Source organism: Ixodes scapularis, unplaced genomic scaffold (assembly GCF_016920785.2).
Source record: "Ixodes scapularis isolate PalLabHiFi unplaced genomic scaffold, ASM1692078v2 PGA_scaffold0__279_contigs__length_252992795, whole genome shotgun sequence".
Classification (NCBI taxonomy): domain Eukaryota; kingdom Metazoa; phylum Arthropoda; class Arachnida; order Ixodida; family Ixodidae; genus Ixodes; species Ixodes scapularis.
The window spans coordinates 83,705,907-83,994,264 of record NW_024609835.1 but is presented as its reverse complement, the minus strand read 5'-3'; the positions used below and the strand labels follow the sequence as shown (position 1 = coordinate 83,994,264).

General features: G+C 47.1%; 6 protein-coding genes across 8 annotated transcripts; 3 read left to right on the top strand and 3 right to left on the bottom strand.

The window, feature by feature from the left end:
* Nucleotides 1-20,992: 20,992 nt before the first annotated feature.
* LOC120846402 lies at nt 20,993-27,167 on the bottom strand. Its single transcript, XM_040218138.1, has 2 exons — nt 26,080-27,167; nt 20,993-23,413 (listed from the first exon to the last, which is right to left on the bottom strand). The coding sequence occupies exon 2, from the start codon at nt 23,411-23,413 to the stop codon at nt 20,993-20,995; it is 2,421 nt and encodes an 806-aa protein (XP_040074072.1). The 5' UTR covers nt 26,080-27,167.
* Nucleotides 27,168-28,706: 1,539 nt separating this feature from the next.
* LOC115323601 lies at nt 28,707-37,198 on the top strand. The gene is made up of 3 exons (XM_040218160.2): nt 28,707-29,211; nt 31,297-31,425; nt 36,711-37,198. Exons 1-3 carry the CDS (start codon nt 29,059-29,061, stop codon nt 36,843-36,845), a joined length of 417 nt encoding a protein of 138 aa, XP_040074094.1. The 5' UTR covers nt 28,707-29,058; the 3' UTR covers nt 36,846-37,198.
* A 495-nt stretch (nt 37,199-37,693) lies between these two features.
* LOC115315966 lies at nt 37,694-45,945 on the top strand. Of its 2 annotated transcripts, none has more exons than XM_040218158.1 (4): nt 37,694-38,264; nt 41,749-41,920; nt 42,954-43,039; nt 44,683-45,945. In XM_040218158.1, the coding sequence occupies exons 1-4, from the start codon at nt 37,953-37,955 to the stop codon at nt 44,971-44,973; spliced, it is 861 nt and encodes a 286-aa protein (XP_040074092.1). In that variant the 5' UTR covers nt 37,694-37,952; the 3' UTR covers nt 44,974-45,945. The 2 variants fall into 2 exon arrangements, with proteins under 2 accessions (XP_040074092.1, XP_042144832.1); XM_042288898.1 differs by lacking the exon at nt 37,694-38,264 and adding an exon at nt 40,472-40,632.
* On the bottom strand, nt 45,217-45,892 carry LOC115331461. The gene is made up of 2 exons (XM_040218159.2): nt 45,775-45,892; nt 45,217-45,500 (listed from the first exon to the last, which is right to left on the bottom strand). Exons 1-2 carry the CDS (start codon nt 45,890-45,892, stop codon nt 45,298-45,300), a joined length of 321 nt encoding a protein of 106 aa, XP_040074093.1. The 3' UTR covers nt 45,217-45,297.
* A 73,405-nt stretch (nt 45,946-119,350) lies between the features above and the next one.
* LOC115322726 (glyoxylate/hydroxypyruvate reductase A-like) lies at nt 119,351-253,560 on the bottom strand. Its single transcript, XM_042292331.1, has 13 exons — nt 253,455-253,560; nt 253,252-253,375; nt 241,479-241,684; nt 241,253-241,399; nt 224,794-224,831; nt 224,565-224,695; nt 222,085-222,167; nt 214,649-214,742; nt 163,499-163,616; nt 158,270-158,337; nt 143,894-143,978; nt 127,791-127,835; nt 119,351-119,865 (listed from the first exon to the last, which is right to left on the bottom strand). The coding sequence occupies exons 1-13, from the start codon at nt 253,558-253,560 to the stop codon at nt 119,779-119,781; spliced, it is 1,332 nt and encodes a 443-aa protein (XP_042148265.1). The 3' UTR covers nt 119,351-119,778.
* Nucleotides 179,612-195,778, top strand: LOC115331080. Of its 2 annotated transcripts, none has more exons than XM_042288889.1 (7): nt 179,612-180,787; nt 183,664-183,743; nt 184,073-184,430; nt 187,371-187,529; nt 189,674-189,750; nt 192,414-192,636; nt 194,847-195,778. In XM_042288889.1, exons 2-7 carry the CDS (start codon nt 183,690-183,692, stop codon nt 195,107-195,109), a joined length of 1,134 nt encoding a protein of 377 aa, XP_042144823.1. In that variant the 5' UTR covers nt 179,612-180,787; nt 183,664-183,689; the 3' UTR covers nt 195,110-195,778. The 2 variants fall into 2 exon arrangements, with proteins under 2 accessions (XP_042144823.1, XP_040074089.1); XM_040218155.1 differs by lacking the exon at nt 179,612-180,787 and adding an exon at nt 180,972-181,123.
* Nucleotides 253,561-288,358: the final 34,798 nt, after the last annotated feature.

Sequence of the window (288,358 nt, the reverse complement as noted above, 5' to 3'; positions counted from 1 at the left end):
GGAGTTTTAGGGAACGGCCTTTGCACATCCGATACGGTACGAGCTGCGCATGCGCCACCACAGAAGACTCGCATATCCGCTGTTCGCACCAGAGGGCCCTTCGTACCCTCGCTGAACACGCCGGTGCCCTCGTCGAACATGCCGAAAAACTAGGTCACCCTATTGGAAAAACGTACAAGAAACAAACCTGCTGCTTGTACAGTCCTGGTATGACACCACCATAATTTATTGTTATTATACATGCAGCTAGTTTGGTTTTGCGTTCTCCACAACTGGAGATACCGGCACCGCTATGGCTCCGGGTCTGTCTATACTGGCAGCCGGTTTGCTCGCCGATATGACTCGGTATGGCTGGTATGATTTTGCGTCCGATGACGTAGGCGACCGCCATCTTTCCAACGAAACGCCTATACCACAAGACCACCGGTATAACTAAACCATACATGCAGAAAGACGACCGCCATCTTCCAACAAAAACGTCCATCGTTTACCACCGGTATCGTTACATACATCATACATGTCGAAAAATAACATAAGCCGCGTTTACATGAATGCGACTTAGTCGCATTGAATCCAGTTGCCGCATTCAATATGCGGTCATGTAAACGGCATAATGCGCAAAGCGCATCGCATTAAAGTCGCTAGATAGAGGTGGATCGAGATGGCGAGTGCGCATTCATTCAGCCCATGTAAACGAAGATCGCATCGCATTTTGGAACGGGGAGGATTATCGGAAGGCGCTCGCTGCGGGAGCGAGTGAACAGCTGAGAACATGGTGGCGGCCAACCTCGTCGGCGGCGCGGAGAGCGGTCCCGCAATTTTTTTCCCGAGAACAAACGCAAGCTTTTATTGCGATCATAAGTAAGCGGAATTTAGCGGAGCTGCTCGGTGACGGCGGCCCCGTCCAAACCTTTGCGAAGTACGACTTGCGCGTCCGAAGGGGTCACAACGGCTTCGGTGCAAGCACGCATGACACCGAGAGCTCCGATCACTGTAGAGCACTGCATGGTTGCGCAGAACGAGCAGCTCCTACCTCGCTGCCGTTCCTGGCTGCGCAAGAGCCTCTCGGACTCGGGGTCTGGTCGCGATCGGCGAGGTCTGGCGCGGCGAAACGTGGAGGCTTCCTCAAAGCGTGCACACACACGTCGCCTCTCGTTCAGAGTGGACCGGCGGCCCGGACTGGAGTCCTAAACGCCTTGGTTTTGATGCTTCTTCCGTCTCCCAACTTCTTCCACAGCACCGAAGACAGCGGGCGCGATCTTTACGTTCACTGAATGCGTCGAAAGGCCTCCACGTGCGATGCACCGGAAAACGTGGTGCGGCTGGTGCCGGAACGGAACTGACGGAACTGCATAACTTCGAGCTTTGAGTCAACGTGCACGGCAACAAACCGATCGTGACACTAAGCCGCGGATACCGCATCGCCGGTCGACAGGGGCAAATGGCCCGTTGCTCGTATCGTGGGCCGTGACTCGTACTCGGCCAACTCGGCGACTTTTCGTGGCCCCTCGCGTCGTCGCAACCAGCCGCAAACATACCAGCCCGCGACCGTGGCCGATGTCGGAGGAAAGCGAAACCGAAACGTAAAGCTTCCGCCCAGTGGCTTCCGCTGCCGCGCCTTTTCTAACTTCCCGGCCAGTCCCGGTTTACACACTTCCGGTCGTCGCGGAGATGGCGACGCAGCCAGACGTAGCGGTTTTGGCGCTGGCTCCTTCTGCGTTTTACGGGACAGATGTTTTACGGTCCGTTTCTACTGCGTCTCTGGCTCTCAACTCGACGACGCCTCTCATGGTTCAACCAGGCGTGGTCAGCCGGGGTCAGCACAGCGCGGCCGGCTCAACTCGTCCGATCGCCGGACCGCAGGCGACTTCTGATTTCGGCCGTTAGGCCTAGGATCCGAAGGACTCTGTTTCCGTGAAGCGGTAAGCGAATCTCGTCCCGTTTTCGTTCTACTTTTAAATTACGTTAGGTGCGCTACAGTGTAAGCATGCGTGCCAAGTGTTCGTGACAATTTTGAACTAGAATAATTGTGCTTCATTGCGGTTTGGCATTTACGAAAAAGTAAATCGAGCAATGAACGAGGAGCCATGCTTGAAAACGATGTATGTACGATGTTAACTTCTACCTGGGCGGCTTAAAAAAAAGTCAAGACTGGTTACGGTTGGATGCGAGGCTGGTCCCAATGCAATGGTAACCACTTAGAGCACCTTTCTGAACAGCATGTAAGCAATATAGCGATCAACGAGACGAGCGACGACGAGAAGCTACGAGTGCCGGCGCCGAGCGACGAAGATTTCTCACTCTCGCTGCTTGCGCCGCTCGGTTCCTGGGCTTCTAGAAAACGTCGCTCATCACCTTGATCGCTCGCACCAATCGCTTTCATAATGTGTGTCTCGTCGCGCAGCTGACTACCGTGTTTATTCAAATATATGTCGACCTTTTTTTTTCTTTTCTTTTATTTATTTTTTTTTTTTTTCGGAAATCGTGACTAAAGAATTTGGACCTACATTCGCGACGAAATTTTGCGACCGTACCGGAGGCATGAAGCTATCGAGTCACCGAGCCGGCGTTGCCGTAGAGCTGCGCCGCTTCTTGTTTCCAAAGGCTTTTGTTAAACAACCGAAAACAACAGCGATGGCCGATGCCGCTATCGCGCGCACCTCTTGGGGCATTGGATTTCGCCATCGCACCTCTAGCGTTCCCCTTGCTGGGCAATGGGGAAGGAGAGGAACGCGATGCGCCATGCACTTTGTCCTCCATCCTCGCAAACGCGCACAAAAAAAAAAAAAAAAAAAAAAAAAAAAAAAAAAGATGTTACTTTTGTTAGTTGCTTGAGGCGGCTCGGCTCGCGTGTTGCTCATGGCGACACGGCGGCTTTTTTTGCGTCTTTGTAGTTTGTCTTTCGTTGCTTCGCACCTTCTTTCGTTTCTTGTCGTCATTTTACAACGGTGTCAGTGAAGTATTGTGGCGGATTTGCGAGGATGTCTACCAAGCTGTGAAGTGATGTAAATAAAGGTTTCTTTCTTTTGCCCAAAATTTCCCCTGTTCTTAAAAATAAAAAAAAAGTCGACCTATATTTGATTTTTTTTTTTTTTTATTCTCGGTGGGTCCAACAAATAGAGTTCGACCTATTTTCGAGTAAATACGGTAACTTTAATTTTTATTTTGGGTTACGTCGGACGTAACTCGAATGCTTGACAGTTACGTTGGGCGTAACTTTAATTTTTATTTCGGGTTCCGTCGGACGTAACGTTAGACACTGCGTTACACTTAAGAAAAATAGGGGCTGATGGTTCATCATATAAACCAACCATTTGTGTTTAATTAAAGCGAATCACTGGCCTAAAAAAAATACTGCTGTCCTATAGGAATGTAGTGCTTCAGATAAATTTGTTAATTTTTGCTTTTAGTCTCTGCCCCACCAGATACAACATCTGGCCTAAAGCAGTGTTCCGGATCTCCTTCCAAGACCTCAGGCGGGTCGTCATTCAATCCAGGAGGCGGCGGCGTCTCATGGGCGTGTTGCTGGTGCTTCTTACTGGATGGTGCTACCGAGGGAAAAGTGGTCGTGCTTGGGAAAGGCAAGTATGGCCGCCGTAAGTATAGATATTGTTTTTACCTTTGCTCGAACCCACCTTTAAGAAATGCACAGTTCGCATGTGTGCATCTCTCAATGCTTCTACAGTCGGCTGTTAATATTTGGAGTGCTCCAACTCTGTCAGTGCTAGTTTCTCTAGATTATGCAAATGGGATGCAACACTAAACCACATATGCTCTCGCAACAAACAGTGCTCTGCTGAAGCACGCACTGTGGAATCTACTCTGGCTTTATAATGCAGCACAAAATAGTTGACGCCAAATATAGCTACTTTTGTGACTCCGTTTTACCAAAAGCTCTGCCGAAATAAACTTGCCACCTTATAGGTAGTGCAAAAGAACCTCGCGTGCCTAACCTGGAGAAGGGCATTTTTTTCATAGGTCAATTTTTTCTTAAACCAATACCTTCAGCCTCCTTGAAATGTTAACATCATGTGACACTCAGAAGAACAGTAAACCCCTTAATGTTGGCAAACCTTTAATTTTCGCGGCCTTTAATTTTGCGGAATTCAGTGACTGCGATTATGTCCTCTGTGACCGATTCGAGAAGAAATAGGGGCCACCAAGATAAGGGGGTTTTACTGTCCATCGGAGGAGAGAGGAAGTCACCTTTGTTTGTATGCAAGAGTAAAACCAACAACAACAATCATGGTGCCGACACTTTGTGAGCCTATCTGTGTCTATTGAATGATATCAATTTTGTTTTTGTTCGTTAAAAATTGTTGCCTGTCCACTGTGGGATGTCGTCTTCAACACGAGCAGTGGTTTTCCTCTGAAGCAGGCAGCATGGACGCATGCCGCAGCACAACATAGTTTATTTGCAGGTGGTACCGCAGTTTGAAGGATGGTTCGCACAATATGGGGGAATCGCAATTCAATGTTCTACCTCGGGCGTAGACAAGATTTGCTCATTCTAAATCATTTTGTCTACAAATCGGGAACTTGCAACGAATGTACCCGCATGGTTGGAAGGGCCAGGCAAGCCTTGCGAGCGCTTCGTTTTCTAGCCTCTCAGTCCTGAACCTACTCACGCACCACATGTGTAGATGTTCCGGTACGTGGGAGCACTTATTTGGAAAATGGTGAATGGCAACTGTTGTTATCTTTAAGGTGGACTGCATATTTGCAGTACTTTTCCTCACTTAAAAATATGTCTTACTAAAAATATGTAGTATAGCCGATGACAAAAAGAGAATGGCTGGGCGTCCTCCAGCACATGCTTGTGCTTTTCACCCCGCTTTAGACAGATGTGCTCGCTCCAGGCTCATCAGGCGCTGAAACGTCATCGAAGGTAGCAGACGGGCTGGAGGTCGAACAACGGAGACTTCTCCCTGCCTTTCAGATGGTGTCAGTGAGCATGTACTTCTATACTCTAACTTAGCTTAACCTGCACAGAGCTGAGTAGAATAGGCTTGGCAAGTGCCCTTATTGCATATGCATTTGTACAGCTGAGGCACTTTCTAAATCAAGAACATTGTGTACCTTACCTTCAAAAACACATCATTTTGGGGGTGCGAAAGGAATTCTAAGGCATATTTTTGTTTGTATTGTCCTATTACGCATCGACTCCTTCAACTTAATGCGGAGTCGACCCAGCCTCTTGAAAAATTTAATGCTTGCCAGGTAATTGTTTTGCATTTAGTTGATATATCAGTATTCAGTTAGGTATCCCAAGTCATTAGTCGTTGAGGTGGAGTCTCTCTGTAAGTCAGTCATGTTTAACAGTCATAGAAATGCTTGTCAAATAATGGCACTGTCGAGGACATGTATTCAGCTCGAACAATCGCTGGGCACAAGCTGGTCGTGTGGTTACAGGCAGCAAACATCCCGGTTGGAATGTCCTATTTCGCAATGTAGCTGCAGACTAAATGAGGGCCCCACTCATAAACGTCTATACTTTTAGTCTCTTTAAGCTGGACCACTTTTGAAACTACAAGCCTTTGCAGCAAAAACAGCATGACGCATGATTATAAGCTCGACGTACCATGGCGTCCAACTAGAAGGTCACATGGCTTGCTTTGTGCACTGAATTTGCAAGGATGGCTTGAAGCTTCTGTCGTGGTTAACTTTAAGCTGAGATAGTTTAAAATAATGCTCTCAGTTTTTAGTGTTGCCCGGCATGGTTAACAAGTTCGTGATATAGCGCTGCATTGAAAAGTCTGTGCATTCATGACTGTATCACCTTATGAATGCAAGCTACCTATTAAACTCTTCGTTTTTCAGAGAAATGAAATGCACTTTGCTTCCAATTGCACCCGCTTCTGTAACTTCATGGTATGAAGCACCTTATGGCTGCAAGCTCTGACCGATCTTGTTCTGTGGTCTGCGCAGGCCCATATGAGGGAGTCACTCCGAGAGCCTCACCAGAGTTTCCTGCCCGTGGTCGTTCTAAATGTTTTTGTTGTAGGTATGCATCCTTTCTGTCTTTCCCTTAATTGTACTCAAACGTCTTCTTTTCATTGTAGCCGATTTGCCTCAAAATTGGTTAAGCACACAAATGCACGCTGTACAACTGTATTGTACATATTTTTTCCAAGGTAACTTTTCTTTGCCAAAGTTTGATTTTTTTTATGAAGGTTAGTCTTTTTTGTTTTTATTTTCAAATTTATGTGAGTTTCCATGGGCAACACTAAAACGTTATGCCAGAAGCAAGGACAAGTTCACTGCTCTAATTTGTTCTCAACTGATTGCAAGAAATTTCGTTAATGTTGGAAACCTCCTTCCAGCGCTTGCTTTGCAACATAAAAAAAAAATTATACATAGGACATCTCTGTTTCTTAAACTGCTTGCTCATTCTGCAGGTCTGCCTGCCATAGATGTCGTGCTACTGGAGAGCAGGCGAATTCGATTGCTGGTTTTGCCATTGCGTTTTTTTAGACGTTGTCTTAGTAGTTCTTGTAAATTTTGAGATTTTCCTAAAAAGCAAGCCGGGAAGAATATTTAGTTTAGTTAGGAAGCTGGAAATAATGATTTAGTACCCCTTTGTCACTAAAATAGATACTGTGTGCCGCTGTTAGTGTCAAGCCGAGATCCACGCTTTTTTGGCATTTTGATCAGAGTGGTACCCATTCTTATTCGTTAGCCTCTTGGTGTGCCAACTAAACTCTTTGTATACAGACACCTGCCCTCTGCTGGTACACTCTACCCTCATGTTCAGCGAGTGTATGAACCGGAGTTGTATCCACAGTCGACACTCGCTGAGCACGAGGGTAGGAAAATCTTTCCATTGCAGCAGAGCCATATATGGGGAGAGTCTGGCAGTCTATGATTTCGCTGCCGTAACGTCTCCCTTCCGAGTGAGCTGATCAGCCCGCGGCACAGAGCAAGAGGCGTGAGCGGATGCGCGTGAACTCTAGGCTGCTCCCAGCTGAGCGGGGAGGGCCGCCATTTTCATTCATTCGCCCGGCATGGGATCGATATTCAAATTTCGGTTCTTTCCTTTTATTTGGCAGGCTCTGGCAATAAAATGATATACCTAGTGTTATTCCTCGGTGGCTTAAAAACCCAAAGAAAGAAGTTCCTCCATGTTTGAACGCACTTTTATTTAGGCAAAAAAAATAAATAAGCCCGTAGCAGACGACACGTAGCCTCAACAGTGCTCCGTGCAGACAGCTTTGCGTCAAAATGGTGGTCGTCTCCTCTTTGTTTCCCTGCTGCCTTCTCTCTCCCTCCTTCGGCGTTCTCCTCCCTTTCCTCCTCTCCGGCGCCTTCGTTGCCACACCCGCTGGCTAAATTCTCCCACTATACGGCTTTGCATTGCAGTAGTAGTTTTATTTGTAGTCTTTACAGTTGAATGTGAATATTTGACAGAAGTCTCAGGTTGGGGCGAAAGGGGGTTAAATGAATGCATTTGATCATTCACCTAAATTCGGTACCCATCATTTTAACGCCTACGTAGCTTTGTCCTGGGGGGTGACTATGACTAAAATAAGAGGATCTATGTGCTGATCACGAAAGAATATGCTAGCCATTCTAATGTAGCTCTGCCAAGTACTTGATTGTGATTTGTTTTTATTTTCAGCTACTTGGGTGCCTCAAGATCTGGAGATCCTAGTGGCCACAAGCTTGGACTCAATCTTTTTCTGTGGTCTGGGCAGGACCATGGGGGAGGTAATCCAAGCAACAAGTGCATCGCAGTATCTCCCTGGCTGTGACTTTCGGTCTGCGTCACGACAGGGGAGTCCTCGTGCCACCAGGTGTTAGGTATGCCACTTGAAATAAGCATTTGTCTTACCTATTAATAGAACATAAAAAGCACTACTAAGCCTAAAATGAAAAAAAAACATATTCAAATCTTGGGTTGGATGAAATTCCAATTACAAAAAGGAGTCTGCAGACATGATTAACATGTGAACTTAAAGCCCGCGGATGTAGGTTCGACGGTGTCACAGAAATAACTTCCCGCAGATCGCCTTGCTCGTGCTATACCCAAACAAATTCTTAAAATAATCATTGTGTTTCGTTGGTGTCATCAATCTTATGTCCCTACCACACTCACCAGTCGGGACATGTGAAATATAAGAAAACAGGAACTTGCACATTGTCAGCTCTGCAAAGATTTATATAGTAAACAGAGCATAGCACGTTCAGCTTAAGAAAAAAATTCAGTGCAGGCCTATGTTCATGGTTCACATATGTGTAATTGCTCTTTATAATGAAGTGAAAACTGCTTAAGTTGTGGCCCACTACAGGCTTTCTATTAGTGTTAAAAAGTGCGGTAGAAAATATGATTGCGCTTGGAAGACGGGGACATAGGAAGGACAGACACAACAGAGCGCTAACTTTCAACTGATTTAATTCAAGAACCTCAGCGTAGAAACGGACTGTGTCACCGCACCACATCTCAACCAATCCGTGGCCCTGCCACGGACCGCAAGTACGCCAAATCCTTATCCGCCAAGTCAATTGACGCCACACTGACACAACTTGTGCCGGAACTATTTATAGTGTCAGCCTCCATAATCTCGCTAACAGTCATATCTTTGTGCCTCTCAAGAACAATAGACGAAACAATGGTTTGCACCCGCAGTCATGACAGTGACACGACAGATCATGACTGCGAGTGCAAACCATTATTTGCTCAGTCTACTGTTCTTGCTAGGCACAAAGATATGACTGTTAGAGAGATTATGGAGGCTGATGCTATAAATAGTTCCGGCACGTGTTGTGTCAGTGTGGCGTTAATTGACTTGGCGGATAAGGAGTTGGCGTACTTGCGGTCCGTGGCAGGGCCACGGATTGGTTGAGATGTGGTGCGGTGACGCAGTGTGTTTCTACGCCGAGGTTCTTGAATTAAATCAGTTGAAAGTTAGCACTCTGTGGTGTCTGTCCTTCCTATGTCCCCGTCTTCAAAGCACAGTCATGTTTTCTAACGTACCGTACCAACTTGCCCAACAATCAGCACTTGCTAAAAAGTGCTATTGTGTTTTAAGCAGCTCGCACCAAATATTTTCTTGAAATACATAGGTTCATGGAAATTATTATGTAGATGTTGGCAGACAGTCATGGTGAGGCCAATCTTTAATGCCAAGTGGTCCACTTATTCAGAGTTAATTGAGTTTGTAAATATTGTAGGTCGCAAATTAAATTTTTATGGTACGCAATGGGCAAAATCATCCGTAATGACTAGCTCTACCTAGGGGAACTTCATACGTTTACTACGGCAAGATGGTTTCGAAAAACAAAGTATTTAGTTTATTCAACTCCTGCACTAACCTTGTCTTTAGAAACTTTTTATATTCTTTGCGATGCTGAGATAAGATTCTGGAAATAGTTTTTCTAGAACTACTCTAGATATTTCCAGTTCATCATTTTTCTCGCAAAGCATTCGAGAGAGCCAAACCCTGTAATGTACGGAGGGAACTCACAGAATGATGCGACTGACAGTTTGGAACATTCGGCACTGTAACAGTAATAATGACATGTCACTTATGTAATGTTCATTATCGCAGATCAAACTGCTTTTTCCGTCTACACTCATTTTCAGTAGACTCATTCAGCGAACTCCCACCTGAGACTGCAGCGCTGGGTTCTGCAAAGTAATTTGAATGAATATAGATGCAACAGGTTTCTTTGAGCGTGCGTCTAACACATATTCTTCATATTGAATCTGCTAACTGTATTCATGTCCATGTCCATAATTCCACATTCCAGCTTATTTTTATTTTGACATCTGAGTTTTCTTCAGTACTTTTCTCAACATCTGTGCTTGCTGAGCCGTACTCAAGTGCATACATCTTGTCTTTCGCTATTACATTAATATATAAAACTGTTGATGCCGAGTGAGAATTCAAGGTACCGAATCTGTCGTGCGAGCTAAATAAGAACCAATAAAAAGCTCTACAAAGGAAATTTTGTTAAAGGATGCTGTATGGGAATTAGAATAGCACATGCCATGCTAAAAAAAAAATACAAATTCTTGTTAGGTATGCGAGGATGACAGTGCTGTGCTGTTTCTGATGTGTCACAAAAAAAAAAAAAATCAGTGCCATACAGTGTTCCTTATGGAAGTACAAACTGTTGAATTCGAAGCCCAGAAGTTTTATTCAAGAATGTTCCTCAATACAAATGTATTTAGAGATCTGAGCCACTGACTCATACATGACTATGTGGCAAACATTAATTTTCATGTGGATTATAGTTTACAAGGTCTAGTCTGCATTGATTTATTGCATTCATGCTGAAACTGGGAGGGGTTCTCTGGGTATGAATAAAGAGATAAATATTTCTTGAAATCAAAACATTTGAGAACGGACAAAAGGAAGGATCTGAGAACGGTATCTTAGATTCTCTTCTTTTTCTTACAGTATCTCTAATGTTCACTTTATTTCACCTGATGCATTTAGTTTTTAGCGCAGCTCTTAGCACCCGTTTCCGCGTTTCGCGGCGTCGCTGTCGGCGTAACCACCCTGCTAAACTTGGCAGGAAATTGAATTAATGTTGTGGTCATGTGACGTTAATATTTCCGCTAAGTCTAGCTGAGAAACTGAATTTTTTTTATGGCTGACGTGACACGGTCATGCGACGTCATTTTCCCTGCTACTTTTAGCGGAAAAACTGCATTTGTGTTGAGGTCATGTGACATCAATTTCTGCGCTAAATTTAGTGGGAAACTTAACCAGCTAAATTTAGTGGGGAAATTTTCCCGCTAAATTCAGGGAAGTTTCCTGCTAAATGGGAGGGAGCAGAAGAGGAGGAGGGGAGGGGGAGGAGGGGCATACCTTCCCATCCTCCTCTTCAAGATCTGTGCTCTAATTTCACGTTACAGAGAATTGTAAACGTCTCATATTTCATCTCATGTTTATTCAACTTTTATATTGCAGGTGCGCTCGCAGCACAAATCTGGGTTGTGCTGATCCTCTACGCACAAGTTAGGAACTCCTGAGTGGCAAGAGTGGGAGTTTGGTCTGACAGCTCAAGGGACACCATTGTTCAGTATTGAATTTTTAATAATCTTCTTTTAAGCAAAGTTAAGCTTTGCTGCATGCAGTTCTTGTAAAAATAAATACCTGCAACCAAATTTACCAGGTCACGACATTTCGCCTCTGCTCTTAGTGGTCCTGGTGAGCCTCGGATAAGAGCTTACTGGTGTGCAAACACCATGCTTGTTTGAAACCACTCACTGATGTAGAGACTCGCTGACATCCAGCATTCCAATGAAACGCTGGATGTCCACAAGTCTTTCTTGAACAATGCAAGCGGGGAAGGAACCATACAATCGTATTGTATTGGGGGACATTCTACAGAGTTTTTTTTCCTATGTTTTACAGATTTTTTTTTAAAAAGCCGTAAAAGCTACATTTACGCGGTCTGTGCACATGAGTTATATGGCCAGGGCGGCATAGTATAAAAGGCTAATTTGTAATGATCCGTCGGCTTATTACAGAGATGTGCCAGACTTCTTTCAGAAAACTAGATGGAGGTTCATTCTAGCGTAGTTTTATCCCGCGAATCTGAATATCCCGTTCGTTTTCCTCAAAGATATAACTAAACGTGAGAAAACACAAAAAACATCCCACCAACAGTGACATCGTAAGAAGACCTTTCGGCCGCCAAGCGTGTGTCGCTTAAGGGCCGCGCGTCCAATCGCAAGTTTTCTAGGTATATTCTCCGGCACTGGCACCAGTCGTGACACATTTTTCTGCCCTTTTAAAAAATAGCATGTGCGTGCATAGCTTTGATAGGCGCTGAAGATGCGTGAACAAAGATTTTGAAAGCTGCTGTTGTGACATCGCTCTCTAGGGAGGTGCTTTCACAGCGCTTTAAAAATGACTATGCAGCCTTGATTAATTAAATTAGCAAATAATTTTGATATTTGAGATTCTGGAGGTCGAATGAAGAAGATTTAAAAGTGTTTTCTCAAATACAAAACTGCTTCAGCCTCTCTCTAAGTATAGTATGTTCGTGAAATTTTTGATCAGTGAAAATAGACCCATGGTTCCAATTAGAAACCTGCTAAGCATCATCAAAACACACTAAATCAATTTTCTTTGTAAAGATATAAGACGAGTAGCATTTTATGGCGTTATAAAAAAATGGTCAATTTGGACGCATTTCCAGACTTCGGTTTCTTACCAGAGCGCATCTTTGCACCTGCGGTCCAGCTGCCCGGTGACCGCAGTGCGAAGCCGCCCCCTCGCCTCCCTCGTAGGATGAAGGGAAGCAAGTCGCATGTGTGTTGCGTGTCTATGCCCCTGGGGAACAGGACCGTGGGCGCAGAGATGAGCTCTGATAAGAAACTGAAACCTAGAAACTCGTCCAAATAAAGCTTTTTACAGAATGCATAAAACGCTACCCCTGAATTATATCCTTCTAAAAAAAACTTGATTTTGTGGTTTTCAATGACTCAGCAAGTTTCTAATTGAAACCATATTTTCATTTTCACTAATTAAAAAGTTGATTAACAAATTGTATTTAATTATCTGACTGATCGTTACGACTAGGTCCCTATACTACGTACGCCTGGCCGTATAACTCGCCTGCACAAACCGCATTAATATAGCTTTCACGACCTTTCTAAACATATATGTAAAGCTTAAAACTAAATCGCCCTGTACAACAGTGAAAAGGCGAAACCAACACGCTGGAGCCATATGGCTCCACCATGCTGGTATCGCCTTTTTGCTGGTATAGGATGTCCCATATTACGTTATGCATGTATGGTTCCGTCCGCCTACATGGTTCCGCCTATATCCACTACGCTGGTATAGGATGTCCCATAATACGACACGCTTGTATGGTTCCGCCCACCTGTATCGTTCCGCCTTATTCCACTATACTGGAGCCGCCTTTTCCGCTTGTATAGGATGTCCCATATTACGGTTACGCTTGTATGAACCTTTTCCGTCATCTTTCCATCATCGAGATTTTCCAACAGGGCAGAGCATTTCGACAAAAGCGAGAATCTGGCCACGGAAAAACACTGGCGTAGACGCCTGCACCTGGAATCCTGGTATATCCAAACGACAAAAGAAAACTTCAAAAGATCATCGGGCACTCTCTCAAGCATATACGGTTAGGGCTTCGTCGCCTTACGGAAAAACACGGGCGCAGTCTTTCGAACCGGGTTCCAGCGCTGGATATTCTTGATGAAGGTGAAGATTATTAAAATGATAAAGTTGAAGACGACAAAAAAAAATTCTCCCAACCCACAGTCACCCGTGACCAAGGGACCGAGCTGGTCCCGAAACGGAGGGTATCTTGTTTTTATTCAAACTTAGTTAGAGTTTGGATTTTTTCAGTCAGGTACTTGAGATTAAAATGTTTTAGTATTTTTTCGACCCGCATACGAGATACGGAACCCACGTGACTGAGAACGCCAGAAAACATAACACGTCTATAAAATAAAGTTTAGCATAACCGTCTCACGCGCGCGCGTGACACCGCCATAAATGTATAGTCATAGGAGGCAGGTATGAGCCAGGAGCCAGTTCAGGAGACAACTCGTGCCGCCTCGCGCAGTGCTCGCGCAGACCTTTAGTGTTGTTGTCGCGCTTGCAGAAAGACTACACTTTCCACTCTGCCTGACAGCAGAGGGGGTGCAAGGCGACGTGATCGATTGAAGTCGTCGCTGTGATCGGCCTTCCACGATTGGCCAAATGCTGACTATGACGTCAGCAAAGAACTTCTCCTCGACAGAAATAAGAGCAATATAAGAAATTCAATTTTGACGGTGTTGGCAGTGTTGGTTTCAGAGCGCAATAATTTCAAGCTTAAACCATGCTCATTACAAACACCAACAAACTTGTTCTCAAGGTAATGACGTCACGAGAGGGAACCGTAGGAGGGCGCCACCAAAACATCTCGCTACCAATGGACGATTGCAAGCTTAGCGTCCCGATGGTATGCTGCCTGGAGCGCGTCTTCGACTGGTGTGTTTAGCGTCCTGTGCTGCCCATAGATCAGATTTGGTCCCGAAGTGGCAGCAAATGCCGTCTAGGAAGCCGAAGTGTCATGCTGTTGCATGTCGCGATCCTGGCGGTTGGTCGCAGAAATGCTAACGAGAGAGCTGAGAGTAGCATGAGCGAACGTGAGTGTCGCTCTCGTCCAGACGTCTCAACTTCTGGCTGCCGAAGCTTCTGTAAGCTGATGCTCTGAAGAGCGACCTGAAGCAGAACACGCATCTGCAACGCACACCACAGCTGTTGGAACACCACCAGGATTGCGACTGGCGGCAGCATAACAATTTTATGACGTCATCCGGCGGAAATCGAGGGACCACTTTTCTGGAAAGCGATAAACGCACTAATCAGAGACGCGTTCCAGGCACCATACTACGGTGAACTAGAATACAGGAATAGTGGAAAAGCGTCGGCGGTGCCCCATCGGCCGCGTGAGTGCCAAAAGTGTAGACCACCGCGAGCGGCGCTGTTGTCAAAATCCGGAGGACATAGCTACAGTAACATGGCATATGGCGTCGCGTACGTTCTAGGATGGTTTCTGTGGTGCATATGGTCGACATTGCTACTCACTGTATATAAGCATTGTAGCCAGTGCAATACGACTGCTAGCCTGGGGTCTTTAGCGTGCTCCACGCAGTAGTCCCCAATACACGACCGCACGCCGGTACAATGCTCATCCAGATGCGAACGGGCAGGGGTTGGGATGTGATTATTCATAAGTTTGAGGCTTTTCGCCTATGGATGAAAACGAAGGGAAAGAAGACGGATGCACACCGCTACGCTCCAGGATGCAAGACTGGGTACCCCGCTTTTCACTACATTGCCCAAGTAAGCTTTAAATATTAATTCATAGACGTTGCAACACACATAAAGCATATATAGGTCACACTAATAAACCGCCAAGGTCAAAAACGGCCACGCTTGGCGCGAACTTCGCTGGCACAGGTGCTCATGAATCGAGCACAAGCGCTACCTGGTAGGTTTATAGACGAAGCGCATCAGCAGGAGGCCGCAGTTTTCCCCTACTCTTAAGGCTGGTTCAGACAATTGCGTTTGAGTGCGTTTGATTGCGTTGCGTCGAGAACCGAAAGCGAGTTACCGGCACATCTGTGCTTCGCACGAAGCGTGGAATTCAATTCAAGAAATCATCTTGGCACGCGATATAAGCAGCAGGGATGTTCTGGTTTCTCGCAGCCGCAACGCAGTCAAACGCAGCTGTCTGAACCAGGCTTTATTCTAGTTCACCGTAACCATACCGATGGTGTTCCCTCGGCAACAACACGCGAAGCGTGAACGTGAGTGTCGCCTTGACAGGCTGCCCGCACGTGGCGACGAACAGATACTCTGTTTGCAGTCGTCTATTGGGGAGAAGATCGAAAAGTCACGCGTCTAGTTGTACGCTTCAGCTGTGGGGACAACAAACCGAATTTTCTTTTATATTTTTGATTAGAGATATCCTAGATGACGATTCGAAAGCTGCTCCTCGTACGACGAAAGCATTGGTCAGAGCGAAGCGCTCGTGCCCAGACTGTGCTAAGCGGGCTTCAATTTCATTGTTATGCTGCTGGGACATGCATGTCTTACATGTATGTATGTATGTACAGCGGCGTAGACTTTCCATTTTCCCCGGGGGGAGGGGGGGGTGCTTTGCCGCGCAATTTTTTTACACCGGAAATTATCAGTAGTTTATTTCATGGGGTACATTTTACAGCCTATGTATATCGCCACGTGTCCGTCGCTGTGTGCGTTATTTTGTTTACATGCCACTACTAGAAGCTCGTTACATGGCACGTAAACAACGTCTCGGTAAGGATCTTGGCCCGGGAGGGTGGGGGGGCGGGGGGCACGAGCCCTGATGCCCCCCGTAGTTCGGAAATTAAAAACAGCGCGGAAAGACGAGGACCAGACAAAGAAGTGACACGGACGTAGCGCTGACTTACAACTGAGTTTATTGAACGCAAACTCGCAATATTTATTTGCGGTGTCACGAACAAAAGAACATACAAAATTCAGCCCATGTGATGTGTCACCAATAAAAATAAAACAATGATAAAAACATTGAGAAAAAATTGAAAAAATAATAATGAAAAGCGCCATGACACAGCCGTAGAGAGTATGTGCTAAAAATCTTGCAAGTCACGGAACCAGAAAATTCATCTCTTTGCCTGATAGGGCCACAGAAGGACTGCTTACACATGCTGCACCCAACCTCGCTATCTCAACAGCCTCTAGAATTTCCCGAGTAAGCTGGTCCCCATGACGCTTAACAACCTCACACCGTTGGAAGTCGGGAAGGCAACCACAGTCGCGGCAATGAATGCCCAGGTGACCAGACACGGTTGTGGAGACACTGTAAGCGTGCTCTCTCAACCTGTCGTTGAGACAGCGGCCCGTCTGGCCAACGTAGCGCCTGCCACACGTCAGAGGGAGAGAATAAACAACCCCCTCCGAACACGGGACGAAGCGATCTCGATGCCTCGTACTGCAAGCCGTGGCCGCCCTCGAAGAAGGGTTAACCGCTCTGCACAACCTGGACAGCTTGTCCGGGGCAGAGAATAAAACGTCGACGTCACACCTGCCAGCAATGCGTTTTAGGTTGTGGGACAGGCCGTGTACGTAGGGAATAACCACAAACTTTCTTTTTTCCCTCCCCTTTCTGTCTTCTTTGTCTGGTCCTCGTCTTTCCGCGCTGTTTTTAATTTCCGAAGTATGTACCAACTCGCCCAAGCCTCAACTTTAGCACCCCCCGTAGTCTATGTATGTATGTATGTATGTATGTATGTATGTATGTATGTATGTATGTATGTATGTATGTATGTATGTATGCATGTATGTATGTATGTATGTATGTATGTATGTATGTATGTATGTATGTATGTATGTATGTATGTATGTATGTATGTATGTATGTGTGTGTGTGTCTGTGTGTGTGTGTGTGTGTGTGTGTGTGTGTGTGTGTATGCATGCATGCATGTATGTATGTATGTATGTATGTATGTATGTATGTATGCATGCATCCATGCATGCATGCATGTATGTATGTATGTATGTATGCATGTATGTGTAGGAGCTGGATTGAGAGCAACCAGTACAGACAGCGGTAGGATTCGAACTGCTTTTTATGTGCCCGCGACGCGCGAGCCCTGCCTCTTCTTCATTTTCTTTTGTAGACCGCCTTGTGCTGACCGTGAGGGTCGCTATAGGGCTCCCCCCTGTAGAGCGATAGGTGCCGGAGGAGCCCAAGTGACGCGCTGGGGTCTAGGTGCAGACGCCGAAGGTGGCGATGGGGTGGTGATGGCAGAGGCGGGCGTAGGCAGGGCAGTGTCCAGGTAGGCCGGTTTGACGCGGTCTGTAGCCACAACGTCATGATGACCGTTGATGTCGAGAGTGTAGGTCTTGACCTGGCGATCGAGCACTCTGAAAGGTCCATCGTAAGCTTGTGTAAGAGGTCGACGAGTACGATCGCGCCGTAAGAAGACGTGGGTGCACGACTCAAGGTCTTGGCTTATGAAAATGTGTTAAGTACTCCTCTGAGCGGGAAGAACTGGTCGCAGCTCACGCATGGTTTGTCGAAGGTCTGCGACATAGCTGCTTGGTTCGTGCTGAGAGTCGGGAGAGGTTGGAGAGAAAAAGTCTCCAGGGAGGCGCAACGGGGAACCATATACAAGCTCAGCTGTCGTACAGCCGAGGTCGGCCTTGAGCGCCGAGCGAAGGCCCAGGAGGACGAGGGGGAGATGGTCGGCCCAACGTTCGCGCGGCTCGTAGGTGGCGAGGGCTGCCTTCAACTGCCTGTGGAGTCGTTCCACCATGCCATTAGCTAATGAATGGTAGGCGCTCTGTACATACACACATACATACATACATACATACATACATACATACATACATACATACATACATACATACATGCATGTATAGCGACCCTCACGGTCAGCACAAGCCGGTCTACAAAAGAAAATGAAGAAGAGGCGGGGCTCGCGCGTCGCGGGCACATAAAAAGCAGTTCGAATCCTACCGCTGTCTGTACTGGTTGCTCTCAATCCAGCACCTACAGATTTGGTGACCCGGTATCGGACTCACGCCTTCCACCCTGCTGCTGTTTCCATGGCTCACGCCGGCCCATCAAACGTTCCTCACAGCGACGCCCTCCTCACGGCAACGATCCAGAACATTCGGCTTCCGCCTTTTTGGTCCAAAAATCCCCGAGTATGGCTCATGCAAGTAGAGGCACAGTTCCGTCTCCGGCACATCACCAGCCAAGAGACGAGATACCTTCACACCGTCTCCTCCTTGCCAGCCGAAGTAGCCGAGGAACTGGCCGACATTCTCTCCGCACCGGATCCGGTCAACCCCTTCGATCATTTGAATGCAGCCATCCTTGACCGGAAGTCCGAATCGGAGCGCAGCAGGCTGCAACAACTTCTCACCACAGAGGAACTTGGTGACAGACGCCCATCGCAACTCTTCCACCGAATGCGCCAGTTGCTGGGAGACCAAAACCGGGACCCCAACAACCATCTCCTGCGTGAGTTGTTTCTCCAACGTCTTCCGCAGAACATGGTTCTGGTGCTAGCGGCCGCGGAAGATATATCACTAGACAAGCTTGCCGAGCTTGCTGACCGAGTCGCAGACTATTCGAGGTCCCCTAGCATCAGCACCGTTACTCCTCTGTCACCAACAACAACGGAAGACTCAAGATTTTCTCGTATCGAAGACCGCATTGATGCTCTAAGCCGTCAACTTGCTACCCTTGCACCTTTGACGCGGCATCGCCAACCACGGTTCCGCTCCCGTCGACGCTCGGGCTCTCGCTCCCGTTCCCTGGAGCGCACCTCCTCCAACACAGGTAAGGACGGCACTACATCGGGTGTGTGCTGGTACCATCGTACCTTCGGAAACGCTGCCCGCAACTGCACCCCACCTTGCTCTAGGGCGGGAAACTAGATGACGGGGCACTGGCGGCGGCAAGCGGCACCGGTCAACAGGAAAGCCGCCTCTTTTACGTCGTAGACAGGGTAGCTGGCCATCGCTTCCTTATCGACACTGGAGCCGAGGTCAGCGTACTACCGGTTTCTTCTTTGGACCGACAACGCAAGCAAAAGACCTCCCCGCTCCAGGCGATCAACAACTCACCTATTGCCACCTACGGTCAGCGGTCCGTCACACTCAACATCGGATTGCGCCGCACATTTCGGTGGCTATTCATTGTCGCCGATATCAAGCAAGCTATCCTGGGCGCTGACTTTCTCAGCTTTTACAACCTTGCCGTAGACATTCATTCACGGCGCATCGTTGACTTGACCACACACCTCTCTGTGAATGGCGTGCTCTCAACCACCACGACGACAGCCATTCGCGCGTTTTCGCCGTCGTCCGACTACGAGAAAATTCTTGCGAATTTCCCAAACATCACGAGACCGCACACAAGCGAGTCGCCGGTGAAACACACCATCACTCACCACATCGCTACCTCTGGCCCTCCCGTTTTTGCTCGTCCTCGCCGACTGTCTGGAGAACGCCTGGCCATCGCTCGTCGCGAGTTCGAGCACATGCTCGAACTTGGAATCGTTCGTCCATCGTCGAGTAACTGGGCATCACCTCTTCACATGGTCGCCAAGAAAGATGCAGGTGACTGGAGACCATGTGGTGATTATCGCGCCTTGAACGCCAATACTCAACCTGACAGATACCCACTGCCTCACATACAAGACTTCACCGGAAATCTAGCTGGATGCCAGATCTTCTCCAAGATCGACTTGGTGAAGGCATACCACCAGATTCCGGTGGAGCCTACTGACATCCCAAAGACCGCCATCGTTACACCTTTTGGCCTCTTTGAATATGTGAGAATGCCATTTGGCTTGCGGAATGCCGCCCAGACTTTTCAACGCACCATCAACGAGGTGACGCGCGGCCTAGATTTCGTATTCACTTACCTACACACTAAAAGTTTTTACACCTTTAAGGGTGTAAAAGGGGTGTTTTGGCAATTTACACCCTTGACTACACCCCTTTAGCACCCTTAAATCAGCTACTGCACCCACATTATTGTACCGAGAGGGGTGTTGTTTCGTGTTACACCCTCCATTTAGTGGAGGGTGTGAGAAGGGTGTAGAAGAGGGTGCTAAATAATAATATGAAAGGATTTCTGAAACCTTATATGTGGACCTCCCCATAAATGTATAGGTTAAATTTATGCTTAAAAACATCGGTTGTTAGCAGTCGTTTTTTATAATGTTAGTTGTAATTCATGCAAATAGTTGATAATAAAGTGCCTCTCCTGCGTGCAATTTTTTGTGTTCACAAAATTTTATACGAGTTCATATTCAATTTTCTTAAAAATTACTCCATCCACAAAAAATTGGAAACCAGGGAGAAATTCTGAATGCTATCATTTTTTACAAATATTTATTGATCGAAGTGTAGCAGTAAGAAAATCAGTCTCCAGTTTACTTCTGACAACACAACATGAAATCAAAATATAATATGTTTGACAAATATTCATGACATGCTGCCAGAACCTGTCACATTACCATGTCAACCTATGAAAAATATTGATTTGAAAATATGACGACATGCACAAGAACTCACACACATAAAGAAGCAGAACCCATAAAAAACCAGTCCGAGACATAAGACTTCCTAAAATATGGGCTAATGCAGTATCCTGGTGTAGATCACACAAAATCTGGAGAACCAGGAGAAAAAAGGAGACATTTGACTTTACTGTCGACAGTGACATCATTCTATTTTTACATTTATCAAAAGAAAAAAACCAAGAAAAATAAGCTGTCTTGTCCAACCATTTTAAACAATCAAAAAGCTAATTCTACTCAGTGTGTGTTGTCCAACCAGTTATCGCAGCAAGAGTCAACTGAGAAAAGGTGACAGTTGTTTTCACTGCCTGTTTTTCGACTGTCTCTCATCGTTGTTTAGCTAGTTTCTGCAGAGAGCACCAGAACTGAGTGGGCTACCATTCAATGATCCATGAAATCTCATAGCAATGAGTGACGTGCGCTTATAACAGTCTGTCCTTTGTGCTCCCGCATGTATAATGGTTCTGTTGTACAGTCTGTAAGTGATGTTACAACTTTGAATTCTTGCGTCGCACGGACAACATAGACGTGAAAGTGCTCGTCGAACCGGACTGTCTCAAGCACATTCCCCAAAGATAAAAGCACTTTGTTAACATAAAAAATTTGACATATATGCAGAAATTCGGGCAGAGCATCGTCAGGAACACTTTGGACAAGAACACATCCTGTTTTGTAGACCCTGCCTTCTATGCTCACAGAGTTCGCTACGAATGAATCAACAGTTTCAAGATCATGCTGAGAGATAAACTCCTTGACGCATTCAGGAAGATGTTCACAAAGTATGGGGCGACAACCTGTTGTGATGGGAACGCTCTTCTCACCAACAGCTGCAAAAGAGAAACACTGCAAAAACTGATGCCTCACTGCTAGACTGTGCGAAAGACTCTTAAAGTTGCGGATTTTACGAGCCATGTCTTTGAAATATTGGTGCTTTCCCTCGAAGCGCATCGCCCAAAGTTCAACTAATGGTCCAAACCTTTCCATACACGACGGATAGTGAATAAGGTAGTGCATTTTGCAAGGAACTTTAACAGATGGGAACAATGTCTTGAAGTCGAGACAAAAAAAATGAATCTTCCTTTGCAGGTAGCCAATGTGCGAGACTGGGATTTTCCGGCTCATGATGATATCCATGATTTCGCGAAAAAGCAAGTAAAGTTGCCATACTTCGTGTTCTGTTGGAACACATTCGCCAACGAAAAAGGTTAGATGACGAAATAGGCAAAAGACCTGCGTGGCTGATCCTTTCATGGTTGCCTTTCCTTTAAGAAATTCACTAGAAATAGGCTCTGGCTTATTTCGCGCATCACAAGGGTCATAATTCCACTCACTAATTTCCTTGTTTAACTGTGCAAGAGTAAAAAGTCCTTGTGATATTAAGGAAGAAATGATGTGTCTTAGTGCAAATGGTATAACACCCTCGTGCAAGTCGTGCATAACGTCAGGCGGAAAATGCTGTGTGGCATTGAACCCCTGGCATGTAAGAGCACAAGCTGCAGTGACCCCATACAATGATGCAGTTGGCAGTCCAGCCTTCAACATGTTCATATGATGCTCGTGACCTTCCGGTGTGCGCAGCACGAAATCGGTCTCCAGGTGCTTGTAGTTGATTTCACAGTGCACGGCCATGCAGAACCTGCAAATCCTACCTTTGTTGAAACTACGTTTAAAGCCTCCCATTCTATGGCTCGACAGATTATCCCCAGTCAAAACAAAGACTGACCCTCTCATCACTTTTCCGTTTGCAACTATGCCTTCAGTTTCTAATCTGCTCACATCCTCAAGCAAAGGTGCAAGAATCTTAGGCAGACCATAGGAGTCCACATGGTGGTCATTCACTAAAAGTGCCAGGTGCATTCCTGATAGCGCAGAGCGGAACCTTGCAGGAAAATTCAGCACTGAGAAATACACGGCGGTCATCTTATGCTTTCCTCTTTTGCTGCCCAAAGGGTTGCACACCTCAAATTCATCAGTATATAACTGCAGGCAGATTTTGTGATGGTCACCTTCAAAGTAGGCATGGTCGCGAAATGCACTGCCATCAAACACAGAACACATATGGTTGTCAACCTTTGTGTAAGCATTAAAGTCACCCGATAAGGTTGGATGTTCAAGGATACACGTGAGGAGATCACAGATCGGCACATACTCCATGGTGTCGTCTTTTCCATTGCTGTTGGTTCCTAGCACTACTGTACGGGGCTCAACAAGTGGAAGATGTGTCCTCCAGAACGCGTTCCGGCCAGCTGTCGTCAGTAGCCGGTCCAGTTCGTCAACACAGAATAGCTCCCTCACGTTAACGGCCACCTCGTTGTTGAGCTGGAGTTGTTTATGTTCCAAAATGGATTTTACGAAAGAAATCACATCATTTGTGATTTCATCTAAGGTTGATTCTGGAAGTCGCCTTCCCTCTTTCCACTTGAGAAGAAGGAGAGCCAGCTGCTTTACACAGCCGCTTGGACCCTGGGTGGATTCACACACTTGTGAAGTCTCTGTACGCAGCTCCTCTTGCCTTTCTTCTGCGTCCGGATTACTCTGTACACCAACGTCATCACTTTGAAAGGCATCCCCAACACTCGGTGCTGCATCCACCAGTTCATTCGCTCCCACGGCTCTTTCTCTTTCGACTGATCCAGGGTGATTTCTGTACACATGTTTTTTATAGGAAGCGAAGAGTTTAAATGTCCGCATGCAGCCACTTAGGCCGCACACCCAGTTGCTTTCGTACCCATGAACTGAGTGAAAGTGCCTGAATAGTGCCCTCAACGAAAAAATGTGGGACGCACACCTTGGGCACCGGAAGTATCGGACACCTGGCATCTGAAAAGAAAGAAGCCCTCTTTTCATTGATATGACCTTCGTTACGTAAGTTTGATGCTCACACTACACGCAATCAACAAGAGGCAAAGTGCAATGTAACGTTTCTAAACCCGAGAAACACCGAAAAAGGAGATGCACACACAAACGAAAAAAAAAAAAAAAATACACGCAGTCTCTAACACAGCTGTGAACTCTTCGAGACGGTGGGTGTGTGGTCCTTTTCCGTGTCTCATTTCTGTCCTCTTGTGTTTAAAGTTTACCAACGTTTTAAATTTACCTTCTTGCCTGTGCCTTTACTCTTCCTTCAGTTGCACTGACATGCAGGTATCGAAGAAATAAAAATCGAGAAGAGACAGAAAGGACAAAGTCGTGCCTTGTCCATCCTTTTCCTTTGTGTCTTTTCTGTCCATGTTTTCATTTCAAAGGACTGAGGAAACATAAAGAGCACAATCTCTTCCGACATTAAACATTACAATGTGGCGTGAAGTATGTAATTGCAATAAATTAATTTCTGCGTCAAGATAAACTAAGTTGGAAGTAAGTTTAGAGAAGATAAATTATATCATATGCCATTAGTCAGTATCATATATAAAGTTACTCGCTTCTTTTTGCCGTACTGAGTCATCGCTTGCGAACATGACTCTAAACGACAAAGCATAACTTTTATTTGGAAATATTTGTAAAACATAGAGCACGGCCACTAAACACGATGACAGGGTACAAGAAAACACATATTTTCAACTTTCAACACACAAAGTATTGTCGAGTTAGAGCAGGGGTAACCTCGCTTTACTGCAGTGATGTGATTGGCCTAAGCCGTTTTGGAGCACCCTCTGGAGCAGCCAAAACAGAGTTGTGGAACAGCAAATCTGGCTTTTGGAGCAGATATCCGTAGAGAAAAATATATATTCATTTCAAGTAGTGGACAAACGAAGGACACATTGCTCGCCGCAATCAACCAATTATTGTTAACATAGACCACCTGGGAGTCTTTCAACATGTAACTGAAATGCCAATGACATGACACATTTTGTAATGCTTCAGTTTGTGGCGATAGCCATTGAAAAAAGAAGATCGCGTGGAATAAAAGTGCCACATCAGCTCGATTTTGGAATTTGTCAGACGTAGCCGCTTTTCGTCTGTCTTTTTCTACATTTGGTGACCCGGACGTGATACAAATATATCGGACCACATGTTTAAATTTATTTGAAAATGACCAGCTTAGTAGTAGATATCACATTATTAGGTTTATTAGTAATACAATAAATGGAAGCAATCTCCGACTGATGAAGCACGTAACTACTGCCTTGTAATGCAAAATTGTCGCGCGAGCGGAGATGGCTATTCGATCGAAACCATGCCACTCCGCTCCGCCTCAACTAATTCCCAAAATTGTATGCAAAATGTAACTGTCCAACATACGAGAAAAAAAAAAAAAAAGTCCAGCGGCACGTTCTTGCCAAGGCGGCAAACGAGGTACAAGCTAAACACAGAAAGAAAGAAAGAAAAAAAAAAAAAGAAAGAGGAAAAAAAAAAAAAAAAAAAAAAACCTTAGCGCATCGATGCAAGACATCGCGAGCCAGGATCAAAAAGTTCTTGGATCGGTTTGTGCAACGACTGAACTCGAGACAAATAAGCACGCTGTGCGGGTTCAGCATGCGGACATTGCGTTCTTTGCTTTAGCTCACTTCTCTTCACCAACTTCCTTTCGCGGCTCATTTTTCACGTACCCGGGTACGTCTCGAAAGAAAGCCTACCGAGATTAACCTAGGTAATCAATACTTCGACACTGCAGTCTTTGAGCTTAAGGTATGTTTGTAGTAGCGCATTAAACAAGAACAGGATTGTCCTTACGTTTCAGTTCAGAAAGTGCCATTACTGCAGTGACGTGGGGACGGCAACACCCGATGTCGTGCGACCACAGTGACTGGAAGGCAGGAACCAAATATGGTTGGCCACGGCCGTTGCTTTTAGGAGCGAGTGCTTCAGCCCATAAAATCGCTCCCGCCGCGCAAAAACATGGTTTCGTTTCACAGCATGACGGCATGGCTGGTAACCAGCACGCTAGCGTCGTAGCGTCCGCACATGCCCATGTCTATGATTACATTTTTTTTAAAAGACGCGAGACTAGAGACGGCAGGAAAAACCATGCAAGACCAGATGAACGATTGATGCAGGGTACTGTGTCGGACGGCTGCTTGAACCACCTAGCTCATGTGTGCTCAATTACGGTACCCGGTTTAGTTTCGGTTTTCAAAGGCGACCAATATTCGTCCTTTGGCGCAGGCTACCGTAGCAGGACGTAGCGGGGTTAGCCCCTTGGCGCAGTTTGGGGCAGCAATCACATCAGTGCTATAGAGAGTGGCTCCAGAGAAAGCCGCGTGAAGGGAACGGTGCGAAAACGAAACTTGCCGAAATAGCGGGAAAGAACGGAAGGAAAGGCGGCATCCCGATTTCTTTCCCACCAGCATGTTCATTCGCCCGCTCCGCCAAGGCTGCCAATTTTCGGTGGCTCTGCTCTGAGGAAAAAGCTGACTTTCTCTCTCCCCGGCGCTTCTTCCACGGCGAGATTTTGTGGCGGGTGGAAGATAACGCGGAACGCAGCGTGCGTCAAATTGACAGGAGCAGGCAGAGACCGAAATCAACGCGTCCTGGGTCATATATACCTTTGGATGCGTACGACGTCGCTCGGATGTGATGCTCTGCAGTGGCTGTTTCGTTAGTCAGGACGGGAAACCGAAGCAAGTGTCCACACGGCCACACCACGTGAGTGGGGACAACGTGGTCAGGACGGGGAACCGAAGCAGGTGCCCACGCGGCCACTCCACATGAGCGCAGCCAACGTAAAGTGAAGCCGTGACAGCCCTCCACGCGCTGCGAGCAGTGCCAGCAAATGCTGGACCAGCGTTACCAGATGGAAAAAAAAATCGAAGTCAGTAGATGGGCCCCATACATATCAGTAGATCACCAAACAACCAGTAGATACTAAAAAGAAAGTAAAAAAAAGACCTTTGTGTATTTCTCATTGGTCTTAATACATAACATAACATCATAAATAATATACTAAGAAACACACGTAGAAATTAGTTGCGTTTTTTGCTTGCAGCATTTTTTTTTTAATTCCAATTTCCAGCGGCCAGGTGTAAAACACATTTTTTTCCAGAAAGCAAAATGATTACCCTTAGTACTTTCCAACGATGTAGGTACATTCCCATGCTGTATTCAACGAGCTTGTATATACTTTTTTTCTTTTTGGAGGGGGCCGGAGGTGTAAAATGGCCGCTATCTGAAGAGTTGCCGCTTCTCATAGTACGTGGACGACACTGATCTCTATGACAATTGTGGACGAAACCAAGCAAAGCCAAAGACGTATCCGTTCCGAAAGTACGCGCGTACGCGCCTGCGTTGGCCATTGAGATCAGTGGCGTTGGCTGCATACGGCTTTGGGTAGATGAATCGAAGGATACGTAGATGCATATGTATAGTTTCGTTCCTAATAATTTCACATGCGTTTGATGGCTAACATGAGAACAGCCCTTCAAAATTGTGCATTGCTGTGCCCTTGAAATGTTTTTTCATTCTGTTGAAAAGAGGTCTCCGACACTCCACTCAACTTTGGCGGGGTGGCGGAGAGCAATATAGAGATCAATGGCGGAGTGTGGCAAAGCCGGCAAAGCAGCTCGACCATGAGCTCGGCGCTCTATGCGGTGCAAGGTGCCGCCATTACTTTCTGGACGTTGCCTGTTTACGCCGTTTACGTATCCTCAAATTTGAGAGCTGTCGAGTAGTAAACTTGTTAGTGAGCGCGTTGGTAATGATATAGGTTTCAGAAAGAGTTATATACGTAAAGACAGGGGACGGGACAACATATCTTTCAACTTTCGACAAACAAATGATTTATTGCCGGACGCTTCTCCTTCGGAGCTCCACTACAGGAGAGGGAAAGTTAAAAGGAGGGAGAAGGGAAAGAGGGGGCAAGACAAGGCCCCGGGAGGAAACTGCGGGAAAGTAAAGCGCAGAGACAGCGGGAAGGAGAGGAAGGAAGGAGGCATCCCAATTTCCCTCTCAGGAGCAGGGACCACTCGCCCGGCCCGTCAAGGACGTCAACTCCGGTCTAAGGAATGTCACCTCCCTCGACAGCCCGCTGTGTTCGCCCCCGCAACGGTCTCCCTGTGTTCTTACACCTCCCCTCATCGCCCTCCCCTCTTTCCCCATCGCCTCCCCAAGTCGAGCTCTGAGCGGCTAGCCGCCCCAGTAAATCTGTAGCTGCAAGTCGAAAGCTGTGTCGTCTGTTTCGTCCTCTTGTGTGTTTCTTTCGTTTTAAGTCAATGGAAATGTTCTTCGGCGCCTCTTTTATGGCGTACGCCTCCACGATCTCGCGCCCGTAGCGGTTCTTGATGGCCCCCAAAACACGCGCGGACGGGAACTCGGGGGCACATGGAGCGCAAACCTTGAGGTGATGGACCATGGGGTGTTGGGAGCAGGGGCGGATTTAGAGGGGGGGTCCGGATGTCCTGACCCCCCTCTTGAATTCTGCATGTGTAAAATTTAGGGCGTGAAACGAGGGAGAGGGGGGGGGGGTCCTAAACATGTGGTGCGCTGACCAACACCTGACCCCCCCCTCAGGAAATTCCTGCATCCGCCCCTGGTTGGGAGTCCTCGTCGTTTTTTCTTTCTATTTCTCTCCTATGTTCGCGCAGGTGGCAGTTGAGGCCGCGCCAAGAGGCACGCGGCCCCTTTCGTTCCCTGCGCGGTCGGACGGGTGTATTCCGTGCCCTTCTCGTGCGGGGCAGAGTACATCGTACAGACGGGCCGCTGCCTCAACGACCGCCTGCGCGAACATGAGAGAGAAATAGAAAAAAACGAGGGGGACTCCCAACACCCCATGGTCCATCACCTCAAGGTTTGCGCTCCATGTGCCCCCGAGTTCCCGTCCGCGCGTGTTCTGGGGGCCAACAAGAACCGCTACGGGCGCGAGATCGTGGAGGCGTACCCCATAAAAGAGGCGCCGAAGAACATTTCCTCGGCCTCGCTGTCGCTGTCGGAGAGAGAGGTGACATTCCTTAGACCGGAGTTGCCGTCCTTGGCGGGCCGGGCGAGTGGTCCCTACTCCTGAGAGGGAAATCGGGATGCCTCCTTCCTCCCCCTCCTTCCCGCTGTCTCTGCGCTTTACTTTCCCCGAGTTTTCTCCCGGGGCCTTGTCTTGTCCGCCCCCTTCCCCTTCCCCCTCCTTTTAACTTTCCCTCTCCTGTAGTGGAACTCCGAAGGAGAAGCGTCCGGCAATAAATCATTTGTTTGTTGAAAATTGAAAGATGGTGTTCTCCCGTCCCCTGTCTTTACGAATAGTAAAGTGTTTTTGTTTAAATTCTTAGTTTTGGCGCGGTTTGTTCCTCAAGTATTTTCCGGAATATATTGTGTGCTTAAGCTACACTAGGTGGCGCAAGCTGCCACATATACACCATTAACCATCGGTTCAGCCATCTATCCACCCACAGCCTTCACCCACTTATCGTTCCTTTGTTCTGTTTGGCGCGTTACTTGCGGTGGTGACGAATGACGGTTGGCGAGTTTACCGAGTTGACGAGCCAAACGAATGTCAGTATTTTCGCGCCTAGCTGCTCGCGTGGCTTTAGCAGCGTTCGACAATGCCGCCCGTGCGGTGTCTGGTCACCGTGCCTCACCTAAAGGCTGCCAGGTCTTTCAAGCTCGAGGATGGATCGGTAAACTCTTTGAAACATGCGGTGGCTACGTGCCCCGTTCTTGGGAACTCCATCAAACTGTCTTCTGTCAGGTTTCAGGCAAGTGCCTCGTTTCTGTTGACATTTTCCCCGTGCTCGAACTGTAGCAGGTCACAGTAAGCTAAGTAAACGAAGGATAGAGAAGACACCGAACTGCGAAGCTGTGAACTACCTAATCCGGAAAAAAATATCGAAGTGATAAGATTTTAACCGCCTAAACCACCGTCATCTTCGAATCTATCTTGGAAAGGGTACATGTTATATGAGGAAATGACGTTTTAGCGCGAAGAGTAAAGTATAGACCGCATGAAAGCGATTTGGCGAGTGACGAGGCAAGCGTCGGTGAACCCGCTTCGCTGTCGCTCGGTCACTCGCGCGACGAGGCAATCCGCATGAAAGCAACGGGAGCAAGCGACATTGTAATCCAAAAGGAAGTGTCTAGAGTTCCGTCCAGGCGGAACGATGGTCGCCACTAAAGTAACGTCCAAGTTGGGTCTCGTATAAAGGAAATGTTGAAGGCTAGTTTCTGAAGGAGTAAAGCTATACGCACTCCGGAGTGCGCTTCGGACGGAAATGGCTACACGCACTCTGCGGAGAGCTCATGCCGCTCGGGTCACCCTTTTCGAATGGCACGTGTATCGCTGGGGAGCCCGCCTGCGTTCCCCCCGCTTCGCGGCGACAGTGTGAGGCTGCTAATTACAAAACGTAACCAGTACACGCCGCTTCGCGGCGTCCAGCCGGCAACCCAAGCCCCGCTGTCCCCGATCGCATCAGGAAAGGGAGTCCCGTACCATTTAGTTTTGCGAAGTTTCGTCGGCAACGAATCTTTTAGTGTTCACCGGCAAAAAAAAAAAAAAAAAAAAAAAAAGTAAATATTGCCAAATGCTTCGACAAAACAAAATGTTTGAGAAAACGAAACAAAAAGAAAGTGGGACCACCGCGGATCGAACCCACGTCCACTAGCGTACGAAGCTGACACCTTAACCACTATGCTATGCTATGCCACCGCTTAAAAGAATGAGTTGTTGTGACTATTCCTTTTATATGAGACTAGCGGAGTGCGTATAGCCATTTCCGTTTGAAGTGCACTCCGGAGTCCGTAGGCTTTATCCTTTCTGAAGTGGTGGTGTAGTGTAGTGGAAAGGTGTCTGCCTTACACGCAGCGGGCCCGGGTTCGAACCGCAGTGTGGGTTTACTTCTTTTTTTTTCTTCTCGATTTTTTTTTTGTCGGTATTTACATTTCTCTTTTACAATTATCTCTGAAAGACATGAAGGCATGTTGTCGACGAAACTTCGCTGAACTAAATGGCCGGAGGTGCAATAGGGCATAGCGGGTTTGGGTTGCTGGCTGGGCGGCGTGTACGGAGGGCTAAGTGGGTTAATAGGGAGTTTTCATAGACCGTTTTCGCCGTCCCGCAATGCCCTACGCAGCTTGCTATGATGTCGGAACTCTACAGTCAAGGGCATGGGCGCACAGGCGCAGTAGCGGCTTCTTCGTTGCAGAGGGCTTAGCGGTGAACGAAACATGGTCTACGAAAACTCCCTCTTAGTTTTGTAATTAGCAGCCGCATACTGTCGCCGCGAAGCGGCGTGAATGCAGGGGAGGGGGGGGGGGGGGGGTGTTAACGAGCCCCCCAATGATACACGCGCCGTCGGAAAAGGGTGACCCAAATGGCACGAGCTCTAGCTCCGCGTTCCAGACGGAACTCTAGTAGCAGCTATCGTTTCGTCTGGAACGCTAGCCACACCGTACGTCCAAATCGCCGCCTTCCCTAGGTTCACAGGGGCGAGAGAGGAGGGTGGGGGAGAAGGTTAGGCATATCCATTTCAGTGCTCTGTCTGGACGTAACGCTAGCCACAGCGTTGGACGTAACGCTAGACACCTCTTTTTTTTTTACTTTTTTTTTGTAGGGCATTTGACAATATTTACAGTAAGCTCTCCACGTCGTGCGTATGGCCATTTCCGGTCAACGTGCACGAGCTCGTGCCTATAGCCTTTACTCTTCATTGAATAGGACTGATTTGAGCCAGCACATATGAGAACTGAAAAGAAGCTAAGTGCCTCTGGAGCTGATTTACTAGCTATATAAAAATATTTTTGGGTTAGATATATGTGAAGCTAGTCCATGCGCATACATTTTACAGATGCTGGATTTGGTATTTGAAGAATACACTGACCTTGCTGCGGACGACGAAATACATGACATGGCTAAAATCACTCTCCTGCCCATTGTAACTGTCCCAGAGGGTGGGCCAGGCTCATCTTCCACTCAGGTATTTGGTTTTGCAACAAGTTCAAGGTATATCAAGCATTAATGAAAAAAAAAAAGAAACGGTTTATTACTAGGAATATAATCACAACTGTGATAGGCTGTGTCTATACGAGCGTTTTTTTAATTTTTTATTCTTTAAAAATTTTTTAATGGTGATAGCTATGTTAATGCCGCCTTCACTGTATGTTTGTGGAGCTTGGTGCCTGATTATGATTGGTAGAAAAGCGTCCTGTCACTTCTGTACGTCCGTCACTATCCAGCAAGTGTGACGCCGGCGCCTCCAGCAGACACGCTGTCTGTCGAGATAGTGGCGAAGGGCATGAAACACGGGCGTCACTTTTTTTTTTTGCATCATAATCAGGTGCACCTTTCAGCGTGTGGTTTTGAGTTAACCCTTTAGACGCCGAGGACGAGTCTGACTCGTCCACGGAGTTCGTCCCGCAAATGCCAAGGATGAGTGTGGCTCATCCGCTCGTTTCAGCCCGTGTCTGTAGTGCCAGCGACGAGGCACGCTCGTCCAGTCTATTTTTGTGTTGAGAATAGTTCTCCCGCTAGCCAGCAGGAGAAAAAGCGAACCAGAATTTCGCTAATTTTTGCATCATTTTGAGAATTTATCATGCTCCTCCGGCAACATGGGTTTTTAAAAATGGCGTCTCTTTCGAGTGGTGACATGCATCGCTCGTCTAGTCGGAAGCGCGTTTCTTTAGTTGATGATGAGTTTTCTACAGGGTGAAACAAGGAGACGGCACGCTCTTTAAATCGACCGGAAAATTCGGTTTCTTAACCTATCGCGCTACGGCTTTGTGCAGCGTTGCCCACAGATGGTGCATTTTTTTTGTAAAATTTGCAAAGAGCGAACTTACCCGAGGAAAAAGTAAAGAAAGAAAAAGGCTTAGCTCCTATGGAAACACAGCGAAGCCACCGGTCTTCAAACAACACGGCGCCGGTTAGCACGGGACACAAGAGGTGGCGCAAGCGGTCGCGACGCCAACTGCCTCCAACGAACGAGCAGACGACGCCGAGACTCGAGAGCCGGCGTATTTAGCAGACAAGGAACTGCAGTTCTTCGTTGTTACTGCGCCTGTTTTTTGTTTCTGCGACTGTCGCCGCCTGCGGAACGCGCGTCGCTTTTGAGTCGAAAAGATTGTCTGCTAATGACGCTGGCTCTCGACGCCGTATGCTCGTTCGTTGACGGCGTTCGTTGCGCCATCTCTTGTGTCCCGTGCTAACCGGCGCCGTGTTGTTTGAAGACCGGTGGCTTCGCTGCGTTTCCATAGGAGCTAAGCCTTTTTCTTTCTTTACTTTTTCCTCAGGTAAGTTCGCTCTTTGCAAATTTTACAAAAAAAATGCACCATCTGTGGGCAACGTTGCACAAAGTCGTAGCGCGATAGGTTAAGAAACCGAATTTTCCGGTCGATTTAAAGAGCCTGCCGTCTCCTTGTTTCACCCTGTTGTTTGGATGATGATGACTTTGCGCTAGACGATAGTGACGGAAGCGGGGAGTCCGCGGAAGAGTTTGAAAGCTCAAGTGACTCGGACCTTAGCGGCGATGAGGTCCATGCTTCGGCGCGAGACTGGAAAAGTGTGGACACGACAAATCCTCCATGAGCCCCTCCCCGCTTTCCCTTTATTGCCACGCCGGGCGTCACGACACCCGTCGACACGTCGCTCGTCGAACACGACACCCTCAATGCTGTTGGGTACTTGTAACTCTTGCTAAGCCAGACGTAATGACTCTGGTCGTCAATGAGGCAAAGAGGTACCTATGCCGATCAACACTTGGCGACCGCGCTGATCTCAAGGGGATCCCAAATGAAGGCGTGGTAACCGGTGACGGAAGCAGAAATGAGTCTTCTTCACCCTGCTGCTTCTACAGGAAATAGTAGACAAGCCAGTTGTCGAGTGGTATTGGTCAAAGCGCACAGTGATTGAAATCCTAGTGTTTGGGGAGGTGATGAGTAAGAGCAGATTTATTTTGCTCACGAAGTTTTTCCACTTTGCGAATAATGGAGATGATGCTGGTAAAGTGGGGCAAGCTCGTCAAAAACTTCTCAAGATCTGGCCGGTGTTGTTGCTCATGAAGGACCGCTTCAAAGCAAGCGGTCTCGGTTCCCATTTTTAATTTTTTTGCCTCACATGGCCTAAGATTGGATCAATTTTGGTTTTCAGTTGTTAAGCTTTTATACCCATGTCTTACATGCTTGAAATAAGGAAGAATTCTTCTATCAAAGTGTGCTATAAAAAAAATTTGAATTTTGGGTACATTTTTTCGAAAACTGGCTGGCGCTTAAAGGGTTAAGCAAAAAAAGGAAAAATTAACAGATGAATATCTCAAAGCCTGTTGCTTTTTCGGGAACCGTGTCAATTGGGTTGGCTTTTATTAATGGCCACCTTTAAAACTACAATAGACCCTTTCCGGAATTCAGTCTGGCCACTTTGATCACTATCATCATCATCTGAAAACGCCATATGTGCTACACTAATGGCGGACTTCTGTTTACTGATGAAGGAAGTTGAAGATGCTCCTGAGCATCTTCATCTTCAGACCCTCAGGGCTAGGGTGACCAGACGTCCCGTTTTGGCCGGGACAGTCCCGTTTTTCAGGTCCATTTCTGCCGTCCCGTCTTTTTATCCCAATATAGAATCATGTCCCGTTTTCGCAGAAGTACATAGTTTCAAAATTGGCACCAAGCGAGTAGAAGCAAACTGCAACTATGCCTATTCGTTGCAAGTATATTTTACAAAACTAACCGTAGGTACTTTACAATATTTACCCAGAGAGTAAAATTTAGGACTGTTCTTGCCCACAAACACTTTTTCTTTCGCGAGGACGGTAGAAATATTTTTTTTTTAGTTACTGGATATAGCACGGATGTAGAATCATGTAGGAATAGCACGCATGTAGAATTTAATTACATTTTTTCTCAAACTTTAGTACCCCCCCCCCCCCCCCCCCCCCCCCCTTTTACCGCTGGGATGTCCCGTTTTCTACCTTGAGGAATATGGTCACCCTACTCAGGGCCTGAGGACATTGCAGAGGGGAGTGTGTTACAAGGAGACATCAAAAGCAAACAAACAACAATCAAAAGCAAACAAACGACAATCTTAAGAATGAAAAAAATACATAATAATGAAATGCTAAAAGTTAACACTGTTAAGGCATCGTTTAGAAGCGATGGAATCGGATATGGATGCCACAGATGCTGGAAGGTGATTCCATAAGACCGTCGTCTGAGGTATAAATAAATTATAAAAAGTTGTAGTGTTACATTGAGGAATGCCCATCTGTGGATGGTCAAGAAATTATGATATGTAAAGAGGTGTCAGTAACTTGTCACATAGCAGAGGATTATAGTAATAAATTTTGTGGAACAGACACACTGTTAAGATTTCCACGTAATGCAAGGTTAGGTAGGTTCAAACTTATTTTCATTGATGTTACACTGGCAGTGCAGTGATAATTAGCAAGGATGAAACAAACAGATCTGTTCTGAATTGCTTCAAAAGCCAATATCAACACGTTAATGCCAGGGTTCCCAATTCAAGAGGCATATTCCAGCTTAGAGCGCACGAGCGTTTTGTAAAGAAGCACCTTGAGAGATAAGGGAACTGATGAGAAGTTCAGTGTGATTGTTCGCCTGCACTCAAGCACGTAGACCAAAGTATAGGGTGGTCCAAGTCACCAGGATCGATATAAAATGGATCATAGAAATCGACACCTGCACGTAGCAATCTAGACTTTTTGTCAGAGGTGTATTTCACATGTCGCTTTCCTTTTGTAAAATTAGAAAGCGTAGCTCTCTTTCTGTAAAAAATAAGGCCAAGAAACTTGCCAGGGTCTACGGCGGACAGTGACGCAGACGACAGGAGTCTAGTAGCAAGGTGTGTTTGGCGTTCGTATAGATTGATGGGCTACCTCCTTACTGCGACGGCTTGCGACCAAGGTTTTATAAAATGAAGATAATCTTTTTCAAATGTACCTTCGGTTAAAAAATAAATGCGGGCAATAAAAGCAGAACTTAAAGTAAAAAAAAATGTGTCTGCATAACGACAGCGCTTTTGCTGCCAACGTGTCGTCTGCTAGCTTTAGCTGGTCGGCTGCACCGTCGGACGCTGCTCCCGATGCCATCTATGAATACGATCGCCAAACACGCCCTGCTACTGGGCTTGGTCGTCTGGGTCGTTGCCTGCCGTTAACCCTGGCAATTTTCTTGGTCCTATTTTTTGTAATTTTACAAAAAAAAATTGACCCGTGAAATAGATCTTTGACGAAAGGTTTAGATTGCTACGTGCAGGCGCCTGTTTTTATGGTCCATTTTAGATCGATCCTGGTGACTTGGACCACCCTATATATAGAGTATTGTATCGGGCACATAGGGTTTTGTCGAGGGGGGGGGACCGCCCATGTCAAAATGGCATAGATGGGGGAGGGGGAGCGGGCAGGGAGAGGAGGTCCCAGCAAAACTGAGGATTTGGGGCTATGTGCTCGTATTGTATATGCAAGTACAGTTGCTGGTGGTGTGAGCTGGAATATGCAAGCGGTGACCGGGCTGCGCAGACCACATAGCCGCAGCAAGTGACTGGCCACAGCCTGGTCGTCACTCATGCTTTCCTGCTTATATCGCTTGCTAATGTATGTATCGAGGTCCTCGTTAGATAAACTTTGTTTCGTGTTAGTACTGGATACCAGAGCAGTTTGAGTGTTGCATTAGAAGGAGGGGGCCAGTCAGGGCCATGTCTTTTTCAAAGTGATATGGCTTGCATGCTCTACTGGACGGTGTTGCACTGTACTCCGCATATTATTCTTAGCATTGAACAGCATCTCTGTTTGACACTATGTGAAATTGCATGCTGTGCATGTTTGCATCTACCGAAGAGCTTAAGCTTCAAATTCGGGCTCAGATTATGAGCCACGAACCAAGAATACGGTGCCGAATTTCTGTATTATTGAAGACGAGCGTATTGGTGAAGGTTCATATCCACACACGAAAGGATAAGAAACGGAAGGTGGACAGGGCCGAAATAGGACCTCTGGAAAGATATCTTGGTTTGTTCTTGTCCACTGCGTTTTTTATTCTTTCATGTGTGCATATGAAAATTTTGTACATTACGATTTATACTGAATTCCTGAAACGGCGAGCATCTAGCGGCATTTATTAGTAATAAATACACCAAACCTTACTTATAGCATGTAAAGTACAAACCGTTATATCATTAAAACAGCCTGCTGGGGTCCTTAACACAAATCCAGTAACTTTACACTGCAGGGATTTCCTTTCGTTTTAGGAGGAGGCTTCATTGGAGACGGTGCGCACTGAAAACTGTGAAACCGCCCAAAGAGAGAGCTTGCCAGATGAAACTTCTCCAGATGACTCCTCTCCAGATGTACCATTGGTAGGCATCGAGCCCTTTGAGCTGTAAGTGTGTTTTAATGGTTGCGACTATAGAGGCTATGTTGTGATACAAGGCAGCCTCGAAATGCTTCTATTCCGCTGTCACTATAGAACGGCGGACAAAGTGGCATCAATGGAAACGCTCATACCAGCTGCACTAGCGTCTCACCGGGTGCCTACCGTACATGTGCGCTTTGCTTAGGGTGGTGACATCTAGCCATTTTGGTTCGCGTCTTTTTATTTATTGTTTGCTTGGATCACATGTCGGCTAGTAGCTTTACCTGCGCGGTGCCGTTTTGTTTCATCTACTTCTTTGACGCATCTCACGTACATGGACCATTGTGTTCTGCTGCGTTCCCTGGGCAATGGAGGAACCAGGCACGTATCCATCCTGCCATGCAACATTGCATGCGTTGCACGCTCGGAACAGTTGGCTGCGAAGCTGAGTGACATGGTTTCAGTCGAACAGGCGTTGTCTCTGCTTGCGCGACGAAACATGTGCAATCGCAAGTATGCTGAATTTTCTCTCGCGTAAAACATCAACCAAGGCACCTGCAATTTTTTTGCTTAAAACCTGGCATGCTCGAAACCAATAAAATAGTGGCCAGTGTTTTTTTAATTGCTTGGCGACATTTATGGTATTTTACACTTGTGGGATGTCTCAGTTGTGAAAATGAAGTAGCGAGTTCCATTATGACACAATAATCATGGCAAATATCTGAAGCCGGAACTAAATGGCCCGCTAGTACCCGGAATTCATTTCTTGGCATCTCCTCACCAGGGGCCGCCCCGATTCGGAAAAAAGCTTATTGCAAAATGGCGGAAGGTTCATTTCTTCCCACGACCCCGGCTTGGCTTGGTCACCTGGAGATGGAGGTCGTTCCTTCCCATGATCGTCTAGCTGTTTATCGCTCAAAGTGGCGCATAAAAAAATTTGAACGTTCCCACCTCGTGATACAAAGTTGGGGGTGCATTTATTGAGCAAGGTGCAAGGAAATATGTTATATATTTTTATCTGGACTGTTTCCTTTTTTATATTGTGTGTTTTCTACTGTTTGTGCTCCCGTAGGGTAATGCCTTGGGCAATGTTAGGTCAAATGATTGAATTCAATTTTACCTTATCAGAAATTTTGGCATGCTAAGAGCATCAAGCACTAAAAAGGTAGTCAGTTGTTGTCCTTCTGTTAATGAATATTCATGTCTAAATCGCGCCCTTTCGATCATGCCTCTCAAGAACATCACTGCTTCGGCTTTGGCTGGAGAGGACGAAGCCAGCCTGATCGCCCATGAGGAATGGCTTATACGAGAAGGACGAAAGGCAGCTCCTGATGAAAAAGGAATCCATGAAAGGATGACTCTCACTGCGAGGAAGAGGCTCTCTGACATGGCACAAATGGGCATTGATGCTGTTAGGACAAGGTACCCATACCTGATGGACTCTCAGCGAGTGAGTCATTGCTGCTACTCTTCCGCTTTATTGAATACGAAGGTGTTGTTGACTTTTTTTTTGTACTCTTGTTTGAATACAGAAACTCTTATTGAAGGGACACTGACAGGGTGTTTATGCTCGCCGATGTTTTTAGTTGTACATGGCTTATGAGAACCCAACTGCCCAGAACAGAATTTGAGGCTCAAAATTCAGTTTCTTTCCGCCCGAGGACCGCCACGAGAACTGGCCGGTTCGAGTTGCGCTCTCTCTCTTTGTGATCACGGGCTGTTTTCTAAGGTTTAGACACAACCACCAAATTTAATCAAAGTCGTGGGTCATTGAAGGCACACAGTCAATATTAAAAAAAGCAAAAAGATGAAACCCTTTTTTTGTGACTTCTAAAAAGCTGTTAATAAGATTATTGAGGAAAAAAAAAGTTGCACAGAGAACCGGACGCATTCTGTGCATTTCCTCGTTCAATAGCCCTTTTGCGAAATCCCCCAAGCGCCCTGGCCCGCGCGCGAGGAATTGTGGGAGAGACTGTCCCTGGCCTGGCCACTCTGCCTTGAGATCGCATTGCCTCGTCGCTCGTCTCCTCATAATCTTGTTTTTTGATTTCATTACCTATTTTTATATGTTCAAGTGTATATTTATTGGTTCTAAGTGTTTCTATTTTCTTCTGTGCGCAGTATTTTTTGCATATATATAGTTTTTGTCTTTATTATGCCTTTTTCGACGGGAGTGCTGACGAACAACAGGCCGCTTCGCGTGTCGTTCTCCGGGTGAGTGTTATCGTTGCTACTGGTTCCTGTCGTGCTGTTAGCTGTTCATTTTGGTTCACTTGACCCGCGTGCAGTCGTGAGGAGCCGTTTATGAACACCCACGCAGATGTCATAGGGGTAGGCAGACTCTAAATCAAGAATTGCGACGCGAGAGCAGAGTGCGCTGTGATTTAGCCGCCCGCGCCTGCTCCGTTGACTCGCAGTGCAGCGTATGCCTTCGGGTGCCGCTTGCTTGACCAAGATACAGCAAGCTGCTTTGTCGCTGCGAACCATTTGTCCGAATGTTTGCAAAGCTGAGGCATATGCAACGCTGTGGCGTTTGACAACTGCGCGCTGCGGTGCGATCCCTTTGCAAATGCCGACGGCTCAATGTCGCAACTTGAATGTGCCTATGGCATGCCTTCATAATCTTTCTTTTAAGCGGTTGTCATTTGCCAACGCCCTTTTTCAAGTGCAGAGATAAGTTGCCGCGAATCATTTGTCCGAATGCCTGCAAAGCCGTAGCACCGTTTGTCATATCCAACGCTGCGGTGCCTGACAAACTGCGCTCAGCGGCGCGAGCCCTTCGCAAGCGCCGGGCGGCCCAACATCGCGGCTTGTGTGCGCTTATAGTATGCCTTCTTAAACTACTTGCTAAGCGGTTGTCAGTTAAAAGCACCCCTTTTCAAGTGCAGAGGTGTGCTGCCTCCCAGGCAGTCATCTTGAAACTCGTAGTTCCTTCGATAATTTTATTTCTCTAGTCAAGATGTCAGCTCAAGGTATTTTATTTCTTTAGGTCACCTTCAGCAGTAACATGCCCTCATAGTACAGTTTGCTGTGTGCCAGGCTGTACAAACAGTACTGCCGGCGGACGGCATGTTTCCTGGCACTGCTTCCCAAAAGACAGCGTCCTGCGAAGCGTTTGGGTGAAGACAACTGCGTGCAGTTGTGAGGCGCTGCAAAGTTGGACATGCCGAACAGTGTTACGGTTTCGCAGGCATTCAGACAAATGATTCGTGACAGCAAAGCGGCGGGCTGTATCTTACTCAAGTAAGCGGTATTGAAGGCACATGCTACAGTGCCAGTCAACTAAGCGACGCGAGAGCCGAGTGCGATTGAGCCACCTGCACTCGCTTTGTTGACTCGCACCGCACTCGGCTCTCGCGTCGTGATTGTTGATTCAGAGCTCTGCCTACCCCTATGACATGGGTGCGGGTGTTCATAAACGGCTCCTCTCGACTACACCTGGGTCAAATGAACCAAAAATGAACAGCTAACAGCACGATAGGAATCAGTAGCAATGGTAGTACTCACCCGCGGAACGACACGCGAAGCGGCGTGTGCAGAAGAGAATAGAAACATTTATAAGCAATAAAAAATACAGTGGTACAGATAAAAATAGGTAATGGAAATGAAAAACCGGATTAAGAGGAGACAGGCGACAAGGCAATGCGATTTCAAGGCAGAGCAGCCAAGCGAGGGAGCCTGTTGAGTGTTAGCAACATCCTAGCTAATGCAGCGACCAACGACTTAGTTGGAAGCTATGGTTCACAGGCCAGGTTTGGAGATCCTATCAACTCTATGCCATACTGCATGAAAAGGACTCGAGGGTCCGAAAGAAAAGAGTAAGAGATTGCATGTGAAGAAGAAGGTTTGATATTTCATCAGCGTGATGTCTGTAGTACCAATTATTTCTCTGCACTCTTGCAAGACTTGCTTGGCAAGTCAATAGACATATTAAGAACTTCAGAAGCAAAGGGAAGTTAAAAAAAATAATGTTACTAAAAAAAGAAACTTGCGTATTGTGTGTTCGTATGTTTGTTCCTAAAGCCCTTCCCACACCTTCAAGTTGTGGTAAATGGGGGATTCGGCCAACTCGCTGAAAGCCGACTCATCGACAGTCAATTCGTAGTATAGGCCAATTTGTTGTAGGACAATTCATCAAAAGGCAACTTGTCGAAAGGCAACCTGGGACTGTCATTTAACCCATTCGAGGCCGATTCCTCGAATGGGTTAAATGACGGTCCCAGGTAAAAGTTCATGGTTCCTTGTTATCTTTTGATCTAAATTTTTATTTGTGTTTGGACTAGGGACAGCGGTCTTTTTAGGTTTTAGGACAGTACCTTGAGACAAGTTTAGAAATGTAAATTTCGGGATTGTCCTTTTGCTAGTTTTCTTTATTACTTTTTGTAATGAGCCGCTGCGGACTGTTGCCGCGAAGCAGCGTGGACGGGTAGGCCAAGCAAACTCACACGTGCCACAGTGATGCACACGCGACGTAGTAACTGTCCCCCACTGCACCGTGAAAGTGGAGAAAGCTGCAAGTTGTTATCTTCGACAACAAAGAGCGCACTGGATGTTTATTACGATACGGCGATATTACGCATTACTATAGGGCAGGATTTGCTTTAACATTTCAGGACAAAATTATATATTATGGCTTTGAAACAGCGGCGACCAGTTGGCGTCTTCGACTAATTTTTCTTCGACGATTTGCCTTATGACGATTCGGCCTATTCGACACTGTGGGCTGCTGACGAGTTTACCGTCGATGAGTTGGCTTTCGGTGAGTTGGCCTAGACTCGGTAAATGGTAGTGCCAGTAAAATCTGAATTTAGGCGTTGTTTCTTGTTTCCCTTATTTAAATTAATGAACAAGTGCCAATTTCTTTGTAAATTTTATTAAAGAAATGCCGTGGCATATTTCCTGAACTTTCAATTTTTATATTTTCTTTTGTGAAGTTCGCTAAAGATTTCGAGAGGCTCACGAAGATGAACCTGGCCGACAAAGTCGCAAAAGGGATTGACAAGATCGTTCTGTTGGCCACAAAGAAGGCGATCGACTGCCAGGAGCATGTCCTACTTACACTGCAAGCAGCACCGCACATGGATCTGGGGAGGCTCAGGACACGGCGTGAGTACAGTAAGAAAACCGCTGCGCAAGGGAGGCTTTTCGACCAAGCGATAAAATACCACCATTCAATGCATGCATGGGAAAAGATAGTAAAAAAACAAACAAAACACTTTCAGTCTTTCTCTTTTGTTGAGGAAGGAAGACTAGCGGAGCTGCACTATGGTGGGAATGAAGTAATGGCCGATCGCTAGTCGGCAAGCCAGAGTGGAAAGGTTGCGGCCATCTATGATGGTTGCTGCCGTCTCCTATATATGGCGGTAGCTGTCCAGAGTTCTGTGTCATCGGGTTATTTGAGGACTGACACGACCCTGGGGAAACTAGCCGCTAACAGCTCCACTGTAAAAAAAATAACCGAGTTTATGTGTGCAACCACGTTGGCGCATTGCTCGGCTGAGAAGTAAGCGAAACTATAGCTTTCAAAATGCGGCCTTTAGGGTGGGCTGCTTTGTGCTGGCCTCCCCTGTATTGAAAGATGGAACGTGACTGGCACTCTCGCTATCAGCGCGCTCGGAAACAATAGTGCTACGTGCTGCAATTTTGCCGCTCTGGTCGTTGGTCGCTCGTGCTAATCTTTTTCTGCTGCAGCTGTACATGCGCAGCGCCTTGGCAGAGGAGAACCCTCTGCCAAGGTGCAGGCAGCGTGGTGGAGGGCCGTAGAGGACAGACATTTGGGCTGCACACCAGTGTATGGGGAATAACTTTGGGAGTTTGTATCATACTCCCAAGGTTATTTCCCCGTGGTGATTTGAATTGTTTCATACCATTTGGTGACATGTCCAATGGCTTATCTATAATATTATGTTGCACCCATTTAGGTCGTTCTGGTGTGTTGCCTTCTTTTCTTTTAGTGGGGACAGGCTTGGCCAAGTGAACATCTTAGTATTTGTCTGAAGTTCCCTCATTGTCACTGATCCTACTGGAAGATAAGCAGAACAATGCATACATTTTTTTTCTGAAACCGTCCAGGACACGTGCAACGAAGAGTACAAAAATGTATTTGATATCTTGCACAAATGTTGTTGGTGTTTTTCAGACATCCTGACTGTTGCAACTCTGCGCATTTTGGCACTGAACGTCAAGGAGTCAACATCACTGCCCCTAATGTTCGTGCAAGAAGATGTAAGTTATTTCACTATATTTTTGCGAAAGTTGATGCTAGCAAGAACAAAGTTCCAGCCTACCTTCAATGTAGCAGGGTTAAATAAATGCTAACTAAAGAGGTTTTTTTGTTGTTTTTTGTGGGTAGAGTGTTCGTTTTTTTTTTGTTTTCACGGTATGTTTTTTCATAGTGCCCGCAGGGGCTAGAATTGGAGCCTTCTGAATACATATTAGTGACCATGTTGATGTCAAAGGAAACAAACATGTGAAATGCACATGAATACAAGTCCTGAAAAACCAATGAAGGCTGGAAGGCGGCAGGCATGCTGATCTTTCTAGGGTTTTCAATACAGAGACAGTGTAGCGTGTTAACTGGCTTCCAACAGTTCAATAGCAGCTTGTTCACCTGGCCCCTTTTGTTAATGGGGTGTCCCAAACATTAGGCCCACCAGGCCCCAAATACTTCTGTAACGCTCAAGAGATAATGGCCACCTAAATTACAGAGATATAAAGTAAAAATTTGAGGCGAACCAAGTTTCGGGTACAATGGCTGAAACGCCAAAAACCTAATAGTCTGGCTTCCAAAACACAGCCATGCTCAACGTGCCTCATGCTGGATTTTCACTGCTCCGGTTGGTGTTCGGACGGGAGAGATATGGCCAGCGACTGCACATAAAATGTAAATGTAGCTCGTGAAAATTAATTTATACAACTACATACGAGACATTGTTATGTTTGCTGTTTTCTGGAACCTTCATCTTTGGGTTTTTTTAGTGTAGAGGAGGAAGCAAAAAAATTAACATTGGCCAACGAACAAATAATAGCATGTACCGTTATGGTCAGTCGGTAGCCCTGTACGGTTCATAAATGCGGGGTGGCGAGGTAAGCAGGGTGCGTCCGTGGCAGACATAGATTGTAGCACCTGAGCTGCCTGCCTTCTGTCGGTGTTTGCCCCCTTTTTTCTCCTTGAAACTTGTCTGCCCTTGGCTATGTTCGCTGATACCGATAAGAACCCATTATTGCACCCAATGAGCGCTGACGACCGATGACACTGCCTGACAAAGCGCGTCTGCGCAAACATCCCTGCTTTTTGTCTTCTCTTCCTTCTGCACGTATTGTTTCTCATCTGTGCATTTGTTGGTGTCCTCTTATCCAAACAATAACCTCAAATGTACACAGGAAGGCTGCTGTCCGCATAAAGAAACCAGGCCACTGTAAAAGTGAGATGTGATAGCAAAGCAAAAAATCACTCTCATGGTGAAAACGAACCAGTGATGCGTCAGATTTTTGGCGTGACTTTTATTTTTTTTATCTCCAGACCTGTACTCATTTCCAACAATAAATAAGTCTAGCAGCGTATCATAATGCATCGGAAAAGTATCTCACTATTGAAATGCAAATAGGTTTCACAAATGCATCTTCATACTGAAATAGAGATACTAAAATATATCTCTAAGCTTATATCGCAATATTTTCATGTCGTGATGTTTCCCCAATTGTAATTTCCTCATTCATTTTACATTGTTGCAGATGCCGGTTACTTATTTAAACATAAGCAATGCTCATGGCCTGAACTGGAGTGAATAATAGCAGTTGACAAGAGCAAACATGTTTTGGCCTTCTACATTAAAATATGTTGTGCCTTTTCCTTTTACCTAACGCAGGATGAAAACATCCCACCGACACCGTGTGTCCTGTACAGCGGGCAAGACTTAGAGGATGCAGACTTCTTTCACCTGGTTGTTGATCGTGAGAGGTTGTTCTCCGTTCCAAATGCCGAGGAGGGGCTGTGTATGTTGTTGGCAGCCTATTGGTTGTTCAGTATACAATATGAACGGAAGGCCTTCAACATGCTCGTCACTCTGGAGAGGCTTTTTCTCGGCATGAGCCACACAACTCCAAGGGCAGTGGTAATTAAATTTTTAAACAAAGTTTGCAGGCACGTGCATGGTTGAAGCAATGATTTGTGCTTCAACCACACGCGCATTAACTGCTTCGTTACGGTTCAGTTTGAGCTTTTTCTTTTTTTTTTTTTTTTTTACGGTGTTAGTTTGCAGGCTCTGTAAAAATGGATGTCCACCCACGGGACAGTGGGGCTTTACAGTTCAAGTAAGGAAAATGAACACATATTTTATTCAACATTTTATAAGTTAATTTTTACAAAATAGGTTTTGGGAAGAATAGCAAAACTGGAGTGATACCGGCAGAGAAATGAGGCTCATTTATTGGTACGAAAATCAAAGAAGCAGTGCCAGTCAGTTTCAGTGCAGAGGTAGATTTCACAGGACGTGCAATGGTGCTGAGTTTTCTTTGAGGAGCCAGGGTTCCTGCACTGTGTAGCATTCTTGACGTCTTCTTTCTTTGGCACGTGAAGTGCCTGCGCCGTCTGGACTGGCGAGTTCGGCAGTGGCTTGACTCTCTTGCGCGGAACCTGTGGCACCGCACAAACTTTCTAAAATGGCATCAGCCTGACTTGTTAGTCCTGAAAATCGAGCACAATCAATCAAACCAATTGTTTTCACTTCGCGAGTGTTTCAGATTGGTGCGAGCAAAACATGATCATCGCGAAATTCGTGTCATAAGTTTTGGGTCCCAGCGTCCACCCACGTAGACAGTTTGACAAGGGACTACTATAACCCTTGCTAATACTGTTGAAAATATTAAGCATTAGTGACCATCTGTGAACTTTCAAGAACTCTAGAAATATAAATTAACACAGCCTCCGTTTGTGTAAATCACATAAACTGATTACATACCTTGGCGTCGCCCGTAGAACATGCGAGTGCTGCAGGTCGCCATTTTTAACAGCAAGCAACAAGTTTTCAGTGCTGTTTGCTCAACACTCCTCCAGATGGCAGCACAGACTACGTCCATGACGGTGGACAGGCGTCCTTTTCTGTGTGCAACGAAGTTTTTTTTTTTTTTTTCTTCTTCTTACAATTCAAAACCCAATGTTTACACTGGTGGACGCAGGGTCTCAGGAGGTTATACAGGGTGTTTCACGAAAGGTGGACAAATTCAATATTGCAAAAACTGCTCGAAGGCTTGTGTCGTTTTGGCCCTGGGCTCGAGGCCTATTTAGGAAAACTTTTGAAGTCCGAGATAATTAGATTGTTAATTATTTTTGAGTAACTGACTTTTTAGTATTGTGTTTTAGGTTATGGTTTCAATTAGAAAATTGCTCAGCATCATTGAAAAACACTAGATCAACATATTACACAACAATAGAAGGCACGTGCAGCATCTTACGACTTTCTGAAAAACCTCACAAATGGGATAGGTTTTTAAGTTTCGGTTTGCTATTGGAGCGCATCTCGACCTCGACGGCACCATGCCCCGTGGAGAAATGGTGCAACCAGCCTCTGCTGCGTTGCGCAAGGACATCGCAGCAGAGGTTGCTTGCGCCATTTCTCCATGGGGCGCGGTGCAATCGGGGCCGAGATGTGCTCCAATTGCAAAACGAAACTTAAAAACCCGTCGAATTTGTACTGTTTTTCAGAAAGCCGTAAAATGCTGTGCACGCCTTCTGTTGTTGTGCAATATGTTGATCTAGTGTTTTTCAATGATGCTGAGCAATTTTCTAATTAAAACCATAACCTAAAACACAATATTAAAAAGTTAGTTACTCAAAAATAATTAACAATCTAATTATCCCGGACTTTAATCATTTTCCTAACTAGGCTCCTCGTCCAGGACCAGAATGACACAAGCCTTTTTTTTGTTGCGACCCATAGTTTTCGCAATATCGAATTTGTCCACTTTTCGTGAAACACCCTCTATGTGGATATTGCACTTTTCGCGACAGTATTATCAGGTTAATTTTTATTTTGCTTACAGAACAAATGATAGAATGTTTTATGGAGGCATGTTTTCTTTTTCTGTCTTTAAATGTATAACTTATGCCGACCTCCTGTAGGTGAGGTATAATTTATCTGTACGGGGGTTCCTCATTCCTAGTCACTTTCCAAAACTTTATAATTTTCTTTGTACTTGAGATTTCTGTGATATTTTTCATTACATGTTGGCAGATAGCATTGTTTATGTCAAGGAATGGCATACATTGTATTTTTTTTTTCGTTTGTCTTTTAGGGCACAATAAATGTTCAATTTTACACATTCTAATTGATGTCATAATGAGCTTCACTTACTGAAATACTGCTGTGGTTCAGTCAAGGGCTAGACCGCCATGCTTCCAATTAGTAAATAGATATGCTTAAGGAGATGAGTGAAGCGTGTTTCCTGCAATCCTCTGAGACAAAACTTGGCACTTGATCTCCAAACAGGAAAGCTCCACATGCTTCATTTGTAAAAGCCCATTATGTTTATAACTATGGTTTAGCCGTGCAGTACGATGCTTGGGGCCACTGCTTGCTCACTTGAAGTTCGAGAAAGGGCGGCACCGGAAGCACTACCAGTTGCCCTCAGGCTTATGATGTGGCTTGCAAGTAGCTCTTTTGTATTACTTCATGAAGTGAGTTGCGTTCAATGTGACTCGTTCTTTCTTTATCATGTGCCTTGTATGTGATTTGGCAATACCCCCCCAGGTGAAAAAAAGTAAATGTGTTTAGTAAACATGATAAGCTGAGAATCATGATAAGAATATCCAATACTTTATATGATTTTCGTACAATTTAGAATTTCTGGTATGTGTATTGGACACATGCCTATAAAATTTTTACTAGGGCCTATGCTTCATTTCAGCTTTCGTCCGAGTGCGGCAGACGCTACCGGCCAATCCAGCATCGGCAGAGTGTCATGTGAGCTTGAACTCCACATAACCAAAACGTTGCATGATACTCTCCCGGCACTGGATTGGCTGGGGTGGCCCAGCATCCACTGGGCCACCCCAGGGGGCGCCCATTTTACGGCAAGCACCCTCTACCAGGGGTGTTTGGCAAGCACCCATTATAAAGGGTGTTTGCCTGAACACCCTAAGGGTGTTAGCCCTGGGACAAACTGGTGTACACCCTTAAGGGTGTAAAAACTTTTAGTGTGTAGACGATCTTTTGGTCACCAGCGCATCAAAGACAGAACATGAGGAACATCTGAGCGCCCTTTTCACCCGGCTTGACGACTACGGTTTGGTCATCAACCCCAACAAATGTCTTTTCGGCGTAGCCAACATCGAATTCCTGGGCCACCTCGTCACCCCACAAGGCATCAAGCCTTTAGAAACCAAAGTCACCGCCATTCGTGACTTTCCTCAACCAACATCTTTAAAAAAGTTGCGTGAATTCTTGGGCCTAGTAAACTTCCATCGTCGGTTCCTGCCAAAGTGTGCTGAGTTACTAAAACTTCTAACTGACCTGCTCGCCACCAAAAAGGAAGCCTCGGCGTCTCTGAATTGGAGCGAAAGTGCAGCGTCTGCCTTTTCGTTAGCGAAACAGGCACTTGTTGACGCCGCAATGCTCACCCATCCTGCCGCAGACGCGCCACTCCGACTCCTCATAGACGCATCAAGCGTAGCTGTCGGCGCGGTTCTTCAACAGAACGTTTCTGGATGGCAGCCACTCGGATTTTTTTCACACAAACTCAAAGACGCTGAACAGAGGTATAGTACCTTTGCACGGGAACTTCTAGCAGTGTATCTATCCATCAAACACTTTCGCCACTTCATCGAGTGCCGGGACTTTTACGTTCTGACCGATCATAAGCCCCTGACATTTGTGTTCCATCGAAACCACACCGACTACACCGCGCGTGAGATCCGGCACCTCTGCTTTATCTCAGAGTTTACCGTCGATCTCCGACATGTCAGCGGCCAGGAAAACACTGCTGCTGACGCACTCTCTCGCGTAGCAAACATTACTTCAGTTCAACATCCAGTGGATTTCGAAGAGCTAGCAGCCGCTCAAGACGAGGACCCCGAGCTATAACGCCTTCGTGACTCTTCTGCATCTCTCAAGTTCGCTGACATTCCACTACCTCTCTCTCCAACAACCGTCACTTGCGAGACGTCAACCGGCGTTTCACGCCCGTTTGTACCACCAACGTTTCGTCGGACTCTGTTCGACCAACTTGCACAACAAAAGCCACCCGGGAATCCGTGCTTCACAAAAATTGATCACGTCCGGGTCACCAAATCTGTAGGAGCTGGATTGAGAGCAACCAGTACAGACAGCGGTAGGATTCAAACTGCTTTTTATGTGCCCGCGACGCGCGAGCCCCGCCTCTTCTTCATTTTCTTTTGTAGACCGCCTTGTGCTGACCGTGAGGGTCGCCATACATGCATGTATGTATGTATGTATGTATGTATGTATGTGTGTATGTACAGAGCGCGACACTGTTAGCGCGAACAAGCGATCGCCGGTTTTTCCAGTTTTTCTCTTCGAAACCAAGGAATGTCATCCAAGTTTTTATTGCTACGGAAAGAGCTCATTGAGTTCTATAATGTAAGCGATAAAATTTCGTGCTCGCTAATACTATTTAGAAGTAAAATGTGAAAATGCGCCGATGTGTTCGCGCTAACAGTGTCGCGATGTGTATGTATCTATGTATGTATATATGCATGTATGTATGTATGTATGCATGCATGCGATTCCCTTTGAATCGGGCGTCTACTAATAGACACCCCCCCAAAAAAAGCCAGAAAGCAGAGTGTATACACTCGTTGATCAACAACAAGCTCGATATAACGTCACTTTAATTCGATCTCCTGACCAATATACCCTTTGCTAAACCACCTAATCGAGCATCAAGGAGCATGCTCCGAGTAAAATCAGTGAATGTTCCCAGAGTACCGAAACCACGACCGGCTTTATTAGGAGCGACCAGCTCACTCCGCGTTTCCCCATGGGAACGCGCGGGCCAAGAAGTATCACGTGAACGTTTTGGAGGGACCGAGTGTTCCGCTAGGCGCCGCCCTAGCTCAACACCAAAAGCGCGGCAGCTGCTATGGATGACAATGGGAGCATGTGGAAATAACGTTGGTTTCAGATGACTTTTGTCGCATTTAATAGGCAGGCGCTAATGCTAGTACATAGTGTGTATAGAATAGTTTAAAATGAGTCACTATATAATAGTTTTCTGGAGCAGAATAGTTAGTATTGTGAGCTAAGCGTCAGTATAGGGTATGCGAGTGTACAGGATGGTGCATCCAGTCCGCCTGCTGGAGCCCACTCCCGTGATCAAAATTTAAAAAAAAAAAAAAAAATCGAGTTAGTTGTTCCGCAGGTGGGCCATGACGCTCTTGGTGAATGTTCGAAGTGAGACATTGTCGATTGGTGATGAACTGGTGACTGGCGTTTGTGTGAGTGTGTGTGTGTGTGGGGGGGGGGGGAGGGACATTCTAAGTTGCATTACACGGGTTGCGAAAGAGTTCTAGTGACAAGCGTACGGGCTAAAAGGGGCCACATTACACCAGTGCGAAAACGCCGCAGGGAGAAGGCAAAAGAAAGCGAGGAGTCCGGTAGCAGCAAAGTGGCTAGGAGCCGCGCGGTCGGTACTTGACGTCGATCTTGAAGAGAGTCCCTGCCGACTGAACGGAGGAGGTGCAGTGCTCGATATGTTCGGGCACCTCATAATAAGGTAGGAAGTGCGACGTTGCACCGACTCGAGGGAGGCAACAAGTTGCCTGGTTCCCGAATCCCATACCGAGCAGCAAAACTCCAGGATGGGCAACACCAGTGCTGTGAATAGCAATCTGGGCACATCGGGACTGGCTCTTCCTGTGGACCGAAAGACGAAGCAAAGGAATCACCTTCTTTGGACTCGACGTTTTGGGCATAGCGACGGAAAACGAAATGCTTTCGATGATGATACCTAAGCTAGGAGGTGGATATGAGCTGTTCTTGGGGCCTCCACTCGATTCAGGAAAGGTGTTGGAGGGGTTGACGGTTGGCGCGAGGCAGTGATGCGCATAGTAGCGCATTTGGTTTAAGTTTAGGGGAAGTTTGTTATTTTTTGACCAGAGAAGAATATGATCTAGACCAGCTTTACCGAACGTACAATCGCTATAACGATGAGAAAAGTCCTTAAAATACAGCCGACCATTCTGAAAACGTCGTCGGTCGTGGAGCGGACACACAGAAACACACGCGAAAGCGTCTGCTAGTGCCAGAAAACGTGGTAGCGGCTCAGCGAACTAGAGAAAGTACTAAATAATCGAAAGCAAATGCGGCGTGCTCGCGCTGCATCGTGTCACCCGGTCGCCCCTAATAAAGCTGGTCGTGACCGAAACTCCCAAGCTTCGTTTCAGAACAGAGTCGCGGCATAGCAGTCGCGATCCCCAATATGGCACTACCTGTGCGGTCGAAGCGAAGCGCGTACAGTGTAGCGTTCGTTCTCGTGTGAGCTCTTCAGTCCACATTCGTGGCCTTTGGCGACACCTAGTTTGTTTTTATTAAAGTTCATTCCTTCGTTCCGAGCGGAGCGTTGCGTGATTTGATCCTCGCTGTTTCGTCTCCCTCTCTCGTTTCGAAACACATCGAAGCTCAGCGTTAAGCTTAGTGTCTGAGGCGTAGAGTTTGAAACGCAGTATTAGTGCAACCGAGCGAGCAAACGAGCCGGCAAACTTCTTTACCGAACCAGACTAGCGGCTACTCGATATATATATATATATACGGGCCGGCTTGCTAGAGCAGCGTCTCAGCTGAAACTGGGTGAAAGGAAGTAGTGCAAAAGCTGGGGCGCGAGAACGTCTTGAGACGCGGTTTGAGTCCGGCTGAGCTCGTGCGCTCGCTTCGACAGTGCTTTCTTTCACCCAGTCTCAGATGAGACGCTGTTCTAGCAAGCGCAAGCTAGCGTTGGTTCCCGCACATGATACGTATGAGATTTCCGGAACCGATTTCTTGCGTGGTGCACACATTGTTCGTTAGTAGAACGCGTCCTTAATTTCGAAAGATTGTTTCAACAATTATTACAATCATTTCTATATTTATTTTGGGCGGAAGAAAATTTGTAAAGGTAGAATATTTTTTTAGAAACCTTAACCCTATGTACCCTCTTTTCGTGTATGTTACAATCTACAGAGTCCGATTGAGAAAGGTAAACCCAGATTTTTAGCCCTTATAAATAAACTACGCTTCGCAGAAAGCTAAAAATTCGCTAGAATGTGACGGAAGCCATTTAAATCAAAATGAGAAAGATTTAGAGCATGAACATACGTGAATCAGAAGTTAAAAGAAAACGAGAACTGATTTCCACAAAGTACGAACAAACGACGATCCCCCGGAGAAAAGTGCAACAATCGCGTCTGCTTTGCGAGGCATCGCATAGATGGCGCTATCCCTCCGTCTGTATCAGAGCCACTGGGTTTTGGCGCCCAAATGAAATTGTTCTTCAATACTTTCTTGTTTTCCCTAAAGATTGCTTTCTATTTCAACGAAAACAAAGAAAGTAATATTTACGCTGTGATACTTGGCTGCATTTGCTCAGATATAACATTTCAAAAAATAATTATTCTAGCAGACGTCGTCTGCTTTACTTGCAGTTCGGAAACCCTGACACTGGCCCTCCGGGTGAACATTTTTATTTTCCGTCTTGTTTCGCTGGACTTTCGTGCCTTATGAGGCAATTAACTCAAAAGCTATGTACGGGTGCTGCGGTACTCAGAGGACAAAAGCTTCAAGTAGGTTCGTGTATAGCCTAACTGAAGATTGAAGTAACGAGCAAGGGGCAAAACAACACAACAAAAAGAACATGGCCACCCTACTGTAACCGTCACACTATGCTTCCTGTAACTGCCCCTTTCATGTCTTTGTTTGCTCAAGTAGACGAATAAATTCCATTCGACAATCATAACAAATCACGTTGTGGACCGGTTGAGTACGTGCTCCGCCCCATGTGACATTTCCCCTTCTCAACAGTCGGCGGAATCAGCGAAGAAGAGCACCCGTGAAAAAGAGGCTAAGCGGACGTCAAGAATCCTCGCCAAAACCACGATGGGAGCACCGGTACCGACGGCACTCAACGGTAAGCTCGACAGTTTTGATGAATCAGCGGATGATTGGACCTCCTACATCGGACGGACAGGTGAGTACTTTGTGCTAAATTGGTCTTCCGGATGAAAAGAAAGTCTCAGCCATCATAACTAACAAGCATGGAAGCCAAAACCTACTCAATACTGAGGAAACTAACGACGTCGGGCAAACCGTTTGAGAAAACTTATGAAGTGATCAAGGAGCACCTGAACGACTACTTCTCGCCTGCTCCTCTTGCAATGTCGGAGCGTCATCAGTTCTAGAAGAAAATGCAGAAGGAGGGAGAAACTCCCAATGAGTATATATGGCTGAACTCCGACGTCTATCTTAACAGTGCAACTTTGGAACCTTCCTGGATTAAGCCTTACAAGACAATTTCGTGTGCGGTCTTCGCTGCGTCCAGATTCAACAACGTTCACTAACGACGGAGAAGCTCACCTTGAAACACACACTGGACGTGGCTGTTGCTCACGAGCTCGCGGCCAAGGACATCGCGGAGTTCAAAAACAGGGAGGAACCTTGCACGGCTACAGTGGCACACGCGTACAAAGAAAAGCGAAATTGCTTCAGATGCAATAGGAAAGGCCACGTTCCAGCGAAGTGCAGATTTTTGGAAGCTGTTTGCCACAAATACAACAAAGTGGGTTACATCAGTCCAGCATGCAAGAACAAGGCAAGCGACCCCACCAAGGCTTCGTGCGGGCCAAGGCCGGCTTCAAAGAAAGCAAGTCGACGGCCTTCAAAATGCCGTTATCACATCGTACAAGGCGAAGAAGAAGCGGAGTTGAAATTGTTGGCACACGTTGACGGTGGGAACAGAAGTAACCCTTTCTGGCTGAAACCAGAAAATGAAGGGCAATCTTGGAAATGGCTCCAGGTACTCGCTCCTGCCAAAGGCTCTCTACAAGAAACATCACTCGCACATGCCATTGCTGGGAACGCCAGTGAGTTCCAAGACACTAACCAGCGAAACCTTCAGCCCAGAAGGCGTGGCTACAGCCAAGGTAAAATTTGGGAAGTTTACTGGCCAGCAGCTGTATGTGGTGGACACAGCTGGGCCCATTTGCTCGAAGCGCCAACCGCGGCTAAAGTTAGCCGCAGTTTCTAGGAGAGGGATTTTGAAATCACGTGACTGGCTCAGTAGGGGTGCGAGGAAACATGGCGGTGCCCCAATGAGTGAGCGCCGCTCGCTTTGGAACTATTATGTCGTTGTAGCTGCAATATCAGGGGCGTTAGTCAGCAATGAGTGGCGCAGGAGGCTTTCGCGTTGCCTTACCTCACTTAAATCGCAAAGCATCAGCAGTGACCTCGCCGCATTCTTCAGATAATCTTTCCATTCTGGCCATTCCTAAGCCTAAATGAACGCGATAATTGTCGGCATGGCAACGTCTTTAGAAAGTGGATTGCCTTGACTCAATCGGCCAGGTATTGATAGAACACAAAAGCCTCGTTGAACTTTCCTTCCAAGTTCGAAAGAGGACGACGAAGTTCGAACCTAGAAACGACAAAGAAGAAGTGAGCAGTGAAAGGCGGGCGGTACACCGGCAAGGGCATGGTTGGCCAGCATGTAAGAACTGTATATAACACTATCATAAATTTAAAAAAAAACCTATATTTCGGCTTCAGTGAAAATAGACCTATTAGCAAACTACCCAAGCATCGAGGGGAACGCTGGAAGTGTAATTCTACGGTCCGCGCGCCCTGGCCTTCCTGTTATAAAACATTCGAAGTAAATAATCATAATAAGGCTTAGTCGGACGCGCGTGCAAGAGAAAATTTGTTTTAGACTTTTTTGCTTTAGAACAATTACTAGTGCAGACGCCAGCACGTGCCACGCATGTAACTACAGTCGTAGCATGCACCTCGGTGCTTGGGAAATTTAGAAAAAAGTTCGATTGGAACGCTGTCTGGTTTTGTGGGCTATCAATATCCGGCCGATTGAGTCTTTCTTTATTTTTTTATTAAAATTATGTCTATTTACAAAACTTTAATATGGTCCCAATGGTTGCCACACACTTATCATGTCAGTGAGCACTGTTTGACAGGCGAGGACTGCGATTCACACACAAATTCAAAATATATCTGGCTCAATCATTTCTCTGTAGCGTCACATGCACCCCAGCCACTCGCGCAGTGGCCCGGGAATCTTTATTTACCGCTGAGCCTTGCAAATACGCTCCAAATAGTGACTAACATTCAAGCCCTTGTTGCTCCGTCGCCTCAGGAAGGCTGCTCACGGACAGAAAGCCGACGCAGAAGTGTTGCCATGCGGGCTTGGATCCCTCTCAGACCTCCAAGTGATCCGTCCTCGAACGCCACAGCGCATATAGACCGAGGAGTGCCAGCAGCTCCCATGCTCTACTCTGCGCACTGTCGCCGAAAAGCAGAAACTTCGCGCTCTTCCACTCTACGTAAGGATCTATCTGCAGCACTGCTCGAAGTTCTGCCCAAAACAGCTCCGCATTCGCACAGTACAAAAAAACATATTGAAGTGTTTCGGGCAACGGACACAACGCACAGTTGTTGATCACGGTTCAAAGAAACTTTTTTTAACCAGGCGCGTCTTGACCGACAGCACTTCGAAATGGAAGCGTAAAAAAAAATTCTTGACTGCCGTCCTGACAGGGTATCTATGTAAGCGACAAAATACATCCGATTTATCCGCACTTCCCGGAAAGCTGCGCTAGAGTAGGGGCGGTATGAGCAAATCAACTGTGTCCCAGCAAAGTTATTTCTTTTTAACTTTCTGCCGGTACTCGTCGGAAAAGCGGACTCGGAAAAATTCCGTCGCCGCTGCTATTTCCTGGTAGAACTTCAGAACACGTGCCCGGAAGTCCCCAGTGTCTCCCTCGAGCCACTGCCCAAAACAGCTTCCCCTCAGCTCTTTAAACGCAGAAAGCCTTGGTCGCGCAAAAAAAAGAAACACTGTACTTAAGTTTAAGTTCTACGTTTACAAGACCCAAGCCTACTTTCTTCTGGCTTACACATAGGTCGTCGCGCCTCATACGTTCAAAACACGAGTCCCACATAAACGTTGCGAAAAATCGATGAACCTTCGCCACGTCACTTTGGGAGCACGGCACCCCTTGTGCCGCGTACCAAACGGTCGGAGAAAAAACAGAGCTGCAAATAAATGCGTGATTGAACAAAGAGAGTTCCCTGGCATACCAGTCAAGCACCTTGCTTCTGAGGCGATTAATGTCCAAGCAACCGCATCGGCCGATTGAGTCAAGGCAATCCACTTTCCAAAGACGTTGCCACGCCGACAATTATCGCGTTTATTTAGACTTAGGAATGGCCAGAATCGAAAGACTATCTAAAAAAATGGGGCGGGGTCACTACCCATGCTTTGCGATTTAAGTGAGGTAAAACAAAGCGAAAGCCTTCTGCACCATTCATTGCTGACTAACGCGCCCGATATACAACGACACATCAATTCCAAAGCGAGCGGCGCTCACTCACCGGGGCACCGCCATGTTTCCCCGCATCCCTACCGAGCCCAGTGACGTTATTTCAAAATCCTTCTCCTAGGTACTGCGGCTAACTTTAGCCGCGGTTAGCGCTTCGAGCAAACGAGCCCCGGACCCCCACTCTTCGGGAGAGAATGGATAAACTATTTCAGCCTTCTTGAGCTCTGTGATGTGCTGAAGGTGGAAAACCGACCTGGACTAAAGAGGCTGGAGCAGCAGAAAAAGACACTTGCAGAGTTCAAGGACATCTTGATGAGAGCATGGCGAAGCACGAAGACTTCAAACTGAAGCTGCACTTGAAGAGCGATGCTCACTCTAAGTTCAGTCGCCCTCGTCGTGTCCCATATGCCTTGAAGGAAAAAGTGACCACTGAGCTAGACCGCCTGGAGTTCGTAGGCATCTTGACAAAGGTCAACCGCAGTGATTGGGCTACGCCCATTGTGGCAGTAGTAAAGCTGTGGAACTGTCCGCATTCGAGGCGACTTCAAAAGCACGATCTATCCCCACCTTGCAGCAGACCAGCATCCACTACCTCGCATTGAAGACATCTTCGCAAGGTTGTCCGGTGGAAAAATATTTTCCAAGATTGCTTTCCGACAAGCCTACCTCCAGATGGAAGTGGAAGAGGAGTCGAAGCCACTCCTAACCATCAACACTGAGAAAGGACTGTACCAATACAACAGGATGATTTGTATAATATCACCTGCTACAGCTATCTGGAAGCGAATGATTGACCAGATCCTCCAAGGAGTTCCAGTGTGTCATGCGACACAGGATGACATCTTGGTCACTGACAGAGTCGGAGGAATCGCACCTGCAAAAACTCACTATGGTGCTGAGGCGACTACACAAGTAAGGACTTAATGCCAACTTGCAGAAGTGCTACTTTTTCCAGGACTGTGACTTACTTCACGGAACGAGTTTGCATAAGACTCCGGTCAAAATCGGGGCTGTAGTGGAAGCTCCAACGCCCAAGTCCACAGCCGAACTGAAGTTCTTCCTCGGACTTACCAACTACTGTGGAAAGTTCATTCCCGACTGCGCTAACCTCCTATGACCACAACATGTGCTCCTAAAAACGTCGTTCATTTGGAAGTGGACTAAGGAGTGTGAGCTGGCATTTATTCAAGCCAAGAAAATCATAGCAGCAGACAACGTACTTCTCTACGATGACCTTAGCTTCTAGGTGCGTCTTGCCTGTGACGCAGGACCGCATGGACTGGAAGCTGTTCTCTCACATGGGATGCCGGATGGAAGCGAAAGACCCATCGCATTTGCTTCACGTACACTGAAGCGACCGGAGAATAACTATTTGCCAATAGATAAAAAGACTCTAGCTATGGTCTGGGGAATCAAGAAGTTCCATGCATACCTCTACGGAAGGCACTTAAAGCTGATCACGCATTATCAACCACTAACAGAGATCCATAGCCCAAGCAACAGCATACCCGCAATGCAGGCGGCGTGTATCCGGAGATACGCAGTGTTTCTGGCTGAGTTAGACTACGAGCTCGAATACCGAATGTCTCAAATCAATGCCAATACAGACTCCAGGTCACGTCTTCTCCTACCTGATGCGCCAGAGGACAAGCCGGACGAAGCAGAACTCGTCCACATGACTCAAGTGTAAACCTTTCCTGTGACTGCACAACAAATGAGACAAGCGAGTCAACGCGACCGCATCCTGTCAAGGGTGCATTTCCAAGTCCTGAACTGCTGAAACACCTGTGATCAAGATGATCAAATCCTGCCCTTCTGCCGACGAAAGCACGAGCTCTCTGTACATCAGGGAATAACCACACTCTTAGAAAAAAGGGTATGGATAGTCCTCCCTTAGGGGAGGAACGGTCCTGTAACCTATGTTCCTTTAGAAAGGGAGAAACGTTCGTCCCTAAAGCAGTGGTGCAAAGTTCCTCCGTCGCTTGCATCTCAATATGGCGGCCCCGAATCGAGCAAATCGAGCCCAATAAGGCTTGACGAGGACGCTACCTCTCTTGTACGGGACGAGAGGTGCAGCAAATAAAAGCGTAACACTAGCTTTCCGCGAACTGTGTTTATTTCCGAAGTCAGATTCCCCCCACAGGTACAGAAACTTGCTTCTCAAAAGCAGTTACTGGGTCTTCTCGTCGACAGCACTGCGATGTTAAACGGAGGCAACCGATACCCAGTTACTTCGCGCACTTTCCGTCTTACCTTTGGTGTTCCTCAAGTCACAATTCCTTCGTCAACCGCGCATCACGGAGAAGGGAAAACTGAATCCGCGAAACAAAAAGCTGCTCTCGAACGAACCAAGTCGAAGCCGCTGTTTATCGCGTAGAGTGAAAGAAGGTTAAATCGCTAGCCGCCAGATGGTGGGGTCAAGCAGAGTAATGGTGGCATGGTGGCGAACGAAGCGGTCCAAGGAGATCTTAGATGGTCATCGTTTGAAGCCAGAGAAGCAGCTAGCAAGATCGGCTACGACGGGCGTCTGCGACTCATGGACCGAGGACGGTGGGCCAAACGACTATTTGTGTGCATACACTTGACAGGGATACAGACAAAGTGGAGAAAGCGACTGTACCAGCTGGAAAAGAAATATGGCTTCTTTACTGTGCCCGTGGCTGCCACTACAGAGCAAAAGTGGGAACTGGAAATGCGGAAGAGAGTGTGCGAGGAAGAGGCTGTGCAGTGGTCGGAGGCGGCCCGCTCAAAGTCAACCCTGCAAGTGTACAACCGCTGGAAAAATGAAATATCGACAGAGACAACCCATTATGATAATAGCCTGGGCAGCCGCCTGCTTTTTGAAGCACGTGCGGGAGGGCTAAGAACGCTAGTGTACAGGCAGCGTTTTGACCAAGAGGTACAATCAACATCATGCCGGGCATGTGGCGAAACCGAGGAAACTATCAAGCATATTGTGCTCTCCTGCCCAAGTCTCGTACCAAGACACTCGGTAGATTGGGGCCAGGCGCCAGACAACGGGCTGCATCTAGACGAGGCACAATTACACGAACAATTTCTGGCAGAAGCCCTCGGCTTCCGAGTTGGGGACACAGGCAAGGGTGCTGTGTGCTGGCCCAGTGCGGACTTAAATCGCGCTGCAGTGGCACTGCAGCCCAGCTGGAAGTGCAGCGACGGAGTCGAGAGGACCAAAAGGAGGCTCGAGGACTGGTGGCGAAGAATGCAACAGTAGTGCAATTTTTTTTCTTAAAAGTAAACATTAGACAGAAGTCTGTCTGGTTGGGGAAACGATTATTAAAATACGACGACCAACCAATCCCTAAATCAGGGGCCCAACGTTTCGAAGCCGGTTCGGCTTCTTCTTCAGGGGCGACTATGGAGGAAAGGAGCCGCAATCTTCTTTTTCCTCTATGACGGAGGCGAATGTGCATGATCCCATCTTCTTCCTCTTTGATCGTTTCTTGAAGATAACTGGTGGAGTCCGTTCACATACACAGATGGAAGTGCGCCAAGAGACCTATTAATGTTTGTTGGCGTGGTCTGAATGTGCCAAGATTCAAGGAAGAGCCTTCGGCGAGGATTAGTTTCAATGTCCAGGATACGTGTGTTTAGAAAGTCAATGCGGTGGTCATTTTTTTCACAGTGTTCAGCAACCGCGCTGCGCTCTTGATCGAAGTTGCGCACATCAGCCTTGTGTTGACGAATCCGTTCATGATAGTTCTTTGTTTCCCCGATGTACGAGGACGGGCACTCCGCGCAGGGAATCTCGTACACCACACCTTGCGCTTTCTCTTTAGGGGGCCGATCTTTTGGTCATGGCATAAAGCGTCCAAGGGTTGAAATTGGCTTGTGGGCCATCTGAATGCCCTCCTTTGCTAGCAACCGTGCAAGCACTTCACTTGTTCCCTTGATGTATGGGACGCCGATGCGCGTGGTTGGCCGGCGTTTCGTATCAACCTGCGACTGGCGGTGTTGTCGGCTTCGGTTTTGACGACGGGCAATACGGTGTATGAAGCTGCCCGTATATCCGTTCTTCTTGAGGTCGCAAATGATGGTTTCATCTTATTTTCGTCGGTCAGAATCAGTTGAGCAAAGGTTCTTTGCCCTTGATAGGAGTGTGTTCACCACCGATACTTTATGGCTCGTTAGGTGGTTGGAGTCAAATTGTAAGTACCTTCCGGTGTGCGTTGGTTTGCGGTAAACTGAGAACTGGAGATGGTCTTTCTGCCTTTGTACAAGCACATCGAGAAACGGTAAGGTGTTGTTTTTTTTTTTCCGTTCCACGGTGAATTGGATGTTAGGCTCGATCGAATTGAGGTGTGTCAAAAAGTTGTCTACTTGAAACTTCTTCATGACGCAGAAGCAGTCGTCCACATATCTTAGAAACACCTTGGGGCTTTCAGCAAAGGACTGGAGAGCCTTTTGTTCTGTGGCTTCCATGCACAGGTTTGCCGTGGCGACGGAGATGGAGGCCCCCATTGCGGTTCCACTGGTCTGCTTAAAGTACTCTCCTTTGAAGCTGAAATAAGTGTTACTCAGGCAGAATTCAAGGAGGCGGCAAAGTTCGTCCACGTTGAGCTTGGTCCTGTTGCTCAAATCGCTGTCTTTCTCCAGGGTGTTTCTGGCAGTCATGACTGCTGAGGAGACCTGAACGCTTGTGAACAGGGATATCACGTCAAAAGATACCAGAATCTCCTCGGCGCTTAGCTTTAAATGCGAAATCTGCTCCACTAAGTCGCTGGCATTGCGCACATATGTCGGGGTTTTCCCAACGAGAGGAGAGATAGTGTGATGAAGGTAGTTTGACAATGCTCTGAGTGGAGCGGTGGTGAAGTCAACGATGGGTCGGAGGGGGACGTCAGGTTTGTGTATTTTTGGAAGTCCGTAGAAACCGGGGGTAAAGCCATTCCGGCAAAGAAGGCGCAGGTGGAGGCTCCTGGAATCTGGGTGACCTTTAAAAATATCCGCAAGAATCTTGTTCAACTTCGTCTGGACTTGTGATCTTGGGCCTCTCTTGAGTTTTTCATACGTAGAGCAGTCAAGGAGATCGCGGACCTTATGCTCGTAGGCATCCCGGTCTAGGACGACTGTTGAGTTGCCCTTATCCGCTGGCCGGATCACAATGTTTTTGTCCTCTCGAAGCTTCCGAAGAGCTTGCACCTCTTCTGTTGATAAAGTGTGTCGGTGATGTTGTGGAAGTTTTGATAGCACACCAACTACTTTTTGTCGGACTCTTTCGCGAGCGTTTGAATCCAGCTGCGCGATGCCGTCTTCTATTATGGCAACCATTTTTGGTAAAGATGGCTTCGTCGTTGTCATGTTATAACCGTGACCCTTTGCTAATACTGCAGCCTCACAAGGAGAAAGTAGTCTTGAAGAAAGGTTTGTGACAAACCCGTCGATGTTGTACGTTGCCTTGTTTTTCTCCGTCAGTCTCGAAATTTTTTTACGCTGGGCTGTTCGCTGTTTTGCTGCAGCGGTGGCAGCGACACTTGTGGCGAACGACTCTAAAGCTGGAAACACGTCGGGAATTTGATGTTCCAGCTTCCGACGAGTAAAAAACAGGTCCAGCTCTTTCTTCTTTATAGTTGAGTTGCACTCGTGTATTCGACCTTTAACTAACCTGTGCTCCGTCTGGTCGATAATCTTGTGTCCCTCTGGTGTATGGACGATGCGTTTGAGCTGAAGACTGCGGGGAACCACGTGTGAATCTCGGCAGTTTCATGTAAAGTCAAGATGGGTCTTAAACGTCGAGATGTTGCGAGCGATGTGCACATACCATTTTGCCAGCTGTGTAGTCTCCTCTCCGTAGTCTAGACGTAAAGACTTAAAAGTAAACCTTAGACAGAAGTCTGTCTGGTTGGGGAAATGATTATTAAAATACGACGACCAACCAATCCCTAAATCAGGGGCCCAACGTTTCGAAGCCGGTTCGGCTTCTTCTTCAGGGGCGACTATGGAGGAAAGAAGCCGCAATCTTCTTTTTCCTCTATGACGGAGGCGAATGTGCATGATCCCATCTTCTTCCTCTTTGATCGTTTTTTGAAGACAACTGGTGGAGTCCGTTCACATACACAAATGGAAGTGCGCCAAGAGACCTATTAATGTTTGTTGGCGTGGTCTGAATGTGCCAAGATTCAAGGAAGAGCCTCCGGCTAGGATTAGTTTCAATGTCCAGGATACGTGTGTTTAGAAAGTCAATGCGGTGGTCATTTTTTTTTACACAGTGTTCAGCAACCGCGCTGCGCTCTTGATCGACGTTGCGCACATCAGCTTACTGATTACCAGCTGAACGTTAGGAAAGCGACGAAGAGAGAGAGAAAGAAACACACTGCTGGACTATCAACCCTTTTTTATATACACTTCCTTTTCCTCTACCCAATCCTTAAAAGGGTAGCTTCTTCTTCTTTCAAAGCTTATACTTAAACTTCCTTTTTCTTCTCACGGACCGTGGTGTTCTCCACCTCTTCGACTTTCCCCATCCCAAAAGGGTAGCTTCTACTACTTCATTCGGAGCTTAGACAGAAACTTCCTTTTTTTCTCTCACGATCCGTGGAGTTTTTGTCTTCTTCGACTTTCGGATCTTGAAAAATGTCTTTCTTTTTGTCTTTTATATTTCCGGTGGTGTCACCCTCGTTTTTTCTCGGTCGGATCTTGGAGTCACAGGGTCCCAACTTGGTTCATCCGAGGTGCCGCTCTCTTCAGATACATTTTTCTTTGGGCATGAGCGCAATGGAGGCAACACTGACGCATTCTTTCTCCCCCTCCTCAATGGCCAACGCCTCAAGGAGCTCCCTTCCAAGCTGCTTTCGGTGCTTTGCTAAAACGGTGACGTTTGTGAAATCAGGAGCACATTTGCAGGCCCGACAATGTGCCGAGAGGTGGCCCGCCGACGTTAGTGCGGTCACAGAGGCTGCATGTTCCCTGGTGCGGTCGTTGATGCACCTCCCCGTCTGTCCTATGTAGCTGTTGCCACAGGACATAGGGATCTTGTAAACCACTCCTTTTTCGCATGGGGCGTAGGGTGTTCGATGCGCAGTGCTGCAGGTCGTCGTCCCGTTCTGGGCGGTTTTCCGGTTCACCCTACGGCACATGGCGTAGGCCTTGTTGGGGGCGGAGCACACAACGTGGACGCCTTGTCGGCCGGCGATCTTTTTTAATCGATGAGTAATGCCGTGAACATACGGGACCACTGCGAAAGGCGTTGGGGGCTTCTTTTGAGTTGTTTGATTCTTCTCAGGATTTTGACGTACTTGCCTACAAAGCTTTTCACATACCGGTACGAGGAGGGTACTCGAGTACCCAGAATCCTGGAGACGACCCAGCTGTCCTTGAAAGCTGCGCCCCACCTTATGAGGGCAGGACTTCTGTAGCGCCGAGGCTAAAGCTCTGGTGGCCAACCCCCGTTTTACGTTTTTGGAATGTTCCGAGGTACACGGAAGGAACCCCTTACATGAACGGGGTTCATAACTCCAGCACACGTGGGAAGGTTGAAACTCCAATGAGAGGTCTAAAAACCGTATGGAATTGTTGACGGGAAGTTCATGGGTAAAAGCCAATCCGTGGCAGCTATGTTCGAAGCTGCGCATGACCACGTCTAAGCACCCATTACTCTCCTCATCTGCATCAGAGTTGCTTAGTATGAGGAAGTCGTCAACATACCGAAAGATGGCCTCGATGCGTTGATCCTTTAACTGGTGTTGAATGTTCCTCCCGCACGCTGCTAGGAATAAATCGCTCAAGTAGGGGGCCACTCGAGACCCGATGCACACACCGCTTCTTTGTAAAAATAGCTGATCCTGGTGTGACACCACCGTTGCAGAAAGATATGCCGCCAGGAGCTCCAAGAAGCTGTCAAGGTTCATCCCTGTTGAATTTTGAAACCCTTGAAGACCCTGCTCCTCTATGGTTTCTCGGAGGACCTTGAGGAGAGCCGCATGGGGAATGGAATAGTAGAGGTCTTGGATGTCCAAGGAAAAACCTGATACAATATCAGAACCCTTCTCCTGAAGAAGGCGAATCACTGCCTCGGAGTTTGGTATCCGGAAAGGATCCTTTACTTCAACTTGTGATAGGTTTTTCGCCAACCAAAGTGAAACTTGCCCTTGCCAGGTGTGTTGCTCTGAGACAATGGCACGAAAAGGGACCCCTTCTTTATGTGTCTTTGCCGAGAAGAACACACTTAGGTCCCCTCGTTGGGCTCCTCTGATTTTTGTCACTAGCCCAAGGCTCTGTTCTTTTTCGAGTATCTTGAGTATGGCTCGTTTTGCTGGTTTGACTTGAACTTGAATCACTTGTTTGAAGTTCTTGGCTAAAGTTTTTGTTGCTCTGTCTCCATACGACCCAGAGTCCAGAACTACAAACCCTCCCTCCTTGTCCGAGAGACACAATCGAAGGTCCTTGCGACGCAATTCCTCCACCGTTGAGGCAAAACTCATCCGTGGAGGTCTCAAGCTCTTTATGCCTGCCAAGCACTCAAGACCCTCGTTGATGATTTGTGAGGTTGCTTCCTGAGGCGCCTTAGATGCGATTTCTCGTACCATTAGGACCTTATCGATATCACTTAGCCTTGGTGGAAGGGCGAACTTCGGACCCTGCTCAAGCACCCTCCGGGCTGATGCTGAAAGGGACACATCTCCGATGATCTGGAGTGGCGTGCCTTTGGGTTCTGTTCTAACCCTTCGCGCGAGATGGTGTTTCCAAATTGGGAGAAAATAAATCTTCCACAGGTGCTCTGTGGAGGACCTTGCTACGTTCATGTGGAATGAAAAGGCGTTATAACTGAGGCACTTGGCCCTCAGAAAATCAGTCAGAATTCGATTCCATTCCCCATTCGGCTCTCCTCAAGGTCCTCCGAGAAACCATAGAGGAGCAGGGTCTTCAAGGGTTTCAAAATTCAACAGGGATGAACCTTGACAGCTTCTTGGAGCTCCTGACGGCATATCTTTCTGCAACGGTGGTGTCACACCAGGATCAGCTATTTTTACAAAGAAGCGGTGTGTGCATCGGGTCTCGAGTGGCCCCCTACTTGAGCGATTTATTCCTAGCAACGTGCGGGAGGAACATTCAACACCAGTTAAAGGATCAACGCATCGAGGCCATCTTTCGGTATGTTGACGACTTCCTCATACTAAGCAACTCTGATGCAGATGAGGAGAGTAACGGGTGCTTAGACGTGGTCATGCGCAGCTTCGAACATAGCTGCCACGGATTGGCTTTTACCCATGAACTTCCCGTCAACAATTCCATACGGTTTTTAGACCTCTCATTGGAGTTTCAACCTTCCCACGTGTGCTGGAGTTATGAACCCCGTTCATGTAAGGGGTTCCTTCCGTGTACCTCGGAATATTCCAAAAACGTAAAGCGGGGGTTGGCCACCAGAGCTTTAGCCTCGGCGCTACAGAAGTCCTGCCCTCACAAGGTGGGCGCAGCTTTCAAGGACAGCTGGGTCGTCTCCAGGATTCTGGGTACTCGAGTACCCTCCTCGTACCGGTATGTGAAAAGCTTTGTAGGCAAGTACGTCAAAATCCTGAGAAGAATCAAACAACTCAAAAGAAGCCCCCAACACCTTTCGCAGTGGTCCCGTATGTTCACGAGAAGAAAAAGGAAGTTTAAGTATAAGCTTTGAAAGAAGAAGAAGAAGCTACCCTTTTAAGGATTGAGTTGAGGAAAAGGAAGTGTATATAAAAAAGGGTTGATAGTCCAGCAGTGTGTTTCTTTCTCTCTCTCTTCGTCGCTTTCCTAACATTCAGCTGGTAATCAGTAAGCATGGATAACCAACCGGCTCAGCTACAGGCCATCACTACGCACATCAGCCTTGTGTTGACGAATCCGTTCATGATAGTTCTTTGTTTCCCCGATGTACGAGGACGGGCACTCCGCGCAGGGAATCTCGTACACCACACCTTGCGCTTTCTCTTTAGGGGGCCGATCTTTTGGTCGTGGCATCAAGGGCAAAGAACCTTCGCTCAACTGATTCTGACCGACGAAAAGAAGAAGAAACCATCATTTGCGACCTCAAGAAGAACGGATATACGGGCAGCTTCATACACCGCATTGCCCGTCGGCCGACAACACCGCCAGTCGCAGGTTGAAACGAAACGCCGGCCAACCACGCGCATCAGCGTCCCATACATCAAGGGAACAAGTGAAGCGCTGGCAAGCGTGCTAGCAAAGGAGGGCATTCAGATGGCCCACAAGCCAATTTCAACCCTTGGACGCTTTATGCCACGACCAAAAGATCGGCCCCCTAAAGAGAAAGCGCAAGGTGTGGTGTACGAGATTCCCTGCGCGGAGTGCCCGTCCTCGTACATAAGGGAAACAAAGAACTATCATGAACGGATTCGTCAACTCAAGGCTGATGTGCGCAACTTCGATCAAGAGCGCAGCGCGGTTGCTGAACACTGTGAAAAAAATGACCACCGCATTGACTTTCTAAACACACGTATCTTGGACATTGAAACTAATCCTCGCCGGAGGCTCTTCCTTGAATCTTGGCACATTCAGACCACGCCAACAAACATTAATAGGTCTCTTGGCGCACTTCCATCTGTGTATGTGAACGGACTCCACCAGTTGTCTTCAAAAAACGATAAAAGAGGAAGAAGATGGGATCATGCACATTCGCCTCCGTCATAGAGGAAAAAGAAGATTGCGGCTCCTTTCCTCCATAGTCGCCCCTGAAAAAGAAGCCGAACCGGCTTCGAAACGTTGGGCCCCTGATTTAGGGATTGGTTGGTCGTCGTATTTTAATATTTTTTTTTCTCTCCGTTTTTATTCGGCTAGGTCTGATTTCTATTCAAACCGCCCGCTTCAAAGCGAACAGCCATAAAATCATCATCATCATCATCATCATTGCAAGTAGCTAGGCTAAGTGACGCTAGATACAGCCAAATTCATGTTCTACAAAAAATAATTTGATTTCCTCAGGCTACTATTAGCGATGTGCGCGGCCAAAAGCGTCGCTGTGGTCAGCTTTCCACGATTGGCCAAACCATGGGTATATGAGCACTGTCAGACTGTCAACTTTGATGGTGGTAGTTTCGGATTGCGACGGCTCCAAGCTTCCACTGTGCTTTCTAAACACACCATCGAACTCGTCGTCGCACCTGGTGGTAAGTAGCCAGAATTACAACTGGTGACGTCACGGCGAGGCAAATCCCAATCGTGACGTCACGGAGGGAAACCATAAGAGGGCGCCACCGAAACATCTCGGCGCTAATAGACCAGTGTCCGGAAGTGCTCTTTTTAGCCTCGACCGCAAGGAGCGAAAGCGAACAATAATCTCGAACCCAGACGCTCGCGGGGAGGGGGAGCTGCGTCGGCCTGGCGCCGCCGCTTCCCGTTGAGGGCTTCTTCGCTGGTGTGCCGACTGCCGTTTCGCCGGCATCGGTCCTGTTTACCGCGGTATGTGAGTATAGTGCCCGAGAGAGAGAGAGAAGTGTTGAAAGGAAAGGAAGCCTGGAACTTATAGTGCCCGCAATGTGGGAGCCATGTGTCCATACGCCACTTTGCCGCTGTTGGTTTCCATCTAGCCAAGCCAGAAAACATCTCGCGACGAGTTGACCGCGCCGCGAGTGACGAAGAAGAAGCAAACATGGCGACGGTTTGTGCGATTGCTTTAATGGCTGCGGTGTTGAGTGTCTTCAACGTCCTCGTGAGAAAATTCCCCTGCCCTTCGAAGCTATTGCAAGCACCACGAGTGGCACGAAAGATGTGGAATCATCGTTTCAACTACAAATAAGCAGGCCTTCACGAGCAACAACGATGCCGAGCAGGCGCTCGGCACAGTTGTGTCGTCAGATGTTCTACAACGCCGAAGTATTTTCATTTATCATTTGGAATGGCTTCAAGAGTGGGAAACTAATCTATTTCGCGGATTGTTAACGTCGAGGCGAGTGCCCTTCGTTGCAGTGCCGTTGTCGCGCAAAGTGCAGAGAAAACCGGGTGGCGATGGCGGCGGTGCTCTTTGATCGCTTTGATCTTGCGCCGTCGGGTTCATGGAGTCCGGAGTAAACGGGCGTACGTGCGTCTGCTGGATCGGTGTTTTGGACTGCCTCAAAACTCTTTCTCACGCGCATTTTCCTTGTGAAGCTTAGTAGCTCATTACACCTCGTCGTCGACTGCGCACATTTGACTACGACGCACGAGCCTGCGTGATGTGAATTTCACTGCCTAAGACCTTTGGTGTGCTGTAACGAGAGCTAATAAAATATCACCGCGAACTTCTGAACAAACGAGCCGAAGTTTTGTTTGTTATCATAACTGATCGCCTGTCACAATATTAATCAGTAGCGTTCCTAGACTCCGCCCCCACAGGCACCCTGCTTCGTTGCCCGATAGTGTCTCCTGGTACCTCGTAGAATTCCAGCTCCCACTTCAAGTAAGTACCATCCTTTAGAACTGGCAATTAATAGTTTCCTACCCAGACGCTCGCAGCGTGTGTGTGTATGTGTGGGGGGGGGGGGGGGGGCGACGCGTGCTAACATACTCGGAGCCCTCGTTTACGCCGCTTCGCGGCGGCAGATAAGGCAAAAGAAAACTAACCCGAGCTGTCTAGGTAACCAGACCCATTCGATAGTCATTCGATGAAACATCGTGGTCTCGTTTTCATTCGCTAAAACGGCGTTCGATCAAGTGAACGCCTCCCACGTATTTCGGCTCGGCAGAGCCGCGCAGCCGCAGAAAGGCGAGGAGATCGCGAAAATCGGTCTCAAACGTGCCACGAATGTAATGTCGTATACAAGAAGCCAACAATCAAGCATTTGAGAGCGGTATCGAAATATTTGCTACGCAATGAACCCAGACTGAAACGCGGATGTCAAGGATCAGCAGACACCGAGAACATTTAAGACAAGAAAGGTTTTCTCTTGTTTTTTGATCGAGATGGATTCTCGAATGTTCACGACATCTTATCTGTTGAAGAACGGGCCGCGGAGGCTTCTGGTGAAGACATCTTTCATGATGTGCCGGTGCATTCGGACAGCCTGCCGCCTCCAGCTCCCCAAAGGTCCAAGGTTCCCCAATTTGTGGCAGGAGAATTTCAGACTACTCTCAAGAAAAATGGCGTGCGACACACGATGAGTGCACCTTACCATCCTGCGACAAATGGACTTGCAGAAAGATCTGTGCAATCTCTCGAGCACGGCATGAAGGGGAAAGGCTCAACGAACAAAAAGCTGTCAAACACCCTGTTGGCATATCGCACCACACCACATTGTACAACTGTTAAGGCACCTGCCAAACTGTTTTTCGGTCGTGAACTGCGAGCTCGACTGACACTTCTGTGACCAGATCTGAACTGAAGACAAAACAATATCCTGTTCAGAACAGATGACTGCGCTCATTTTCGGAAAAGGCTCCGCATCAGAGCGAGATTACCGCAGCCAGAGCAAGTAGGTGCCTAGAACAGTTGTGAGGAGAACCGGCTCTCTTCCATACCAAGTAAAACTCAGAGAAGCCACTTGGGATCGTTACATTTAACAGCTACGTAGTGGCCACTCCATCCACCAAAGCCAACCAGAGCCGGAGGACGAAAAAGATGCTTGCCCAAGCCCAAGTGTGCACGCGACAGATTACACACCAGAGATGACGCATCTGCAAACTACAAAACAAGTACCAGCGGTAGGCCATGGCAGTAGCGCAGTAAGGCAGAAACATCAAGAAAATACGTCAAATGCTAGTCGTCCCCAACGACTGCGACGCCCTTCGCGCAGACTGGACCTTTAAATTTGTTGGGGAGGAATTGTAGCGTTTAGCGTAACTGAAGTTAAAGCAGCAACCATGGGCAACAACCGTCACACCATGCTTTCTGTAACTGTTCTCTTCGTGCATTTATTTGTCCAAGTAGACGAATGAATTCCAGTTAACAAGCATTACAGTTCGCCGTCAATACTGGCGCGAACACAGTTGCATGCCTCCGTCGAAGAGAATCATCCAGAAATGGGTCCAGCGTTTCGGGATCTGGGCAGCAACGCCAACAAGAAGCACGCCTTCACCAGCACGCCGGAAAAATAGCATTTCTTCTACGGGATCCTAAGAGCGTTCGAAGCGGAACCGCATCTATCGACAAAAAGAGCGGCACATTTGTTTTACGTCTCCGACCGTACTGTGAGTCGGATCCTTCACCGGAACAACACGCGAGCCTACAAGGTGCACGTTCTGCACGAGCGGCGGCTGGACTTCTGCCGCGAAGAGATTATGTGGATCGGGTCCAACTCTTCTAATTTGGAGTTTATTTTCTTCACAGACGAGGCAGTGTTTCACCCTGACGGAGGGTCAACTCAAAGAACTGCCGTCCCTGGAGCAGTAGCAACCCATACTGGACACCCGAGAAGTTCTCTTTTAACGCGGCAGGTTCCTGTAGCCAGATCGGCGGCGTTTCGGGGAGGCGGTGGCCACCTCCCCGAAGCGCCGGACCCACTTCCAGATGGTTCTGTTCGACAGTGGCCTGCAACGATGCTCTCGTCGGTATCGACTACGAACCTTCGTAAAGCTTTTGTCCTCTGACTATCGCAGCACGACATTCGTGGGTTGCTTTTGAGTTAGTTCCCTCATGAGGCACGAAAGCCCATCAAAACACGGCGGAAGGTAAAAGCGATCACCGGGATGGCCGTCTCCCAGGTTTCCGAAGAGCAATCAAAGCGGACGACGTCTGCCAAAATAATATTTTTTAAGAAATCTTATATCTCAGCAAATGCAGCCAAGTACCACAGTGTACTTTTTTTTGTGGAAATAAAAAAAAAACAGCCTGTAAGTAAAACAGAAGAAAGTATTGAACAACGACTCCGTTATATCACCAAAACCAAAACCAGTAGCTCTGACACTGAAGGAGTGGTGGCACCATCTATCCGATGCGACGGAAAACAGACGCGGTTGCTCCACCTTTCTCCAGGGTCGACGTCTGCTCGTAGAGATAATTCCTTGTCTTCTTTTAACTTTTGATCCACTTAAGTGCTAAAAAAAAAAATCGGGTTGCGTGTATGTTCATACAGCCTAGAACTTGGTCTGCCTCAACGGCCTACGAGTCTCCCAGCTGTAGATGAGAAATTTAGCCAGTGCAGTACAAGCGTTAGCCTGGGGTCTTTAACGTGTACCACGCAGTAGTGATACACGACCGCACGCCGGTACGATGCTGATCCAGATCGAAACGGGCAGGGGTGGGGACTGAACCCAAGATACCTGGGTTCTGCAGCGCGACCTTTCGCTCCACGTGCTCCGAGCTGGTCTGGTGTGCGCTAGCCCACTCGGCCACCAATCCCCCCCCCCCCCTCCCTTAAGTGCTCACAACCTTTCTCATTCTGGCTTAAATGTCTTGCGTCACATTCTGGCGAACTTTGAGCTTTCTGCGAAGCGTAATTCATTTGCGGGCTAAAAGGCCGGGTTTACTTTTCTCGATCGGACGCTCTTCATTTAGGGCTATCATTGTTGAAAATCAAGGTTTAACCGATCCTTCCTAGCGCGCGGGCATGGGAGCGGGAGGGGGAAAAAGAGGAAATTGAAGTAAATCGTTCACCAGAGCTGGGTCGTCCTGTTCCTTTCCCCTACGAGCGCCCTCAAGGCGCAACATTTTGGTGCCGAAACCCGGGAGTTGAACAAAGTTGGACGCCGCATTGGTGAATATGGATCGACTAAAGAAGAAACGAGCGGTTCGACGCAGCCGGAACACCAAGCTCGTAAATGAGATACGAGCTGCGCTAGAGTCGGACCCTATGGACTCCAAGAGACTTGAAAGTTTGCGTGACAGACTGCTTGCTAGCAACGAAGAGCTTCGGAAGGTCAATGAGGAGATAGAGCCCCCCATCGACGACAACGACTTGGAGGAGGACTACAACACCGAGGCTGACTTCGAGGACGAGGTCGCAAGGATTATCAGTGAGGTTCGAGCCCAGACGACACCGCAACAGCCACGCTCCGGAGACGACAAAGGCAGCAGCTCCTACTTGACTGGAATCAAGCTCCCGAAGCTACAACTGCTGCAGTTCCAAGGTGAGCTTACAGAATGGCAACCATTTTGGGAGCAATTCGACGTCGCGGTACACCGCAACACAAGTCTTTCTGAGCCGGAGAAGTTCCAGTACTTGCGCTCACTTCTCGTTGGACCAGCAGCCAGCATGATTTCTGGACTACAAGCCACTGCAGCATGTTACCAAGATGCGGTAGATATGCTGACTGAGCGGTTCGGTGATGAACAACGAATCGAACGCGAATATCTGGGAAGACTGCGTAGGCTACCAGCTGTAAAGTCTGAGCGTGACGTACAGGGACTACGGAACGTCTGCGATCACGTGCAAACAAACATCCGTGGCTTGCGTTCTCTGGGTATTTCGAGTGATACATACGCAACTATGCTGGTTGATATACTTCTGAACAGCTTGCCATCACACATCGTAGTGGAGTACTACCGCATCAAGAGCTATATGCCACAACTGGCTCCTCTTACTCTCCCCGAACAGACTGCAGCCACTTCCAGTAGTGCGACGCGTTGTGAGACTATGGTTGATACATCGAGGAATACGGGAGAAGAGCTGGCTAAGCTGCTACAATTTCTACGGGTGGAAATCGAGAGCCGCGAGCGATCCTCACGTGACGAGCGTCCATCGGCGAATCTTTCACCATGGGCTTCCAGACCTCGACAGGCTATCTCGATTCCTTCAACAATGGTGCTGCAAAACTCAAATCATCTAGAAGACGCTTGTTTCTTCTGTGGAAAAGAGGATCATGCTGCCAGCACATGTTCTTCCGGGAGCTCCTTAGATGAGAAGAAAAGGCGCCTTGCACAGGACAGCCGATGTTTCCGATGCACGAAAAGAGGCCATCGCTCTAAGGATTGTCGCACCAAGGCTCGATGTACCACGTGCAGCGGGAGACATGTCGTCTCTATGTGCAACCCAGAGTGGCGGTCAAACTCACCTCATCGGGGAGCTACAGCCAAGAGCGGAGAGGCCACCGACGTCTTAACGGCAGGTTCCACATCTTCACCTGGCGGCAACGGCGTTCTCCTGCAGACTTTCAGGGGCTGGATTGTGACTGACAAGAAACCTGCATACATCCGCGGCATCGTAGATGGTGGAAGCCAGAAAACATTCATACGAGAAGATGTGGCCACAAAGTTTCAACTGGACACTATAGGGCACCTCGACTTGAAATTTAACACTTTCGCAAGCACAGAAACAAACATTCCCAGCCAACACTTAAAGGTCGTGCGTCTCCATCTGCGAAGCCAGTACGCTACGGCGAGCCATATATTGGAGGCCGTGGTTGTCCCGTTCATATGTAAGGAGCTTGCAGAAACACCGGCCGACCACTCGTTCATACGAACCATCTCAGGCGAGCTCGCGGACGAGTTGATGTTCCTCTCAGTGAAATCAGAAGCTGGTATAAGCCTTTTGATAGGGGCTGACCAGATGTGGCGACTTCTCACGGGAGAGATCCAACGTGCTGAAATTGCCACCGAGCTGGTGGCCATTTCAACTGTGCTAGGATGGACCTTCCAAGGGCCGACCAGCGCAGCGCAGGTGCTATCATGTTCTATGAATGCGGTTGTGTGTGCTCTCAGCGTTAGGGCTAGTCCCGAAGATGATTCCATCGCTTTGCAAAAGTTTTGGGAATTAGACAGCCTTGGCATCGTGGACGAGCCAACGACGACAATGCAGGACCATAAAAACGTAATCGAACACTTCAACGAAAACATCACGATGAAAGGAGGGCGCTATCAAGTCGCTCTCCCCTGGAAGGACACCTCACAAGTCCTGGAAAACAACTATGATGTGGCCCACAAAAGACTACACAGCCTGATCAGACGACTGAAGCGGGATGGCACCGTTACAGAGTACGACGAGGCAATTAGACGCTATATGGTGGATGGGCATGCAGAAAGAGTCGAAGAGGACAGCCAGAACAGTGGACCCGTCTACTACATGCCTCATCGAGCAGTGGTTCGAGCGGACTCAGCGACAACGAAGCTTCGAGTCGTCTTCGACGCCTCAGCTCACGGACCAAACACTAGATCCTTGAACGACCACCTTGAGACGGGCCCGAAAATGAACACGGAACTCCTGCCAGTGCTGCTCCGGTTCCGAATGCAAAAAGTGGCGGTCACTGCCGACATACAGAAGTCCTTCCTGCAGATAGCCATCGCAAACGCAGACAGGGATGCCCTTCGCTTCCTGTGGTTTTCCAGCGCACCTCGACCGCACGAGCCACTGCCTGTCATAGAGGAATGGCGAATGACAAGAGTACCCTTTGGGACTACTGTGAGCCCATTTCTACTTGCAGCGACCCTACGCCATCACCTGGAATCTGCGAGAGACCAGAGGAAACCCATCGCACATACTCTACTTCGCTCGTTCTACGTTGATGACATGCTGACAGGAGCGGCAAGCGCGGAAGAAGCCGCGAATCTCGCAAGCGGTGCGAAAAAGCTCCTCCAAGAGGCTGGAATGGAGCTTCGCAAATGGAGCACAAATTGTCCTTACCTCCAGCAAACCTTTGATCAGCAAGAAGGCGGTAATGAGAGAGCGTGCAAAGACACGCCTATTCACTCACACGCAATAACTAAGGTTCTAGGTCTGGTCTGGGACAGAACGGCTGATTCTTTTACTTTCTCAGGTGTGCACTTGCTGAGTATACTCAACTCTAACCGAAATACAAAGCGCTCCGTGCTGCAAGCTTCTGCTCGAATTTTCGATCCTCTTGGATTCCTTGCCCCCTAAGTCATCCGGGTGAAGATGCTGTTCCAGCGAATGTGGCAGCGAGGAGTAGGATGGGACGATGAGCTGCCAGATGACCTACGTGAAGAATGGACGGCGTGGTCCACCGAATTGAGAGATCTAGGGTTAGTCACAACACCGAGATGCCTCCTGCGAATGGATGGAAAACTGAATTCTTTGCAACTACATATATTCACCGACGCCAGTCTTAGCGCATACGGGGCCTGTGCATACTTGCGCGTCGTGAACAGCACAGGAGATGTTATCGTGACTTTAATTATCGCGAAAGCCAGAGTTGCTCCTCTCAAGACGCTGTCCCTGCCGCGTCTCGAATTGATGGGAGCACTATTGGGAGCTCGACTTGATGTATTCTTGCGAACAAACGTATTTCACACTGGCATCGAAGTATGGCACTGGACGGACTCCATGATAACGCTGGGTTGGATCAGGGGATCTTCGACAGATTGGAAACCATTCGTATGCAACCGGGTAACGGAAATCCAAGCCAAGAGTGATCCCTCCAGCTGGCACCACTGTCCTGGTAGCATGAATCCAGCTGACTTGATGACTAGAGGAAAGACCGTGAGGCAGCTCAGTGTTCACGATGAATGGTGGTTCGGACCAGATTGGCTTAGGCGTGACCTGGAAGACTGGCCTCCTGCGGCGTCTCCAGCCAATGGTCTGCCAAGCGATATCGAAGCGGAAAGACGACATAAAGTGAATGTCTTGCTCAACGATGCAAGTGTGCCTAACCCGCTTCTGACTTTGGAGAACTTTGGAAGCTACACGAGGATGCTGCGGGTCACGGCTTGGGTCCTTCGCTTCGTCCAAAATTGTCGACTACCGACAGAGTCAACGGAGCTCTCATTGTCGGCAGCGGAAATTCGAGGCGCAGAGCACTTGTGAATCAAACATGCTCAGCATGAATGCTTTGATGCTGAGATTCGTGCCCTCTCCCGAAGTGAAGAAATCTCGGCGAGATCAAAGATGAAGGATCTACAACCTTTCATTGACGAGACTGGCGTTATGCGGATCCGGGGTCGATTACAGCACGCCTTACTTCCAGAGGGTGCTAGGCATCTCATTATTCTACCGAGAGATCATCACCTGAGTAAGCTAGTAGCCGCCTCAGCCCATCAGCGCACCTTGCATGGAGGCGTTCAGGCGACGATGACGGAGTTACGTGAGAGGTTTTGGCTGCTCAGCGCCCAGAGAACGGTAAAGGCGGTGATCAGCCAGTGTCGAGTATGCCGACGCTTTTCTGCACAGCCAGCCAGTGCACCAGTCGCACCGCTACCGCGGGACAGAGTCCACGAGGGTCACCCATTCCAAGTCGTAGGAGTCGATTTTGCGGGACCTTTGTTCGTCAAGACCGACGGTGACAACGTAAAGGCGTACATTGCCCTTTTCACTTGCGCAACCACTCGAGCTGTACACCTAGAGCTCGTCTCTTCCGTAGCCACGACTCCCTGGCTTCTGGCCCTTCGACGCTTTGTGGCTCGTAGAGGAATACCGAGCACGATTTACAGTGATAATGCTCTTACGTTCAAAAGGGCTGCGAAAGACTTGAGGGCTGTGTGGGAAATGATGCGCAACCCAGTGTTGCAGGATTACTGCAGCTCTCAGCGAATCACGTGGAAGTTCATCGTGGAGAGAGCGGCATGGTGGGGCGGTTGGTGGGAACGACTGGTGCGTTCGGTAAAGGTCTGCCTCCGAAAGGTTCTTGGACGGCAGAGCCTATCGTTCGAGGAGCTGACGACTATCTTGGTTGACGTTGAGGCTACCGTAAACTCGCGGCCCTTGACATACCTCCACGCAGATCCTGGCGAGCCGGGAGCCTTGACGCCCGCACATTTGCTCATCGGGAGAAGACTGACCACGCTACCCGAGGTGGAACCGCCCCAGGCTTCATCTAAGGAAACCCTTTCCCACCGCTGGAAATATCGGCAGCGCCTCATGGACCAATTCTGGAAACGTTGGAAGCAAGAATATCTCCAAGAGCTTCGCTCAGCACATCTCGCCCGACCCGCTGACAGCTGTACACCGAAAGTTGGGGACGTAGTTTTGCTGCACGATGACAACACCCCACGTCACCTGTGGAGAACCGTCCGCGTCATCGAGGTCTTTCACGGTAGAGACGGCCACGTGCGATCCTGCGCGATCAGGTTACCCTCGGGTACATGCACACGAAGGCTCGTGCAGCTGCTCTATCCATTGGAGACCTGGTGATCAAATGAGCGGCTTGCTCATTTGGGGGGGAGTGTGTTGAAAATCAAGGTTTAACCGATCCTTCCTAGCGCGCGGGCATGGGAGCGGGAGGGGGAAAAAGAGGAAGTTGAAGTAAATCGTTCACCAGAGCTGGGTCGTCCTGTTCCTTTCCCCTACGAGCGCCCTCAAGGCGCAACAATCATTAAGTGATTTTTTTATTAATTATTACTGAATAGAACGACATGGATAAAAAATGGTTAAACGATACGCTAAGACTAAGTGCTCTACGGTCGGTTGCAAACATTCAAAACCTTCAAGCGCTTCACATAAATTACGCGGCACCAAAAATGTCTGTTAAAAGATCTAAAATCAAAAAGACTTCAAACTGTCAGCAAACTTATATGCTCTCAGCGCCAATTTTTTTCAAACAAATGCGCAACACGCTGGTGACTCGAGTTTCCCCTTTTAATCCCAGTCAATATTATCGTGGCACGTAAATTTAAAGATGCGTATTGACGTTGATCGAATACTTTGCTGGTGACTACATAAGTCATTTGAGGAGCACTGTCCAAGCACCACCCTCTCGCGTACTTTTTGTTTTATTTTTACGCATACCGTTCTGACATTGTGCTTTTCTTACGCGCTGTTTTGACGCGTGACATTTTAGCATTGCTGTAATGTCATGTGCTCTTCTGCCACGTACGATGTCCAGTCATCAAGATGGCAACTTTCTGGTAGACTTCTGCGCCCAAAGACAATGCTAAATATTGTTCACGAAAATATTCTTGTTCTTTTTAATCATTGATTCGTGTTTCGCTTTTTCCTTTCTTCCGCGTTTGCAACATCGTGCAGGTATAGGGCTGAGAAACTTGTCTAACATTGTAATCTCGATTTTTGCTTCGCCGGAGCATACGCCTGCCGTCTTGAGCGGTTTGTCCAAAGAAGAGGAAATTTGCAGGAAAAAGCATTTGTGTATAAAATTAATTTAAATAAACAAACAACAAACTGAGCTTGAAAAAAAACAAAAGCACTCCAGAATGGGCGGTGGATTATATAGTTGCCCTCTACTCAGGCACATTCATCTGCTCGTGAAAAATGTTTTCAGGAATCACAAGTGACGAGATTTCGTCACCTCTGATTTATACTCTGTTTTGTTGTTGTTTTTACTAAGTTTCATTGCAGTTAACGGTATAGACCTTCGCAAAAATCGCCTTCTGCGCGCTGCCATCTTTGTCTGCTGGGCTGTGGAACGCCTTCTCATCATGCGCAGTTGCTGTGCCGTGCGGAATATCGGACGCTGCGCATACGCCCACAGCTCACTGACTCAGCACTTTTCGCCAGGGTGATAAGGCATGCAAACGTCCACATCCTCCGAACGAGCCAATCCAACAGTGCCAAAAAGTGCATCGTCACGGCTCTCGTCGCCGTTTTGCGTTTCCTATCATCGGCTAAACCAGTCACCCAAAGGGAAAATGAGCTGGATCACGGCGCGTTAACGGAGTATATTCTCTTCTTCTTCTTTATTAAATGGAGGGTTTTGTGGAGATGTTGGCACTGTCTATTCAGTGCCGGCTACTCCACTACGGTTGATTGGTCTTGGTAATATATACACTTGAGAGCCACTTAGGATGTATAGTTCAAGTTAAAAATACCCTGAAAGCTGTGTACTCATATATACATACGGATGGGCATATAAACCACACTCACGCGCACAGAAGTAACGATGCTACACCGTATGGTACGTAGTTGCGCACCCCAGGCAACGTTCCGAGTTAGTACGTACAAGTCATGTCGCTCTCGACGATAAAGTCGCGCACAGCATTTAACGCCTTTCTTTGAAGGGCCGGACTGGGCCATGGTCCAAGCACTCTCGAGAGAGTAAACGGTCGATTGTCCATGAAGCGTAATCGCTGTTCAAGTCGCTTGCGTTGTCTTGAAAATCGGACACAATGAATAATCAGATGTTCGACATCTTCTTCTGCTTGTCCACAGGGACATTCAGGGGATGACGCTCGTGATATTTTGTGCAAGAATTTTTTCGTGAAGGCAACATTTAGACGAAGTCTATGAAGCAATGTGTCCAGATGCCGTGGTAAAATGGTGTCTGCTGGAAAATTCAGGTGAGGATCAATGGAGAAGAGAAGAGAGTTCTTTGAGTGCTCATCAAACCAGGAATCTTTACATAAGTTTTCACTGGACTTGCGGAGTAGAGACCTCAGGTCAGTTCGTGATATCGGGATCAGTTGGGCTTCTGCGCAGTCATGTCCCAGGGCGGCGAGTCTGTCGGCTTCCACGTTGCCAGGTACGCCACTGTGTCCGGGCACCCACTGTAATTTTATGTCATGTCCGGCTCTTTTAAGCAACGATGTTTCCTGTAAAATTCTGTAAACGAACTTTGCATTTATACTTCGTGTGTTTACGTTTCGTAGGGATTCTAGAGCTGCTTTCGAATCTGTACAAATGACCCATCTTCTTGTTTCGTAGGTTTCTTTTATAAAATAAAGAGCTGACAAGATGCCATGAAGTTCTGAAGACGTGGAGGAGGTTTGGTGGGAGAGACGATTGCACACTTTTACATTTAAATCTGGAATCGTAAAACCAGAGGCAGAGCCCGTCTTTGTGGTTGATCCATCTGTGTAAATCAAGCTAGAATTCCGAAATGACGAGAGGTGGGATAACGTCAGTTGTGCAGCTACGACACCGGACACAGCCGATTTTTTTTCAATGTTTGGTATGTTGGTTTGAATGTGAGGAACTGTAATGGTCCAAGGTGCACAGCTGTTTTCATATTTCCAGTATTCAAACGGTGGGCATATGGCTTCGCATAGTGCTAAGGACCTATGTAAACGCGCTCCATATCTTTCTTGAACGAGGTTCGCAAGTGGGTGGTGGCAATGCTGTGAAGTGATACGTAGAAGGTGCCTGCATGTCTCTTGGTTCCGGAGAACTGAAATAGGTAATTCTCTAGCTTCAGCTATGACAAGGACGCCGGATGTAACGCGGGGGACACCTAAGCACACTCTTAGGCTACGTGCCAACAAGTAGTGTAGTCGGTTGTCCAGAGTCTTCGAAAGCCCATGAAGGATTGGAAGTGAGTAAGTGATTGCTTGACGCACGAGCGCGCTGTGCAATTGGAGCATTGCCGATGTTGAAGCTCCCCACTTCGTGCCTGCTATGCAGCGCAGGGCATGAATAACTCTATTAATTCTGGTCTCTAGCGAATTTACATGTTTCGTCCATGTGAGTGATTGGTCAAGTGTTATTCCTAGAAATCGATGTTCACGAACCATTTCAAGGTTTCGACCATGCGAAACAAGTTTAAATTCTTCTATACGTTTCCGCGTAAACGGCAGAACGACAGATTTTTCTACCGATAAATACATTCCGCGTTCTTTTAGAAACTTTTCAATGATATCTAGGCCGTTCTGCAACTGTGCTTGAAGTATTTGTATAGAAGAGCTCGAAGCCCAAATACAGATGTCATCCGCGTATATGGAAAAGTTGAGACACGATGGCAGCAATTTGGAGAGCTGGGACATGACGGCATTAAATAATGTCGGACTTAAGACACTGCCTTGTGGGACTCCATGAGGCATGTCATGCTCTTTTCTTTTTCCATCTAATGTAAGGACAAAGATTTTCCTATTTTTTAGAAAGTTAGCGATCCACCGAATCATTCTACCCCTTACCCCAAGATTCAGCAGTCCTTCAAGCACATGAATGTGACTTACTGTGTCAAATGCACGGCGGATATCTAAGAATATGGCGATGGTGACGTTTCCCAGAGTTTTTTTTATGTTGCACAGAAGTCACTAGGTCTATGACACTGTCCATGGTACAGCGGTGGCGTCGGAATCCGGTCATTTGGTATGGAAGAACGTCGTTGACCCCAAGCCATCATTGAAGTCTTTCGTTCACAAGCTTTTCCATCAGCTTGCCTATACAACTGGTGAGGCTGACTGGACGAAAAGACTCCACGGACAACGGTGATTTTCCTGGCTTCAATATCGGAACAACTTGTGCGATCTTCCAGCATTCAGGAAGAATTTCGTCTTCCCAAATGCAATTGAAGAATTGCAACAATACGTCCGTTGCTGTTGGTCCAAGATTAGCGAGCGCTCCATACGTTACACCATCTGGACCAGGGGCGGTGCGTTTTCTTGTTGTCCGAAGTGCGGTTTTCATTTCTCCCATGGTATACATGCTGTCCAGTTGTACATTAGCTTCTGAGCTGTGCCTTTTGAAACTGGTTTCAGCATAAGTGCAAGATAATTTGTGCTCAGAGCTGTTGGCCGCTTCTCCTGGTTTTGAGAGCAATTTACAAAACTCGTCGGCCACGGTCATTTCAAGTACACCGCGTGCAACAGCCAAAGCGCGAAATGGTGTTTTCTGGATAACAGGGAGCTGCAGGCTGCGTAGAATTATCCATACTTTGGGTATCGGAGTGAATGGAGTCAATGTTCCGCACATTCCTCGCCAGTTTTTTGTAGCCAGTTTTTGTAATTCTCTGCGCATAAGTCCGTGGATGCGTTGGGCTTCCTTATAAAACTCAAGACTTCCAGTTCTTCTATATCGACGTTCTGACCTGCGGCGTATGGCCCGCAGCCGTTCATATTCTCCGTTTATACATGTGTGACCTTGCGGAACGGGAAGTTTTCGGGTCACTCTTTTGAGGTTGCTGCTGACGCATTCTGCGAAGTTGTCAATTGTTGCCACTTGATTAATATTTGCCGTGTTGAAATGGCGAAACGCCTTCCAGTTTGTGTATGATATTAGTCGACGATTTTTGGAGCGCAAAAGGTTGGGGTGATGCACGAGAATCGGTAGGTGATCACTTCCCCTAGTTTCAGTATCCGTTCTCCAGGTTATGCCGGGCGCAAATTCACGTGAGCACATAGTCAAGTCCAGGCAACTCGAATAATCGTGACCTCTCAGGAATGTTGGTGAACCGTCGTTAAGTAGGGTAATATCGAATTTGTCCATAATGTTTTCAATCGAACGCCCTCTCGCATCCGTGCGATCTCTTCCCCATATTGTGTTGTGGGCGTTAAAGTCACCACATACAATATAGGGCTCACTTAGGGTTTTTAAAACAGAAGAAAACGATACACTGGCACCAGGTTCGATGTAAACGCTTGACAAGCACACACTCACAAGTCCGAATAGAACTTTGCAAGTAACATACTCCGGTGCGTCGCAGTCGTCAGATGAGGCCACTAGAGATGAGGGCAGGTCCTTGCTTACACAGAGCATGGCTCGGCTAAGTCCATTTAAACGCTGTGATTTCTATGTTACATAATTTGAAAGACGAAAATCATCATTTACTCTGGCCTCTGAGAGAGCCAAGATAGGAAATTGGTATTGGGCAATGAAATGACGGAAGTCACCGCTTTTTGAGCGTAATCCGTTTGCATTCCATTGAAATATGGCAGTTGTTTCATTTGACTTATTCATAAGGTTGAGTTTGGAATCCCCGTGATGCAAGGGTAATCAGAGGTTCCATCGTTAGGAGAGTTTGTACCTCTTGTACATTTCGGATGTCCGGAAATGATCGTAAGATTGCTTTTAACGCAGCGAATACAAGTGGAGAAATGATCTTCTCCAAGCTGTCATTTTCTGATTGTATGTTCCTCGTAGTCGTACCACCGTCGTTTCTGCTCGCACGTTTTCTCCGAGGTGCAGGTATAGGTGAAGTGACAGTCTGCTTTGGTCGAGTTTCCTGTGCGTCCGGAGCTTGGGTTTTTTGACGCACTTGACTTTTCAGTGGGTTGCTTGTCAAAACTGTAGAGTACGTTCCCTTCGCCCCTTGTATGTGGGGAAAGTGCAATGGGTCTTGAAGACTTGGAACTGGAGTTGTGCGAATCATCTTTGGATTGGGCGGAGGCGATCGTCTCTTTTGTGGTCTTCCTTCTTGCAGTTCCTGTTTCCTCGACAGAGACGCAGTTTTCTTACTTGGGCATCCTCCGTACGACGCTGCATGGGGTCCAGCGCAATTCGCACAGAGAGGAGATTGTTTTAAATCGCATTCTTTATGATGATGCGATCCCGCGCAAACTTTACACCGCTGCGGTCCCCGGCAGTACTTGGCAATGTGACCATGTTTCTGACAGCGGAAGCACTGCACAGCTGCTCCAAAGTACTCTTGGACTGGATGGCTTGTGAAACCTAACATTACCCGGGTTGGTAGTCGCTTGTCTGGTCGGAAGTGAAGTATCACGCTGTCGTGATATATTGTGTCTGTGCTATCATCGTCTTCACGCCGGTAGTAGGACGCCTGGCGTCGGAGTGAGAGCACCCCGAAGACCTTCAAGAACTCTAAGAGTTCTTCTTCTGTATATTCCAGAGGAACTCCCGTGATTTTTCCGATATTCCTGGAGTAGGACTTGGGGACTGTGGCTGTGCATGTAACACCAACCAGAGTGGTTATGGCCAGGAGTGTGTTGGCTGACGCAAGTGATGCCACATTGACCGCCAGGCTCCCGTCCTTGGTCAAGCGATGCGCGATCAGTTTCTCTTGTGACACTGCGAGGATTTCTGAAGCAATTGCGTTTGGATTTACCCTCCAGAACGATGATCCAGGGTTTGTTGGTTTGATCAGGATTGGAATCCCTGAGGGGCGATCTTTTTTATAAGAAACGAAGGTGAATGGAGTGCCTCCTTCTTCGATGTTCTCCATCCCGCTTATCGAGTAGTTCGAGGTTGTGTCCTCGTAATGGTCCTCCGTACCTGTACGTGGTCTTTTTGCTGCATGATCAGCGATTGGATGTGCGTCTTGCATACAGCCGATGGGTCCAGTGTCTCTCAGTTGCTCACTTTGGTCGGCCGTTAGGCCTCCTGAAGTGCCAGGGCTTGAGGAATTCATTCTTGGTATTCTCGGGCGGGAGATCGCCCGTCGGCGCCTGGAAACGCTGCTCCCTTGCTCAGACTTTTTTTTTTTTTTTTTAATATTTGGTAAATGAAAAGGTATGAATATTATGAAATAATTAGAGAAAAATCGAAATATAAGCAGGAGCCAAAGGAAGAGTGGACTTGCCTGCCAACTTCGTCGTCGTCTCCCGAGTATAAATATAAAGGCGGGTGACTGCTTTGTTTATAGATACTAGAAATACAAAGTAGAACAAAGTGGAAGAAAAGGAGTATATTCTCAAATTACTCATTTTCTTCCACTTTGTTCTACTTTGTATTTCTAGTATCTATAAACAAAGCAGTCATCCGCCTTTATATTTATGTTGAACCGACAATATTTAATGAAAAATTATAGCTTCTATTGTAATTGCACAACTTGCTATTTTTTTTTTTTTTTCAGAAATGCCGCGTGGTGTTTATGGCCGCCGCTCGCGGCTGCAGATTGGGAAATACTTCATTTTTTTCCTCGCGATTACGCGGTGGAATCGCAACATTAAAAGAAAGGAAATGTGTTTTCTGTCCTTTGTGACAAGACAAACGATGTCAAAAGCACAATGTACAAATTATTTCAACGTTAGAATCATTGCACTGCTGCTTTAGGCGACGACCTTGTTTGGTTTGCTATTTCAATGTCTGTTTCTTCCGCCCCTGTATATTATAGTGCCTAAGTTTTCGTTGTTTCAGTCTTCCGATCTTTTTTCTTTTTCAGTGCTTATTGTCAATAATGTTTTCTATACAGTATCTGTCCATTATCAGCTTGAAATTTGATACGAACTGATTAGTCGACGATATTAAACCTATTTTTGTAAGCGATGTTCCCCCTAACTAGCACTACCTCCGGGAGGGGCCCACCCCCTGGGGCATATAATAAATTCCAAAATCAGATCAAAGAGTATCAGTGACATGCATGCAGGAGGGATAGCATCCGTTACATGATGTTGTGTGTGTAGGTGTGTGTGTGTGCGCTTTATTTTACGAACACCTTTAAAGGAATACCGTACTTTCACTACATGATTATTGGGCGTTGCGATCAGTTAAAAAAGAAACCACGCGTTCCACTTAAATGACAGTGGCTTGTTTTGGTGCGAGAACAGTTCCGCGCACCGAAAGGAGGCCACCCGCCAACGCAGCAATAGGCGCAGGAACGCCAGTGTAATCATCTTCCAGGCCGCCTGCCGCTTCGTAACGTCTTTACGAAATCAAGTATAAAACGCGCATCCGGACAAAGCAGAGGCAAACAAATAACGAAATGCTGATTTTTTTTTCATCTTTTACGTCAGACCACGCAGAAGAGTGAACCAGTACAGATCCCAGACGCCGTTGCCGTGCGACCGTGTCGTCATGGAAATATCGCATCAAGGGGAAGTCCTGTGACGTCACTCCCCTCAACTTCTGCCGGCGGATAACCGTTGTTTTGAATCTTATTTTAACAAATTTCGTTCCTTGCAAAAAAAAAAAATCTATTTTGTGATTTTGCTGGGCGTGTTAATCCCCACTGACTATCTTAGGGAAAAACCTGTAAAGCGAATTCCGGAACCCGGACCACCTGATCGGGTTATGATTTAGACCAGGTGTCTCCGAAGCCCGGCCCGCGGGCTGGACCCGGCCCATGGAAGTCTTCCGACCTGCCCGCGGCTGGCCGCAGTCTTTCCAATGAAACCTGGCCCGTGGCCCGCTTCCAGCAGACCCTCTGCTATCGGCGCAAAGAGTACGCGTAAAAAAACTGCACAGCGACGCACTTCAAATGGACACGAGAATATACCAGAAATAATTAGAGAAACTGCATCATAACGCGGGTCCTCTCGCCATATTTTTTATTAAACACTGTCATCACCTGCCCCTATTCTTAGTCACCTTCTTCATCCCTGTATAACTATATTAAAAAAAATTGCGTTCTCATGTATGTACATTATGTCCTCTGTAACAACTATTCCATGTTGTCAGCCTTAGTTTGATCATTTTTAATGTGTCAAATTTCCCATACGCTTTGATTTAGCCCTGGTGAGTTTTCTTGGCTACAATTGTAGTGTAATGTTATAATTAGCAAAATATTACTTTTAAAACGGAAGTATATATATTCATTCACTTTGGGCCTTTTTAACTTTTACTCTAACATTAATTTTTAGGTTTAAATGCTTACCTAGATTTCTTTATTTATATTTCTTTTTCTTTTGTTAATTCGTTTTTTTTTTTTATTTCGAGAGTGCGACAAATACCTAATCCTGCCATTTAGCCAAAAAGTTTAGAAACCCCTGATTTAGACTAAAGGTCAAGTGTACTGAAGAAGTGTAACTAACAGTAACATGTCACGGGGGCACTTGGTGTGAACACATAACATTCAAATAGGTAAGGCTCCCACCAAAGTGCAACTTTTTTAAAGTCACGCAAATCAGATTCATTTGATTAAATCACATTATTTTCATTCAAGCCACGTAATTATAAACTAGTGCGTCTTAATCTCTAGATGTATCTACCGGGTGAAACAAGGAGACGGTAGGCTCTTTAAATCGACCGGAAAATTCGGTTTCTTAACCTATCGCGCTACAACTTTGTGCAGCGTTGCCCACACATGGTGCATTTTTTTCGTAAAATTTGCAAAGAGCGGACTTACCTGAGGAAAAAGTAAAGAAAGAAAAAGGCTTAGCTCCTATGGAAACGCAGCGACGCCACCGGTCTGCAATCAACACGGCGCCGTTTTGCACGGTAGACAAGAGATGGCGCAAGCGGTCGCGACGCCAACTGCCGCCAACGAACAAGCAGACGACGCCGAGAGCCGGCGTAATTAGCAGACAAGAAACTGCAGTTCCTTGCTGTTACCGCGCCTGTCTTTTTTGTTTCTGCGACTGTCGCCGCCTGCGGAACGCGCGCCGCTTTTGAGCCGAAAAGATCGTTTGCTAAAGAGCCTTTGAGGAATACCTCGGCCGGCTCTCGGCGCCCGTATGCTCGTTCGTTGGCGGCGTTCATTGCGCCATCTCTTGTCTACCGTGCAAAACGGCGCCGTGTTGATTGCAGACCGGTGGCGTCGCTGCGTTTCCATAAGAGCTAAGCCTTTTTCTTTCTTTACTTTTTCCTCAGGTAAGTTCGCTCTTCGGAAATTTTACAAAAAAAATGCACCATCTGTGGGCAACGCTGCGCAAAGTCGTAGCGCGATAGGTTCAGAAACCGAATTTTTCGGTCGATTTAAAAAGCCTACCGTCTCCTTGTTTCACCCGGTAGATTGGTCAATCCGTCCGGTCACTGAAAATAATGCGGAAGAATTACTGTACATTTAAAGTATATTTTAATTAACCAGTTTTTATATAGTTAGTCCCTCCAAGAGAAAAAAAAAAACAGCGTGATTTACTTAGTAAAAAATATATTTAATTGATTTTTCTTCAACCTGCTCCCTACATACAAAACGATAACGATGCCATCTTCTGGGTCGGCTCGCGAACAGCTGTTCGCGAGCAGAAGCAGATGGCATCATTATCGGCGAAAGAAGCACACAAGGTCGCTCAATAGGACTTTTACCGCTGCTTATTGTGCATTTTAAACGTTCAATGAGCAGGTGCCAGTGTACACACTACCCGGAGGAAACTCCGGTCAATATTTTAAAATTTGGGACTATCGACTTTTTTTTTTCTCAGTTAGTGTCCCTGAATCACAAGGTAAATTTTTCCCTTGATATTGTGTAGTTTTGTAAATATTATGGCTCGAAGTTCGGCTTCGGACGTCGGCAAAAGCGAAACTCTCTGTTCAAAAGGAATGGCAACACTGATCTTCATTTGTACGGCGACGACGACGTCACGTTGGTGCTGTGGTACGCTGTACGACATACAGTTCACCTAACCACGCTATCAATTTCAAGAAGGAAGGTCAGCTGTTTGTCTTCTAAACCAGAGGTCTCCAAACGTTTCGGTGAAGGGGCCGGATTCGGACCTATGGCAGTCCCGAGGGTCGGAAAATGTTTTAGAAAATACCAAATTAGAAAATACAAAATAAACAAGTTTAAATAAGCATTTATATATAACAATTGAAACTAGCGCATAATTGAAAAAGAAATGCATACGTTTTACCTTTAAACGTCATACTATGTTGCTAATTATGACATTACAAAATTATTGTAACTCGGACAACTCACCAGGCACAAATAAAAGCGCGTCGGAACTAAAGCATACTCACACAGGGCAGAAGACTAAAGCCGGTGTCCGCACTGCTTATATATTATACAAAAAGACAGTCTGAAAACAGATTTGAATGCAAGTCACCGCATGATCATTTCTTCGAATGCCTCATGGCAACGACTTCAAGGAGAAACTTGGCACGCGGTGTTCGAACCACAGATATCGCGGTGAATGATGTTTGCAGACTGGCTTTTGTATGATGTATACGCCGTGCGAACCCGGCTTTATGAGAATGGTAGTTGATCCTGGGTTTAATCCCCCACCCCTGCCCGTTTCGATCTGTATGGACATCGTACGGCGTGCGGTCGTGCATCACTACTGCGTCATGCACGTTAAAGACCCCAGGCTAGTAGTTTTATTGAACTTGCTAAATTTCTCATCTACAGCTGGGAGAGAAGTCGCCGGTAGAGGCAGACTATCTTCGAGCTGTACGAACATACCCACGCCCCATCTTTTTTTTTTTTTTTGGCAAGAGTTATAGCACAGGACACTAAGCCCATTATTCCCGAGAGCACTAAGAAATTGTATCAGTTACACAGACATGAGGAAGAGAACTATGAATAGTAACTCTGGAAATCACAATGTACAATACTATGCCAAGAGATCGCGCGTTTTGATGCTGCTTTCTCTCGTTGTTTTTGATATCGTCGCTGGTGCTTTTAGTGCGCAGCACGGTGCCAATTTGTGTTTTTCCACGCGCGTTTATTTCTGCGTTTGTAGCAGCGGACCGCGGGCCGGACATCATGGAAAGACCGCGTCCATCCGCGGGCCGGCTGGAACGCCTCTGCAGGCTGCATCTGGCCCACGCGCCGGGGTTTGGAGACGTTGTTTTAGATATTTGCGGCGTACATATATAGCGTATACATGCAGGAAAGACCAGTGAGTATTCATACAGCTAGCAACTATTACAAGCGAATTCCGCGCGCTGCGTACTTGAAGAAAAGAGCGAGTTCGGTTCTGGCCACTGGCTGCCGGCGCAAGACATGCAGCGTCACTGCATCGCCACTGTATAGCATTAATCGAGGGGAGGAGCTCGCTATGGCCGCTTCTGTTTTCCTCAGTATAAAGACGCTTCATTTTTAAAAAAGTAGCCCAAGATGCGTCGATGCACAAAGCACTTGCAACGTGCAGCCCTTGGGAAGATCACGGCGGAACAGAGCAGCACTGAGCAAGATTTCAGACGCCATGTTCTTCCCAGAAGCGGCGCGCAGAACATGTCTCGAGCATTTGCGCAGCAATGAACGGCGTCACTTTTCTCATGATAAAGGGGCTTTACTTCAGTATGGGTGCAGATGCTATCCACGCGGTTATGTTTCAATATTGCACGCGCTTGTGCCGACAGAGGAAGTTGAAGTATCCTCACTCTGCGTTGTAAAAACATTCCACCAGGCGGGGATACCAAAACTTGTCGCCCCGCATGTACGATTGAGCGGCGTAAAGGCTAGGTCGCACAGCCCCGTTTCCTTATGTTACGGACACTTACGTCTGCTTACGTCGAGAGTAACCGGGTCGTCCGTGCTTCGCATGAAGCGCGATGGCCAGGTAAAGGACTAGCTTTGCTCGCAACATTCGAAGAAAATGAAATCAAACGCCTGTGTGTGAAAGGGGGATCGAATTTTACACGCCTTACTGTTGTTTGAACGTAGGTGCTTTCGGACTTGTGTACTACGTAAAAGATTTTGCCCCGCTGTGGTGTAAACGCCTACAACCTACGGCGGACGCTCTTGCGTATCGGGTGCTGTATTTGTCCTCTCAAGAGACACTACACTCTTACAAAAAAGGGTTTATGTAGTCCTCCTTAAAGGGAGGAACGCCCTTGTAACCTAGGTTCCTTCAGAAAGGGAGAAGCTTTCGTCCCTGAAAGCAAGGAAGCAAAGTTCCTCCGTCGTCTGCATCTCATTATGGGGGCCCCGAATCGAGCAAATCGTGCTCAATAATGCTTAATGAGGACGCTACGTCTATTGTATATGGGGCGAGAGAAGCAGAAATATAACAGTAACACGAGCTTTCCGTGACCTGCAAATTATTTTCGAAGCCTGCTTCCCCCGCAGGTAAAGAAACTTGCGTTTCGAAAGCAGTCGATCAGTCTTCTCGTCGTCAGCATCACGATGTTAAACGGAGACAACCGATACCAAGGTATTTCGCACACTTTACGTCTTACGTTTGCTATTCTTCGAGCCACCATTCCTTCGTCAGCATAGCACATTGCGAAACCAAAAACCTCTCTCAAAAAAGCAAATTCGAAGAAGCCTGCTTCACTCATTGTAGCACGGTATAGAGTTATTACAATAAACGCTAGCGGCTCAGCTAACGCTAGTGTCTACAGGACTTCCGGTTCCAAATTGAAGCAGACACCCTGCAGTCTACATTTCCAGCCTCCCTGTGTATTCCTATGGAAAAACGCGCGTGAATTTTGTCTCTTCGCCGGAAAATAGCATGAATAACTTTTTTCATTTCGGTTGTACCGGATAGTATGTACCTTTATTGGTATTGTGAAAATGTAATTGCCTTAGTTGCAGCATTTTTCTTTACCACTGAACGATGTTAAACTTCGCACTATTTCAGGCCCAAACCCCTGTTTCAAGGAATGTATGTGAGAACGAGCAACGATTCTAAGCAAACTAACGATCGAAAGGAATGTAGAGTGTATTCAAGGTTTGCTAGCATTTCGGTGGTGCTTATATATTGCTAATATGCTCGTCCTGTCATTGGATGAAAATGACCTCGTCGTGCATCTTTACGATCGGTTAAAGAAACATTCGAACGCAAAAAAAATAAAGGACGTGAGCTACGAAAGGTGTGTGTTCTTATTATTTCCCATGTCGGGCAGTTTTTATCGGGCACCTCTTCTCTGGATCCCCCTATTTGCACAGATTTGGAGCGTGCGGGCGATGATTTGAACCCAGAACAAGCATCTTCACACATATTCATGAGCAGAAAGAATAAATCACTACTTATTTATTGCAAATCTGAGTATATTACGTGGCTTTCAATTTATTTTGATCATCGGCGTGCACAAGGAGTTACTTATCCAGTGTTACTGCGTAGTTCTTGCCGTGTCTCTTGGTTTTCCACATGTCCTTCGCTCGCTTGGCACGTATATCCCCCATGCTGGAAAGCGCCGACGCCGCGTTCGCGCTAACAGTGTCCGACAGTGCACTTAGATACACGTACGAAGCGGTTTTAACACCGTTTTTCATGCCACGAATTTCAAATAAAAAAGTTGTAACTGACCAATTATTTCGTCTGCATGACTGAGAAATGTTCCAATGTGCCTAGTACGTACAAATTATTCGTAATATTTGCTCTTATAATCGAGCGCAGAGAGAAAATACACTCGCTTTTTCCCATAGAAATGCATTACCGGAAGTCAATTTCAGACTGCTTTCTGTCTGCTTCAAAATGCAACAGCACACTAGCGCCATTTGAGCCTCTAGCGTTTATTGTAATAAAGGTCTGTTCACACGATGCATCTTTTAGGCGCACAACGGTTTCGCGACACTCAAGTTTCGCGAAATGTGCTCGTTCACACGCACCGCTTCACGTGCAACAACGATGACGTTTAGACTCGCGAAAATAGTTTGGGTGTTGACCATAAAGTGGCGCTTCAGTTGAAAACCAACATCATCATCATCACCATTAGCCATCCAGCGTCGTGTTCTCCATCTCCTGCCACCTTCTAAGAGTCAAAACGCAGGCGAGCTGGTGAACAATCATAATTAAGAAATAAAACCTTAAGACAAGGAAACAAAAAGGGACATACACACCACCGTCTTAAAACCAGCACAGCATACAGCTGTCATTTACTTCCATTTACTTAATTTACTCTTAAATTGTCATTTACTAGTTGTTGAATTCTCATTTACTGCCATTTACTTTATTTACTGTTGAATATGTATAATTTGGATGGAGGTTGACAAAGAAGAAGACTGTTGTGGAAGTAAATGAGAGCTGTACGCTGTGCTGGCTTTGAGACGGTACAGTGTACGTCCCTTTTTGTTTCCTTGTCTCAAGGTTTTATTTCTTAATTATGACTAAAAATAGACGCGAATTATAATCATAACCAATTACGTCTTCGTCCATCGCTGGATTTTTTTCCGATATGCTACTCACTTTCCTTCGGTGGTGCTTGACGTGCTTGCGGAAGCGCCGGCAGTATCCATCGTTCGTGGTTTCGGTTTTTTTTCGGATTTGGCTCGGCTACAACACCGGCAGTGAAGTGGTCTTCTCAAACAGCTCGCTCCCCCCTCAAAGGCCACGTGAGAGCGTTTCTGAGCGGCCATTGGCGGCGCCTAGAGCCACTAAATGAGCTGCGCTTAGAGTATCGGCACTCCGTTCCCCGACATTGTTGTGGGCGCCGCCATTTTGGGGCTTGTGCAGAACAGACGCAACTGCCGTCATGGTTCAAAAGTGCGACCTCCTCAGCATTAGATTCAGTGTTAGGTAGCTCATGTAATATTGCTTTGCTCTATCGCGAACTGTTTAAACATTTGTGGAGGACGGAAAAGCGTTTCTTGTGATTTCAGATAAAGCTTCAGATAACTGGCAGCCATGATCTTAAGCCACAATATGGCCAAGTGTCGTTACTCTGAAGCGTGGCTTATTTAGTGGCACTAGCGGCGCCCTCAGAGGGATTGACAGGACTCGGCAAAGTTTCTGCAAAAGCTCGCTCCAGAAGCGAGGTGTGCGCGCAACTTTTTTTAGATGCGCGCGTCCTTTTCGGACTCGTTCAGACGGCGCAACCATTTCGCGAAACTACGTTTCGCGACACTAGATGCACGAGAAAAATGCATCGTGTGAACGGGCCTTTACTCTATTTTGCCCGGTACCGCGAAGCGTGAAAGAAGGTTAAATCGCTCTCCACGAGATGGCAGAATCAAGCAGAGTAGTTGCAAGTAGCTATAGATTAGGTGGCTCTAGATACCACCCAAATCTGCTGCTACAAAAATATTTTACTATTGTGCTTCGGACACCTTTATTGACTTCCGGTTATCCCACATCTAGATACATTACGCGTACCAGAAACATCAGCTGAACATATACAAGCAGCGCACACACATACACCTCACACACAAACATCACTACAACGGCACGCTAACCCGATTGCTTTTTCTTTCTTTATTGCTATATTTTGAAAGTGAACGAAGAACGACAATGCACGATATATTTCACTTGAGCATGTTAAATATAATATTTAGCAAAGACGACGTTAGTGAAGATAGCGGGGAAACGCCGCCTTCAAGGTTTTGAGAGGTGGTGAGAATTCACTTTAGAGCTCTGCGCTTTCACCTTTTATACTCGCTGTTTTGAAGATACGGGTTTTCTCGGTGTGCATCTAAGCAAAAAATAATCCCAGCATGCTATCTTTTTTTTTCAGTACTGTCATACCTCTGAAACTATTTTGAACTGATCAGGAGATGAATATCTTAGTAAAAAGTATACGCTCGTGTCGTAATTATTTGAGAAGCCAATAAAACAACCCGCTTTGCGGTTCCAGGTCATATGCTTGCTTCCCCGCACAGCATGTCGTGACCAGCGTTTCTATCGTAGTATTTGCTTTTTATGTGTGATGTGCTCGTGCGGCTGCAATTGTCGTCTTCAATTAATCTCTGGAGAGGGGGTGTCCACTCAGCTGGAAACGATGCTTCACCGGTCGGAGAAATCGCTTTTCAATAAACATGAATGCAGTCAATGCTGCGATTTGCGGGAGGGGTTAAGTGTACGGAACAACGCCGTGGTGAGCTCGAAAACTTCCAGCGCTGATCCCAGCGCGCCCCTTGGAGGGCAGTTTCTTCGGGAACCGCAGTATATTTAAACATTAAAATAAAGGATAATTTTCTATGATTTTTCCGTCCTCCTCTAGTGTGCTTTAGTGCTAAAATTCCAAACTGTAAATATACGCACTCTCCGAGATACTTCAAGACTGCTCACTCGTTCCCCCAGAGCGCAATCGCTCTCGGGGAGGGGACAACAGGATACAGCAGACGAAAGTCACACTGCAGTCACTGTACGATAGGAGCTAGTTCAGACCAACGTTCCAACATTACTATCCGCAGGTCGATCGATTGCATCGTAATCGCTCAAGCTGTCTGTAACTCTTTAACGTAAAGCAGAATGTCAACCTGCAACACCCCGCCATCTCCGATCACTGCACGACCAGCGGCATCGATGCCCGACAGTTTAGGTTATCTCATCTTGCTGTTAGATTACTGATACGCGAACACACTTTCATATCGGCGACAATTCCAGTCTTTGTTCACAACGCACAATACTGTCATCACCATGTTGCTGCTGTGTTGCTGACACGCAAAAGTACAAAAACCACGTTGATTGCCAGTTAGCACTCGGCACGAAAAAACAGAACCGAACTTAGCACAGAAGTCACGGAGGCACACGAAAGCAAAACCTGCGTGTCTTGGCCGCAGTTTCCGCAGTTTCCATAACATCGTCAACGTCTATACGTCCTTTCGCAATCCTAAGGCGGCCATCTTAGCCCAGTGTATGCGGAGGGCAAGTTCGTCTGCTTCTCGCGCAGGGGGTAGCGGTGACGTCAGAACGCCGAGCCCTGATTGGCTAATCGCGACCCCCTATCTGAGCGTCGTCTGCTGCTTTGCAACGTCGTCTGCTCGCAACGTCGTCTGCGTCTGTCTTACCTTTCCTGCGACTTTCGGAAGCGCAGAGGCCAGACTCACGAAACGACCTTACGCCAAAAATGTGCTTAAGACAAAACTTAAGAACAAATTCGTATTCACGAAACAAAATTTTCGTAAGTTTTGCGCAGGTTACGACGAAATCCTACGACAGCTCCGAAGCTGTTTTACGCACTTCTTACGATCAAATCAGCATGGCCGACAGCGTCGCGGTCGCGACGACCGACGGACGTTTATTTTTCTACGTGCGCTTCTCACGCGTCCCGATTTCAAGCAGCAAGAAAAAAGTAAAAAGTACTTGAAACAGACCGCGACGAACAAGAACGCTGGATCCACAAACACCCGGGAAAAGCTCCAACGGCCACGATTCCACCGAACGCGACCAAGCGAGCTTTGCAGTTAGGCCTAGCAGGCACTCCGCGACTCGGCGACCGTCTGCCCATGACCGGCTGGCGTGCTGAATGGAATATGCCCGCGGCGCGACCCTTGTGAACCCTTCCCGTATTATACTTTGATCGCTCACCTCAATCTTAAATTAAGAGGTCAATTTCTTCCTCTTGTTATCTCCTTGTTTCCCGAGGCAACGGTGACTCTCGCCGGTGAAAAAGCGGTGAATCTTCGACAGACGCAGGAAAGGTAAAGCAGCCATCGCTTTGACTAGCAGACGTAAAGCAGACGACGTTAACTGCGCCAACCCGCCGACGCCGGTAAAGAATGAGGGGTCTCGCCGCACACGAAAGGAGGGAAAAAGTATTTGGGAGGGAACTTGCGGACACTAACACGCTCACTCTCGGTTCTTAGCAAACAAACCTCGGCGCCTCGGGACACCTCGCCAGTGAGTTCTTTGACTTCCCTCCTTGATGCGCGTCTGCTAGCTGTTAGACAAAAACAACGTACTGCCCTCTCTGAAAGGCCAAGTCGAGCTCGCTCGTAAAGACCTGCACTTCCGAAAGTCGCAGGAAAGGTGAGACAGACGCAGACGACGTTGCGAGCAGACGACGTTGCAAAGGAGCAGACGACGCTCAGATAGGGGGTCGCGATCAGCCAATCAGGGCTCGGCGTTCTGACGTCACCGCTACTTCCTTTCTCATGCGCAGAAGACGAAAATGAGCCCACTTGCGAGGCGTATACGTAGCGCTGCTGGCACTGCTCCGGAACTTCGCTGTTTCTAGCGGCTTCGTTTGCTAGTTTGACAAAATTAGTGAGAAAAACGTCAATGCAACCGAGAGGTTCTGCACGTTTGGACTGGGAGGCAAACTTTCAGGTGGCCTTCGATGCCACTGAAGCTCAATCAACTCAATACCGTTTATTAAACAAAGCGCGCGACGTGTTTGAAAAACGAAACCGAAAGATGAGGTTGGAGGGAGGGCTTCCTTACCGAGCACGCCTGCTCGAGCAGAGCAAGCGTGCGTGGCAATATGCTCGTAGTTCTATACTTCGTTTCAGCTTACGTACAGACGCAGCCGATGCTACAAACGCGAGCTCCGAGCTTTCAGCGTCAATGCCAAGCATGTGCGCTCGTGCAGCGCGAGCACTGCTCAGCGCCACATGCTCGCGCTCGCAGCATCGGCTGCCTCTGGACTCAAAAACCCCTGAAAAGAAAACAACTGTTTTTTTTTTTTTAACAGTCTGGTTGGGATATCTGCGGCAAAAATTAAGTTAACGCGAAAAAAAAAATAGAGCAATATTGAAGGCGCGAGACGCGATTTAGTCGGTACAAATACTTTACTAGGGTGAATGCATTCCACTCTGCTCATTTGCGTTCACTGTTTGCGTTAGACAGAACGCCTACAGCGCCGAATCCAGCCTTTACGGAGGGGAGGTCCGCGTCAGTCCACGTGCAAGTGCACGTGGATGTTCGCAGCGGTGTCGTCTCCGATTCGACCTAAAGGTGCTTCGATGCACGAGGCACGTGCAACGTGCAACCCTTGGGAAGATCATGGCGGCACAGCGCAGCAAAGTATTTGACGCACCACTGAGCTAGATTTTAGACGCCATGTTATTCTTAGAAGTGGCGCGCGGCACCTGTCTCAAGCATTTCCACAACAATGAATTTGGTATGTAGAACAACCATCGTCAATATCATCATTTACCGCCCGATAGCCAAAACCTCCCTGAAGATACATGGCTCTCGCCAAGCCTAGAAAACCTGTCCGCGCCGAGGCTATTGCATTTGAGAGGAGTGGAATGTATTCCCCCTGGTAAACTATTTGGTCGGTAGTCACCTCCTTTCCACTTGTTTTCTCTCTCGGCATTTTGGCCGCGTGGAGGAGACGCAAAGCCACCTAGAGCGGAGTAGGGTGCCTACATGTTTCTGCCGCTCCGCTGTTTAGGGTGGCGACAACGTTTGTGATACCTGTTGCCGACAAACCAGTGTTGCCTACCTCGTTACCATGGCAGCCTCCGCTGTTTCGTCGACCATTTTGTCACACTCGCCAGTCGTGCGCTCGCGCTGCTCCGCTAATCCTCGTTAGGGCTAGGGAGCGCCCACCGCTCTCGTTCCAACGGCGAGGTTTCGGCGTGTGATGCCGGTCTGTTGCGTTCCATTTTGTCGAGGGGACTCACGTTTCGATAAACGCAACGCATACTTCCTGCTTGCAACTTCAAAGTATGAAACACCCGAATAAAGAGAGCAACAGCCACGACGACCGCCATCCCGCTGTGCCTCCGACTCGTCCGACTCACTGTGGTCCGACTCTTATGAACGGAAACGGAAGTGGCCTCACAGTGTTGCCGGTGTGTCAAAACTACGAAAACTCAACGTTCTGTACGTTTAGCCAAATAAGAAGTGGGTCAAAATGGCGGTGGGAGAGGATCTGGGAAAGGGTAACAAGAAGTTGGCGCCACCCTAAAGCGCAGCGGAAACATGTAGGCACCCTAGAGCGGAGGGCCGGGGGTCTCCGCGCGTGATGTCACGCTAGTCGGTCTAGGCTAGGCGAAGCCGAAGCGCGTCGCAGAGCAACGCTCAAGGGTAGCAATTACTCACGTTTTTCGGCACAAACGCGTGTTTATTGACTCGCGCGTTAGATATCTCGGACAAAACGGTAGTCACTGTGCATTCTTGGATATCCACATCATGTTTTGTTAACGTGGCCAGTTTTCGTTTTTTATTCGATTTGTTGTTTATTTCTATAACATTTTCGTTGAGTTTGCGCCAAAAGATTTTTAGTAGAATGTTTCTAGAGCAGCCCAAGATATGCTTCAGCACGACCTCACTCGTGTGTCCTTGTTCACACACATCGAAGTCGGAGCAATATTTGTCGACCAGCAAGTCCAGTGTGAGGTCCTTGACCAGCTGGCGTTGGTCCATCGTTAAGAAGCCCACCCGCATCGACATTTCTTCCACAACAACGTAATTGTGAGCGACGGCATTGACTGAAGTCATTGCTGGTTACAGAAGGACTCCTTTGTCAATGTCTATGATTAGATGGCAGTACTAATGGCCCGTGGCAGCTGCGATCGTGCGGTCTGTTTTCAGGGCATTTTTGGAGTTCTGGCACTTTAGTTACTTCACCGTCGCGTACACCGCATATCCGGCCACATAGGCTAGAACGGGGACGGTGTATTTTATTTTGAAAGGGAATCTTCTATTACTATGTTGTAACTAGGGCGCGGCGCGTCTTGTTCTTTTTGCATTTCCTCTCATATATCATCTCTGTTCCAGAAGCTTTGCTAATCGGTGCAAGTGTGTTTTGCAGCCGCAGCTTATTTTCCCCTTCATAAAGTTGTAGTATTGACACATGGTATTAGGAACCTGGTAGCCACTGGTACCTTCCGAAGCGGTCCTCTTAACAGTCCGTCTGAAATTTTTCCAAGATGACGTAGGACAAATTGAGCTCTTCGAACCAGTACCTGCATATTTCGATAAGCGCGTAAGTTGTCTGATGTACTGCGGTATGAGTTTTGTCGGTCAATTTGCAGTTGTTTCCATTTCTCTACCATTCATTCAACCAGTCTAAAATGTTGTAGAGAAAATCCACCTTCTCGCCCTCTGTAGCTGGGCGCACAGGTTCTTGGAACCGATTTTTCAGCCTGCTTCCTTTGCCGGGTTACTTGACATTCACGATTTTCCACCACGTTACTATTATCTCAAAGAAAGTGTCGGTCTCCTTGAAAAACTTCAGGTTGCGTTTTTCTCGAATGGCATGAACGGCACTGAGAAGAGAGCTGTCAAATATCTGGAGAGCAAGTTTCACGATCTCCTTCTCAATGCTCGGCGGGAAAATGCTTTCGTCGACACTTTGTATATATAGCGCAGCAGTTGGTCGCATTCCAAGTCGTAGGCGGCTTTGATCGGTTTGAACGACGCACACAGCATGACCCGCTGGCCTTCCGTGTCACCCTGAAGCTCGGGGAACCAGTAGCATTGGTCGTCTTGCATCAGCCAGTTATTGCGTATGCACTTGATTATGTGTAGAGTGTCGACCACAGAAAACAGCGGCCTATATGGATCAGACGAATGTGGGAGTAAAACGCGTTTGAACGACATGTTTTTGTACCAGGCGTGTCGTTTGGCTGTCCATCGAGTTCTTAAAGAGAGCCATAGCCATTCAATTAACTACATTGTTATCCGTTACAACGCATATCACCAGCTAGCCAATTTTCTCGAGCCCGCAAATCACGTCTCTAAGCAACTTGTGCAGAAACTCTGCGTTGGCTCCGTGCACGGGTACGATGTGAGCGACATCCTTAAATTGGCACTTGATGCTTTGCACCATAAACACGAACGCACTATTCGCTGCTTTTGTGAAATTAAGTGCGACACCCACAATGTTGCCTTCTTTATAATCGAAAAAAAGTTTGATGTGAAGTCCACCATCAAGATCACATAACGTTGGTCATCGCTCAAATCAGAGATCTTCTTTGCCATGTAGCTGGGACACGAACTTTGCTGCTCTTGTTGAGGGTTTCATTCCAAACGTGAAGCATATCGATCGGATGGTCTTGGAGTGTAGCAGAACAACGCTTCCACAGCCACAAATTTACTGGTATGCATAAGGCGATATTCTGTAAAGAATGCTTGCAACAACCATAAAATCCAATGTTTAACACCTTCACTGTTTCATGGAAGAAAACAGTTTCAGTTGCTCGGCGAGCAGTTGGATGACAGCTGCTTGATCTTCACTTTGCGTTACGGCCAGCTTATCAAGCAGAAAACGAATAGTGCACAGATATCGTTGTGCGAGCTTTCAGAGCTTGAGTCGAGATCGTTGTCACAATTTTTGAGATTTTTGTGGAGTTCTACAACTCCCCTTTTGCTGTTTGCGATGCTTGGTATGAGCAAGTTGGAACCTAACCTTGTAACCTGAGTCTTCGCGAAATTTAGAGTTACTGTAAGGTCAGGCTTCACGACGATCGAGTATTTTATCCAAGGGGCTTAGCTCTCAACAATGTCACACCAAAGTAAGGTGTCCATTGTCCTTAATAGCACGCCAGAATGCCGATTTCACGTTTTTCAAGTGGTCGGACAAATCTTTTATGCTCAGCATTCGGTCCACTTCTTCCTGAATGCAAAATGAAACGATAAACTGCAAGCGCTCTTTCTATTGCAGAAGCCTCTTGACGCAATTGCTGGCTGTCCGGTCTTCTCTTCTCGTCTGGTGTTTTAATAAATAATCTGAACAGCCAGGGAACTTTGATGGAACTGCGCCTGGACGAAGGCACACCCTAGACAGCGGCGCAGCCACCCTCCTCCCGGTACCTTCGTCGATGTGTGACACCTCCTAAAGGAAGTCGACGGAGGAGGAGTGACGCTGGCACAGCTATAAAAAATATATACCCTTCGCATAAATAATAGCGACTTACCATTAAACGCTACACGTCGCCCTTACCGCCTATTCCCACAAACCTTGTATTGCTATCCCGTCCAATTGGCGCTATGCCTCTACGAATGCGAGATAAACAATTGAAAGCGGGAATCTTTCACCTTCGTTTTCTGGGAAAGGATGAGGGTTTCACGGGGGATGGCGTTTATCCAGGCATTTCGCAGCGCTTCATCTTTAGGAATGCCGAACGCGCGCACTTTGGGCCCCGCTTTGTAATTAACGTTACACCACACACTTAAAATTTTTACACCCTTATTCGTGTAAATGGCTCGTCCTCTGGCTAACGCCTTTATTCGTGTAAGGGTGTTAGCCGCCGGAGGTGGTGAAAATCGTGTTAACTGCTAACACCCTAAAAACAATATGGCGGCCAGTATGCGACAGGCGATACGAGCCTGGCGAGCCGTACGCGGCTTCTCGCCGGAGCAAGAGCATACGGCTCGCACGCTCGTTTGGTGTAATCTGTAGGCGCAAAAAACTTTCCAAACATCTCTATGTCCAAGCGCCAACACCGCAAATAATACGAGTAAGGCCGAAACCGCTGGAGACTGAACAGCCGAGACTGTCGCCGAAGTCTCGCTCGGTCTGCTCAATGCCGGTCGCATTTTCATCGCATCAGAAGCGCTTATAAAGAAGGGATAGCTTTACAAAACACTGACAGGCTGGCTTTATTGAACAAAACGCCCACTTGCCGTGGACAAGTTGACAACGAATCGCTCCGACACCCTCTGTCGACAGCGGCTAGGAGGTATCGCACTCGCGCTCCGTGTGGCTCTCGATTAACTATTGTCTGTGCTCACCTCTGTTACGTGCGTTATCCACTCATGAACGTTTGTGCGTGAACAGCGGCATTCAGCACCTAGAACACGCGCTGGGGAAGCCGCCTAACCTCCTTTTGTTGCAATCAGGCAGCATAACACGGCGACACAGCTGCCAGCGGAACCGAACAACTCGGAGCGATCAACACGACGGATGGACTAATGGCATCCAGCCCTCTAATAGTTATAGATGACCAACCGCCACACTTTTCAAATTGGGCGGCGACAACCCCCATCTAGCGACGAAAACAAAAAGTGATAAACATTTGAAAAAAGAAAGCAGCAGTTTTTTTGCTGCCCACCGCGCGGTTACATTCACTCACGACATCGGCATACACACAACACTGTACGTACACACGCGCATACAAGCACTGATCAATTGCACAACACACAACAAATAGTATATACAACCTACTTATACGACCCGACAACTGCCCCCAGCGGTATATATGGCCTCCTATTTCGCGCATCGGTTAGCCCAGTGACCACGCCAGTCTTAATCAAGATATGAAAAGATTACGCCAATTTTATTTTTCAATAATATTTTTTCTGCATTTGTCTTAGGTAGGTACACATATCCCTTAATAACTTCTTACAGCATAATGTATTATAATAATACGCGCCTAACTTCTAGTAACTCAACGTGAGTGACGAGAAAAAAAAAATCGTGTGAATTGTCTGGCAACCGCACTCGCGGCGTGGTTGCTATGGCGACGCTGTCGGTACGCGCGCCGGCAGCCGTCCAGCTGGTTCGGCCGTTCGGCTGGTTCGGTTACGGCCGAGTGCGCGAGTCCACGGTGAACGCCACGAACGCAATCGAGAAAACAAAGCGTCGACTACTGAAGCTGTACGTAATCGAGTTTCCGCCCGTTCGCTGCCGAATTCTTCGTAGTCTTCTTCCGCCCGTTCGAAAGGGAACAGCCTACCAGTACGATTACCGCCGTGGCTTCAGTGGCTTCATCTTCGGAGGGAACTGTCAACTGAATTAGTTCCAAAACGCGGGTGCATCAGGCAGCGCAACGTGGCGCGGTCCACGCACAAAGTCGGTAAGTAAACAAAACACTCAATGCCGTTCCATTCTTTTTTTTTTTTTTATTTACGGGGGCGCGCGGTGTTTTTGGGTGGCTCAAGGTATGGGAAAGCAACCGGAAAAATCGGCGCCTGATCGACCATAGGGTGAAAATTTCAAGGCGTATCGTATGCAAACGACAGCGTTTGCCAGCGGAAGACTCGGTCGTCCGTGGCGAACGCATTTTTAGTATTTTTAAGGATGTTCTAGCTGCAAAAGAAAGGAGCGCCTTAAAAATTCACAAGGTAAAATACACTGCTGAGGAAACGACGCCCCTTTGCGTGCAGGCGCCGATTTTTCCGGCAGAGTTTAGCGCGCTGTGAAATGCAGTGTGCATTTTGGGAGAGTTTTGGCATAATATAATGTTGCTCATTGGAAATAAAAAAAAGAAATGCTGGCATCATATGTTTACACACTCTTAGCCATTTTTGGAATCTTAAGTACCCTTTTTGTGGCAGGTATTGGACGCCAGCACATTTTACGTAGGAATGAAGAGTGGAATCCGGCCAATTCCCTTCCACATTAACATCAAATGAGTGCTGTGAAAGCAAAGAAGAAAGTGAGGGTGAAACAGTTCCTGCAGTAGTAAGTGCCAGAAACAAGAAAAGTGCCCCGAAGTGGAAAATATACTCCCTTGAAAAGGATCCAAAAGAAATATAGGTTATCAGGTATACCGCCGAGCGTCACAGACCTGGACACTCCATTTCAGTTTTTTAAATGCCCATGCCCTGATGAGCTGTTTACAGCGATATTTGAGGGGACCATCCTGTATTGAACTCAATTCCACCATGAACACCATTTTCGGGTTCTGGTCACACCTCCACGCAGGATGTCCTGCTTCAGATCAAGGAGGATATCCTTGACAGAATCTCCTGTACGACAACGCGGGCGGTCCTGGCCCTGGATATAAAGGGCGCCTTTGACAACGTCAGTCACACGCTGGTGTTCGAGAACTTGGCCTCAACTGGGTGCGGGCCCCGGATGTATGATTATGTGCGGGACTTCCTGAGCAACTGGATGGCCACCATCGGAATCGAGTCCATCCGCACAAGCACCATCCCGATACCGAGCAAGGGCAACCGGCAAGGCTCGGTCCTGTCACCCACCTTGTTACCTGGCGATGTGCAAGCCGCCTCCTCTACTGGAAGGGATTCCCCGGATGAAGCATACACTCTATGCCACTCTATGTGGACGACCTGACGATTTGGGCTACGTCGGGATCGGACAGCGGGAGGCAAGACTTCCTCGAAGAAGTCATTGAGACGGTGCAGAACTACCTCGAGGCCGGCAACCTCCAGCGCGCCCCCGATAAGTCTCAGCTGTTGCTCCTCCGCGCGGGCAAGCCAATTCCCGAAGAAGAAGGCGGCGGACATCCGCCTCACGTTAAAGGATGGTACCCCCGTGCCGGTGGTGAAGCGGGTTCGGATACTGGGGCCTTCACCTCCAGCGGGACGGCGGAGCCAAGTACACGGTCGACCGACTCGTCAAGACAACCACGCAAGTCATGCGCATGGTGAGAAAGATAACGAGTCACAGACACGGGCTCTAGGAGTCGGACCTGATCCGGCTGACCCAACCACTCGTCGTGAGCCACATCGCCTGCGCAAATCCGTATCTCAACCTGACCTGCTGTCGAGAGGTAAGGGCAAGATGGACGTGATTATTCGCAAGGGGTACTAGCTGGCACTGGGGGAGCCGCCGTACGCGTCGAACGCCAAGCTCCGGCTGCTAAGTGTAAACAACACCTTCCAGGAACTCATCAACATGCACCTAGCCAGTCAGTGGGAGCACCTGGCCCTCACACTGAGTGGGCGGCATGCCCCGAGCTCGCTCGGCATCCCCATCCCCGCATCGCAATGCGAGGCTATCCAGCTGCTGCTGGCCCTTTGGGACAAGATCCAGGTGGCACCAATCCCGTGAAAGCTGAACCCATCTTTGCATCCAGGTCGCTGGATGGCTCCCGGTCCCTTGATTCCGCTTGGTCCCGTCGTGTAGCATAGGGCCCCTGGTAGCAATCGGTTGCTAGCCCAGCATTTAAGCATACTCCAGCCTTTTTGTATGTAAAGCAAAACAATTACTGCAACTGAATACTTCTTACCTGACAATAATCGTAGTTTGCACTGCTCAATGCCCTTCTGTTTTATCTAAAATACCGCAACTAAGTACTCCGAGTACTGGTCGGAGCACTGCGGTGCAGGTGAAGTTTCTACTTCACCTGTTGCCCTTCTGTTTTATCTAAAGTACCGCAACTAAGTACTCCGAGTACCGGTCGGAGCTCTGCGGTGCCAGGTGAAGTTTCTGCTTATAAAAAAGTGTCTGCCCAAAAGCTTGCTTCGGTACCACGAGCTGCAACAGGAAGCCTGATGCAGAGGCTTTAAGAGCAAGCTCCATGCTTTGAATGTTGCTAAGCATGCGCGCTTGTGCAGTGCAACTGTCGTTCAGGACAACGTGCTCATTCTTGGCATTTCAGTTTCACTTGCACTTAAAGGGATGTTGAACCGAAATCTGGATTCCATAAAACACGGCGGCAAAAGCGTGTAACAAGATGCTACAAACACCAAAGCATCACTCATACAGCGATATTTCGAATGGATGACCTTACTTTTAAAAATAGGAGGCGCATTTGACAGATTTGTTTGTCTTGTTTCTCCGAGAAGGAATGGGAACGACCTCGCGTCTTCTCCGCCTCGCCGCCTTGAGGGGGCGAAGCAGAGAGGAGAAAACGAGATATCTTGACGTCACGCGCCTCATCGGCCTCGTTCAATCTCAACCTCTTTCTCCAAAAATACGGCCGTCCATCCGAGATATCGCCTTGTGACTACGAGTAGTGTTTTAGGGATTGTAGCGTCCCGCCTCCGGCTTCTGCATCGTTTTCTGAAATCCAAATTTCGGTTCACCAGCCCTTTAAAGGGAAACGGAGTGTGGCAGTGATTGGATGATTTCTTGTGTCAGCCGGAGTTGCCTACCATTACCACTGTAGGGCAGCAAAGGCTACAGGCATGCAAGAGCGACTTTGAGAAGCGCTTTCGCAGAACAAGAGCTTGCGATGGAGCGTGTACTAGCTCGCACTTGTCGCCTTCGACCGCGCTGTCACCCTGGCAAGCCTTCGGCAACACCTTCAGAATGCCCGCATTCTTCAAGAAAGCCACAATATTATGAATATACCACAACAATGCCTGGCTTTTATTTTTTTTCTAAAAAAGAGCATTTATGAAACTTTGAAAATGCAGCAGTGCACGCTCATTACCTTCGGTACTGCTTAGTACGTGCACACTCACGCTCACCTTATCCAGGCTGAAAAGCTTGTGCTCGGATGGGGCGTATTGAACACTGGTGGTGTCTTTTGACTGAAGTAATATACAAAGTATGAACAGGAGTGATAAAGAAACACAACATTTAATGCCGGTCATCTCCACTTTTAAAAAGTATCTCAACATGAGATTAATTTGACATTTCGTAGCAAGGGTGATGAATTCCAGACAGGGTGACACAAACCGTTTTGATAAAAACGTAAAAACAAAATGTAACTACTCCATACAGGTGCCTAATAGTTTGATGACTAGGAAACAACACGGAGGACTAGAGAAATGCGATGAATATGAATGAATAAAGCTGGTCATGAATTGAAGCATACTTAGGTATGTGAGCCACACAACTTGCAGCTGCCATCTCAAGAAAAACAAACAAAGCCTTTAATGATTTCGAAAATCGGAACAATCCTGGCAGGAGTTTCACAGACTTTGGCGATTGCACTATGTGATCAGCAATCAGGCTACAGGTGTTTTCTTGATTGTATTAATCACCTTGATTGCAACTGGCCGTAGCTGTGAGTAGATTAGATAAGACAAAGCCTCTCAAGAAGGCAGCTCGTATTGTACGTCTTCTGGCCATGGGCGAAGCCGAAAAGCCAGTAGGCCGCCACGACCACAGTAAAGCCTTCGAAAAGCCAAATGGTTCCCTCCTGCATATTAAAGCAGAATTGATTCAGTCAGAGAATAATAAAGGCCGCACTGATGAGTATGATTTTAAGCATGAAATGCTTTTAGCTCCCGGCCACCAAACTGATGACATATCTTTTCGGGAACTAATGCCAAAAATCACTTCAAAACATCCCAGGTTTCGAAGTTGACTTTTGCGTTGGCTTTCTTATTTGAAACCGGCTTTGAAACCTACTGGGTCTCGAAGTCAGTTTTGGATCAGAAACGTGTACACTAGCAGGGTCCAAAATTTGCTGTCAAAATTTTGTTTCCTTGAGACAAGGAAAACAAAAAGGAACATACACACCACCGTCTCAAAACCAGCACAGCATACAGCTGTCATTTATTTCCACAAGTCATCTTCCTTGTCATCCCACACGCTACAGATGCTATGGAACCTATTCCTATACACACTATGAAACCTATTAATTCCGAACTACAGCTTTAAAAAAATTATCCAACATTCAAATTACTTTTTTGTATGACATCTCACTACCGAATTCTAAACCAAGAGCGCATCATTCGTTTAAACCGTTTGAAGCAATCGCCTGACGAGGAGCCCGTTGTCGTCACGCTTTGACGGCGCACTTTAGTTCACCTTTCTGCCGCCGTCTTGGGGGGGGTCTCAGGCATTGTCCCCGCGCAAATATTACCACAACTGTTTAATTGATTGGTGCGGCACATAAACTTTTGTTCGGGCTGGAACTTGGTCAACAGTGTCTGAGATGAGCCCGACGCCCATTTCAGACATCAAATAAAATTTCGAAATTGCTTTTATAATCTCTTTAAGAGTTTGAATGCAGGCGTCTGGAATTCGCAAAATTTAGTGGCCGCGATTATGTCCTCTGTGACCAATTTGCAAAAATAAATGGTTTTACAGTAATGATCCAGATTGTGATTTATTGGGAATTAACCAGTGCTGTTAATAACATGCTGTGTATTGTCCGCTCTGCTGGTGTTTTTTCTGCCGTCATTGCATCCACGCAGCTTGAAAGTGCACTGCTTTATGCGACAGGTGGCACGCACACACCGTGGCACTCCACTTCATAGCGTGGCATGTGGTGGCAGCAAAAGGCTCTGCCAAAAACATGCTAAGCACAGCATTTGTGGCGGCAGAAAAGATACAAGGCTATGATCTTGTTCCCGAGAGTATAGTATGTTGCAGGTTAAGACGGTACGGTGAGGGGAAGAAGCTCCGTCTACACTCTTTCCACTTTAGCAGAAAGGATGCTATAGAGAAAAGAAGGAAACCGCCAATCGTGGCAAGCAAACCCTTTTTGGACTGGCAGAAGTGATGGGAGACGCCAGGCAGTGTAAAAAAAGGGGAAGGGGGTGGACTGCAAAAGTGTTTACCAGTAATAAAAAGGGGGAAGAGTGAAAGGAGGTATTCTTCTGTAGATTTCTCTTCCTCCCGGAGCTGTGAATGTGCCATGGCCGGACTGGGCTCAACTCAATGCCCCAAATCATATTTTTAAAAAAAATTATTGCCGGCAGAGTTTTGCGGACTCCTAAAATGCCTTTACGGAGAGGTTCCACAAACCCTCTTTCCAGAACCGTTGGCCTAGATTTCGGGCATGGGCATCTGCAGTACGTTTTGCAGGAAAAGGAGGGGGAGGGGGGCAAACCTTGTTTTCTTTCAAAGTTATAGGTTTGAAAGCTACACCCCTTCAGAATAATCCCCCCCCCCCCTTTTCCGCCACTTTGCTGACGCCCATGATTGTGGGCACCTCATCACTTACAAAATGTTTCCTAGGACCCATGTGTAGAAAGTAGGAGCCACCATTCAAGCCCCTGTCATGACTACAGTGCAGACATATCACAATAGCAGGGAAGAACAATAAATAATAATGGACAGTCTGACCGGAAACAATATTGGTACAGTTTCAGACTCGCCACTCAGCTTACCAGCTGAGCCAGGCTAGAAAAACGAAATTGGCAAAGTGAATGAGTTGCGAGTATAAAGATGCAACAACAAAACCCTACTGGAGTTCTTAGAAAATGTTGGGGCCTTCTTGTCAATGGAAAAGGCACTCAGTAATTAAATCCAATACTCTTTCGGATAGTGAGATTGATATCGTGGTAAGGTGGGTGCTTGTCCCAAGCTCTTGTTTTAGCACCAGTGGGTGTCAAGTTACACACAGCCAGAAAACAAATCAGCATAGCCAAACGAAGCACAGGACAATTGCATCCGTAAAATAGCCGATGTTCCATATTTCAATTAGTTTTTGATCTCACTCTGCGCAGCACACAATTCATAGCAGACGATTGTCCCTTTTTGGCTCTGCGAACAGAGCCAAAAAGGGGCAATCGACGAACAAGTCTGTTCGTCAAACGACGAACAGACTTGCCAGTTTGTTCGTCGTTTTGTTTCTGTCAGAGAATGATACCTACCTAGTAGCAAACAAACTCATTATTATTCCCTCATGTGAGCAGACGATGCGTCTGGTAGCGGTATTTTATAGCGAGTTCGCTTCACACGCACTGGCACCGTTCGAGTTCTCTCCTAGAATGCATCGCACTCGCAGAGTGTTGCACTGAGAACTGGACTCAAACGAATTCGCCAAATGCACCAAGTGCGGAAGACTGATGCTGCCGCCATCTATGTTGTAGAAAGAATACCGACCTCAAACCGAAACTGGCGCCTTGCTGTTCGGAGTGATGGGTGGGAATGCGAGAGTACAGTCGCTACCAACGTTTATCTACAAACGTTGGTCGCTGCAGCCTGTAGTTTATAGTTGCGATGACTTCAAGCAACTAGGCTGTCATAGGGATAGTTACAGACGGCGTAAATTTCCGCAACCAGCTGTCTACAAAGCAGCTGGTTGCGATCTTTCAATTCTCATAACCGTTTACACTGAAGAAAATGGATGATGCTGTCCGAGCAGAAGCTTGATCCATTTCAGCATGGCATTATGCGTGGACCACTGAAAGGGTACGCCTTAAAACTAGTCTGCTGGAATACCCAGCAACACTTTTCGATTTCGATCGTCATTACAGGTGGATCAGATATTAGCTTTGGTGAGGGCGTCGAGAACGAGAGCTTTCTCGAACAAAATATGACGGGGCAAGTTAGCTGAAGTAGGTAAATGTTAAACATGATGATGTTGCCCAAGCCTCGGGTAAAATCACTAAATTTAGCTTTCTCTGATGCTTATTGGGCAGTCAAAGTTTCTGCTGGGGCAGTTTTGTCGACAAATGTTCAATTTTTCACCCGCACTAGTTGGTGATAAATATCTCGGGGGCCGCTGATGCATTTGTTCTGAGCATTTCTTTACACACTGGTATATTTCAGCGTTTTTACGGCAACAGAGCGACTTAAAACCTCCAAATAAAGCACGGTTTGTCAACTGCTTCCTTCATGAAATAGGAGACGCTCACAGTTCAAGCTCGCGTTTGATTCCGTTGCCCGCGGGACGCAATTTCTATCAGGAAATCTACTTTTTTTCCTTTCAGTTCTGCGACACATCGTAGCAGACAAACTTTCGTCATCTGCTCCAGCACCTTGCCGGCCTAGCCGGAGCGAGGCACGACGGGATTGCATTTTGGCGCAATCTCGATTTTATCGGTGCAGCGAGTGCATGCACGCGTGGGGTGTCAGCAATGAAACGAACTCGGAGAGTGCAACCACTTGTGGAGTGCCGGCTGAAACGAACCCGCTCCACGCTGCGGGTGCCGTGAAACGAACTCGCTAATACTTCTTCAGTGCAAGCCGGTTGAGACCTCAATGACCAAAATCGGGCTCTCGGTGAGATGGAATGGCAAACTGAGAATGATTTCATGACCAGGGGCCAAACAAATAACAGGTGCATTGTATGGTGAGAGTATTACCACCGAGAAGTTTGGGAGGCGACCTTTTACAGAGAGCCGGGGTGACGTCCTGCTGAGGACAAAATTTACCCCCTCACTCGCCCTACAAAGGCCGAGAGGCGTTAGCTGTCGGCATATTACTTTCGTTTTTTTTTTTGTTTTTTTTGTGCGCATTTTACGTAGGAAATGCGAATTATTATATGCGGCCTTATTGAGGTATGGTCTGTAGCTGCAGGCGAAACTTCAACCAACATTCCGAGCATGGTTTCCAGGGCAGACAGTGCATGAATCACAGCTGGTATATGAAAAGGAAGAAATGCCACCACACTTGCAGGAGCATTGCAGTATATTTACATCTCACACAATCAATGCTGCTGATGATTTGAATAAATTAAGAGGTTTTTTTCAACTTTGTTTCTAAACAAAAACGTCTCAGCGAAAAAGCTGTACTCTGCTCGAGCAACATGTTAAATATATTCTGGGCCATGGGGAGAAAATTACAAGTGAGACCGCCCAAAGGCCTTTGACTTAGATGCCATTTGTATGCCCGCAAAGCGGGGTCTGATGTTCTCCTAAAGCGCGAGACAAATGGACGGCAGAATCGTCCGATCCGACAGTCCGAACGCCGCTCCGAATTGAGACACACGCACATGCTTCCGACCTTGCAAGCGACCCAACAATCCGTTCGGCTCCGCCCAGGAGATCCAACTTCCAAGCACTCCAGCGGAGGTCCGCGTTCATAGATCTCTGGTCCCAGATTGATGGTTTAGCTCGCACGAGCGAAGCTAGGAGCTCGTTCTTGTTAGCGCGTGCATTCTTTGCCGGGGCCATCTTTCTCGAATGGATCAGCGGGATCTACGCGTCCGGCTTCCCGTCGCCCGTCCCGTTTTCTTATTCGTCCCGACAGACCAAGTATGTCATCATGACGTTCGCGCTAGCTGTGCTGTCATTGGCTGGACGCATCCGACAATCCGTCCGCCGTGCGAAACTATCTGGCGCGTTTGACGCATGTCGGATCGCCGATCTGACGCCTGAAGCGACCACATTTTTCGGATCAGGCAGTCGTACTGTCGGATTGGACGTCGGATCGGATGGATTTTTCGCGCATGTGTCTCGTGCTTAACTCATGAATCTGCAAAGAACAGAATTTCAGTGTCTGAAACACTTACACCGCCGCTTCCACAACCCCTTGCACAACCGCCTTATATCGTGTGGAGGGGGCGGGGGGGTTCATCGACGAAGTTGCCTCTACCGATAGCTTTCCATACTTATAACCCAATTATAAGGGTAAACGTGACAAACACGGTTGGAAAAGCTATGAAAATTCTGTCGGCATAAGTCTCACCCAGCGCCTTGTACACTGGGTAAACGAAGCCCCGCTTCTCAACGTGCTTACAGCTCACAACGGCCGATGTTGACGGTGCCTTTCCCATCCTTAGTCTGACTGTCCATGCTCTTTTTAATCTCGAAGTTTTCGGGTGGTAGAATATGATACCAGCTTCTTTTTGGAAATTGCATTGCAGCGCTGAACAGTAGGTCAGCATGATCACAAACCTCCGATCGTGAGGAAACGGGCGCAGGGAAGCCAGCTAGATGCCAGCTAGATGCCAGCTAGATGCCAGAACGCGAAGCGGAGTCCGTCACCAGACGTCACGGTACACCTCACCCAATCAAGACGTGGCGACCGCAGCGACACTTGTGTTTGCTCTGAAGACTAATAGTACGCCGTGCAAGCAATACCATTTATCTCCACGACAATTTGCTGGATCGCGTGTCTCCGCTTGGTCGTTGCAGCTCAGGTGCGGCCACCGGATGGCCACCTTGGGACAAAGATTATCAGTCAACCTTTTGGAGCGTCGTGGAGGCTGGGCGGCAGTAAGCTGAAGACATGTTTTCTGCTCGTTCGTTGTCATTTACCGAAGAAGTTTGTTAAAACCCCGAACAGTGAGAATTGCGTTTGAGAACACGTGGAAAGTTTTACGAAAGCTCAGCACCGCAAGAAAAAGGGGCAACTCGTCTAACGCAAATCTTACCGTTCTGGCGGCATGATCAAAGCTTCCTTGGCATGCCAAAGTGCTGCATCTTTGTCTTCGCACGCTTGAATACCGATCAAGAATTAACGCCGTGTGGATTTGTTTCGTGAGTGCAAAGAGCATGAAGATGCATGTGCCTCTGGAGCAGCATTTTACTTTACTCTTACGACTGTATTTGTAACTTGCGGCACTTGCAGTCCAGAAGCGGGCATGATCCAGTGGCGAAAAAGGAGGGGTAGGAGGCTATGGCGACGGCGACAGATTGCACACAACTATATGGACGGGCTTCATACTTTTGCCTTCGAAAACCTACCTTCTTCCACAGCATTGCTCTATTTGTGCTGTCATGTGATCCATTTGAGTAGATTTGGAACATAGCCATGGTTAATCCATAATAGCAACCACCGATTTCGTTTCCTATTGATAGCAACTCGCTGGAACAGCTGGGTGATAGAGAAGACGCCTATGTGCGACATACCTTCAAAGCTCTGCCATGGCATTGATTCTTGATAAGTATCCAAGCGTGAAAAGGCACAGAGACGCAGCAGTTTGGCAGGCCAAGGAAGCTTTGATCACGCCGCAAGACCGGCGAGACTCGACGTTCGACAAGTTGTGCCTTTTTCCTGCGGTGCCGCGCTGTTGCAAAATATTTTATGCGTTTTCAAAGGAAATTCTTATTGTTTACACATTGCGAGCGTTTGGCGCTCCTTTCAATAAACAGAGGGGAGCGCCGCCGGAGACTGACACTCGAGCGTGCTCTTCGTGCTCCGAGCATTTCTTGGAGCACAAGTGACTTCTTTGCGCTCCGTGATGTCACGTCCACAAACAAGATGGCTGTGCCATTGTTGAGATTGTTGAAACAAAAGGCGTAGCCGGACAGCTGCTCCTTTTCAGTCCATTAGTGGTTAATCCAGCAGGTAAAAACAATTTGATTTGAAAGCCAAGACAGCAATTAGCATTCCGGAAAAGGTTTGTTCATGTGCCTTGCCTGAGAACAAAGTGATCTATCGAACGAGCGTGCTGATAGCTCGGCGACAGAAAAGTTGCTGAGAAGACAGTGGGACGGCTGCCCTTTTTAAACTGCTTAGTCCAGCTGCAGCGAATAAAGATACTTAGATTGGAAAGCCGAAGCATCAGTTAGCATTGCGGGAAAGGTTTGTTCGTGCATCTCGCCTGAAAACAGCTTGCACGGTCAAATATAAACAGCTTGCACGGTCAATAAATAGATCAGCCAAGGTGCCTTTCCCCGCACGTGCTCGAAGCGAGTCTCCAAACCTCTCAGAAATACTTAAACTTTCGTAGAAACTTCATAACGTCGCCGTCTCTTTTACTTTGTACCCTGCCGCTCTACACTGGCTTTAATTAATTTACCACCGAAATAATTTTGGCTTCTCCCACCCGTATCCACGGGATGCCAGGTTCGTCATAACCGTGCGGTGGGAAGGAGCTTGTGCGGCTCGTCAATAGATTTGGTGTGTACGCCATGCACCGTTTAGTTGCTGTGTCTGGAGTATGAAACTCGGAGCGTCGGAGTAGGAGTAAAGGAGTGTGGACTTAAAGGGGAGCTGCAATCATACTTAAGCGTCTACCTCTTTTGCAGTTTCCACGTCTCTTTGGGTTCGGGTAAGCCAGCGGGCACGGAGAGAATAACTAAATATCAGTTAGTCATATTTTAACCGGACGACGCGGAAACCTCCTCCACCTACGAGGGCGACCCGCGTTGCCGAAAGCGCGGAATATGTGACGTCTTTGGTCCTGGGCTTACTACTGGTCAGAGCCGCTAAAAGCATTTTTTTTAGTCGATACAAAATATAAGTGTCGCGAACCGTTTCAATTATGTATGAAAGTAGTTTTTGTTCAGTATTTTAGATCAGAAAAGAAACAAATGCAGTTTATAAAGTACGGAAACAAGAAAAGACCCGTCGACAAACCCGCCACCAAGCGGTGAAAAAAACGGCGCATACTAGAAAGGCGTAGTGGGATGAGGCTCCGACGAACAATGGGCTTAGAAAGGTCCCGGATGTACGCGGTGGCGCTGCGGTCGTATACTGGCTCGAGGATCCGACCGGTTCCGAGCGTTCCCAAGGCTTTCGGCGCGGGCTTGGCTGGCGATTTGACCCTTTGGCGGTATGGCAGCGTGAAGTGGCTCCCGTTCTGAACTGATCTTTACCCCGTGTTTGCCGTCGTTTGTGGCCAATGAAGTGTTATGCCGAATTAGTCTTTAATCGCGCGGCAAATGCAATGCGAGCTGCCCTGGCCGCCCGCTTCATACAGCCTAGTCAACACGTGCTTTAGTGGCACCCTCTCGAGCCGTTGACACTGAGTGCGGCAGCCGTGAGCGCTCAATGAGCTCACTACTTCACGGCCACTCAAACCAGGACCTACGACGTCATGAAGGATGTTATTTTTTGCTTGTTTCTGTAAGTCTAATTTGCCTATAACTTTTAAAATAAAGCGAAATTTGAGAAAAGAAAAGTTTCTTTAAATTACTACGTTCAATGCGCTCAGGTTCGGTCCAAATTAAAAACCAGTCAAAAAGTTATTGCAGGGCCACTTTAACGCTCCCAATGACGACAAACGAGCAAAAAACATGTCTTCAGCACGCTGCCGGCCAGCCTCTGCAACGCTCCAAAAGGTTAATTTTCCGTGTCCCAAGATGGTCGTCCGGCAGCCGCAATCACGGAACGGGGAAGCGCAATTGAGCAATTGTCGTAGAGATCAGTAAAAAAATATGGAACGCATACCCTCCTAGCATCCATCAGGTAGGGATAAGCATTCTGTGCAGTCTATATGCCCATCAATGTCAACACATGTAGCCATTTGCAGGCAGTCGCATCCTTTCGAAAATCAATCTGGCCTTCGTCAGGCACCAGCTTTCGCTCTCAGCACACAGCCACTTTTGGTGGGCTTCGAGGCTGCTCGCATCTTCACCCTCCACAGGCGGGGCAGCCCCGGTCTGTAAATGTAGAATATGAATATGGCAGGTATTATTTGATAACACTTTATGTTTTGGCCGTGTAAAGAAAATCTGCATTCCATTTTCTAACATATCTGTTATGAAATAACAAGGTCAGGTGGAACGGCTCGAGTTCGCTGACTGAAAGACAGAGGGCTTAGCCTGAACCAATATCCTAGCAGCCTTCGATATTGGTGTGGGGGGAGAGAAGGCTGAACCTCTAAAGATGTCTTCAAATGATTCTCTAATTGCTTAACTCCAAAGTTTCAGGCTGCTGCACTTCAATGTTCTGAACTTTTTCCAACATATATTTGCGCTGTCGCTAACCATGTTCCATTTGCCAATTTTTTACACGCCCCTTCTCCTCCAATCAGAACAGCACGAGAGTCCGCCGTGAACAGACTTGGCATCATCGTGTGTCATATATCCCCGATGATTGCCCATTAAAGCCAAGGTTCGAGCACAAGCTCATAGCATCGCTAAATGGTCGCACTGCACGAACCCTCGTGCAGCCCGAGTATCTACTAGTACTGTTAAAAGCGAGCGAGTTGAAAATGAATACTTAAAATCGAAAGAATAAAGCGCGAGGGACAAGCGCAGGACAACCACGTAAAGCCTGGTTCAAACAGTTGCGTTTGACCGCGTTGCGGCTGCGAGAAACCAGGACATCCCTGCTGCTTATATCGCGTGCCAAGATGATTCTTTGAATTGGAATCCACGCTTCATACGAAGCACAGATGTGCCGGTGTCTCGTTTTCGGTTCTAAACGCAACGCAGACAAACACACTCAAACGCAAGTGTCGGAACCGACCTTTACGGTACAGGCTCACAGTAAAGCTGTGAGCCCGAACCGTCTCGCACGTCTAGCCTTCGCTTTAGTACATCTCAGGATAAGACGGAATGTATCATAATAGAACCGATGTGGTCTCACCATTCTGAGCAGAAGTGCGTGAGTAACCGATGCTATTTTCGTGGTCGCTTGCACGTAAACAACCAAGGAGCTTGTACACAACGCCGGCATTCATCTGGCTTGAAAACAACTTGAGCGTTGGCTTGGCTTGGATGTCAGCTGCCCATTGTGCTTACTTGAACTTCACGAAATCCTCTAAATTGAGCAGGCTGCTTCTTGACTTCTGCTGTCGGCGCGTATGTCTGCAATTCGGCGGTTTCCGAGTTCGACGATTCGGAAATCATGGGTGTACCACCGCAACACCCTCTTAACACGATTTCGGTAGCCGTAGGGTGTAAAAAGGATGTACGAAGGGTGTAGGCCTTTCCGTACACCCTTGAATATTCAAAAATCATGTAAAAATGGTGTAGGAAGGGTGTGAGCTCGGAAAAACACCCTTTTAACACGAACATGGGTGTTGAAAGTTTTAGTGTGCAAGGCACACAGCATGTGTCAGGCATGACGAAAACAGCACTTGATCATCGAGCAAAATACGCAAAACACTGACAAGTTGTGCCACGTTTGAAACAAGACGAACAAAGAAAAGTACGGAAACAAAAACTAAGCGTCTTTGAACACGTCGAAACAAGCTGCTTCCATCAGTCCTTCATCGTGAAACGTTTTGGAAACACGCCAAAGCAAGCCGGCTCCAAATGCCGAACCAAGTACAGCTACTTGACGTAGGCCCAGTAGCTGTGACGTACACACACGTGATTGCCGGAGCCCACAGGCTTTTCTCCTCTAGGTGGCTTTGGCAGAGGTGGATCGGCTTCACTTTCGTGTTGAGGTGAAAAGAGCGAATGACCATTCCGTGACGTCATGAACTTCGCGCGCAGAATTTCAAATAAATCTCTCACCGTCAATATTGCTCTTTTTTTGCGTAGAATTCTTGACACACGTGTTCCTAGCAGACTGCCTAATTTTTTTTCAAGATATTTTTAAGCTGTATCAACGTATAGCTTCGGCTTCCGCAACAGTAATGAAACTAAACACATGATCATCGACATGAACCACGGTGTGACATGAATGTCATGTCCTTTAGTTGATATTTTTTGTTTTGTTTTTAGATGCGCAGTTTCATGACCTCTGGGTGAGGCAATGTGGTCAAAACTGTGGGCGCTCGTGCGCTGGCGCGCCTCGAGCAGTGATTATAGTTACGCGCGCGCACCAGAGTAGATAATAAAAATAATTTAAATTGTTAAATACATCATGCTTTAAATCGTGATATAAATCATTATTTAAAACATGGCTTAATCGAATTGGTAGTATTGTGGTGATTTAAATCGAACTTTTCCCGCAGAAAGGATCTTCAAACGACATTTTTTTTAATGTTTGTCTATCATTTGGTGCTTTTTTATCTGCCCTTGTATTTAAATCAAATAATGATTAGACAAAAATATTTATAACACGACTAACGTAAATAACCCTTCTGACAAGATGAGAGCGTTGAGAGTTTTTGTAGATCAACTTTGCCAGGTACGCAATGTCCGACTGCAAGCAAATCAAAACGTGAAAGACAGAAATCAGGAAATTTAATGTCCTTTGTGAGCAAATCAGAACGCGAAAAAAAAAAATGCAGACACACCTTTTTCACTAACTGGAAGCGAGCTGCTTTTGTTCTAGTTTCTAGAGGCCGACAGAAAGCAAACACTAATTTAAAAAGGAAAACTAAAAAAAAAAAAGTTTTGTTTTAAATTATGTGGGCTCTGTGTCCAAATCAACAGGGGCATTTCCTTCAGCTGAGATGACCCTTTATGAGAGAATATCTCAACAGGGGAAAATCTCACTAGGTATTTGCCAACTTAACAAAAAAATTCAATCCTAAACAACAAAATAAAACTTCTTCCCAGACTACGTATTGAAACGGCACAATCTTTTTAAGACGGTTCTGCTTCGAACAGCAATCGACACCATATCTGCCTTTCGGATTGGTTAAAAGTTGCTCGATCCAAAAACAGTAAAACAATTCGAGTTACAAAATATATGCATTGGTTATATAGAGCCCTAGGTTTTTGTAGCTCTTTTTTTTTTTTTTTGTCTAAACTCATACGTTTTTTTATTTTCTTTATTTTGTTTTATTTATTTTTATTCCTCTCAATTTCGTGATTGATCGGAACTCAATTTTCGTAATATTCCCAGCTCCCAAAACTTGTGCCTAAAATAATATTTAGAGACATACATGATGATATCACCATAATTATAAGAAATATTTACATAAAATCTTCAGCATCATGGCTTCGCCTGATGCAAAACCCCTCCCCGTAAAACTCCCATAAGGTATTGCCTGAATTACAAACTTATACTGCATTCTGCCGTGACCGAGAAACGCAGTAGTGGAGAGACTCTACCCGAAAGCCTTGTCTAATAAAGTATCTGCTGCTGTTCTAACATTTTTTTACATGTAGAACTTACTACCTAAGAGCACTTATCATTGTATATAGTCCTGGATGGACGTTGACAATAAGTCCTCCTTTGTTAATTGTCCAAGGACGAAACAAACGCAATGTGGCTTCTCCTCAGGACCACTGGACAAACACCACTGAGAAAAGCATGTGACCGAGAGTACTGCAAGGTGTCTGAAGTTATATACATGTCAAAGTTTTTGGGTACATCCTAAATATTAAAAAAATGAAAGGGTGATGTTCTTCAGATCTTTTCGGTACATCGTACCATACATTATGGCATTTGAGAGGGACAAAAAAAAAAGATGAAAAAAGTTGCTCAAGCTTGTAGTTACAGTAATTTACTTGCTTGTAATGAGTTACACTTTGCTACACCCTCTTAATGGCAAAGCTGTTCCCCTAAATGATGACCTGTTACTTATAAAATCTCTCTACATCCCACATGACAACAAAAGTTTAAGAAATATTACACAATTTTGCACCATTTAAAAAATATATTTACAAAAATCTTAAGACTTTAAATCCCTCTCTGTCGATTGGGATTTGAAGAAAGCAAGCTCAGCTTTTAAAGTTGGATCAAACAAAAACAATGCCCTCATTTCAACTCCCACATGTCTCAACTAGAACCAAATATTTTACTAGAAGGTATAGAAAACACTCTCCGAGAATACATAAAAAAGGACGACAACGAAGAACCGTGGAAACACTTCTGATGGCAGCAGCGACGCCATTCTGGGGGGTGGCCTGGTCATATGCTCTTGCGGTGAGAAAGGGAAGGAGGGGAAGCGTCACCAAATAAACCACTCCATCAGCGGAGGATTCGGCGTGGCCGTCATTTTGTCTAATGAAAATCAGGAGAGTGTCGTATATTCCCCCTAGTAAAGTGTTTGCTAGAACTGTCCATATAAAGGGAAAGTGTTTGTTCAACATTTTACTGAGATACTGCATAAAGCATTGAGATTAATAATCAGATGTGTAGGAGAACGTATGGAACAGTGGATCTCCTCTTGTGAAGTTCTCAAAATTCTGCATGAAGCTCTTGACAATCTGTAAAGAATATGGTTGTTTGAGATGTATGTAATGCATATCACAATACATAAAATGGTGGCTCTAAGATTACTAATTTTTTATAAAATAGTGTCTTTAAATCGCAATGCTGTCTTTTTTCAGAAACCCTTAAAGTTTCAGTTTAGGATGATTTGGCCCGAGTCAAATTATTCCATGCAATTTGGTGCGAAGGGCACCAATTGCTGTGGCGCTCACATTATCACTTCTTCTTCCCTTCAAGACGTACTTCTAATAGGTGCGGAGGGCACTCCCCACTGGCAATTCAAAGAAGCTACAATTCAAAGAAGGCCTTTATTTGAAAACAAATTGTGCAGACATTCCTTGCCAGAAAACCTGTAGCATTTGCTTACACAAAACTAAGATTATAGACATTTATATAAGATGGCAGCACGAACATGAGATTTTACCCCTCCACAGCTTTTGCTAATGCCCCCAGTTGTTTATGTGTGCAAACCACACAAAACTAAAACAATTTAGGCACAAAGACTAACAGGACTGTTTTGTCTGCACTGGCAATTCGGACCACTTCTCCTGGGAGTAAACTATCAGGGACAAAATATCCTGGGCCATCAATAGTTAAGAGACTAAAAACCATGACCACAAAAAATGCACACAAGATTCGACATGCACATAAGTTATAAAACTACGGGAGGTCAAGATAATCTAGTTAGTACAATATAAATGTTATATTTGTATTCCAATTCTTGACCTTCAAGCATGCCTATTTACTCATTGGTTCAGTAGTTAATTAAACCCTTATTTACTTGTCAATGCCTAAGACCTAGCTGAAAGAGTGAGTTAAACATACCAAAACCATGCTAGTACATATCGTATTACATTTGAGAATGACAATTTGATGTAATAGTATTTGCGGCTTCCCTTTTTTTGCACTAAAGCATTTTGCGGTTATTTTGGTAAATAGTTTTTCAACAGTAAAAGCTTGTTCAGAACTCATTAATAAAAATGTTTGTATAGTTCGAACGAACTGTCATGGTCCGACAAAGGAGCGCGAAGGTCTGCTATACACTAAAAGAAAATTTAACAGCTCGTTCCCGAAATAGCTTGGCCACCGATAATTAAAACTGCGCGCTGCCTTACGGCGCCGCCATGTGTCGACATAGTGAACTTCCGGTGGCAGCTTTCCCAACCGAGTCATAGATGGCGCAACCATCAAGTCTATCAAGCTTTTTTTGTCATCTTGTTATCGTTTCCTTTCTTCTTCGAATCTCCGATTTGTGTGTGGGTACGGGCAATATTTGTACAAGCCACATCAAGATTCGACTACGCGCTGCGATACCTTTTGGTATAGGGTGTTTTCACTGACGTAATTTCGTCCACCATTTTGTTGTTGTGAGCTGTCTGGTGTGTGCCAAACTCGAGCATTCCAAGGATTTGCATGCCCCCTCAAATGCGTAGATCACAGAAGCTTATGTCTTACCAAGCTGACATCATCTCAACCGGTTACGATGTAATCTTTCAATGTAGTAAATTTGTTTGAAAACACAAGCTAAGAACAAAATGGCGGATTGACGTCATGTGCAAACAATCGCAAATAACGTGCCAAGTCGAAAGAAAAAGTAGAAATTCTGCGCAAACTCGATACTGGGAAAGCGTGCGAGTTTCAGATAGCAAATAAGTATGAGATCCCCAAAAACCTGTTGCCAAACTACATTCCAAACGAGAGGACAATTGAGGATGCCCACAAAGCTGAAGCTTCCGACAAAAAAAAAAAAAACCTCGATCTGCCAAGCACCCGGACTTGAAGAGAGCACACATCACGCGGATTGAAGACACCAGAAGCTGGGACCTCCAATTCATTGGCCCCATTATCATGGCAAAGGCTGCCAGTTTCGCTCCAAGTCTGAACAACCACGATATTGCCACTTCCGAAGGGCGGTTTCATCGCTTCCGCGAAAGGCAGGCACAATTTGGTCTTTCGTCGGGTGTCTAAAGAAAGTAAAGACGTGAACGTGGAAGCGTGCCTGATGTAAACAAGTGGAACCCTACACGACTACCTGGCTAGCTACTTGCCACGTGACATCTTTAGTGCCGACGAGGCTGCTTCGTCTTTCAAGCTCTTGCCTGACAAAACAGTCACATACAAGGGTCATCCGTGCAGGGGGCAAGCAAAGCAAAGAGTGCATCACCGTCATGGTTGCGGCAGACGCAACAGGAACGTAGAAGTTCCCCCTCCTCGTAAAAGAAAAATCGCCGAAGCCAACTGACTGCGCAGCTAACTGCAAAGCATTGATGGCCGGCGAGTTTTTTCGCGCGGTAGCTCAGGCAGTTGGACAGGAAGTTTGAATTCAGCTATCGAAGGGTCCCGCTCATTGTGGACAATTGCTCAGCTCGCAAGGTCGACGTAGAGCTGAAGCTTAATAAATTAAGCCTTCATTCCACCAAACACGACTACAGTTCTACAAATGACGGACCAGGCTGTCATAAAGAATAAGAAATCGTTTATACGTACCGCGTGCTGAAACGGCAATTTTGTACACGAGGAGCCAGAGCGACTGTAGATTGCGACACTCCTCAACGCGATGCATGTACTGTTGCGTGCTTGGGATCGAGTTAAGGGCGGAAATTCCTAACTGTTTTCATCAATGTGGCTTTAGTATTGCAAGTACGGAGGTGACGAGCGACCCCAGACAGCATGTGGTCGTTTTTGGGAATGTTCTCGAGGTGCTGCAAGACGTCAATTTTGCCGATTATGTCCACGCGGGCAGCAGTACGCTAATGTGCTACGCCCCGACAGACGAGGACATCGTCGCGCATGCAGATTGTCGGTAAAAAACCCACCGTGGAAGACAAACCCGACGAGGAAGACGTGGAAACGCCAGCCCGGCCAAGCGCATTCCAGGTTACGAAGGCGCTTAATGTTGCGCGCCTCTTCTTCAGTTCCAAAGAGGAGAAAGACGCCTTCCGCTACGTCCGAACACTTGAACGAGTGCTGATGCAAATCGCCTTCCAAGATATGAAGCACGAGGTGATGACAGTTTTTTTACAAACAAGGTTGTCAGTTTCCGGAGTTCCCCGCTCCCTTAGGCGCAGAATTCTGCCATTTTGTCTGCCTTTCATTAGTTTGAAATTCGTATTAGTCTAACTTTAATAGCCTCTACTTGAAATTAGGATCATTGCGCTTTTAATGTCCCCTCCTCTTGTCCCAAAACCTTGAGCAAGATATTTTAGACGGCGGACCAGGAAGTTTGATGATGGTCAAAAGAAGCTCGGTGAATACCTCTCATCAATGGAGCTTTTGTCTCCCACAAGTCAGATGTAGACTGTAACTCACGAGCACAAAGAACTTAAAACATACGTTGTGGTATTCCCCTTTGGGGATACTAGTTAGAATCACACAAGGTTCCTTTGGTCCGGATAACGACGTGTTTATTGACGATAACGCCGCACGTATGCCCGAGGGCCAACAATGTCCGAGATAACGGCGCTGTCTCTTTTGAGAGGATCGAAAGCGGAGTCCACGCTGCCGCTATTCACAGTATCAGGCAGGGAAAGGATTAGTAAAAGAAAGGACGGCTCGGTCAAGCAGAGTCACCCCCAGGGAGAGTCGCTTCCTGGCCGTTGGATTTTGCCGTTTAAGCAGCCTGCGGGAATGGACGCACATGGAGTGATCGGATGAAGTTTGGCACCCCGGAGGGCGGACGCGTCCAAGTATCAAGATCCCGAGGGGTGTGCCTTCGGCAGATAACCCGAGAAGAGCGAGGGAGAGCCGTCCTCGAAGCTCTCCTTCGCTCTTTAGGCGTTTCCCGGATGATAAAGGTGTCCCCCGGATGCGGCCTCGCCTCGTATACGGGAAACGCCTTTATATGGCGGCGCCCCATGGCCTGCCTAAGCTTGGCCTAGACAGGGATCCGGGAAACACGTGGTTCCCACAACGTGGAAGGACTGATATAAAGAATTTCGAAAAATTTTGTAAGGTAGTATAATAATAATGTGCTTTGGTATTTTTTAACGATATATATATATATATATATATATATATATATATATATATATATACTGAGTCAGTCACCTTGTAATGCACTGTAGCGGATGACATCAGCAATCGGAGCCAATCTATAGCTCGGACGGAATGCGTCACGTGACCACTCGATTGTGCGGAGCGACAAAAAAGCCTGAAGCCAAGTGTAAAAGAGGAAAGCCGTTTTTATTTTTTTTATTTTTTTTTTTTTTCGTGGAGGTTGTTTTTTGTTTTTTGGGCACTCCTCGGAGGTGGACCAGCTGTCCCCCTCACCAAAGAGAAGGGTGGCAGTTGTGGCCTTCTAGGGGAGCACGCGCGGCGCCGCCGCGTGGAAGGAACGTGTCCCCTTGGGGACGGAGTCAGAACCCCGTGGCAGGGGACCGGGGAGTTGGGTAGGAGAGGTTTCAAAGTGCGGTCGCAGGCACTGTCGTCAGCCATTTTAGAGTAAATAAATGTAGATACGTTCAACAAAGTCTTTGTCGTTATAAAAGCCTCGCCGTCGAAGTCACCAGACGAGATAGGAGGGCAAGGATTTTCAACATCCGACGCCTCTTCGCACCACGTCAAGAACCTTACTGGTGCAGTCGAAAAGTTTGGCGGGGGGCTCGGTGATGACGAGCAGGCGGACGGAGGGCGGCGGAGGCCACCTTAGGAGCAGCGGAGCCGAGAAGCTGGGACCCCTCAGCTGTGAGCGTCGGAGGATACAGGCGGTGCGTCTTTCTGATTGCCCGGGAAGCATCTACGCGACGAACGACACGGCAAAACATCGTCTGAAGGTCGTCGGGCGGCAGCGGGCGGCCTTCGCGGCGACCGACGTGGACTCAGGCCGGGCGTTTAGGCACCTTTGTTCAGGCGGGAGACCGGAAAGACAGCTTGGAGTTGGCGAGGGCCTGAGCAGAAATTTGGAACTGTTTGATGTGGCTACTGCACCGTCAAGCTTAGTTCCCCGTGAAGGAGCTGTGCGTTGAAACCGTGATGGCGGTGCAGCAGAACTCTGGTGTGGACACGGAGTTGGACGACGTGCTACGACTCTTAAAATGATTGCGTGGTGTAATACCCGAGATACCACAAGCGGAGGCGAAATTGCCTCCGTGGTTTGACAATGTTAAATCTATTTTCCAAAATAGCGTTCGAGAAGCACTAGTCTTGCAGTTTTTGTTGTACAATTGCACGGCGGAGGCCACGAGGCTCATGACGCAGGGCCTATGTTCGTTCGGGGAGCTGAAGCGGCACATATATGAATACGGGGTTTGTAACTTTGTATCCAAACGTGCTCCGCGAGCTGTTCGGAAAAGCCGACAAACTACTGGACAAAGTATGGTGTCCCGCGTGCGTTTGAGACAGGATCGATGCTTCTCGACGAATATCTGGAAACTAGGAAAGTGAAACCACTCGAGGATCTCGAGGAGCTTCTTATATCTGATAGAATTAAGGTGATGAAAGTGGCGAGGCTTTGATGACGATAGTGGCGAGGAGTGACAGAGTCTGGCGATTGGATCAAGCCAAAGGAGCTTTGCAGGTGTCAAGAACAATGCGAAGAGACCACGCGGATTTGCCTAAAGCCTGAAGATATTCCTCAAAGGCCAAAGGCGACCCAGAAAGCTTGAGCGAAGAGATCCATAAAAAAGAAGCAGCGGAAGTGTTTCGGTGGAATCCGTGAAGAGCTGTATTGGCTAAAACTACTCGTGGAATCCATGAAAAGCTGTATTGGCTAACACAGCTCGTGAGTCCTAACGATCGTTGAAGTACATCGTATAAACGAGTATAAAAACAAGCCTTAAAGGGCAATGACTTTTTGCCTGGTTCTTAATCTGCACCGAACCTGAGCGAACTGAACGTAGTAACTTAGGGAACTTTCACTTTCTCAAATTTCACTTTATTTTACAAGTTATAGGCAAATTAAAGTTGCAAAAACCAGCAAAACATAACCTCCTTCATGACGTCCTTGGTCCTGGCTTGGGTGGCCGTTAACAAGAGGAGGGGTAGTGAGCTCAGCGAGCGCCCACGGCTGCCGCACTCCGTGTCGACGGCTCAAGAGGGCGCCACTAAAGCATGTGCTGGATAAGCTCGATGAAGTGGGCGGCCAGGGCGACTCGCATTGCATTTGCTGCGCGACAACACACTGATTCGGCATGACACTTGGTTGCCCACAAACGATAGCAAACACCGAGTAAATATCAGTTTAGAACGGAGCCACTTCGCGCTGCCAAACAGCCAAACGGCCAAACCGCAAGCCAAACACGCTCGCCAAAGGCTTTTGAAACGCTCGGAACCGGTCGTATCCTCTAGCCTATATAGACCTTTCCAGCGGCAGTCTCAAACGAAGCGATTTACAGCGCGTGTACCTGGTTTTGAGAGTGTACGTCAGTGTTGCCGGACTGCGCTGAGCTGTGGAGTTTCTCATCAGTGGGCTGTGGCAGCCTGCGTAGGCGCAATTCCAGACGCTGGTGGCCGCTGAATTGCCGCGTTTTCTTTTTTATCTTGTGTTCTGTGGCGAACATTATTTATAGAAGTCTTTAAGAAAGCAGTGCTCTATTTTGGAGAACAAAAACAAAGAAATGAAAGCTGTTTTGGTGAGTCCGTGCGCGACAGAACAATTACAACTGGAATGTTTGTTTAATTTTATGCTCATTGTTTTACGGCACCGTACACTCAGCCGTGTAAATCTATAAAGGTCAAAATATTTGACCACACACGATATCCGTACTGCATGAATATTCCCCGTCCACAACATAAAATTCAACGAGTCTCATCAATCGAACAAGAAATATATTGTACGTACCCCACGGTGCCGCGTTATCCGAAAAGGATTTTAGAGAGGTCTCAAATAACATAGCATATCTTAATATACAGTGTCGACGATAGTCACTTCACGACGATCGGACGGAATCCGGCGTGTTTGGGGGAACATGTAGAAGAGAGCTCCTTTTTTGCACAGCTTCAAAGCAAATGAACGAACGTGCTTAGTCCGTCCCCACACCCCGGACCCGACCCTATCAGCTAGTTTTTGAGAAGACCTGGAACGCAGCCTGGAAGGCTTTTTGGTGATTATCTCGACGGAAATAATCCTCAAAGAACGTCGAACTGCCTGCGTCGCGGGCTGCTTGACGTTCGCTTTCTTCGTTCGTTTCCTGCGAAGGCCGAGCGGGCTACGAGCCCTGGTATTCCCTGGTTCTCACAGTGGAAGATAACATACAAAGGGTAAGCATCCTAAACAGGCGAATAAAATAAAAACTTCCAAAAAACGCCGCCAAACTCCGAATGCAAAATGCAGGTGGGGAGTCACGCTGACCGGGTTTCCACAGCTCAGGCGGGTGCCAGAAACTTCTGGCTGATAGGGGTCGCTCGATTGGCAAAATGGCGGCGGCCAGAGCGCTCTTTTTGCAAAGGTCTATATGAACCTAGCGCCGCCGCGTACATCCGGGGCCTTTACGCGTCGGCGCCTGATCCCACTACCCCTTTTCCAGCGATTGGTGGCGGGTATGTCGACGGGTCATATCTTGATTCCGTATTTTATAAACTGCACTTACTTCTTTTCTGATCTAGAAGACTGAAAAAAACTACTTTCATAAGTAATCGAAACAGTTCGCCCCCACTTATATTATTTTTATTTCGGCTAAAAAAAAGTTCTTAGCGGCTCTGCCCACTCGTAAGGCAGGGTCTGGTCAAGACCAACAACCTCACGATGTATTCACATGCCACGCGCATTCAGTACCACAGGGCGCCCCCGAAGATGTAAAAGGCTTCCGCGTCGTCCGGTTAAAATATGACGCACTAATATTTAGTTACACTCTCCGTGCCCGCTGGGTTACCCGAACCACAAGAGATGTGGAAACCGCAAAAAAGGTAGATGCTTAAATAGGATTGCAGGGCCCCTTTAACGACCGAGGTTAAGGTTCCCGATCAGAAACTTGATACTCCTCACCTCAGGCGGATGTAATGGGCCAGACATGTGTGGTGTGATGATCACCTGCGAAAAAAAAAAAAAAAAGATGAAGGAAGCATTGTCTTGTGCAAGCCAACAATGGCTGTGTGCATGTGCACGGAATTTTTTAGAACACATGGACTGATAATATTAATAATCATATTAATCTTAATATGCCGGGGAAGTGTTACCCCAGGTGGCCTCCGACGCTAGGACCGAAAGGCGAGAGCCCGTGCGCTGCTGCGCCTGTTAGCCTGCCACCGGTGCGGGGTATAATAACATAACAACATAGCATGACAAATTCAGACGCAAAATTATACATCGGTTACATTTGGCGAGTTACTAAATGTGGTATGAGCGCTAGAACGCCCGGCGTAGGGCCGCCGATTCTGCCCGGTTGGTACGAAGCGGAGAGTGAACCGACAGAGGGGCCGCAAGAAAGTCTCTGAGGGCGGTGAGGAGCACAGAACAGGAGTGGCGTACAGTTCGGCCGTGGTGCTGCTTTGGTTGTCCGGAACGCTTCCCGATTCTTAAGGAGGTGCGCGCTTTCCATAGACCTGTCAAGCAACCGGCAGAGGAGCCCAACCCTTGCCACTGCCGGGCGGTGGTGGAGGCTCTGCTACCTAAAGGCTCTGAGGCGAGCCTCGAATGGCAGCACAGACACTTGACAACCCAGGGTCCTACAGTGGAGAGTTCGGGTGGCTCGGCGCTGCACACCTTCAAGTCTGTCAATGAGGTGAGCCTGGTAAGAGCTCCATACTGAACAACAATTTTTCCAGCCTGTGTAGGACTAGGTCGGTGTAGAAAGCACAAGACGTTTCAGGTCCCAAATTCTTAGAAACCCGAGTAACAAAACTCAAAGTCCGGCGGGCTTTGGATACAGTGTAAGCGTTATGGGTTGAAAAGTCAAGTGTGGAAGTGGAGACGACCCCTTGGATAGGGAGGGACTGGACACTTGGCCTTGGTTGTCAGTGGGTTGTCAGTGGAATGACAATTGGTGATCCGCATCGCGGTGCTTTTTTCGAGGCCAATAGAAAGGTAGATTGTCCTTGCCCAACAGACAATCTTGTCAAGGAGACCCTGGGCAGCCAACACAAATGGGAGCGACAGAACTAGGACAAGTATGGTGACGTCATTTGCATACTGAAGGAGAAGACACTCTGGAGATGTGGGCATGCCGTTTGCGTACAAGAGGAAGATAGCTGGCTCCAAAACCGAGCCCGGGGGCGCTCCAGAGGTTATTGCAAACTCTTCAGAGACTTGGCCGTGAAACAATACACGACCAAGTCTCTGACAATACACGGTGGGAACGACCGATAACAAAACGGCCCAGCCAGAGTAGTCGGGAACCGCGGAAAACCTGATAGTGCGATTTTCTGAAGGAGGATAAATTGGTCAAGGGAGTCGAATACACTGCACAAATCGAGTTGGATGATGTCAATCAGGCTGCGGTCGTCCAGATTGTTGCTGACGTGGTGCACTACCGTTGCGAGTGCCGTCTCGCAACTTCGATTAGGTCTGAATCCGTGTTGGAAATTAGAGATGAGGCTGTTGTCATTCAAGAAACGGAGGAGTTGCTGGTTGTTGGTTGTTTCGAATGTGCGGCAGAGGATAGACGTGATGGAGATGGGCCTGTAGATGGAAGGACCATTCAGGCGTTTCCACTTACCGTTGTGGACAGGTGTCACGAGGACCTTCGTATAGGAAGGAGGCACATAGGAGTGGTCGAGCAAAGATTGGAAAAGGGAGAGCATAGAGAAAGATAAGTAAGGGTAGAGAGACTTAATGAAAGCAGGGCCGAGTTCATCCGGCCCTGCACACTGAGAGGGACGAATCAGACGGGCAGTTCATGCAGATCATCAACAGACAGGCGTACGCTTGGGAGGAAAGTGCCAGGGTGGGAGAAGAAAACTTTAATATGCTGGACTAGAAGGTCACCATCTAGAACAGGAGAAATAGAGCAGAAAATAGAAGAGAACTGAGAATCTAGGAGTTGTGCTATGTCTTTGGGGGACGTGATGGAGTGATTGTCTTTGAAAAACAAGGACGCTGACGGCAGGATTTCAGCTCGTTGAAATATTGGCCGCACAGCTTAGCGTCTTTCTTGGCTTTAATGGAAATTGCATGGGCGTAATCACTGTGAGCTTAATAGATGTCAGTAATCCTCCATTTCTTCTATATTGTCGGCCGTGTGTGTTAACAAGGAGAAAAGGGGGGGGGGGGGTACTTAGGTTAAAGCGCGTATAAATTATAAGCGCTCTTACCGTTTCTTTAGACATAGGCCGCACCGGGGGACGGGGCACGTCATTTTTGCCTACCGCACTACACTGAAGAGCCCTTCGTAACTTTCAATAATGCCGCATGATCGAATTGTCGGCCGTGTGTATTAACACGGGGGAAAGGGGGGGGGGGGACTTAGGTTAAAGCGCGTATAAATTATAAGCGCTCTTACCGTTTCTTTAGACATAGGCCGCACCGGGGGACGGGGCCCCTCACTTTTGCCTACCGCACTACACTGAAGAGCTATTCGTAACTTTCAATAATGCCGCATGATCGGATTGTCGGCCGTGTGTGTTAACACGGGGAAAAGGGGGGGGGACTTAGGTTAAAGCGCGTATAAATTATAAGCGCTCTTACCGTTTCTTTAGACATAGGCCGCACCGGGGGACGGGGCCCCTCACTTTTGCCTACCGCACTACACTGAAGAGCCCTTCGTAACTTTCAATAATGCCGCATGATCGAATTGTCGGCCGTGTGTGTTAACACGACCCTTACAAATATATGAAACGAGTTTCAATTGAAAGTCATTGAATTGAATAGAAACTGAATTCAAACTCATTGATCATTTTTGTAAGGGGAGGGAAAGGGGGCGGACTTAGGTCAAAGCGCGTATAAATTATAAACGCTCTTACCGTTTCTTTAGACATAGGCCGCACCGGGGGACGGGGCACCTCATTTTTGCCTACCGCACTACACTGAAGAGCCCTTCATAACTTTCAATAATGCCGCATGATCGAATTGTCGGCCGTGTGTGTTAACATGGGGGAAAGGGGGGGACTTAGTTTAAAGCGCGTATAAATTATAAGCGCTCTTACCGCTTCTTTAGACATAGGCCGCACCGGGGGACGGGGCCCCTCACTTTTGCCTACCGCACTACACTGAAGGGCCCTTCGTAACTTTCAATAATGCCGCATGATCGAATTGTCGGCCGTGCGTGTTAACACGGGGGAAAGGGAGGGGGGGACTTAGGTTAAAGCGCGTATAAATTATAAGCGCTCTTACCGTTTCTTTAGATATAGGCCGCACCGGGGGACGGGGCCCCTCACTTTTGCCTACCGCACTACAGTGAAGGGCCCTTCGTAACTTTCAATAATGCCGCATGATCAAATTGTGGGCCGTGTGTGTTAACACGGGGGAAAGGGGGGGGGGACTTAGGTTAAAGCGCGTATAAATTATAAGCGCTCTTACCGTTTCTTTAGACATAGGCCGCACCGGGGACGGGGCCCCTCACTTTTGCCTACCGCACTACACTGAAGGGCCCTTCATAACTTTCAATATTGCCGCATGATCGAATTGTCGGCCGTGTGTGTTAAGACGGTGGAAAGGGGGGGGGGGGACTTAGGTTAAAGCGCGTATAAATTATAAGCGCTCTTACCGTTTCTTTAGACATAGGCCGCCACGGGGGACAAGGCCCCTCACTTTTGCCTACCGCACTACAGTGAAGGGCCCTTCGTAACTTTCAATAATGCCGCATGATCAAATTGTCGGCCGTGTGTGTTAACACGGGGGAAACGGGGGGGGGGACTTAGGTTAAAGCGCGTATAAATTATAAGCGCTCTTACCGTTTCTTTAGACATAGGCCGCACCGGGGGCGGGGCCCCTTTTTTTTGCCTACCGCACTACAGTGAAGGGCCCTTCGTAACTTTCAGTAATGCCGCATGATCGAATTGTCGGCCGTGTGTGTTAACACGGTGGAAAGGGGGGGAACTTAGGTCAAAGCGCGTATAAATTATAAGCGCTCTTACCGTTTCTTTAGACATAGGCCGCACCGGGGGACGGGGCCCCTCACTTTTGCCTACCGCACTACAGTGAAGGGTTCTTCGTAACTTTCAATAACGCCGCATGATCAAATTGTCAGTCATGTGTGTTAACACGGGGTAAAGGGGGGGGGGACTTAGGTTAAAGCGCGTATAAATTATAAGCGCTCTTACCGTTTCTTTAGACATAGGCCGCACCGGGGACGGGACCCCTCACTTTTGCCTACCGCACTACAGTGAAGGGCCCTTCGTAACTTTCAATAACGCCGCATGATCAAATTGTCGGTCGTGTGTGTTAACACAGGGGAAAGGGGGGGGGGGGACTTAGGTTAAAGTGCGTATAAATTATAAGCGCTCTTACCGTTTCTTTAGACATAGGCCGCCACGGGGGACAAGGCCCCTCAATTTTGCCTACCGCACTACAGTGAAGGGCCCTTCGTAACTTCCAATAATGCCGCATGATCGAATTGTCGGCCGTGTGTGTTAACACGGTGGAAAGGGGGGGGGGGGACTTTGGTCAAAGCGCGTATAAATTATAAGCGCTCTTATCGTTTCTTTAGACATAGGCCGCCACGGGGGACAAGGTTCCTCAATTTTGCCTACCGCACTACAGTGAAGGGCCCTTGGTAACTTTCTATAATGCCGCATGATCGAATTGTCGGCCGTGTGTGTTAACACGGTGGAATGGGGGGCGGGACTTAGGTTAAAGCGCGTATAAATTATAAGCGCTCTTACCCTTTCTTTAGACATAGGCCGCCACGGGGGACGGGGCCCCTCACTTTTGCCTACCGCACTACAGTGAAGGGCCCTTCGTAACTTTCAATAACGCCGCATGATCAAATTGTCGGTCGTGTGTGTTAACACGGGGGAAAGGGGGGGGGGGCGACCTAGGTTAAAGCGCGTATAAATTATAAGCGCTCTTACCGTTTCTTTAGACATAGGCCGCCACGGGGGACAAGGCCCCTCAATTTTGCCTACCGCACTACAGTGAAGGGCCCTTCGTAACTTTCAATAATGCCGCATGATCGAATTGTCGGCCGTGTGTGTTAACACGGGGGAAAGGGGGGGGACTTAGGTTAAAGCGCGTATAAATTATCAGCGCTCTTACCGTTTCTTTAGACATAGGCCGCACCGGGGGACGGGGCCCCTCACTTTTGCCTACCGCACTACACTGAAGAGCCCTTCGTAACTTTCAATAATGCCGCATGATCGAATTGTCGGCCGTGTATGTTAACACGACCCTTACAAATATATGAAACGAGTTTCAATTGAAAGTCATTGAATTGAATAGAAACTGAATTCAAACTCATTGATCATTTTTGTAAGGGGAGGGAAAGGGGGCGGACTTAGGTCAAAGCGCGTATATATTATAAGCGCTCTTACCGTTTCTTTAGACATAGGCCGCACCGGGGGACGGGGCACCTCATTTTTGCCTACCGCACTACACTGAAGAGCCCTTCATAACTTTCAATAATGCCGCATGATCGAATTGTCGGCCGTGTGTGTTAACACGGGGGAAAGGGGGGGACTTAGTTTAAAGCGCGTATAAATTATAAGCGCTCTTACCGCTTCTTTAGACATAGGCCGCACCGGGGGACGGGGCCCCTCACTTTTGCCTACCGCACTACACTGAAGGGCCCTTCGTAACTTTCAATAATGCCGCATGATCGAATTGTCGGCCGTGTGTGTTAACACGGGGGAAAGGGAGGGGGGGACTTAGGTTAAAGCGCGTATAAATTATAAGCGCTCTTACCGTTTCTTTAGATATAGGCCGCACCGGGGGACGGGGCCCCTCACTTTTGCCTACCGCACTTCAGTGAAGGGCCCTTCGTAACTTTCAATAATGCCGCATGATCAAATTGTGGGCCGTGTGTGTTAACACGGGGGAAAGGGGGGGGGACTTAGGTTAAAGCGCGTATAAATTATAAGCGCTCTTACCGTTTCTTTAGACATAGGCCGCACCGGGGACGGGGCCCCTCACTTTTGCCTACCGCACTACACTGAAGGGCCCTTCATAACTTTCAATATTGCCGCATGATCGAATTGTCGGCCGTGTGTGTTAACACGGTGGAAAGGGGGGGGGGACTTAGGTTAAAGCGCGTATAAATTATAAGCGCTCTTACCGTTTCTTTAGACATAGGCCGCCACGGGGGACAAGGCCCCTCACTTTTGCCTACCGCACTACAGTGAAGGGCCCTTCGTAACTTTCATAATGCCACATGATCAAATTGTCGGCCGTGTGTATTAACACGGGGGAAAGGGGGGGGGACTTAGGTTAAAGCGCGTATAAATTATAAGCGCTCTTACCGTTCCTTTAGACATAGGCCGCACCGGGGAAGGGGCCCCTCACTTTTGCCTACCGCACTACAGTGAAGGGCCCTTCGTAACTTTCAGTAATGCCGCATGATCGAATTGTCGGCCGTGTGTGTTAACACGGTGGAAAGGGGGGGAACTTAGGTTAAAGCGCGTATAAATTATAAGCGCTCTTACCGTTTCTTTAGACATAGGCCGCACCGGGGGACGGGGCCCCTCACTTTTGCCTACCGCACTACAGTGAAGGGTTCTTCGTAACTTTCAATAACGCCGCATGATCAAATTGTCAGTCATATGTGTTAACACGGGGTAAAGGGGGGGGGGGGACTTAGGTTAAAGCGCGTATAAATTATAAGCGCTCTTACCGTTTCTTTAGACATAGGCCGCACCGGGGACGGGACCCCTCACTTTTGACTACCGCACTACAGTGAAGGGCCCTTCGTAACTTTCAATAACGCCGCATGATCAAATTGTCGGTCGTGTGTGTTAACACAGGGGAAAGGGGGGGGGGACTTAGGTTAAAGCGCGTATAAATTATAAGCGCTCTTAGCGTTTCTTTAGACATAGGCCGCAACGGGGGACAAGGCCCCTCAATTTTGCCTACCGCACTACAGTGAAGGGCCCTTCGTAACTTCCAATAATGCCGCATGATCGAATTGTCGGCCGTGTGTGTTAACACGGTGGAAAGGGGGGGGGGCTTAGGTTAAAGCGCGTATTAATTATAAGCGCTCTTACCGTTTCTTTAGACATAGGCCGCCATGGGGGACGGGGCCCTGTTGAAAATTAAGGTTTAACCGATCCTTCCTAGCGCGCGGGTATGGGAGCGGGAAGGAGAAAAGGGGAAGTTGAAGTAAATCGTTCACCAGAGCTGGGTCGTCCTGTTCCTTTCCCCTACGAGCGCCCTCAAGGCGCAACATTTTGGTGCCGAAACCCGGGAGTTGAACAAAGTTGGACGCCGCATTGGTGAATATGGATCGACTAAAGAAGAAACGAGCGGTTCGACGCAGCCGGAACACCAAGCTCGTAAATGAGATACGAGCTGCGCTAGAGTCGGACCCTATGGACTCCAAGAGACTTGAAAGTTTGCGTGACAGACTGCTTGCTAGCAACGAAGAGCTTCGGAAGGTCAATGAGGAGATAGAGCCCCTCATCGACGACAACGACTTGGAGGAGGACTACAACACCGTGGCTGACTTCGAGGACGAGGTCGCAAGGATTATCAGTGAGGTTCGACCCCAGACGACACCGCAACCGCCACGCTCCGGAGGCAACAAAGGCAACAGCTCCTACTTGACTAGAATCAAGCTCCCGAAACTACAACTGCTGCAGTTCCAAGGTGAGCTTACAGAATGGCAACCATTTTGGGAGCAATTCGACGTCGCGATACACCGCAACACAAGTCTTTCTGAGCCGGAGAAGTTGCAGGACTTGCGCTCACTTCTCGTTGGACCAGCAGCCAGCACGATTTCTGGACTACAAGCCACTGCGGCATGTTACCAAGATGCGGTAGAGATGCTGACTGAGCGGTTCGGTGATAAACAACGAATCGAACGCGAATATCTGGGAAGACTGCGTAGGATACCAGCTGTGAAGTCTGAGCGTGACGTCACGTACAGGGACTACGGAACGTCTACGATCACGTGCAAACAAACATCCGTGGCTTGCGTTCCCTGGGTATTTCGAGTGACACATACGCAACTATGCTGGTTGATATACTTCTGAACAGCTTGCCATCACACATCGTAGTGGACTACTACCGCATCAAGAGCTATATGCCACAACTGGCTTCTCCTACTCTCTCCGAACAGACTGCAGCCACTTCCAGTAGTGCGACGCGTTGTGAGATTATGGTTGATACATCGAGGAATACGGGAGAAGAGCTGGCTAAGCTGCTACAATTTCTACGGGTGGAAATCGAGAGCCGCGAGCGATCCTCACGTGACGAGCGTCCATCGGCAAATCTTTCACCATGGACTTCCAGACCTCGACAGGCTATATCGGTTCCTTCAACAATGGTGCTGCAAAACTCAAGTCATCTAGAGGACGCTTGTTTTTTCTTTGGAAAGGAGAATGATGCTGCCAGCACATGTTCTTCCGGGAGCTCCTTAGATGAGAAGAAAAGGCGCCTTGCACAGGACAGCCGATGTTTCCGATGCACGAAAAGAGGCCATCGCTCTAAGGATTGTCGCACCAAGGCTCGATGTACCACGTGCAGCGGGAGACATGCCGTCTCTATGTGCAACCCAGAGTGGCGGTCAAACTCAGCTCATCGGGGAGCTACGGCCAAGAGCGGAGAGGCCACCGACGTCTTAACGGCAGGTTCCACATCTTCACCTGGCGGCAACGGCGTTCTCCTGCAGACTTTCAGGGGCTGGATTGTGACTGACAAGAAACCTGCATACATCCGCGGCATCGCAGATGGTGGAAGCCAGAAACATTCATCCGAGAAGATGTGGCCACAAAGTTTCAACTGGACACTATAGGGCACCTCGACTTGAAATTTAACACTTTTGCAAGCACAGAAACAAACATTCCCAGCCAACACTTAAAGGTCGTGCGTCTCCATCTGCGAAGCCAGTACGCTACGGCGAGCCATATATTGGAGGCCGTGGTTGTCCCGTTCATGTCAGGAGCTTGCAGAAACACCGGTCGACCACTCGTTCATACGAACCCTCTCAGGCGAGCTCGCGGACGAGTTGATGTTCCCCTCAGTGAAATCAGAAGCTGGTATAAGCCTTCTGATAGGGGCTGACCAGATGCGGCGACTTCTCACGGGAGAGATCCGACGTGCTGAAATTGCCACCGAGTTGGTGGCCATTTCAACTCTGCTAGGATGGACCTTCCAAGGGCCTACCAGCGCAGCGCAGGTGCTATCATGTTCTATGAATGCGGGTGTGCGTGCTCTCAGCGTTAGGGCTAGTCACGAAGATGATTTTATCGCTTTGCAAAAGTTTTGAGAATTAGACAGCCTTGGCATCGTGGACGAGCCAACGACGACAATGCAGGATCACAAAAACGTAATCGAACACTTCAACGAAAACATCACGATGAAAGGAGGGCGCTATCAAGTCGCTCTCCCCTGGAAGGACCCCTCACCAGTCCTGGAAAACAACTATGATGTAGCCCACAAAAGACTACACAGCCTGATCAGACGACTGAAGCGGGATGGCACCGCTACAGAGTACGACGAGGAAATTAGACGCTATATGGTGGATGGGCATGCAGAAAGAGTCGAAGAGGACAGCCAGAACAGTGGACCGGCCTGCTACATGCCTCATCGAGCAGTGGTTCGAGCGGACTCAGCGACAACGAAGCTTCGAGTCGTCTTCGACGCCTCAGCTCACGGACCAAACACTAGATCCCTGAACGACCACCTTGAGACGGGCCCGAAGATGAACACGGAGCTCCTGCCAGTGCTGCTCCGGTTCCGAGTGCAAAAAGTGGCGGTCACTGCCGACATACAGAAGGCCTTCCTGCAGATAGCCATCGCAAAAGCAGACAGGGATGCCCTTCGCTTCCTGTGGTTTTCCAGCGCACCTCGACCGCACGAGCCACTGCCTGTCATAGAGGAATGGCGAATGACAAGAGTACCCTTTGGGACTACTGCGAGCCCATTTCTACTTGCAGCGACCCTACGCCATCACCTGGAATCTGCGAGAGACCAGAGGAAACCCATCGCAGATACTCTACTTCGCTCGTTCTACGTTGATGACATGCTGACAGGAGCGGCAAGCGCGGAAGAAGCCGCGAATCTCGCAAGCGGTGCGAAAAGGCTCCTCCAAGAGGCTGGAATGGAGCTTCGCCAATGGAGCACAAATTGTCCTTACCACCAGCAAACCTTTGATCAGCAAGAAGGCGGTAATGAGAGATCATGCAAAGACACGCCTATTCACTCACACGCAATAACTAAGGTTTTAGGTCTGGTCTGGGACAGAACGGCTGATTCTTTTAGTTTCTCAGGTGTGCACTTGCTCAGTATACTCAACTCTAACCGAAATACTAAGCGCTCCGTGCTGCAAGCTTCTGCTTGAATTTTCGATCCTCTTGGATTCATTGCCCCCTATGTCATCCGGGTGAAGATGCTGTTCCAGCGAATGTGGCAGCGAGGAGTAGGATGGGACGATGAGCTGCCAGATGACCTACGTGAAGAATGGACGGCATGGTCCACCGAATTGAGAGATCTAGGGTTAGTCATAACACCGAGATGTCTCCTGCGAATGGATGGGAAACTGAATTCTTTGCAACTACATATATTCACCGACGCCAGTCCCAGCGCATACGGGGCCTGTGCATACTTGCGCGTCGTGAACAGCACAGGAGATGTTATCGTGACTTTAATTATCGCGAAAGCCAGAGTTGCTCCTCTCAAGACGCTGTCCCTGCCGCGTCTCGAATTGATGGGAGCACTATTGGGAGCTCGACTTGATGTATTCTTGCGAACAAACGTATTTCACACTGGCATCGAAGTATGGCACTGGACGGACTCCATGAAAACGCTGGGTTGGATCAGGGGATCTTCGACAGATTGGAAACCATTCGTATGCAACCGGGTAACGGAAATCCAAGCCAAGAGTGATCCCTCCAGCTGGCACCACTGTCCTGGTACCATGAATCCGGCTGACTTGATGACTAGAGGAAAGACCGTGAGGCAGCTCAGTGTTCACGATGAGTGGTGGTTCGGACCAGATTGGCTTAGGCGTGACCTGGAAGACTGGCCTCCTGCGGCGTCTCCAGCCAATCGTCTGCCAAGCGATATCGAAGCGGAAAGACGACATAAAGTGAATGTCTTGCTCAACGATGCAAGTGTACCTAACCCGCTTCTGACTTTGGAGAACTTTGGAAGCTACACGAGGATGCTGCGGGTCACGGCTTGGGTCCTTCGCTTCGTCCAAAATTGTCGACTACCGACAGAGTCAACGGAGCTCTCATTGTCGGCAGCGGAAATTCGAGACGCAGAGCACTTGTGGATCAAACATGCTCAGCATGAATGCTTTGATGCTGAGATTCGTGCCCTCTCCCGAAGTGAAGAAATCTCGGCGAGATCAAAGATAAAGGATCTACAACCTTTCATTAACGAGACTGGCGTTATACGGATCCGGGGTCGATTACAGCACGCCTTACTTCCAGAGAGTGTTAGGCATCCCATTATTCTACCGAGAGATCATCATCTGAGTAAGCTAATAGCCGCCTCAGCCCATCAGCGCACCTTGCATGGAAGCGTTCAGGCGACGATGACGGAGTTACGTGGGAGGTTTTGGCAGCTCAGCGCCCGGAGAACGGTAAAGGCGGTGATCAGCCAGTGTCGAGTATGCCGACGCTTTTCTGCACAGCCAGCCAGTGCACCAGTCGCACCGCTACCGCGGGACAGAGTCCTCGAGGGTCACCCATTCCAAGTCGTAGGAGTCGATTTTGCGGGACCTTTGTTCGTCAAGACCGACGGTGACGACGTAAAGGCGTACATTGCCCTTTTCACTTGCGCAACCACTCGAGCTGTACACCTAGAGCTCGTCTCTTCCGTAGCCACGACACCCTGGCTTCTGGCCCTTCGACGCTTTGTGGCTCGTAAAGGAATACCGAGCACGATTTACAGTGATAAAGCTCTTACGTTCAAAAGGGCTGCGAAAGACTTGAGGGCTGTGTGGGAAATGATGCGCAACCCAGTGTTGCAGGATTACTGCAGCTCTCAGCGAATCACGTGGAAGTTCATCGTGGAAAGAGCGGCATGGTGGGGCGGTTGGTGGGAACGACTGGTGCGTTCGGTAAAGGTCTGCCTCCGAAAGGTTCTTGGACGGCAGAGCCTATCGTTCGAGGAACTGACGACTATCTTGGTTGACGTTGAGGCTACCGTAAACTCGCGGCCCTTGACATACCTCCACGCAGATCCTGGCGAGCCGGGAGCCTTGACTCCAGCACATTTGCTCATCGAGAGAAGACTGACCACTCTACCCGAGGTGGAACCGCCCCAGGTGTCATCTAAGGAAACCCTTTCCCGCCGCTGGAAATATCGGCAGCGCCTCATGGACCAATTCTGGAAACGTTGGAAGCAAGAATATCTCCAAGAGCTTCGCTCAGCACATCTCGCCCGACCCGCTGACAGCTGTACACCGAAAGTTGGGGACGTAGTTTTGCTGCACGATGACAACACCCCACGTCACCTGTGGAGAACCGTCCGCGTCATCGAGGACTTTCACGGTAGAGACGGCCACGTGCGATCCTGCGCGATCAGGTTACCCTCGGGTACATGCACACGAAGGCCCGTGCAGCTGCTCTACCCATCGGAGACCTGGTGATCAAATGAGCGGCTTGCTCATTTGGGGGGGAGTGTGTTGAAAATTAAGGTTTAACCGATCCTTCCTAGCGCGCGGGTATGGGAGCGGGAAGGAGAAAAGGGGAAGTTGAAGTAAATCGTTCACCAGAGCTGGGTCGTCCTGTTCCTTTCCCCTACGAGCGCCCTCAAGGCGCAACAGCCCCTCACTTTTGCCTACCGCACTACAGTGAAGGGCCCTTCCTAACTTTCAATAATGCCGCATGATCAAATTGTCGGCCGTGTGTGTTAACACGGTGGAAAGGGGGGGGGGGGGGTACTTAGGTTAAAGCGCGTATAAATTATAAGCGCTTTTACCGTTTCTTTAGACATAGGCCGCATTCGGGGACGGGGCCCCTCACTTTTGCCTACCGCACTACAGTGACGGAACCCCCTCACTTTTGCCGTCTGCACTACAGTGACGAGCCCCCTGTGAGTGATTGCAGAACATGACGTAAAATGAATTAAAATTCGATGCAGTTACCAATTCATTTCATTTGCCTTTAAGAAATATTTGAAGAATTTTAGGCAGGATTCGAACCCACAACCGTTCGTTTGCAAGCCAGACACGCTAATGACTGGGCCGCGCAAGGCACGCTTGCACGACTTGGAAACAAGCAGTAATTTATTTTTATGTGTTTTGCTACCGCGTTCCACTCTTTTAATTTTATTGTTTAAATTTTGAAAGATGGGGAACACATTAGAATAAACTCAGAATTTGATAGAATTGGGAATCTAACAAAAATATCCTCCCATAAACCCCGAATTTTCGGTGAACAATAAACTCTGAAAAAATCGCTCTGGATTTATGAGAAATAAACTCCGTAGACACAGAATCCTAGCCATAACATGGGCATAAACAGAACAATTCTAATGATTTTGATGAAATCTCAAAATAGTCACTGCAAACAAGCATATCCTGCGTCTTGCCGTTTGCGATGCGAATTCTGTAAATCGCAATGATCACTTAAACATAAGCTCTGTAAAGAAGTAGACAATTAATCGTGTTCACTAATAGTGGACTTAGATATTCGAGTATACACTACAGTAGTCACACAAAGCTAAGCGGTAGCAGCCGTCACAAAACAGAATATCTTAACCACCGAATTAATGCCGGCCCATGTGAGCACCATCTCAGAAGGCCGAAAATTGATATGTATGACCCTCCTGTGCTATCTTAATATGTATTAGTCGAAGTCACTGCATCCTAGAAAGTTTTTTTACACCATTTGTATAGGCTTTGTACACTGCGCAACACTGTTAGTACGAACAAAGAATCGGCAGTTTTTCCTCTTTTTTTCCCCTAAAGCTGAAAGGCTATAACAAAAATAACTGCTTTCGTAGAAAGTGTTTATACAAAGCACCTCCCTCAGCAGCAAACGTTTGAGCTCGTCAATACCCTGTTTGATGGGCAATCTTTTGCTCTCGCAAAGCTCACGCGAAGAAAGTAATAGGCCATCTTAGTTGATTGTTTGGATACCTACGATAACAATATTATGCAAGCTTAAAGGTGTCGGCGAAGTATCGGGTATTGTTATCAAAGTCATCGGAATAATCTACTAAAACTTACTAATCAAAACGTTGACCTAAAGATATTTATACAAAATATCTTTGCTGGCGCACATTGCTAGCGAAAAATGTGCTTCGTCATTGGTTAACAGTTTCGCAGTTTCGCCGACCGTTTTTTGCTAGCAGACGACCTGGACGTGTAGAGTGGTGTAGCAATCGCTAGAGACGATATATGTCTCGACCGCAAGGTTCACTTATAGTTCACAAAGAGCAATCGCCAGGGGGCGCTGATAGTATCGATGGCTCCGCGGAGCGTTGTTCGCACTCATATTGATTGTGATAGTACAACTTGTGATGGGTGTCCAATCTCGGTATGTCTGAAGTCGCTTTGAAAAAGCAGTGTCCCTTTAAATGTGTACTGCGAGAAACCTCTAACGCCTAGCTTATTGTCTAAATGTCGTCCACGTTCTGGCCACACCAAAGAGACACCAATTTAATGCGAAAGCATGAAGTGTCTCATGGAGCGAACCAGCGTTATCAGCTTTCGAAGCAGCGTCAAACGCCAGATAAACTCCCCCGTCCTAATGGAGCTAAGGATGCCGTCTGTAGCAGCGATCTGATAGATAAGCTCCCATTGGCTGCAGCACGTCATAGTTGGAAGGAACGAGGCTCCCATTGGCTTTTGCGCGGCGTAGTTGCAAGGAACGCCACCAGAGAAGCCCTCTCCATGGCGGCGGCGCAGCAGCCCCGCCGCCGGTGAGAGGGAGCGTCAGGCCGCCGAGCTGGCCGAGCCAGCAGAGCCCGCACAGGCAGACTCCCGAGTGGCTGCACGGCCGAGCTCAGCCAATGCCGCTCAGCGCGGCGCGGACACTTCACGGGAGCGCGCGCTTGGCCGTCGGGAGGCGTAAGCGGCAAGAGGACGAGGCCCTTCGACAATGCGAGGGGAAAGCAATACGTCATGGGCTGCATGCTTTCGCATTCACAACTCATAAGTATTAAGGTGTCCTCGAACTGTTAGAGGGCAGCTCTTAGGCACTCGTTTCCGGCTTGACCGGCGTTACCGTCGGCGTAACCGCACACGCTGCATTATGGTAATAATGCTAGTGGGCGTAACCGCGCGTTGCGTTATAAAAAAACTTCCCCACTAAATTCAGCGGGAAAATTTTCACTACACCTCCCGCTAAATTTAACGGAAATATTTCCCCACTAAGTTTAGCGCAAACATTTTCGCTAAGTGTACCGGGAAATTTACCGAAAATTTTCCGCTAAATGGGAGGGGAGCAGGAAAAGAAGAGGGGAGGGTACGGAGGTGCGTACCCTCCGTCCTCCTTCTCAAGAGTTCCGCTATATTTCGGCATTACAGACAATTGTAAACGTCTTTCATTTTTTGCGTGAACAGACACCAAGGCGCTAACTTGGACGAACCGAAGTTCCCTCCTTTCCCGCGCCTATTCAACTCCTGCGGGGAGCGGGGAGTGTTGTTTTTCCGAACGGCCAAGTTCTCACGCGAATTGATGTCACCAAGTGGCGAAGCTCAGAACCATGCTAGCTTCCCCTTAGCTTCGCCCGTGAAGGTAAACCTGATGTCACGAACGTGCTGGAACCGCCACGTCTCTCGAGACGCATCGCGCTCTCCAATGGCTGCCCTTCTAGCACTAACTGGAATCGGCCATTTGGAACAAAAAAATGTAGCCATCCGTTCAAAATACAATCGTGCGATTGTCATTAGCAAATTTTGTTTATCAAGTTTAACATCACTTCTGAACGTGAGCAGTACGTTTCAATTGTCATTTCAGTATCGGGAGGCAATAAAACCAGCGAAAATAGTTCTCCGCCTTTGTAAGCCACAGCAGTTGTCGCCAATATCGCAAAATATGTGGACCAATGACACTGCGAACTGTGAAGGCACCAGCTGTAGTAGTTCTAGATGTGACACTCACATTTGGCTGCGACCAAAGGGGGCTGTTAACTGGTAGCGGCTCTTTGGCGAATACGTCCAGAATTGCTCCAGAAATCCAACCATTGCTGAAAAGCAAAAAAAATATATATATAAAGACGTTTACAACATTTTGTAACCCCGCATTGGAGCGCAGCTCTTGGGGAGGAGGAGCGAAGGGTACTGAGGGAAGAATATACTCCTCCTCCTCACCTCCTCATCCTCCCTGCTACTCCTACTCCCCTCCTACCTTCTCTTCCTCCTTCTAGTCCTTCTCGTCCACCTCTTTCTCCCCTCCCCCTTCTCCTTCCTCCTCCCCCTCCTCCTTCCTCCTCCCCTCGTCCTTCCCCGCCCCTCCTCCCCCCCTCGTCCCGCTCCCCGCGCGGTGCATTATGGGACATTTACCATAATGCACCGCGCGGTTACGCCGACGGCGACGCCGCTCAAGCCGGAAACGGCCGCCTAAGAGCTGCGCTCAAAAAAAAAAAAAAAAGAACTGTCAGCAGGCACACCTTAATTTATGAATTCTAACAACTGCTTTTCATATTTTGACGAAGAGGAACCCATTTCTAATTAAAATGTGCCAGCTGAGGCGAATATTTCAATATGTTATTAGTGAATTTCAGGTAATTAATTTCCTAATTTTCACTTTACACTTTATACCCAAAGTACACAGGGGTAGATAAAGCTATCCCAAAGGAACCATCTTACTATTTGAAGTGACTTTTTAAAAAAAAATATTTTCCCTCTTAGAAAATACACACTTTGCACTGAGACAACCCAGACTCTGTCACCATGTTCAAAATTAGGTGGTTGAAACTTCACAACCAATGTTAGTTCTTCTCACTGCGTACCATGTCTTCTCCTGTATGACATATATGCAATGCATTTAGGCATTTTTTTAATAGCAAAAATTACAGCACATTAGGCAGGCCGTGGAAAAACCAAAATCTCACCCAAAGCTCAGTTCTTTTGGCGTTTCATAGGCCTCTTCTGAAACCGAAGCGATCCTAGCGACGTAAAGCCGCGCACAACATATTGGGAAGCCGTTGACCACAAGGTTCCGGTTTCAATTTGCTAACCTAACTTCACGACATCACGTCAAGACCAGATATAGCGCTTGCATTTTCGAATACGTGACTTTCCTTAAATCTACAATGCTGTAGGCGTTGCCCGCCAATACGGATGGAAAGCTGAGGTACGTTTATTCGGACTCCCGACGTGCTGGAGATTGTGCGCAGGCAAAACGGCACTACGATGGGCCAGTCGTCTTTTATCGCCACCTCAATGCCCGAGGCTTCTTAAATCATTCGCAGGCCGGAAGAGTCCTGCTGCACTCTGGAGTGGTAGCTGCAGGCCGCAAGACAGGTGTGGAACGCGGCAGGCCGTACTCCTACTCCTTGCTAAGCGTAGGCAGGCCCTTACAGCCGCTGGAGATCCCTGTTTTAGCGGGGGCTCTCGCGAAGATTAATGGGTGCAATGCAAGCAAGTGCCGACTTTATTGTCATGCAGTGTTGAGACCGGTAAAAGCGAGGGAGTTGAACATGAATAGTTAAAATCGAAAGGATAAAACACGGAGGACAAGCACAGGACAACCACGTTCTTTCATTTAGCAACAATGTTTATATTCCGCAGGGAAATGACACCTTGAACGAGATCCCAACTAAGGTAGGGTGATAGGGGGGAACGATATGGATGCATCCCTCACTTTCCTTTCCCCCCTTATCACCCTATCTTAGTTGAGATCTCGTTCAGGGTGCAATTTTCCTGCCCAAAATAAACGTTGTTGCTAAATAAAAAAACGGAGTTGTCATGTGCTTGTCCTCCGTGTTTTATTCTTTCGATGTTAAGTTTTGAGATGCACTATATACTTTCTCATTAAGGCGATCTAAACCGAAACCACGCCACTCCTCTCAATAAGCAACCAGGTTCCTTAATGCAAATGCGCACAGTGTTACATGCAGGGAGTTTTGGTAGTCTGTACAGATACAAAATTAGTATTTTTGCTTGCAATTTCCAGCGTTTCGCCCTTAGGGGCGAAACGCTGAAAATTGGCATGGACAAAAATAAAGCTTATGCAAAACTGCATAAGCTATACCTGAGAAATGTAGCTTTTTGTCTTTGACAGCTCACGAAAACTATATTTCCCAGGTCTGTGTTTATAAGACTGCATACTCCTCTTGTTGAGCGTTATGGATGTAAAAGTAATCTGTTGCATGTGGCTTATCAAAAATGACATCATCAGTATTGGGGCATGATAAAGTAATTTTTTACGTTTTTACTTGCTGGGCAATTTAAACTTCCATACTCTGAATGTTTCAGTGTAAGCGGAGTTCCAGCAATACTTGTGAACTAAGATACATTCTGAAGCTATATACTAAAATGGATTGCAAAAGAATTCATATTCTACTTATGTACCTGTTCTGGCAGCAGGTAGCGCCACGCACCGGGTGGCCGCCTCGTGGGACAACGTGCAGCGCGCACGGGACAAATGGAATGCCAGCAGGATGATCTCGACTGCGGCCAGGATGGCCCGCTCCTTTTGTACATAAATTTGAGTGAATATAAACATGTAACAACTGGCGACGAGGATGAAATTTTCACTGTCGGATCGCCAGTGCTGCTCACATATCGGACTATACCACATGGTCTTACCGAACGCCCCCCTGCAGAGCTGCTCATGGGTCGGCGCTTGAAGACAGCATTGGACTTATTGCGACCGGATATTCGGGGCAAGGTGCAGCTCCGACAGTTGCAGCAAAAGGTATATAGTGACCGGTCAGCACGAGCAGAGCCTGTACCCCGGCCGGGAGATGCTGTTTGGGCCAGGAATTTCAGGCCGGGACTTCGTTGAGTGCCTGCGATTGCTGGGGCGACCACCAGCGCATCGTCGGCCGAGGTACAGCTGGCAGATGGGTCAGTTTGGAACGATCATGGAGACTACCTGTGGCATCGGGTGACGGAGGCTGAACTACTGGATAACGACTCGCGACAGCAACTGCCACCGTACCTAGGGCGAGCAGCTGGAGTAATCAGATGGGGCAGCTCCAGAGGTTCAGGTGGAGCATAAGATGCAAAAGTGCACCTTCTGGGCGTCAAGCGTCCAGTACCTGGGCTGCGTCATCGACAAGGATAATCTGTATCCGGCACCCCAGAAGGTCGAGGCCATTGTCCAAGCACCCCAACGAACGTATGTATGTGTGTAGCGCGCTCGATGTTGAAAATGGAAGATTTGGTGCGACCGACTCCGATCTTGGTGCAACGTTCTGTTTAATCCAGGATGTTGAACCGAAATGCTCATCGGTTCGGTTCCGGTTCGGGTTTGCGGCTTTCGGTTCAGTTCCGGGGAGCGAAAAATAACGGTTCCAACTGGTTCGAACCGGTCTGAACCGCAAACTTTAAAAAAAAATTTTCCAAAGTTTTTATTTTTTTTTTTTTTTTGCAATAGGCACTATTTACAGTGAAAAACGAGTATATACAGGGTGCCACAAAAAAAATTACGTTTTTTTTTTTACCTTAAAAATAAACTAGACATCGATGAACGCTCATTCTCCGCCCGAAGGTAGCACTAGAGGTCGCAATCAGATCTCCAAGTTTCAGCCCGATCCGATACCTTAATCAAAAGTTATGTGATTTTCTGAAAATTTCAATGGGAAAATTGAGCCCATTTTCGCCCGTTTTCGGTTTCTGGTGCCATAGAGCCCCGTGTATTTGAAAACTCGGTCGGTCGCCATTTTCCCATCGAAATTTTTCAGAAAATCATTTATAACTTTTAATTAATGTATCGGATCGGGCTGAAACTTTGGCATCTAATTGTGACCTCTAGCTCTACCTTTGGGCGGAGAATGAGCGTTCGGCCATGCCTAGTTTATTTTTCGGTTAGAAAAACTCTGTAAACTTTTTTTTGTGACACCCTGAAGATAGCTTTTTATCATTCGTAAAAATCCACTTTTATTTTCAGGTACAAAATAAATTCCGTTACTTCATTTCAATGAAACAATAAAAGAAAAGCTAGATTAGCATATATTACTCAAAATATTTTTTACCACAGTCGTATATATTTTACTTGAATCTAAAGGTTATCAGTTTGGCAGGTCGCCTAAGATACCCGTTAATGCTAAAACTTTGCGTCGCAGTATTAACAGTCAAATCTTGCTGTGCTCTGGAACTTAGCTTGAACTTAGGAATTAATTACAGTGCATAAAATCATGAAATGGGCACATCCTCACCAGATATATCCTGAAACGTAGTTTACAAAATGCGTTTTAAAATATATATCATGACGACGCAACTGAGCTAAAAGTAATAATTTTCAAAATGCCAGGAAACATTTAGAAGAAACCCTTTCAGTCTACCTTTTTTAGAAACACTGAGCGGCAATCACAACGCTGCCTTCCTGACAAATACTGTTTACACTCAGCACCGTGATGCAGCAAAATTCATGCAGAAAAGAGTGACCTTCGTACTCAGATCGGATCTGGCCTAAAATAGCGCGTACCGAAGTGAACATTTTTGACATAGCTTGGCGTTTGATGTTTGTTCTTGTTAAGATGTCGGTCAATTCAATTTGCAAATAAACATCACACTTCCTATTTTTTATATTTTTTTTTAAATAGAACAAACTAGTATTTCATACTCTGCTCGACATTGCAACTACTTAATTGGTCACTTTCTGACGGTCTGCGTGCTCAATCGTTATAGTTCCGCCACGCGCCACTGTGTACTTTGTTTTCGTCCGGCCCCCAGACATATAAAACTATTGTTCATCATATAAAATGAGCAACATACTTTTATATGTTTGAGAAGTGGAATACGCGTCAGTAACACATATGTTATTTAAATCAGCTTCAAATAAAGCATTTGGTTAAGGCTCTTTCTAATCACTTATAGACGAGCCTATCAAGGATAAAACGCCGGAAAAGATTTGCAGAGCATATTTCAGAAAGGGGGGGGGGGGGGGGGGGGTGCATTTACTTATGATCTATATCTTTAGGGTGATCGGCCCTTTTTTTTTCTGTTGTCAAGTCTTCAGGCAGCAATAAAATATTTTTTATGGTCATCAATAGATTTGATTTATGAAGTTCACATAACCGCTTGAGACCGACACGGGAGATTGATACTCGAGAACACGCTATCTGTTGAGCCTGCAGAACGCGCTTTTTGGTCGCTGTTCGGCAGTGTGAAATACCGGCTACGCCAAAAAGGACTGTGTGCTCACAATATAGGTCTCAAGGAAAATAAACTAAATGTGCAGAAAGAGAGATAATAAATGGTATTCTTCTAAATAATCCCATTCAGGATGCCTTACCGCCAAAATGAATGTATAAAGATGCTGGTTTTAAACTTAAACACGTATGACGGAACTCCATCCGGCGGCCGGGCCACTGCAGGCGAGCGCTGCGCCGCCATGGAGAGGACTCCTCTGGTGGCGTGTTTTGGGAGTACGCCGTATGAGAGCCAATAAGAGCCTCGTTCCTTGATGACGCACGCCAGCCAATGGGAGTCTATCCAACAGATTTCTGCTACACGCTACATTATGACGAGGGAAGGCGTCGTTTAGAGCGGCTTCAAAGCTGATGAGGTCGGTTCGATCCATAGGACAGTTAATGCTTTCGCATTAAACAAAAAAAAAGAAAGCAAACGACACACCGTAGATGGAAAGGAAGCTGCAGCTGTCCAAGTGCAAAAAGTCGTCCCTGATGAAAATACCGAACCGGTTTTCAAACGTCGGACTCCTAACTTTTAAGAACTTGGTTGGGTGATGCTCCGTATTTTTCTAATAGAGAGGCGTGCATTGATGTTCCTAAGTGCACATAAACATCGCGAAGAACAGGCAATATATTTCTAATTTAAATCACATTTGAACATCGGATTGCACAAGCTCGAAACTTCGCAGAATACATTCTCGGGAGGGTAAAGTTATATTCGTTTTTACGTACACTTGTCTTGGGGCCTCATTTCACAACTCTGTGCTTTACCAGTCATGCGCGCTCTGACATTTTATTAGGCTGCCACATATCACCGCGAGACTGCTATATATACTGCACAACTTTACAATTTGGACATCCCCTTTTGATATGCTTCGTTTCAGCTTAAAGGGGCATTGTAAAGGGACGAAGAGAACCAAATGGTGGTTCGAAAGACGAGCCTATCAGTGTCACACACGAGCGTTCAGTGACGACATAGAATTCTAGAAGAATGATCGTCTGAATAGGCACAAGTGACCCCTTCTGATCCCTTCAAGCACGTGACTCTGACTCAAATTTTTGATTAAAACGCCCGTAAATTTGTGGGGCGTTCTCGTCTTCATAATTGGAGGTTACTTTTCAACATTTAGGAAGATCGCGCATGGTTGTAGCACGCTCTTGTCGTTTAGGTTCTCTATTGATTTTGACCAAGTACGTCATCAACAAAAGAAAATGTGCTTAAAATTCTGAACTCGCTTCACTTGTTATGTTCAAAATACGTCATTTTTTTCTTTATTTTATGTCTAGTGTGTCGCCAGAGTCACACTCACTAGATAGAACGAACGCGATGCAAACTAAAAAAAAAAAAAAACTGGCCAGAAACGCTTTGCAGGGCACCTTCAAGTCCACATGCAGCCGATACTACAAGCGCGAGCATGTGGTCCTGACCAGTGCTTGCACTGCAGTAGCGCGCGTGCTTGGCAAGAATGCTGAAAGGCCCGCTTTTTTTAGCTTCTGCTACGCTCACACTTAAGGCCGGTTCAGACAGTTGCGTTTGAGTGCGTTTGACTGCGTTGCGTCGAGAACCGAAAGCGAGTCACCGGCACATCTGTGCTTCGTATGAAGCGTGGAATCCAATTCAAGGAATCATCTTGACACGCGATATAAGCAGCAGGAATGTCATGGTTTCTCGCTGCCGCAACGCAGTCAAACGCAGTCAAATGCAACGGTCTGAACCAGGCTTCAAAGTGAAACCGAGTATTGTGTTGAGAACATCACATTTAGCCTGAAAACTGAACTGTTTAAAATGGTTCGCACGTGACATCATCGCACTAAATGCTGGTGGTGCACAATGTACGCTGCAGAAGGTTCGCGGTCAGTGAAACTCCTGTATTCAGAAGCAAAAATTATTCTTTCTTAGTTCAGCGTCGTGAGGAACCGCGAGAGCGTCTGGCACTCCGAAAATGTGCTTTCTAGCAGGAGTGATTTTGCAAACGAAGTAGTTTTTGTGGGATCACACTGTCTGGTCTGCGGAAAAGATGCGGAGCAGAGGAACTTTTACAACACAGTATGTGTTTCAAACTCCCCCCCCCCCCCTTTTTTTCTCAACCTTTCCATTTGACAATGCTTCTCCAGATAATACTTTTTATCATGAATAAAATAGCGCAAAACAACAAGGAAGGAAGGACGAGGCAGCCAGGAAGGGCGCTAAACTAACAACCGACATTTTATACATTCTAGAAAAAAAGAGAGTGCTAATTCGACAATTATATTTGTGTCATTTTCTAACAGCAATCCTCCATTTCTTCTATTTTGCACCCCAAAAATATGGAAGTTTCAACAAAACTGCGAGAATTTGAGCGGCTGCTTTTAAGGCCACTAGAATCTTTCTTTTCAGGTATCCCTACTGCACGCACTTGTAGTTTTATTTATCGTCAGATTAATAAGCCATATTTAGTCCTTTCGATGCTTCCATTCTCGTGACAACTTTCATTAGATAGTTCAGCTACAACGAAAACAAGTTTGGCTGACGATGTGTACATATAAAATGGTTCAACAATTTTTCTACTGCCAGTAAATACCGCAAAGAGCTAACCTCCTGACGCTGATAGCTTGAAAAAACACCATTAGTCTTTCTCTCCGCTCAATGGCAGGCGCAGAAAAAAATAAAGGAAACAAAATAGCTTTCCCCCTTCTCAACTCATTATTAGAACAATCGGCGATGTGATCTGACGCTAATTGTATACCGCCGGTGTTAGAGTTCAGCTATTCTCATCTTTGACTGAACACGAGCCAACACGAATATTTGGCAATGCTGATCGTCAAGAGCCTGGGCACTCGACTTTTGCTCATGACTATCGAGTACGTCACGATGTCACGTGACTCGCGGTGAGAAGTCGTGATGGTCTGTGACGTCACGGTGTAGTCCGTTGCAACTCGAGAAGGTAGGGCGAGGGAAAGGAAGCCCGGGGAGGAGGAAGCAGACGGAACGCTGGAGAAGAAAAGGGGAAACATCCTCCTCTCCAGCGTTCCGCCTGCTTCCTCCTTCCCGGCCGTCCGTTCCCTCGCCCCACCTTCTTGAGTAGCAACGGACTATAGTAACGTACTGAATTTAAGTTGACTTGACGCGGTGAGTCATGTGACTACAAGACAAGGCCACGTGACGAGACATTTTTTGACAGCATATCTTGACACCACGAGTCACGTAACCATGTGGCACATGGTTAATCGTAGTGCTAATACAAATGCGCCACGAAAACTGACAATTTTTCATACATTGCAATTCGCAAGTTGATCACTTCATAGAAATACAGCTGGCAATTTTTGCTTCTCGAACGCTCATTTTGTAATAAAATAATAAAAAATAACCGTGAACCGTTTTGAACCGGTTACCGTTATATTTTTTTCCGGTTATATTCCAGTTCAGTAGCAAGATGGCGGCAAAGATTTCAGTTCGGTTCTGTTATGGTTCCGCTAAAAATAACGGTTTGGTTCCGGTTTTCGGTTCAGTTCGGTTCAGGTTCGACACACCGGTTTATTCCACGTGCCGTCGGGCTCGTGCCAACAAATATCGTCGTCGTCTTTGTTGGTGGAGTCGCTGGACGTATTGACAGCTACAGATAGCTCCCCCCTAGAGACGTTGCATGTAGGCCTGCAGCAGGCTGCAGGGGGCGCAGCGATCCTGTGGTCAGTAGCCAATTAGGATCCTAGAAGTACCACTGTTGCGGTTGGCGCCGCGCTACGAGGGAAATGACACGGCAGAAAGCGGTAGAAGTTGAAGACAACGTAAGGTGACCGGGCAGGTTATGGTTAATGTTCAGGTTAGGCGAAGTGGAGACAGCGAGGACAACGATCCGGTAGTGCTGTGGCTCTGAAGTTTAGCGGGCTTTATGCCCACGCGGGCTCCAGGCAGATGGCGGCCAGCTGCGGGACCGATGCAGTGTAATTCCCGGAGATGATGTAACGAGTGGAGAGCAGATGCCTGACCTAGCAGTGATAAAGAGACCTTGGTCGGTCAGCGACGTGCCTCATGAACAGACTGGTGCGCCGTGACTTGCCATGCCCCAGCGTGGCACGGTGCGGCACGCCCCACATGTTGTGACAGCACGCGACCGTGCCAGGCCAGCCCCACACCACACAGATGGGCACGACTGCCGGGGAGACACCAGGGACTGCGGCAGAGGTGGAAATACCAACGAACGTAGACTTGCCGTGCCGGCGGGGTGAGCGAGGTGGTCGCAGCCCGTTGCTGAGAGATGCCGGCGGCAGACGCGACGAGGCAGAGGTGGTGACGTAGGCTCCGGATGCGGGGACTGTGGTAAATGTGCCCCCAAATAAACCTGCGAAATGACATGCCGTTGCCATGCCCTGGGCTGCGGAAAACGTTCCCCTGGATGGCATGTGCTCGGAACCGATCATCAAGTCCGGGTCACCAATTTATTAGCGCGTTCGATGTTGAAGACGGAAGAGATGGTACGACTGACTCCGAGCTTAGGTGCAAACGTTCTGTTTAATATACGTGCCGTTGGGCTCGTGCCTAAAAATATCGTCGTCGTCTTTGTTGGTGGCAACGCTTAACGTATTGAAAGCTGCATGTGAACTACAAAGTTACTTGGGACATGTTAGCTTCTACCGAAGGTGTTTGCCGAACTTGTCATCTGTGCCACATCCTTTAGTAACTGGTACAGCACCCCTTACTCAAGAAAGGAGCATCTTGGAAGTGGGGTCGTGAGCAAGGAGCACCATTTTAAACTAGTAAAAAGTTGCTGACGTCTGCTGATGTGTTGATTTATTACAATGCCAAGTTGACGTTGTTATTATGTTGCGATCAGTCGCTGTACGGCATTGCAGCAGTGTTGGCACATTAAATGCAAAATTGTGAAAAGCAACCTGTGGCTTTTTTTTTCTTTTTTTTAGGAGGTTAGTAGCAGCAAAGAAGAACTATACACTCCTTGCGGGAACTATAGGGGGCGCTTTGAAAAACGCGCGCAGCGCCGCTAGCGGAGGAGCTGGCGTTCGACCGTGAGGCGCGTTCTGCAGCCTGCGGCGCCTTTTCGCATGCCAAGCTGTGGCGGCGGAAGCGCGCACGGACGAAACTTTTGCTTTCTGAGCCGATACGTTGAGGGTGACGTTGCATGAGTGCTGGGGCAGAAGGGCATTTAGCTGTTCTCCTCTTTTTATATATTGAGTTTTAGTCGTTATTCGGGGGAATTTCTCTAGTTGCGGCCAAAAAAGGAGTTGGAGCAATTTTCCGAAAAGCAAGACGGCCGCCACCATAATTGCTTTGAGTGGGAAATTTATTTCGCTCGTCGCTGTAAACCTAAGACTGCTGGAACGATAATATTTGGAGGCGAGTGAGATGTCCACTAAGTTTCTGCACGAAGTGTGCCAAGTTTCATTAAGACAGCAGGTGTGAAAGTTGTTTCTAACGAATAAAGAAATAAAGCTGTACGGTATATCCAATATTGGACCCAAAATGTTGTGTTATAGCGGGCTGCGCAAAGTGCGGATTTGGGCACACAGGTGCTTGGACTTGACAGTAACATGACACAGCGCTTATTATACAAAAAAAAAAAGGTGGCATAGGGAAACCAGGTGAAAATTTAATTTGAGCGGCGTAACTCAATGGGAACCGGTTTTGACCATGAAAAGGCTGTCAAGAGAATACCATTGGTCGGGGGAGGTGGAGACTTTAGAGGTAGGAAGGGACTAGTGGACTGTACTTCCAATTGAAACAACTTTACGAAAGGTGATTCCAAAGCCGAGAAAACGAAGTTGTCGGCCAACACACGGTTTGGCCGCCAAGTGCTTTTGCGGTCAGCTGTTGTGTAATAACCTGTTGTGCGAGGTGCTGATTTTCGGCCCACAGGTACTTTGACATGACCGTCACTTGGCACAACACTTATTATAACAAAAATATTTGGCATAGCGAAACCAGGTGGAAATTTAGTTTGGGCGGCGCAACTAAATGGGAACTGGCTTTGACCGTCAAAGGCTGTCAGAAAATACCACTCATCGTGGGAGGTGCACACTTTACAGGTAGGAAGGGACTAGTGGACGGTACTTCCAGTTCGAACCACTTTGCGATAGGTAGCTCTAACGCCGAGAAAAAAAATTGTTGTCTACAGAACTCGGGGTGTCAGTGTTTCCACATCCAGAAGGAGGCTGATCAAGAAAGAAAGCACACCACATAAGCTTCCATACTGAAACGCCGATTCTCCAGTGATTCCGAGTTTCATGGTTGTTTTCTTTAGATTTATATTTGTCACCTTTTTACCGTTCAAATCTTTCTTCATGAAGTACAGATCGTGTGCCATATTTGTCCGGAAATATCATCGACACGTACGATGGGGACGAAACTTCTTTGGAGGGCATTCCTCCAACGAAATTGGCACTGCATACCCGCGAGTGTGGGATGGCATTTCAGTTCGTCCCATCGGCGCTGACACATGTAGGCGTTACTGATACGAAAACAAACTCGGAGCTCAAAGCGGCAGTGTAGAATATGTCAGCCGTGCCGACACAGTGGCAGACATGATCGGGACAACAAATTTCTCGTGTCATACGGCACGGCTCCATCGTTGTCGCTGTCCCACAAAACATCGGCGAGGTGAAAAACTGTGAAACTTTGTCTCCGCGAGATACGACGCATAACTATTGAAGCACTTAATGACGCAGCACAGTCAGCACTTCATGCTGTGAACCCAGCGCAACAGCACCACTCCGACTTCAACGCGTACCAACGTACGCGGCGTGGTTTCGGTTCCGTTTTCTCTGGGGTGCTCACTGCCTACCTTCGGTACCGGCCGCGCGGCGGCGCGCCAGTCGTGTCGCACGGAGTGTATAGCCAGTTCGGCAAGGGGGCGCTGGTAGTGACGTTCGGGGTGCTGAAATTCCACCAATACGTCTCGGAAAGGTTATTTGAAGTGCTTACAAATCGCGAGCCATTGTTAGGTCTGATTGGGCCCGATTTCTGCATTCCGCTGCAGGGTTCACCGCGGGTGCTCCGGTGGGCGTTGACACTGAGTGGCTGCCATTACAAGCTGTCCTACAGGCCAGGTGCCAGTTTGGGTAATGCTGATGCCCTGAGTCGACTACCACTACCAGTCAAACTTTTGGAGGAGTCAAGATTCCTGGATGTTTTTATACACGAGGTCGTGTATGAAAACAACGGTGCTGTCTGCCGCAGTAGCAAAGGCGGAAACTGGCCGAGACCCAGTGCTGCCTTCGTTACGTACGGCGTTGTGGACTGGGGGCCATTTACCATACTGCGCTGAGTGGTGGCCATTTACAAACCGCATGGAGGAATTCTCGGTGATGGACGGCTGTGAGCTGCAGGGAAACCGTATGGTGGTTTCAGCGTCGCTGCGAGTGGCAGTGTTGGACCTATTACACGAGACTTAAAAGGGGGGGTGGAAACGGATGCTCCACGGCACCACGGCACCTTCTGGCCGTGGAGCATCGAGTACCTGGGCTAAGTCATCGACAAGGATAGCCTGCATCCGGTACCCCAGAAGGTTGAGGCCATTGTCCAAGCAACCCAATAAACAGAGGTACGTGAACTACAAAGTCACTTGGGACTTCGAAACTTCTACCGAAGATTTTTGCCGAACTTGTCATCTGTGCTGCATCCGCTGCACCAGTTACTCCAGAAAGGAACGTCTTGTAAGTGAGGTTGTCAGCAAGCGGCAGCATTTGAAACCAGTAAGATGTTGCTGAGGTCTGATGATGTTTTGATTTATTACGATGCCAAGTTGCCGTTGCTATTGAGTTGCGATAAGTCGCCGTACGGCATTGGAGCAGTGTTGGCACATCGAATGCAAAATGATGCAGAGCGATCCGTGGCGTTTTCTTTAAGGAGGTTAACAGCAGCAGAGAATAGCTATAGCCAGTTCGACAAGGAGGCACTCGCAGTGGTGTTTGGGGTGCTGAAATTCCCCCAATACGCCTGGGGAAGGTTATTTGAAGTGTTTACTAACCACAAGCTATTGCTGGGTCCGACTAAACCCGACTGCCGCATTCCCCTGCAGAGTTCACTGCGGGAAAACGTGCAGCGGCCATGGGACAGATGGAATGCCGGCAGGATGATCTCGGCTGCGGGCCACGGTAACCCGCCCCTTCTGTATATAAATTTGAGCGAATATAAACACGTAATCCTACTTTTTCGCGCTTCGAGTCATTAAATAGACTTAAATGAGTAGTTGGCAATGTATTATGCACGATGTCATTGGCTTTCATTGTTAAAAATGTGATTACGATTGTGGTACAAGGGCAACAACGACCATAGTGCACCAAACTTGTGAATAAAGACCTTGTGCAAGATCTTAAAAAAGGAAACAAGCTGACGCTTCAACTAGTGCTATAGTTGCTACAGCTCAGAGGCAGCACTAAGGCCGTTGGAACTGATTTCAGCCTTTTTGGCAAGGCTATAGTGAGGAGATACACACGCCGAATATATATTGACAAATCAGAGGTCTCTTGATCACTGTTAACCTTCTAGATGCAATACTGTCCTGCTGTCCTACGCACAAAATATGTAATATAGCATGCTTAGTATAGTGTCAACTAGAGTCACTGGCAGCTAAAGCTTCCACGAGCAATGGCAGTGGTTCTAATGAACATTTAATTCAAGATCAATAATTTTGTGATAAAGGCCAAAAGCTTTAGTGGCACGGCAAATTGTAGAAAACTAATTTGTAGGTTGTGGGCTGTATGTTGTGGACCTCTGTTCTATTTCGTGTTGTCAGTATTTCCTAATTCAGTTTAATTTTTCCCTTAGCCTGCCTCACACAATGTTCTTCAAGCAAAATGTACATTGCTTTTTTTTTATTTTTATCTAAGAAGTATGTGTGTGTCTCAAGTCACTGCCATGAGAGTCAAAACGTCATTGCTATCTCAAAAAACGTAGGAAAGGAGACCCATAACAAGGTTACATATAGCTACTATAATCTAAGAACGAAAGTAGAGATTTGTTAATCTTAAAAAATAATGGTAAACAAATTAGATTAAATGTTTGGGGTGGAATCCGATAAACTAATGAAGGGTATATGTCACACCTCTGCAAAAAAAATAAACATTAACGCTAGAAATTACAGCAGTAAGTTTCAAGAGGTCATTTTTACCTTTGTCTCTTTATATTTCAAGGTAGGAGAGTTTCCGCACAAAATAGCTGGAATAAAAAAAATGAACCTTACTTCAAGGCTTCGATGATGCTTTCTTCACTGATTATGGTTCCGCGACCAATATTTATCAATACCGGCTTCTGAAAACGAAACAAAAATTACATTTAACAAAAAAATGGCATGCCAAACCCCAGAATAATGTTATTGGTGAGGATATCCAACTACAGAAGGCACTTTGCCCAGCTTGTTTGCCGCACAGCTCAGTGTTGACACAACACAAGGCCTTGCAGACAGCATTCCTTACCTCATCTATCTCGATCGAGGTGAGGAAGAAGTAAAGCCACTAAATGCGCAACGCTTAGAGTATCGGCACTCCGTTCCCCGATCTGCTAGTGGGAGACGCCATCTTGGTGCTTAGTGCGAAGCAGACGCAACTCTCGATCGTCACAATTAAAAAATGCGACTTCCTCAGCTCTAGATGCAGTCTTAGGAAGCTCAGTTGATACTGGCCTGTTTTGTTACTATTTTAACGCTTCTGGAGGATGGAAGAGCGTTTCCTGCAATTTCAAATAAAGCATGAAAGAACTGGCCACCGTGATTTTCAGCACAAGAAAGGCTGAAGGGTAACTGTTCTAAAGCCTGGCTTATTTGGCGGCTCTAGAAAGAAGGTTGAACACGAGTGCTGCAGCAGCGTTCAACTGGGACTCGTGTTCAATCAGTGCTTCACTGATTGAGCACGGTTACCGGCCGAACGCTATCGCAGCGTTCAACCACGTCAGCCAAGCGCTCCGATGAGAGCCGGTAAAAAAGAGCTACATTTGTTGTGGAGAGTTTGATGTTAAATAAACAATGTTTGTGAATTAGCTGTCAGAATAAGCGCAAAGAGTGCTTCATTTGGGCTCCATACAAGATAACTTCCATACAAGATAACCTTGTAGATGAAGCATGCTAATGCTTAGCAAATAGTACTGGCTAAGGCTCACAATGTCATTCGAAACAATGCTACAGGCTGCATCAGAGCCTCTTGCAGCGGAAGAGAGATATGACGGGGAAGTGGCATTTGAATCCAACATGAGTACCAAAATATGCAGGCTAAACTGAGAAGAGAAGAAATTGAGGAAACCAAGTAAACGAATCACTGCTGCGTATAATAGAACACAGAGACAAAAAAAAATGAGCCCAACAAAAATAGCACTACACATTTTGTGTTCTTTGGGCTGACAGTCATACCGTAACCCAAAATCTTCCTAAGCGTGATATTGTGGCATTGGCGCAGTCCATTGACCAGACATGTGGTGGTCGAAACAAGAAGACAAGTTCTGAAAATCGGGGTTTCGAACGTATATGTCTATAGTCATTGGTGTGTTTCATTTTGAACAAAGAGACCACATGAAGGTAGCACATGTAGACCATGCTCAGAAGTCAAAGAGAGGTCATCTATTGCATACTACTATTAGCATAAGGTTTTCCACACACAGGTCAAACTGGGCGTTGTGAGGGGATGGGAAAGGTAAAGGTTAACCATGACAGTGATTTAATTTTTATTTTATTTTATTTCAATACCTTCAATGCCATACGGAGTTATAGAAGGGTGGGGAAGTTCAAAAGTACAAAAAATATATTTCAACACATATTAGTTAACATAATAGTTTTGAATGGCAGACTTGAATGCCGGAGCGTCTGTGATTGTGGCGATGGAGTTGGGCAGGTGGTTCTATTCATTAGTGGTAATTGAGATGAAAATATCAAAGAAAGATCGTGCGACTGAAAGGAGCGTTGAATTCATGCCCCTCGCAAGTGGGTTCGATTCGGTCTCCTGCGCACGGAAAAGGAGGTGTGAAGGTAGAAGAGTAGCTTACACTAAGCTCCGGGGGGCGGGGAGACGCGGATGTAAATATTTCGGCGTCGGCAATGGCGAATGTGTTGTAGCAGCTATGGCTGTAGCCGTGAGCTCCGATCAGGCGCAGTCCCAGCGGCAATGTTACCAGGTTAAACGAAAACGTGCTGATTCTTCGGGTGTGGAGGGCGCATTCACGACAGTGTGTCGCATTTTAAGTTTCTGGGAGGATTGACAGATTGAGAGCTATTTCTTGATTCGGAGGATGGTGGTGCATGTCCGTTCTTAGTTGGTGTAGTGACTTGTCTGGGTAATTCCGATAACGAGCGAAACTCTAGCCTATTAAATAGGTGCCTGGTTTTTTGCGCCTTGCACCCTTCTTAGAGGAACAAGCGGTTCCTAGCCGGACGAAACAGAGCAATAACAAGTCTGTGATGCCCTTCGATGTCCGGGGCCGCATGCATGCTACACTGAAGGAAGCAGCGTGTTTTTATCCTTGTAAGCTTAGAAAACAGAGGCTTGAGCAAATACAGAGGGCTAATTGAAGTCTATCAGACTACCCCCGAGCAAGTGTTCGTCTGTTTAAATAACAGGGTATAGAAAAATAAAATTCCATAAAATTTCGCCAAAAATAAAAACAATAATTACTTCTCGGTGTCAACGAGTTTACGATAGATCTTCCGCGATACGCTCGACGCCGCTCGGGTAGCTCAATCGATCTTGCTCAGATTCTTTTCACACTTTCACCACCTAGGTTTATGTCAAACATACGTACCCGAATACCCTAATTGACGATAGCTTTTTAGTCGCGCGAGAAAAATGTGACAAAAAGTAGCGATCGAGCACTTTTGGGCTATGATGTGCTCACAGTAGCGACCTCACAGCCACATTTATTTATTTCCAGTCACTAAATCGGCTGTCATCTGTCGTTAGCTGATTATCTTTGAACAACCCATTAAACGCGAGGTACCATTCTTCGCTCGCTCGCTCGCTCCTTGATACGTGTCTGCTAGTTGTTAGACAAAAACTCATCGTGCCGCTCGAGTTATCTCGTCTGCCCTCATTGAAAGGCGAAGTCGAGCTCGATCGTATAGGTAAGACAGCTGTTGAATAGCAGACGATGTTGAAATGGAGCAGACGACGCTCAGACCCTGGGTAGCGGCGACCCACTATCTTTCCAATCGAGCCAATCAGAGCTCGGCGTTCTGACGACAATGCAAACCCTCCGCAAGAAGCAGACCAACTTGCCCTCCGCATAGTGATGATCATTTCTATGGGATACATACGATGGTTCAAAAAAAAGCTCCTCACTTTTATTACTGGGCTTCACTGATAAGGCAAGGCTTTGCTGACCCCGGAGGGTCCGCGGACCCCTCTTTGAAAACCACTGGTATAGGGGTTTCAAATGTGATAAGGTATTACCCAGTACTCTCCACCTTTACTCCTTAATTTGTCTTAAGGGTGCACTAAAAACGTTTCTGAAATCGTCTGTTCTTGGGGCCAACTCATTTTACGAGCTCCAAGCATCATCGAAATCCAAAAAAAGTATGCTTGTGCGACGTATATTTTTCTATTAAAAACGTGATAGAATTTTGTGCCATGCCTCTTTCTGAGCGAAAAAATCTAGAGCACAGAATCTAGCAGAGGCGCCGACAGCGCCTCCGCTTGCGATTGGCTGAAGCGTGCTCGTCGTCACGCCGCTGGCGCCTCCGCTGAATTCTGTGCTCCAGCGTTTTGCGCTCAAAAAGGGGAGTGGCACAAATTTCGATCACATTTTTGGTAGGAAAATAGCCGTCGCACAAGCCTAATTTTTCAATTTCCTGGATGCTAAGATCCCGTAGAATGAGCTCTCACCAGGAACAGACGATCTCAAAAACGTCTTTAGTGCACCCTTATGAATTATTAATTACCCTTTTTGCAACTTCAGAGGAAGCAACAAAAGCAAGTGGAAACGACGCAAGGAAGAGAAGCAAGGAGCCACCAGCTATACAAGTGTGTGGCGAAAATTAGCACGGCCTGGCAGCCGAAATGTGAAACAGAAAAAAGGGAAATAAATGCGTGCCGTTGGAGCTGTGAATGGTCAGGCTGTGATGCTCTTGTGGCTGTTTTATGAAGTGGCAGTCTAATCTTCCTTTCAGTGGAAGTGCTGCAAGGTTGCTAATCATGAAGCGCTATATAAGGAATATCCCACTAGAGGTAGCTTGCATCCTTCAGTACAGCGATTCTCAAACTTCCGGCCGTCATGGACCCCCTGACCCACTTATGGGTCCTTCGGGGACCCACAATGCATTTTGCATAGACGTCTTGTGAAATGTCGTAAGAGACATTTGTTTTAGAGCATTTTTTTTTTATTTGTCACAGACCTCCATGAACGGCCCCAAGGACTCCTCGGGGTCTGCAGACTACAGTTTTTGAACCGCTGCCTTAGTAAGTACTAGAAAACCCCGAGTCCTTGGCGCCATTTACCTTGATACTGTGTACAAATCAATTCAAGTGTACGACAGATTACTGACACATAGCCCTCTTCAAGCTTTGAAGTGCTGCCCACAAACTGCTGCCATTGTTGGGGGGATCGGTGGCCGAGTGGGCTGAAGCGCACACCCAGCTCGACGCGCGTGGAGCGGAAGCTCGCGCTGCTGAACCCAGGGATCCTGGGTTCGAGCCCCACCCCTGCCCGTTTCGATCTGGATGAGCATCGTACCGGCGTGCGGTCGTGTATCTCTACTGCGTGGTGCACGCTAAAGACCCCAGGCTAGCGGTTGTACTGCACTGGCTAAATTGCTCATCTACAGTGTAAACCAGTGTCGCCCCTACTGGCAGACCAACCTTACGCTGTATAAATCACTCAAACGTCCAATTTGACTTTTTTTGATTTTGCTGCCATTGTTGGGTCAACAGTGCATAAACGATAGTCGGTGCAAGGGGCAGTACAAATGTATAAATAAGAACATGGCATTCTATACCATAACAGCAAATAAAGACAGCTTGAAAGCATACAACTGGTGCACTTAATTGTGGCTCCCATAAAATTGTGTTCAGAACAAAGTTCACCACAAAAATAATGGATTGAATTGTCTATGTCTAAAAATTCCATTTATTGAGAAGAAAACCTTCTTTTATAGATCAGTGGCGAATTTGTTTTTCTTTTTCTTTTGGGGGGGGGGGGGGGCGGTTTGAGGTGAATGGGCCGCCCCTAACTTTTGGGACGGTGGGGTGGGGGGTGAAATGCATGCATTTATTATAAAGTCGGCGAGATTTCTGAAAAGAGGGGGGGGGGGGGGGCTGAAGCACCACCAGCACCCCTCTGACTACACCACTGGTTTAGGTGACAAAGTGCTCACTGATCAGTATGATATTTTGTGACAAAGCGCTCACTGATCAGTATGATATTCTGTCAGACAATGGGTATATGTCTGAATTAGCAAATAATCCTAAAAGCCTGACAAAGTAAAAAAAGAGCTTACCTTTTGGCAATTTCTGAGAACCTCACCATTCAGCATACCAGTGGTGATTGGTGTGCTTGGTAGGGCATTCACAATGTAGTCGCTGTTCTTCAGCAACTCTGAGAGTTCACTGTGAATCCTGCAACATATATCAAGTGCATTGTACAATGCACAGAAACAACCAAAAAATATATTCCCTCAACTATACCTAAAGATAAGTCAGACACTTTCAGTGTTCGACAACACAACATTCCCTATGCCATCGCTCGAGCTCCCCTTCCACCACTCGTGGCAACCGCGTAAAGACACTCGGTTAAAGGGATGCTGAACCGAAATTTGGATTCCCCAAAAAACGCGGCAAACGCGTGAAACGGGATGCTACAAACACCAAAACATCACTCATACAACGATATCTCGTACGGATGACCGTATTTTTCAAGAAGAGAGGCGGATTTGGCAGGAATGTTGACGTCATGTTTCTCCGAGAAGGCGAGGGAATGGACTCGCGTCTTCTCCGCCTCGCGGCCTTGAAGCAGCGAAACGAAGAGAGGAGGAAACTAGGTATCTTGACGGTCACGCGCCTCGTCGGCCTGGTTCTATCTCGGCTTCTTTTTCCAAAAATACGGCCGTCCATTTGAGATATCGCCTTACTAGTAGTGTTGTAGGGATTGTGGCGTCCCGCCTACATCTCCAGCATTGTTTTCTTTTTCTTTATTTTTTTTAATCCAAATTACGGTTCACCATCCCTTTAACAGGGTCAGACCGGTCCGACCCGACAGGGTCTGTGTCATCCGATTCGGTCAGTTTAGCGCTTGACGTTTGGCACGATTGTATACTCTTTGCCACGAAGATTTGTTGAAATAGCCGAGTACTGTTGTGTGCCTCTATGAAGTCGGCTGAAAAAAGGATGCCTGTAGGGCGTTCTTTTCGTGATGTCCCTGCTGACACTAATCTAAAAAAAAAAAACGAAAAAGGCATTTTGCGATTTGACAACACAGCTGGATGCAAACATCCGGCAACTTGCTACTTAATTCAAAAGTATGCACTTAGTTTTTTAAGAAAAAATTCTTTTTTATGCAGTAGTTTTTTGGGGGAAGGGGGGAGGGGTGCTCAGTTCATCTAAATGCATGTACATGTGTGAGAGAGTTAGGTACGCGTACCGTCCTCTTCTCCTTATCGCACACGTGCACGAGCAATGGGAGAGCTGAATGTGATGTTCTAGTCTCCTCATATTACGCACATAGGTGGATTGTGGGACGGAGTAATCACCGAATGTGCCGCCGTCTTCACAACGCCTCGCAAGAGGAAAAAGCAGACCGAACAAGCGAAGGAAAATGTGTGGAAATTTGATCTTAGTTACCCGCCTATCAGCTTTGTCTCAATTTTATTGGTGGAATGTGGCCTCCTCAAGAGACAAGCAATGCTATCGCATTACAACATAGTCTGCAAAAAGCACCGCGGAAATACGCCATTTTTAAGACAAAAACAGTGGTGACTGAGAGGAGGCTCCGTCAAGCAATCTGGCGCTCACCGCTCTGTTTGACAGCACTAATATCATTGCACATTTCGTGCACCAACCTCTCAGACTTCCCGTAATTTGCCGGTATAATTTGCGCTTGCTTACGTTTTCGGTACAAACAGTGTAACAAAATAGTGAAAACAAAACAACAGCAGCATTATTTCGATCTAGAAAAGAGACACAGAGGAGATCATCGGTAATTCATCGCCACTGCTACCCCTGCCGCATGCGTGCTACAGCGGTACAGCACTCGTGGTGGCCTATGGTGACCAACGACTCAATTTAAGTGGAAGTGCTGCTGGAAGGATATTTTGCTTGAGGCGACGGTGGCGTCAAGGCGTCACAAGCAAGAACTTTACGCAGAAACACGAGGTCATCACCAATCGTAAGGTGAAGGTGTGCAACACCGGCTTCTTTGGCTGCCATCTGGATGCAACTAGCTACAGTCTACTGTATACTCAAGGCTATGGCTTTACACCCTCAAGCACCAGTGTGCACTGCGAGAGGCAGATAAAAGGAGCACGCTGCCCACAATCCAAAACAGCGGGCACATGGAACCCGCAGAGCAGGCTTTGTGTTTGGTGCATGTGCCGTACTTACATGCGATTTCTTTGCATATGCAAAGCTGTGACTTTTTGGTATATCGTCAAACCCGGATATATCGAATTCAAAGGGGATCGTAAAATAGTTCGATATATCAATCATTTCATATACAAAAATATATTAACTTAAGCTCGAGTTGAAATTTCCTGACGTCTCTGCTTATACACAAGGTCACGACGAAAGGGAGCTTACCAAACACAGCATCCAAGAGCCGCCAAATACAGTAGAACGTAGTTGGCGGAGACCGAAAACACCGCTTAAAGGGGAACTCTGTCGATTTTTCGAGCTACCTAATCGAAAGGCATCTTCTGAGTACGGATAGCTTCCTGACTGCGAAATGCTATCGCGTTCTCCCAGATTCACTACAGTTAATTTTTTAAAAAAAAACGTTATATTTTGTTCGCTGCCGAAACCGAAACATCATTCTACCTAGTTTTTTCCCAGTTTTTTCCGCCACCCAAACTTGATATCACCGACGGGCAGCGAGGAGCGCGGCCGACAATCGGGTACGTTTGCGTCCGCCTTACTCGCATGTATTAAGGAGGAAACATGGGCGTTCGTGCTATTTAAAAATGATAATAATCTCTATTTGCACAAAGTATGACATTGGCTTAAGTGTGGAACCGTGGGAAAGTAAGAAAACATATGCAATTGAAATTTTTAGAAAAGCGTTTGCCCCTCGGAACGCTGAAGCAGCGGCTCGCTAGTTTCGTGAAATCGCTAGCAAATCCGTTGCTCTTCTATCAGAAGCTGGCAGTTACACTGGTGAAGAAATGTTGACGAGTCAAGCAATACATTTTTTGAGAAATTATCCAAGCACCACGAAGAATGCTCGAAATGTGGATACAGATGACCTTCAGAGCCGCACACTGTCACCGTCCACACTGAAATCGGAAGGAGAGTACATACCTTTTCATATGTTGTTACTACTAGTGCCACTAAATAAGCTGCGTTTCAGATTAACGACACTTGACCATATTGTGGCTTAAAATCATGGTTGCCAGGTGCCCCACGCGCTCGCCGTACCTGAACAAGTGTGTCTCATTTGTTCTAGAATTTATCTAGAAAAGTTACCGTTGCAGACACCAGCACGTGTGACTACCCTTGTAGCATGCATATGCCTCTTGGTGCTAAAGTTATTTAGCAAAATATCTATAGACCATTCCAGAAAAGCGTTTCTGGTCGGTGCCATTTTCAGCATTCGTGCTCGTGGTGCGTACTTTGCTCGCCTTCGAAAGATATGAACTTGCGCGTGCTGGGCGCTGACCTAACAGATGTAGGTTGTGATTCTTGTAGACATTGGAATATATGGAATGGAATGAACTGCATTCGAGTAGGCCAGATGGCAGCCTTCTTTTCGTAAAGATCGCCACAAAAATTAATTTAAAAAAAAACTTCGCAACCACCAAGCCATACATCAAGGTGCAATGAAAGGCGTCTAATATACTCAAATGCACTATTCATCTTTAAATAAAGAATATTTGCTCAAAATTTTGCGTAAAGTACAAAAATGCATCATACAGTTTTTACTATACAAACTAAGTTAACAAATGTTACCTCCAAAATATTTTGTATCGGTATTTTCTTTTTATTGTCAGAGTAAAATGCAACACGCTCATCAAACACTCATCCACGAGTGCACATGGGGAAGAGTAACTCTATATACGATTTTTTAAAATTATGTTTTGGTTTTGCACGGCCTCCATCAACTGTAAATTCGGATACCTCTCCTCAACGACAATGATATTTTCATAGTTCTAACAACCTTTCAGGCCTATATAACATTTCTCTGCAATAAAATAAGATAAAGTCATTTTCACCACCTCCTCTCTGAGAGCAAATTGCATGCCTACCATTTTACAAACCAGGCAATGGCTCTATCGTATATTAATGAAGCATACTAGAATGGAAAGTTGGGCGAGTTGGTGTGAATTCATTTTCAAAAACAGCGCAAATAACACACGGACAAGAAGAAGGGACACACAGGACGACGCGCCTTGTCCTGTGTGTTCCTTCTTCTTGTCCGTGTGGTATTCGCGCTGTTTTTCAAAATGTATAGAAATGAAGCTCAACACCTCCTCCCTAAACATCTGTAATACCAGACACTAATAGCAGTGGGTCGAAAGTAATGTCTAAGCTCCGACTTGAACTTTGTTTACACGTTTCACTTCTCGCCTTCAACAGATCGGCCGCGTGAGTGGATCAGTGGAACTCCAAGAGTAGCCCGAGCTAGATTCGATGTCCAAAACAAATATAGTGTTTATAATAAAGTTTAAAAAATCACTGAAGTAATTGTGAACAACAAATAGGACTGCACCAGATGCCGACTATAGTACTAGAATCTGAAATATTGTTCCTCCATGTTAGTAGCAATCCTCTTTGGGCGGATGTTGTAGTAGTTACAGCCGGCTTGACTCAGCGCTTGTCGCTGTCGAAGCTGTTCCAGCTGCAGAAGGGTACTGAACTCGCAGCACGGGGCTATAAAGTATGTAGCCCCGTACCGTATTCGAGCCCGTAACTTTACAAACTATTTCGAGCATAAGCGAGAATGTTTCTTGCGACACTAAAGTTCCCTCTGAGCACAAAGTTCGCTCAAAAACACCTTGACGTGGTTGCCCACCACTGTCTGCCGGGGAGCGCGTTTTTACCCCTCACAAAAGCAGGGGCAAAAAACACGTCTTTTCTGGCACTGGCTCTTCTATGTACCGCAGAGCACAGATTTCTAACAATCGCAAAGGAACTTTCAACCTTGAAGCTGTGAAAAACTAATCTCGATCGCTGGCACCCCGAAAGCCGCTTCGTGGCTGCCCGGGTCGCTCGTTTGCCTACCCGCCGGTGACGTATCCGCGACTGCGTCCGTTGGAACCACACACTAAACATTGTAATACCCATAATCGTGTAAAAAGGGTGTAAGAAGGGTGTAGGCTAGAAAAAACACCCTTTTTACACGCTTTTTACACTATTTCTGAATATCGGTGGGTGTAAAAAGGGTGTGCTGACGTTTTACACCCTTTACACGTCCTCTTTAAGCCCCACTTGCTGCGATGGTGTCTGAAATCGTGTAAAGAGGGTGTATGGGCGAATTTTACGCCCTTCATCCACACGGTGTGAAAGGGGCGTAATGGTGTTGCTGTCAAATACACCCATGATTTCATAGCCGTTCATATTGAATTGAATTGAATTGGTTTTTATTTAGACACTAGGTCAAGGGTAACAGGACAAAAGGAAGATTATCTCTGCCTGACGTGGTCCTATCACCCGTTTACAATGCAAGCAATATTTATTTCGTTATTACAATACAAAGCAATATTTATTGCTTTGGTGAAACTGTTGTTGATGTACGGCGGTGCAAACATCGAGTATAATTAATCGCCTCACGGAGTCCCGTATGATTAGGAAGTGCTAGAGAATAGTTTTTGCAACTCCTATTGAACTCTTCGTTCGACACAAGCCTAAAATTACGTTTTGCGCGTGCATCAGTTTTATCGTTCAACCTTGATTATAAAAAAAAATAATCCCCGCTTGCAAATAAAAAAAAACGAATGAAGACGTGTAAATATACAACCTGGGCAGAACACACACTTTTGCGCGGTTATGAAATTAAATCGGAAAGATTGTGTCGATATTATTTTGGTCTAGCCAATATCTAAAAAAATGGGATGGGTCGCGCCGACGATGCCCTGACATACCGTACTTGGCGCCGTTTTCGGTTGACTGTCAAGAGCACTGATCTCTATCTCTATTTGCTGGATCGCGTTTGACCAGCTCCGCCTATGGACCGAAATGCGGTCATTGGCGGCCATCTTTAGGTAGAGTTATATCATCTCTAGCCATCATAGTAATATGGCGGACGGCGCAATGGCGGCCGGGTGCCATAAAATAGCCGTGGATCTAGAACACTCTACCGTGGGAGATATTTCGTGCTTGATTTAAGTTGTCCGACGACGCAGATTTTTGAAACCTGGCGTGAACGGTAGCCTCATCTTTGAGGACCCGGAGAAAGTTCTACGAAAGCGCAGCACCGGGGGAAAGCAGCGCAGCTCGCATCGAAAGCAGACTCCGTACCGGGGTTTGCTTTTGATGCTAATTTTGATGCAACTTTCGATGAGAGCTGTACTGCTTTTCCCCCGGTGCTGCGATTTCGTGAAACTTTCACCGGTTCCTCGAAGATCGCGCTACCGTTCACGCTGGATTTCAAAAACATGTTTCGTCAAACAATTTCAATCAAGCACGAAATATCATCCACCCTATTTTGACGGCAGCCTGCCCTACCAAAAATAACGGTTTGAAATCAAACCGGAAATCTAAATCCGGTTTAAAATCAAATCGGAAAGACACACTCCGGTTTGCACAAACCGGGATTTTTCGACTCCGGTTTCAAGTCAAACCGGAGAAAATCCGGATAGACAATCTCCGGTTAGAACAAATCGGAATTTTTCGATTCCGATTTAAAGTCGAACCGGAGAAAATCCGATATACAATTTCCGGTTTGCTCAAATCGGAATTTTTCGATTCCGATTTAAAGTCGAACCGGAGAAAATCCGATAAACAATTTCCGGTTTGCTCAAATCGGGATTTTTCGACTCCAATTTAAAGTCAAACCGGAGAAAATCCGGATAGACAATATCCGGTTTTCACAAACCGGATGTCAACAACTCAAGTTCTAATGCACTCTGGAGAATGCCTGAACTGAAAATCACCCGTTTCCACAAACGTTTGACAAAATCAGTTGAAGTAAAAGTAACTGGTCAAGTCTGTGAACAGGTATACCCTCCGGTTCGCACAAGCAAACATTGACAAGTCCAGTTGAAATAGTGTATGTCTGCCTCGTTTTGTTCGATACCCTAGGCATTGCGTGCTAAATGTTCCTAGCGGTCAAATGAAGCTATAAAAACGGCAGATTTAGTATAGTTAGAAGTTCAATGCCTTTTAAACAAGGTTAACCCGTTATAAATTCTCATTAAATTCAGTTGGAACCGCAACTGGTTTTAACTGGAACCAATTGGTTTCAGTGGGCTCTACTGGAAGCACACTGGCCAATGAGTCCCGCAAATTGGAATTATTTTTCCAGTTGGATACTGAATGGGTTCCAAATGGTTCCTGTTGGTTCCCATTGGCAGTGACCAATTGGTTGTCCCAAAAACCTAATTGTTCGTTTGCGGAATTTTCGTCGTCGTCGTCAGTATGCGCACATACAATACATACAATAAGATAATTCCAATTAGAACTTGATGAGAATTTTCAACTGGGTTGGTGAGCCTCTGAAGTATGGCAACACACATATGGTTCATGAGCAAGTTCACGAGTGTAGAATCGCTGTTAACCTGGAACATTTAATTAATTTACATTAAATTACCACATGCCACTAATACACTCATTAAATATGAGAGGAAGCAGACTTATTGTCATGTGCTAAATTAACTTCACTAGCAGCATATATATTGTCATGTGCTAAATGAACTTCACTAGCAGCATAAACATTGTCATGTGCTAAATGAACTTCACTAACAGTATAAAGATTGTCATGTGCTAAACGACTTCACTATAAGAGCATGCAAAGACATTAGAAAATAATAATGCATTATTGCTTTTGACAGTCAAGTTGTTGAGTCATATTTATTTACAAACATTTTAAAAAGCCTAAAAGAAGCACACATACACAGGAAAGCATAAATACAAAGGCTGCAGTATGACCTGAAAAATAGTATGTAGCAAGCTCACATTTTAATCAAGTTTTCAGAGCATGTAGCATGTCTGAGCAGGTCATAGAACATGGAGCATGTCTGAGAAATTGGAACATTCCTGTGAACTTCAGCCACCGGCAGACAACTTGATATACCGATTGTGTATAGTCGTGTTTAGTTTGGTTAATGACAGGTAGTCTGTGTCGGCGCCCATTATTGCATTTCACGCACGGTAATGTTGTTTCGACTTCTCAGACATGGAAAGACATACAATAGACAATTTGAGCAATGCACGCATGCATTTCTACTCCCAAGATGAGCTTACGTATACATGACATTTTTTTACTTGAATTTGATTAGTAAGAATAATTACAAAAGTTATAAAACAAATAATTGGGTCATCAACAATAAAAAAAAAGTATGAATGTTTGCATTGGCATGCCTGCTGCATTACCATCTATTAAAACTACTTAAAGCAGTTATTGTCATTTTGGAATGCACTTTCAATATTTGAACCACTAGTACAGTTAGCAGACGCCTAAATCCATTCTGGTGAGTAGTGCAATTAAACAATCATCAGTTTTGTAGTAGATGTGCCCTAAAAATAACATTCATAAAAGAGCGGAATCAAATAAACATTCTTTGCAATATTTACATACACCATGCATACTGTTAGGCACCACAGCTTTAATTACAAGGCTGGATATGGCGGAGCAGTAACAGCGTGATAAGATCCAAGTCTTATACAAAAATATCAGATACTGTAAATCAAAATGGTACCCACATAGGCATCACTATACAGAAAGTAAATTAGGTAAATATACATTTCGGACGTAGAAATTGGGAACGTGCCCAATCACAGATGTTTTTACACGACGTCACTCACCCCATGCAGCTAATATATAACATTGACAGAAATCGCGGACGCCGTCAAACTTTTTGCTTGTTGCCATCGATACCGAATGGCGGTTACATGGAATCTTCAAATGTAGGCTGACATAAATTTTTCAAACTGCTTGGTTATTCTGACATTTTTAGGGGAATCCTTTCGAGTCCGAAAAATCAGTCTGCAACTATACAGAGGTGAAGCAAGCTTGCTTCAATCCCGTTCAATGCTGTTCGCCAGGTCGCAAACATACGACACGCTTGCACCTTGGTTCCGAAACTGGAAGAAAAGGCAAGATGCCTTGAGATCCGATGGCTCAACAACACGTACCGCACCCACCCTAGATATAAAGCATTCCTTAATGTGGTGCGGAAGGAATTGGCTTTCGTTGATCACGATGTCGTCGCAAACAAGGAATACTTTCGAACTTACACACAGGATCTTTCGAATAACCCAATAGTCTAGGCCATGTGTCTGGATAACAGATGAGTCAGACTTCAGAAGTTTTTTGTTTGCCCTGCTGCGAAAGATTTGCCCTTTGAGGACAAATCTCTGGTACTCGGCAGCAAGGGCAGGGCACTCTTCAACATACTCTGCAAGTGCCATCCTGATTTCTGGAGACAAGACGAGTTTTTTAGGGCACCCAAGCAAGCCAACATCACCTATGGAAACGAAGTTGACCAGCTTGGGATAGCCCAGCATTCTGTGGCACACGTCTTTGCCGCTATCAGGCACGAGTGGTGAGGCCAGGAAAGAATCTAACTGTTGTGCCATGAACACCCTTTCCACAATCTGACTGGGGACTGCGTTGGCGCCAGTGACAAGCTTTACTAGGCGGCCATTTCCACTTTCAAATACAAAGGCAGAGTGGCCCCAGAGCGGCCCCATCTGCCGAGCCGCCTCTGCCAGGTGGAGCATCTGGTGAATGTTGAACGTCATGGCTTGATCCTTGTACAGTGTCGCTGTGGAGGCTACAAAGGTCCGCAGTAGAGCATCTGTAAGTAAAAGGTGGTTGGTATTAAGTGATAAAAAACTAATTTCTTGGCTGTGCAGTAAGCATTATGTAGCGTCAATGCATAAAAGATGTTGACACCCTGTCTATTCGGACCTTTACTGAGAATAATATACCAAGACTTTTCGACACTTAGCATGCAATATTCTGATGGCTCTTAAGCAATGCCTGAAACATTTTACAATATTCTACACCTTCCAGTGTTATCCATATTGGCACAATCATCCAGGTTTACCTCAATTAGAATTATAGTCCCGGTCTATCCAAAAGGTAGACTTCTGTTCCTTAGCTCAGTTTAAACATAGACCAATTTCAATGCCAATTGCCTTAACTTCTATGTACTATGTACACATCACGACACTGCTAGCGCAAACACGACATCGGCGCATTTTCGCACTTTACCTCTAAATAATATAAGCAAGCACAAAATTTTATTGCTTACATTAAAGATCTAAATGAGCTCTTTTTGTAGCAATAACTTGGATGACGCCCTTTAGTTTCAAAGAGAAAAACTGGAAAAACCGGCGATCGCTCGTTCGTGCTAACAGTGTCGCACTCTGTACGTACCAAAAAATACCGTGGAAGCACCCACTTCGTTCAAGCGCCCACCATTAACACTTCCCAAACTTGGGGATACTGCAAATCATGCGTTAAGCACCTGATTTGACCGGACAAGTGCCCATCTCTAGATTAACCCAGTTTTTACTGAAAGTGGGGTGGGCGCTACTTTGGTATTAATGTGAAAGCATTAACTGGTCCCATGGAGCGAGCAGACGTCATCAGCCGCACCAAACGGCAGATAAATTCCTGAAGCCGTGATCTGAGGCATCCCAGCTCTGAAACTATGCAAAAAGTCATGCAAAACGGCTATGATATGAAGCTGACGTGTGTCAATCTCAATTTGGACCACCCCATGGCACTGCGTGCCTGCACCAAGGCAAAAATGGAAGAGGCGCCGAAAGGATTACATGCGGCCGTGGCGCCGAGAGGTTCAGAAGCAGCCTTGGTGCCGAGGGGATCAGAAGCGGCCGTGGCACGAAGAATGACATTCATGCTTCCGCATTCTCAACTCGTAAGTGCTTAGATGTACCTCGAGTCTTTTTTACTGGTGTTCCCAAAAATAAATTTCAAACCTAAAATGACCCACAAAAATCAAAGACTTGAAGAGTGAAGCTGTGACTTTTCTCAAATACATATTTTACTGATCCAAGTTACCTATCAAAATCTACTCTGAAATCCCACAACAGAGATTATAAATAAATAAATGCTTGTACCAATATGGAGCCAATGGTCGCTGGGAGTATAAACGTCTTTAATATTGTCATTGAGACAGTGGTAGGTGGAAGTTTTTTGTAGTGGGAGTTGACACTATCTAAATATGTACCTCGGAGACATATTCAAGGTAAGTTACAGCTTATACGTGAATTCTTGGCTTTTGTGGGTTATCTAATTAGGTCGGGCACTATTGGGGAGACATAATGTACGAAGTAAAACGAAAACTATGATACGGATATTGTATCTGGCCCACCTTTTGTTTACAATGTTAGACGGAGACAGGCAGAGAAGCGGTTGTGTTGGCCGTGTTGTCAGTTATCACTGGACTGCCAATTTTTCTGTGGTTATCATCATCATCCCTATCTATGTTCCGCTGAGGGGCAGCATGGGCATTATACAAGAAAGTAGAAAAAAAATCTAGACTTGAATGCAATAACAAAAACAATTACAAACATCTGTGGAATCTTCTATGTTTATTGCGGGTGCTTCTTAGCCTTCAGCTAAAAAGCGCCCAAAGGTTTCTTTTTCCACCAACATAAACAAAATATGAAGTATTCTCAGGTAAAGTGCTTCCATCATGAGAAAGGATGCATGCATTCCATTCGTAAACAAAACTCAACGATTATAATGTCCCCTTGAAGTTTAAAATGGTCATCCAGATCTGACTTCAATAAAATAAGGATGAGCATTGTGACTGAGAGCAAAATATGCTCACAGCCAGTTTATTGCATGTAGTAACAGTGCAATAGCATGTTTGCCCTCACCTGCACGGTCAATTGAGGACGAAGTGAGCTCCTCTCTCAGGAGAAGGTGCACTCCTTCAACAAGCTTGGCCAGGTGGCTCCAGTACCTTGGATGAAGGATCCCAAGTGTACATGGGAGACAGTAGTAAAGGAGCCAATGCCTCCACTCGGACGCCTTCCAGTTGGTGCGAGTTGCCAGGGACCTCGGCAGCCTTGTGACACAGTGGGGGGGCGTGATGGAAAGCAGGCGCCTGTCTAGTGCAGCAACAGAGGAGGGGCTGCCTGCAATATTAAGCAAACAAGAAAAAAACATTTCGCTATGACATCACCTTTGACTTGTTCCAAGGGCTTCAGTGTAGTGACAGTAGTATGTTAAAGGGCAACTTAAGAGGTTCTAACAAAAAACGAGTTAGAGGTGGATTCTAGCGTAGTTTTACACGCTGATTTCGGATAAGTCAACCATTTGGCCGAAAAGTATTCCTCTAAATGCAAAAGGAACACGAAAACGAGCGCCGGTCAGCATCGGCTGAATCAGCCCTACGTTATATGCAGAGCTTTATGCGGTCATTTCGTATTGCTCCTGAATGCTCGCAGGTTCAAATGGCGACCCTGATAATCACTTATCACCTTGTATACACAAAGAATGGCGAGCCGTTAAGCACCTGAGGTTTAACAAATATAGAGGGCTCTTTACATGACTCCATATGCGTTTTAGCCCTTAGCGAAGTGTGGGGAAAACATCCGGGGGGGGGGGGGGGGGGGGGGGGCTTTGAGTCCAGAGGAGTGGCAATGCTTGCAGCCCCAGGCGAGCGGCATTGCATTCTATGCACGTGTGGGCAACCCATACTGGTACGTATCCTAATCTTTTCAGGTTGCGTCAGAACACACAAGAGAGAAAATTGAGAATGTGGGACTGTGCTGAATGAAGTGGCAGTGGCACTTGCTCGGCGCCACTATGGCGCTGCCATGCGACTGCCACTTCTTGCTCGCTGACCAAATGGCACTAGCGGGCAAACGTCCACAGACCTGTTGGTGAGACTGTGAACATTCATCATGATTCAATTTCCTGGAAACCTCATTAGATCACGATTATATCTTACCCAACGGTAACAAATACATAGCATACCACTCAGAATCGCAAAATTTTTTAACAGCAAAAAGCTTCTAACCTTGCGCACTTTGCAAGATCTACGAAATATTGACCCCACTAAAATTCCGTTCTATAATTTGAATGCTTCCTATTGGGGTGAATATCGGCTATGGATGTGTTGCATTCATTATTATTTTCACAAAGAACTTACCAGATGCATAAATCCGTGTATGATTCGCTGCAGATTTATTTGCTTGGCCTATTTTACGCTGGCGTGATTTCCTTTCTCCAATTTATTGCCGTGATTAGCCTCTCATGATGGCTTCCGATTTACGTCAAGCTTATAAAAAGTGATGTGGAGGTCGGCCAGAGCTGGCTTGCCCGAGCCAGCATTTCAGCCGAGACTGCATGGTGAAAAAAAGCACTGGCAGGGTTAGCTCACAAGCGGAGACAAATATTGAACCATAACTTCAGCTCTCATGTGCACTGGGCCTTGGCAGTGATTTCTTTCACCCAGTTTCTGCTCAAATGCTGGATTGAGCAAGCCAGCATTCTTACTGCTTCACCATGTTGATTTTGCGACATCCGACTTTGCAAAAAGCAATAGTTAGTTCAATACTTTGTATAACTAAGGACTGTGGTATAACTAATCATGCTGCCTTAGAGGAGCTAACAACCGCACACAGGGTCGGCATAATCGTGAGACTGTCATGGTACAGAAGACCGAAACAACAAAAACGAATAACAAAATTAAACCACGCACAATCGCAGAAAACCACGAGCAGTCACAGAAAACCAAATGGAGATAGCAGCAAACAAAGCAGAGATGAGCAGACAAGCCGTACATTTGCATATAATGTCATCTGATATCACGCCTCTCACTTGCCTCAGAGAGGGCGGGGCTTCGGCGTTATTTTCAAAGCACTGTTACGACTGCTCCTTACATCAGATTGAAAAATAATTTAGATATTTGTGATCCTGAAGGGCACAAAGTGTTTTTCTTCTTGAATACAGAACCACTTAAGTCTCCCTTTAAACTTCAACAACCACACGGTGCATATGCCTCTACATCTCTCTGAACTAAAGATGCCTGATCTGTAACAGTACAATTGTTTTTTGCTTTTTTTTTGTTATATAGTTCAAAGCTCAGTAACTAAAAAACTGCCTGACACTCTCCTTATGTTGCGATTCACCAATGAACTAAATGCTCTATCAGAGCCGCTTGTCTTGTTCCTTCCTTCCCTTTCCTTTGAAGCTGATGGCTACGCGGGCATAAACAAATTAATGTTTGTTTGCTATGTTGTATGTATCCTTGGTACAGAAGGCTGGCTCCAAGAAAACGTTGAAGCCCTAGGCCCACCTACCACATCAAACATTGGTGACTTCATATTTATATGCAGGTTGCATAGTTTGCCTATTAGCAACTCAAGATTCATTTTTCCCCCTTTGGGCTGGTGCAGAACATTGAGCACAATGTCTGGTAACTGAGCAAATATAGAGCTAAATACAAGAACAAAAGCCTTAACATTTGCAATAGTCAATAAATAAACTGTTGCATCTTTCATAAATGTTTTACAAACATTTTAAAATGTAGGATTATAATATACATAAAATCGAAGTATTTTACAGGCACATTTGCAAAAAATGTGATAGTGAATGTTATGTCAATTGTCAATAATCTCACTATCCCCAGTTTTATAAATGCATATAGTGATTGATGTTGCAAATGATGGCTTGTATAGCCATCGTTTGCAACATCCTCTTGTGAATTTATAGAACCCGGTTGATAGTGAAATGATCAACAATTTTCCCATGAAAACCTTTACTAAAAGTTAAGAGTATTCCTGCCATCTTACCTATGTAGAACCGCTCGTTGGAGTTTACAGACGACAGCAGCATCTCCGTGATCTGGCGAATGACGCCCAGGAGTACAGCATGCATGTACTCCACCGTGAACCCCCACACCAGGTCAAAGTCAGGAAGGCTCACGGCTGGAGACGGACCCTTGTAGCCGTTGATGACCAAGGAGGACTCCAGGGCCACCTTCATGTCCCGTAGGACACCTGCTGACGTCCTCCCACGTGCATCCTCAAAGGAGAGGAATCTGAGGCTCCCTGAAAATGAGGTTGAAATGACTATACAAAACTTGCAGTGGTAGAACGTTTACATCCAAAGGTCAGATAGATACGTACCATCAACGTAATCTCCCTTGATTAGGCACCATGGGCACCCGTAGTACCCGTTGAACAGTACCATATTCTGCACAGATGCGCGTGCGGGGGCATCCACGCAGCAGCACAAGATGTACGCTCTAGACGAGTGCTGTGTGCCTTCATGCTGCCAGGGGACGGGTTGCATGCTCTTGACACCCTCTACAAACTTTCCAAAAAACAAAGTCATGTTGGGGTGTCCCTTCCCAAACCAAAGTCCAGCAAGCACTGAAACCTGGAATCGTTGAGGCACTGGCAACTCGTTGACAGTGAACTGAATGGGCCAGACGGATGCACCGGAAGATGTAAATACGGGGCTTCCATCAGTGTTCACTGTCAACGTGAGGTCACTGTCCCCCAGGGTCCCCGATGACTGCAGATTCTTGTACGCTTTGGCTTGAGTGATGTCACCGATGACACTGGTGGTAGCACCCCGGTCACTGGCAATCTGGTTCAGCTTTTCGTGAAGGGCTGCTTTGTTGTTCTGAATGACATGATTCAGCTGCTTGCCGATGTCTAGAACAACGAAGAAAGCCCCATCTTTCTTTGCATCTTTGAGGTTGCTAGACGTCTCGCAGGTGGGACAGACGCCATCTTCAGCGGAAACCTCCAAGAGATCATTGCATGACCGGCAGTAGAAATGTCGTACAGCTGCGGACTCCGCCTCGGCTGCAAACAGCTTTCGGAACAGGTACTTGCTTTGTGGGAGCACAGACTGCTCTGGAGCAAAGAATGCATTGACCATCAAAAGAAGGTTGTCAAGGCCCTGCCAGCTTAAGGCTTCACCAGCCACAAACGCCATAATCATCGCAACAGCTGCTGCCTTGGTAGTTGTCGAATGGGGCAGAGTTTGGGTTCCAAAAGCTCGTAAGCCTGCTGCCAGTGCATGTTCTTCACTCATATGTGGTGGTTGCTCGGTCTGTTCCCAAAAGGTTGAAGAATCTGCATGTGACTGGTGAGTCATAGTCTCCTCTCCGTTACTCTCTGAAGAGTCAGCGTCTTCCGCAGTGATTCTCGACTGAGGGTCACTGCTGCAGGAATCACAGTCACTCTCGAGCTCGTCACCATCGCTGGGGACATCATAGACGGGAGAACCGGCTGTTGCTGATTGGTTCCCGCTTGGCACAGCCTTCTTACACCGAGACAGAGTGGACTTTGGTATCTTGAAAGACGCGCCCTTCTCTAAGTAAACAAATCGTCGACGCCGAGTTGCTTCACTACTAGCCATGATAACAAGTCACGGAGCAAACGCAGCCATCAAGCCAGGCTTGTGAACACGCGCACGAACAACAGGCAACAGGAAAGAAAAATGTAGAATTGCTGAGGAACAGAGGGGAGCGAGAAGCAGAATGACGCAAATGACGCGACTGACGCACAAAATAAAATTAAAAAAATAAATAATAAAAAAGAACCAGTTCGAGTTTCGAACGATCAAAAGTAACGCAGACGACGAAAGCGAAAGTCACGCACAAATACTCCGCCTAAAAATGGTCCACGTAAATACGGAGCAATTAATAGAAGAGCCAATGGGAGAAACACAAACCCGACCACACTTCCAAGACGAAGAACAAGTACGAGTTGCCGAGCGTCGAAACTGAGAGCACTGTGCGGAACAACGAACAACCTCAAGGTAAACAATGCAAACCGAGAAACGGAACAAGCCGAGCCACTGAGCCGAGCGGACCAGTGACCACCGCGGTGGGACAAACTAGCAGACGCAGTCAGAGCCGAAGACCGAATCTATAATAAGCCAGGGCGATGGCCAGCGTCGAAGCTACGCTGTTTGGTTACATTTTAATCTAATTTTTAGCGCCCCCGAAGCACCGCGCAAATTCGCTTCCCTGCAATTAAGGAATTGTGCGTGCGTGCGTGTGTGTGTGTGTGTGAGCTTTTCGCGCCGAGAATTCGGGAGTTGCTCGCAGTCGTGAGGGGTTTACTTCCGACGACTTCGCGAGTTCAAGTTTTCGTTAAATCGACGGCTGTATGGTGTTTCAGAGGTCATAAAAATAATATTTAATAAGTTCTACTATTTTTAATAATTAATATGAGCCTTGAGGATATTTAGGATTTTCTTCCAACGAATAAACACCAATAACATACCATCATGTTACAGCAGTTTCACTTCTGTTTTCAAGAGAGATATTCCAGGCTCATTACAATCCCGTCCAATCCAATCCAATCCACCTTTATTTTTCGGAGTTGCCCGAACGGCTTTCCCTGGGCTTTCCTTTCTGGCTCTGCTCTTGCCTGTGCCTCCTAGTCCTAACAGGACCTCTGCTTTGATTTGGGTATCGTTGTTTTCACCTTTTTGTGTTACTGCGTTCTATCTTGTGCACTTCGTTTTGTGCGTTGTGCGTTTTTTTTTTTTTCTGGTAGCCCAGCAAGCGTTGCTTTATTCTTTTGACTTTCTTTTCGTATGTTTCTTCTGTTTTCGCGATGTTCTACGCGTACGTATGTACATTACCCCGCCGACAAAGAGAAGGCGATCATGCCTGTGTGCCTGATCAAGGATTATAATCCAAAAACGGAGACTGACATCCCTAGTGAACCGGTGCAAGCGTATTGGCGCTCCGAGGCCGGCCTTGAAGAAGGCTACTACGAGGCGAAAGTGGTCCTTCTTGCAAGTAAGTACCTGGCCTTTGCTGTTCCTCTGTGTTTGCCCTGCGCTGATCTGTTTTCTCAAAGGAAGTGTGTGCGGTTTGTGTAGCTCAGAACTCGATTGCAATATTGGGAAATCGTACTTCCTTAACATACGATTGTGGTAAACGCAATATCCAGCGTTACTTCCGACGTAACTACTTTTAATGAGTAAAGTTATTCGGACTCCGTCCTGCATCTCGACCGGAAAAGGGTGTACGCACTACGCGAAACTCGTATAAAACGAATAGTTAAAAGTTTTCTAATAAGCGGTGGCAAAGCATAGTGGCAAGGTTTCTGCTTCATACGCAAGTGGGCGCGGGTTCGATCCGCGGTGTGGGCCCACTTTCTTTTTTTTCTCGAATATTTTGTTTTGTCGAGGCGTTTGGCAATATTTGCGGCATATCTTTTTTATGCTTACTTGAATACCAGTTGAACGTCTAGGAAAAGCGATGGAGAGAAAAAAAAACAAAGAACCACACTACTGGACTATCAACCTTTTAATAAAACTTTCTTTTCCTCAACACTATCCTAAAAGGTGTCTTCTTCATCTGTGAGATCTTAGACTGAAACTTCCTTTTTCTCGACACTAACCGTAGAGTTTACCTCTTCTTCAGCTGTCGGATCTTACAAAACTTTCTTTTTTTCTACACTTTCGGTAGTGTCAACTTCTTTTCCTCTGTCGGATCTTGGCATTCAAATAGTCCCGACTTGGTTGCTCCGAGGGGCCACTCCCTGCGGATATATTTTTTTTTTAGGCAAGAGCGCAATGGAGGCGACACTTACGCATTCTTCCCCCCTTTCCTCAATGGCCAGTGACTCGAGTAATCTCCCTTCCAAGCTGTTTCCGGTGTCGTGCGACAAGTGATGTTTGTGAAGTGAGGACCACATTTGCATTCCCGACAATGTGTCGAAAAGTGGCCTGCCGACGTTAGTGTGGCCACAGAGGCTGCATGTTCTCTGGTGCGGTTGTTTATGCACCTCCCTGTTTGCCCTATGTAGCTTTTGCCACAAGACATAGGGGTATTGTATACGACTCCTTTTTCACATGGGGCATAGGGTGTTCAATGCGCAGTGCCGCAGGTCGTCGTCACGTTGTGGTCGGTCTCCCGGTTCACCCTACGGCACGTGGCGTATGCCTTGTTGGGGGCTGAGCACACAACGTGGATGCCTTGTCGGCCAGCGATCTTTTTTAGACGATGAGTGATCCCGTGTATATATGGTACCACTACGAAAGGCTTTGGTGGTTTCTTTTTCGTTGGTTCATTTTTCTCCGGATTATGTCGCACTTGCTTACAAAGCTTCTCACATATCACATATCCCCATGTCATGTGGCAAAAGCTACATAGGGCAAACAGGGAGGTGCATAAACGACCGCACCAGAGAACATGCAGCCTCTGTGGCCACACTAACGTCGGCGGGCCACCTTTCGGCGCATTATCGGGAATGCAAATGTGCTCCTGACTTCACAAACATCACTGTCGTCGCACAACACCGGAAACAGCTTGGAAGGGAGATCCTCGAGTCGCTGGCCATTGCGGAGAGTTAGAGCCAGATTGTAGCACATTTTTATCCCGTGAATCCAAATATCACATTCGTTTTCCCTGAAGATGTAACTGAACACAAGAAAACTCGAAAAATTTCCCGCCAGATCTTTTGATTACCAAGTCTATGTCGCTCATGTGGGTAGCACGTGCAATTGCAAGCTTACCAGGTATATTCCCCCACACGTGACACCATTTGTGATGTTTTTTTGCTGACCTTTCTGAAAATATCAAGAGTGCGAGCATGACTATGATGGGTGCTCAATAAGGCACGAGAGAGCGGAGGTTCCAAGAACTCTGGGTGTGATGTCATGCTCAAAGAGGGCGGGACTTCGGTGCTATTTTCAAAATGCTGTGCGACGGCTTCCTACATCAGATTGAAAAATAATTTCGATATTCATGGTCCTAGAGGCCAAAGAAGATGATCCATGTGTTTTTTCAAAAATACAGAACCACTTCGGTTTCCCTTTAAACCGAATGTGAGTGCATCTACACTGGTAGTGCACACTCTAAATTTTTTCACTGAAATTAAAAAAGATGCAACTGCCACAAGGATTGGTAGTCTGAGCACCTACAAATAATTGAAGCATTTGTTAAGAGGAAGAATATGTGTGACGTAAATGCAGCTTCCAGTGACTTACTAAAATAATTGTAATGTTTTGGGCAGTGATTATCAGCAGAGTACAGGGCATAACACAGCACAATCACATGACCGCTAACTTTTCTTATTTTTCTCTTATAATTGAAATGCTGTCATTGAATCCATGGATTTATATGTGGCTTGCACGTGACATCATTCTGCAGTGTTGGCGGTTGTTTTACTTCTTGCAAACTGTGCAGTTCAAGCTTGGTGGTGTAAAATTACTATAGCATTAAATTAACACTAGTGGCTGATATGCCATCAGTATGCCTGACCCTGTCATGTCAGACTGACCTATCTGTTCTGTGGCTCTGTTAACATGTTTTTATCTTTTATTCACCAGAATCGAAGAGGGCACTTCTCGAGGAGATGGCCCACAAGAAGCGACTGGTTATTCCCCAGATTTTTGAGGAACCAGTGCAAGTAAGTGGGTCTGTTGCAGACACAGACTTTTGTTTCGAGTTGGTTATTGTGTTTATGACATTTGATACCTTACTTCAGTCATTATTCGCGATTTGTAATGCTAAAAACCTGAAAAGAAGTCTTGGGGATGTCTAGAAGTATTTTGTCGAGCCAGCGAAAAAAATAAAGGAAAGCTAGTTTGTAGTAGATAGACCTATGAGGTGGAAAATAAATTGTTTAAGATCGAAGTTCCACAAAAGAGGGCAGTGGAAGTGGCAATTACAAAACGGTTCCACTTTGAGCGGACCCGGGCACTTCCACAATATTGTATTGTATTTTGTATATTTTAGGCATCAACATCAGGTTCTGCGTCCAACAAGAACTTGAAACAACGCAAGGCTCTTGCCAAGAGGAAACAGATGGCGAGCATCCTAAGTAAGAAGAGGCCTTTAGCAGGAGACTCAACCGACGATGAGGACCCTGCAGTTGTGCCGAAGTCGGAGCTAGATAGGGCTGAAGAAGCTCTGCGATCTCTGCGGAAGAGGCTCCGCAAGGCGGAGGAAAAGTCTTGTGCCACATGCGCCGAAGGCGTTGTGTCGAAAGCCGAACATGACGCAGCTCTTGGAAAAATTGAGGAGCTTCAAAAGAAACTAAAGGAAGTAGAGGATTCCAACTTTCGACTCATGCGTGTCGTCCTCGACAAGATCGGTAAGCTACCCGTCATGTTTACTTGAATGTTTCGCAATTGTGCTTTAGGATTATGCACCCTTATGGCTAACAATGGACCTTTTCCACATACCGACGGCACCAGGCGGTGGCTGCACAAACTAAAAATCGAGGAAGTGACCTACCTGCGCTACCAATCGATATAGGGAGCTAGGCTACCAGTTTCTTCGCTCTCCGAGCAGCGGCGCGTGCCCTACGCGACTTCAAAGAGGGGCATCTGTGGCATCCACCTAAACGTCGTGTTTTCCTTTCCGTCGACATTCTCTTTTCATGTAACACAATTATATATATTCTTCAGTTACGTGTTGTGCTCGCTGATATACGGCCTCCTTCCGAATTTCCTCGATTTTTCGTTCTGACTTCCGCCGCTTAGCATCGGGTGCTCGCGCGTGCGCAGAACGCTTCTCGGAAAAGGTCCATTGCAGTGGGCCTAATTTTTTGCTTGCCTGGTGACTATCGATGGACACATGGTCACTGTGCCTTCTCCAGAGATCACCAGAGAGGCCAGTCACCAGGCCACTCACCAGCTGCAGGGAAGAACGTCAGTGCCTGCTGCACCCATCCCTGTCCCCGTCCCCGTCCTTGTCTCTGTCCCCGTCGCTGCTCCTGTCCCTGTCCCCGTCGCTGCTCCTGTCCCTGTCCCCGTCGTTGCTCCTGTCCTTGTGCCCGTTGCTGTCCCTACTTCGGTGCCTGATCGTGTGATGACAGAGGCCGGATGTAAGGGCAGGATAGCTGAATTTCAGTTTCCATTAATTAATTCCCAAGTTTCTTCTTGCTGTTATATTGTGGATGTAGATATTGTTTCAGAAGTTAGCTTTTCTTTAGGAGTTACATGGAAAAAAAGGATCCAAGGTTTCAAATGTGCCTACAAAAATTAGATGTTCCTTATGTGCTACATATGTCGGCGTCATGTATTTAACATGGTTTGCAGACACTTTTTTTTCACTTTTAAAAATTTAGTTTTTACAAATTCTTTAAATTTTGTGAAGAAATGAGGACAGAAATACTTTTTCATTTGCGCAAAGTACTGCAAGATACTAAAAAGAATGCATGTCTACTTTACTGCAGATCATGTGAATAGCGTCACTGCTGTTCGCAGGAAGGGCAGCGAATGACAAGGTGTTGACAGCGTTGAGCGTCTTGACACAGATGATTTTTTCAAGTATATCTGTTATCAGTGTATTGTCAATCAATGGGCCATTTCTGTACATGGCAGTGACTGGCTGTTCATGTGCTCTGAGGTAAAGTAGACATGCTTTCTTGGTTCATATCAGACTCGCAATATTCATTACTTTACAGTATGTAACTTGCTGAAAGTATGAAGCCAAAGGGAAACTCCGATCAGAAGTTAAACGAAAACAAATGGCCGATATCACTTTAGTGGCACGAAATAAGACAGCAGCCTAAATTCAGTAAACTCACTTGAGCGAGCGTCAACTTAACAAATATTTCAGGATATTGAACCTTAAAAAAATCACCGGCGCTTCTCCTATGCATTCTATGCAAAAATGTTTCAGTTTAACGAAAAACACATTCTGAATAGCAAATATTTCAGTTCAACAAACTTGATCGATGGTCCCAGGATTATTTTTGCAATCAGTTCACTGAAGTTTTGTGCTCTGCAGTGCAGGCGTAGCCGATGCCCGCCTATTATCGCTGGCTTTCACAGTACTGCCGAAGCAAAGCGGCGGTGCGGTAGACGAAAATTAACCATGTGGTGCGTCTGTTTTTTCTTTTCGTCGGTTGCATTTGGCCATCTTTGCTGTGGGTAACAACAGTAGGACGGCAGTTTGTGCACCCACTTTCGTAACGAGCACGAGACGGAAGTGGTTGTCTTTATCACACAAGCTCAAAATTCCTCAGTGTCTGGACAATGAATAAAGGCAAGTGGACGTTGCGAAGGACTATGAGATTCCACCGTCAACGTTGTGAACGATAGTGAAGCAAAAGTCAAAGCTTGAAGGAGAAACTGCACCTCAATGGCAATAGCAAATGACTCTGCACGGGATATTTCCAGTCAGTGGATGATATTGTTGTGGTATGGCTTTGTCGCAGCAACAAGCTGTGCCAGAGAGAGAGAGAGAGAGAATAAACTTTATTTTTATTCTCGAGGAAGTGCAAAAAAACAGAGACTCTCTGGACAGCCTAGTTACTTCATGCGCATTAAGAGCGCCGGTGCAAATGAAAATTATATTTTTTTTTTAAATGAGAAAGGCAGCATCATAACTGTTATGCACTTTGTATATATCAATGTACATGACTTCATAAATTACATTTCACACTTTTGACTCAATATATGCTGTGCCCTATGCTGTTCTATGTTCTAGTGAAGATATTCAGTTAAGCACGACGTGCACAGGAAGCAGACGAACTTGCACGCCGTATAATCCTTCAAGTAGCCTCGATGCCAGCCGCCTTTAGTGAACTTTCAGATAAGTGAACTATTTCCTTGGGTCCCTTGAGTTCGCTCAAGTGAGAATTTACTGTATTGCATCAAGGTGACGCTGAATTCCCTACTAAAACCAATATTATGATGTGCCCAACGGGTGGCCACCGTCACTCTGGTGCAAACCCCTCTTCTTCCTGCCTTTTCACTGTTGTGTAAAGTGATAATTATAGCCGCTTTCCACCTTTCCTTGTTGTTTTGTTTCGTTTGTAGAGGATCCACACACCTGGATTATCCCTTTTTACTGTGTGTCGACCAGGTTGAGATACTTTGCATTGTACAATGAGCTATATCCATACTTTGTGTGCCACTTGCTATGCTACGTTTTGAATTGGTTGTCATGCTCAATTACAATAAATAAGTTTGTATTTTTTTGCAGAATATTTTTATGCCCCTTTTCAGGTATTCCCTTTGGGGTTTACACGCTTGATCGCTTTTTGATCAGTCAAATTTGACCTTGGAATTTTTGTTTTCAGGTGTGTCTACAATGCTGTACCGCACAACTGGGGCATCGGGCAGCACGCAAGAATTGACAGACTCCGAGGAGTGTTCCCATCTGCAACCTGCAGGGAACCTATCCCCGCTCCCTGTGGAGGCTACAGAGTCTGAGGAGGTTCCTCCCGCTGAACCACACAGTAAGTTTGCTGACAATGTAAATTAGCTGAACATGAAAAACTACAGTTCATTCATAAATAATGTGTGGGTCAACTTCGTATAAACACCAAAGAGGAATGTATTTCGTAGTACTAACATACATAGAGTGTAGCAACAACATCCATGTCACTATACAAGGCCAGTATGACCACTGCAATTGCACAATTATTATTTCTTTCTAATGGAGCTGAGGGATTCTCTGTCTCCAAGTTTTGTTTTGCTATTGGAAAGAGATGTAGGTCTGTTATGAGCCTATTAACAGGACTGAAGTATTTTAATGGCTCCCTTTTTTCTATCAAAAACAGTAACGAGACCTGATGAACCTAGGCATTGCCTAATTATCAGGGACAGACAGCTCGAGTATCTCTCGTTCGGTGCAGTTGTCGAGGTTTAGAAAAACAAAAAATAGTCAAACTTCCCTTGATCATTCGATAAACTCGGGAAGCATAGAATGTCTGGTGTGTGCGTTACGCCTGCATTATGTATGATTGGGTATGCTCAGTTACGAGGAGCTGTGAGATGTTTCAGATAGAAACTCGTGCAGGCATTCCATGCACAACACATTCATGTTCTCCTCATATTATCAGAATGATCAAGACAAGTTTAAATTCGTTCAGAAGTCTAGTGTATGAGCAGTTGTGGGATCATGTGCCGAGCTGCAATTAATCATTCTCAGGGCAACTGTGCGTGCTATCAGTCACCTGCTATGTGTATGCATCTGTTCCGGAGTACTGACATCAAAGCAGTTTCTTAAGGCTGGTTGACACACTTACGTTGAGTCTGATCGAGTGCGACTGCAACCGCTTGCGGCACTTAAGACAAGATGGCGGCGTCTGCGCAGTTCAGCCAATGGCAGTGTTACTATGGTGCCTGGAACGCGTTTTCGATTGGTGTGTTTACTGTCCTATATCCCCCCCCCCCCCCCATATTGCGTTCAAAATGGTCCGGAAGTGGCAATAAAATTTGCCACAAAAGCTAAAAGTGTCATGCTATCGGGTGTCGCAATCCTTGCGGTTGGTTGTCGACTCATTAGGGGCGCCGGCTAACAAGATGAGCGGACATAAATAGTTGCTGTTATCGGAATGTCCCGTCTCATGTTCACTTGTTTCCATCAACTGTTGAGCAGCAGAGTCAGACAAGGTAGAACAGTCGTCTGCCAACTGTACCTTTGCTGTTGGACCGCCGCCAAGATCACGACCAGCAACAGCATGACATTTTTGTGACATCACAAGGTGTAAATCGAGGGACCAAAATGAGGACGCCTTAACACACCTGTCGAAGACGCGTTCCAAGCACTGTAGTGTTACCAACACATTTACTGTTTAATGCAGTGAATGGCATCTGTGGTTATGTCTGAATGCATTTTGATACAGTAAGTGCGTTCCCAACACTGCCGTTGGTGCCATCTCACAGACGCCGCCATCTTGTTTTAAGCGTTGCAAGTGGTTGCAGTCGCACTCGGTTGGATGCAACACAAGTTTGTGAATTTGACTTTTTGCAATGCTTCTTTCTGTTTGCTCTGGAGCACGTGAGTGTCTCAGGTTTGAGCTCATATTTTGCCTGCACTACAGCAGCATTTGTGTTGTGCTATCCCTTTGTGTTCTCTCCAAGAGTATGTGCTGTTGATCAGGTACTACAAAGAATAATGCAAGGAGAACATAGAGGCGCCCTAGTCATCCTTAGCCCAGCTGGTTCCGCTCCCCCTCGGAGCCCTAAAGTAACGCATCGGCGTTTGGGTCACTAGGTCTGCTCTTCGATTCTCATCGCCACCCAGGGCCGGTTTGCTCATCTCGCAGCTGCTGCTCCAATTGCGGCCAACTTAGCCGCAGGTATTTTATTTCACGAGACCAGCTCCATGGAGGCATGGAAGTACCTAGCGTCCCTGCCTAATGGCACAGACGTTTGTGTCGCTTCAAGCACAAAAGTTAGATTTTGCTCCCAGAAACTGACTGCAGAGGCTTGCAATTCAAGTTAAATTAACTGCACTCTTACATTTTTGGAGTGGCAGGTAAAGTTACAGTCGGGGTAGACTGTCCTTCATTTCTGTATATAACTCCTTAATTTCATAAAGCCAGCTAGGTTTCTAAAGTTGCTGATGTTGAGAATTTTCAATTTGCACTTCTAGGTGATGCCGGGGCTGCTGGCTGTGGGGAGTCTGGGGATGTTCCTTATCCTCCGCTTCTTGCTGTCCTGGATGGTCAAGTATGCATGAGAGCCTACAAAAGATTTTGTTAAATGTTTTCATTGAAAGGACAGTTTTCGGAACAAAAGTGTTATTGATTATATTAACAAAGCTAATACCTAGGCAAGCTTTTTACGTATGCATCTTAGTATCCTAAGAGATGCCCCACCACCTAAAGGTAGTCCAATGGTCACCTCCGCAGAAACGGGGCAAGCCACAAGGGGAGGTGAGCAAGCCATGAGGCCTGGAAACGACAGTTATCCTTCATTCAGTTAACCCTTGCAGCCATAACAGGCTTGACGGCCCACTGCATCTAAAATAGCATAATGTAATTCACTAGTAGGTAGTTCATCTTGCCAACTCAACTGCAAATCTGCAGGCTTTAAAGTTTGTTAAAAGTGTATGTGTTCTTGGCTTTGTTGCAACAAGATTTTTATATTTTTTTCTCAAGCTCTAAAAGTTAGCTTTCCCATTATTTTCACTTAGTTTGCTCTTAAATTGAGGTGGCTATCTTTTAGTATAGTATGGTATGTCTACATTGTCTAATGAACCAATCAGAATGGGTATTTGCTGTAGATGTGGAAGTGCATTTATTATTTTTTCAGGTGGCAAACAGTTCAATATGTGGTGTGGAAAAGCTTAATTAAATAAGTTTGCATTTTTTAGTGCCGGCACTAGGTAAGTTGGATCGAGGGCTTTTGAGAGCACGGTGCACCACTTATATAGGCATAACGGAGGGTGCTTGCAGCCAGCTCCATGTAACAAAATATTGTGTCTTCTACTCGGTCACACCACAGACAAATGCCAAAAGCTCTACTACCTGAAAATCTGTACTGTTAGGGTTGAGAACTCGTGACTAACCAGTCCACAAAATTAATAACCATGCGTCCTGCTAAATCTGGTACTTTGGGGCTAATCAAATTCATTACCAGTGCTAACATTACTGGTGATACAGTGGCAAACTGTTGCCTGGTTAAAAGAATAAAGCCAAAAGAATAGAGGATAAATCTTATAAAAAATGCAAGTAGTAAGAGGGATGCTGTACCCCCCCGGATAGAAAAGTTGTGTCAGAAATCTATTTTGCATGGAGAAAAATGAAAACAATATTCAGGGTGTGAGTAATTTTGCAGTAATCTGTGTTTTCCTTCATGTATCCTCTTTCATTTTACTGTAACCATACCAACATGGCGCAAACAAGTGCGACAGAGAGGAGTGGAGAGGTAGACTGCTAATGTAAATTCCATTGTGCAGCATAAATAGTGAGCTAAATCGTTTCTTCAAGGAAAATGCATGTTTGCAACATGCATGTGGTATACGCACTGTTACAAAAGTTCTTTTTTTTTTGGTTGCAGTTGTTTTTTGACATACGATGCATTTACAAGTTTTGCATAGCTGATGGTATCTGGACATACAGTAGTATCTCGTTAATTCGAAGTCTGTTGGACTGAGAAAGATATTCCAATTAAGCGGGATTTAAAATTATACGAAAAAATAAAAAAAAAAATAAAAGAACCAAAATCATGTGCGGGTAAACCTTAAAAAACTTTTTATTGCAAAACATGATGCAGTTACATGAAGTAATCGTCAATCTGCTTAACGCTTCCTGTGGTTGGTGATACTTATCGTGTTCTCAAAAATGACGATTGGGCAAATGTTTCCGTACAGCCACCGTATATACATACTCTAAAAAACTGCAGACAACCCCTAGCAATTGCACGACTTCTCCGAGAGCAAAGGCACGGGTAACTCGTAGTCGCTGCCATTTTGGGTTTCAACAGCCACACTCCCAGCAATATCACTTTCAGTGTTTGCATAGCATGTCTGCCAGGTGATCAAGGCGCCTTCCACCTCGGCATAGGTAGGAAGACAAATTAGTGAACGCTTTGGTGAGTGTCTTGTTGCAGGCCTAGAGAATTGTCGTCCTTGTCGAGAGGCAGCTTATGTTTCTCGGCAAGCTTCGTTCTCGAAAATGCAAACTTGTCTGCTTTCTCGATGAGGCCCACTTTCTGGCGCGGCGTTAGGGTTTTGTGCTTCAGCAGGTTCCCTCCGCACTACAATCGCACATGAGATTGACATCACTGACTCCCAGATCACAATGGAAAAAGCAGAAAAGCACACAAATAACTTTTATGCATGGATTCGCATGCAAGCAGGCAACGGAATGACGAAAACTCGCCATGTTATTGCATTTGGGTGCTGATTTGTGCCACTTAGCATGTAAAAAATGAGCCGGGCCGACGAAAGTCCAGAAACTAACTGGGTAGGTGCGCTCTGGTCATACATATTATTTGGTCATATTTACACTTGATACTATATGGGACCATAGAAATTCTACTAGTTATCCTGGATTTTCAATAAACTGAGGTTCTACTGTATTACTATAGTAATATACTTGTGTGTGGCATACGTGGTCTTTCTTTTCCACTTTAAAATAATTAGTTTTAACAAACGGTGATTACAGAAGGTTTTGTCATCTGATGAATAGCATTATGCTACGAGTACTGTAGAGCAATAAAAACCCATCTTTTGTTTGCATATTCCCTTTTTTACTGCTTATTTTGATATCAGCAATGGGGTACCGATTTTTTTAAACTTAAGTCATACAGGTCAAAATTACAGCAGCTCTACAGGGGAATAGAGAGAGCCCTCTTCTTGTATATTGAAACTGCCTGTCATGCTGCAGGTTCATCTCGGCCACGGCATAACCCTGGCGGAGGACACGATGACCCACGCTCTCACCCATGCGTCCACTCCTGGACGGTTCGTGAGAATGGTCAGTCGAGGCCTCTGGGAGCCTGCAGCGCTGTTTGACCGGAGCGTCACCGGACAAGCCTGCAGGCGCCTTCTCAAAAATGGGGCAGTGGGGAAGACACCCCTCACCCCAGAAAAGATTGATGCCGTCATTGGTGAGTGGATTATTCATTTAAGGGACCCTGCCACGGGTTTCCAACTAGGTTTGTATGTGCATAACCTACGCCCAAGCTAGTACTCGCGACTCCAGCGACCTATAGGGGGCGCCACCACCAAACAAACATGGTGGCTGAGTCCAGGTCGTGTCGGCTCGGCCGGGCCGCCTGAACAGGTGGCGCGTTCAATTTAACAGATTTTGTTTTGTTTAATGCCCAATTTTATAGGTATTTGAACTGAGACGGTTAAGTGTAGCCGGTGCACATAAACTTGCAAAGCATAGTGTTGTTTTCCCGTTTTTTTTTTTTTTTTTTTCTTCTTTCCTTGTTAAACTTTTGTTTCAGAGATTTCGTTCAAAACCGAAACTATGGGCTCCGGAGAGACGGTATTATACTAATCAGTTTTGGTCGTCTAAGGAAAGCGGCGATTACTACAGTATTGTTCCACCAAGAGCAATTTTCAGCTAACTCGCATGCCTCGACCATGCGACTTATCTGTCGGCGAAATCAAGCTTTTGTGCGTATCCACATTTAGGAAACAGCTCCAGTCGTCTGCCCGGTCAACAACACAGGCTGCAGGAAAGTTACGAAAATTAAGCAAGCGCTTCTCGAGCCAAGGAGCATGTTAACCCGCCGGCACCCCACTAAGCAGCTGATACTCGTATTTCATATTCAGGTTTTAGTAGCAATCGAGAAGTCATTTTGTTGAGCGGGTTATGTATTATATTACGTATTATGTCCCACTAAAGCGATCTTAGTATATTCTTCGGGTTGAAATATGGGCTTAGTTGACTAGCTATTAGGTGAACTGCTGAATAAAAGTATATTTGACAGACAGAGAGATACTACTTAAACTTAGCCAAATGGTTCTAGCCGGCAGCACGGAGACAAACTGAAGAGAGTCTTCATTGGAGATTCACGCAGAACCTCTCTGCATTGAACTTTGCTTCGAATCCTGAACTATGAAAATGAGCATTTCTTGTCGCCGGTCAACCTGATCAACGTAGACGTATATTGCTGCTGGCTTTGATGGGGGTATAATTTCAATATTGGAGGCGTGATAGATCAAAATGCCGTGACAGCTTCTAACGTTGCGAGACGCGTCCCCCACCTTTTGAAAACAGATAATTTCCCTCATTCATCATTTGCAGCGAGCAGGTTTTCCTGAATCAAGTGCGAAAGTCAGCCCAACTCCTTCAGAGTGGTACAGAGGCTTTTTTGGCGAAAAGCAGCCAAGATGAATAGCCAACACACCGACCGGCGTGGGTGGCTCAAACTTGAAGCTAATCGAACACAACCAAACTCCAGAAAAGCAGCTATCGAACCTTCCCATTCACTTGACTGCCACATTGGTGTTCCCTCCAGTGAAATGCCTCGTCTGTCGTCCTCAGTTCACTGTTCTACATCCTTATAAAGAAACCACATCAGTTACCAAGTAGTCGTCACTTTGAATGTGATTAGAGACAGACAAGAAATCAAAACGTTTTTTCCGTGATTCCTCCCCAACCAAGAAATCGAAAGCACACGACCGTGTGTTGTGGAGTAAACGGACTTTCAACCACGTGATGGAAGGAAACAATCTACTGAGGCTTCACCACACTAATGAACACTCAGGCAAACTCAAGAAATTTTCGGACCTTCGTCAAATTACATCGTTCGCCACAGTGCCGACAACACGCGTCTGAGAAAGCCACCAGAGACGCGGAGGGGCACGGAGCGACCTGGTCCGGCTGGTCCCCGGTTTTCCTGCTTGGTGGCGTCCATTTTGCTGGAGTCGCGAATATGAGACTTCAGTAACACAGTAAAATATATTTTTTAACCAATTTGTGTTACTCAGAATATAATATGTGAAATGAACTCATGATTGCAGCTACCTTTTCTCTTTGGTGATGGCACAGTTGTTGATGGTGCAGCCAGAACCAGCAGCGTTCGTAATTGTTGGAACATCTCTTTATGAAGATGTGAATGGCATGTGGATTAGCGGATGCTTCAGGTGAAGGTGGGACCAAAAACTACTTGGCAAAAGGCATGCACATTAATGTCACGTGCACTTTTCCAGCCAGTCTGGTTGCCTGTGCCGTTGACAGGATGTCACCAAGCTTACGCTTTTGCCACCGATTGGCGCTCCATTTAAAACACACTTTAATTTTCTTATTGTCTGAACTCCAGACAATAAAAACTAAACACGCTGCAATTCTCTGGTTTTGCAGCTGCGTTTGGCTGCTATGCAGAAAAGCAGGCCAAAATCAAGAAAGACAAGGAGGACGGCAAGAAAGACAAGGAGGACGGCAAGAAAGACAAGGAGGACGGCAGCAACAAGCCAGGTCCCAAGAAAGGCAAAGAGCCGTCCGTCAGGGACGTGGTGAAAAAGCTCTTAGGTGACTATTTGGTCGATAAGAACAGGGAAGAGGAGAGGGCGAAGAAGAACACAAAGAACGACCACGAATCTCCGTTAGCAGTTCCCCCACCCTAAATGCCAGTCGCTTCCGCTTTTCGTCCTTTTTTTTTTTTTTTTTGCTGCAATATTTTTTTTTTTAATTTTTATTGTGTTTTGGCATTATACTTATAAGAACCTTGTGCAATATGTATTTTTATTTACAAAGCTATATTTTTTTTATGATTTATTAATTATTTTTTAGTCTTGAATGTGTTAATGGTACTGACGGGATAAGTTGTTTCGTTTGTTTTAAATCGAAAACATGCTTTTACGACAAAAACTTGGGCAGCTTCGCAATGCCTCCGCCAGGTGCCGTCAGCCGTGGTGCTGTATTTTGGCTTTTTATCAAAGCTAGACACTGATCTCTGGGGCTAAATATATTTAAAAAAATAGTTTATCATGTTTTTACTGCAATCGCAATAAAAATCTCGGCTTAGTTTTGCGTAAAAACCTCAGTATTTCGTACGGTCATGTGTCCAGTGGTCAAACAACATGGCGGCAGCCAAGAGGGGGTCAGTTTTGCTTGGTGAACGGAATACCACTTTATCGCTTTAAACCCCTCTGTATACCTAGTTGGCTCTCTTGTATATATTTGTGGTTTTGCCTTATTTTCTTGATTTTTTTTGTAGAGGATTTTGTGTGTGCGTGGTGCGCAGGTCCTTTTGAAAACTAGCACCTCCTCGGCAAATACGCCTTTTCCTAGGTATTGTGCAAAAAAGAATTTTCGCAGTGCATTTTAAAAAGATGATATATTACAAATTTACTAGATGAGTATTTCAATGTATATTTACAGGTCCTTAGAAGTTCTTAAAAACCCTTGAATTTTTTTCTTTAAAGCCTGTACGAACCCTGGTGTGAAATGTTTGAGTTTTGAGCCTTAAACATATTTTTTTTAAATGTTTTACGAAATTTTAAATGTATCATTCCTCAGATTTTATGCGATTGTGTGTTTTCAGACTATATAAATGAATCTTCTCGTTTTTTTCACAATTCCCTGTGTGGTGTCGTACCTCATTATTTGCAGTGATATTGATGACTAACCAACACTGACTATGTTCTGTTTTACCTCTGATGTAGTGCAGCAGATGCTATAGCCATTCCTACCAACCAAGCGCAGTGAATATATGTTGCATGGCTCAACGCATTCCGTGCCGCTGGGTGTTGCCAGAGAGTCGGATGACATGCTCTCAAGCACTGGACTGACTCAAAAGGCTCTTAGCATCAGCCTCAGTACACCAGAAGGTGAAACTGAGCATTAGCTCTTTATTAATCTAATTCCTTTTTTGTCCGGAGTGGCCCGGTACGGCCTAATCTCCGGTGTGATTCATTCCGGTTAAATTCTCCGTATTGGCCACATCCGATTTGACCAAGTACGGTTAGGCCTCCGGATTGGTTGTCTCCGGTTAAGTTTCCGAATTGGTCGTCTCCGATTTAGTTCCCGGTTCCATATGACGGTCTGAAACTCCGGATTCATTCCGATTTAATTTCAAACCGTTATTTTTGGTAGGGTGCCACCACACCTGCCAAAACGCTGTCTGCCATGGATGGACGACAGTGGCTGCAGGAGCTGTACCTTGGCTAGAGGTAATATAACTCTACCTAAAGATGGCCGCCACTGACCGCATTCGCAGAGCGGGCAAACGCGATCCAGCAATTGTCATTGAAATCAGTGGTCAAGAGTGTCCTGCGTAAATCGGCTATGCCGGCGAGGTATTTCTATTTCTTGACTGCCTAAAATCGGACGTTAAAAACAAACAAAACAAAAAAAAACAATACAAAGCAAGATTAACCGGAATAGAAGCGGCTTACTTTTAGCCTGAAAAAGACCTTTTAAGCTGAAGACTTGAACAAACTGTGGCGCCCTCATTTCCGATAGTACAATCTCACCTGACTGGGATTCGCACTACTTATAGCACCTTCACTGATACTTTATTTTGGAGTGTAGCTCTGAAGAAACAATGTCGTAAGACAACCGAAAATGCCGGATTAATGACACCCCCAGGGACGCGACTCTTATCTCTACGTAATGACACCAAAATATCTGGCTTTCCGACGCTTTTTTTCCGGTTTTTCTTTGGTACACATGAAACCGCGTCTTCGGCGGCGTTAAAAATGGTTTTTAGAATTTATCTTGTGATCTCGCGGTCCGCACCAGATCACGCGCCTACAAGAGTGGCAGTTTGAGACGCTCAAGGTTGTACTATACGCAAAGCAAGCCCTGGTGAGTCCGATTTCGCGACCTTTCCTGGGCAGGGCAGGTGGCAATACAAAGCAGCGGAGGGAGATTAGCGGCTTTGTCCAATCCCCTTTCACCTCGTCTTCTGATAAGCCTCGAAACCTTCTTTTGCGTCTTCGTGTTGCTGTGAGCGAGTGCGAAGGCCACTTCTAGCAAATCAGAGGTGTGGCACAAAACACGTGACCGCTCTCCGTAGGACAAGGACGCTTGGAGGAAAATTTGTCACGTGATTCGCTCTGACGCGCTGATGGGCTACTGGGGCCGTAGTCTTTGCAGTATGCCAAGTTACGGCGAGTTGTAGGGGCCAGGTAGTCCCGGTTTACAAGAAGGGGGGCGCCCGTCACTGTATTCCTGTTTTTCGTGCGTTTGAGTCGCGGCTGTGATTTTTCGTCGTGAACGGCCGGAATACATCCATGCCAACTTTTCGAAAATGGTCGTTTATTTCGTCGGAGTCCATGTAATTATTGTGCTGTATTTGTTGGACGCGTTTCGACAAAGAGCTGCTCATCGGCGGCCGCGAGACTTCCGTTGAATGTGATCGACCGCCTTCAACCTCGGCATTGTGTTTGCGTTGTTTTGTGCTGCCCGAATCGGATTACGCATCTATCACGACAGAGAGGTGCTCATCGGTGACCGCAAAACTTCCGCTGAATGTGAGCGACCGCCTTCGTCCTCGACATTGTGTTTGTGGATAGTTCTGTGCTGCCCGAATCGGATTATGCATCTATCACGGATTACATGAGATCGCTGTTTTATTTGTAAGTACTCTGCAAGCATGCTTCTGATAGTAGGCCAAGGGGGCTATGTTCGACAAATGTTTCATTTCTCCTAAAAAGAAACGGAAGTGACGGAAGCGACGATATCGCGTTTGATTGGTAGGAAGGTCAAATGGCGAAAATAGGTAACTTTCGTCATTTGAACCTCTAACCAATCAAACGCGATATAGTCACTTCCGCCACTTCAGTTTATTTTTAGGAGTAACGAAACAATTGTCGAACATAAGCTCCCTGCTTCCGTTTCAATAGACCATTTTACGGTTTACAAACATGAACTGCCGCTTACGTCTATAGCAACTCCCGGTCGTACCGTCTTCGCAAGCCTGCCAGTTTTGTCCACATCACCAGTGCAAGGAAGCATAAACGTCACAAGAAAAGTACGGTTAGAGATTCAACTAGGGCCTTCGGTTGTACAATTTGAAGGGGTTATGAAACAATATCCGGTTGAAATGTTTATGACCTTACACGCACGGACCGCCACTGGTTTAGAAGCGTCTCGGTCGTGGTGGAATTGCGAGGATAAAAGAGAACTATTTCTTTCAGTCTTGCCTTCGCCAAGTTTGATGACGTGCGCGTGAACGTAGCTTTGCCCTTTGGCACGCTTGTAATTGCACGCACTTGCCCTGCATAAGCAGAGACATGGCTGCGGCCAGATGACCTGCTTGCAATCGTCTATAGAGAATTTTGTAGATCCTGTTAGAACCTTGATTAAAAATAAAAAGTGAACCAGGCATTTGCAGTCATTTTCTCGTGCACTCTTTTGGGCTATTACGCCCTACTTTATGGGTGTTGGTAATCGCGCCATTTTTATTTCCCTTTCTGGCGGTGATACAAACAATTTAGAGGGCGTACTGCGCAGACATAACGCACTAAGAAAAAGGTATACAGTGGAATCACACCCCAATTGAAAGGTGTTCGGAATAACGCCGTCCTTTCAGGGTGTAAGGGAAAAACACCCTATTTTAGGGGCGTTAGGAATAACGCCCTTTCTTTAGGGCGTTTTGCTGCACCCAAATGGGTGTTACTTATAGGACAAGCCATTTACACCCACAAGGGTGTTACGATGTTTAGTGTGCAGAGCGACCGGAACGACCGCTCTGCGGCGCGCGTACACTCCTGCAACCACTGCCACAAGCGCAGCGGGTCGGCAGCACGGCGACCGCCTCTCCGCCGCCGTCAGCTGTTTCAGCGGTGCCTCTAAAAAGAAGGGGACGCTCTGCCACTCACTTGAGTAACAGAAAATAGACAGACCGTCTTCTATGACCTAATCTTTTTTTTCTTTCAGGATACGCCTGCAGGATAGCGCACTAAAAAAAGGAAACGATGCAGCGCGCCGTCTTGCACGATCACGACTTTAATACACGACTTTGCCAACAGTACAAATCTCGCCACACACCTTTTCTACGATAATAAAAGACGATGTAATTTTAGCAGCGATATAGCAATGCAGAAATATAATTTCGTGATCAGATAGACGTTGCGAGAGTTCAAGATTGTTTACACTAATAACCTTTCTCGGGTGATAAAACGCGTTAAAACTCGCATCCTTTATACGGTACGCACCAGTAGTACCTTGAACTTTGTGGGAGCCGAGGATGAAAGACGAGGCAGAGAGCACGTGACAGGCGGCCGGCAGAGAAGACACGAGCTGGCGCGAGACATTTGCGTGCTGAGCGAGGCTGGTAGCTGGACAAGGAACGTCGAAGCCAAGCTGCCTGGCCTAGGCCTGGCCTGGCCCATAATGAACCCCGGAGCGGTCCACCAGCGAGGTCTGGGGCAAGACCGGTGGGAACGGCGAGCCCGGGCCATATGACCTGGGTTATGACGATCCCGGGGTGGTTCCGCAGCGAGACTCGGGCATTGATAGCCCGGGACAGCCAGCCTACGCAGCGCTGGCGTGGGAAAGGCGATCCGCAGGCCTGTCACGTTGGATCATGTCTTCTCGTTGCAGTGTGTAACTCCCTGGGTGACGGGTGGAGCGCATACCGATCGGGCGGCGATTATTAGTATAGAGGGATCTCCTTGAAGAAACCCACATTAAAATGGCGCCCAACGTGGGGCCCGTTCGGTATGCCTCTGCTTCTAGTCGTCCCCAGGGAGTCCCATGGATTCGTTAAGCGGGTTGTTCACTAGAGCTAACGATGCCCGTTGAGACAAAGTATGTTGGAATTTTGGTGACTTGTCTCACAGCAGAGCTCAGCAGGTGTCTCCTCGAATCGAGTACTTAAAGGTCTCGAAGGACGAGGTTGTGGACGCGCTTTCTCGGGTACCCCAGAATAGTGGTTGGCTGAAGGTGACGCAACCGGGGGGAACACGAGGAGCGCGGTTAAGATGTAAGAAAGTCGTCTTCGGAGGCAGAGGAGAGGCATGGCAGGTTCGCTGGAAGGCAGGATAGTGACTGGCAGGAGGAAAAACAGCCAGGACTTATTGCATATTTAGGATTTAGGCTTGGAGTGATGCGGTGATCCAGTGAGCGCTTGTCAAGGCCCGGGGTGCCGATGGGTTTTTTTCAGTTGGTGTCGGAAAGATTGCGGGAATTGCAGTCGGCACCGGGAACACTGGCGGACGAGATTGTCAGCGGGTGTTGGATAAACTGGCGTAAATTGCAGTTGACACCGGGAACGCTGGCAGGCGAGTTAAGGAGCAGTATGATTTGTAACCGCTGGGCCAAGACGGCTAGTTACTTCGCGTCACTCCAACCGACGAAAGGCAGAGGGACGACTCTCCCTTGAGGGGGTCGTTCCGAGAAAGCTACGAAATGTTTTATAGGATACTTTTTCGGCTTCACTCTGGCCGGTCTTGGCAGTGACAGCAAGACTTTTAATAAGTTCTGTCGCGTCACGACCTGGCCGGGGATGAGGCGGTAGACATTTAGGTGGCTTATAGTTGTCCAGCTTGCCTTGAGGCGTGAACGGTTTAAGCGGGCTTGCTCGCTGAGCTACCGCCCCCTCCGAGGACCGAGCAGTCCCTAGAGCTTGTATACACGTGGACGGAATGGGACGCTGACGCTTACATCGAGTAGCACATGGTATTAGTAGCCGTTGCAGAATTGCGGGTATGGTATTTGGTCATCCCGCCACAGGCTTTGGACCCCTTCGCTTGCGCAAAAGATGAACTAGGTTTACGCCATCGTTACCTGTTCTGAAGGAAACTCACGCTTTGAGCAACGCAGCTAGTGGTTTTGCCGCATCGCTTGCTCCGAGGTGAGAAGGGCACCCGAGGTATAAAGACGCGAGCGTCGTGTCTTACTTCTAGGCTTACTCGGCGAGATAAAAACGAGGAGGCTTGCCCGGTTCACATCGCTGACTTGAAAGGATACTACCATTGTCGGGATGGGGAAGACGTATAACATGAGGTTGCGATAGGACACAAGAAATCCCCTGTTCTTGGCGACCCAGGAACGAGCTCTGGAATGCAGACTTGCTGAGTTAGCCGCATGGTACATGAACCCGTCGGCAAGCTATGTGGCGGTAGAGGCTATGGCCACTGCCGCATTCTGCGGCAGAGTATTTGTTCGCTGTGTGTTGTTTTTACAGTTTGTTCTGCGCAGAATAGCTTCTTGGAAAGACGGTCGTATACAGACGAGTGTAACCCAGGAAGCCCACCGGGAAGGAAGACGGGACCATTCGTTTTCCCAAGTGCTCAGGGTGGCTGACAGTTGTTCGGCCTGACGAACGGTTCAGGCGGGCAGTTCTAAGCCCGCTGTGACTTCTAAGCGGAACGGGGCAAGTCCGTCTGCGTCGGCCGGACCAGCTTAGAGCAAGCCCCCTGCTGCATCGCGGCGAGTGGGACAGCGAGCGACAGACAGGTCGGCATTGTCTGCCGGCTTCGCTAGCCACCACCACCTACGCTGCTTTCGGACGCTGCAACGTGGCCACTCCGGCAACAGCAACAGCGGCCGCCCGTGAAGCCCAGCGGCTCCCTGAGGCCCATGAAGTCCCCCGAAGTCCGGGCCTTGAGGGGGGGGGGGAGAGTGTGGGAGCCGAGGATGAAAGACGAGGCAGAGAGCACGTGACAGGCGGCCGGCAGAGAAGACACGAGCTGGCGCGAGATATTTGCGTGCTGAGCGAGGCTGGTAGCTGGACAAGGAACGTCGAAGCCAAGCTGACTGGCCTAAGCCTGGCCTGGCCCATAATGAACCCCGGAGCGGTCCACCAGCGAGGTCTGGAGCAAGACCGGTGGGAACGGCGAGCCCGGGCCATATGACCTGGGCTATGACGATCCCGGGGTGGTTCCGCAGCGAGACTCGGGCATTGATAGCCCGGGACAGCCAGCCTACGCAGCGCTGGCGTGGGAAAGGCGATCCGCAACTTGAGCACACGCATGGATTGCGCCAAAAAAGAAATCCGGGCGATGTTCGAGGACACAAATGCTAAGAAAGCACCACTGTAGTCGAAGTAAACAAACACGACGGCACGGGCGTTTCTCCTGCTGTCTTGAGAGTGCCGCCACGAGATCGCCGCACGAGTAGGTAGATCTTCCCTTCTAGTATGTGCTGGGTGAATTTTCGACACACGACGAAAATTCACAGTCAAGGATAGCACTTTTACGGGAAACGATGACCTTCCATCACGCCGTCCATGTCGACGATCGCCTCCGACGCCATGTTTGCAAATGGAAGGAGCCTGGCACGATCGGCATGCAACGCGCGCGACCGAGCTCTCCTCGACCTGTGATTGGTCTGTCGCTCCCGTCGTTCCCGAACGTAACGAAAAAGTTCAGCCCGGCTCAACTCCTTGCGTTGCGAACGAACACGAACGAAACGAACGTTTGGCGCTTCGTTGCTATGGTAACTCGTCGTTCCAAGTGGTTGCATTCGTTCGTAAGCGTAGTGGTCGCTCCGAACGCAACTGTGTGAACGGGCCTTCAAACTGCCACTCATGTAGACGCGCATGCTCTGGTGCGGACCGCGAGATCACAAGATAAATACGAAAAACAATTTTGAACGCCGTCGAAGACGCGGTTTCACATGCACCAAACCCCCCCCCCCCCCCCCCCCCCCCCAAAAAAAAAAAAAAAAGAAGCATCGGGAAGTTAGATATTTTGGCGTCATTACGCAGAGATAAGAGTCGCGTCCCGGCGGATGTCATGAATCCGGCATTTTCGATTGTCTTGCGACATTGTTTCTTCAGAGCTACACCCCAAGATAAAGTCTCAGTGAAGGCGCTATAAGTAGTGCGAAACCCAGTCAGGTGAGTTTGTAATATCCGAAATGAGGGCGCCACAGTTTGTTCAAGTCTTCAGCTTAAAAGGTCTTTCTCAGGTTAAAAAAAAGCATTTTCTATTTCGCTTAATCTTGCTTTGTTTTGTTTTTTAACGTCGGATATTAGGCAGTCAAAAAATAGAAATACCTCGCCGGCATAGCCGATTCACGCTGGACACTCTTGACAGTAAACCAAAAATGGCACCACGTACGGTATGTCAGGATAGCGTCGGCGCGACCCATCCCATTTTTCACAGATATTGGCTAGACCAAAATAATATCGGCACAATCTTTCCGATTTAATTCCATAACAGCGCAATACTGTATGCTGCCTAGGTTGTATATTTACACGTCTTCGTTCATTTCTCTCTCTTTTTTTTTGGCGAGCGGAGGTGATATTTTTTTTAAAATCAAGGTTGAACCGATAAAACTGGTGCACGCGCGAAACGTAATTTTAGGCTCTTGTTAAAAGAAGAGTTCAATAGGAGTTGCAAAAACTATTCTCTAGCATTTCCTAATCATACGCGACTCCATGTGGCGGTTAATTATACTTGATGTTTGTACTGCTGTACATCTACAACAGTTTCACCAAAGAAATAAATATGAACGGCTATGAAACCATGGGTGTATTGGACAGCATCACCATTACGCCCCTTTTACACCCTGTGGATGAAGGGCGTAAACTTCGCCCATATCCCCTTTTTACACAATTTCAGACGCCATCGCCGCAAGTGGGGCGTAAAGAGGGTGTGTAAAGGGTGTAAAACGTCAGCACACCCTTTTTACACCCACCGATATTCAGGAATCGTGTGAAAAGCGTGTAAAAAGGGTGTTTTTGCTAACCTACACCCTTCTTACACCCTTTTTACACGATTATGGGTGTTGCAATGTTTAGTGTGTAAGCTGGAATATGCTGCACTTACCTAAGATTTCAGTCTTGAGTCACTCATTTCAGAATTGGGAGCTGTTCAAAATTGTTAATTCCATTTATACATTCTAATTAACAGCATACCACCACACACTAAACATCGTAACACCCTTGTGGGTCTAAATGGCTTGTCCTATAGCTAACACCCATTTGGGTGTAGCAAAACGCCCTAAACATAGGGCGTTATTCCTAACACCCCTCAAATGGGGTGTTTTTCTAGCACCCTTAAAGGACGGCGTTATTTCGAACGCCCTTAAATTAGCGTGTGATTCCATTGTACACCTTTCTATTAGGGCGTTATGACTGCGCAGTACGCCCTCTAAATTGGGTGTATCACCGCCAGAAAGGGAAATAAAAAAAGGCGCGATTGCCACCACCCATAAAGTAGGGCGTAATAACCCAAAAGAGTGCCCGAAAAAATGACTGCAAATGCCTGGTTCACTTTTTATTTTTTAATCAAGGTTTTATCAGGTTCTACAAAATTCTCTATAGACGACTGCAAGCAGGTCATCTGGCCGCAGCCATGTCTCTGCTTATGCGGGCAAGTGCGTGCAACTACAAGCCTGCCAAAGGGCAAAGCTACGTTGACGCGCACGTCATCAAACTTGGCGAAGGCAAGACTGAAAGAAAGAGTTCTCTTTTATCCTTGCAATTCCACAACGACCAAGACGCTTCTAAGCCAGTGGCGGTCCGTGCGTGTGAGGTCATGAATATTTCAGCCGGATATTGTTTCATAACCCCTTCAAGTTGTACAACCGAAGGCCCTAGTGGAATCTCCAACCGTACTTTTCTTGTGACGTTTATGCTTCCTTGCACTGGTGACATGGACAAAACTGGCAGGCTTGCAAAGACGGTACGACCGGAAGTTGCTTGGGACGTAAGCGGGAGTTGCTTGGGACGTAAGCGGCAGTTCATGTTTGTAAACCGTAAAGTAGTCTATTGAAACGGAAGCAGGGAGGCTATGTTGGACAAATGTTTCGTTACTCCTAAAAATGTCACTTCCGCCACGGAAGTGGCGGAAGTGGCGATTTCGAGTTTGATTGGTTAGGGATTCAAATGACGAAAGTTACCTATTTTCGCCATTTGACCTTCTAACCAATCAAACGCGATATCATCGCTTCCGTCACTTCCGTTTCTTTTTAGGAGAAATGAAACATTTGTCTAACATAGCCCCCTTGGACTACTATCAGAAGCATGCTTGCAGAGTACTTACAAATAAAACAGCGATCTCAGGTAATCCGTGAGAGATGCGTAATCCGATTCGGGCAGCACGAAACAACGCAAACATAATGCCGAGGTTGAAGGTGGTCGATCACATTCAACGGAAGTCTCGCGGCCGCCGATGAGCACCTCTTTGTCGAAACGCGTCCAACAAAGACAGCACAATAATTCCATGGACTCCGACGAAATAAACGACCATTTTCGAAAAGTTGGCATGGATGTATTCCGGCCGTTCACGATGAAAATCACGGCCGCGACTGATTCGAACGAAAAACAGGAATACACTGACGGGCACCCCCCTTTTTGTAAACCGGGCCTACCTGGCTCCTACAACTCACCGTAACTTGGCATACGGCAAAGACTACGGCCCGAGTAGCCCATCAGCGCGTCAGAGCGAGTCACGTGACAAAGTTTCGTCCAAGCGTCCTTGTCCTACGGAGAGTGGTCACGTGTTTCGCGCCACTCCTCTGATTTGCTAGAAGCGGCCTTCGCACTCGCTCACAGCAACACGAAGACACAAAAGAAGGCTTGGAGGCTTATCAGAAGACGAGATCAAAGGGGGTTAGACAAAGCCGCTAATCTCCTTCTGCGGCTTTGTATTGCCACCTGCCCTGCCCAGGGAAGGTCGCGAAATCGGAATCGTCAGGACTTGCTTTGCGTAGTACAACCTTGAGCGTCTGAAACTGCGACTCGTGAAGACGCGCATGCTCTGGTGCGGACAGCGAGATCACAAAATAAATACGAAAAACAATTTTGAACGCTGTCGAAGACACGGTTTCACGTGTACCAAAGAAAAACCGGAAAAAAAAGCGTCGGGAAGCTAGATATTTTGGTGTCATTACGCAGAGATAAGGGTCGCGTCCCTGGGGGTGTCATTAATCCGGCACTTTCGATTGTCTTGCGACATTGTTTCTTCAGAGCTGCACTCCAAAATAAGGTCTCAGTAAAGGTGCTATAAGCAGTGCAAAACCCAGTCAGGTGAGTTTGTAATATCCGAAATGAGGGCGCCACAGTTTGTTCAAGTCTTCAGCTTAAAAGGTCCTTCTCAGGTTAAAAGTAAGCAGATTGTATTTCGCTTAATCTTGCTTTGTTTTGTTTTTTACCGTCGGAGTTTAGGCAGTCAAGAAATAGAAATACCTCGCCGGCATAGCTGATTCACGCAGGACACCCTTGACAGTCAACTAAAAACGGCGCCACGTACGGTATGTCAGAATAGCGTCGGCGCGACCCACCCCATTTATCACAGATATTGGTTAGACCAAAATAATATCGGCACAATCTTTCCGTTTTAATTCTACAACAGCGCAATACTGTGTGCTGCCTAGGTTGTATATTTACAATACTTGTTCATATTTGTTTTTTTGCGAGCGGAGGTTATTATTTTTTTTTTAAATCAAGGTTGAACCGATAGAACTGATGCACGCGCGAAACGTAATTTTAGGCTCGTGTTGGACGAAGAGTTTAATAGGAGTTGCAAAAACTAGGGCTGGGCAATTGATCGATTAACCTTCCGATTAATCGATTAAGGCTTTAATTGAGATCAAATTTTTTAACCGGGTAATCGGTTTTTTAATTGGTACTCAAAAGAAGTGCGTTCCCAGCCAGGTGCTATGAGCAAGGTTCAATTCTTGCGCTCGCGAAGCGTCAGGTGTTCGAGGATATATATTACAGTTCTGTCGAGGCCAGATGAACAAGCCGGGCCCGCAATTGATCCCCGCGTGACCGCGATACTTCACGTGTTGAGAAACGACGAAGAGGATATCGCGATAAACCACGATTCCAACGAAGGTGAATACTCAGAGCTCTCCTCAGAACATGACTCAACTTGGATCGATGTCGTCACCAAGGCACAGAAGCGACCCCAGCGCAAGCTCAACGATGAGGTAGGCCCAACCGCCGTGCCCAAACCTCCAACTCCCCTGCCAGTACGCAAAGCCGCCCCCAAGCCCAATCCACTTCCCCGCGATGATTTTAAATTAGTTCTGCGCCCACAAGACGGCCTCAAGCTTCCAAATCTGGACATAGCCGAGGTTTCCCTGGCTCTGTTGAATTCGATCAACTTCACGTGGCGCCAAGCCAATTTTAGGGTTCGCGTGGATGCCACGCAAAATACGGCCACAATCAGCACTCTCTCTTCAGATGCAGCCAAGGCCCTAGGAAACTTGAAACAACTCAAGATCGGCAACACTATTTGTATGGTCACCCTGTATGGCCTGGCGCCCGATGACTTATCCAAGGGACTCGTTCGGGGAGTGCCATTGCGCTTCTCCGACGCCGAAATCCTCGCGGATTCCGACCAAAGCCAGTTCGAAATCTACACCTGTCGCAGACTGGGCCAATCCAAGATGGTAATACTCACCTTTGCGGGGCTAAAGGTACCCTTCTTCGTGACATTATTCGGCGGGGAGTACCCTGTCTCGCTGTACAAAAAGACCATTCCCGCGTGTACCGTATGCCACGAAGCCGGACATCGATCCACGGCATGTCCACAACCAAACGTCAATGTGTGCGGCCTCAGAGACCCTCACGAGGGCCACACATGCGAACCTCTGTGCACCCTCTGCGACGGACCTCACCTCACGGCGGCTCGGGGCTGTCCCAAGCGGTTTTCTGAGCCCTACGTTCTCCAACGGAGAGCGCTCGCGAGGCAGACGAGAGAGCGAGCCGTGCGGAGGGACCCGACACTGCAACGCGGGCGGCCCAGAGACTGCTCCAGGACCTCGACTCGAAGGCGGCGTAGCAGCTCGGGCCCAAGGTCCCAGTCTACCTCCCGGAGCAGGGAACCCCGGCCCGGCGAGAGCAACAACAAGCAAGTCAGCTGGACACAAATTGTGTCTCCCACTGCTCCCAGTACTCCTAAACCCCCAGCACCAGTCCAACCCACACCCTCACCCATAACCGTACTGTGTCCGGAATGCACACAACTCAAAGCACAAATAGCAGTACTCCATGCTAGACTAGAAACAATAGAGAAAGCCCAGATGAGGAACACTACAGGCAAACGCAAGAAACCAAACCGCCCAGAGAAGGAGCAAACACAAATGGATGTGGTTCCACCACCACCATCCCCAAATAACGACGCACAAAAAACAACACCCCAGGCTCCCGCGACGAGCGAGGTCCATACGCCAGATGCCTCACAAGTCGCTCAACCCCAGTGGTTTCAGGCAACCATAAGATCCATATTGGAGCCGCTTACCACACGCCCGGATGCACAATACAATGCCCTACGACAAGATATACAAACAGTACACCAAGATGTGCAGCCTCTAAAGCAAGACCTGCGTGACCTAAAACAAGATGTACAGTCTCTTAAGCAAGAAATAGAGCGCCACACCATCCGCATCGAACGCCTTGAAACAGTAAACCCACGCAGTGGCCGCAGACCCACCTCGTACGAACGAGAATCCCTGGTGGAAAGCAAGGACCCAAATGTGACGACTCGCCCAAACAATAACACGAACGGTACGGTGGCTCTCCAGTGGAACTGCCGAGGTATAAAAAACAAGCAGGGAGCACTCCAGCAATACGTCTCCTCCCTAGACCCTCAGCCAGAAATAGTTGCCTTACAAGAAACAAATAGAAGCCCCCATCTTCCAGGATACATCACCTATGCTGACCCAACCGAAAAATCCACAGCCATTCTCATAAATGTTTGCAATGCGGCAGTGCAACATCTCACGACGCAGAAGTACTGCGAGCACACGCTCGTAGAAATTATCTCGAAGTCAACGAAGAAAAAATCTAAACTGTTCATACTCAATATGTATTGTCGGCCATCGCGGAAGCAACCAGGAATACGAGAAGTTATTCGGGAAGCCCTATTAATAGCAAAGGACTCACCCCTTTTAATCGTGGGGGACTTTAACGCCCCACACCGACTATGGGGATACACTCACAACTCCAAAAAAGGAAAAGCAATAGTCGAATCCATCGAACAGGACCATTTAACCCTGCTCAATGACCCCCAAACGCCTACCCAAACGGGCACCAGCGTATTCAGAGACACGAGCCCCGACCTTACTTTATTGACAGGAACTCTGGACATTACCTGGACTAATACACAGGATAACCTAGGATCGGACCATGACATAATCTATATTTTAATTAAGGACAAAAGCTACAAGGCCCACATCGGTTCAGCCCGCATAACCAACTGGGATAATTTCCGCAAGGACAGAAACTCGCAAGACCTCGATCAAAATCTCTCCTACGAAGAACTGATCCAAGAGGTCTTAAAAGATTCCGAAACGCACAGGCAGACTATTGCCACCTCATACAGAACACCGTATGTAGATCCTAAACTACTTCATCTTTGGGAAGCACGACACAGCCTCACAAGAAGATGGAAACGGCAAAGACACAACAGAAAGCTCAAGAAGCGCATAGCTCTCATAAACCAACAGGCTGCTGAATACGCAGCTGCGCTATGCAAGGAGAATTGGCTACAAGAATGCGACAGCCTACAAGGCACCCTGACCACAAAGAAAACATGGCATCTGCTTCAGCACTTAATCGACCCCCTGAAAAGTAGAGGAGAGTCTAACAGAAACATGACGCTCACACTCAATGCCTACGCGGGTAGCAGCGAAGAACTTCTAAAGGACCTGGCAAGGAAGTACCTCCCGACGGGGGGAGTCTATTCCTCCCTTTCGTATGACGGATCGCCCAATCAAGAACTAGACAAAGATATCCAACTGTACGAGCTACGAGAGGCAATAGCGGAGAGTAAGCGGAACAGTGCCCCGGGTCCAGACAAAATCAATAATAAGCCCCTTTTCAATGTAGACGACCGCACCATGGATACCCTGCTCAACCACTTTAACAGCTTCTGGACTACAGGAAAAATCCCGGATCAATGGAAGATGGCGGAGGTACACTTCATCCCAAAGCACGGCAAATCGCCACATATTGAGAACCTAAGACCAATCTCTCTTACGTCCTGTATTGGCAAAATCATGGAGAGAATCATACTGAAGAGACTTCAGAACCATTTCGATGCAACGCAACAAATGCCGGTCACGATGTTTGGATTCAGGAAACACCTCGGTACCCAGGACGCGCTTATTCAACTCAAAGAGGACATCCTTGTCTCAGCCACACGTAACTCCCCGAGAGCCATCCTCGCTCTAGACCTGAAGGGAGCATTCGACAACGTAGCACACGAGGCGATCCTCCGAAACTTAGTCAAGACAGGCTGCGGGGAAAGGACATATAACTACATAAGTGACTTTCTCTCTAACCGCACAGCCACACTTAAGATTGGGGAAATCACCTCCAAAGCACCCATCAACTTGGGATGCAAACGGACTCCCCAAGGTTCGGTCCTGTCCCCCCTGTTATTCAACATCGCGCTCCTGGGCCTCCCTGAGCAGTTGGGACGAATACCGAACTTAAGCCATGCCCTCTACGCGGACGATGTCACCCTTTGGACGGGCACCGACTCCCTCGGAGGCTTGCAGGACACGCTCCAGCTCGCCGCCGAGACGGTGAATCAATACGCAAAAAGCTGCGGACTGTCCTGCTCGCCACAGAAATCCGAGCTTCTCGTGGTGGGGAGACGGCGAACCAAGAAGGACGACGACAACATCCACGTCACTCTCGAAGGGCACGACATCAAGCCAAGCAAGTCCCTCAGGATCTTGGGCTTGCTAATTCAAGCGGACGGCAAGAACGACGCAATGGTGCAACAGCTCAGTAAAACATATGATACGCAGAGTCACGAACCGACACAGAGGCATGAGAGAGAGCGATACGGTCAGGTTAGTTCAAGCCTTCGTCCTCTCGCGCATAACTTACGCTGCTCCCTACGTCACCCTGAGTAAAGCGGAACAAGACAAGCTCGACGTGCTCATATGCGAGACGCTGAAACAGGCAATCGGATTACCCGTGAACGCATCTACGGACAAGCTACTTCGTATGGGGCTACATAACACCGTGGGGGAACTCATTGAGGGCCACTTGTCAAGTCAAAGGACACGACTCGCTCACACTCAAACCGGCCACAACTTGCTGATTAAATTCAAGCAGGTTCCACGGGACCAGACCCTGCCGCTGGCACTCCCGGAATCGTGGCGCCAACACATCTTTGTTTACCCAATCCCTCGAAACATGCACCCGAACCACCATCAGGGCCGCAGAGCAGCAAGAGCAAGGGCACTAAATAAGACATACTCCAGAATACCCACGACGACGTATACCGACGCAGCCAACTACAACGGCAAACGAGCCATGGTGGCAGTGGTAACAGACGGGCACAAGTACCTGACCAGCGCCTCCGTCCCACGGGGAACGGCTAAAGAAACAGAAGAGCTTGCCATCGCGCTCGCCCTCACACAAACCAGAACCTCCACAATAATCACGGATTCGCAAGAGGCATGCCGTAGCTTCCAGTCGGGCTGGGTGGCACCTCTCACGCTACGTATCCTAGAAAACAAGGCACCGGACAGGCAGGTCGACATTGTGTGGACCCCAGCCCACTCCTCCATGAGAGGAAACGAACACGCCCATCTCACGGCCCGAGACCTCGCCCACCAGGCCACGGAGGAGACACTGGAACCCACACCCCTCACGACCTATCAAGAAATTACACAACATTACAGGCTCAACAAAAGAACATTACCCGCACCACACCCTTCCCTCACGAGAAGTCAGGAAGCCACACTCAGATTACTACAGACTAACACATTTCCCCATCCAATTAGGATGCACCTGCTATTCCCCACACAATTCGACGCCCAATGTCAATTCTGTAACCAACCCGGCACCCTGAGACACATCATATGGGAGTGCGACAACAACCCAGACATGTCACCCCCTTTTCCTTCCCCTACCCCCGAGCAGTGGGAGACACTGCTGTCCAGCTCCCTCCCTCAAGATCAGCTCTTGCTGGTGGAGAGGGCAGATCGAGCCAGGACGGCACATGGGTACCTGAATTGAGGATCCACCCCACAGCGTAAAACGCTTAATAAATATGTTTTGTCCTCCTCACGTGTTGAGGATCTATTACAAATCCTGCCCAGGCAAGACAAACAAGTAGAAAAACAGCTTTGAAACTAACAATGCCATGGTTACTTGTTCCAGTATTCGGCACGTAAAAATGGACGAGTTCACGAGTATGAAAGGCAATCTCGCTGGAAAGTTTGGGTTTAAAGTAAACTCCAGCGGTGAAGCTTTTAACTCGAAGGAAGTCCACTGCATCATCTGCAGAAAGCCGTTTTCGTACAGTGGAAGCGTAAGTTCGCTTCAGTATCGCCTACAGGCGAAGCACACATGTAGCTGCAGCAAGGACCATCCGCCAAAACGCAGACTACAATCAACGCCATCTCATCGAGGTTCCTTTGTCTGAAAAAAGAAGAAAGCATCGCCCAGGCTCTGACTCCTTGTCTTCCTGTCGGAGAATGTGGACAAACTTCTTTGTCTTCGGAGGTGGAGCAAAACTATGTGTCTTTGAATCGTTGAACTATATCTATCCTCAATTCTAAATGTCCTTTGCGCCATGTAACAGAGAATAAAACAAGTCTTCAAAGGCAAGACAACCGATTAATCGATTAGTTAATCGATTAAAGGGTGGCGATTAATCGGGTTAAAATTTTTAATCGACACCCAGCCCTAGAAAAACTATTCGCTAGCACTTCCTAATCATACGCGACTCCGTGTGGCGATTAATTATACTCGATGTTTGTACCGGTGTACATCAACAACAGTTTCACCAAAGCAATAAATATGAACGGCTATGAAACCATGGGTTTATTGGACAGGAACACCATTACGCCCCTTTCACACCGTGTGGATAAAGGGCGTAAAATTCGCCCATACACCCTTTTTACACGATTTCAGACACCATCGCTGCAAGTGAGGCGTAAAGAGGGCGTGTAAAGGGTGTAAAACGTCAGCACACCCTTGTTACACCCACCGATATTCAGAAATAGTGTAAAAAGCGTGTAAAAAGGGTGTTTTTCTTAACGTACACCCTTCTTACAGCCTTTTTACACGACTATGGGTGTTACAATGTTTAGTGTGCAGTGTACTATCAGCAAGTAAAACCAGCTTATGATAAGGAACTGCTTCAAAAAAAAGTGTCTGGCCGGGGCTTGTTTCAAAATATAAATCTTTAAAATTCATCTTTCAGGCAACTATTAATAATTAACTACTCCCCAGCACATGCTAGTGCCGATGGACATAGACACAAAGTTAAATATTATTTTTCCCCAACAGCTTTTTCAATTGGGATGACCTTCCCACATATGTCTAAAATTGTAAACTTGTTGATGCTAATAGCAGTTTTAAAAATGTCATGATTAATTTTTAATGCGAAAGCATTAACTGTCCCATGGAGCGAACCGACGTCATCAGCTTTGAACCCGCCCCAACAGGCAACTAAACTCTTTCTGTCCCAGTGGAGCAAAGTGAAGACGCTATCTGATGAAAAGGCTCCCATTAACTGGCGCGCGCCATAGTTTCAAGAAACGAGGCTCCCACTGTCTCTCGCGCGGCATAGTTCCAAAAAGCGCCACCAGAGAAACCCTCTCCTGGCGGCGCAGTGCACGCAGCGACCCCGTCGCTGGTAAGAGGTTCGGGCCTAGCCGCACAGCCCACTCGGGCAAACTCCGGAGAGGCTGCACGGCCGAGCTCAGTGCGGCACGGCCACTTCACGAGAGCGCACGATCGGCCGGCGGCCGCTACATCGCCACTAGCAAAACGTGGCGGTCCACGCCACTACGCGCAGACAAAGTAAGGGAGCGGAAGAACGGCATTCATGCTTTCGCATTTACAACTGATAAGAAGTGCTTAGGTGTCCTCGGACTTTTCTATTGCTGCAATGACTAACGTTAACTGTTCTACAGTTGTCTCACTGCTGCCTACCTCTTTCTTGCTATTTATATTTGTATAACCCACTCCCCTCTGCAATGTCTCTAGTCCAATGGGATAAAAAATAAATAGACTAGAAGTGTTTGTTTCTTTACAGTAGTGCCACTTTCACTTATTCTGAACTTCTGGGATGCTTCTACTGAGAAGTACAGCTCTTAGCTCTGAATAAAGATTTCACACAGTGTGTGTTGCATTCCATAAACCACGCATAAATTAGTTATAACCCAAATTTCGCAATGTCTGCTCGAGGTGAGTTGGCCGGGTGTGAGTTCTACCGGAAGACATCCACCCATAGATAACACCTTTGTAAGATGCATGTATATAATGTCGAAACTCTTACATCTCAAATGACGACCGTGTCAGTTCCTCCAAACTTCTCCTCCTTCGTGCAAGTCCATGAACTGCCGTGCCAAACCGCTTCAACGTGCTCGCAACTGAAAAGTGGAAATAAGCTATGTAAAAATGGTCAACCATCTACATAAAAACGGGTGGTACATGCACAAGTGAAGACACATGTCCGTGGCCCTAAAGGCAGTGAGACAGAATGAAACAAGTTCTATGGCACTGAACACTACCAAAGAAATCTGAAAACATCTCAATAGAGAGCTTCACCGGCAAACAGAAGTGTGAAAGCTCAAATGAAGCTAATGACAGTGGTATAAACACACAAACTAGAAACCAAAGACTGTGTAACACTTAATGACAGGACTACTGAGCCGCACTACTGCAACACCCACTGAGACACCCAATAAGGCTGCACGGTCACCGGTGATATGAGCTGGAATACACCAGCCACGGTGATAAAAATACTTCAGGTGGCGTAACTAAAGTCCCTGTATCTAGAAAAGTGGTGCATTCTCTTTCCTTCTCCTCTAAAAACCTTCCTTACCCCACCTCTAACTTCCGCTTTGCGACGGAGGCGCCCTTTGGAATTTCCCAAGCGTCTTGACGTCTCGGCCAGCTGAAGCGGTCGAGTGAACTTTTCTCGTCAGACAAGTGTGACAATGGCCTCATTTAGAGCCCGCATTCGTTCGGACCGTCCTGAAGCCGCTCTAGATCTGTTTCTCCAACCGCGGATCCCAAAAGTGCTTTGGATAATCGTCCCTACCGAGCTGCATTAGGTCAGTGTCTCGTGAGTGTTCGGCTTCACAGCAGGAGCGGGCGAGTTGCCGATCGTGTAGACTTTTCTTGTCATACAAGTTTGACGATGACCTCATTTAGAGCCTGCATTCGCATCCGACCGTCCTGAAGCCACTCTAGATCTGTTCGTCCAACCGTACATCCTGAAAGTATTTTGGATAATCGTTCCTATCGAGTTGTATTACGTCAGTGCCTCGTGAGGGTTCGGCTTTGCAGGAATTGCAAGTCGTTTTTAATCATCATATGAAACCGCCAAATTGCAATTTTATTCTCTACGATTTCAAATGATTGACTACTTTTTAAAGCGTGTCCTTGGCGAGCTTTCGGGAGGGTTGGGCATACGGGCGCTAAAAACAATTTGGCGGCCTAGAAAGCGAGATACTATTTTCTTTCTAATCGGGGAAGTGTTGTGGTTGGCGCTAAGCTAGCACTTTTAAGCTGCCTGCAGTACTAGTAATGATAAAAATCGCTACGTATTTCTGTGCATGCCGTAACAATTTGCGACACCGCGGGCCTTTCGCTACGGGGCTACGCGGTGCCGCTACTTTTCCGAGCGTATAATAAATACTATTTTTGTTATTTTATTTGATGAAACCGTTTTTAGAAATGAAAACTCTGTTTTCGTTTAGTTTGGTTACTCCGTAATTTTATCACAGTGTCTGCATCTTTTCTGTTATTCGCTCATACTAAAAAAAATGCAGGTTTAATTACGATTTACGCTGCTTTTAGACTCCTGGGCCAGCGCCCTGGTGTAGACTTGGAAACTAGCGCTCGGTTTCAGCACCTAGTTCCCGAGTCAAGCAATTGCTGGTTATTTCAGTAAAAGAAAATGAGGCAAAATAATTCAAATCACACCCAGAGAACAATGCAAAATAAGCGATTGCGAGATCAAAATTTTCATGAAAATACACAAGCACAGATGATGTTAAAAAAAAAAAATCAAAGTCACAATTTATTTATTTCACAAAACTCCCAGCCCAGTAAAAGGCCGCGGCAGGAGCATTCACTATAGGTAGAATACATGCTGAGTACACAACAAAAGAGATCACGGAATGAAAAAAGGAGATAAATGACACGGAGACACACCATACACAATCAAAAGGCTTTCTTAACACTTCACAAATGTACGGGTAGCTTTACTCATAGGTGCAGTCACTTTTATATATCATAAAATACTTCTAAAACCCTCACACCTTCTAATGCTGTTACTGGTACGGTACACCTGAAGACATAAATTGTACGAAACACATGGAATTAAACATCAAGCTGCTTGATGAGACGGGTCTGCAGGTATCCGACTTCAGATGCCTACTTAAGATAAGGATGCACAAGTGTGTTATATGCTGCAAGTTTGGCTCACCTTGTATGCTAAAGAATCCATCAGCTTGTGCATTATGTCTGACACAAACTTGAAGTCCTGTAGATGCCCATGAAGTGTGCATTCTACAGGCAAAAGATACCCCGATTCCCCAGTACCACATTGAAACCATGGGAAACACACGAAAGATGAGTCTTAAAAACTTTCTCGATGCTCCCTTTACTCCATGCAGTCCCCTTCATAGTGGACTTTCGAGACACTTAAGTTGATCTGCAACGAGAAAGCGCTTAAGTCCGAATTGTAAATTGTTCCCTTCACGTTGCAGGTGATACTCCTGTCATTGCGCCAATATCAGTTGTATCTACATTGAATATAGTTCTTTGTAGCTTTTTGTTTATCATCAGCACACCAGAAAAACTAGCATTCCGATGATACTGTCAGATATCAAGTGTAAACAGTGTGCCTGAAAAAGAAAAAAAAAAGATTATTACTTTAGTCTTGTTAAGTGGCTAACAGTGAGACAATAAGATCGGATGTAAGTAATAGTGTGTAACTGTCTGCACTCTGTTAGAAAATAAGCAGCCGTCGAAAATGAAAACTCATCAGCTGTTGCTGCGGCAGTCTGTCCGGGACAAGCTGCAGAAGCAACGGCCTGTAGGGCGCTGCTCAGATTTTGCTCGGGCAGCCATGGCACGGCACACACTTTTAGAATTAATAAATGAACAAAGACAACAGTCGTTGCAAGTGCGCCTCGGTCGACCTGGAAACAGTATCATTATGCTAAACTCACCAGCAGCTTGGGGGAGGGGGGGGGGGGGGGTTGCCGAACCAGGCTGCTCTGGGGAAGCTGGGAAAGTTAGGTTCGGTACAGCACCGCTTGGAACTTGCTGGAAGGCCTCAGGAGGACACACTCGCTTAGAATCAACAAGGACGGCACTAGAGGTAGGCGGGCCTCAGTTGACCTGGATAGAGTATCGGACTGCCAAACTCATTAACAGCTGTGGTCACTGCGGCAGATTGCCCCGAGGGAAAAGCTCCGCTTGGACCTTGCTGGGGGCCCTCAAGAGGACACACATTCCTAGAATGGACAGAGATGGCACTAGTGGTAGATAGGCCTCGGTCGATTACGAAACAGTATCGGACAGCCAAGCTAAAGAGAAGCTGTGGTTGCTGCAGCAGTCTGTCCTGGGGATGTTTCAGTACTGAGGGAACTACCTTGTGATGTACTATTCAGGTTTTGCTGGGGGTGCCTCGGGGACTTTAGGGAGGCAACCAAAACAAACAAATGAAACTGCAATTTGTAAAAGAGGCATCCAAAATCATCAGTTTATGCATAGAATGTGTATCATAAAACTGATGCAACATGTCTCATTGAAGAAAAAAAAAATATATATATATATTGTGAGATGTTGTACATACCATTTACATTTCCTGTTCCCTTGCAGTGGTGGTTTACTCTCATGGTTGAACGTAACAAAAAAAGAAATGTTTGGGAGAGCATATTTCTTAAATTTTTTGCGCTCCTTTGTTTCGCATGATCAGTGCTTTGAATTGGTCGATACTGAAGTGGCCCTGTAATAGATTGAAGAGACCGGACTTTAGTCGAGAGCACGATGTGTAAAGCCGCCTCAAACGCCCTTTCTGCAGATCTTCGGTTAGCCTGCCAAAGACCTGCACGTGAAGTTTGCGCGCTGTCAAAGCTGCAGGCGCGAGTGTGGGGTTGATCTCAAATGTTTTATTTGCTTGCGTTTTTCGTTTCAATAAGACTACAAGCGAAGGAGACCCTATTGACGCTACGAGATCGAACGCAGTTTGAGCGAGCTAAGCACACACGCTCGTCCAGTAAGAGCGTCGTCAGAGAAAGCATACTGCTGTTTGACGCACTGGTTGCGTTCGCATGTATATTGAAACAGAGTATAGATACAGCCCAATGCTCGGGTCTGAAGCTGCGGCAGCGTTGCAAGCTATCTGTGCGAAACAAAGTATGGCACCCGAGCACGTACGCAACACTTGACGAGAGCGTAATTGACCCGTAATTGGGAGCGACGCCGATGCCATAAGCAGGAGCAGGGCGTTTGAACGACTTAAGGCCCCGACGAACAGTTGCGTTTGAGAGCGTTTCACTGCGTTGCGACTGCGAGAACGCAGGACATCCATACTTATTTTATCGCGTGCCAACCGATTCCTTGAATTAGATTCATACGAAGCACAGATGTGCCGGTGACTCGCTTTCGTTTCTCGACGCAACGCAGTCAAACGCTCTCAAACGTAACTGTGCGTAGGGGCCTTTACTTTCATGGCACGAGCGTCCTTGCATGCCAAGTTGGCAATGTTGTGCTCGCTATTACATCGCTCGCGTTTCCGGTGGAATGGAATGCATAACTCACTCTAAACAGCTGTCTTTTTGCGTGCTAATGAGTATACAGAGCACCTACCTCGCATAACTTTACGGCTCCGGTCGGGTTGAAATCTTTTTGAGCGATTCCGTGAAGCAAGATCTCCCTCCGAGGTTCATTTTCCGTTTCAGAGGGAACACTGGAAAGCTTTCCGGTCGACTTTTCTACGGGCGCATCAGCCTGTCATGCCAAGTTGGCAAGTTGGCGTAGCAACATCAGCAACATCTTGGGAAATTCATGACAACCGGAATCCCAAAACCGAAAGCCAGATGTCACGTGACGACTGGCCAATAGTGTGCGCGGCGGCTAGTTCAAAGAATGGCGCCACTTTTTCCAGGATAGAGGGGCTTTAGGCTTAACGCTGCGCCTCCACCGAAGAGCCACAGTGTCTAAAATCGGCACACGATTTTCTCCACTGTCACAAGGGCGTGCCACCAACCTGGAGGCTGAGGAGGCTGTCCTTTCATGAGTGGTAACGTGTGCCGGCCTACAAAGCCGCATAGTTTTGCGCGGTTTTCGCGTGGATCTCGTATTGTTTTGGTCGGTTTCGACTTCCAGAAGTTGCCGGCAATGGTGAAGTAGTGCTTCGTGATACGGTGCAATGCAGGATATGAGACGTGCACAGAGAAGCTATCCTTTTTTGCTACTAGACAAGAAAGAAGACTGCCTGAAGGTTTGGCATCACACGATCCCGCGCAAAGACTGCCTGCTGCAGCCAACATACTTAATCTGCGAGAGACATTTTCAGTCGAAGTTTGTGACCAAATCGTGAAAAGCTGTCTACATCGGCCATGTCCTCGAAATTGTACTACGGAAAGCCGCTCTGGCGAAAGACGTGGTGTCAACGAAGTTCCCAGATTGCAAAAGCTATCTAACAAAAACACAAGAACAAAAACAAAATTGACTGCATGTTTGGCTACTTTGCCGAGCACAATGAAATGTGCTAGCCTAATAAGATCGTCGTTAGGGAAAACAATTAGGAAAAGATACGGTGATGAGATGGTTGTAATATACCATACACACATCAAGGACGACGTCAAGAATGACATCTAGGACGACCTCAAGGATGACGTCGAGGACGACATCAGGAATGATGTCTATGACGACATCCTAGAAGAGAACGTCAAGACAACATCGAGGACGATCTCAAGGACGACATCCTAGACGAAGACGTCAAGGGCGACGTCTAGGACAATGTCCTGGTGGACGACATCAAGAACGATGTCTAGGACTACATCAAGAACAACCTCCTAGAGGGTTCTACCAAAGACGACGTCAAGGGTGACATCTAGAACAATGTCGAGGACGTCACGTCACGTCAGCAGCCGGTGTTATTCGACCGGAGCTTACGCTTCAGCCACCGGCGTTACTTAACCTTCATACATGACCTCCACTTCAGCCACCCTCGCTTCATTAACGGGCATTACGTGTCTTTGATAACGCAACATCGAGCCTGGTTGGGCCTATAAAGCTACCACTTTAAAAGACACTTGCTGGATTGTCAGTGCCGCCCATTCAGCAAGCGGCACAGTGTTCTGGCAATGTCAACTGTATCGAAGATGTCCAAGCGCTCGTTTCGCGCAACTTTGACCCCGATTCGCAAAACATTTCTTAAAGCAGACTTCGCTGAATTCGTAAAATATTGAGCCTGCGAAAATGAAGTTGTTTGCAGTATGTGCAAGTGTGTTCCATGAACATATACTAGGTATATCTCTTAAAAAGTAGGCCAATAACGTGACTTATCCTTTTGTTTAACTTTAAAAGCCGATAGTGAACTTGACTTTGAGGGCCTGCTCTGTACACACTCTAATGTTTACCATACCACAACCCAGCATGTAGCATGCGCCTACACATACGAATGCTAAAAATGACACCAGCCAAAAACCTGTTATTTATTTATTTGAAAGGTCAATACACCTATGTAACGCCAGGAATGTCCCCCACCGCTTAAAAAGTACCACGTTTAACTTTCATGTTCAGTTCAGCAAGTGCGAAGCTTCGCTGCAGTTGCTAAGCGTAACAAACGTACGTCGATCGTCAGCCTCGACGACCGTAGCGCCTGCCGGTGGCGCGCATAAAGTATGGGAAGGAACTTCTGATGCTTCTGGTACTGCGTTAGTCCACCTCAGTCTCCTTACACCGTGGCGCGAGCGGTGACCAGGCAATACAGACCACGCAGTCCATCGGGCAGTACCAGTATTCGAATTTGTAGATGCACATCCCACTCATGTGATGCCTGATAGTGAGCACACACCTGAAGCGTGCACCTGACTTGGACACTGCCATGTTTGCGAGGAAAAGTGCAAAGGCATTTTGCACGTGGGTGCATTCAGAATTTTTAACACCTTTGCTGCTGCTGGCACTTTGCTTGCCGTCTGCTAGTCTACATGTCCTGTTCTGCCAGGTCATCACTCGTGCATTCCAGCTCATATTGCCAGTGACCGTCCATTGCACACAGTATATTAAAAATGAACAGTCTATTCAGTCAACAGTTAACCGGCTTGACAGCAAAGGCAATGGTGAAGTCACAGTTGACCTGAAACAGTCGAGATGCTGACGCAGGAGGTAGTCATTAACCTAAAATAGATTTCCTTTCATGTTCCAGATGCTCTCTAATAATTATCAGCGTATAAGTACTAAATTTAAAGTATGCATCTCGGGAGATGGAAATGAAAATGGCTGGGACAGTGGCCTCCACAGATGGTAGCTTAAGTAAGACACTGCAAAATAAGAATATCAATCCCTGCACTTACAAGAAAACAAACCTGTTATATTATGTCTTTCTACAACAGAAGATATAACACAATGGTCAAGCAGTCAAATCTTCAAAATTGTGCCTAATCCTCTTCTTTAGCATGACATAATAGGACACTGATGGAATTAACCCTTCAGAAATATACAGCAAAGTGGCACAGTGCATACTTTCTTGTCCAATGACTCCAGCTCCCAAAATGCCCACAGTCAGTTCGGACAGCGTCCGGAATTGAAATGATGCGTGATCAGACCTGAAAGGAAAGAAGTGTTTTCATAATCAACAAAATGTTTTGTTCTAGCACCAGTAAAAAGATCCTTTTTTTTCTCTCCACTTTTTCATCTGAAGATTACCAAACTATGCCGCACTCCACTGGTAGACTCCAAAGTCTAATTTAAAAGGTTAAAAAGCGCAACAAAACAAGGACAATGAAGACACGAAGACGACAGGACGGGCGCTAGTCCTGTCGTCTTCGTGTCTTCATTGTCCTTGTTGTGTTGCGCTTTTTAACCTTTTAAATCAGTATGAGCCAACTCGCCCAAACACAAGTTTTAATCCAAAGTCTAATCTACCGGGTGGTTCAAGGAGACGGCAGGCTCTTTAAGTCGACCGGAAAGATCAGTTTCCTAACCTATCGCGCTACGACTTTGTGCAGCGTTGCACACAGATGGTGCATTTTTTTTTTTTTTTTTGTAAAATTTGCAAAGAGTGAACTTACCCGAGGAAAAAGTAAAGAAAGAAAAAAACCTTAGCTCCTATAGAAACGTAGCGACGCCACCGGTCTTCAAACAACACGGTGCCGTTCCGCACGGGAGACAAGGGATGGCGCAATGAACGCCGACAACTAACGAGCATACGGCGCCGAGAGCCTGCGTCTTTAGCAGACAATCTTTTCGACTCAAAAGCGGAGCGCGTTCCGCGGGCGGCGACAGTCGCAGAAACAAAAACAGGCGCGGTAACAACGAGGAACTGCAGTTCCTTGTCTGCTAAATACGCCGGCTCTCGGCGTCGTCTGCTCGTTCGTCGGCGGCAGTTGGCGTCGCGACCGCTTGCGCCATCTCTTGGCTCCCGTGCGAAACGGCGCCGTGTTGTTTGAAGACCGGTGGCGTCGCTGCGTTTCCATAGGAGCTAAGCCTTTTTCTTTCTTTACTTTTTCCCCAGGTAAGTGTGCTCTTTGCAAATTTTACACAAAAAAAAATGCACCATCTGTGGGCAATGCTGCACAAAGTCGTAGCGCGATAAGTTAAGAAACCGATTTTTCCGGTCGACTTAAAGAGCCTGCCGTCTCCTTGAATCACCCGGTAGCTTAGGTCAGGCGTTTGTACGGCATTTGCATAGAACTTCGTACAAGTGCACGGTTGGGACATGGTGGCGAGTTGACTACAATATTAGAAACGGCTGGGCATTTACATCTGCATGAAATGTGGCTGTTGGCAACTTTGGGCTCACACACTTTGCATCGTGTACTCGGTACTGTGGGTACGACCTTGCCTACAGTAGTAAATCAATAAATTTCAACAAAGAGTCAATCAAAGTAAGAGTAAATCAATAAATATCAAAAAACATACCCAGAGGTGGATTTAGCACGTAGCTGCCTAAAACACTTTTGTAAGTCACAATGCCTGCCTGAATGTCTGCCTGTGCTGCTTCCCTCCCTCTCTCATTTCCTTGGAAAAATGTTTAAAATGAAATTTTTGTCAGTGTCTATGCCATAGACTGCGACCGGTGTGCAAAACAAGTGAAGTTGCCCATGTGTGCTTCAGAAGTGCATGCATCAGAGTTTTGATACACTGGAAGTATGGTTTCCAGTTTGTCGAAACCTGTATTCCAAAGGCCGACAGTTGTTTGAAGCTGAGAGCAAGATGACTGTGGAGCTCACTCAAACAGTGAATGCCATAAACCGGTGTTACATGACAGGTATCTGTGCTGCAATCCATTTTCTACGGAAATTGTAATGTGGATAGTAGCTACCTTGTGCTGTGAGAGCAGAGTTAGCTTGAACAGGGTCGGTGCAATTCTAGCCATCCTTCGCAATTTGCCGCCCCACGAATTTTGCTGGCCTGCACATTTTGTTGTTCTAGACAGCCGCCTCCAATGTCTATTGGTAAGCCTGCCCCTGAGCCTAGCCGATGCTCCACCAGATAATTTTCACATGCTAATAGCAGTCAAAGTAAAAGTACAAATCGCTTTATGATAGACCGCAGCAAACGCTTTGAATTATCCGAACCAATCTAGTGCGGGGAATATATCACATGATTACTTGTTTCACGCATAGCTATGCATCTCCGGAAGATCACTTGACACTCGTACAGCAATGGATTGGCTGGGATCGATTGTAGCGCCCGCTATAGGGAGTATTCACTGGACGCCATATTTGTGGGTGCTGTTTAGAGCGCACGCTCAGAACGAGCTCACTTCAATAGGCTGCTAAGACCGGCACTCTTGATGGTGCGGAATGCACTCTGCAAAAAAACTGTGGAAGCTCGCCATCAACACGTGCTCAGCATTCGCGCACACAGCTATGGCCGCCAGTGAATACTCCCGATAGTTCGCTGCAAGGTTAAACGGAATATAGTCGGAGTTTCCCCTGGCATAGCACTGTTGAGAACACTAACAAAATAGTCATGCAAAAACACCTTAAATACCCCACCACTCTTTCTTTTTCTGAAGATCGTAGTAGCTGTAAAGGCCCCTCTCGATGTTGATGATTCCAGCAACAACATATTCCGCCATGAGTATTCCAAAGCAGGAGGCACGGGCTATGGTATATGTGGGTGGCGGCTACAGTGGTATTAGAAAAAAAGCACGTTAGCCTGCCTGATGACAATGCATTGCAGTGACCGATAAAAAGAAAAGTCATAATTAAATCACCACCATACCTTCTGGCGATCCAGGTGAGGAATGAGGTCGTCCAAACCTAGAATAGAAAGATAGCAGAACTACTTCAAGCTATCAACTTGCAGAGATCGATGCTCACATCCTGTAGAGACATCGCTCAGTATGGCAAAGAGACTTTTTTTATTCATATAATGGCATTCTCTCTACTGTACTAAGCTTATGTAAGGAAAGCCCACGTTTCTATGCACTAAGACAAAATATGCTTCAGCATGGAACAACAAAGGCATTACTAATGGTGAGTTCCACTCGTAGATCTGGAGCGCTTTCCAAAATCCGCGAGGGAGGCAAAATTCCGCTCCGTGGGACCCGCTCCGAATCAACGAGGGGAAGATAAATTTGCATTTTTGGAGCGACCTCCCCCGCACCCCTTCCCACCCCTTTTCCCTCCGCCGTACAAAATGGCCGCTGCTCGAACTTGACCAGTCCCACCAACGCCTCAGCCGGCTAATCTTTCCGACGACCAGTGACGACTGTCACTGCTTAGCTGCAGAAGTAACACGCGACACAGACCGGACGAAATTATGCGTACCACGGCGCACATGTCACAAATAACGAAGACGTCCGCGTTCGGCACAGTCACATACCTTTCGGCCGCCTCGAAGCGGCGGGGCACGGACAGCGATTGTCAGCGGTGGAGTTCAGATTTGTAGTACGACTTTAACAAACACAGAGTTAACAAACCATCACTTGCGCAGTCGTTGCCTAACCACTTCTTGCTTTATTTTACGGGAAAACGCCGACGGAATGCAGTGCAAAAAGGTAAAGAATCACTGGCTGCAGAATGAATAGGCCTAACCTTGCGTCTGCCTCCAGTTTTTCTGTCGTTCCTTTTCTCGTTCTTCCTCTCGCGATCAAAGAGTCAGCGCTTACGATTTGCCACGCTCCACATTTCCGGCTTTTTATCCCTGATCTACGCGAAGTAGAAGCGTTGGAGCCATCACAATCCAGAGTAAACAACCGACGCACCCAAACAAGTTCAACTCTACGACCCGACCGGCCCGCCGATCTCTCCAACCTCGCCGCGCATGAGCACCGCCGAATTAGACGGATATCACGTGGGCCGCTCTGTCAACTTCCGGAGAGATCTGTGAAACCCCGCAGAGCAAGTTCGGCGGAGTTTGGGGCGCTCCGTGGAGCGGGCGCTGCCAGAGATCTACGAGCGGAAGATGACCAACTTGAGCCAGATCTGCGAGCTGAATATGCGCGCTCCAAATGGAGCGCTTTTGGAGCGCTCGAGATTTGCGAGCGGAATTCACCATTAGATTAGCCTGCAGAAATAAATATTGCGAACCAAACTGCCGGGAGGGGCGCTGCGGTCGCCGAGAGGAGCGGACGCGTTTCCACATCGGCTCCTGAGTTAAAGCCAATTTACGCGGTGCCAATTAATCAATTTCACCCGGATTTTGGTTCTCACGTGTGCGCGAAGGTGTGGACTATCGAAGGACACCGGACTTTCCCAAGTGGTACGTGAAGTTTCCCGAATTCGTGGACCTTTCACCCGGGGCGGCGGGGGGCACCCCGCTAAGCCTAAAGTAGGCCTAGGTCGAGCACGGCCATCGGTGCCGGCCACTAGGCCTAACCCGAAGGCAGCCATGTTCGAGGTGCTGGTCGAACAACCGGCCACCGCAACGCCAGAGGAGACGCAGCAGACGGCGCCTAGAATCGGCAACGTGGACGGGCGTATGTTCGTCGAGGTACCCGGGGAACGAATCTCTCCGGGTGACACCGAGGAATGGAAAGTCTCGGGCAAGAGAATCAAGGAGATCGTGAACGGCACGTCCGGCGGTGAGTCCGATGCAACTCAACGCCAATCTAGACTTAGAACTAGGGTTAACTACGTCAAGAAAATTACGTCGGCAATCACTAAGGGGGTAAGGATGCCAGTTAGTATGCCGAAGGAGGACATCAAGATCGTAGTCAGACCGCGTGGCGGACTTAACGTTGCAAAGATGGGGGGCCCGGCCGCCATGGCGGCGATTACAAGGGCGGCGAAGGTCACCAGAGAGGAGGCAAGCGAGGACACGGTCGGCATAAATGCCCAGCAGAACATCATCGTGGTCAGTACTCCAGACGAGCAGCGAGCTACGCGGTACGCTAGAATGACGACAATCGAAGAGGGAGGCAAGACGTACGAGGTCAGCGCTTATAGAACGGCGCCTGACGGGACAGTTAAGGGAGTTGTGAGAGGCATAAACATCAAAGAAACGGCAGAGGACATTACCCTAAATATCGTCAATAAGTACAATCCCACGGCCGTAGAGGCACACCGGATCGGAGACTCCACCGCAGTAATAGTGCTTTTCGCTGGTAACAAGGTACCACACTACATCAAGTACGGAATAGTGTTGATGAAATGCGGGCTATATCGCAACCATTTCGACGTCTGTAGGGCGTGTGGTAAACTAGGACACAGAAGGGACGTCTGCCCTAACCCAGGCAACAGGTTCTGCTTTGGCTGTGGGAAGGTAGACCCGGAGGAGGGGCACGAGCTCGCATGCCAGCCAAAATTTAAGCTTTGCGGGGGACCTCATCCGACTGGAGAGTGGAATTGCAAGAACAAGTACAAGCAGCCGTATGTGGTTAAGTGTCGCCAATGAGAAAAGAAAACGGACGCTTCGGAGCGCCGAATAACAGCAGGAGACTTCCCGCTGCTGGGACCGCGTGCTATCGAGAGGACTAATAGTACATCTCGAAGGAGGGCGGACAGTCAGCGTCGAGTGGATAGCATGGAGAGAAGAGGCAGAAGTATCAGCCGACGAAGGGAAGCTTCGCGGCCGAGAGGAGAAACCTCTTGGGCCGACACAATTAGGACCCCTAAGCTAGGGGGCAGACAATCTAACGCAGAGAGCCAGCACGACAAAAACAGACAGGAAGACTCGGCGGCTATAAAGGCCCTCAGGGATGAGAACGAGAAACTAAGAAAGAAGATCCTAGAGCAGGATAACATAATAAAGGAAATTAACGAAAAGCTAGCGGCCTTGGTTAGGAACAAGGAAGAGCAGCCGTCTCCGGCGCAGGCAGCGAATACGAACGAAATCATGATCGAGGAGGATTCAGAAATAGAGGTCGGTCCCAGGACAGACAGAGCGGCGGAGACGGCCCCGAAGAGGGGGGCCATCGAAAGCCTTAAAGAACGGAAGACTCTAGATAGACACGGGGAAAGGTTCGACAAGCTAGAGGAACGACTCACATCGCTCGAGAAGAATGTTGCACAAATTGAGAAGAACGTGGCTCAGATGATACTACAAGTACAAGCCCAAATACAGATGGAGATGCAGAGTATGGAAGCCAGGATCGTAGCTACACTTCAGCAATCATGGATGGGACACATGGCGCAGCAACAACCACCTCGCCAGTGAAGGACTTAGTAGTCTGGCACTGGAACTGCAACGGATATGCAAGGAAGAAAGCAGTGTTACACCAACACCTAAAGACGGTGGACAGGAAACCGGATGTGATCATGTTGCAGGAATCCAATGCCACAGAGACACCAAAGCTCACAGGCTACCGAGCGTTCAACAAGCCATCGGACGCCTGCGAGCTGCCGAAAGGGAAGGGCAGGGGAGTGTGTATATTCGTACGCAGAGACATCACATTCATAGAGCATGAGGTAATGGGTAAAAGCACTATTGAACACTGCACGGTGGAGGTTATAGTAGGGAAGAAGAGACAAAAGGAGAGTGTCTTCTTAGTCAACGTGTATAGTAAACCGGATCATCATCACCAAAGATTCAAAGAGCTCTTTCACAGAGCATGCAGGCTGGCGGGGGATAATAAGTTAATGATCTGTGGCGACTTCAACGCGGCTAACCAGGCGTGGGGATACAGTCGAACAAATATTAAGGGAAGAGAACTGCTACAGGACGCATTGGAAGCGGGGCTCAGCCTCATCACGGATCCTGCATACCCCACACGGACGGGATCATCGGTTACCCGGGACACTACTCCAGATCTCACTTTCTTCAGGGGGATAGGGCGAACAGGAGCGGTAGGGTGGCGTAACACAGGCCAAGACTTAGGGAGCGACCACTTTATAGTCGAGGCGACAATCCCGATAACGAGACCCGGCAGTCACACGGAAAGGAGAAAACATAGAATCACTAACTGGGTCGCCTTTCGGGAAGCGCTGGGTAGTTGGCAATCCGAGATTACGGACATTGATCAATGGACCGACTGTGTCAACAGGACGATAGAGGCGACAACCAAGAAGGTCGAGGCGGAAGAACACATAGAGAGGGTAGACAGTAAATTAGCACATTTGCTGGAAGCCAAACAGTCAATTAAGGCCAGATGGTCAGAGCAACGTACAAACAGGAAGCTAAGGAGGAAGGTGGCGAAACTTCATCGACGCATCGAAGCTCACTGTAAGGTTCTCTGTACTCAACAGTGGAACGAGGTATGTAACGAAGCCGACGGTCAGATGAGCAAAGGCAAAAGCTGGAACTTGCTCCGGCATCTACTTGATGAATCCAACACCAAGAGCAGCCAGGGCAACAAGTTAGCCAGAATAATGCACGAAGCCATGAGCAGGGCGGGAGAAGCAGAGGTTAAGAAGCGACTAAACGAGAGATACCGTCCGTCTACCCCCAGCATAGTACATCCGGAGTATACCGGTAATGACAACGCGATCCTGGATAGAGACATCGAGCAGTGGGAGGTGAGAGCGGCCATGCAAAGGCTCAACGGCAGGTCGGCCGCCGGCCCGGACCGCATCACCAACAAGGCGATCAAGAACTTAAGCGATGATGCAATTAAGCACATCACGAAATACTTCAACAAGTGCTGGAGAGAAGGCACGTTGCCTAAGCAATGGAAAACGGCCAAGACGATCTTGATCCCTAAGCCAGGCAAGCCACCTAGCGTGGAGAACCTGCGGCCGATCTCGCTTACATCGTGCGTGGGCAAGCTGCTCGAACACGTACTGCTTAGCAGGTGGCAGCAATACCTGGAAGACTCGGGCTTGTACCCAGACTCTATCATTGGCTTTCGGAAAAAGTTGGGAAAGCAGGATGCGATGATCCAGTTAAAACACGAAATCGTAGACGTACCGCTAAGTACTGGAGACAATAAGGCCATTCTAGGGCTAGATTTACAGAGTGCCTTCGACAAGGTAGAACACTCTGCCATTCTTGCCCAGGTTACTAAATTGGACATGGGGAGGCTGTCCTACAACTACATTAGAGACTTCTTAACGGGAAGAACCACTAGACTGTGTGCGGGCGACGTAGAACTAGACGAGAAAGAGCTAGGAAGTGTCGGTACCCTACAAGGGTCGGTAATCTCCCCCCTGATCTTTAACTTGGTCATGATAGGAGTGGCTCAGCGGCTACAGGAAGTTAGAGACGTCAGACACACCATTTACGCTGACGACATCGCGCTATGGGTCAGCAAGGGGAGTGATGGACACATAGAGGATCGGCTGCAAGAAGCCGTATTGGCAATTGAGGATCACCTCGAGGGGTCGGGACTTGTGTGCTCTCCAGCGAAGTCAGAGCTGTTACTTATCCCCCCCAAGAGGGTAAGTAGGCGGAGAAAAGACGCACCGATTATGGTGGAACGACCAAATATCACGATCCGAACCAGAGGGGGACAGAAGGTCCCGGAGGTTGACAGGATCAGGGTGTTGGGAATGCTCTTCGAGAGGAACAGGGTGAACGGGGCGACGATCACCAAGCTCAACGATAAGGTCATGTCTACCACCAAGTTGCTAAGACGAATCTCCAACCGCAAAGCCGGTATGAAGGAAGAAAGCATGATCAGACTCGTGCAGTCCTTTGCAATCAGCCATATCGCATATGTGGCTGCCTTTCACAAATGGACGCCTGCCGAACGAAACAAGATAGACGCTCTCATTCGCAAGGTTTACAAGATAGCTCTCGGACTACCGGGCAACGTGAGCACGCAGAGGTTTCTCGAGTTGGGGATGCACAATACCCTAGAAGAAATAGCAGAAGCTCAAAGAACGGCGCACCTCGAGCGGCTCTCTAGCACGAGAACTGGGAGGAAGATTTTGCAAGACTTGGGCGTCAATCCCAGCGGCGTCGCGTCGGGAAACACGGTGCCAATACCGAGCCAAATGATGACCAGACTGCAGGCGTACCCGATACCGCGAAACATGAACCCCATACACAACACGGGGAGACGCGCGGCGCGGGCGAGAGCCATTGTGGACAGCTACGCGCAGGACGAGAGAGCCGTGTACGTAGATACGGCGGAATACCAGGACCGAGGAGAGGCCTACACGGCGGTGGTGGTGAACGCATCGAATGGAGCGACCAGAGCTGCAGCCAGCACCCGAGTTCGCAACTCGCATCAGGCGGAAGAAGTGGCCATAGCTCTAGCTGTGGCCGACCCAGGCTGCGACACGGTGATCAGTGATTCCAGGACAGCAGTGCTTAGTTTTGCAAAGGGTAGGGTGTGTGGTGCGGCGGCTCGCATTTTGCGAGCGGCCACAACGACAGGACGTAATCGTGATGGTGCAGTGGTGATCAAGTGGATCCCGGCCCACATGGGCAGTGAAGTGTCGGTGAACGGTAATCCCAACCACAACGAGACGGCCAACGTCGCAGCGCGAGGACTCACCAACCGGGCGGCGACAAACGGGACAGTCTCAAGTGGTGGAGAGTGGTTTAGCATGAAGGCCCGCATGACTACGTATAACGAAATAGTTAAGTGGTATAGGTTAGGAAGGAGAGTAGTACCTCCCCCTCATTCCGAGCTAAAACGTGAGGAGGCTGTGATTTTTAGACAATTACAGACAGGGTCTCTATTAACACCGGTGCTAGCTAAACACATATATCCAGGACTTTAAGCGGACGACACCTGTGGACTTTGCAAGAAGGCGAGGGCCACCACGTCGCACCTGTTGTGGGACTGTGAACTCAACCCAAGAGAGGCAAGCGAGAAGACGACGATTCCCCCGCAGTTCGAAGACGCGGCGCGGAGCTGTGAATTAGAGGTTCAGCGTAGGGCCGTCCGGCTGATCACAACCGCTCAAGATAGGCAACGGGCAAGGGATGATGGGGGAGGTGAGGGAGCTCGCGGAGGTCCGATGGGCTCCCCCTCTCGGCCCCAGATAGAAAAGGGGCGCGCCCGGGGCCGAGGGCTGGTGGGAGGGGAATAGCCGAGGGGGTCGTACCGCGTGGCGCGTAGTCACCACCACCTGCGTGTGGAGGGGCTACCGCCAACTGCTGGTTGCAAATAAAAGTTGTTCACCACCACCAAACTGCCGAGCACATTTTTTCATTTATTTATTTAGAAAGGTCAAAAGAGCAAGAATGGGCTTAATACAAAATAGTTAGGCAGGAAAATCAAATGGTAAAAAAAGATGTACAGCATGCCCACAGAAGAAATACAAGATATGCATGCCTAACAGGTACATCTGTGAATAAGGAAATCCGCGAAAGAAAAAAAGAAAAAGCATACAAAAGCCATTTCATGTTGATTTAAAGTTTCTGAGTTCACCGTGGATTCCGGCCACTTACAGCTTGGTTGATATGTCCACCTTCTCAACAGGCTCCACTGGAGCCGAATGCACTTGCACCATCTGTGTGGCAGCAATTCAGTGCCCTGCCAGAACCACTCTTGGAAGTGCATCGCACCCGCGCCTGGACGGCTGCTTGCAGCTTATCAATGACCGCAAAAAGGTATCCTCATAGGGGTTTTTACAGGTCCTAAAACAGGTGGTAATCACTGGGGGTCCACTAGGGGCAACCACATGCACGACTAAACGTTCAACAGGTCGATTTATGCATCAAAAAGATGGCCGAACCCGACTAGGTGCTGTTCATTCACACGCAACGCCGTGATCGGCCGGCGCCTGATGGAGTTCGGCCATTTTTCCGACGTGTCATACGACCACTCAAGTTCTTGATCGTGCATGTGTTCGGTCCGATCTAACCCCAGTGGTTATCACAAGTCCATGAAAAAAAAAAACCTATGAGGGCGCCATTTTGCAGTCATTGACGAGCTGGGAGCATCAGTACAGCTGTGGGTGCAATGCACCTCCAAAAAATGGTTCCAGCAGGGCATGAAAAAGCTGCCCCACCGGTGGTGTGAGTGCATTAGGCTTTAGGAAGTGTGTGTCGAGAAAGTGGACAAATCTGCTAACCTCCAAATGGCCGGTATCCGGTCGGCAAAAATAGTAAATTGTGAATGAATATGGTATGTCCCTCGTATCAAAGGAACTAATGAACATCTCATGCAAAGTAAATGCAATGAAGTCTGAGCAGGCTGTTCCATTTGGAGCTGGAGAAAATGAGAACGAGCTCTTTTCTTTATATATATATATCAATTAGCACCTGCCAATATGAGACCAACTTTAGAACCCTTAGCAGCAAAAGCGTAAAGTACCAATGTGAAGCTTCAGGGGGAGCAACTTTGCCCAACCAGTGACTCTTAAAAATGTACAAAACTATAACACTACCGTGTGGAGAACCTTCGGCTTTGTCGCCCCATCTCGGTGCCAAAGCCCATATTCCCTGACGGTATGAGCCCGTGTTGACTCCTCCACCGTCTCCAGTGCTAAAGACGACCTTCCCCGCCAGTCTGGGCCCCTTTGAAACCCGCCACGTAAACAACAGAGCTGAGGGTGGCATGCCGTGTCTGCCTACCAGCGAACATCCGTTGAGGTTCGCGTCACAGTACGGAGACGGAACTTCTCGCCCGACATGCGCCGTGCGCTCACCCGTGGCCTCTCATGGGTACGATATTCTCGGTGGGAGCGGGAGGGGCGCGAGACAAAGGGTCGGGTAGGCTATATAAGGAGATGACGGGTGGCAGTCTAGAGATACTTGATTTGAAGATCTCCATTTAGGGTCTGGAGTTAGAAGTCTGTGAGGGGCAGTCTCCATGGTTTCTTTATCTGGAGGATTCACCGCAGGTCTTGAGTAAAGAAAGTCTCGACTCAACTCCTGCCGGGGCTAAATAACACTACCGTATTTTCCGGGCTATATTCCGCGGACTATGCATGTTTAAAAGTTTAAATTTCTGGCTGTGCGGACTATCTACGCGTGCGGACTATACAGGAATTATGTTTTTCAAGATCGTTTATTATGACGAGAAGTGACGAATTTTGTGCAAGAAAGTGTATGTCAATGATGATTTATGCACATTATAGGCTTTATTGTGAGCTAAAAAGCAGACATTCGTAAACGTGTGCCGTCTATGAGAAGATTTTCGTGTCGACTAAGCACCAGGTGCAGACTATGCACCGGATACGGGCTATGCACCGGGTGCGGGCTATCTAAGCAAAATCTTCTATTTTTGATCCCAAATTTCCCCCTGCGGACTATACACCGGGTGCGGACTATAGTCCGGAAAATACGGTACTTCTGCCGAGGTCACTATAGGCCAGGGCCCTGCAATTCCTAGAAATAGGCTATCTTTAGGCGTTCTTGAAAAATAGCAAATCACTCCAAAAATAGGGTTGGGTCGTCTTTCAGGGGTGGGTAATCCCTTGGGATATTATGGTACACAAGAATACATTTGGTGCCATTGCACTATAGTGGTCATTACTCCTTTCTGTTAGTCTGTAACACCTCTTGCTGCTCTGCCCACAGTTCTCTGGCCCTCAGAAGAACCTTATGAGCATGTATGGCCTTCTCTGTAGAGAATTGTTGAGTACCAAGGAAGACGAACACATAGCACGCTTCAGTGCTGTCGCACCATAGGATTTTACTATAAAACGTAAGCATGAGAAAGGCCGCTCTGGTTTGAGGAGGCGCGGTGCTCGAACGCCGCTTGCATGAAATGTGGAATCTTGTTCGGTCTCGTGCCTCACGTGCTCGCGCTCGCACCAGCGTAGCCTCAAGGTCTATACACTACACGCCTTCCCCTTTGACGTAGTCCTACGAATACTAAGGACGACGATGTTCACATTTTGGCCGTACTGACGGGGGCACACTCAAACCTGGATCTGAAACCTTCAAGAGTGGTGCTGATTGTCCATCCTGGTGACCCTGTTCAGCAATCGGCATGGCGCTTGGCTCGGCTCCTTCTTCCATAGCCAGTGGGATGGCTTGGTCAGTGTCAGGGTGTGCATCAGGCCCAATGGTGCGGAAGTCTTCAGTATAGTTTGACATGTCGCTACTGCAACCTCGGAATGGATTTGACATCTCGCATATGCTACTACGGATGTGATCAAGGTGCCGCCGTTAAACGCGTCCGTCTACGAGCTCTACCAGGTAAGATGTCCTAACACAACCAATTGGAAAAAATGTCTCCTGGCACTGGAATTGTTGATTGTTCATCTGGGTGGGGTTGCTGACCTCAGGCTAAATGAATTGGTCACTTGAACAAAAGTTCCGAGGGGTTCTTTCCAACGTAGGTGCTCGGAAGATTTTATTGTTTATACAAGAACCTTGCAGAGACAAATAGACCAGTCCCCTTAAATTACTTTCTTCGTAGATTTTTTTTTTTTGTCTGCTGCACCATCCGTTCCGCTTGGCCATTGGAAGATGAGCGATAGGGTGCCACCAAGACCTGAGGGACGCCGCTCCGACTCAGGAATTTTAAGGACACTGACAGGGTATGTATGCTCGCCAATGTTTTTATTTGTAACATATGAGAGCCAAACTACCCAGAAAACAATTTGCGGCTCGAAATTCGTTTTCTTTCCGCTTGAAAACCGCCGATTGAGAACGTTCTGAATCGCGCGCAATCTCTTCTCAGTGGCCACGTGCCGTTTTCTGTAGTTTAAACACAACCACCAAATATGATCAGAGTCGTGGGTCATCTAAGGCACGCACAGAATATTAAAAATAGAAAAGATATATAATACCCATTTTTGTGGCATCGAAAAACCTGCAAATGCGTCGAATGGAAAAACAAAAGTTGCACAGCCACGTGATGATACATTTTTGTTCCTTCTAAGAAGCTGCAACCACGTTGATGAAATAAAAAAAGTTGCACCTCCTCGTGACTTCCGCGAACTCTCTTCCTTTATATTTCATCTTCCTCCCTAGTGCAGTTTTGGTTTTAAGAAGTTTCAGTGTTTATTTTATTAAAAATATGTGACGCAGTAGTAAAATATTGATCGTCTAGACTTTTTACACCTAAATAAATAACCTGGCAAAAAAAAAATGTGGAGGGTGTCAAAGAAGCTGTACAATGATTTTCACGATGAAAGAATTTGCCTCTTGAACTCGTTACACTGTGTACCTTGTCACAAAGGACAGAAACCACATATCCCACTTTTGAAATATTGCGATTCCACCGCATAATCGCGAGGCAAAATTGGAATATTTCTCTATCTGCAGCTGCGAGCGCCAGCCATGAAGACAACGCGGCGCGACGTCAAAGGGGGACTTGTAAAAAACGAGCAAGTTATGCAACTACCTGCTCAATAAAAGGTAACGTTTCTATAAATCTTGCTACTATAACATAAAAATAAATGAGTCATAAACCTGGTATCATCGACAAAAAAAAAATTGTTTACATGGAGTTACGCCGCGAGGAGCCGCCAGAAGCCGGACGTGTACAGCAGGATTTGGACAGGCACGTTGGCACTTTCCTCCTTTTGCCACGTTGATCGGGCGGCACAAATACGTGGTTAAGTGGTAACAAGTAGGTGAGTTTTTGTTGCTCACTGGTGGCGCCAGAGAGCTTTACCGGAACCCAGCACGTCACCATTTTCTGTCACAACGCACCTGACTCGGAAGATGGGGAAAGAGTTGAGAGGCGCCAAGAATCTCAATCTTTGTGTTTTTTTTTTTTTTAATAAAAACTAGGGAATGGGGGCAAAAGCGGTTTTTTGTTCTTTACTTTAGAAAGGACGAGACACCAACTCCCACGATTATTTAAGCAAAGCACTAAAATTGTTGCACAACTCCTTTAAAATCACTCGAAGTGAAAGCGGTATACTATTGTCCGAGACAATCACGTCCGGAAGACTGTCAGTCGCAAAAAAGGTATGAGGTGCGGTTATTACAGTAGAGTACAAGGTGGACTTTACTCGCAAGACTTCTAACCATTTGGGGTGCGAGTCCACCACGATGAATAAAAACGCCCCTTGAAAGAAACCTGCAATGTCGACGTGCAACCTCGACTACGGCCTTGTTGTAAATTTCCACGGGTTCACAGATGCGTGGTTGGCGCGCTTCGAGACTCAGCCACCAGTCACAGCCCCTTGCAAAACCATTTAACCTCACCACACCAGGGTAACAGCTTTGCAATAGGTCCAAGACTTCTTCCCGGAGAAATGGAGGTGTGATGACACGACTACCTACCAACATACAACCATTGTAGGCAGACAGCTCGTCATTGCGACCGTAGAAAGGTACGAAATTCTTTGAAGGTTTCTCAGACGACCAGCCATGCAGAACTTAATGCAGTACAGGTGAAAGAACTCAATCTAATTTGGTCAACGCTGCCCTCTCTCTCGCGTCGATGGGCACCTCCGGAGTGGACTTGATGAGAACATCAAGACGGGTGGGTACTTCAAAGTCTCGATCTTCTGAGCAAGATGGCTAAAAAGGTCAGTTTCGTATACAGTCGAACCTCGTTATACCGAACAGCGCGAGGACCGTGAAATAATTCGATGTAACCAAAATTCTATATACAAAATCACACCAGAAACGCGTCAAAGTGCAGAGCGATCTAATCACCAAAGAGATTGCGGCAAAATGTCTATTCACGTGAAGCGTTAAGATAAACTATTTATTTCAGCGAAAAAAAACTGCCGCAGCGTCGATTGCTTCTTGGAGTTTACCGCATGCCTTATTACGGCCCGCTCCACGGTCTCCAAGCAGTCTACAAGCGCGTTACCATTACCGTCGAAATTGCGCTGCAGTAGCGGCATAAAGCGTTAAAGCAGCTACCGCTTCGCCCCAAGTCAGCGAAGTTTTGTGCTTGGTGGATGAACGCAAAGTCATTTGCTTTCCGTTGAAGCATCGGCCCCGACACCGAAATGTTCCGAGCCCTCGCGTTCATAAACCACTTGTGAAGTGATCTTTCCACGTTTTCGAAAACCGGTGTCCGAACACGGTGTACGCCGGAGTGCATGTTTCGTTCAGCCTTCGATTTGATGTCACTTTTCGTCTTCAGCAGCATGCTCAAATTTCTTCGCGGCATGTTGTACTACGTATCGGCAACGCTGGACTTCTTTTCTCCTTTTTCAACGTAGCAGATGATTTCAAGCTTCGTCGCAAATGTCAGCGGCGTAAGTTTCTTTACGTTCGTTGCCATCAGTACGCCATATGCGGTTGACGCAACGTCGAAGGAATGAACCCGGAGGAACGAAACTGCGGGACCTACGCACAGCGCATGAAAAGAGCGATACTGGCGAAGCATGCTGGCGATACGATTGAGCTGACTGGGCGACTGAGCCCGTATGCCGCCGAGTCGGACGAGTCTGGATGGCGCTCCCGGCACAATAGGCGTAAAGCTTTACGCAGGCATGCGTTTGTAAAAGTCGCAAACGCCAGTTGCGCCACCGCTATCATCCTATGTGTTGCCGGAAACCCCGTAGTATCCTCTGATGTGTTGCGGGAAAGCCTGCCGCCTGCCTCCGGAGCGCACGCTTTTCGGGCGCCCTGCGAAGTTCCATATTTTAATTTTTTACCCGACCGATTTTGGTATAAAAAATTTTAAATGCATGTAAATCTTTTAACAGTACGACAACAATTCGATATAAGCAATAATTCTATATATCCGTGTTCGATATAAATAGTTTGACTGTATCTGTTTCCCAGGTCCGTAAATAAACAATTAATCATACTGAAGTAGCATAAAGCTCCAGTGCTGTAAGCATAGAGACAGAGCCTGAGAAATTGGTTTCGTGTGGTATACTAACACGAGAAGATTCTTGTGGTCTGTGAAAATCTTAAAGCGACGCCCATACAGAAAATGGTGAAACTTGTTCACGCCAGCAACGGCAGCCAACGTCTCACAACTGTCTGCGAGCAGTTCCTTTCAGCTCGCGTCATTGTTCTTGATTCAAATGCCACGGGAAATTCTTCGCACGCCTGTGACACGTGGCTGATAACAACCACTAAGTCCTACAAGGAGGCGTCACAGGCCAAAATTAAGGGACGATTGACGGCGTAATGGTCCAACATGGTGGATGACTGTAAGAACTTTGGCTTGTCGAAAAACTGCTGCTTCCTTTTGTCCCCATTTCTAAAGAGCGCCTTGGCCAAGCAATGAAGAGGTTTCAAACGTAACCTGCACCCTTAAGAAAACGTCCGTAAAAGTGGAGAAGTCTCAGGAAGGATTGCAACTGTTGTTTATCTCGTGTGTTAAGGAGTGATCTGAACAGCTTGCACTTTTTCTTCTGGGGGCGAATGTCCTTCTTGTCAATTTTGTATCCCAGGAAGGACACTCCAGGCACTCTAAAACTACACCTGCTTTTGTTTAGGCGCAGCCCGTCGTCATCGATTCTTTTCAGGATAGCCCGTAGACGTGACTCGTGTTCTTCGTCGTTCTGATCGCCGATTACAATATCGTCGAAAAATACTAAGACACCATCGAGTCCCGCGAGAAGCTCTTCCATGTAGCGTTGGACAATCGCTACAGCTGTGGCGACAGAAAACAGCAGACGGGTGACTCTGAAAAGACCCCGATAATTGCTAACTGTTTGAAGGTCTGCTGTAGCTTCGTCCACTACTTCCTGGTGGTATGCTTGTTCGAGACCCAATTGTGAAAACTTTTGACAACCAGCCAGTTTCGAGAGCAGCTAATCGGCAATTGGCAATGGACATGTTTCCCATTGGATGACACGGCTTACTGTACATTTGTAAACTCTGCACAGGCGAATGTTTCCAATCTTTTTGAGAATGGGCACGACAGGGGTCGGCCAAGAAGAATAGCGTACCGGTTCAAAAATTCCCTTTTCTACCAGTTAATAAATGGCTTCGCCTATTTTGGGCAGAAAGTGCAGAGGCCATTGGCCAGCTTTGAAAAACTTGGGTGTCATGGCGGGGTCGACATCCATTTGAATCGGAAGCCTTTTGCTTTTTCCGAGTCTTGGCTGAAAGAGCTCGGGGAACTCGTCCACCATGTTGTGAACCGTGGCTACCTCGGCCTGACGCGACGACATTAAGGACTCCTTCCAAGATGATGCCGAAGGACCGGAACCAGTCGCGCCCAAGCAGTCTTTTGCTAAATCCTTTGACGACCAGAAGATTTGATTTCATGCATTTTTCTTTGAAGGACACGTCGGCTGAAACCTTCCTGATAAACTTTAAGGTCCACTACGTATAGGACCGTTGACTTAAGAGCACGGTTTGAGGCTGCTCTTGGATATGTGAAGCTGTCGACGCATCACACGCGAGTTGATGCCCGTCAAGGCAGATAAGGAGTTTACTTCCGTTCGTACGCCACAGCCGTTGATCGCTTCATCACGGGGGCTTCAGTTTGTTGCTGAGAACAATCGACCATTGGCGTTCGGCTCTCGCATTTTGGCACTGCGCTTTGTCCCTTATTATTGCAGAAGTGGCACACCGCACCAACAAAGCAGCACGTATTTGAGTCATCCGCCCCATTGCAACACCAGCGCGTTCCTTGTAGAGGTGTCCTTGAACGATTGTTCGCGCTGCTGGTTGAGCCGCCGATTTCAGCAGACGGCAGGATTGACGACGAGCTCCGAGACCGCGTCGTTTGCGGCCCTCACGACGACGACTACAGCGGCGTCTGCTCGTCAAGACCACTCTAACACTGAGTAGAGCCCTAGACATGGCCAGAGCGGCCACAGCGGCCAAGTCTCAAGTGACTGAAATTCGTGCCTCTGCATCATCGCAGGCGGCTGCAGCAGATTCCGAAATGTACCGGGTTGGAAATGACGCCGCGTCGAGATTGACGCTTCGGACCACCGAACTGCAGCCGTAAAACCTTCGCTCTAACATGACATGAGCATGCTAACCCACGGTAGATTTACTCCTTAGGCGTTTAAGCACGTGTTTACAGCTCCACTGACCTAAGAGATTACTATCACGAGATATATACAGAATTCGTACCATGCGTCAGTGAGCTGTAGGCATGAAAACACCTTGGTATTCACGTTCAACACGTACTGCCTTTGGCCCATAATTTTCATTCCTGTCAGACTAAACCTGCCACACCTCCCCTTTCTCCTGCTCCTCCTCCTCCTCCCCCTCCCTTTCTCCCTTCGAGGCTCCCAATTGGCCTGGTCCTTTCCGCTCATGCAGTCATTGAGTTGAATAGATCCATGACATTTGACTAAAATCCCTGAGACTGGGACGAAAAAGGACGGACAAACACGAAGTCTCGAACACAGCTGTGTTTAAGACTATGTGTTTGTCCGTCCTTTCTCGTCCCAGTCTCGGAGATTTTAGTCAAATGTTTAAACCCCACCAGCTCATTTGCGCCCTAACCTTTTGTTCACTAGATCCATGGCTTTTAAGGCTCAGAGGCCGGCAATGTATTAGGCTGGTCGATAAACCGAAGGGCACCAGTTTATTAAGAGAGCTATGTTCCTCTCACCTGCAGTTGTCAGTTGGACCCACTTCATGTTCGGTAGATTGTAGAGGATGTCTTTCAAAATGAGCGTATCGGTGATCAGAATCTCCGCGCTCTGGAGCCTCTCGACAACCTCCGGTTTGATCGTTGCTTCGTCATCGTGGATGGTAACTGAGGGATCAGGGTCAACTCGAGTTAGAAGCGTTCATCATCGAAATGATTCCAAGAAAGAGTTAAGGTCAATACGTACACTTCGCCGTTATTTCGACAACTGAAGCGTCGTCTTTCAGTGCATCGGTGAGCTGATACGCGAGTTTAGGTATCCTCGAAAGCACGTAAATTTTCCTTTTACTCATTTCTGATTCAGGGTTGGCATGTATGACGTAAAAAGATTGCGGTGGCTTAGCTCGACTATGCCAGGATATACGTAGCGTGAGCTTATGCGCACAAAATGAGGGGCGCTATCAAGCAGCTCCGGTGCAGTGACAGACTTGGCTACTGCGGAACGGAGGCGGACAGCTGGGCACCCGGCGGCGCCAGTGCGTCTGCCGCGCCTATGACGTCACTCCTCTGGAATGGGCAGACCGGCGAATCGCGCGCGCGGTAGCGGCGGCGGCTTTGGCACGCCAGCTGTGCGCCGTGTGACGTGTGAGCACCACGCTGTACGGAAGACCAGCATCGACGTGCGTTCGTGTAACCACTACTGCGTGGTACACCTAAAGACCCCAGGTTATACTCCGTCTCACCTATTGATTGACCGCAGCCTACGCTGGAAGTCGAGAGCGTCACGGGACATCTTGCTCCGCGCGACGCCTTGAACACCTTTATGTTCGAGGCATTTTAGACTTTTAGAGTAGGAGAAGGACCCTAGCTAGTACCCCTTGTCCAGGTTGAGCAGCATTGATAAAAAGCCATGTACACTTTTAATCGTCTTTTGATGTATTGCGATAATACGTACATATATAACTTTTTTTTTGTTTGCATAAACACGTAAATTATATATTAATTCTCCTTTTAATGTACGGCACCTAGTCAATTTTGTCCGTGCAAACTGGATTATTTTGTTCGCACGTAACAAAGACGAGAAAAAAACAACGTCGTACCTTCATATTTTCGCGACATATTTGGAGCCTTGCATCCCATGATCCATTACTGCAACCGCTTATCAAATGCTAACTTAAATTTCGATATACCTTATATCAAACCTGAAAGTTTATTACAATGGAAAAGTTTACCATAATAACGACCCGCCTTTAAAAAAGATATATTTTTTAAATTATTATTTTGAATTATTTTCCGTCATGATGCCTTCCGATTGGCCAAGTTCGATATCGTACCTGCATGAAAAGAACCGGTGAATTATCGAGAGTTATTCTCTTCCAAGTGGCCATTTAAGGCGCATCCTGAAGGAGCCTTGAAACGATTTTTCTACTTCTGCTAAATAGAATCGTCTGTCGTCAGTCGGGTGGTTTCGATTCCACAATCACGTCATCCAGCTTTGAAAAGGCAAGACTGAAAGCAGTAGTGCCCTTTTATCTTCGCACTTTCACAATTTCACCGCGACAAAGAAGTTTCTGAATCAGTGGCGGTCTGTGCGAGTATGCTTGTGCCAAGCTGGGACCAGTACGAACCGGCAAGGTCATGAACGTTACGATCCGATAACGTTTCATGACCCCTTTAAAGGGGCCATGAAATTATTTTAGTGTTCAAAGAATCTGGTGCCTGCCACTTTCGCTTTACCTTCGTTTAATATTTAAAAAAAAAAAACACGTTTTGAGTTATTAAAGTTTTGCGAGTGTTCGAATAAATCGCGAAGAGGAAGGGGACAATTTTCCGCCCTGCAGCCGCTTGTCCCGGCCAAGACAACTACGCGCATGACGTGAACTTGAAGGTAAACATCTTCGACAGACGTCTGTCTGGTTGGGAAGTGAAAATGGAAAGACGTGAACTGGTTGGAAGTGTACTGAGTTAGCCAGCTCAGTAAATGTGCTCTATTTGACGTTAATTAAAAAAATGTTGTCATGAAAACGTGAACAGACGCGTCAAAAGCCTGATAGGTGCCATGTACCCGAGGCGAAGAAAAGCGCTCTCTCCCCACTTCCCATAGTCAGAGACACGAAACTGGATGTCTCCCGGTGCCCCCTCGGGCCGGTTTTCCGGCCGTTAAGGCTGCGGTACCACGGCGGCCATCTTGAACAAAACATTAGTTGAACCACCAGGGCGGCGTTGGCTGTCCGTATGAGCAAATGCTGCAAAACCTGCGCGCCAATTTCGAAACCCTTTTTCCCGTCGCTTGCGACCTTGAGTTTCCTTCTCCACTCTTACGCCCCTCCTTTCACGTGTTCACCCTCTGGCGCGTCGCGCCCACGTTCATTGTTGGGAGGACAATGTACCGGATAATCCCCAACTTGAGGCCCCCTGCCAAAATTGTCCGGCTGCCAAGTGATTTGAGCGAGATGGGGTTTTGAAGCGGTATGGAAAAGTGGGACCGTCAATTTTGAACTATGCCTTTTCGATACTGCATAAGTTGTGTACGGGGCTGGCCAAGGCACGGGCGCGAGGACGTAACTGTATACAATGCTTGGGTTGCAGGAGCACTCGCGCGTAGAAATGGTAGGACGCGCTTTCTGAAATCAGACGCCTACATTCCGCAGCGTTGCAATCCTACGAGTAAAACAGAGTACATCTTCGGACAGTGCGTGAGTTGATGCCGGCCGTACGAAAGACACACCTCGCGCTTCCTGTCACTACTGCCTCTGCTTGCACGCGCTGCCGATTGGCGGTCCTTTATTTTGTTTCGTCGCTCTTTTGAAAATACTGAAACTAATATTTTCTCAGAACCTGCTCATCGTACCTCTGCACTACAGTTGTGTAAACACGTTGTGATGTAATTTGAGATATGGGACGGAGTGTCTACATTCTTATTTCGTGCGTAATGCCGGCATAATATTCCTTTGCTGCCAGAGGGTCAAAATAATGGTAGGGTCGGCAGCAAAAACTATTTCAATGACCGAATTATGATCAAACACCAGTAAGAACATAAAAAAGAAATCACATGGGGACAATAAAAATATTGCTACAAGAGGATGGTGCGTGGGGCACAAACAATATTCGGAGTGACGTTGAGGGAACGCGACAAGCCAGATCTTTCCTGATGGCAGCCGTAAAAGTTGACCTGGTGCCTCGTTTTGATCGGCTTTGCACGGAAACTCGTAAACTACCGACTATCTTGTCAGTGGTGAACATAGTGAGCATGAACTGGATGATTTTTTTGTTGTTTTTGTTTCTGTAGTTAAATGAGAGTATGGAAATATGAGACGTCCGCTGACGCTTGCGTCGGCTAACGGAACCTCAATCGCCGATTGCGGCCGATGTCATGGGCGTATACAAATACATCAAGTCGTCTGGGCGGGAGCAGTTGAAGCGCCGCACTTTTTTGGCCGGTCAGTAGAGACTCCGCGAATTCTGACTCGAGGCTACTCTGTGCGGAGGGAGCCGCTACTGAGCGCGACCAATCGGAAACCAAGGATGGCTGAAATTTCCTAATTGCCATGAGATTTGCAAATTCGTTCTTCCCGCCGTAGTAAATTCGTCCGAATCGCTATTCGATTTACTAATCGATTATTTGGATGAAAAGATATATTTCAAAATTCGTACGTGGCTCGCCAAATGGCAATAAAATTGGTATAGGATTTCAAACCTATATAGTGTCGCCCTAATTTACAAAATTGTTTCACTTGAAATTAGAGTTCACGCGCAAGCGAGCTGGTGGAAGCCTATACTAAAAAGGCCAGAAACAAGAGAAACAAAAAATAAATAAATAAGAGCGGGATAAGCGCAACACAGTCTCAAATCACAGCTGAAAATGGTTACTTGGTAAGTGTAAATGTCCAGACATTGTATTAGTAAAATGTATATATATATATATATATATATATATATATATATATATATATATATATATATATATATATATATATATATAAAGTCAAAAATACGTACTGTCGGAGTTATTAATTCGAAGTTTATTCCGACGTTTCGAGCGGGGACCGTTCTTCATTAGGTGATGAAGAGTGGTCCCCGCTCGAAACGTCGTAGTAAACTTCGAATTAGTAACTCTGACAGTACGCATTTTTGCCTTTGTATATACATATATATATATATATATATATATAGAGAGAGAGAGAGAGAGAGAGAGAGATAGGTAGATAGATATTTTTCACTATTTGCTGACGGCCGAAACTAACTATGCAACACAACAAGTAAAACCACAGAGCTGCCCCGCCTCATATCACCCTCAGTTGGAGCTCGACTGACACATTGCGCCGATCAAGCATCACCAACAGCTCAACACCTAAACGCCACGGCGTTCACTATCTTTGTTTGGGTGATTCCACCCACTAATATAACAACTCATACAATGCGCCGTGATAAAGTGCTTTGTGTCTTTGTGTATGTGTTTTCGTGACATCTAACCTCTGTTTGCGCTCTGACTAAGAATGAAACCATGTATACTAAAACATCGATAGTGGTCTCTATTTTTAGCGACGCTCGCACACGTCTTGCCTTTGACGCAGTGGCATTCTCATCTCCCATACACGGACATTTGGACAAAATAGGTTGGTCGGCCTTCACTCATTAGCTGCGGAACGTTTTGACCGTGACGTATGTATAATTCAAAGAAGCACCGACAGGCGGGTGCCCCTTTGAAAACAAATCATGTTCGCGTAGAGATATTTAGCGGCTATAGTATAGTCCGTGGGTATTTATTTCTAGGCCAACTCGTCGGCGTCAGTCGGTACAGGCGCTGGAGGCGTGATGAAAATGCTGGCAGATGTCGGCTTGACGAGCCCCACACTCTCCCCTTACAGCAGATGGCAAATAAACCAACAACAATATTTGTCGACAGGCAATTGATTGAAGAGGCCAATCGGTAGTAGGATGACTCGACAAAGGGTAATTCATCAAAAATTCCAACTCGTTGACAATTGTTTGTGAGGCCATTCAGTTTCCACATTGCACTCATCTTCTGTATTAGAACACATACACATGTTAGACATTTTAATATAAGCAAGTTTCGGGCACCGGATATTTTTTTGAAAAGCTGTTTCACCGAATTTCGCATCTCCCGGTTCGTCGAATTTTGATATGAAATCATAATATAATTATTATACTTGTCACTTCTTCAATTAGAAATGGTTACAGATAATTATAAAATAAAAGTAGGCTTTCGCAAAAATTATGTCGATTATAGGCTATGCCAACGTAGCCGAACAGTAAAAAAAATGTTATGAGGTTGTTTTTGTTAGGGTTCAAAAAAGACAAAGGCGATTCTTCAAATGAGCACTGGTCACACAGGCCGACTGGTAACATAATTAAAATAAAAGCACCGACTTCATAGACAGGAAAAAACAATTTCACTAGACGTTTCGCCTCCATGAATAAACGCCTCCATGAATCATGAATAACCAACTCGCCCAAGCTGAAGTTCTGACCAGTTTCGCCTCCCTTGCGGGAGGCATCTTCAGTAGTCACACAACAATGCCTGTGTAAGCTTCGTGGAGAGGGCCGCGTTTTTTGTTACACACGGATGTGTGTGTCCCTGCGAACAAACCACGATTCTAGGAGTTTCGGGACCCCCATCTGTCCTCCCTCGCCAAGGTCGTCGCGGCCGGGAAGTCAAAATAATGCCCTATTGTCCACACATAGTACACCAGTTCAGACTTCAGTCGGGTCGCGTGGGATGCGCACGTGACGTCACGCTTGTGTTTACAAAGCAAATGAAAAGTTCAACCTCAAGTCAGCGCTATTTATCCAATATGTCCGTACTTCGTGGAGAGGGCCGCGGTTTTTCTTACACACGGATGTGTCTCTGAGAACAAACACGATTTTAGGAGATTTTCGGGACCCCCATCTTTGTCATAGGGTGACTCGTTTATCGGACTGTTCGTCGCAGCGAGAGTACAGGGAAGGATAATAATTCATACCCTATATCGTGCAGAAGAGAAGAATATAAAAAAAAAAAAAACGAAGCGAAAATTTCGATTTCCTTTCTTGTGGACAGGGCATTGTAGGTGAACGTGGCTTCCTTGTTTGATTCGCCAAAGTTGCAACAAAGCGACATTTTACGATCGAGCGAGCACCGTCGGAAACACTGCCCAAAAATTTTTATAGGGAGTTTCACGGCTTTCCACTGCGACATAAGCACGTGGATAGAAAAACAAATATTGACAACAATAATTGTCGAATATTTTTGGCACGCTCACACCTGGTTTTTCTTCATAATTTGATGACTCATATGTTGATTTTGTTTGCGGAACCGTACTTCTGACCGGCAATTTTATTGCGTACGCGAAGCTTTTGCGTGCGATCCACTACAGTTAATTATTTTGGGGTGTCCAAGTTGAAGCGGTGCGTGTTATTTTTCGATCTCTGTCCGAATGATACAAAGTTTCACGTTTTCACCCTGTGAGTGAAGTGAGTTGGTCAGTGCTAGTAGCATCGAAGGCTAACTTCGAACTCTAATTTGGAAATAATGTCTCTGTTGCCGCATCGCGGACAAAGATATATATGCTCTTATCACTGTAGCAAAATAACGTGGCAGGATTTGTGCTCTTGTTATGATCGTGTACCATTGTAGTCGACGTCATCCCAGCACGGCGTATCGTTTTTGTATTCGGTTCAGCCCTGCAAACCACACTTAGGAAAAAAATGAAAGTTTGCACCTTGTTTGTTCAATTTTTTGTTATACTGCAGAAACATATTGCGCCCCGTGTTTTTGAAGGCACGGTAGACGGTGGTGACGGTGAGGTGACCGACCCCCATGTCAGCCGGCGTCTCGCTCGACCTCCTCGGAGGACAGGCCGTTTTTACTGGTGACTGGTGCATACGTGGAGCAACTCCGCGCGCATTGCGTTCTTCATCTCAGAGAACGCAATACATGACTCAGCTCTATCTCGTCATCACTCCAAAATGACAAGTGGAATTCGCAACTGTAGTCGGTGACAGGTCAAGAACGAAGTGGGAGCTCCTCCCACCCTGTTCCACTTCAGCGGAGCGAACGGGGGAGAGGAGGTCGCCCCCTCTCCAGCGTTCGCAAATGGCAATTATTAGTTTATTAGGCCACTAACTGTCAATTTACGCTCGTTCCTTTACGTCCGCCGCAGCCGATAATGTTATCCCCGGGAATACCAAAAGTATAATTTCTTTCAGCAAAAAAAAACAAAACAAAACAGAATAATAAAACGCCCGGTATATCACAGCTTTGACAACGCTTCACGTGTGTGAGGTTCGATGACCGACAGAGAACCACCGCTGGCCGTGCTCCCGAAGCGGGGAAGTGCAATTTATGGAGACCGATCATATTATCAGAAAGGTGCAAACTAGGGAGCCTTCATGTGCGCGACGCGCACATGGAGGCACTCTAATGCAGACAATCCAGGAAAAGTATTCTTGCAACTATGAGGTTCCAGTTGTACTTACACATGCATTATCGTCAAATTTGACGGAGTTCCTTCCAACACTAAAGAGTTGTCAAGAGTGAAGATTATAAAGGAGAATATCAGCAGGAATCTATTGTCTGTTTACTGAAAACAAAACAAGCATCAGAAAAACGCATTTGGGCGGCCGGGGAGGCCAGAAGCACGGACTGCGCGCACCCAGCGTGGAACCAGCGAACGAGAGGGCACTCCTAGCAATCTGTTTTCAGAGCCACGGTATGCCGGCTGCCGGCCAAATGTCCACTTTAATTCTATTATGGCTTTCGAAACGTAAATACACGCTCGAGAATTTTCAACAATAGAGAGTTTTAGTAGATCGTTCCGATACCCCCGATAGCCCCGATAACGATACTATGCATGCGCAAGGGAGGCGGTGGCGGAGTATCGGGTACCGTTATCGGAGTCATGGGAACGATCTACTAAAACTCTCTAATATCACGCGAGCGCCGACCGGCCTGTAGATCAGCGCATCGTCACGGCGCGAAGTAGCGATATCAATGACAGTACGCGCGTGCGCAGAAGAAACGCGCCGAAGTCGGCGTCGGCTGCTAAGCTGTTTCCCCAATCACGACCCACCCCTGGCGCGACGCCCACCGCTTGCTCCACCCCATAAGCAGGGGACCTAGTAATCAAAGCGACACACACGGTACGCAAACACGAACAGCAGCCAGTAGGAAGGACACCGACACGAGCTTGGTCAGCGAACGAAAAGACAGACACAAACTTCACTCTAGGCAAACAGAGCAGGGGTAGTTACAAGGATGAGATGCGTGCGCAGACGGAGGTAAGCAGTGCACAATAAATGCGCGAAAACTCGCAGCAACCGAAGAACTACGCAGCAAACACGTACGTGCACACGCACCAGAAGCACGTGCGTCACGCTGCGTATCTACGCAGAACTGGCGATTTTGGCATTTCGGTAATTTGAAACTTCGATATCGGTTCCGTGAACAATTTATTCAGCAAACTGAACCGGTGGAGCCTCGCATAAAAAAAAATCGTTTAACAATATGAAAGCGACTGAAATTCTTCCTGAAAGCTATATTAGCAGAAAGTACCGTGTTATAAAGGACCTCACGAGTTTCGACCAAGTTTTCCAGCACGTTATTTTGCAAGAAACGGAAGAAGCCAAGTGTACAACCAGTTTCCGAAGCTGGCAACCACAGCTGGAATCAGCGCCATCCTCGGCAGTTTCCTGAACCTCGCGTAGTCACATTTCAGCCACCGCCACATAGAGGGCGCAACCAGACATCCAATTTGTGTTTTCTGTGTGTTTTATGATTCTTTTTAATAAATAGGCTCGATTAGTGAAAATGTGGGCTAATAATCAGGACCTGGAACAGTAATCTCCATTTAATACTAAAAATATCGGCCTAAATGTCTGCCAAAAGGGGTCAAAATACTCGTTTTTGACTATCAACAAATACGTGATTTCACCTATATTCAAACTTTTTTTATGGAAAATCAAAAGTGAAATTTAGAAAAAGGGCCTCGCTTTGCAAAGCAGAATATGTTTTTCTTTGCGGGCCTACAATTTTATTCGTGTGTGCCAATCCCTAAGCGCTGTACCACTGTACTACCAAATGAAGTTTGCCAAAATTAACGGTTTTTGTCACTTTTCACGTGAGCATTCCGAAAAAAGTTTAAGCCATATTACAATGAAATTTAGCGTAACTCTTTCGACCATAATTACAAACTGATGTAAAAAGTTTCAAATAAAATCACCGAGTAGGCGCCCAAAACTTCGCGACTGAAGTGCTTCCGCAAAGTCAATTTTTCTAAAGTAAATATCTGTCAAAATAAAATAAAAAACGAAAAAAGGGCCTCCGTTGACAATGAACGCACTCTTCTTCTATAACATTCTAAAATTAGAAAGAAATTGCTCCACTAGTGCACCCTGTACCACTGTACTACGAAACCATGTTTTGCCGAAAAGGTCAATGTTCGCGGGTGCCCTCTGAATTAGCTTTTTGCACTAGGAAAACAAATCCTACATCAGATAAAAGATAATGTTGTACACTACAAGATGATATATAACACATCATTTTAGCAAGCTTGAACACGCCACGATCGCATTTCGAAAACGTGCTGAAAGCGTCATATGTCATGGCCGCCGTGGGACCGCAGCCTGCGTTGCGTAGTTGAGCGGCGCATCAAACTTAAATCTGTTTCACTTTTTTTTTATACAAAAACTAAGGCGCCTAGTCAAGTCGTTTACTGATTCTTATTGTACAACGCCTCCCCGCGACTAGGAGAGAAGAGGAGTGGTGAGAGGCTTTTTGTGACCCCTTTGCATTGTGAAGCAGCAGCTCTCGAGTGATTTGACCTTTGACCACAATGGATCTCTTGACTCGTGTCTGCCGAGTCAAGAGATCCAACGCGTATAAAGACCCATTATTTGATCTTCTGACTCGTTAGACCTTTTGACTCGTTGGACCTCTTGACTCGCCGTGGATCTTTTGACTCGTTGGATCTCTTGACTCGTTGGAGCTCTTGAACCACATTGGATCTTTTGACTCGTGTCTGGCGGGTCAAAAGATCCAACGAGTCAAAAGATCTATTATTGGACCTTTTGACTCGTTGGATCTCTTGACCAGAAGCGCCTTTTAACAGTTATCGGAGAGGAAGTCAAGAAATCCAACAAGTCAAAAGGTCCAATAATGGATCTTTTGACTCGTTGGATCTTTTGACTCGCCCGACACGAGTCAAAAGATCCAATGTGGGTCAAGAGGTCCAATGAGTCAAGAGGTCGAACGAGTGAAAAGATCCACGGCGAGTCAAGAGGTCCAACGAGTCAAAAGATCCAACCAGTCAGAAGGCCCAATAATGGATATTTTGACGCGTTGGATCTTTTGACTCGTTGGACCTCTTGACTTGGAATCGCCCTGGGGGGGGGAGGTCTGGTTTGCCCCCCCCCCGACTCAAAAACAAGTTGGTACGCCACTGTCATGGGCGCACCAACCCGGGGAGGGGGGGGGGGGGCAAGGGGGGCGCTCGCTCCCCCCCCCCCCCCCCCCCCCCAGTTCTCAATGTGCATGTGTTTTGTGTTCGAAACAGCCGCCGCTGGGCAGGGCAAACACTGGCCGGCGGCGCCCAAGGAATACCAGGGAGACCACCCCCCGACCCGCGGGGGGCATATTTTTAACGCGCAGGCGATACAAACCCCAACAACGGCGCTCACGCCGGATTGGCTGGTTCGTGGAGATAGATCGATATTTTTAGATCAAATAAACGTTGAGTTTAACGGGATTAGCCAGCTCATCCTCAACCTCGCTTACTCTTCTAGTGCAGGAGCTGATGCTATTACGCCTAAACTACAAAAACTTACTCTGCCAGTGATTTGTTCCAGCTTTTGTTTCAACAGAGTTTGGATCAAGGATTATTACTTAAAAACCGGAAATACGTGAAGGTTATTCCGGTCTTTAAATCTGGAGACGTTTCGCTTGCAAATAACTACTGTACAATTTCTCTATCAATCATACCCTGCAAACTTCTGGAACATGTGATCTACACCCACCTCGCTAATTACCTTTTAGATACCAACTTCTTTTTCCCGAAGCAGCACGGTTTCCGAAAGGAACGATCTTGCGAGATTTAACTATTTGAATTCATTACCGATATACATGAGAACATTCACTCACGGGTGCAGACGGACTCTATTTTCGTCGATTTCACAAAGGCGTTTGACCGAGTCTTGCACCAACACCTACTACAAAAAATTGAAACTTTCTACATTCACCAGTCTCTTGGTAACTAGGAAAGGGAATTCCTCTCCCTTAGAACTCAATCCGTTTCAGTATCTAACGTGTCCTCGCGCGAAATTTCGGTAAAATCTGGAGTTCCTCAGGGATCGGTCCTTGGTCCGCTGCTTTTTTTTAAGTTATGTAAATGATCTTCCCAACTCCATTTGTTCAAAAGTCAGACTTTTTGCGGATGATTGCATAATATATAGTCGTATCGTCTCAACAGACGACAGCCTCACCCTGCAGCGTAATCTAGATTCTCTATCACCATGGTGTGAGAAATGACTATCAATATCTCGAAAACTAATTTTCGAGATATTGATAGTCAAAACTAAAACCCATAATTTTCATTCCTGTCAGACTAAACCTGCCACACCTCCCCTTTCTCCTGCTCCTCCTCCTCCTCCCCCTCCCTTTCTCCCTTCGAGGCTCCCAATTGGCCTGGTCCTTTCCGCTCATGCAGTCATTGAGTTGAATAGATCCATGACATTTGACTAAAATCCCTGAGACTGGGACGAAAAAGGACGGACAAACACGAAGTCTCGAACACAGCTGTGTTTAAGACTATGTGTTTGTCCGGCCTTTCTCGTCCCAGTCTCGGAGATTTTAGTCAAATGTTTAAACCCCACCAGCTCATTTGCGCTCTAACCTTTTGTTCACTAGATCCATGGCTTTTAAGGCTCAGAGGCCGGCAATGTATTAGGCTGGTCGATAAACCGAAGGGCACCAGTTTATTAAGAGAGCTATGTTCCTCTCACCTGCAGTTGTCAGTTGGACCCACTTCATGTTCGGTAGACTGTAGAGGATGTCTTTCAAAATGAGCGTATCGGTGATCAGAATCTCCGCGCTCTGGAGCCTCTCGACAACCTCCGGTTTGATCGTTGCTTCGTCATCGTGGATGGTAACTGAGGGATCAGGGTCAACTCGAGTTAGAAGCGTTCATCATCGAAATGATTCCAAGAAAGAGTTAAGGTCAATACGTACACTTCGCCGTTATTTCGACAACTGAAGCGTCGTCTTTCAGTGCATCGGTGAGCTGATACGCGAGTTTAGGTATCCTCGAAAGCACGTAAATTTTCCTTTTACTCATTTCTGATTCAGGGTTGGCATGTATGACGTAAAAAGATTGCGGTGGCTTAGCTCGACTATGCCAGGATATACGTAGCGTGAGCTTATGCGCACAAAATGAGGGGCGCTATCAAGCAGCTCCGGTGCAGTGACAGACTTGGCTACTGCGGAACGGAGGCGGACAGCTGGGCACCCGGCGGCGCCAGTGCGTCTGCCGCGCCTATGACGTCACTCCTCTGGAATGGGCAGACCGGCGAATCGCGCGCGCGGTAGCGGCGGCGGCTTTGGCACGCCAGCTGTGCGCCGTGTGACGTGTGAGCACCACGCTGTACGGAAGACCAGCATCGACGTGCGTTCGTGTAACCACTACTGCGTGGTACACCTAAAGACCCCAGGTTATACTCCGTCTCACCTAATGATTGACCGCAGCCTATGCTAGAAGTCGAGAGCGTCACGGGACATCTTGCTCCGCGCGACGCCTAGAACACCTTTATGTTCGAGGCATTTTAGACTTTTAGAGTAGGAGAAGGACCCTAGCTAGTACCCCTTGTCCAGGTTGAGCAGCATTGATAAAAAGCCATGTACACTTTTAATCGTCTTTTGATGTATTGCGATAATACGTACATATATAACTTTTTTTTTGTTTGCATAAACACGTAAATTATATATTAATTCTCCTTTTAATGTACGGCACCTAGTCAATTTTGTCCGTGCAAACTGGATTATTTTGTTCGCACATAACAAAGACGAGAAAAAAACAACGTCGTACCTTCATATTTTCGCGACATATTTGGAGCCTTGCATCCCATGATCCATTACTGCAACCGCTTATCAAATGCTAACTTAAATTTCGATATACCTTATATCAAACCTGAAAGTTTATTACAATGGAAAAGTTTACCATAATAACGACCCGCCTTTAAAAAATATATATTTTTTAAATTATTATTTTGAATTATTTTCCGTCATGATGCCTTCCGATTGGCCAAGTTCGATATCGTACCTGCATGAAAAGAACCGGTGAATTATCGAGAGTTATTCTCTTCCAAGTGGCCATTTAGGGCGCATCCTGAAGGAGCCTTGAAACGATTTTTCTACTTCTGCTAAATAGAATCGTCTGTCGTCAGTCGGGTGGTTTCGATTCCACAATCACGTCATCCAGCTTTGAAAAGGCAAGACTGAAAGCAGTAGTGCCCTTTTATCTTCGCACTTTCACAATTTCACCGCGACAAAGAAGTTTCTGAATCAGTGGCGGTCTGTGCGAGTATGCTTGTGCCAAGCTGGGACCAGTACGAACCGGCAAGGTCATGAACGTTACGATCCGATAACGTTTCATGACCCCTTTAAAGGGGCCATGAAATTATTTTAGTGTTCAAAGAATCTGGTGCCTGCCACTTTCGCTTTACCTTCGTTTAATATTTAAAAAAAAAACACGTTTTGAGTTATTAAAGTTTTGCGAGTGTTCGAATAAATCGCGAAGAGGAAGGGGACAATTTTCCGCCCTGCAGCCGCTTGTCCCGGCCAAGACAACTACGCGCATGACGCGAACTTGAAGGTAAACATCTTCGACAGACGTCTGTCTGGTTGGGAAGTGAAAATGGAAAGACGTGAACTGGTTGGAAGTGTACTGAGTTAGCCAGCTCAGTAAATGTGCTCTATTTGACGTTAATTAAAAAAAATGTTGTCGTGAAAACGTGAACAGACGCGTCAAAAGCCTGATAGGCGCCATGTACCCGAGGCGAAGAAAAGCGCTCTCTCCCCACTTCCCATAGTCAGAGACACGAAACTGGATGTCTCCCGGTGCCCCCTCGGGCCGGTTTTCCGGCCGTTAATCGGAAAGCGTTGCGTAGTTGAGCGGCGCATCAAACTTAAATCTGTTTCACTTTTTTTATATACAAAAACTAAGGCGCCTAGTCAAGTCGTTTACTGATTCTTATTGTACAACGCCTCCCCGCGACTAGGAGAGGAGAGGAGTGGTGAGAGGCTTTTTGTGACCCCTTTGCATTGTGAAGCAGCAGCTCTCGAGTGATTTGACCTTTGACCACAATGGATCTCTTGACTCGTGTCTGCCGAGTCAAGAGATCCAACGCGTATAAAGACCCATTATTGGAACTTCTGACTCGTTGGACCTTTTGACTCGTTGGACCTCTTGACTCGCCGTGGATCTTTTGACTCGTTGGATCTCTTGACTCGTTGGAGCTCTTGAACCACATTGGATCTTTTGACTCGTGTCTGGCGGGTCAAAAGATCCAACGAGTCAAAAGATCTATTATTGGACCTTTTGACTCGTTGGATCTCTTGACCAGAAGCGCCTTTTAACAGTTATCGGAGAGGAAGTCAAGAAATCCAACAAGTCAAAAGGTCCAATAATGGATCTTTTGACTCGTTGGATCTTTTGACTCGCCCGACACGAGTCAAAAGATCCAATGTGGGTCAAGAGGTCCAATGAGTCAAGAGGTCGAACGAGTGAAAAGATCCACGGCGAGTCAAGAGGTCCAACGAGTCAAAAGGTCCAACCAGTCAGAAGGCCCAATAATGGATATTTTGACGCGTTGGATCTTTTGACTCGTTGGACCTCTTGACTTGGAATCGCCCTGGGGGGGGGGAGGTCTGGTTTGCCCCCCCCCCCCCGACTCAAAAACAAGTTGGTACGCCACTGTCATGGGCGCACCAACCCGGGGAGGGGGGGGGGCAAGGGGGGCGCTCGCTACCCCCCCCCCCCCCCCCCCCCAGTTCTCAATGTGCATGTGTTTTGTGTTCGAAACAGCCGCCGCTGGGCAGGGCAAACACTGGCCGGCGGCGCCCAAGGAATACCAGGGAGACCACCCCCCGACCCGCGGGGGGCATATTTTTAACGCGCAGGCGATACAAACCCCAACAACGGCGCTCACGCCGGATTGGCTGGTTCGTGGAGATAGATCGATATTTTAGATCAAATAAACGTTGAGTTTAACGGGATTAGCCAGCTCATCCTCAACCTCGCTTACTCTTCTAGTGCAGAAGCTGATGCTATTACGCCTAAACTACAAAAACTTACTCTGCCAGTGATTTGTTCCAGCTTTTGTTTCAACAGAGTTTGGATCAAGGATTATTACTTAAAAACCGGAAATACGCGAAGGTTATTCCGGTCTTTAAATCTGGAGACGTTTCGCTTGCAAATAACTACTGTACAATTTCTCTATCAATCATACCCTGCAAACTTCTGGAACATGTGATCTACACCCACCTCGCTAATTACCTTTTAGATACCAACTTCTTTTTCCCGAAGCAGCACGGTTTCCGAAAGGAACGATCTTGCGAGATTTAACTATTTGAATTCATTACCGATATACATGAGAACATTCACTCACGGGTGCAGACGGACTCTATTTTCGTCGATTTCACAAAGGTGTTTGACCGAGTCTTGCACCAACACCTACTACAAAAAATTGAAACTTTCTACATTCACCAGTCTCTTGGTAACTAGGAAAGGGAATTCCTCTCCCTTAGAACTCAATCCGTTTCAGCATCTAACGTGTCCTCGCGCGAAATTTCGGTAAAATCTGGAGTTCCTCAGGGATCGGTCCTTGGTCCGCTGCTTTTTTTAAAGTTATGTAAATGATCTTCCCAACTCCATTTGTTCAAAAGTCAGACTTTTTGCGGATGATTGCATAATATATAGTCGTATCGTCTCAACAGACGACAGCCTCACCCTGCAGCGTAATCTAGATTCTCTATCACCATGGTGTGAGAAATGACTATCAATATCTCGAAAACTAAATGTCTTACTCTTTCTACGAAAAAAACGACGATTACCAACATTTGCGAAATAAGCGGCTATAGTCTTGAAAAGGTTACAAATTATAAATACCTCGGTGTAACACTAACTGAAAATCTAGATTGGAAAATGCATATCGATTCTATCGTTAGTAAAGCAAATCGTACCTTGAGTTATTTCAGAAGGAATTTGTATATGGCCTCCTCTCATGTACGTTTGCTGGCCTACAAGTCTTTTATCCGTTCGACGGTCGAATATGCTGGAATAATTTGGAATCCCTGGCAAGACTACTTAATTAATAAACCCGAATCTGTGCAAAATAGAGCCGTTCGTTTTATTTTTAGATACCATTCTTTTTCGTCACGTTTGACAGCTCTCCAATCCAAAGCTTGCCTTACATCACTATGCTCTAGGCGCAAAGTATCACGCCTCTCATTTCTCCACCAAGTTTTCTACCATAATTCGGATCTCAAAAATATGATTCTACTACACCCCTACCGAATTTTTTCTCGACTCGATCACCAGCAGAAATAAGGTTGCCATCAAGTCGCACAAAAATGTATTCCGAAACTCCTTTAAACCTAGCTATTCGCGAGTAGAAGAACTTACGTGGGGGGAAAGCGTGGTGAGCAGTCCTGATTGCGTTTTATTTAGAAATGCTTGCGGAGAATTATTCTGCTAATCTTGTATGTATATATGCAATTTGAATGAGTAGATACCCATTACTTTTTAGTTTTGTGTAATCCCAATTTTTTTTTATGTATTTTATGTATTACAAATGTGTTTAGCACACCCGAGCAATCCTGTTTGCGTTTTTTTTTTTATATAGAAATGTTTGCGAAGAACTATTTCGCTAATTTTGTTTGTATACAATTTGAATGAGTACTTACCCTTTACTTTTTACAGTTTTGTGTAATCCCATTTTTTTATTTTTTTATTCTTACGTATTTTGTGTAATACAACCTGTTTGAACTTTTTTCTTCCCCCTTGTGAAATACCCTCGGGCGATTTGAGGTAATTAAATGAAATGAAATGAAATAGGCGCTGCCGCCGTCAACATAGGCAGTGGTTACAATGCGAGTTTCCGAAGCGGTAGCGAAACTTAGTTTCCAGATGTTTGCCTCGTACGTAGCAAACCCAGGTTCTATCCACCGTGTGGGCTTACTTCTTTTTTTCTTCCTCGAACATTTAGTTTTGTCGAGGCATTCGGCGATATTTACAGCATTTCTTTTTTTTACGATTAACACTGAAAAAAAGAAACGAATGTAGTCGACGAAACATTGCTGAACTAAATCGTATGCGACTCTATTTACGGATGTGCATGGGGGACAGCGGGACTTGGGTTGCCGGCTGCGAAGCGGCGTGTACGGGGGTAGAAGGGGGGGGAGGGGGAGGGGGGGCTAAGTGGGTTAATAGTTTCCATTTAGCAGCCGCACACTGTCGCCACAAAGCGGCGTGAACGCAGGCGCGGGGGGGGGGGGGGGGGGGGGGGGGGTTAACCCGCTTCGACTGATACACGCTCCGTCCGAATCCGAAATTTAAGTTCCCGCGCGTCGCCGAGCAGTCAATCCGGCGTGAGCGTCGTTGCTAGGGGGTCTATCACCTGCGCCGTAAAAGTTAGTGATGGACCGAATCTGCTCACATGCCGAAATTTAGAAGAAAAGTTCGGCAAAGGTTCGGCAAAACTCGGCAAATGTCTGCGCACGCGCATGAACGCGACGGGGCCATGGATCGCAAATGGACGCCGCGCAGTCGCGCGATTACCATCGTACAGTTAGTACAGCCAGCGGTTACGGCGAGGTGTGGAGTACGCGACGCGGTAACTGTGCGTTCGTGAGCTTTTGCGAGTATGGTTCTCTTCACTATTTTCTGCCCCGAGAACAGAAGATCGACCAGTAATTCACGCAGTCCACTGTGCAAGTGACAAATGATGCGGTGCATTCTGGATAACGTGATTTTCATTTGACCTTTCCATTGATGAAACGAAGTAGTTGAAACATTGACTGACAACATACAATTACAATTACGCTCAGCGTTCGCAGCCCACTGCCGTCAAACGGGCAGAGTAACGAGAGCTTGCCAGAATGTATGGGATGCAGCTGGCATCTTCAACATAATGTGATACATGTTTCCCCCTTCTTTTTTTTTTTCTTTTTACGCACTTTCTGTAGTGTGCATATTCTGTACATTTATATATCATTTTTTTTTAACAAGTGGCGGCGGGCTGGCAGGTGCTGTGCGTAAGGTTTTCACGTATCTGGCTAGCCCCGCACACCACCACATGGGCCCCTTCCAGTATGTGCAAATGAAATTATTTTTATTATTATTATTATTATTACAATCCTATTTTCGGCTCACAAGTAGTTTGTGCCAAAACAGAGTAATATTGCTTTTTAGTTCACGTTATTTTGCGATTTTCATGCATCTGCATAAAACTAAACACAGCACTATCATGCTCGACGTTGCACATCCGACCATTCCTAACTCTCTCCATTTTCCTAAAAGTCCGTGTGTGTCCTAACACCAGAAACCGGAATTTTAAAGGTTAAAAACGGCACATTGCGAATATCGAAAGCACACTTTCATGCAAAGCTAACGTCAAGTGACTCAAACCGAAAAACATGCATATTTGTCTACAGTAATATTATTCTCTCTTATGGGGAAGGCTCAGAAACCGTTGCATTCGTTTTCGCGCACGAAACGGCGACTCCCAGAGAAAGTAAGAACGCAGTGATTTCCTTCATTTTAACAATGTAAACACACTTACAGGCGTGCGCTGACGAAGTCTCAAAATCAAAACTCTCGTAGCGTGATTCGTGACTGCGCCGGCTACTATACCCAATCTCGTTGTCCCGCCATCCTCTGGAAGCAGACACTAAATTGCAACCAAAGACACAAAAGCGACAGCGCGATACAATTATCTTGCAGAATATCACCTTATTTGGTGATAACTGACATAGTTTTTGCGGACTCTAACCAAAGTTTTATTAAAAACACATAAACCCAACGTTTCGGGACCCGCTCGGTCCCTTGGTCACGGGTGACTGTAGGGGGGGGCGCGGTGGGGAAGGTTGCCAGGCTGTTGGCCTTGCTAATGGTGAATTCGCGTGGTCGCCTCTCTCCTCTGACCTCGATTCAGCAGAGCGCCCCCTCCTCGCCGCCAGAGCTACTCGGGATCCTTTTCAGCCGATCACAACTGCTGGGTTCAGAGCGCTCCGACATTCTCAGACCAGTCACGGAAATAATGTTTCTTGACATTGGTAATGCATTAAAAACAACACGATCTTACAGCGTACGGTGGACGATTGAGCAAAATTTACACTCGCAACGTGATGAAATAACTGTTGTGACGTAAATTGTTTTACGCATCGGCATGTAAAAAAAAGAATACAGCAGTATACGAATTGATTTTCGCAGAACGGAACGAAAGCCAACGCTTGGAAAGAGTTGTCAACTCATCGCGTTTTCTTCGGTGAACGCGCTGCGATAGCGGTCATGCGTACGACAGTGGTTAATAAAACACATTTTCTCACGGCGAAATATCGTGCAAGCATCGCCATGTGACATAAATCACAGTGCATTATATTCGGCTCTCCTTTTATTTTACAACACAAACCTTTGAACGCACTTTTACCAAACCTGAAAATTTCTTGAAGCGACCACAAAACTCGGTAAAACAGCGGCGAGCTCTGCGAGATGTTTCTTCATCGGTTAGGCTTAGCGGATTCACCGCTGTGAGATGAACGATCTCTTGAAAGCACTGGGAATACTTCACACGTCGACTTTTCCTGTTACGGTCACAAAGGAATGTCGTCCTGTCCGTCGTAATCCTCGCACCGTCGAATTCACAAGCACTTTGTAGAACCACATATCAATCGCCGTCATGCCGTACCCCGCACACCACCACAGACCACTGCCGGCCATCGTCAACAAAACCACGTGATCCCCGTCCAAGTACCACGTGACGCCTGCGCCGCTCCGCACTCCGACGGCTACAGTCGGAGTGTCAGGGAGCGCTCTGAGAGGGAGAGGCGCCCTCGGAATGAACCACCCGATCAGGCCACAGCACCCTCTTTCAACCACCGATCTCGCGCGCTCTGGAAAGAGCGCTCGAGAGCGCGCGGAAAGAACCACGCGAATTCGCCATAAGGCTTAACCCAGAGGGCGCGGTGGAGAGGAGCTCGGTGTGGAAGGTTGCCCGGGCCTTTGGCCTTGCTAAGGCTTACCCCAGAGGGCGCGAAGTCCAGACACGTACGCGCTCGGGAGAGTGCTTTTGGACCGGTTCACGTTCTTGCTCGTTGTTTGGATAAACCAGGACTCTAGATGAAAGCGTTTCCTCCAATGTCCCTCGGTGGCCACGATCTGGGTCTCGTCGAGGGAGAATGAGTGCTCCCTTTTTTGCTCGTGCTCTGCCAGGGCGGTGGCCTTAGTGTCTTTCTTTCTCACGTCGTATTGTCGTCGAATACGATCCGGGAAGTTTTTTGTTTCCCCCACATAAGCGACCGGGCAATCCGCGCAAGGCACGCGGTACACGAGACCTTGAGCCCTTTCCCTTCCTGGTCTGTCTTTGGGGAGAGGAAGCCGCCGACGGATGGTAGACACGGGTTTGTGGGAGACGGCAATGCCGTGTTTCCGAAGGACGCGTCCGACAGTCTCACTCACATTCTTCACATAAGGGAGACAGATCCGATTAGACGTTCTCGAGGTCGGAGTTACAGGGGGCGGTGTAAGCGTTTGTAGATGTCGTTAATGAACCGCTTTGGGTAACCATTGTTAACTAGATCAGCTTTGATCTTCTTAACTTCTTCTTGTAGGGGCTCCTCCGTAGAACACACGGACAGCGCGTCGGAAAAGGGCGCTGACCACTGAGGCCTTGTGCGATGTGGGGTGATACGACTCGAAGTCCAGGTATCTACCGGTGTGCGTAGGTTTTTGGTATACCGCGAAGTTGAACGCGTCGGAAGCTCTCTCGACGCTCACATCAGAAACGAGACCGCAAAAACTATGTCGATTTCTCCCTAACCAGACAAACCTCTGTCGAAAATGTTTACGTTTAGTGATAACTGAGTCAATAGGCATTACATGTTGTGTTTAAGTTTAGAAAAAAAAAACATAAACCTTTTTTTTGTGAGAAAAAACTAAATATCACCGTTAAATCTGGTAACAGTGCATTTTGCCGAATCTTCAGAAAAGTTCGGCAAAAGTTCGATTCCGCCGAATCCCAAGATTCGGCACAGAATTTTCGATTTGGCAAAAGTTCGGCCCTTCACTAATACAAATATGCGACCCGGGGGGAGGGGGCGGGGGAGGTGGCGGCGGTTGGTTTGCACCCCCCCCCCCCCCCCCTCAAAAACGAGTTGGTACGCCTCTCTGCGTAATTAAAAAAACAAATCGAACGCAGGTCTGAATTACGCGAGGTTCGTATCGAATTACGGTAGCCTCAACAGACGCCGCCACACTGAGGGGACAGCATTAGGTCCGGAGTTTGTATCTGAAGGTAAAACGTGCATTAATAATAATAATGATCTTTATGTGCACGTTCCTTTGTATGGCTAAGGTGATTGTGCTGAGAAAATATATAGCCGCGACTGCTCTTGAACGAAGGACAGGGCGGAAGAAGTGCAGATCGGAAGACAATATGAGATAGGCAGAGAGATAATTGAACTCCTTGTTCTAAAACGTTTTCCAGAGGATGTGCAAGCCTGCCTTCACCTTTTCAAGGTAGCAACAGACCAGTACAGGCCCTGAGTCACTGCAGCAGCTGACTCATGGATGCTGTTCTGCACCTTGCACTGCCCATGATTGCAAGCACACTTCAGAGGGTCAGTGCCTGCCCCTGAGGCATCGTTGCAGTATGTTTTGTACAGGTTTTCCTAGCGGTGGTACTGAGCAGTCCGATCTTGAAGGGAACACGCGAGTGCGTGGCCAGCACTCCGTGCACCAAGGACTGCGAGCACTCGCAGAAGCTTGGAGCACACGCAGTGAGCGCCAGAGGCCGTGCATGCCGCACATCGTCTGCTACTGTGCCGTCTTTTCGTTCGGTGTACAACAACGTTCCGCATTTCAAGGAGTGACAGCTCTGTAATAAGTCTGATGCTGAAGGCATCCTTTACAGACGCACTGTATGGCTCTCTGCACGTAGAATGGGGGCTGTCATTGATGCTCGCAGAGGCGTCGCCGGCATCTAAGCAGACGACCAAAGTCTTCAGCAGGTGACTAATCAATAGATTGTTCTCTGGTAAGAAAAGGTAGATAATGTGCTTCTACTCCCAACTTTCTGTTTTATTTTTTTATTATCAACATTTAGTATGGTACCATCAAAACAGAATCCTGGTGTTCACGTAAATATGTGTTCACAGTACCTATCGTCAAATATGTGACCTAAAGAGCTAACCACAGCCGAGAATATCTGCAAGTATTTTCTCTTACGAAGATCACTGGCATTGACTTTTAGCCACTTATATTTTCAACGAAAACAATGCGCTTCGTCTAAACGGTACCCTTGCAAAAGACATGCTGGCGAGCTGCTTTCGCTGTCCAACCTCGAGCACATTTGGCAGTTTGCTCTGAACTATAGCAACAGGTTAAGAAGTTAGGGCGAGGGAAAGGAAGCTGGGAGAGGAGGAAGCGGACACAATGCAGGAGGTACCCTCTCCCGTCACCAGCGTTGCTTTCACTTCCACCTTTCCCACCTTCTTTTCACGGCATGCATTGGTATCACTTGTTCATTTTTTTGGTCATGGCGCTAGCAAGGAGTGAAAAACATATCCTGATTTACAGGAATTCAACACTCAACATAGAGAAACTATCGGCAATGCTGCTGTAATGTCTTTGTCCTCGTCTTTGCAACCGTCTAAAGAAAGAATACAATGCCAGGAACATTCAGCAGTGTTACTCGCCAGTACGTAGTGTACTAGGAAGGACAGTTCAATTGACTATGGAACACGATTTTCTTAATGTCATCACAGTTCTTTTGGCCAAGTATATACAGATAAGGCGGTTACCATTAGAAAATTAGAACACCAATGTGAATGTTTTTCGGCAGTGCTCGTTAAAATGCAAAACACCGTACAGTAAACTGTAGGTCACTTTCTGCAGCAACTCCGCGTTTAAAGTCGCAATAAAGTGCTTTTTAGGCTGCTAAATTTGTTCGGGCAGCTCGATTATTCGGACTTCTGCGCGATCCCCACCCAGTCAAAAAAAACATCGGTCGGCGACTGTAAAACTTTTATTAATCACAAGAGTTATAAACCACAGGTCCTGGGTATCATGGCATCGACGAGCTGACTTTCGCTTTGTCCAAGGCAGCTGTGGAACACTACGGGCGGGCCCTGGGTCACCGCATCGGCTAGTTCACGAATGCTGGCCTGTACCCTGCACGGCACCGTGTGTGGCTTAACTAGCCAAGCAGAGGGTCATTGCATGACTTTCATGAGAAGTGTCTAACCATTTTAAGTATATTTTGGACACTCATGTCTGGGGATGTACTCTTGTGCTCTACAACAGAACACATTTGGTGGCGGCTCAATCATGCCAATTAGGCCATTTTGAAACAAAATTTTGTTGCGGCTCCGCGGTCTTTTGAAGCCGTGTCTGGGCTCGGCATAAACCTCTTTGTAGTTCATTGTCAAGGCTAGTGTAATTTCTGAAACCCCGTCGAAGCAACTTCTGCATGCGAACAAGATACAAGACGAAGCCACATGCTCATGCACAGTCCATGGCTAGATCTCAAATTTAATAGCGAGTTTGTTTTGCTGCGCTCGGTGCCCACGCTTATCCACTCGCAACATGACGCGAGTTCGTTTCGGCGCCGGCACTCATCACGTGCATGCACTTGCTGCACCTCGAGAATCAAGTGCTCACCAGAAAGCACTCCCGACATGCATCACTCAGGCGAGGAACAAGAGCAGACGACTGTGGTTTGTCCGCCATAAGGGACAGCAGAACCGGAGAAAAAGTGGATTTTCTGTTTAAACATCACGTCCCACGGGCGACAAAAACGGACGCGAGCTTGAATTCCGCGTCTGCTATTTTATGGAGCAAGCAATCGACAACTTGTGCTTCATTTGCAAGTTTTCAGTCATTTTGTTGCTGCACAGGCGTTGATATGCAACGGTAAATGAAGAAATGTTCAGAACAAACATCAGCCACCGTGAAATATCTCTCACCATCCGTATGGGGGTGGAATGTTGGGACGCTAGTTGACAAAGCTCGCCCAGCAGAAACCTGCGACGCGTCCGATGGGGAGCCGTGAAAAATAAACACACTGTTTTTTTTTTTCCCCGAGGCTTGGGTAAAATCACCGTTGTTTGAAGGAGCCACAAAATTATTTTTGGGTGGCATAAATGAATTTAGATTTCTATTTTACTAATAACATATCGGTTAGTGGACCGAAAGAGGGCAGAAAGTCACAAGTCTGCTTTTCGGTACGAAAATTCGAAAACATATCGGACTATATCGTGCCTCCTTTCCTTCGAAAGGTCTCCGTATTTTAACTGCGGTTATATCCGTGGTACCCGAAGCACGTCACCTGGTCCTAGCTCACGCGTTGGACACGACCACATACGTCACTACACCACTCCGTTCACCCTTAATTTGACAGTGGGGTGGGAGCTACGCACTCGCCGGACCAATGAAACGATCTCACCAAGCGTTCGGCGCATGCGTGACGCCGCCATAACTTTAATCCCCAAAAGCAAACGGTAGTGAAAGATAGGGCTCGTGCCGTCTCGTGTTATATACACGCAGAGCTCCAGCGAGGTTGTCGCACGTGCAGAAAGACTAAGGTTCCCTTGATGCATTGTGGCAGCGGTGACGTAGTCAATCTGGCTGGTGCGATCGGCGTATTGGCAGCTTCCCTTTCATCACCTTCCCCGATTCCGCACGCGTGGGTATGCAGGAGGGAGCGTGAATACGTGGCAAAAAATAGAAGTGTGACTGGCCCAACGAGCACGTAGCTTCCACAGCACTGTCAGCTTAGAGGGGAACGGATGATAGTTGCGCGCAGTACTGCGGAAGCCACAGGGGGTGGAGGGGGGTTAGCAACTTTTGTCCGAATGTTGAGCAACGAGCATCTAGGGCTAATCATCTAGGGAGAGAATGGTGGCGTGCGGGTACACAAACGAGGGTCCGAACACTCTAATCAAGAGGGGAGTTCCTCCTTTCCCTCCCCTTCAACCGCCCCTGTACATTCCGTAACACTGCGCGATTAGTGAGTTGAGGAGGCACGCTAAAATGGAAGAAGTAGAAAAAATTATTTAATGGGCCATTTAACATTTACCCCTTTAATATTTATGAGAAAGCTCTCCTTCCCACCTCTCTTACCAGGGGTAAAATCAGATCTAAATGTATACAAGGGTGGTAGTCGAAAGGGCTGTAAAACCTATGCTGGACATTCAAAAAAAACAATTTTAACCTTTATATCTTCAATGAGTCACGCTTACAACTGATCTGGCTTTTGCACAAACATTTTTCCAGTGTATCGTTCAACAAATGTTACAGCTGTTTTGCAGTGAGCTGGTCACAGGAAATAACGTTATCCGTAAATATCTCTTACAGTCGAGCTGTTTAAAGTCCTTACAGATATAAACTATGCACGTTGCAGCGACTGCTCAGCCCTATTCCTGTCCGTCATTTCCTTTTATTTCATATCATTTCATTTCTTTATTTTTCATGGTTATGAACGGCAAGTAGCCTAAGTAATGATGCAACGAGCCAAAAGGAGCACACACAAGAAATCTACAGCAAGGGAAACAGCTAAAGGGGTGTCCAAACAGGACACTACAAAACTCACGACTCCGGCAAATCGTGAAAATTGAAGCGGACGCTTGAATTTTTACGGTCTGTCGGAGTCGTGAAAATGTTTACGATCACGACTGCTCTCCTCTTCCGATTGACGTCACACGCCACCTGCGTCTGGCTCACCTCGCCAACGCCCTCGCGTACCGCCGTCGCCTCGGCGCGAAGGCCAAGGAGGTCCGGCTTTGGGTGGATTTGGGACATTCCTGCGTCAAAGGGTGCGTTTTGCCCGCCTCGGATCTGCTTTCTTTGTCGAGATTCACTTTCGTCGTGATGGCGTCCGATGCGGTTCCGTATTGCGAGCGGAGGCCTTGAGCAATTGACCGACAGCCAACAGAGTGTGTGAGTGGCTCTCCGGACCCACGTGATAAGCAGAGCAAGGCCGCCGTGGAGAAAGCGAGGGGGAGATTTGACGGAGGGAAGTTTCCCCCCGGGAAGAATTGACGGAGGGAAATTTCCCTCCGACGGCCGGAAGCGGATCGCGGCAGAGCGCGGCACGATTTGCCGGAGTCGTGAGTTTTGTAGTGTCCTGTTTGGACACCCCTTAACATCAGCCATGGAACGCCTAAACCTCATGTCGAACAGCGGAGCGCTAGTTTCGGTTTGAGGTATACACTCTTATATACGATGCAGATGACGAGAGCATCAGGCTGCAATCGTTAAGTTAGTTTGAGAACGGTTGTCCATGCGGCACTCCGCGAGTGCGGTGCACTCTGGGAAATCACTCGTATAATGCCAGTGCGCTTGAAACTAATTCGCTATAAGGCCCGCTATCCAAGGGGTAAGTTTCTCATATAGTTTTGGGGTCTGTTGGTGAGTTATTTCCCCCTTCACAGCGACAGGAGTTGCTGGGTTAATGTACGACTTGAAACCGACGAGCAGCTCCGACAGCCCGGAGGTGTTTGAAGCGGCAGGAGCAGTTCAGGGACACAATATTTTCACGTGACCTTCCCTGCGGTGATGGTGATGGGCGCATTCAGTAGCGGCTCCCTCAGCTCCGAACAGAGTAATTCGAGTTGGAGTTCAGGGTGCGCCCACTGAACGTCAAAACAAGCGCGGCTCTACAGCCACTGAGCACGATCCCTTTTATTTGATGCCTGTTTTGAAGAGGTCTCGATAAGGTTGCTAGAGAAAAAAGAAGTCAAAGCCGTTTACCCTGCCCTGTAAGCCCGAATTAGAGCGCAGCTTTCGAGGAGGAGGGAAGGTTACTGTCGGGAGGGTATATCCCTCCTCCTCCCCTCATTCTTCAATCTCCTCCGGGGGGGTCACCTGACCTCAGGGGAGGGGGTAACGTGACCTCGGGGGAGGGGGGTCACGTGACCCTCGGAGGGAGGGGTCGCGTGACCTCGGGGAGGGGGGCGAGGGCGACGCCGACGCCGCTCAGACGGAAACGGGCCCCTAAGAGCTGCGATCTAAAAGCGAGTGACTGTTGTGGGAGCCACTGGTTTCCCTCCCCGGAGGAGGCATAAGCTGCGGACGTGCGGACGTTCAGTCCGGAGTCGTCTGCTTTGAGTCTGCTCGTTCCGTATCATGTCGGGGAGAGTATACCACCCTGCTGGCCTACTCTCACACTCCTCCGCGCGTCTCCCACTTTCGGAGGACCTGCGCGATCGTGTGGGACCGTCGACTGGTCCCTCCTCCTAGTGGACGGCCGTCTGGCGAGGAGTCCTAATGGCGACGAGTCGGGCGACGGGTCGAGTGCGATGAGATCCCATGAATGCTGTGCAGTTAGAACACCTTTGGGAAATGCCAAAGAAAGCATTTTTCAGCTTCACTAGCCAGTGTTGTTGAACTTCCAGAGCTTTTGTGCCGAGAAATTGGGAAAGAGGAGCAGACAAGAGCGCAGGGACGTCCGAACGCAGAGCTCTGATTGGAATGATTAGTGGGAAGACCAAAATATACGTAACTGCCTTCGTCTGTACGGTACATGCGGAACGCTGGCCTTGGCCTTTGACGTTAATATTCGAATGCGTTCGACGAGCGCAGTGGAGACAAAGGCGGCCTCTGTTTGTGCTGCACTCGTCGAACACGTTCGAATGCAGAACGCCGGCGTCCAGCGTCTGGCTCTCGCATTCGAATGCCTTCGACGAGTGCAGTGAAGACAAGGGCAGCTAGCTTTAGGTCTATTCACTAATCATTCTAAGCAGAGCTCGGGTGTCCTGACATATTGGTGTCCACACCCATACCCGGTCTCCAAGTTTAAAGTGGGCGTCACGCCGGCGAAGATTATAGCGGCTGGCGTCAACATGTTGCTGGTCTTGAATCCGTAGTCTGGCTAGCTGGCTGACCTCTACTGCCCGTTGAGCAACCCCCTGAGTGTCATCACTCACGTCCTCAACTGGCTCGTGCGGCAACGTGGAGTCTAGCATAGTCGTCACCGTCCGGCCATACACCAGCTGGAAGGGCGTCACTCCTGTGGTCTCTTGCGCTGCTGTGTAATACGCAAACATGACGTAGGGCAGCACTTCGTCCCAGGTCTTGTGCTCCACGTCGACGTACATAGCGACCATGTCGGCGATTGTTTTGTTGAGCCGCTCCGTCAACCCGTTGGTCTGCGAATGGTATGCAGTTGTTCGACGGTGGTCCGAGTGGCTTAGACGAAAAATCTCTTGGGTCAACTGTGCCATGAACGATGACCTCGGTCTGTGATCAGGACTTTGGGTGCGCCATGCCGGATTACAATGAACTCGATGAAGACCTTGGCGACTTCGACAGCATGCCCCCACAGGAAGTCTTTCGTCTCGGCGTAACGAGTAAGATAATCTGTGGCGACGGTTATCCAGCGGTTCCCCATCGTCAACGGTGGAAAAGGACCCAGCAAGTCCATTCCAATTTGCTGGAAGGGCTTCGTTGGCGGGGTAATCGGCTGAAGGAGACCTGCTGGCTATCACGACGGTTTCTTGCGTCGCTTGCACTCATGGCACGATCGTGTGTAGAGATGGACGGTCTTCGGAACCTTGAAACAGCAGTATTTTTCACGTATTCAGGCTAGTGTTCGGCTGTAACCGAAGTGTCCTGAAGTCAGGTCGTCGTGGCAGACTTGAAAAATCTCTTCTCGAAGGCTGGTAGGGACTACCAGAAGTCATGGCGGATTACTGGTTCCGAAATACTTCTTATAAAGCACACCTCGTCGAATAGTGAAGGTTGGCAGGGCTCGTAAAAAGACACGAGAGACGGTACTTCCTCGTCCATCTAGATGCTCAATCAGGGCGCGCAGCTCAGGATCGTCTCGTTGGAGTGTTGCCATGTCGTCGGTGTCTACGGCACCTAGGAAACATTCGTCGTCATCGCCGTCGGCGCCGGCAATGGGATGTTCGACAGGAGCCCTAGACAAACAGTCAGCGTCATTATGCTTGCGGCCAGACTTATGCACAATGGTTACGTCGAATTCTTGCAGTCGAAGACTCCAGCGGGCGAGGCGTCCTGACGGATCCTTCAGGTTTGCGAGCCAGCAGAGGTCCTGGTGGCCTGTGACCACGCAGAACGGGATCCCGTGCAAGGGACGGAACTTGGTTATCGCCCAGACGACAGCAAGACATTCTTTGTCGGTCGTTGAATAATTTTGTTCTGGCTTAGACAACGCCCGGCTTGCGTAAGCGATTACTCTCTCTGCCCCTTCTTGTCGCTGAACGAGTACTGCACCGAGACCGGTATTGCAGGCGTCCGTGGGGATTTAAGTCTCCGCCGACTGATCAAAATGCCCGAGGATAGGGTGCGACTGGAGCCTTCGTTTGAGTTCGTCGAACGCTTGCTCTTGCTCCTCTCTCCACTGGAACTGCACGTCGTCCTTCGTCAGATCCGTCAACGGTGCAGAAGTTTGTGCAGAGTCACGAACGAAACGTCTGTAATAGGCGCACAGCCCAAGAAATCTTCGAACGGCCTTCTTGTCTGATGGCTTCGGGAATTCGGCGACAGCGGACGTCTCTGCAGGATTAGGGCTTACAATCTGAGCACTCACGATGTGGCCCAAGAATTTCAGCTCACCATAGGCGAACCGACACTTGAAAGGCTTGAGTCTCAGCCCAGCAGCCTTGAAGCTCTGTAGCACGGCTCGTAGTCGTCTCAGGTGCTCGTCGAATTCGCTTGCGAACACCACAACGTCGTGGAGGTAGACGAGATAGCTTTGACATTTCAAGCCGGAAAGGAGGGTGTCCATAACGCGCTGGAAGGTTGCCGGCGCTAGGCACAGCCAGAACGGCATTACTTTAAATTCATACAGTTCGTCCGGCGTGACGAAGGCCGTCTTCTCACGATCTTCTTCGTCGACCTCAATCTGCCAGCACCCGCTTTTCAAGTCCATCACCGAAAAGTATCGGGCGTGGCGCAGCCGGTTCAGGGTGTCGTCGACGCGTGACAGCGGGTAGACGTCCTTTTTTGTTACGGCGTTCAGTCAGCGACAGTCGACGCAGAACCGGAGTCCCGTCTTTCTTTTTCACAAGGACTACCGGTGAAGCCCACGGGCTGCTTGAGGGCTGGACAATGCCGTCATCGAGCATTTCTTGGACCTGCTTCTGGATGACCTCTCTCTTTCACAGAAACACGGTACGGCGACCGATGAACAGGAAGAGCGTTGTCTACAGTGACAATTCAATGTTTCGCAACGGTCGTTTGGCTCACCTTTGACGACGTGGAGAAGCACTCATTGAACCCGGCGAGAAGGTCACCGAGTTGTCGTCGGGCATGGCGCAGCCGGTTCAGGCTGTCGTCGATGCGGGGCAGCGGATAGACGTCCTTTTTTGTTACTGCGTTCAGCCGGCGATAGTCCACGTAAAACCTCAAGGTTCCGTCCTTCTTTTTCACCAGGACAACTGGGGAAGCCCACAGACTGTTTGAGGGCTGGACAATGTCGTCATTAAGCATTTCCTGAACTTGCTTCCGGATGGCTTCCCTTTCTTTCACGGAGACCCTGTACGGTTGCCGATGCACAGGGAGTGCGCCGTCCTCAGTAATTATTCGATGTTTCGCAACCGTCGTTTGGCGCACCTTCGACGACGTGGAGAAGCACTCACTAAACTCGGCGAGAAGGTCACTGAGTTGTCGTCGTTGTAAAGCTGGGAGGGACGGGTCGAAGTCGAGCTCTGATGGCGTGATTCTCTTGTGCTGCGTCGGAAAGGCGTCTTCTGAGATCACTGCGATCGCGACTGACTCCTGAATTTCATCGACGTAGCCCACAGCTGTACCCTTTGTAAGGTGCTGCGACTCTTGCCGGACGTTGGTGAAAAGGGCTACGGTACGCCCGTCCTGAAGCTCGGTTACGCCTCTTGCAATGCCCATCCCTCGTCCAACGAGAAGTTGGACGCTTCCTTCTAACAGTGCTACACCGCAGGTGGCTTCTTCGGTCCCGACGGGCACAAAGACACTCGACAGCGGCGGCAGGTTTACGTGGCTGGTAAAGACTCGCACTGCAGCTAACGTCGCTTAGGGATTTTCCGCCGATGGGACAGGTTTCCGAAGTCAGCCTGTTCCGCGCAAGGTCGATGATGGTGCCGTATCCGCACAAGAAGTCCATTCCGAGAATGATGTCCCTCGAACAGTCTTGCAGAACGACGAACTTCACACGGTAGGTTTCACCGTGGATATGAACGCGAGCAGTGCACCTTCTGACAGGTGTGATGAGATGTCCGCCGGCGGTTCGTATCCGCGGTCCGTCTGACGACATCGTAACTTTACGAAGGCGACGAGAGCGTCTCCCATTCAAAACGGAGTAGTCTGCTCCGGTGTCGACGAGTGCCGTCGCGTCGTGGCCGTCGATGATAACGTTGAGGTTATTCAACACTCGCGCAGGTTTTTCGAGACTCGTGCAGAAACGTCATTTCGGGGCGTTGCGGTGTTAGAGCGGGAGTGCTCCGACGATCTTGGAGGATCTTGGCATCGTTCGTCTTCGGCAACACCACCTTCGGGCATTGCCGCGCCTAGTTTCCCCGACGGGAAGCGATAGGTGACAGGGTGTCTCGACGAGATCGGCGGAAGGGTGATGGCGAGCGTCAGGGAGACGGTGAGCGGAATCCTCGGGGAGTCGAGTCGGGAGACGAAGAGCGGCGGAGGTTGTCCTCGATGTCCCGAGGTCGCTCTCTGAGACGTGGTCGAGGGTCGCTGGGTGAAAACCCTTATAGGCCCAGCTGGCGGTAGGGGCATCGTCGGTAGATATGGTCGGCTTCCCCGCAGTGGTAGCACAACGGGCGTCGATCGGCCGTCCTCCACACGTAGGTGCTTGGCGCAACTTGTTCTGGACGAACGTGCGCCCGGTCTTTTTGGCGTCGGGAATGCTGCGGCTCTGGAGGAACACGTCGGGGAGGCGCCATGTACGGACGCGGGGCTGGTGGTGCTCGGCGGACCATTGCGGCGTAGCTTAACGTCGGTTCCTCCGGTGTCGCCGTGTTGATGGGAACTTCAGGGTGGACGGCCCGTTGTACTTCCTCACTCACAGCCTCGGCGAGTGTCGCTGGACGACTTGCGGCTGGCAGCAACTGGCGAAGCTCCTCCCGGACGACCTTCCGGATAATTTCGCGGATGTCCGTACTAGGAGCGTTTTCGCCGCTAAGCAGTGCGGTTGCTGCGACGCTTGGATGTCGTTGGTAGTGGGAGGCGCGCGCTTGGGGGGCGCGCTCGATATTTGTTGCCTCAGTGACGAAGGCTTTGACGGTGTTCGGCGGGTTGCGCACGAGGCCTCCAAAGATGTCGTCTTTCACCCCGCGCATGGAGACCCGCAGCTTCTTGTTTGTGGCTCGTGGGTCGGCACGGGCGTACAGGCGAAGGACATATTCTACGAAGCTTGTGACGCTTTCGCTGGGGCCCTGCGTCCAAATCCAGAGAGCTTCCGCCTTCTCCCGTCGGTGTAGGGTGGCGAACGTCCGCTGCAACTTGGCCACACAGATGCCCCACGACGTAAGTGAAGCCTCATGATTCTCAAACCAATGCCTCGCAGCACCCTCCAGCGAAAAGTAGAAATTCTGGAGGCACTGCTCCGCAGTCCATCCGTTGTGGCGCGCCACACGCTCGTAGTGCTTGATCCAGTCTTAAATCCTCGTGGATCTCGTCGTGCAAGAGAGTCGGTGTACGAGGAGCGACGGGCAGGTAGACGACGGCAGGAGCGGCGGGGGTCGACGACCGGTTGGCCATCGTTGTTTTCTTCGGCTTGCGTTTGTCCAACGGCAAACGGTATTCAGGATCCTGTCCCTTGGTGCGGCGGCTGGTCCGAGTTTTAGGTTCTGCGTCGAGTGGTATTCTCACCAGGCTTGGAATCGACCAAACTTATCGCTGGCTGATGTTAAATTGTGTAAAATTTTATGAAAAAACGGTACAACACAAACTATAGAAAACTGTACCTCCGGTGCCTCCCTGTCCACGGTATTCTCAGTGGAACCAGCAAGAGCTGAGTCACGGACACTTACCCAAATGTCATCCACGTATCTTCTGATAGGTACTGAGCTCGGATCATAATGTTTGATCATCTCATGCAATTTTAGGTCTAAGCTCCGGAGGTATATTTCTGAAAGGGCCGTGGCGACAGCCGAACCAACACATACGCCTTGACGTTGAATGTATTTCCGCTCATCATAGTTTACCCCTGTCGACTTTAGATACAGTTCAACTACCCTTAGAAAATCATTGATCTCTATACCTGACTGGGACTGAAACCGAACGAAATTCTCTTCTATAAACGAGCGGAACCTAGAAAGCAAAATGGCTGGTTAGAGTGAATAATAAAATGTTTTGATATCCAGGGAAAAAATCGTGCAAGCTTTACCATGAAATGGTTGAATATCTAATATCAGATACATTGAAGAACCTAATGCTAACGGGCTTCTGAAATCTAGGCACGAAAGATCATTCTGAAGGAACGTGGAGACAGTTTTTTTTGCCACGTGCCATCTTCGTTGATAACTACTCTCAGAGGAAAGTCAACCTTGTGGTCTCTCAAAAAAAAGCTTAATGGCAAACGTATCCTTCAAGTTACCATTCAGTCTATCAGCCAAGAACGTAAAGTCACTGTCCCTAAAGTCCTCACTATTTATTTCTTGTGTCGGCCCAGACCCCCATCAAAAGAACGAAATAACCCGGAAACAGCGAGGTTACATATTTTCCCTTAAACTTATTGGAAGGCAGAACAGCAAACGGCCCCGATTCTTCTGTTTCAAGAAGCTGCACCTCTTTCTCTTTCAACTCTTTCGTAACCCGGGTTACCATCCTAACGTTTCTAACATCTGTCCTGTACGAAGCATCCACTAAGACAAAGTTCTCTTGAAAGCCGTTGACACAAGAGCACTTTTCTCGGCTGGTTGTGACACCGCGTTAGACATCACGTTAATTGCAGAACAGATATCCAAACTAGAGGGCTTCACATTCACGCAAAACTTCGGACCATTTGCTAGAAAATCCTCAGGTGACTTGGTGAACTGTTCGCCAAAGGGATTCACAAGGGCAGTTTTCATTGCGGTAACCGTTGACATGAACCCAGGCTTCGCTGACTTACTTGTTCTTATCTTCTGCCTCAGTGACAGGAAAGTTGTATCACATTTTTTTCAAATTTACAGTTTGCCACTGAGTAAATAAAGTCGAAGCTTGAAAATGTTCTCCAATAAAGGCGGTCCACAACTGATCTGCGAGTTGACTTGCAGTTCGTACATGATCTCTGGTGCAGTTTCGGTAGTCGTTGAGGATCTTCCTCTTCCTATGTCATCCAACTTGCGGGGTCTCCAGGTGGTGAAAACGCTCAGGGTCCACAAACTTGTACCTCAGACACATGCCGATATAGGAATGTTCCGCTTCCATCTGAGACATCCGGTAGCCGATCTTGCAGAGAACCCACAACGGGTGGGCGTAGATCCTTGGGACGGTGAGTGAATGAAGGGAGGAAGGAGGAAGAAAACTTGCATCTTGAAGTATTAATGAGCAGAACGTAAGGGCGCAAGTGAGCTGGTGTATATTAAACATTTTAGTGAAAAACCCGAGATTGCGGTAATGACAGACGACGAAAAGGAAGAAAAGGAGAACGTCTCAGAGACAGTTAAACCTTCATTGAGGAAAGAACCCTTTATATAGGGTTGAAAAAAGAGGGAAGGAAAGGGAACCCTTCTTCACATCACCTCTCTCCACAAAAGATACGACACCACCTCTCTCCACAAGAGACACGACACGGGACCTCTAACAATGGGGTCAAACCAACAAAAGAACTGACAGCACCAGAAAATGGCACACCATTACCAAAAAAAAAAAAAACGCTGGGAAAATAACAGATTGCACTGGACTTTTCACTAAACAAGTCAGCTATAAAACTACAAAAAAAATGTGAGCAATACCATTAGAAATTAAGAAATCGCTCCCATTCCGCATCTAAAGACAAAGAAGGCTTGTTCACTGCATTCCCATGCTTCGTTATAGCGATTGACTCAGCAGGCGCTTCCGGTCGTTTTTTTTTTTCTGTTACAATTGTGGTTGTAGAGTTCCATAAAGGCACGTAATTCCCACACTTCTCAATATACTTGGATACTTCAGGATACGGATCCTTGTTTTTTTACACAACGTTTATGTTCACCTAGTCTATCATTCATACAATGCTTCGTTTCACCGATCTAGCACAAACCACAATCAAAAGGGATCTTGTAGACTATACCTGAAATACATGTAACACACTTTTCCGGGTTTTTTTGTTGTTTTTTTTAACAACCTTTCTGGGCAAAAGCGAACGGAATTAACCGTTTCAAACTGCTATCTGTGTTAAACGCCATAGTTAACCAAACTTATCACCGACTGATTTTAAATTGTGTGAAGTTTTATGAAAAAACGGTACGACTACCAACTTTTTGTGCTCTGGCATTTTCCTAATTTGTTTGTATTTTGCAACAATGTACGAAAGCTGCTTGGAAATAAATTCTTGCGGATACTTTGCAACATTTAGCCGGGAAAACACAACTTGAATCGACGTCATAACGGAGTGCCAACAAGACTTTTGAACCGCGTTGTTAATCATGTTTCGAAACAATCCTACCTTGACATGCTTTGAATGGCAACTATCAAAGGGAAGTACTTGCTTAGCCTTTTCTTTGCCATACGACCAACATGGGTGTACGAACAAATGGTCCCGGAACTAATGGTCCCGGAACTAATGGTCCCGGAATAAATGGTCCCGGAACAAATGGTCCCGGTACTAATGGTCCCAAATCCGAGGTAGGAAAAAATGGTCCCGTAAGACTATCGTTTAGAAACTAAGATGCACCATATGGTGAATCTTAGTTTCTAAATGATAAAGTTTCTTAGTTTCTAAACGATAATCACTGATTCCATAACGGATGAAGTATATCGTATATACAATATACTTCATTCGTTATGCAATCAGTGATTTCCTGGTGGAATGAAGGATCTCGTCTATATTGTGAGTCCGGTTACTTCGAAGAAAGTGGTCGGGTATTGAACTTAATTTTCTTTAAAATCGTCAGAATATTTTCGAAATGAATACTGTCCAACACTTATCTCCTAACAGTTAATGTAATGACCTTATGCAATATTATAGGAGTTATTACTATTTTGATGTAAGGGGTTTTAGGATATTTATAATATCAGTAGGCTCTTTTGAAACAAAAAATGAGTACCCTTAGTCATTCTGTTGAAGCCTTGAAATTCGAATTACTTCCACCTCGCCATGACGCGTGATGGTAGCACACAGAACGAGCGGAGCTCGATTCCTTTATAGGTGCATTAGGTCTCCATGCATATTTGGTGTTCCTCCATGTCTCTTTAACCAGATCAGCAACTGCACTAGCTAGGTTAAACTATAATTTACAACAAGATGTTCAGAAATTATACAATTTATCCCACGTAGCATCCAATGTCGTGCGAACATTCCCTGGGTGTTCTGAATGTTGAAGGAACGTTAAACACCATTCGGAACGTTCTAGGAACGTTCGTATGCGAACATTCCTTACAAGGTAAGCTGCTCAACATTCTAAAAACATTTATTGGCGAACATTCGTATGCACAATGTTCTCGGAACGTTCCCCTTTGAACATTCATATGTGCAACATTCTTAGAACGTTCGCTTCCGAACATTCCTTACAAGGTAAGCTGCTCAACACTCTAAAAACGTTTGTTGGCGAACATTCGTATGCACAATGTTCTCGGAACGTTCCCCTTTGAACATTCATATGTGCAACATTCTTAGAACGTTCGCTTCCGAACATTCCTAGAATCTTCGCAGGTGAAGCCAACTTTACGGAGCTTTCAAGCAACCTGCGTTTTGAAACACCATCCACCATATGCCACCTTGTGCCAAAAATATGCAAATTAAGTCGAGGTTTTGGAAACTTAGCATAAGGGATCAGTTTTATCTTGTACGAGTGTACTGAGGAATGTGAGATAAGGTGTAGGAGAAAAGCAATGGTCTTCAAAATTTGATAATGAGTTTGGCACTCACTGCGTATGTAGAGGGGCAGTTTTGAATAGACCCGATTTTTAGCTTCTCGGGTTCAACACCTTGAAGAAGGTATGTCCCGCTTAAGTGTGGGATGCCGTAGGTATCTGTTCTTATGCTCGGAGTGAGTAATCGGTTATGTACGCCGCACGTTTTGTTAAGTAGGAGTAAACTGCCGTTATAGTACAGGCTGTGGCTAATGCGCTGGTAGATTGGCTAGGTTGTGCTAGGCCTAGAAAAAATATATATTTCGATTAAAAAATATCGATCGCTTTTTGAGATTTATTATATCAATATATGTAGTACGGCTCAGTGGGGCTGTAAGCTAAGCAAGCTATCATTGTTGAATTTTTGTGAACATTCCTCAGAAAATGTTGCAGACGTTCTTTGGATGTTTTGGGAACGTTTAAAACCTTGTTAGAATGGTGATTAAATGCTCTGTCGTGCTCAGAATGTTCTAAAAATATCACCTAGAAAACATTCCCCGAATGTAGCGATAAGTGCCTGCGCCACATTCTGACAACGTCGATAGAATGTTCTTACGTAAATTTGCAACATTCAGAGAATGTTGCAGAAGTTCTTTGGATGTTCTGAGAACGTTCTTAGAACCTTGTTAGGATGTTTCAATGTTGATTGAATGACCTGGTAATGTTCTATGTCGTTCTAAGAATATCCCTTTGAAGACATTCCCCGAATGTAGCGATAAGTGCCTGCGCCACATTCTGACAACGTTGATAGAATGTTCTTACGTAAATCTTCAACATTCCGAGAATGTTGTCTATGTTATTTTGAACATTCCCGGAATGTTCTCAGAACGTTTTCGTGCTACGTGGGATTGATAACATATATATAAACGTGCCTTAACATCTTACTCCTGGTGTTCAAAACCGAACAGTGCGACTGACACCTCGAAGGAATTCCTCCGTCGTCTTTGCTCCCTGGTCCTACTGGGCGGAGAGTTTGCAGTCGGCGCTGCATCTGGACCAGTGCTGTTTTTGTTTCTTTCTCCGTAAAAACTCCTGAGCAGATTTTACGGACACAGATAAAGCTTCCGCCCGTAGAGCGTCGATCGCCTTCCATACAGTTGGATGGCTATGCCGCACTATGCTGTTGAATCCCCGGTTACATGCCTCGCAGTTGTCTTTGAGGATCTTTTTTATATAGCAGTGTTGTTCAGCAGTATATATTTATATAAGCGAGCCCCATTCGATTATTGTCGTAAAGAAGCTACCTAACTTTTCGTTTTTATATGGGCCGAAAATATATTATTTTATGACGCTTGTAGCACAAAAGTTTAAATAAAAAAAAAAAAGAGAAAATCAGCTCAAAACATTTTTGAGCTTCCCAGAAAAATATAAAAACCGGATGAGTTCGTGCAACCGGCAGCATCAAAATTCGGAGCTTTTCGTATAAATTGGAAACCGTAAAATGTTTTACCGAGAAGTGCTATTGGATATTATCGGATTAATTCGAAAACGCGAAACCCATATTGGCAATATTTATCTGGGACCATTTCTTCCTAGTTTGTACATGGGACCATTAGCTCCGGGACCGTTTGTTCCGAGACCATTTGTTCCGGGACCATTTATTCCGGGACCATTTGTTCCGGGACCATTTATTCCGGGACCATTTGTTTCGTTTCCCGACCAACATAAACCGGGGACCAATCTGAGCTGGAGGTCTAAATACTGAAGTACGTTGCTGGCTGGCTTTTCTATAGAAAACTGCAACTCCGGTGCCTTCCCGTACACGGTATTCTCAATGGAACCAGCAAGGGCTGAGTCACGGACACTTACCCAAATGACATCCATGTGTCTTCTAATAAGTACTGAGCTCGGGTGATAATCTTTGATAGTCTCATGCAATTTTAGGTCTAAACTCCGGAGGTATATTTCTGAAAGAGCCGGGGCGACACCTGAACAAATACATACGCCTTGACGATGAATGTATTTCCACTCATCATAGTTTACCACTGTCGACTTTAGATACAGTTCAAGTATCCTTAGAAAATCATTGATCTCTATACCTGACTGGGACTGAAACCGAACTAAATTCTCCTCTAGAAACGAGGGGACCCTAAAAAGCAAAATGACTGGTTGGAGTGAATAACACAAATCCTTGATATCCAGGGAAAAAATCGTGCAAGCTTTACCATGAAACGGTTGAATATCTGATATCAAATCCATGGAAGAACCTAATGCTAGCGGGCTTTTGAAATCTAGGCACGAAAGACCCTTTTGAAGGAACGTGGAGAAAGTTTTCTGCCACGAGCCATCTTCGTTCCTAACTATTCTCAGAGGAAGGTCAACCTTCTGGTCTTTCAAAAAGAACTTAATGGCAAACGTATCTTTCAACTTACCAATCAATCTGGCAGCCAAGGACGTAAAGTCACTGCCCTTAAAAGTCCTTACTATTTCTTTCTTGCGTCAGCCCAGATCCCCATCAAAAGAACGAAATAACCGGGAAACAGCGAGGTTACATTTCTGTTTAAACCAGCAAACAGCCCCGATTTGTCTGTTTCAAGAAGCTTCACCTCTTTCTCTTCAACTCTTTCTTTAACCGGGTTACCATCCTAAAGTTTCGAACATCTGTCCTGTACGAAGCATCTACAAACGACGACGTTCTCTTAAAAGCCGTTGACACAAGAGCACTTTTCTCGGCTGGTTTTGACACCGCGTTAGACATGACGTTAATTGCAGAACAAATATCCAAACGAGAGGGCTTCATATTCACGCAAAACTTCAGACAATTGGCTAGAAAATTCTCAGTTGACTTAGTGAGCTGTACGGCAAAGGGCAGTTTTCATTGCGGTAACCGTAGACATGAACGCAGGTTTCGGTGACTTGCTTGTTCTTATCTTCTGCCTCTGTGACCGGAAAGTTGTACTAGTCTTTCAAATTTACAGCTTGCCACTGAGTACATAAAGTCGAAGCTTGAAAATGTTCTCCAATAAAAGCGGTCCATCTTTTTTTTAGTTTTAGAGCTGACTTTTTTAGTAGAAAGTCCAGTGCTATTTGTTATTTTCCCAGCGTTGTTTTTTTAATGGTGTGTAATCTTGGGTGCTGTCACTTCTTTTGTTGGTTTGACCTCATTGTTACAAGTCCGGTGTCGTGTCTTCAGTGGAGAGAGGTGGTGTCGTACCTTTTGTGAAGAGAGGTGATGTAAAGAAGGGTTCTCTTTCCTTCCTTCTTTTTTTAGCCCTATGTAAAGGGTTCTTTCCTCAATAAAGGTTTAGCTCTGTTTGAGACGTTCTCCTTCTCTTCCTTGTCGCTATCTCGAAGATTCGGCGGAGAAGGTTCGAGCGTAGCGCGCTCGGGGCGAGAATGACCACGCACTTTCTAGAACAACAAAAGCAGGGATAAACGATAAAAGTTATGTCCGGAGCAAGAATAAACGAGAAAGTTCTAGAAGCCCGTGACCCTGCGCGCGGCAATATTTTATTGTTTTTTTTTTTTTCAACACAGTACATCTGCCGACCTGGAAAAGCATGCGTATGCCTCCGTTAAGTATTGTGTAGACCTTATGTTTACCATAAGAACCACAACAAAATCACTTTCCACTGCAAGTAATGTGCATCCAACGTTCCACCAGATCTGTTCATAGGGCTAGCTAGTAGTGTAACAGGCGACACTGAGCGGACGCACCGCAAAACGCGTCAGGCGTTTTTCGAAGCATGCCAACTGACCTAGCTCTGAGAACGTTGGTACACGTATTGCTACCATTGCCAAGCAGGACCGGATACTCTTTGAGATCTGCTATCTGCTATGTTTGCTGAGAAATGTTTACAATGTTCACACTTTGGCCAATGCGAGGACGTATTTTTTTTCAGTAATATTGACTAACATAGCAGCAATCAATCAAGCTGACACCGAAATGTTAAAAGCAACAAAAAATTAAAGCAAGACTGTTATGTGAGTGCAGATTTTATATCTTGTTTTATTGTTAAGGGCAACACTGATTCGCTTGCCCCTTCATTGAAGCATGCATTTTATCTACGAGAAATCGTTCTCTTCCATCGTTGTGGGAGAGGTCTCGTAGTAACAGTAAAGGACGCTGGTGACATGTCTAGGGTAGACAGTCCTTGCCCCGTTTCCTTCCTGTATGCTCGTTTGAAAGTAATTAGATAGTTATACACAGACAAGGATCTCTTTAATCGTTAAAAACAGCACCATTCAACGCAATCTTTTTAGAAGGTCGCTGAGTAGAATCTAGTTTTATAAACTTAAATACACGGCGCAATTTTTTTTTTTTTTTCACGGAAGCAAGTTGATATATTTTATTTCGATCTATAGCAAAGTTTTGACAGGATCAACTACAAATTGCTTTTGCGAAACCCTTATTGTATGGTGTAGCATCGCCACTTTTAATATTGTATTAATAACTCTAGTCACTAACAAGATGAGGACGGCTGGGAGAAGCCTCAGTTGTCCTGCCTCCAGCACTTGCGTCCTATCTTCGGCAATGCGTAGAAGTCAGACATTTGCAAGACAGGCCCAGCCGTTCGCACTCCGTTAGCGACAATATATCTAACATATCGCCCGAATCGTGTACGAGTGTTCAATAGACTATCACTTCTTTTTTTACCAACTTGAGGTGTGGCTCGAGGACCAAATGTAGGTCAACGAGAATGGCAGGGGAGAGCTTCCTACATTCGGCAATGCTTTGACATTATGCAAGCCTCAACAATGCAAGCACAGCCAAATCATGAAAAAAGACAAGTGCTCGCTGGAGGGCCCTGCATTTCTTACCTTATCAGCGACTATTAGCACCGAGATGCTCTGGTGACATCCTTTTTCGTGTGGAACGTCACGGGCAGTTTCATATTTCAGCCCCATGTTCCAGGTAAGAAAACCAAAAAAGTGCCTTTCATGCAAGGTTTGTCAAAATATAAGGAGCCAGAAAATATCGGCCATCTACTTTGAGTCCTTATTTAGAACCCTGTGTTCATGTTCGGCGGCCGAATTGAAAAGCACCGCAAATCAAAAGAGCCCAAGTACGCACCTGATCCCGCCACACCAGTCTCCTCCTGTACAATAAATTCTGTCTGCTATGGTCACCGAATTTCAATAGATGCATATTCCAACGCAGCCACTGAAGCCAGCTACAGCCACACTATCCTCTAAATGCAGTCTGCAACTAATGCAACAGTAGCTTGGGCTCCAAGCTAGGCTTCCAAACAGACTGCAGGTCACCCCTCGCTTTGGTGAGGTGGATGACCGTGTAATCTGCTCCTGCAGTTTCCAAAAAAAGTTTGCATACCTTCCACAACTACCTTTAGTAAAACAAGCAATATTCAAAAGTTGAACTGCCATCAGATTGTAGCATATAACAAAGCCTTAGGAAATAGTTTCAGCATTGAGGAAATATATTTTTCAGCACATTGTTGGTACACATTTTTTTTTTTTATTGAGGATCGGTAGCGGCTGCTTTTATTTTTCTGTGGAAAACCGAAACTACCTCAAGCAAAGTTTCCCTCGTCGTGTTTGGTTGCGAGTGTGTGTGTGGCTGCATGCGTTTGCGCGTGTGCATGCGTGCCTGCGCGCGTGCGCCCGTATGAGTGTCTGCGCGCGCACAAGGTTTGTGTTTGTGCGCTCTATTGAACAGCGCCAGCAAGAGACAAATTGGATATGCCTGGATACGAATAAACAAATTTATTATTATTATTATTATTATTGAAACATGCGAGAGCGAAGTCTTGTGATTCTTCCTGAACTCTGCAGCGAGCACTAGTTCATTGATTGATTGAGTTTTATTTTTGTCGGTCATAATTTGAGACAGATGCCAGTTGGAAACTTCCGAAAATGGGGCGAACATTTGTTGCTCTTCTAAATATCGCGCTTCGAACGTACCTCGAGAAGTCCGACGCCATGATTGTCTTGATTTCAGAATTTTGTTTGTCAATTTGATCAGTTCAATTACAGTGTGTACAGTTTAGATTCTGTCATAACCAATTAAAATATTATATTTTTAAAAATATAATATGACGATGATTTGCGGCCGTATAGCAGGCGACATAAAATTTATTCAATTTTCAATAGAAAACTTTTGCTCTTTAAGGAAAAAGCTTAAGAGTATTGTTTTAGAGAGAAGAGAGACTCGTACATGATGTCCAAGTCATTAACAAAGTGGCACATTTTCAAAAACAAACGCTTCCTCCATTTCTGGAGTGTTTCTTCGCAACACACCACATAAGTGGAACAGAGTCGCGTGTTAATATTAAGAAAAGACAGGGCGAAGAGTTTAAGTGCAACAATATTTTAGTAAATAGAACAGATTTGAAGGGAACAGGTGATCAGACTGCTCCAAATTCCCGTGTTCCATCTAAAAAAAATTCCTTATAAAAAAAAAGCAAAAACAAGCGTTCCACTTAAAACCGTTTGTTCAGCAAAAAATGCGCCCAGGCTCCGTCGAAGCTAGTGGAACGCCAGCCTTATGCGGAACTTAACTGGAACCTAAGTGGAACCAGATTAAGAGTGCCCCTAAGCGTTCGGTTGCGGTTACGCAGCCGGTCAGTCAGTGGAAATTCCAGCCTTCCTCGTTGTTATCTTTGAGGCTTGTAAGGCAGTTGTCTTTTCAAGGAAGCTACGCACACCAGTCAGAATAAATGTTCAATATAGACCCTTTTCATGGCAAACGCCACAAGGCGGTACTCCAGTCTTTGGCGTCAAAGAGAACTTTCGGTTTATAAAACGAATGGACAAAGCCCACCTTAGCACCGCTCCTTAAAATGTCAATGAAACGTTTAACCACAAATTATTCATGTGAACGCCAAAGGGACGAAACGCGAGACCTGTTCGAATTTTTCGAATATTCTTATAAGCTAACCTGTCTACTCTAAAACGTTAAATTGTACAGCCGAAGGCCCTCGTTAAATCTCCAACTTTGTTGTCTGTGTAGCATTTTTGCTATCTAGCACTGGTGATATAAGCGAGCTCGACAAACTTGCAAAGACAGAGCGATCAGAAGTCGCTTGGGACGCAAGCGGCGGTTTATGTTTGTAAACAGTAAGCAGTGGCGTAGGCAGAGGGGGGGGGGGGGGGGGAGGGGGGGAGGGGGTCGAACCCCCCCTTGGTGGGCCCGCTCGCTACCCTGCTCACGCAGTCGGTCTTGTACGGGGTAAGGAGCAAAGGGGGAGCGCGGACTATCTCCAACATATGTGCTCTCGGGAGAAAAGTTTGTGGGGTAGAAAATGCTCAAAAGAAAAAAATAGTCAATATTTCTTCATTCATGCTTATTTGATGGGATGCGGAACTTGATCTCAGATATATAGGGAAGGGATATTTCGAAACATTCGTGGGGTGAAGGATGGCAATTTCAAGGCAAAGTATAACAAACTATGCTCCCCGAAATACATAGTTAAATCAAACTACAGTGAACATAATAAAGCGCACACATGGTGATAATATAAAACAATGTCAGTGATAGAAGGAATATTAAATGAATTGTAAAAACAATGGCACTGTAAGCAACAAGTGGCACTGAGCTCACGCACACCTTGTGTACTGATCAGAATTACGTGCTTTCGACTAGAAATTACCGCAAATAAAAAAGTAAATGACTAGTTATTTCAGAAAGCAATTTACAGGCTCTCTTAATTATTTCATTTATGCCAAGTGCCTACATATTATAATGGAGCCGCCTGCGTTCACGGCAAAGAATATCCAGGATGTCCACCGCTTGAACTTCAATGTCACGGTGAACATTCTAAAGCACTAGGCCGAGCAATCGCTCATTCGAAGTGGACTCTCTTGGGTATGTTTTCAACCGTCGTGGTGAAGCGAACGAGCGCTCAGCTTACGCCGTTTTTACACGCAGAGTTACTAGGATCTAGAGGAGACGATAGACGTTTGGGAATAAAGCCTCCGGCAAAGGGCGACCGCCTGTAGCGCAGACGTGACGGGCGTTTCAAGTTTCTCCCTCTTTCATTGGACGCCTAAAATTGCTCTGTTTTTGGCAAAGTTTCCCTCACTTCGTGAAATTTCCCCCCTTCGAGGCGCCCGTCTCGACGGTCGGTCACGGATGCGGTGAAGTCCGTCTTGATTTCTGCTTTGCATGTCAAGGTGGCATCCGATGCAATTCGTTATTAGATTAATCTTTTCGCTGCACGGAACATCAGAAACTGTGAAGAGCCTGCATATTCTCACTATGCATAGGCACAAGGGTATTCAAGTTCGTTTCCACGTTCGGCGTGTGGTGTGAGTGTTTGTGTGTGATGTCATTTCTCCGAGTGAAGGAACGACGAGTTCGGACTGACGACTTCTCATCGCCCCGAGGATATGCCGCTGCTGCCTTTAGACCACACTGCAATGTAAAGCGGCCAGGGAAAAATAAGACTCTCTTTCCTTCGGTATCTTGCTCTGTAGCACGTATTTGTTAAACCTCTAATCGACTATAGATTTTGATTTTGTGATAGCTCAGAATTACACTCGCCCTACATATCGGCCCCTAGTGTTTGTGCGAAGACGGTTATTCTGAATTTTCAGTGTCGATTTTTTTTTGGGGGGGCTGCTTAATTTCTTGTTACGGTATAGCCTGCCGGCAGTAGCCAGGCTGCACCAGTTGAGTGAGAGCCCAAAGTAATACCCTGCCTCGGTATAACTTGGCAAAGGGTGAACGATAAGCCCCTCATTGCGTGCCGACAGCTTCGATATCCGCTACGTATACGAGCGCAACGCACACATTTTGGAGCATGACGCAGCGAAAAGCCCGATACTTCTTCGCAGTAAAAGCGTGCTCCGGTGATACATAGTCACGTTCCGAATGGCCCGCCAGGCCGCAGCTTCCGCCGTACTTGCATGTTATGCTATCACGGCTTCCCGGCCTACCCAGTATTTCTTGCTTCAGACACTATGCTATAGCGGCGCCACCAGAGTAATAGCTCGCGTTTGAACAATGCTGCTGCCACCTCCAGGCATACCCAATGTTTCTTGCTTCAGTCACTAGATAGCGCCAAACCAAACAGCATTGTAGCTTGCCTATAGACCAGTGTCCGAAATCCTAGCCCCCAGCGATAAAATTGTGAAATAATAATTTCAAGCGCAGGCTCTTGTGAAGAGAGGGGCTCCGCATAAAACAAGGTTTCTGCTCTTTACAGCACTCTTGGCATTGATGTTGTTCTTGGAGCTTCGTGACTGCCTTTCCGACGCTCCTCTCCTACAATATGTGCAAAGGTTTCTTAAAAAAAAAAAAGAGTCTCCTCCCCCTTTTTTATTTGTCATTGCGTCAGCATAAACAAACATGGCGGCGCCCATGGAACACACCAGTCACTGGTCTATACCTATCCTGACGGTCTGTCTGGCCTTCGCGCGTTGGTAGTGCAGTGCTACCTCAAAAAGCAGGAGTTGTGTGCTGTGAGGAAGCTTTTAAAGTTGGTGGGCCGTAACTACGACGACAATAGAAGCGTGAGCCACCACGCCCTTATTCCTGTAAATGAAGCCTGCTCCGTATTTCAAAAATTACAATGCAGCTTTACTCGTTTTATTTTAACAGTGCCTCGCGAATCTTTGCGTGAGCGTCCGTACCGCTGAGCTCACCCTGCTTCGTCATTGAGGGGGGAAAGGGGGGGGGGGAATTCATGTTATTGCCCTCCCCCCCCCCCCCCCCCCCCCGAAACGAAATTCTGGCTACGCCACTGAGTTATAGGGTCTATATAATTCGTGCTTTCACAGTCATGCACGGTTGAGGGAACGCTGGAAAAATGTGTCACAGGTGACTCTTCACGGCTAAGGTAGCACGGTTCTTCTAATAACTGCACTTCCTCTGCGTCACCATTTTTGTTCTAGGTTTTCAAGGATGGCGTTTCTTTAATGTTCAAACTCTGTCAAAGCTCTGTGTTGTCAAGGCTAGCGCTGCTTCCAC

What these genes read in the sequence shown, in the direction of transcription:
- LOC120846402 (XM_040218138.1), bottom strand. Translation starts at nt 23,413, where the DNA reads ATGCCAGGTGTCCGATACTTCCGGTGCCCAAGGTGTGCGTCCCACATT.
- LOC115323601 (XM_040218160.2), top strand. Translation starts at nt 29,059, where the DNA reads ATGCCGCCCGTGCGGTGTCTGGTCACCGTGCCTCACCTAAAGGCTGCC. An exon ending in TGTCTTCTGTCAGGTTTCAG is followed by an intron (nt 29,212 to 31,296) that starts GCAAGTGCCTCG and finishes TACATTTTACAG; the next exon opens with ATGCTGGATTTGGTATTTGA. An exon ending in CAGGCTCATCTTCCACTCAG is followed by an intron (nt 31,426 to 36,710) that starts GTATTTGGTTTT and finishes CTTTCGTTTTAG; the next exon opens with GAGGAGGCTTCATTGGAGAC.
- LOC115315966 (XM_040218158.1), top strand. Translation starts at nt 37,953, where the DNA reads ATGCTAAGAGCATCAAGCACTAAAAAGGTAGTCAGTTGTTGTCCTTCT. An exon ending in ACCTGATGGACTCTCAGCGA is followed by an intron (nt 38,265 to 41,748) that starts GTGAGTCATTGC and finishes TCTTTTGTGAAG; the next exon opens with TTCGCTAAAGATTTCGAGAG. An exon ending in GGGGAGGCTCAGGACACGGC is followed by an intron (nt 41,921 to 42,953) that starts GTGAGTACAGTA and finishes GGTGTTTTTCAG; the next exon opens with ACATCCTGACTGTTGCAACT.
- LOC115331461 (XM_040218159.2), bottom strand. Translation starts at nt 45,892, where the DNA reads ATGGACGTAGTCTGTGCTGCCATCTGGAGGAGTGTTGAGCAAACAGCA. An exon ending in GTTCTACGGGCGACGCCAAG is followed by an intron (nt 45,501 to 45,774) that starts GTATGTAATCAG and finishes CTCGATTTTCAG; the next exon opens with GACTAACAAGTCAGGCTGAT.
- LOC115331080 (XM_040218155.1), top strand. Translation starts at nt 180,988, where the DNA reads ATGCCTGTGTGCCTGATCAAGGATTATAATCCAAAAACGGAGACTGAC. An exon ending in TTGCTGTCCTGGATGGTCAA is followed by an intron (nt 189,751 to 192,413) that starts GTATGCATGAGA and finishes GTCATGCTGCAG; the next exon opens with GTTCATCTCGGCCACGGCAT. An exon ending in AAAGATTGATGCCGTCATTG is followed by an intron (nt 192,637 to 194,846) that starts GTGAGTGGATTA and finishes CTGGTTTTGCAG; the next exon opens with CTGCGTTTGGCTGCTATGCA.
- LOC115322726 (XM_042292331.1), bottom strand. Translation starts at nt 253,560, where the DNA reads ATGAGTAAAAGGAAAATTTACGTGCTTTCGAGGATACCTAAACTCGCG. An exon ending in TGTCGAAATAACGGCGAAGT is followed by an intron (nt 241,400 to 241,478) that starts GTACGTATTGAC and finishes CTGATCCCTCAG; the next exon opens with TTACCATCCACGATGACGAA. An exon ending in TGGAGTCATTGGACAAGAAA is followed by an intron (nt 214,743 to 222,084) that starts GTATGCACTGTG and finishes TCCACTTTTCAG; the next exon opens with TTGCGAGCACGTTGAAGCGG.